This window comes from Papilio xuthus, unplaced genomic scaffold (genome assembly GCF_000836235.2).
Source record: "Papilio xuthus unplaced genomic scaffold, Pxut_1.1 DF826115.1, whole genome shotgun sequence".
Lineage (NCBI taxonomy): Eukaryota > Metazoa > Arthropoda > Insecta > Lepidoptera > Papilionidae > Papilio > Papilio xuthus.
In genome coordinates this window covers 331,065-619,422 of record NW_013532534.1, presented here as the reverse complement: position 1 = coordinate 619,422, position 288,358 = coordinate 331,065, and the positions used below count along the sequence as shown (strand labels likewise).

General features: G+C 34.0%; 23 protein-coding genes across 37 annotated transcripts in view; 16 read left to right on the top strand and 7 right to left on the bottom strand.

The window, feature by feature from the left end:
• The window catches only part of RpS10b (Ribosomal protein S10b), a 1,448-nt gene extending 91 nt beyond the window's left edge, over window positions 1-1,357 (top strand). The window contains exons 2-4 of the mRNA NM_001312539.1: window positions 78-290; window positions 806-1,049; window positions 1,293-1,357. Of these exons, the coding sequence (NP_001299468.1) occupies window positions 91-290; window positions 806-1,049; window positions 1,293-1,328 (480 nt within the window). The 5' untranslated portion in view covers window positions 78-90 and the 3' untranslated portion in view covers window positions 1,329-1,357. The remainder of the gene's footprint in view (window positions 1-77; window positions 291-805; window positions 1,050-1,292) is intronic.
• A 481-nt stretch (window positions 1,358-1,838) lies between these two features.
• ND-39 (NADH:ubiquinone oxidoreductase subunit 39) lies at window positions 1,839-4,370 on the bottom strand. Its single transcript, NM_001312535.1, is given in 7 exon segments — window positions 1,839-2,061; window positions 2,238-2,424; window positions 2,672-2,833; window positions 2,937-3,140; window positions 3,448-3,671; window positions 3,934-4,127; window positions 4,256-4,370. Coding segments are annotated over 7 exon segments (1,191 nt in total). The 5' UTR covers window positions 4,302-4,370; the 3' UTR covers window positions 1,839-1,887.
• A 487-nt stretch (window positions 4,371-4,857) lies between these two features.
• ric8a (ric8 guanine nucleotide exchange factor A) lies at window positions 4,858-9,865 on the top strand. Its single transcript, XM_013319785.1, has 8 exons — window positions 4,858-5,152; window positions 5,226-5,365; window positions 5,523-5,994; window positions 6,354-6,559; window positions 7,184-7,322; window positions 7,656-7,899; window positions 8,291-8,508; window positions 9,505-9,865. The coding sequence occupies exons 1-8, from the start codon at window positions 5,072-5,074 to the stop codon at window positions 9,658-9,660; spliced, it is 1,656 nt and encodes a 551-aa protein (XP_013175239.1). The 5' UTR covers window positions 4,858-5,071; the 3' UTR covers window positions 9,661-9,865.
• A 2,035-nt stretch (window positions 9,866-11,900) lies between these two features.
• Window positions 11,901-17,261, top strand: LOC106123215 (spondin-1). Its single transcript, XM_013319446.1, has 16 exons — window positions 11,901-11,934; window positions 12,321-12,492; window positions 12,740-12,975; window positions 13,050-13,259; window positions 13,339-13,545; window positions 13,630-13,896; window positions 13,978-14,143; window positions 14,209-14,416; window positions 14,488-14,700; window positions 14,812-14,860; window positions 14,945-15,130; window positions 15,435-15,582; window positions 15,692-15,871; window positions 16,195-16,299; window positions 16,625-16,719; window positions 17,079-17,261. The coding sequence occupies exons 2-16, from the start codon at window positions 12,327-12,329 to the stop codon at window positions 17,190-17,192; spliced, it is 2,550 nt and encodes an 849-aa protein (XP_013174900.1). The 5' UTR covers window positions 11,901-11,934; window positions 12,321-12,326; the 3' UTR covers window positions 17,193-17,261.
• A 1,643-nt stretch (window positions 17,262-18,904) lies between these two features.
• ZnT77C (Zinc transporter 77C) lies at window positions 18,905-33,470 on the bottom strand. Its single transcript, XM_013319936.1, has 8 exons — window positions 33,300-33,470; window positions 27,523-27,713; window positions 26,561-26,813; window positions 25,520-25,630; window positions 23,906-24,028; window positions 20,789-20,964; window positions 20,024-20,123; window positions 18,905-19,532 (listed from the first exon to the last, which is right to left on the bottom strand). The coding sequence occupies exons 2-8, from the start codon at window positions 27,709-27,711 to the stop codon at window positions 19,405-19,407; spliced, it is 1,080 nt and encodes a 359-aa protein (XP_013175390.1). The 5' UTR covers window positions 27,712-27,713; window positions 33,300-33,470; the 3' UTR covers window positions 18,905-19,404.
• A 5,051-nt stretch (window positions 33,471-38,521) lies between these two features.
• On the top strand, window positions 38,522-45,679 carry LOC106123330 (cingulin). The gene is made up of 18 exons (XM_013319582.1): window positions 38,522-38,639; window positions 38,897-38,988; window positions 40,515-40,577; window positions 40,949-41,042; window positions 41,344-41,450; window positions 41,592-41,772; window positions 42,085-42,233; window positions 42,475-42,596; window positions 42,670-42,820; window positions 42,959-43,141; window positions 43,369-43,484; window positions 43,694-43,802; window positions 43,900-44,050; window positions 44,225-44,364; window positions 44,579-44,691; window positions 44,766-44,883; window positions 45,030-45,227; window positions 45,315-45,679. Exons 1-18 carry the CDS (start codon window positions 38,606-38,608, stop codon window positions 45,552-45,554), a joined length of 2,361 nt encoding a protein of 786 aa, XP_013175036.1. The 5' UTR covers window positions 38,522-38,605; the 3' UTR covers window positions 45,555-45,679.
• A 427-nt stretch (window positions 45,680-46,106) lies between these two features.
• LOC106123610 (uncharacterized protein MAL8P1.12) lies at window positions 46,107-53,414 on the bottom strand. The gene is made up of 19 exons (XM_013320026.1): window positions 53,268-53,414; window positions 52,447-52,562; window positions 52,169-52,273; window positions 51,745-51,831; window positions 51,511-51,564; window positions 51,358-51,442; window positions 51,118-51,221; window positions 50,506-50,686; window positions 50,043-50,182; window positions 49,438-49,565; window positions 49,219-49,366; window positions 48,964-49,137; window positions 48,680-48,795; window positions 48,253-48,491; window positions 47,949-48,073; window positions 47,751-47,872; window positions 47,509-47,620; window positions 47,023-47,262; window positions 46,107-46,839 (listed from the first exon to the last, which is right to left on the bottom strand). Exons 1-19 carry the CDS (start codon window positions 53,302-53,304, stop codon window positions 46,141-46,143), a joined length of 3,012 nt encoding a protein of 1,003 aa, XP_013175480.1. The 5' UTR covers window positions 53,305-53,414; the 3' UTR covers window positions 46,107-46,140.
• Window positions 53,415-54,222: 808 nt separating this feature from the next.
• On the top strand, window positions 54,223-61,145 carry LOC106123609 (Golgi microtubule-associated protein). Of its 2 annotated transcripts, none has more exons than XM_013320025.1 (21): window positions 54,223-54,368; window positions 54,753-54,847; window positions 55,161-55,217; window positions 55,287-55,355; window positions 55,571-55,709; window positions 56,011-56,070; window positions 56,143-56,495; window positions 56,620-56,833; window positions 57,155-57,282; window positions 57,424-57,557; window positions 57,760-57,916; window positions 58,240-58,422; window positions 58,569-58,684; window positions 58,877-59,112; window positions 59,229-59,365; window positions 59,558-59,676; window positions 59,766-59,883; window positions 59,979-60,095; window positions 60,362-60,469; window positions 60,654-60,862; window positions 61,009-61,145. In XM_013320025.1, exons 1-21 carry the CDS (start codon window positions 54,332-54,334, stop codon window positions 61,025-61,027), a joined length of 2,805 nt encoding a protein of 934 aa, XP_013175479.1. In that variant the 5' UTR covers window positions 54,223-54,331; the 3' UTR covers window positions 61,028-61,145. The 2 variants fall into 2 exon arrangements, with proteins under 2 accessions (XP_013175479.1, XP_013175478.1); XM_013320024.1 differs by having other exon boundaries at window positions 59,979-60,110.
• A 410-nt stretch (window positions 61,146-61,555) lies between these two features.
• On the top strand, window positions 61,556-95,825 carry LOC106123435 (coiled-coil domain-containing protein 94). 2 transcript variants are annotated; one of them, XM_013319755.1, is made up of 7 exons: window positions 61,556-61,677; window positions 61,896-62,108; window positions 62,614-62,788; window positions 63,105-63,282; window positions 63,585-63,946; window positions 65,084-65,156; window positions 95,627-95,825. In XM_013319755.1, coding segments are annotated over exons 1-6 (954 nt in total). In that variant the 5' UTR covers window positions 61,556-61,653; the 3' UTR covers window positions 65,086-65,156; window positions 95,627-95,825. The 2 variants fall into 2 exon arrangements, with proteins under 2 accessions (XP_013175209.1, XP_013175210.1); XM_013319756.1 differs by lacking the exon at window positions 65,084-65,156 and having other exon boundaries at window positions 95,627-95,645.
• Window positions 95,826-104,437: 8,612 nt separating this feature from the next.
• Window positions 104,438-122,813, top strand: LOC106123434 (G1/S-specific cyclin-D3). Its single transcript, XM_013319754.1, has 5 exons — window positions 104,438-104,851; window positions 107,233-107,454; window positions 114,934-115,096; window positions 120,029-120,150; window positions 120,239-122,813. Exons 1-5 carry the CDS (start codon window positions 104,453-104,455, stop codon window positions 120,422-120,424), a joined length of 1,092 nt encoding a protein of 363 aa, XP_013175208.1. The 5' UTR covers window positions 104,438-104,452; the 3' UTR covers window positions 120,425-122,813.
• Window positions 122,814-123,219: 406 nt separating this feature from the next.
• Window positions 123,220-135,504, bottom strand: LOC106123377 (protein lava lamp). The gene is made up of 10 exons (XM_013319637.1): window positions 135,191-135,504; window positions 134,837-134,966; window positions 134,559-134,672; window positions 134,190-134,350; window positions 133,345-133,543; window positions 132,068-133,252; window positions 131,828-131,935; window positions 125,305-131,737; window positions 124,915-125,069; window positions 123,220-124,833 (listed from the first exon to the last, which is right to left on the bottom strand). Exons 1-10 carry the CDS (start codon window positions 135,308-135,310, stop codon window positions 124,754-124,756), a joined length of 8,685 nt encoding a protein of 2,894 aa, XP_013175091.1. The 5' UTR covers window positions 135,311-135,504; the 3' UTR covers window positions 123,220-124,753.
• A 240-nt stretch (window positions 135,505-135,744) lies between these two features.
• On the top strand, window positions 135,745-138,176 carry mRpL28 (mitochondrial ribosomal protein L28). Of its 2 annotated transcripts, none has more exons than XM_013319512.1 (5): window positions 135,745-135,873; window positions 135,971-136,238; window positions 136,539-136,858; window positions 136,997-137,115; window positions 137,233-137,334. In XM_013319512.1, the coding sequence occupies exons 1-5, from the start codon at window positions 135,853-135,855 to the stop codon at window positions 137,261-137,263; spliced, it is 759 nt and encodes a 252-aa protein (XP_013174966.1). In that variant the 5' UTR covers window positions 135,745-135,852; the 3' UTR covers window positions 137,264-137,334.
• Window positions 138,177-138,493: 317 nt separating this feature from the next.
• Window positions 138,494-149,864, bottom strand: LOC106123465 (probable phosphorylase b kinase regulatory subunit alpha). Of its 7 annotated transcripts, none has more exons than XM_013319807.1 (19): window positions 149,459-149,864; window positions 148,372-149,357; window positions 147,938-148,151; window positions 147,690-147,799; window positions 147,314-147,461; window positions 146,136-146,300; window positions 145,519-145,686; window positions 144,699-144,828; window positions 144,170-144,255; window positions 143,748-143,933; window positions 143,148-143,404; window positions 142,732-142,770; window positions 142,302-142,430; window positions 141,621-141,759; window positions 141,221-141,265; window positions 140,505-140,606; window positions 140,042-140,157; window positions 139,674-139,931; window positions 138,494-139,327 (listed from the first exon to the last, which is right to left on the bottom strand). In XM_013319807.1, the coding sequence occupies exons 1-19, from the start codon at window positions 149,715-149,717 to the stop codon at window positions 139,103-139,105; spliced, it is 3,762 nt and encodes a 1,253-aa protein (XP_013175261.1). In that variant the 5' UTR covers window positions 149,718-149,864; the 3' UTR covers window positions 138,494-139,102. The 7 variants fall into 7 exon arrangements, with proteins under 7 accessions (XP_013175261.1, XP_013175262.1, XP_013175264.1 ...); XM_013319808.1 differs by lacking the exon at window positions 147,314-147,461 and adding an exon at window positions 146,848-146,995; XM_013319810.1 differs by lacking the exon at window positions 141,221-141,265 and having other exon boundaries at window positions 140,505-140,609.
• A 295-nt stretch (window positions 149,865-150,159) lies between these two features.
• Window positions 150,160-151,551, top strand: LOC106123303 (uncharacterized). Its single transcript, XM_013319551.1, has one exon. It carries the CDS (start codon window positions 150,249-150,251, stop codon window positions 151,014-151,016), a length of 768 nt encoding a protein of 255 aa, XP_013175005.1. The 5' UTR covers window positions 150,160-150,248; the 3' UTR covers window positions 151,017-151,551.
• An 803-nt stretch (window positions 151,552-152,354) lies between these two features.
• Window positions 152,355-163,720, top strand: Ac13E (Adenylyl cyclase 13E). 2 transcript variants are annotated; one of them, XM_013319783.1, is made up of 8 exons: window positions 152,355-152,542; window positions 153,027-153,373; window positions 153,481-154,487; window positions 154,566-154,820; window positions 155,003-155,260; window positions 156,744-157,123; window positions 159,463-159,663; window positions 160,486-163,720. In XM_013319783.1, the coding sequence occupies exons 2-8, from the start codon at window positions 153,087-153,089 to the stop codon at window positions 162,307-162,309; spliced, it is 4,212 nt and encodes a 1,403-aa protein (XP_013175237.1). In that variant the 5' UTR covers window positions 152,355-152,542; window positions 153,027-153,086; the 3' UTR covers window positions 162,310-163,720. The 2 variants fall into 2 exon arrangements, with proteins under 2 accessions (XP_013175237.1, XP_013175236.1); XM_013319782.1 differs by having other exon boundaries at window positions 154,892-155,260.
• Window positions 163,721-166,027: 2,307 nt separating this feature from the next.
• Window positions 166,028-184,568, bottom strand: LOC106123214 (gamma-aminobutyric acid receptor alpha-like). Its single transcript, XM_013319445.1, has 11 exons — window positions 184,522-184,568; window positions 172,557-172,894; window positions 171,465-171,532; window positions 170,583-170,803; window positions 169,640-169,722; window positions 169,275-169,409; window positions 167,471-167,598; window positions 167,104-167,289; window positions 166,832-166,963; window positions 166,482-166,671; window positions 166,028-166,191 (listed from the first exon to the last, which is right to left on the bottom strand). The coding sequence occupies exons 1-11, from the start codon at window positions 184,566-184,568 to the stop codon at window positions 166,028-166,030; spliced, it is 1,692 nt and encodes a 563-aa protein (XP_013174899.1).
• Window positions 184,569-191,099: 6,531 nt separating this feature from the next.
• On the top strand, window positions 191,100-197,075 carry Lcch3 (Ligand-gated chloride channel homolog 3). The gene is made up of 10 exons (XM_013319444.1): window positions 191,100-191,110; window positions 191,932-192,032; window positions 192,416-192,483; window positions 194,148-194,293; window positions 194,647-194,804; window positions 195,187-195,302; window positions 195,633-195,801; window positions 195,993-196,244; window positions 196,443-196,628; window positions 196,897-197,075. Exons 1-10 carry the CDS (start codon window positions 191,100-191,102, stop codon window positions 197,073-197,075), a joined length of 1,386 nt encoding a protein of 461 aa, XP_013174898.1.
• Window positions 197,076-199,277: 2,202 nt separating this feature from the next.
• Window positions 199,278-219,696, top strand: LOC106123563 (LDL receptor related protein 4). Of its 3 annotated transcripts, none has more exons than XM_013319965.1 (35): window positions 199,278-199,429; window positions 202,470-202,639; window positions 202,960-203,166; window positions 203,292-203,398; window positions 203,574-203,778; window positions 204,053-204,182; window positions 208,169-208,275; window positions 208,598-208,757; window positions 209,009-209,159; window positions 209,252-209,562; window positions 209,838-210,024; window positions 210,122-210,275; window positions 210,497-210,706; window positions 211,027-211,208; window positions 211,290-211,453; window positions 211,574-211,711; window positions 211,787-211,892; window positions 211,974-212,124; window positions 212,525-212,686; window positions 212,830-213,045; window positions 213,264-213,453; window positions 213,528-213,618; window positions 213,693-213,855; window positions 213,940-214,073; window positions 214,221-214,308; window positions 214,382-214,487; window positions 214,573-214,876; window positions 215,034-215,362; window positions 215,452-215,575; window positions 215,655-215,749; window positions 215,885-216,128; window positions 216,458-216,716; window positions 217,070-217,261; window positions 217,341-217,513; window positions 217,733-219,696. In XM_013319965.1, exons 2-35 carry the CDS (start codon window positions 202,588-202,590, stop codon window positions 217,853-217,855), a joined length of 5,715 nt encoding a protein of 1,904 aa, XP_013175419.1. In that variant the 5' UTR covers window positions 199,278-199,429; window positions 202,470-202,587; the 3' UTR covers window positions 217,856-219,696. The 3 variants fall into 3 exon arrangements, with proteins under 3 accessions (XP_013175419.1, XP_013175417.1, XP_013175418.1); XM_013319963.1 differs by having other exon boundaries at window positions 208,169-208,281; XM_013319964.1 differs by lacking the exon at window positions 199,278-199,429 and adding an exon at window positions 201,247-201,315 and having other exon boundaries at window positions 208,169-208,281.
• Window positions 219,697-223,890: 4,194 nt separating this feature from the next.
• On the bottom strand, window positions 223,891-236,334 carry snz (sorting nexin snazarus). 2 transcript variants are annotated; one of them, XM_013319897.1, is made up of 17 exons: window positions 235,891-236,334; window positions 235,514-235,821; window positions 235,140-235,312; window positions 234,749-234,935; window positions 234,212-234,458; window positions 233,737-233,946; window positions 232,371-232,545; window positions 231,887-232,047; window positions 231,269-231,442; window positions 230,716-230,850; window positions 230,414-230,554; window positions 230,207-230,337; window positions 229,956-230,113; window positions 228,608-228,758; window positions 228,027-228,160; window positions 227,468-227,616; window positions 223,891-224,307 (listed from the first exon to the last, which is right to left on the bottom strand). In XM_013319897.1, the coding sequence occupies exons 1-17, from the start codon at window positions 236,119-236,121 to the stop codon at window positions 224,251-224,253; spliced, it is 2,922 nt and encodes a 973-aa protein (XP_013175351.1). In that variant the 5' UTR covers window positions 236,122-236,334; the 3' UTR covers window positions 223,891-224,250. The 2 variants fall into 2 exon arrangements, with proteins under 2 accessions (XP_013175351.1, XP_013175352.1); XM_013319898.1 differs by lacking the exons at window positions 223,891-224,307; window positions 227,468-227,616; window positions 229,956-230,113 and having other exon boundaries at window positions 228,075-228,160.
• Window positions 224,607-226,845, top strand: LOC106123516 (vesicle-associated membrane protein 7). The gene is made up of 4 exons (XM_013319899.1): window positions 224,607-225,214; window positions 225,732-225,918; window positions 226,505-226,563; window positions 226,634-226,845. Exons 1-4 carry the CDS (start codon window positions 225,011-225,013, stop codon window positions 226,811-226,813), a joined length of 630 nt encoding a protein of 209 aa, XP_013175353.1. The 5' UTR covers window positions 224,607-225,010; the 3' UTR covers window positions 226,814-226,845.
• Window positions 236,335-236,652: 318 nt separating the features above from the next.
• Pyroxd1 (pyridine nucleotide-disulfide oxidoreductase domain 1) lies at window positions 236,653-238,387 on the top strand. The gene has a single exon (XM_013319519.1). It carries the CDS (start codon window positions 236,840-236,842, stop codon window positions 238,259-238,261), a length of 1,422 nt encoding a protein of 473 aa, XP_013174973.1. The 5' UTR covers window positions 236,653-236,839; the 3' UTR covers window positions 238,262-238,387.
• A 387-nt stretch (window positions 238,388-238,774) lies between these two features.
• Vamp7 (Vesicle-associated membrane protein 7) lies at window positions 238,775-245,549 on the top strand. Its single transcript, XM_013319950.1, has 4 exons — window positions 238,775-239,272; window positions 239,345-239,573; window positions 241,935-242,002; window positions 243,463-245,549. Exons 1-4 carry the CDS (start codon window positions 239,069-239,071, stop codon window positions 243,619-243,621), a joined length of 660 nt encoding a protein of 219 aa, XP_013175404.1. The 5' UTR covers window positions 238,775-239,068; the 3' UTR covers window positions 243,622-245,549.
• Window positions 245,550-247,099: 1,550 nt separating this feature from the next.
• Window positions 247,100-283,628, top strand: LOC106123306 (otopetrin-2). 2 transcript variants are annotated; one of them, XM_013319555.1, is made up of 9 exons: window positions 247,100-247,448; window positions 268,357-268,611; window positions 270,305-270,454; window positions 275,318-275,435; window positions 275,628-275,736; window positions 277,377-277,550; window positions 279,114-279,274; window positions 279,571-279,733; window positions 282,315-283,628. In XM_013319555.1, exons 1-9 carry the CDS (start codon window positions 247,231-247,233, stop codon window positions 283,319-283,321), a joined length of 2,355 nt encoding a protein of 784 aa, XP_013175009.1. In that variant the 5' UTR covers window positions 247,100-247,230; the 3' UTR covers window positions 283,322-283,628. The 2 variants fall into 2 exon arrangements, with proteins under 2 accessions (XP_013175009.1, XP_013175010.1); XM_013319556.1 differs by lacking the exon at window positions 247,100-247,448 and adding an exon at window positions 262,262-262,568.
• The last annotated feature ends 4,730 nt before the right edge of the window (window positions 283,629-288,358 follow it).

The window sequence follows — 288,358 nt, the reverse complement described above, 5'->3', positions numbered from 1 at the left end:
TATATTGATGTCTTTATGTCGTGCGTTTAATTTATTTCTCGAAGATTTGAATTTATGTGTTGAAAATATTGTTTTAGGTAGGCGATCAAGATGTTGATGCCTAAACAAAACCGTGTTTCTATCTATGAATACTTATTCAAGGAAGGAGTCATGGTAGCCAAAAAGGACTACCATGCTCCTAAGCATCCAGATCTAGAAAAGATTCCCAACCTGCAAGTGATAAAGGCTATGCAGTCCCTCAAATCTAGAGGTTATGTCAAGGAACAATTTGCGTGGAGGCATTTCTACTGGTAAGTTTAATGTATAATAATCTTAATCTTATTCTAATAATCTTATTATGCTTTTAGTTGTATAAAACTCTTAAGATAGATGTTTCCCATAAGTTATTTATACTTTTGGAAACTATCATAAAGCAATTTGATATTGGTAAACAAGTTTTCATAACTGATATTATTTAGTAAATTACAGAAAATTGTTTGACGACTTAAAAAAGTTTGTTTTCATAGTTTTATGTTGACTTCATAACAATGTTCAACATTTTTACAAATCTCTTCAGGTACCTACCATGTAACAAAAAAGTGAATGAGTTGCATAATATAATGTAGTTCAGTTTATATTAACCATTTGGTTTCCATAGTTATGGTATATCTGAATAGATGCTGACTTTAAATTGTTTGTTTAAATGTTGGATGCCTGTAAGGGTGGATAAGATCATAAAATTTTAGTATTATTTTTAAGATAGCAGAATTCTCAAATTCAAGATTATCCTTCCCAAATGAGCCGATTTAATATTTAATTTTCACAGGTACCTAACCAATGAGGGTATTGAGTACCTAAGAATATTCCTCCACCTGCCACCCGAAATTGTACCAGCAACACTTAAGCGGTCAGTGCGAACAGAGACAGTGCGCCGTGGTGCAGTGGGCAGGACAGATGCACCAACACGCACCACAGAAGACCGGTCAGCATACCGTCGCGCCCCCACCACACCTGGTGCTCCACATGATAAGAAGGCTGATGTTGGCCCTGGCTCTGCTGATTTGGAATTCGTGAGTATTTTAAGTGCCTAGAAATTGATCTATGAACTAGGAATAATTCATATCTTACTATTACTATTATAAATGTGAAAGACTAGATGGAAGTTTTTTTTTAATTACATATGGATGAAGTCATGGGAAAAATCTAGTTAAAGTAAATGTGATTGAATTCTATTATTTTAAAAGTTTAGTATCCATATAGATAAAATAAGCAATAATTTAATATGCAATTTAAATAATGTTCTATTGTTACAGAGAGGAGGCTATGGACGTGGCAGGCCAGCTCCTTGAATAAGATAATAAACAATATTATTCCAAAATATGCTTTTTATTAGTTTCTGGATGAGGGGAATATAGCCAGACAAAAACCAAAGAAATAAAAAAAATAATAAGTTTCTTACATTAAGTAATCAGTAACTAAACTTGTTTATCTTTTCTGCTGATTACCGCAGAGAATTTATCTTTGTGGCAAAGCTTTGTGTTTATAATTAGTAGCAGGCTATTATTGACGAAAAAGAACCTTGTCAAACAGTACTACCATAGTTAAGTTGAATAAGGTATGTCACAATTGTATCTAAATTAGTAAGAGCCATTTCTATCACATTAAGTCAAAAAAGAAGAATAATATGACAAGACAGCTACAGGACAGGAAGGATCTTGACACTTTTGACATTGTCAGAGGGCACTACTGAGGTGTCGTAATTTAGTTTCACACATGACCAGGTCATAAGTTTGTTCTGGTAGTTCAATAAAAACAAAACACATTACTAATAAGACCATAATTTATTGGATGTATCTACAAACAGATAATAAAATTAGGACAGCCATTGGCAATTGATTTTGACTGCATTTACAGGGCATTTGGTGGTGGTGGTTGAGGGAATTCCCCAAGTTTGTCCAAGTAATATTGGTAAGCACGGAACGGCTTCAGTTCCCATGGCACCTGATCTTCCATTGGTGTCAATGTTACACCCAAGTCTTCCAAAGTAGGCACACCTTTTTCAGGTCGGTCAGTAGTTGATTCCTGTAATAATTACATCAAGAGACTGAAATAGTACATTATATAACATAGAACTAATAGGAAAAACTTAAACTATTCAGTGCCACTGGCTCATCTTACCAGATTCACTGCAATACGTAAAAATCGTCGGGGTACTGAGCATATTAAACACATTAAAAGTTAGTGGTGTAAAAATTTACCTTTTCCAAACCTTCCCAGTGCAATCCACCGAATGGGTAAGCTGGAGACAGCATGTTTGCGGCGGCAACACGCAGGGAGAAGAATATCGGATCGTACTTCATGTCATAGCGTCTGTAGCCAGCCCTGTCCTTACGCATTAACTTGTAGAACCAGTCAATGAGGTCAGCCAGAAGATATCTTTTAGGCCTAAAAAAATGTATTTTATAATTAATCCACAAGCAAAAGGCTTAAACAATGATAAAGAATCAGATAAGAAGCACAGGACCATTGCAGGATTGAAAAAAAAGTAAATGGGAACACAATAGGTCTATTTGGTAAAAAGTTGTAATGGGCATAAGAGAATACCACACATATATAAAACCATTATGCATGATAATAACAAAAGCATTGCTAGCCTGTTATCTAATAAGATACTAGTTGAGAATTTGCTTACCCAATAGCTTGGTAGACTTGGCATCGGGTATCAGGATCACGAGCAGCGTTCACAATGCCCTGAGCCACATCAGAAACATAAACAGGCTGCTTTATAGTCTCCATGCCATTCTTATACACAGGCACAAGGTTACCGTGAGACCTCCAGCCTGTTGCTAAAGATCTGCAAATATTTTTTTAAAGAATTTACATCTTAAGAAAATACTACATCATGTATTCTTCATTGAACATTTCATTATGCTTGGACCATTAAGTACAAACTTTACCTAATGAATCTATCTTCAGAACCATAAATATCGGAAGCACGAAATATTGTTGCTGTTGGAAATTCTTCCCTGACTGCACATTCACCTAGATACTTGCTGATTTTATACATTGATGGTTTCCTCAATACCAATGGCTGCGGATGTCTCTCAGCATTCAGGTAAGAGAGATGGATGAATCTCTCCACACCCATTTCACGGCATATTCTGAAAAAAGTAGGTATTCGTTTAGTAACAATATGCAAGGACATACAGATAAATATATACATTTACCAGCTTCGAGATCAATTTATTATTTATGACACAGTAACACACAAATTAATTGTCAAAGACATAGAGTTAAAATATGGAAAATAAAAAAAAATCAACTCATTTAACACTTTTCCAATAATCTCTAATTGTTATCAACAGTATACACACATTCCTGAATTTATTATAACAATCATTTTTATTCACATAAACCTAATACTATATCTTATGTTAACAATCTATAATAAACAATAGATAAAACTACCTTGCAATGCGCCTGGGCCCGTCAACGTGCACATCCGTGTAAGAGAAGTTTTTTGTTTCATAATCACGTCCCACCAGGTTGATGACAACATTTGAGTACTTAACAGCTTTTGCAATCGATTCCTCATCACGAATGTCAAAGGGTGTAAAGAGGACTTGACCAAGGTCTCCAGCTACTTTGAGTCGGTTGGCATCGTAGAAGTCACTCCTGTATGGTAAAATCATCTGTAATGCAATAAGGAATAATTAGTAATAACTTTATAAAATTAAATAATATCATATTAAAACTGTACTAATTAAAAAATGTTTATTAGTTTGATGTGTGTTGGAAATAAAGTAAAACTAATGAAGAATTATGCCGACTATAAAAAATGAAAAAACAGAAACTATATTATTATAAGCAGTAGGAACTAATCGAAATAAATTTTTGCAAATCATATATCACGAAATAAAAGTATAGTGTACTGTTAGAAAAATGATGACTTACTTGAGTACCTATCTTGCCAAGTTTGTTGCATACGTATCTCCCTACGAACCCAGTGCAACCGAAGACAGTGGCCACGATTCCATTGAAACTACTGCGGCCACCGGTTCCTCGCTTGTATGCAGCAATATTAGGTTTACCATCGGTACTGTACGATGCCGACTTTATGTAAATAATACTTAAAGCACCATGTTTTGCTAGAAAACAACTCTGCCCGCTTATAATACTCGTTAAGGTCATTTAAATAGTTCAAAATACATTTTGTTACCAATTATGTAAGACTTATTTTACGATTTATAGCAACAAATAAAGAAGATATACTTACGTATTATTTTATTGGCTAAATTCCCGGATAAAGCTACAGCAGCCATTTTCAGGCTGTATTTCGTTTATTTATATGAAATACAATACAATATCCTGTAATTTTTGGTGCAAATCCAGCACGGAGATATTGTATTATTTGACATATGAAAACAGATGTTAAACTTAAAATAGTGATGGGATATCAACTATACCAAACATTTTTTGAATAAAATAACTAGTCGACTATAAGACCTTAGATTATTATTTCCCTTATTCTATTTGAACTTAATTAAATTTCCATGTTTTTAGAATGTATGAGCCTAAGAGAAAAAATGTTATGTTTAAATATGTTTTCCGGCGACTTTTATTTCTAGTTCCTAGCTGTGTATTATGCAGAATGATGGTTGATATCGTTGACTTTAATAAAGTTACTTTTGATAGATTATTTCCGAGCTACAATTACATTGCATGTAGAAAATCTGTACAAGAATCCTTCAATAAAATTGTTACAAAAAGCGTCACTAATAGCTGTTAAACTATTTTATGCTTATAAGATATCAAGAACTGTTATTTTGTACTGACTTATCGCATATCACTGTCACTTGTCGTTGTGACTTTGACATTAGTATTTCTTCTATTTTGTGTATTAGTATAGTTTTTTGGTGTCCTCCCAAAATTAAAATTCGGTTTGACTCAAGAAATGCTACTACTTTAATTTGTAATTTCACCTTTGAAAACTTAAAGCATATGGTTTTGAGTGCCAAGTAATTACATTTTAGCAATCTGATAAATATAGATTGTATCAAGGAAGAAGTTTATTAGGGTGATTGTAATCAAAATGAACGAAGAAGAAATCAAAGTTTTATCTAGTGGTGATAAATCTGGTGTACTTCAAATATTAGAGAAATTCTTGAAAGATGTAAGTTGAAGTCAAAAAATTTGTTCGTGTTGCAATTTTGGAACAATAAGTATACAATTCTTTTTTTTTTCAGAATGAAAATGTTTTTACATTTCCAAATTTATCAATGAACAATAACAGAGTATCCTTATGGGCTGCTTTATTTCAACTTATTCAGGAACCTTCTTTGGAATCTGTGCATGCAATGTGTTTGTCTGCTCTCAGGATATTAAGGTGCACAAAATTATATTTAAGATTTTATATATATTCAGACTGCCAAAATTGTACTGTACAAGAACTATCTAAAGTAGATACTTTCATTATTATTTATATAAGGTTATAAATGTAAAAAAAAATTAACTTTGTACATATTTTCTGATTCTCTTTTCAGCCGAGATAAACTTGAAGTAGATGCAATAGTATGTGAAAAGTGGATAATAATATTAATTGATAAAGCCGGCTTGTTTAATTTTCTGAACATTGATGATGAGACAAGGCCAGTGGAGATAATACCACAAAAGGAAGAGGCTATTGAGGCTTTAAAATGCTTGTGTAATTTAGCATTGAACAGTGAGGTATCAAGAGCACTTTGTGCCCATACTGCTATTGCACAAGGCCTGGTTGCTAGATTGAGGTCTTATAAAGACATACCTTATAAAGATGACATTATGCTATTTGATATGAAACTGCTCTTCATTTTAACAGCTCTTAGGCAAGACATATCTGCAAAGATTAAAAGTGAATTGCATGGAATGGACTATCTTATAAGTTGTTTAAATGAAATAATAACTGAAGCATCTGTTGATCCAGATGTTGCAGGTGCATGTGGTGGTGTAACTGGAGACAGTCATTGTTTCTTACAAGTATGTTATGATTATATAAATACTAGCTGTCAAACTCGACTCTGTCTGTGCCCAATTAGAAATTTTATTAGTAGCAATGTTCTTTTAGATTATATTCTACTTCTGTCTTAAATTTCAGCTCCATGAATCCATTCTGAAGATAATGCCTTAAGATATCCAAATTCGCATTTATAATATTATTAAGAAGTGAAACAAAAACTTTGTAACACTTTTTAAGGAAATTGCACAAACAGATGAAAGTGAAAGAAGTGGAAAAAGCAATTTTCAATAGAAAAAAAGTGTCTTTATAATTATGCTTAAATTTAAAAAATAGACAACCACTAGTATTCTTTAAAATTTAATTATATTTTTTATTTTAGGATAATCAAGAAGCTATAATATGTGAAATATTAAAAATACAGTTCAATCTAACATTACAAAACAGCTTAGATGACCAGGTAGATGAAGAGGAGGAGGCTATTTATTTAAGATTAATGCCTGTGCTCACAACACTGCTCAGTGCACATGTGTCATCTGAACAAAAGTTACATGAGTTACGAAATAATATTGTTAATGTACTAGTGAGGTAATTATAACAAAGTATTTATGACCTTCTAGCTGTCTGACTCCGTTCACATGAAATAAAAAAAAAATAGTAGCCTTTTTTTATAACAGAAGGGGGCAAATGAGCAGCCTTTGTGTTCTTCCTGGCTATGTTCTACAACAATGTCAAATTTCAGCAAGATCAATGCAGCCATTCTGGAGATATCTTCCAATAAACATCCATCCATCTATCCATCTAAACCATTAGTTCCCAAACTTATTTTGTCTACTGCCCATTTTGAGAATAAATATTTTTTTAGCGCCCCCATATTTTCACATATTTAAAAACCACTATAACTTCAAATTAAATTAATTAATTATTGTGACCTATGTATGTATATTAATGGAGAATTCTAAACGAAACTTTTACTATAACCCGCCACTTGAGACCTGCAGCGCCCACAAGGGGGTGTTATCGCCCACTTTGGGAAAGACCGATCTAAACAATAGCATTTATAATATTAGTAAGATTATGTTACATTAACAATGTACATATTTTCAACATAAATATGGAAAAAATAATCAACCATTTAGATATTCATCTATAGATTAGATTATTTGATATATATTTTTCATATCTTTGCATAAATATTTACTTTTATTTTAGTGTGCCATCAAAGTTTTATCCATACCTAACTCCTGATTTCAATGAGGGGGAAAAGCCTCAATATGTGTATGACACTAAGAATATGGAATCCATACAGTCACTTATACAGTTCCTATTACATCGCCTAACAATAACCACAGTAAGTACTAAACCTTTTTTTAGTTCTGGCCATTACCAAGGACCTCTAAACCTTGACTTGACCAAAGCTTGACAGATTTTTATGAAATTTTATAGGCATATACAATAGATCTGAGAATCGACTAGCTGCCCCCCCCACGAGAAATTAAAAAAAAAACTTAATAAGTAGCCTATGTGTTTTTCCAGTCTGTTCTACATGTGTGCCAAATTTCATCAAAATTTGTTAAGCCGTTCCAGAGATAACTTCAAACAAACATCCATCGATTCATCCAAACTTTCGCATTTATAATATTAAGTAAGATTTGCAATCGTTAAAGGTTATTATTTCTTTCAGAACACAAGTAATCAGAATGAATATTTGTGCCCGATTTTAACTGTATTGAACAAAAGTGCACGTAGCTGCCGGGCACATCGTAAATATCTCAGACAAGAAGTCCTGCCTCCATTACGCGATGTATCACGTCCTCCAGAGAAGGGATCCACACTACGCAACCAATTGTGTAGACTGCTAACAACACCAATCACTGCTATCAGAGATCTAGTTGCTGAGTTCCTATTCATTTTGTGCAAGGAGAAAGGTGAGATATCCTAATTACAGTCGAACCAGGATAAGTGAGAGTCCAAGTGACATAGGATAGTTTTCTAGTTTTAAGAGGTGTTTTACAAGTGGAGGTCCTTCGTCGGAATTGGATAATGACTCTCGCTTATACAGTTCTCATTTATCCAGGTTTAACTATAAAATGTTTTTTTTTTTTATTAAATACAAAATTCAGATCTTTCAAAAGATTACTTGGACATTTTTAATTTAAGAAATAATGGCTTGACTATGAACACTTTAGTTGTTATGTAGTTAATATTATATGCAAGTTTAGTATTTTTTTTTAAATATATTATTTTTGAATCCGTTCGGAATGGATTTCCTTCTCCATTCTCTTGTTATTTTAATAAATTGGATATTATACTTTGTAGTCGGACGTATGGTGAAGTACACTGGTTTTGGGAACGCTGCGGGTCATTTGGCGCAGAAAGGGCTGTTATCTGGTGGTCGCGGTCCCGTGGTGTACTCCTCCAGCAGCGAGGATTCAGATACTGAGGAGTATTTGGAAGCGCAGCCCCACATCGACCCAGTGGTGGGCTGCACGCGTCCTCCACGCGTCAATCCATTCGAAGGCATGACGGAAGAACAGGTATGAAGATTTTTTTACATTATCACTGAATTGGTCAATAAGTTCATTCTCATACAAAAAAAAACGTAGTGGTCTGTGTCTGTTGTATTGTTTCTTTTGTTATGTTTATAGGTTTTTTATTCCTTTTTACTTTAACCATAATAAGGTATCGTTTTCGCCCCCTCGTCCATTTGTTTGTTCCCCTTCAAAATTTCGTGCGTAATTGAAACCTAATATCTACAGGACACAAAGTAAGAGTCAAAAATAGACATATATTTACATTTTATAACTTTAATTTAGTATATTATATGATATACTGACATAAGACTCAAAATTTATAAACACAACTAGCTGTTACCCGTGGTTCCCACCGCGCGGAGATAAAAAACTTAATAAGTAGCACGTCTTCTTCTAAACTATGTTCTACATCAATGCCAAATTTCATCAAGTTTCGGTAAGCCGTTCTGGAGATACCTACTAACAAACATACATCCATCCATCTAAACTTTCGCACTTATAATATTAGCAAGATAAAATATTTGAATTCTGGTTCGATACATTGTGTTAGCCATTAATACGTTAAAGCCTAAGTTGGAACAGTACTGATGTGGTTTTGATATTTAATACGATAATGTGGTTTGTAGACAGATATAAGTGACCGCAAAAGCTAATAGGATTTACGATGTGCATGGCCATATGTTAAATCAGTACTCAGTTGACTAATTAAACTAATTTATAAAAAAAAATTGTTAATGTATCGATATAAATAATTAAAAAATAAAATTATTTCATACTAGCTTATGCCCCCGACTTCGTCCCCTAGGAATGAAAATAAAAACATATTAACTAGCCTATACGTCTTTTCAGATTATGTTCTACATCTGTGCCAAATTTTATCAACATTCGTTGAGCTGTTCCGGTGACAACATCCATTTATCCATCTAAACTTTTGCATTTATAATATTAGTAAGATTGATATTTTATTATGTGGAATAAACAGGTCATGTTTTTTTATAGAAAGAGTACGAGGCCATGAAGTTAGTGAATTTATTCGACAAGATGGTGTCAACGGGCGTGGTGAAGCCGGCGCGGGTCGGCCCTGACGGTCGTCCTCAACCCCTCGACCACGTGCTAGAGATGAGGGAACACCCGCCTAACAGACCACAATCCTAAATATTTATACTCTATGTTACTCTTTATCACAGATTAAATATGTAGCATAGACAACATAAAATACTTATAATCTGTGTCATTCTTAAACACAAAATATAGATTAAATATTAAATGGAATTTTAATTCGATTAAATTAAGGCACGTCTTATCTATGTAGTTTTTATTAATTTAAGAATGTATACTTTTAAGGATTAATATTGTTAATATTGCGACTATATTTGTATAATTTTAATTAATTCGATCAATAGATAAATGTTTTAAATGATCGCTCAATTGTATGAAATAAATGACGCATAAAAATCCAATTCTTAAATTTATCTTTTATTTCTTAGCTCAGCTATTAAATTTTTTAATGATCGAGTTTAATTGCCATATAGAATTGCCGTTAATTGAGTGCTAAAGGCATCATTTAGTGTAGATTTCTATATAAAATATGGGACTTTCCAATATTAATAATAAAATATGTATAACTATACCTTTGAAATAGAATTATTCAATATTCTGTTACTATATTTAGTAAATGTTTTTAATTCTGCGTCGTTGTCTGTATTATTTTTAAAATATATCTTTATATTTATCGATACTTTATACCAAAGATATTTTTTTGCATTATAACCTCAATTTGATCTTTTCTAAAATGTATTGGCCATTTTAATAATCTAGGTAAAAAAAGCACACAGCTTTGAAATTTGTGTATTATGATAAATAAATATTTTGTTTTAGTTGTATGCAATTAATAATTTAATAATATATATGAAAATTATGAACAACAATTTTTTTGTTCATAATTAAATCATAGAAAGTTTGTTAGTTTTTCTTATTATCGCACTAAATTTATCTCTTGTAGTTTACTAAAAATTTTAACTTATAAAGCCTAATAGATAGTTGTGTGTTATTTATAATTAAATCAAATATTTGTAGTTATATTTCTAAATTAATGAAATTTCAAACTATTAATGTATTTCATAGTACGTAATGTATACGTATCTGTTATCTTAGTCCACCCCACTGGGTTACAAGCGTGAGTAATGCGATTACGCGCTCCTGACTTAATGTGTACTGTTAATTGTAATATTTATTATGGAATTTATATTCCTTTACATAATATCACTTTTTAAGTAAAACATTTTAAACTTTTGAAGTTTGTTTTAATTCCACATAACCTTAACAACGGTCATGTTTATGCAATTAATAGTTGTCGCCTTAATACTACGACTTAAAATTTAATAAGTAGCCTATGTGTTCTTCCCGACAATGTTCTACATCTATGTTAAATTTTACCGAGATCCAAGCAGCTTTCCCGGAGATACAATCCATCCATACAATCAAACATTCGCATTTATAATATTAGTAGGAAGTAAGTCAAAACGACGTTTATACATAGAATTCCAAGAATGTGACATCGTTGTCGTTGGTAAGGTACGGTTATGGTAAGGTTTACTAAATGCAAGTGGGACCAGCAACGGTCTTAGTTCTACTAACGGCCTAAGTTTTATTTCTACTGCGTCCACTTTTTTTACCATACGTTTAGGGAGCCTTAACAGGGTTAAATGAAACTGTGTAATTCGCAGACCTATGAAAACCCTTTATCCAGCGTCCTGGGCAGTCCCCCAACCGCGCCCCACACTAACGAGGGTATCGAGTCTGGTCAGTCGTAATGTCAGCCCGGTTTCTTGTTTATTAAAAGAAAAATAATGGATACAGTAAGTGGTCAGAGTCGACTTTCACAACTATCTCTTGACTTCGGTGATACTAATTTTGGAGCGTTTATCAAAATAAAATAAATATTTCTTTGAACTTTGTCTTTTAGTTTATTATTCTATTCATATACTTTAGAGTTTTTTGAAGTATTTGAACAGTCATAAGCCTTTATTTATTTTCACTGGTTCTTAAAAAGTATGTATTCAGTTCGAAGTTAAAGAGTAGGTACTGACTACTGACTTACTTTTGTTTCTTGACCGACTTTTATTGTATGCGGCATTTGAGTAGCTTCTATAAGGCTTTTGAAGTTTTAATTGCGGCAGAGCTAATGAAGCAATTGAAAATGGCTCGGTTACAAGCATTCCGGTACAAAATGCCCTATGTATCGCTCGCCTGACACAGTTGGAAACGCGAGGGCGGCTAAGGCGGGCGGAATTTATGTTTTCCCTCCGATTTTAAGCAGTACTATCGTAATATTATTAATTACATTTTAAGTAATATTGAACTAAATGTTATTTTGATTTTAATTTTAGTAAAACAGTTAATATAAAAATGTTGTTTCTAGTGAAATAGGTGAGTGACCTTTCTTTGTTTGCCGTGTACAGCCAAGTCGATGTAATTCGCGGATCCTTTGTTTGTTAAATGTAAAGAGGATTTAATTAGATATAAAACAATGTATTAAACATGATTATTTTGTTTAAAATTGTCATGTTTTTTTAAGTTAAAAAAATTGCTAAGTAATCTTATAGGTTTAAGTACATTAATTGAATATTATTTAATAAATTAAATCTGTACTTTACATCCAAGAGTTATCGAACCCTTCGTCTTTCCCAGACGTAGTTCATTCTATGTTCTAAATATAATTTTAAGTATAAATAAAATAAAGATTTATTTGAGATATTATTTCTGTTTAATTTTGTAAAATTTAAACATCATTAATACTTTTCTACGCCTATCAGAGGACGATGTTGCTGGTAGTTGTGGGTTTGTTGGCGAGCGCCCACAGCACCCCAGCGCCCTCAGTCGCGACGTGTGAGCGCGCTCCGCCGCACGCCCAGCCCGCTGACAGGCATTACAAGCTGAGTATTGCTGGTGATCCCGATTTATATCTACCTGGAGAACTGTACACTGGTAATACGTTATACTTACGTACATCTTTTACGTCTTTATGTAAACTGGTAGTAACCCATTGTTCGAAATTCGACCGCAATTCATAGTAAAAGATTTTTATTTTTGATTTAACACTGTTTTATGCCCTTCTCCACATTATATATGTGTCAAATTTCTTGTTCATCTGTTCCAGCAATTTCTTTAATATACCTTACCTTTTAGTTTAAAAATTGTTTAACGAGCGATACTTAATATCCACAATTTTCAGTATCTTTACATGGAGTAGATAGCGGCGAAGGCCCGACACCATTTACAGCTTTTACTATCTGGGCCGAAATTTACAAACAACACAACGAAAATGATAGTAAAGCCATCAATGATACAGTTAACACCACAAATCAATCGTTAGGCGTTTTTCAAGCTTATGATGCCCAAACTAAGCTATATGAGGACTGCAAACCAGCTATAGGCAATGCTACTGCTCACCCTAAAACTGAAATACAGGTTTGTTAACAGCATAATAGTTAGTTTTCCGTTTTATAAGATAAAAATAACATGAATAGAAATGTATTTTTTAGGTTATTTGGACAGCCCCAAAAACGACCTTAGACGGTTGCATTAGGTTATGTGCGCGAGCGTTTCTCGCGAAGCCAAAAAATGGTCTGGAAGAGCGATCATGGTCTGTGTTGGCGCGAAAGCTGTGTCCCGCGCCTGCCGCAACAGTCACCGGGAACCGACAGACTCCTATCGTGGAGCCGTGTTGTGCTTGTGATGAGGCTAAATACGAGGTAATTTTAAACAAAATGCTGTCTAGTTTATATCTTCCCTTATTGTGTCTACCTTCTTTCTATCTTCATTTTTGTCTAGGTGACATTTGAGGGATTGTGGTCTCGGAACACTCATCCCCGAGACTTCCCCCCGGAGGCGGCGCGTGCGCACTTCGGAGACGTGATCGGCGCGTCACACACAGCGCAGTACCGCGTGTGGCAGGAGGGTCGCTCCGCCAGCACGGGGCTACGGCGACTCGCTGATGATGGAGCCACTACTGCTCTGGAAAAAGAGCTTAAAGAAGAAGTAATAGTTAATTCTTAAGTCCTATCTCTTTTAAGAGTTTTATTTTTATTTCCTGTATATAGCTATACGCATTATTGTTAACAGAGCGATCACATAAGGACAATAATCAAGGCACGTGGGATATCTTGGCAACAAGTATCTAGCGGCGGTATACCGAGCACCTTCGCGGTGTTCCGAGTTGACGCAAAGCACCACCTAATGTCCCTCGCCGCGAAGCTGGCGCCCTCGCCCGACTGGATCGTTGGCGTCTCCGCGCTGGAACTCTGCAACGCCAACTGTACGTGGACCAGGTCTGCCACACTGCCTCTGTATCCCTACGACGCAGGGACTGATAGCGGCTTGAGTTACACGGTAAATGTTTCAATATGTATATTTTACGCCCACGACTATTATTTTAATTGTATACTCTAAATATCCCATGGTTTCAATCAGGCACGCCGTCAGCCAACTTCACCTCCGGCGCCGGTGCGCGCCCTGCGTCCGGACTGGCCGCGCGACCCGCGCTCCCCTTTCTACAACCAGGCCGGCGAGATGCGGCCTTTTGCACGCCTCAGGCTCTCACGACTGCGGCTCTACGAGAAGAGCTGCGAACCTACAGGTAATAATTTAAAAGCTATGTGCCAAAGCTAAAATGTTTCTTATTACTTAATGCCTCGCCGCCAGAGCCGATCGGGGAGCCAATACCCGAGGCCGGCGGGGGTTCGTGCGCGACGCAGGCGTGGGGCCAGTGGGGTCCATGCAGTACGACATGCGGCCCGGGTCGCGCCGCGCGCCAACGACACTATATATGGCCCGCGCGCGCGCTCACTGATGGATGCCGCGCCACACTCACCGAGTACCGCCACTGTAACGGCCCGAGAGCTCACTGCAGGTCTCTATCCGATTTAGTAACCATGGTATAAGGATAACGATATCACACTGTTATGGTATTTGTATTGTTAGGTTGATATCGGAGTACGAGGCGGAGCCTGCGGAAAGTCACGGGCCGTGTGCGGTGTCGTCATGGAGCGAGTGGTCGCCGTGCGAGGGTTGCGGCGTGCGCGCCCGCACCAGGCACTACGTGGTGCCGCGCGCCCGTAAGCGCTGCCACGTAGGCTACCGCGCCCGTACCGTGCTTAGCCAGGCTATACCCTGCGCCGCTGGACCTTGTAACAAGTAAGACTTCTTTATATCCTTTGTTGGATAACATATGAACATTGGGAGATGATAAATGTATATCATATAAGGTGCAGTTTATACAGCTATAACCTTTTGGTATTTTTCCAGACCTACCGGAAAATTTGTAAATGCAACCAACTTTGACTGGTTCTTCGTGGTAAGTTATTTTAAATAACTTAAGCTTGGGGATTTAGCTTAGAATCTCACGATTTTAAAGCTTAGGATATAACCATTTATTTAGGATGATCCCAGTTGCGAGTGTGAGGTGAGCGGGTGGGGAGAGTGGTCTCCGTGCTCTGCGCGGTGCGGGCGCGGGCGGCGTGTGCGCAGCCGACTGTATGTGGCGCAGGACTCGCGCGTGCAGCGACACCTAACACGTCGCCTGCTGCACGAGTGGAACCAGCGCTTTGCTCACATACAGGATCTGGTGAGCCGGTTGATAAGATGATTATATTCATTTTTATAGGAGAAGCGGATTCGAGCAGCGGATTGTCTACTGTTAACTGATATGACTTTCTTTTACATGCTACACACCAAGGGTACTGTAGACGTTGTTGTTCGTTAGAAAACATTTTTTATTGTTTTCTAGAATGGAGCTGTTATTATATTTGTTATGTCGTTGGTGTTTATTAGTTTTTATTTTAACTATTATACATACATATTGCTTGTTTTATGTTAGATAACTATAACTTGCACAGCAATAAGTAAAGTATGTATTATTTTACTTGTAGGAATCTGCTACGTTGAACATGACGGCCGAGGACCCCGAGGTGGAGCGGCTGGTGCAAGAGCGGCTGGAGCAATGTCAGCTCACGCTGACGCAGCAGGAGGCTCTCTGCGACGGCGACGGCGACTGCCAACAAGTTGGAAAACCACAAGGTATATAGAATCTAAGATACCTTAGTTCATGTAGACTAGAAAGTTTGGCTAAGTTTGTTCGTGATAAGTGATAACTAACTAACTTTGACAAAAAATCGGTGATACGCAGACATCTGTTCGCTACCGGCGGCGGTTGGTCCGTGCCGTGGGTACGAGGAGCGCTGGTTCTATGACAAGGCGCGCGGCTCCTGCGAGCCCTTCGGCTTCACCGGTTGCGGCGGCAACACTAACAATTTCCGTACCAGAGACATGTGCCAGCGGCACTGCCAGCGTCCTCGCAATGCCACTGGTACGGAAACATATATAGTTAATTAAACGTATTCTTATTTTCAATTTGTGTGTGTTCTATCAATTGTGTGTCAAGTTTATGTCAGATTCACACGTATCCAAATCCAGAAATTAATCCGTTTTATGGAAACATAATCGCTTTTCCGCGAAGCACATGTCCTCTATATTATAGCTAATAGCGACAGATCTTGGAGAAAGTGGTATGACAACACTTTCTTTACCATTCATTTTCTATGTTTTTTAATCCCATTTTAATTTTTTTGAGAACTTCGGACTTGTGGAATTTAAACGGTTTAAAATAATATGTATTTGGTCTGCTTCTAGTTAAAGCTCAACCTGTTAACGTCGAAACGATACTATCTAAAAAATTGAAGCCAACTCCATCCCGTGAGGACAATGAAGTAATGGTGAATGACAGACCAGCACTTGGTAAGTAAAGTTTTCTAATACTTGTCAAGGTCACTGCCAATTTATTCCTCTAGTAAAAGGCGACAAACGAGCAAGCAGCCTCCTGAATTCACCAAAGTAGTGTGCGTGCTTTACGTCCGTTTAATGGACAGAGTAGGGGACGAACAGAAAGGGAATATGACTGTATTTGCTTAATTAATAACGTAATCATTTTGTCCGACATGGATAAAATTATTTCTATTAAAAGTACTAAGATATAAACACCTCAATCTATGTGGAATATGGACGAGCGAATAGCTTTAACTAAATTTATGAAGGAAAAATATATGTATATTTTTTGTTGTAGTTAATGTGGACTGTGAGACTGGTCCTTGGCTGGGCTGGAGCGACTGCGTTGGCGACTGTGACTACGCTATTAAACTTAACTATCGTGTAATTGTGGTAGGTTTATTTATATTTACAACATTCATGAACATAATATTTCTTATATAACTGATTCCGTATTCAGTTTTATTTACACATAATGATTATTAGTGTGATTGGATCAGTTCGTCGTAAATAGATGTATGTATCTCACAGCTTTCTAATTCTTACAATCTTAATAATATTATACATGAATGTTACAATAGACCGATGGATGTTTGATAGAAGGTGTCTCTAGAATGACTCCACGCATCGCGAAATTTTACACATAGGCTTTTTATTAAGTCGTTTTTTCTTAATCCCGCGCGAACAGAGTTACGGGCGACAGCAACTCTTTAATTTATCATTAATATACTTTATGGGTACTATTGATGCAGCAGACTGGTTCGGGAATGGGAAGACCGTGTCAGAAGTTGATAAAAAGCCGGACCTGCAGACCTGGACATTGTCGAAGACTTTTTGCTTTTACTAATAAAACTTCTTTAGAATGATATCGTAATAGATGATACTAAAATTATAATTGATAGATTTTATTGTTAAAAAGTAGTGTGACCTGTGTCCCTAATTATAAATAGATGTTTTAAAATATACTTAATAATATCCTAAGAGAAGTTTACATATTATATTTTTCTTCTTCTTCTGCTAGCTCTACAGCCCTTTGTGGGCCTTGGCTTGGTCCAGCAACTACATACTACATATAATATTGGTAATAACTAAATGATTATTCTTGTGGAATTAGTGCATTTGTAAAATAGTAAGATTAATTGTTAAATACTGTTCTTCTCTTACTAAAAGTTGTAGAAAATCTGTTCAATTCAAACCATAATCAAGGAAATTGAGTATAAATAAAAAACAAATATTGTTAAAATATTTTTAATATCTAAATCGAAAACAAACTTCAACAAAGCTTTGTACATAGTTTATAATTAATAATTCGTCAACATCATGTTATTAAGACGATTATAAAATATTTGAACACGTTATCAAGTTTTTAACAAGCAATTTTATTTAATACTGCCTGCTAGGAACATCACAGTCTTATTTATATTTAAAATAAATTTACATTTAATTACAAACGTTAAGAAGAAACGTTTAAAAGTTAAGGCGCATTTGTCCACTCCTTGGCGTCTTCGCCTGAGAGTGGAGAGTGGGCCTAGCATGAATATTTGTGACAATCTGTATTAAAATTTGTGCCCCTACCGGTCGTAAAGTACACCAACTAATCACATGCAAATGACATATTTTCTCGATGATGTTACTCGTACCTAGGCGGGTGTCGCAATTCGTGCTAGGCCCTCATATGATTACTTATATAGACATATACTGTTATCCTTTACATTTTCTTTGAATAAACTGAGACAACAATATGTATATATACAAGTTTTATCCCTGTTGAAAACCAAAGTTAAATGTTTTATTAAGCAGTTCGCTTAAGTTTCAAGTTATTGAACACAAAGAAAAGTTTTTCAATTCTTGTATTACAATGATTCCTAAATTACCATAAGTAAATAAAGAAAAATAATAATTCTTTTTTGAAATTTTGTAGGGTCTTATTATTTTTAAATAAATTTATTACGACATATTTAAAAAAATGTTTCTGAAAGTAGTTTTCAAGAAATTTTTTAAAGTCAATTTGTACTTTCTTGTGTATTAAACATTTTTTTAGTAAAATTCGTCGCTAACGAACTGTTACTGTAAATTTTCACTATCGAAGCACTCGTAGAAATGAAATAGTGTTATTTCTGTTTTCACAAAGAGAATAATAAGGAGAAAAAATGTATTCTGGCAATGAAAACTAAGTATTACTATTATTGATTGATGCCCGATTTACATTATTCCGGTCCAGCGGTGTTAGATTACAATTGAAGAAATATTGGTGTAATAAGTTAAAAGCTTGTGATTTTACATTTTTTCTATTGTATTACGTGTTATATAAATACTAGTTTAATGGAGCCAGATAATTGGCACTCAAATGAAGCTATAACTGTGATTGATAAATATTTAGCTCTTGAATTAGGAACAAATAGAGTAGACCAGTTTAATCTCATGTAGTGTTTATTCATTCTTTGAAGCACTAATTTTATGTATGTAAATAAAATTGATTTCTCTACATTTCTCTCATTTTGCAATACCTAGTTTTAAACTGTTGTCAAGAAGACGAAGTGTTCGGCCATTTTCTATTTATATGTATATTTAAAAAAAAATATATATATTTAAATCTCTGAGTCTTAATACTATTACCTGACTGATTTTACACTGACCCACTCAAGTTCAAAGTTGCTAATCACAACAACTGGTCTCACACCAGTAATACATATCCTCACATTTCTAAATAGATATATTGACCATTTGTCACATCATTTATCACATCTAGAAAATGGTTGCTAACTCGAGAAAGGTTGCCGACCCCTGTCTAAGACTATAATCTTGTTGACGTATAGTGACAGCGCGGCAATGCCACGGTACTCTTGATTTTTTATTCACTTTCACTGACTCGTAGAGCGTGGGTATAATATTAGCTCGTAAATAGAATACACTCGTACTGTGTAAAAGTTCTTTGGTTGGACTAAAACTAACCTAAAATTATTTTAATCTTAACATTAGTTTAGAAAATGCAGTATTTTAGTACCCATTGAGCTTGGCGCTTTTTACACTCAACACTTTCGTGTCTTAAATGTAAACGAATCACTTTGTTTTGTGCCATTAAATGCGCGTAATGACAGGCTTGATAGGTGATGCGCAACATCGTGGTGCGATGCACTCTTTTGCGCAAGGACAGGAGCAAGCAGTGTTTGCAAAGTCCACTAACGCCTTTCTCTCTTCTTCAGTACCTGTGAAAATTGATATTTAATTAGTTGTCTACATTAATCAAGTCAAGTCAGCAACAATTTACTTCAATCTTACTTATATCTTATTAATATTATAAATGTGAATGTTTGTTATGTATCTCCAGAACGATTCCAGATTTTCATGAAATTAGGTATAGATGTAGAATACAGTCTAGAAGAACTCATAGGCTAATAACTAAGTTTTTTATTCCTCCTGAACGGAGTCGTGGGCGACAGCTTGTGGTGACATGTCTTAAAAGAGCCAGTTGTTTTGTTTTGTATTTGTAGATCACATGATTCTTCGACGTATTGTAATTATACGTCTATCTATTCTCTGAATTGTTATCGCGTGAACTACTTTTTTCTTGTATCGGGCCTTTAAAAACCTAACTTTTCTCCTTATTTGCAATTCACGTTTAGTCGTTTTATTGTTTTACTAATATTATTTATAATTTAAAATTAAATATTGCTGACTATTTTAAATATTTACTTACCACTAATTGACGTCAGAGTAAATTCTGGCTGCAGAGTTACTAGACCGATTCCATGACGTTTAAACACGTCGCAGACTAATTCAGAATTTCGCAGGTAGTCCTGAAAACAGTTAAAATTATTTGCTAGAAAAAAAAATACTGAATTATTTTATAAATAAAAAAGAGTCACCTATGTATATCGGTAAAAAAAACTTACGCCGAACTCTACGAAATAATCAGTATGATTTTTTGAGCACTTCCTTCGTTTTTTTATTTGGTTAAGGAGTGTCTCATTGTGATAACATGACAAGGTTAAGTTAGTTAGTTTTGATATAAATGCCGTATTTTACCAATAGGTATCTAATGTTTTGATACGAAAATTTTCGATATTTTTAACCGTTTCGGTCTTATAACAGTTTTTTAATATTTTTATGAATTTGAAGCATCATGGAATTTTTTCAAGAAGTCATCGTGTCGAAGTCAAATTTTTAATGAAATTTATGTAATTTTAGACAAACGACTAGTCTTCACTTATATCGCCTAATCACCATTAATATATGATGCATTACATACAGAAATAGTGTAAGCACATAAAAACAAAGTTTAGCATGGTATGGGCATACATTAAATCTGAAGTGTTACCATGCAAGGAGTAAACAAATAGTAAGAGCATGAAAATATAGATGCATGAAACATGACATGATTAAGTGAGTGACAACGGAATCAATCTGGAATAAAAAAACCTATTAAACTGAACCCATATAGATTAATATAAGGGTTACATACTTCATGTGAGCTGTAGGAGATGTGTGCGGTGGCAACGATCTTGTCGCGATGCAGCTGCCACACATGCAGCTCGTGTATGGCCAGCACGCCGGGCACGCGTAACGCCGCTGCGCGCAACTCACACGCGCCCACACCCTCAGGCACTGTCTGCAGCAGCACCAGACCCGCGGAACGCACTGTAAGTACAACAGATACCTATTACTGCGATACCCGCGGGTAATGTAGATATGTGGGCATCACGAAGAAATCATAAAATACAAGAGCTATTGCATGATTGAGCTACGGATATTGCAAAATTCTTGCATGACGTTAATAAACTAGAATAAAGTAGATGGTGGTACAGTTACCGGTTTTTTTATGTTTTAGTTTATCTACCACCTATTATTTCATGTTAAAGGAGTTGTTGAGTGCTGAATTAACATTCTGCCAAAGACGTGGCAGACTGGCTAGAACCTTTGCCTTTTTAGTTTAAAAAAAGTAGAGCAAAAAGAATCGCGCGGGAAGTGTGAACAACAGGATGTAGTCCCTAATAGTGCCGTTAAAGAAAGTTTTTAAATAGTCCTTAATAAAGGTTTTTAAATTTCTCAGGCTAACTGAATCAAGTAATGTATTATCAGGTAGTAAAGTATAAAATGCATAATTACAATGTAACACGCAATGTTATGTAACGCTGTTATGCTTTCTCGTCATAAATCGTTGTATCGTTTTCTAACGGGGTCCAGCATTGTTCTAAACGCCATAGCGCCCTTGTAGCGTTACCATTTTATAAATAATAATTGTTGTATAATTAAGTAGTTTACCAAGTTCATTCATAATTGTTATATAACTGTGCATAGTTTTTATCGTTCAAACTTATACGGCAACTGCAGCATTTCGATAATCCCATTTTATCGTATGTAAATAGTTTTAGTATAAATACAAATTTAATAAAAACATTGTAGGCTATTGGTACATTCAAGAGCCAGACCCAAAACGAGATGGAAAGATATAGTGGTAAAAGACATGAGTTAGTGCCAAATCTCAGACGTAGATGAAGAGACAGAGCGAAGTGGAAGAGACTGGGAAAGCTGATCCCAACTCCTTGTACGACGCAAGCTAGGCAGAGAGACAGAGATTGTAGGCTATTTATTGCTCCATCTATTTACCGTCTGTTTTTTAGACAAAAATCTCTGTATAAAACATATCGTCAACCCTGTCAATCTTTGATGAAATTGTTGTTAATTTGATAACAATATTTTTTACAGATACTTTGGTCTCAGAAACCCACGGTTAGTAGGCAACTATAACTTCAGTGGCCAATTGAGGAACTCAGTTGGTTTCATGTATCGCTAAATACATATATATAAATTTGTTCTTGATGTAAGGTTTTTTTTCAATGAAAAGCACACTGATCTGTTATTGTGCAGTAAAGCGGAAATTCAATTCTTACATTTTTATAACCTTGGAAATCTATAGAAATATTTTAATAAATCGATATCATTCTCGATTGAAATTGTATCAATCTGTATCTGTATAAAACAATATTATGGTCAAACAAAACTGACGGAATGTATGAATACGTGAGAAATACGAAAGTCGTATTAAAACTTTGATTTGTTCTTATTCGTATTCACAAGAATTTCTAACATTTATTTATATCTGTGAAGAATACTTGAAGTAAGTAAATCAAATCCAAAGTATAACAAAAGAGGTTTCGTAGAAATACTTAACTATATTGAAGATTTTATTGGTAGAAGTTAATAATAAAAGCAATTTTAGCGTCCCAATGAACCGGACGCGGCCTGTTACAATCCTAGCATTATAATCGTGAGAGTTGTGAGTTGTCTGATGTTTGAATGAATGTTTATTATGTCAAAGCCACGAAACTGAATTCGATTATGCATGAAATAATGAATTAAATACGTAAAATATTCATTGGCTTAATTACATTAATTAGATATGGTGCTTAATAAACAAAAAAAAATGTTACTTGGATTCTTATCAAAAGAAATACTTATTATATCTGTTACTAGCTGTTGCCCGCGACTCCGTCCGCTTGGATATATAAAAATAATTAGTGTACCCCACCCATCCATCCATCCACATCACATCCGTCTAAACATTCGCATTTATAATATTAGTAAGTTAGATAAAAAGCAGCTCTTCAAAGCATAAATACGAATAAAAATAATTAAAAAAAATTGAATAAATAGTATCCTATGTCCGTCTCCTGGCTCTAAGATACCTCCTCACCAATTTTCAACCATATCGGTAAAGTTCTTGAGTTATAAATAGTGTAACTAACACGACTTTCTTTTATATATATTGGATTTAAAGCAAGAATTTGTCTTATGTACAAAGTAAATAAAGAAATTTTTTAACTGTTAATTTAGCATTACTTAAGAAGAATGGCAGTTGAAAAAAAATATGTATACGATAAACATACGGTTTTTGAATCTCATCCAAACGAAGCCGTGGGCATTTGCTTGTTTATATAATAAAAAAAAACAGTGTGAGGCAGTAGAAACTAATTTTGTTTTCAAAACATTCGTATGTTAGTGACTTCATATTTATGTAATTTGCGTACGAAACACACGCAAAGCGCTGTCTCCATGTTCATTTTTTTAATAATCATAAATCACGCGAAGATAAATGAGTTGCAGTCATTTCCTCGTACTGTCCGAAACGTATTGCAGACGAAAACTAAAAAACAAGGCTTCACAAAATCGCTACACGTAAAATGATTTAACCACATTTAAATGCATTGGCTACATCTTGTATTATGAGAAGGGTTAACAACCCTGGATTTATTTTGACACACAATTTGTAAAAATCAACGTAAGATTGAGTTGGGTAGAAAAACGTTTACTCTCCTTTTGACGTTTCTCTCGTCTCTTATCGCTTTAATTACATGAAATCCTTCATGTGATTTGGTTGGACAAATTTAATTTAAATGTTGACTTCGAACTGAAAGAGACGGTTCGTGGGATGAGGATGTAACCGTCAGTTTCCACTGTCGCAAGACATATAGAAAGTCATATTATTATGTCCGTTTTTCACAGATAGGATTATGATTTGTGCTGGTGTTTCAACAGTGTCTATTCATGATAATAATCTCTAATAAAATGGTATACTTACTGAATGGGTAGTTGCATATGACAAGAACTATAGCGGCGCACGCCGACAGCGCGGGGTCTGCAATGCTGGCCATCTGGGGCTCCCATTCAGTGGTTAGACCAGCGCCGATTGCAAACAGGCTACCTAGGTAAAGAACATTCATTTATTTATATTTTATCGCACAGAAAACAATCCAACACAATAAATATAAGCAAGAGAACGATGGAAAGAAACATACAAAATAAAAAAAATGTCCATCTTATTGCCAAAAGCAACTTCGGTTTCTACAATGTAAAAATGTTCATATTCTTAGTTTGCGGTTGTATATTTCTTAAATACTTATCTTACTTGAATTTATCTTAAGATAACTAAAGTATTATGAAAATCCAACATTATAAAAATATATAAACTAAAGTACGTTTTAACGCAATCATGTTTTGTACAATGGAATTGCTTCCGGTGATTTGTTTTTATAACTTTCTCCCTGTTTGTACGCGGCTCAGATAAGATTTTATATGTACGTCTCGACTAGTTTTCATTACCAATAAACCGTTCTACTGTTTACATTGTAAATAACAAGATTAAATAGATAGAAAAAGAGGTTCCTACGCATATGGTACAGCATACGGTATGTAAATATATAAAAACGTTAACTTTTTAATTATATAAATAGAGACAAGTCATTCATGAGACTGTCAATCAGCCATTATAATTAGTAAAGATCTAAAAAGAGAGGTATATGTTTGTATATAGAAACTTTTTCAGAGCTTAGACACAAGGCCTATTGATTTGAAATTTCCAATAGAGGTCTTAGTCTGTCACCTTGTAAGTGAGCCAAAAGCCTTTGTCGAAATTCATTCCTTAAATGTCTGTTAGATATAAAAGTTTGTATAGAGTGACTTTAAACTTGACACAACATTTTCCCGGACAATAAAATTACTATGTGCTTTATGCTTTGTTGTTCATACTTGCCATTTCAATGTTAAAAATAGGGTTAAAAGTTACCACACGCCAGGTCGAGGGAAAAAGGTAATTATAAAAGACGACGTATCTGCGATTCCAATTAATTTTTGCTTAATATTCTCCGATAACCGTTTTACATCAACTCGTTTGTCACATTCTCTTATTAAAATATAATATTATTATCATTATTGTAAACAATATTTCATAACATCGACGTATCGCAATGTATTTATAAATAGACATAATGCTTGTTTAATCTTTATATTATACTTTCGCTTTTGTTGGGTTCTGTTATTGTTTAACGTATTTTCACTATTTTTTATAAGGCATATCACGCTCACTTCTCGGCATAGGCCTCCCCCTATTTTCTTATGATATGATATAAATATATATTATATTATAATGTTATATTTTCTGTATGATAAAAAGCAATAACAATATAAAATAATAATATAAACTAGCTGGGAATTGAATACTGACCATTTTTTTTTAAATTGGGTACAACAGAAATATATTTTACATTAATAAAGTTTTCCTTTGCTGAATAACTTTCTTGAAACATAATTTTAGTACGTAATTTACATTTCATCTTTAAATAAATAAATTTTTTTACTAAATCACATACATTCATTTATAATTAATTATTAGGTAAATATTGTGTAAAAGACCTACTGACGATGTCGATAGGTGCGTGCGCCAACACTGGCTCTGCGGACCCCGTCTTGAGCACCACACCGCCGCCCTCCGTCATGCTCAGCCGGCGACTGTAGCTCAGCTCTCGTCCTATTAAACAACATCTTTAAATTCAACATTAATATAAAACTTCATTTGTTTTTTTTTAATAATTAACTTTTTGATTGTTGTATATTTATTATTACTTGAAATAATTAAATGACGATGAATTGAGCAAATGAAAATCGATAAAACTTTAAAACTGACTTCATAATTACTAGATAAGTTCAATGTTTTCTTCAACGGTATGTTTTATTTGTAATACTGGTAGCTTGTCAATGTTAAAATACAATCATTTATTTCCTGACACATCGTTTGCAAAATAGTCATTGTTTTCTAATTAACTCATAAATTAGTTATTTAGATTTTTGCGTTTTTGGCTTATTTTAAATGCCGTGTTGTATCGACGTTGCGTACCACGCACTAGGCGAGCTGGCCGCACGTGTAAACACGGGTTTATTTTTATAACACAGCTTGGCGCCGACAATGTGAGCACTACAGATATGTATTTTTATCATGAAATAATATCACGCCCGAAAATATCGCTAGTGTAGATACGCCTTTATCATTCCTCATATATTCTCACACATTTTTTTCATACTGAACATATACTAAATAATTATACATTAATGATTATAAGTACGTGCACTATTATTATGTGCACATTAGAGGTAGTGAGATCTAGAGATCTCTTTAGTGTGAACTAAAATTAACTAGTTATAAATAGCAATGACATCCATGTGCTTATTACTTTGAATAAAATGTGATTAGCCTATTGCTAGTTTCACACAAGGGTAGAGCAGCGAAGCTGAGCGGAGACACTGCAGTACTCCTATTCTTTGTACACACACTTACTATTAAACTACTATTGCTCTACATCATTATGTGTACTCAGACAATAGCTGTACTTCACTGTCTACTGCTCTGCCCCGTTGTTCTACTTTCGTTCGTAATGGTACTGAAAAATATAGCTATTATTACCAGCCAGCAACATGTAGTTAATAGTGTACAGCAAAAGCCCAAGAACAGCAGTGCCGATGATGACTTTAGGATATCTTGGTGGTTGTACATGGGACGAATGTACGCCGAGCTGCAGCGCGTTCACCACCAGAGAGAACGCGAAAGACGCAAACAGTACGTGTACAGATAGCCGGCCGACCACCTCAATACGCGCCCATCCAAATGTATTCCGTAGCCGACCTTCGCGACCCGCGCCTTCATCAGCTCGCTCGTACTGGGAAATAAAGCAATTATTGTTGGCATCAATTGCCGATACTGATATTTAAAGTACATAACAACATTTAAAGACATCAATGGCTTAAGATAATGCCGTTGCGGATGGAAATCTAACACTAGTAACAAAACAACAATCAACCATTAGTTTCTAGAGTATGTCGAATTAGGAAAGAATTAGTGATTTTATAGTTTTGGTAACATTATTTACTGTTGATCATATTTTATCAATTAAAAAAAAACAATCGTTTAATGTAATTACTTTGAATTGCTTCATAAACCGGATTAGACATTTTTGAAATACAACAAAAGAAACCGTAACATGAATTCTTGTAGATAGGATTTAAATTAACCAATGTTACATTCAAATTCCATGCATGGAAATAATACTAAAATTGTATAAGGTTAAGTCAACATATATTTTGGACATATTACCTAATTATTTGCCTATACTGGAGACACTTTCTATTTACTGTTAAGAAATTGAGGTCACATATAATTTGGATTAAAAACCATATTTAAAAATAAATTTATTGCTATTTCGTGGGCGTTATGTGACTTTCTTAACTAGTCTCTGGTCTTGTTTCCTACACAAAACATGTATAACGAGCAACAAAATTATCGAGAGGAGGTAACACAAAGCTATTTTGATTCGTATTGCTACCCGGAGAATCGTTTTAAAGGTAGATTAAATTATATCAGCATAGTACCTTGTATGCGAGCAGTGTAGTGATGAGCCCAAAGAGCCTACAGAGCGAATGGCAGGTATCAACGAGCAGGGTGGGCGAGTGTGTGACATAGGAGGCGAACAGCCTACCGCTGAAGCCGGTCACCGCCAGCAGCAACGCCAGCAAGGACCGCGGCGGCGGTAGCCACTGCAGCCACTCTTTCATCGCCATCTCTGTAAAACAATTATTTTAGTGTTGTGCCACAAGATCTGCAATGACGCAAAGCATCGCAATTGTTTAGGCAATTTTTGGAATACAACAACCTATCTTCTTTTTAAAGCACCATATTGGTTTGTTTATACGAAACTATGACTCTTGTTTACCTTACAAACTTGTTTAGGTCTAAATTCTTTCTTCGGGACCTTGCCTAAAGGGACTCCTTTTATTAATATATTTTAGTTAATTATTCGTTTTTTTTTTTATTTTTATTTTATATCATAGATTTAAGAATTTATGTAATTCTTTATAATTTCAATATCTTAATATCTTTTCCGTTTGAACTGTCCGATAACTTCATATTTTCATGTGACGATTCTAGTTCAATTGAAATTAAGTTACATCCGTTGATAAACATATCGAAAGTTGTTCAGCCACAAACACTAATCGAACACATAGTGGGTAGCTGAGAATGGTGCGTGCGGTGTTCCCAACTGGTTTGTTAATACCGCACCTTCCTTTACTTTGGATTACTGTACTTGGCTCTATATACCTTGAATATGTTACAAATGGAACATGGTTAGACCATGTCAGTTTCTTTTAATTTAATGTCATTATAATTAAAATGTTAACTGTTGCTGATATTTTTTGTGATAATTATCTTAATTTATAATGATACCTGATAAAAGAAAGGCATAGAAATATACTGGTCCGTAACTTCTTTTTTCATCAACAATTTATCATCAACTTTCGAGTATCACTTTAGTAAGATTTTGCACAACACCTTTAAATATTAAGAGAATTTAAATACCAGACATCCAAAAATACTCCATACTTATATCTTGAAAAGCAATAATTTTGAACCATAAAATTTGCATTGTTAATTATTTTAAATGCATTTATGCGTGTGGCATTCAAGCTTGGTTTATTTAGATTTTATCTCATTTAGATATCCATCGCTAAAGTATAATAAGTTTTTGCTATACTTTGCCTATCAAACATGTTAATAATTTAACAAAGCTAGCGATATTATAGTAGCAAGTTATGGTAAATATAAAATTGTTAGTAACATAGAAAACTTTATTGTTAGACATTAAACGTGATAGAAACAATCTAGGAAGTTTATCTTGGTTAGCATAATATTATTGTTATAGTTAGCAACTAGAGCTCGCATTGCCATGCCACGATGACACCGATATTCTGCTTATAAATATTTCTACAGTCAGGGACGTTTATTTACTTAGCATCCTTTCCTGATAAGCAAAGAAGGGGAAGAAAAGGGACTAAAATTGGGTTTCAGGCACGCATACTTATTAGACGAAATGCGAAATTGCTTCCACTTTATGCCTGTCTTTTTGTGGTCGTAGTATTTCACCGAGTAAGCCGACCAATTCATGTAACAAATGTTGTTTGCTGGCGCGAGGTTCAGTTAGTCAATTTTACGAAACGCAACTGCCAAATAAAAATATCACAACGATAAGGGCGTTATAGTTTTCATCGCGCGAACGAGTATTGCGCACAATATCGGATCGTATTTGGGTGATACGCAGTATTTGATAATTGTTACTATGGCTACAAATATCTACGTATGTAATTAAGTAGCACGTAAGTAGAAAACAATCCTTTATAAATGATAAATATATTTATAACATGCTTCTTTATTTAAAAGTAGTTGTCGCCCATGACTTTGTTCTTGTTGAGTGCAAAAAAAAATTAGTGGCCTACGTGTGCTTCTAGACTATGGTCTACATCTGTGCCAAATTACTTCGAGATCCGTTAAGCTATTTGTAAGATAAGTAGTAACAAACATCCGCCCATCTATCCATCCAAAGATTCGTATTTAATGTTTGTGATGATATATTTTTAAAACTAGAATGATAGAATTCGAACCCAAATATGTTTGATAATGTTGTCCTCCTACTAGTTGATAAAACTGCCGGCGAGTATCGCTCACGATACGCGTAGAGATAAAACATATCGAGGTAATGTTCACAATGTAACGACGACCAATCAATTTGTCAATAAAATATACAAACACTTTTACTATCATATTATTTATTTAACACTGTACACTTTCCAACTATCATTTTAGAATTAAGTAAATTTTACTGACCTCATATCAAGCCATACATTATAAACCTAATTAAATTGTTTGGTCGCCACGGTTGACTATGATCTCTAACTTAGGGTAGGTTCCGAGCCCCTTAGAGGGGACTTAGTTCGCTCCTGATGATGATGATGTTTTTATTTAGGTAGGTCTATTTAATGAAATTTCAAATCAAAAATAATTCTTTAAAAAAACATTTTGTTGAACAGAAAAATTACTAAATATTGCCAAAAGAAATGGTTATGGTAGCTTGATAAAACATTTATAAAAGAAGTACATTATTTGTTAACAGAAAAAAAATCACAAATTGACGAAACATAAATGGAATCGTATGCCGTAAGGGGTTAAAAGCCAACACTTTCCTATTTCAAATTAATAGAATTGAATACTAATATTATATGGGCTTATACATAAAAGGAGACTATTGCAAACGGTAGGCAGTAATACGTTATACGACATAATTGAGCAGGCAGTTTAAGGAAGACCGCATTCAACAGTAACAGCCAATCTCCGGCAATTGTGTGCATTGAATAAGTCTCACGATGCTCTATGGATCCATTCATTTCGCACAATCCTTATGACTTATCATTGTTTATTTTACTTAACAATTAATAGGCTTTAACGATTCACAATAGCTTAGTAATTTTTTATTACGTAATCCGATATATAGCAAAAATGAATTTAATCGGAATTACGATTTAAATAGCTAAACTTAGTTTAAAGAACTAAACGCTACTGCTACGTTTATAAATTTTTAATCGTCTCACATTTTTATGGCTTTCCTGAATTTGTAACCAATAATTTTAATTTCTCTTTATGATTATCTAGTTATGGTTAATTGAATCCGGAATTCAATCAAGTAACTATCCGATTTACAAGTTGAAGGAATGTTTAATTAAATACCGTTGCGGCAATGAATTTTTGTTATCATGATTTGCAAATAAAAATATTTCTAAATCACTAGTTAAAAAAAATTGTTCGATTTTGACTATCGAAAATCCCATAGGTTAAAAAAGTGTATAAGGTATATATTAATATAGTATAGGTAATCTATATATATATAAAAATCAATTGCTGTTCGTCGGTCTTGCTAGAACTCGAGAACGGCTGAACGGATTTGTCTTATTATATCTTGATCTTGAAATGTTCCTGGAGGTCTAGGGAAGGTTTAAAAGGTGAGAAAATTTGAGTAATTGCTGGGAAAATCCTAAGTACAGCCCTTTTCTTTTTCACATTTAAACATTTTCTAAATAAAATGTAGAGTCAATTTGAACTTTATTGACTATTTATGTTTTTTTAATTACATGCGGACGGAGTCGCTGGCGATAGCTAGTAAATACCAATAATCTTTCGTTGTATTTATTGATTTCAATAGAATGGGTCGTAACTAGAGCAAGCGACTATTTCCGAATGCTTGTTGTTGTAGAGTGAGAAAAAGCGTGTTCGGTTATTAGCCTATTTCTTTTTTGCGCCGATGAACTTTCAAAAACATTCCAATAATGTAGGTAACCAAACAGCGCAACTACATGCAAACTAGGACGCTTGTAATATGGTACACATATGATTTTGATTGTCATTGTTATGGTGAGTTTACATTTTTTGTATAATTAAAGATAAATAATTAAAATATTATATTGCTCTTTTCTACTCTTCAATAACTCAATCTTTAGGACAACTTTAATGAAATACAAAATCAGTAAATCTAATTTAGTGTTACCCTAAGAAAAAAATTGAGATTCTTCTGTAAACTGTATTTTTTTAAGAAGTAATTTATAAATGGGATTACATGATTTATAAATATCAGGTGATTTAATGATGTTTGTGAGAAAAAAAAGAGAAAAACTAGTGAGGAAATCCAGAGTAGGTGTTTTAAACTCTACGTTCGGATATCTAAATAGATATATGACGAGGCAGGTCAGTGAACTTAGGTCTTATCGAGTAACAAGAGTCTTAATGCTCAAGGTGTCGATACTCGTATATTTTATTTTTGAACAATCTAGCAGTTGTCGACCGCGTGCAAATGTTTGTATAATTTGATTCTGTCTTAAATAATTTCAGTGTTAAACGCCAAAATGGTAAACAAATACATGTATAAAGTTTTTCTGGATAAAAAATAGAGAAGACCAAGGAAATGAAAAAAAAGCCATACTAAAAACGATTTTGCGTCAATCAGCCATAGTTTCGTACATATTCATACTTTTCATGTGATTGACCACAATATACCATTTTCGTTTTAATTTTGCCGGTTTTCCGTTAAAGAATATACAATTGATCTTAATTTTAGTAAATGCGAGATTTCGTTTCGATTCAATGCACACGAATCTCAGATTTACTTTATTATTTCGAAAAGGTTGTCGCAAATGTTTACGGAATAAAAGAGCAACACAGATTGAGAAACACTGGCCTCTCTTAATCGTAATCTTGTTTACTTCTTTGCAATAAAATTTCGATCAAATTCTATAAACAAAGTTTGGTAGGAGTCTGGCTCGTCTGGCTCGTCTGGCTAGCAAAAACAGGAAAGTTTGACGAAAAAACAAGGGGAAGTATTAATATTCTTACTAGTGTTAATTTTTTAAGGATATTCATCAGTATCCTGCTATTTTCCTTACGGACTGCCTGCCTATTGTAACTCTTCAAGTTCAAGGCGATAATACAATTTACAATACACCATTTATTTTTTGTATAAAGGAGTGAACATTTGATTATGTATTGGTCAATTTTGAATTAAACTTATCAGCAACTAATATATTGTATTTAAGCTTATTTTAGACGCTTATCAGTCTGGCTGGGCGAGATATTTCCTAATCTCTATTATCAAAATAATTACAATATAATTAAAGCAATAAAAAGACAAATCAGCATTACGTTAGCATAAAATTTATCATTTGTTTCTTACTGCAAAAGTGATGTGTTTATTTATAACCAAAGCAGATGAGTGAAAACGAAAATGTCTAGGATGTGAATAAACGTAATTTGTTATTTTATATTTTGCTAATAACAAAGTTAAATGTAAATAAAAGTTTATTTTAAAAAAGATATTAAAGTTCTTTGTAAGCGATTTCGTGTTGTTATTGGTGTTTGAACTATCGGTGCCTTATCGCGCCTATTTCTGATGAAGTCAAATATTTTGTATCCGTGTTGGTATACTTATCGCTTTACTTATTGAACAGAAGTTAGTAACGACCAAATATTTTTTATCTTTATACAACTTATAAACATACTCCAATTCGCAAACCATTGTATGATATATTATCGGTGAATAAAAATTTTAAACTAAAATATTTTGGTTTCCCTTTTATTTGTAATTTACGAAATAATATCATCTCATACAACATGTCATAATATACTTCAATTTTTTAAAAAATATTCATGATTCGTAATTGATAACGGGATAGTTGTTAATATCTATTTCCTGTGTCCACAGAATAAAAAAAGTCTTTGAAATAAAAAGATTTAAAAGGTTGTCAGAAAAAAAAAATTAATAATATCTACTCACCGAATTAATTAGCTAACTTTTCACGGGTTAAAATAAAAGCAATCCTTGTCACAACACTGTTTAGTAAACACCAGGCACATAGCAGTTGTATAATATTGTTTATATTTTTGTTAACGTGCGGTACAGAAGAGCTGCGCCCGCGCCGCAAGCCACAAGCCGCACCGATTGTCGACTGACGCTTGCGTGAGCGCGCGCGTTCTTATCGACCAAGTTTTCCCGCCCGATAACAATGTATTAACTCGAGACCCGCCAATAAAAGCTTACCTTTTGACAGATATTTTTTCTTACGCTGCAACAACGCATTAGATTAAAAGCCACTTCTCAAGGCGACTACTCTATCTATATCTCACTCTGGAACTAAAATAAAAGAAAACTTGGCTCACACATTACAAGCAACTTTGTAAGAAATGGGAGACTATCAAACTTACGTTTGTGCATTATCGGAATTTGTTACCTTAAGTTTAGCTTAAAAAATATAACTTTCAACTTCTTAATCGTTATTAGTAGTTTGGATTGAGTGATTGATATTTAGAGGTTAAATACAATTTATTTAAAAAGTATATAACTTACAAACGAAACAAAATTTTAAGGTCGCGCAAACCTTCGCAGAAGTTTAGAAAAAATATTTTCATAAACTTTTTACTAACTTATCATAGAGTAAGCGGAAAAATAGATTAGATTGAGTTAGTCATTTATATTTAATTCATCATATATATTAATGAAAAAGTAAGGAATTAATAAAATATTTCAAATGTAAAAAGACAATGCAAAACATTTACTATAACTAATTTGTTTACAGTGATATTAAAAGATATCAGGTCACGGACGTTGTAGCAGCGATATTTCCGTAACAGTCATGTCTCAAAATATCATCTCGCTCAATTAATTTTACGCCTTGAACTGAATTCTATACGATCAAATTATACTTTTACAAAATTAAATTTTCATAAAATTGAACTCTTCAATATACAAACAGATCTGTATAAATATAAGTATTTATAATATTCAACTACGCTTAACAATATCATATTAACATTTTAAATGCTAATGTTTATCCAAACTTTAGATGGAAGCATGGATGTTTCGTTAGAAGATATCTCAAGAACGGCCGCAAAGATCTAGCTGAAATATAGTATGGATATAAAACACAGTCTGGAAGAACACACACGGTTCATGTTTGATTCTTTATATATTTACTCAATAACTCCGCAACGGTTTAACACATTTTATTGAAATTTGGTGTAACATAGTCTCGATAACAAATGGGATATATTTCACCTTTTTTTTAATTCTGTGCAGACGAAGTGGGATGCAAAAGCTAGTTGTCAATAAGATAATGAACAAACAAAAGAATGGTAACTGTTATTTGATGTACAAAGGGCCATTTTCTAGATAAATAATAAGATGTCAATAAGCAGTCATTATGCGCTTGGAGATAATGGTATGATATCATTTTCATTTGAATGAATGAAAAGATATCGTAATTATACTAATTTAATGGATACAAAAAATGATGGAAGTCCAAACCAACAAAACTTAGAATGTTTAATGGTAGGTTATTAGGGTGTTTAATTTATTGGCTGTTTCTCTAACACTGTTTTTAAAGGTCTCTAAATGTACGGCAATAATATTTAACATATCTACGATATTGTTAACTTTAGGGTTTCGTACCTCGAAAGGAGAAACGAAACCCTTATAGGATTATGGTTGTCCGTCCTCCTGTCTATCAAGCACGTGTGGAGGTATTAAGCTGGAATTTATATCTTCTTCAATTTCTTTTTTTTTTAGGGTTCTGTACCTCATAGGAAAAAAACGGAACCCTTTGAGGATCACTTTGTTGTCCGTCCGTCAGTCTGTCAAACACTTTTTTTAACTTGGACTTTGTTGTAACAATTGCCGCGACAGCGAAGGTCTACCACAGTCAAGTAAAACAGTATAGTTATTCTTGGATATAGTAGTGTTTAGTAATTCAAGATATCAAAATAAGTTCACATCATTTTCATGTTTATTTTATGCTCACGGCCATGAGTAATTGCAAGTCCTTAGGTATTTTACCACGAGTCGATACCCGTGAAGCATGTGGCCGGAGAACAATAAGGATTCTTTAAACGCTTGTATGCATTTCGCATGCGACCAATGGCCGCCATTGCCATGACTTATTGGCGTTTTGAATTATACCTTGCAACTGTAAACTGTACACATTCACACATCATATTATATTGAATATTGTTGTACATAAATAATTAAAAAAAAAGAAGTTTATAAGTTATTTATTAATGTAAGATGAAGATACAAATGTATTTGCAATAAATAGTTCATTCTAAGCTATCGTAATATGTGTAATGATGATTGGTGTACTGTGTAATTAACTTTGGGGTTTGAATTAAAACAAAAGATCTAACTTTAAATCGTTTCTAATCGTATTTATATGTCGATTTGATAAACATTTTTTCGATATGTTTTTATAATCATTAATCTATATTTAAACTACTACATATTGATAAAAATGAAGTGTCTGTATGTAATATCGAAAAAAATATTTCGTACATATAATGTATTTGCGTAGCTGATAACGAAAAGTCAATTTTTAAAATTTTTATCTGTCACAAGGCTGCGTTTGTTCCGGTTAATCTCCGGAACTGTTGGACTGATTTTGACAGAATTTGGACGGGATGGTGGCTGATGCACGAGGGCATACTCTAGGTAACTACTTTTTTATTTCTGTGCCGATAAAGTCGCGGGTAATCGCTAGATAGTTATAATATAAACAGGCGTATGATCATCGATTATATGAAGGGACAAACATAAATATGATGGAAGATAAGAAATGTTATCCTAATGTTGGTAATGGGTGTAGCCTTGAAGGATCAGATAAATTTATTGGTTTTGTGCAATTCACACAACTCCTAATCGCTGTTTTCGGGCAAACATGTTTGATAGCCGATATTTGATAGATAAATGATATCATGGTGTGGAATAATTTCGATTAACCTTGGTTGTGCTGAAACTTTATTCATAGCAACATAATAAAACCTAAGCATAAATTATTTGAGCGTCTGTGGCTCAGGGGTCAAGCACTCGACTTGCAATCTGCAGGTCCTGGGTTCGAATCCCGCCATGTACCAATGTGTTTTTCGATTTCCGATTTACATATGTACATTTATCCGATGTTTTTACGGTGAAGGAAAACATCGTGATGAAACCTGCACATATCTGAGAAGAAATTCAAAGATGTGTTTGAAGTCAACCAACACGCACTTGGCCAGCGTAGTTGACTATGGCCTAATCACCCTTAACTTAGAGTAGGCTCCGAGCCCCTCGGTGGGGACGTATAGTGAGCTGATGATGATGATGATGATAAATTAATTCATTTGTTTTGTAGTGAGAATTAAAATGTATCTTCCATTAAGAACACTTATTTTACATTTTCATTTATAATTATAAATTACATATTAAAATACATAACTCATTGTGGCCAGATTTCTTTTTTGAAGAAAAGCAAAAAAACAAAGTTAAAAGAAACTAAGTTAAAAATTAATTTATAGTGATCGTATATTTTTATAAAGTTGTATGTATGGTATACTATCCAAAATGAACATAAGGTTTAAAATACCTAAGCTCTTATTTAAATATAAGTTATTTCTTTCTTTCTACGCTTCTGAAATCACGTGAATACATTATGCACAATTAATTGGTTTGGGAATGAAAATAGGGACATTAGAAATGTTTTTAGGGGAAAGGGTACATTTATATTTATCATTAGAGTAACATTTTAAGATGTTATAAGATAAAGAAAGTGAATAAAACCTTCAGTATAATATCAAGAAACACATATACTTAAGTGTGTAGAGTATAATATTGAGTAGCCCCATCTGTCTCAAGTCATGTCAGTCACCAAGTCTGCCATTTTCTTACCTTATCATAAATATGTTGCAATTAATTGAATAAATAAAATGTCCTAGATAATTAATATGTTTCATTGTACACGTGTAAAAGCCTAATCTTGTATGTACATTATTTCTTGCTACTTGACTATTGTTTATTTGAGCGATAAGAATCTAAATAAGGTCTTTTGTAACGTGAATTGTGATAAATTGATAAGGATACGAATTAATATTTCAAAATCTATTTTATATTAAATATAGAAGATCATTCGATGATGAACAAAACATTTCAACAGCTTGATTTTGTTCTTTGTTACATCGACTGAATAAGTGATATAGTTTTCAGATGCCTTTTCAGCACTAACAGAAAAATGTCCTGTCCTAAAGAATTCGCCGACTGAGCCGTAACTGATATTTTGTGAAACTTTTTGCTGTTAACAGGATGATGTTTGAAATATAATTTATTGTGACTAGAATTGGGAATAAATGAAATTATCAGATTGCTGGTATAAAAAGTTAAAATAAATCTTCATAGTGGAAACTTGATCTTTTAATTTTTGTGTAGTATTCATGGATACCTAGATTAACACGACAGTGATTGTCGCTCCTACAGTCTGAAAATAATCGACACAGATTACATGAATTATATTTTTGAGAAAACATGTTTACGAATGTTTTGCATGGCTATCTGTTGTACTTGGCCCATTTAAGTTAATTAAGCTGGATTTACATTAATTATCAAAAATATGTTTAAACATCTAAGATTTATCGATTTAAAAATAAGATAAAATAGTGGTAGTCTCTAGGTACTATAGCATTTGTTGCAAGAACAGGCTGGCTCGTCCGGTGAAATACCACGACCACACAGAAGACTTGCGCCAAGTGGATGCAATTCCGCATTTCGTCTGTTATGACTGTGTTTACCCATTGTTTATTTTATTCTCCCTTTCCCTACCCAGCCGTTTCTTATAAGGAAAGGAGAAGGGGAAGTGGATTTGACGAGGAGGTATAGAAAAGGTAAGTCCTTTCCAAGTAAAGTCCTTTTTCTGTGCATCCCTTTCTCCTTCTATTAAAGATAGGCAACGCAGTTCCAATGCGTATGTGTATGCGGTCACTTCGCTATTTCTGCGTATTTAGGTGACCACTTGCCATAATATAAAAAAATGAAGGAAAAACGGATTATATTCAGTACAAAAGATGGACTAGTTTTTTTTTGTTTTTGTCATAAAAAGAAGTTTATGAGTGCTAACTCAAGGTATGGAAAACCTTCTTTTTCATCGCGACAGCAAACACTTTTGGAATTTTTCTTTGACAATTTCATATAATCTATCAAAACGCTGTCACTTTCTTTGCAATAACATTTTACAAATTTTACTTACTATAAAACTTGATATAATTCAACAAAATTTTCGTAATTTTAACATGTTAGACTCTGGTGGAACCTCTTTAAGATCCGGTAAGGGAGTAACATAAGAAAATGTTGAATAGATTTTATTACAACTTTACTGCTGTTGACCGCGACTCCGTCTGCGTGGAATTTAAAAATACCTTTATGAGTAGCCTACGTGTCGATACTATGTTCTACATCTATACCAAATTTCAGCAAGATCTATGCAGACATTCTGGAGATACCTTCAAAAAAACATCCATCCATCCATCTAAACATTCGCATTTATAATATTAGTAAGATTAAGTAGTAAGATATTTGTGCAGATATAAATACAACTGTCGCTAGAAGATGGGAACAAGCGTCGCGCCCGGTCAAACGCTCGCAATCTGCCAGTCCTAACAATTTAAATGCACGGGTAAAATGATTACTTACCTAATTTATTGTTACGGTAATTATAAGAACAAACTATCCTGTTCCAGTTTTTATATGCGTTTAAAACTAATAAGGAAATATAATTCTACTGCCAGAAGTCTAAGATAATCTATTGTCTTCTATATCTGGTTAACTTAGCCTTATTGAATTTTGAAGACATTATTTAAGAGTTCTTAAAAAACTACACAATCTTAAGATAGTATATAATACTAGCGGACCCGACAGACGTTGTCCTGTCTACACGTCTTTAATTTGAATAAATTAATATGAAGTTAATATTTGATGAAAATTGTGAATCTAAACCATTCCCAGATCCCCTTGAACACACACAAAAAATTTCATCATAATCGGTCCAGTCGTTTGAGAGAAGTTCAGTGACATACACACTCACAGAAGAATTATATATATAAAGATATAAGTATATTTTGTATTCATGTTAATATAGGTATGAATAGACATCATTGTGCACTTTATAAGCACTTATTCGTGTCACGGCGGGCTTGTATTTTGAATGTATATGCATATAACCATACTAAACCTATTTAATAAATTATTCGCATAATTATATTCTTATTAATTCAAACATTTTATATGCAATCGCTTCGTATAATTTAAATACTTTTACTATAACTTTAGAACTATTTATTTATACATAATTAACATATAAGATTACTTATATGGCTACGTTTACATTAAAAGGTAAATAAATATGTCTTTAATACAAATTGTAAATGTAATTCAACTGTCCACTTTGTGTTAAACGAAACAGTTAATAATTAACAATCAACAGTTTTGTTTGTACAGCCGGGGGACAAGTCAAACTTCAATGCCGACGTACAAATAAACTGACTGAAGGAATTGTATACAATAACATCATTTATTCCGTTATCTTTTATGAAATAAACATAAAGGCAACAAAGCAATATATATAAGTAGCTGTCGCCCGCGACTCCGTCCGCGTGGAATTAAAAAAAACTATTTGTCGCAGCGTAACCTTATATAGCATAAAGCCTTCCTCTATAGGTGGACTATACAACAAAAGAAATGATTTTTCAAATCGGACCAGTAGTTCCTAAGATTAGCGCGTTTAAACAAACAAACTCTTCCGCTTTATAATACTAGTATAGATAATGATGCAACATATTCATTATTATATTTAACTCGGACCTTTTGTAAAATTTCCAATATATCACTTTAACGACAACTTAAGTTTTCTTTTTACATTTCATATTTTAATATCTTGTTAAGTTTGACAAGCTAAAGGTACCAAGGTCCCTGTTATAATTATAAAGGCAAATATTTTAATCCATCAATTATACAAGATATTCGTCAGGTTATTTAAGAATAATTATTTTTCTGAGAATCTTCACATCGTGCACCTAAATCAAAAGTCTTCCTGTGTTTTATTTTTGAATCTGCGGTATGCCGTATGCGAGATACGTGTTTCATTCTCGATACAAGTTATTGAAAAACGAATAGAACTAATTTAACTGTTGTTTTCTTTTACAGAGACAAAATGTACAGAAGAAACTTATTGCTGGCAAAAGGCATCGTAGTATGTCCCCTACAAATGTAAGTGATTTACAGTAGGCTTCTTAGAACAAAAGTCACGTTTAAAACTTATTGTTATCTGTAATGTCAATGACAGCGATGACGATATGTTTTACGCAGAGTTTTTAGTCTCAGAAACCAAAGGTCAATATTATTTCGTAGAACTTCAAAACTGTTTGCAAATAAACAAGCAGGAATATTTACGTTCATTGTTATCAATCTCCCCATTTATGTAACGCCCTTTTAATTTTTCAACATTCTTTACATGTCCAGTGCCAACGATTCGCTCTGCGAGATCATGTAAATTGTAGTCATTCATTCCGTCTCCTCGACTTGTAACAGTCGTGCTATGTAAAAAAACTGAATTAATTTTTTTTTATGAATTTCTAAAGGTGGCTAAGAAGGCAGAGGATAAGTTGCGCCCGGCATCACCAGTACATTTACACACTGAAGATGATTATGCTAACATAACGTTGACTGAGACAGGTACACACTTCTACACTTTGATAATGTAAATAAATGCGTTGCAAGATGATTAAAAAAAACCTTCACGAGTTCCTTAGAAATAGAGTCTTGACAGACGGGCAACAAAGTGATCCTATAAGAGTTCTTTTTTATCGAGATACGGAACCCTAAATATATGAAGTTCTCATATCATAACGCTTTTACATTCAGACTCATATAGTTAGAAAGTTATTAAGTAATGTTAGTAGTGGATTACCACCGCCAACGTCTAGAAGCTATTAAAAATGTAAGATTTACTCTAAAAGCTCTAGTTAATTTTCAGAAAAAGACGTACTCTTGCCGCCGACGGTTATATCAAAAACTATGCGTTCGTACGCCGGCAAGAGAAGGGAGTTCATTAAGCTGCGTAAGAATGTTATAAGTCAACAGGTAAGAAGTTTAATATAGACTGAGATTAATTATATTGTGTGCTGCCAGATTTATTTTTGTCGGGACGAAGAAGAAAGTTAATGATATTTGCAAGATAGTGGCCCAACTTATTTTATTTTTAAAACATCTTTTCTGGTTTAGAATATGCTGATAGAAACGTATGCATCATTGAAAGAGATAGAGGCAAGGTGTGGAATAAACGACAATAACCTCGGGGACCTTAGACTGCTCTCGATATCTGGTTGGCAGGCGAACGATCTGCTTGTACTTTTAAGAAATGACATAGCGTCTTTACAGAGTATGGAAATTAATGAAGGATTCGGTATGTATATCTACCGCATATAAAAATATTCATCAATAGATAAACGTATCCAAAACAGTCACTTTTAAATTTCCTTGTACTTCCATAGGCTATAGAAATATCGATCGTGTTAAAACAACTGTGATTATGTAGCTAAATTTCTTCAACATGAAGAGTTTGTTGTACGGACTACTAAATTAGATAGATAGATAAACACTTCATGCTCCCATTACAACAAATAATTGACTAAAGATAAAATATATAAATGTGGACGTAAGGTTAGGACCAGAGGCGTTAGTAAGTGAAACTTTTCACATAGTCGTTTGTTTCCAGGGCCACAAATGTTGCGACGGCTGCATTCCCTGCTCAGTGTTATCCCAGACGAGGTGCGTGCGGTGAACTCGGAGATCATGATACGTCGCAACGAGATCTTACAGCTGTGGCGCTCCAAGTCCCGGCCTGAACGACTTAGCATGCATGCTGTCAGTATTCCCCCAATTATTCATAAATTAAGGTTGGGTTTCTGACACCAAAATCCCTGTATAAAATATATCGTCATCCCTGTAATTATCTTTGATGTTATATGTTTTAAACGGAGATTTTGGACTGAGAAACCTAAGGTTCGTTAATAGTTAAAAATGTGGATAAGTAAGATACATATGCAAGGATTTGGTTAAGTAATCATTTAACGGCGAGTGAGATTGATCAAATGCTATATTACAGAACACCGAATGGAAGAACAAAAACGCTGAATTTGAATCACAAACAGAGAATATAAAGAAACTGGTAGTGTCATTGACAGATAATATTAAGACAAAAATAAAGCAGTCCTTTGATGTGGCTAAGTAATTATTTTTTGTTTATGTAATAAAAGTTAATAGGGAGTTATTTACTACATACGTTGCGACTTTATTTCAGAATGCCTTGGATTGACCGGGAAAATTTAATAAAGAAAGTGGAACGTTTACAAAATGAAAATTTAATTTTGCAAGATAAACTTGAAGAAAAATCTAAAAAAGATGGCGAAGGACAAGAAGTTGGAAAGGCGGAAGACCTATCTAAATATGAGGTTATGTTAAATTTTCTTAGTAAAAATTTTATCGGTCACTTTGTACTCATAAATCCATACTTATCAACTGGAAAGTAAAACCTACGAGCTTACGATATAAATAAGCTTTATATGATTAAACTAAATTTTATAAAACAGGCATTACAAGAACAGTTAAACAAAGAAAAATCAGCAAAAGAAAGTTTAAGAGAAATAGTATCAACTGCGGAAAGCATGCTGCGCGTCGCACGAAGTCGGATCGTGAATTTGGAAAAGCAGGTCAAGGAAGGGAAGACGGAACTGGACGCAGCGAAACGCAAGCAGAAGGAATTGGAACAACTAGTAAACAACATAATTTTAATAGTATTATTTAAAAATTGGAATGCATTATCGAAAAAAATGTTTTGTGAACTTATGTCTGTCTATCCACAAATCCGCTTTTGTTCTGGCTAATCACCAAAACGGTTGGATCGATTTTGGTGGAACTTTCATTGGAATTCAACTGATGTGTGCCGAACTTTGGCTATATTTTTAAATCAGAAAAATACAGTGGATTTTTCTGTTATTAGTATCGTCATCGTGAACTGAGCTACGATACGCGGTCGAAGAAATTGATAGAGCTCTCCAAAACTGGGGAAATGACCATCGAGGCCTTATCACAGCAGAGGGATGCCCTTGAACTACGGTTGTTTTTATATGTTAATTTATATTAATTTTTTAACATCCTTATTTGTTATCTTCAGGATTAAATCAAAACATAAATCTTCATTAGTAAAAGCCCATTTGATGGTATGTACAATTTTGGAGAATATTGAGCTTAGAATGTTAGGAGGTAAATTTTATTAAAGTTACTACGTCATGTTTTATAAATTTTAACGAGAAAACTTGATATAGTGTGAAGGAGCTACGTGAGCAACTAGAGATCACTGAAAACGCTGTTTCCGAGAGGGAAGCCAAGCAAAGGAACCGCGCTGACACGCTTCAAGCCAAGTTAACAGAAAAGGTTTCGAAAGATTTGTTTTAATCTTATCCCAGTCAATATTATTACGAATGTTATTACGATGTGAAACCTAAATAATTGGAACTGTTATTTTTTTTAGGAGAAAGCACAAGCAGAAGCTGAAATGCGTGCAACCGCACTTCAAGATCGAGTCAAAGATTTGGAGAAACAGTTGTCTGTTATTCAAGAACGATGTACAAAGCTTCTAAACATAGAAAAAGAACACTGTCTCGACTACTTACCTTCTAAAGGTATGCGCAATTTTTTTTCTCTTATTATGTAAACAGTCGCTGGTTGATTACTATTAAGGATGACAAGAGCCACTGTGTCCATGTTTAGCACAAATATTTACAAACAGACAATTTTATACTTTGTCTAGAAGTGACTTTTAAAGATTTTGAACTGGTTTCTTGTTAAATGTTTAGAAGGCGAGCCTTCTGACGGGGAGACTGAAATATGGAAAGAACTGCAGGACACGCGCGCCGCACTTGTCAGGGTGGAGGAGGAATTGCGACAGACTCGCACTGATAAAGATAACTTTTTAAATTCATTATCAAGAATTGCAGTAAGTTTCACCTTACTGTAGCTTAGCTTAAGTATTTATATAGGTGATAAAAATAAAGAAAAACTTTAAAACCTACTTTAATTAAATACAGCGTTGAAACATAAATATTTAAGTTTACCTATTAAGTTTCAAAGTATAGAGATGAAGACGAGCGAGTAGTTTATTAAACGATCTTCATTATTTAAAAAGACCGATGATGATTCCAACTTTGCAGCAAATAGAAGGTGATAACGATAACAAAATGGCTACTGAGTTATTGGACAGGGAACAGAGAATAGCAAAACTACAATCCATTATCGACGAACAGCGAGCGAATGAGAAGATAATGTAAGCGAAACCACAACTTCTTACAATATACTGAGTGCTACGTAAGGACTTGAATGTTCTAATATGGTTTACAGGGAGCAAAGTATGTCAGAGTATGAGACTCAATTAGCGGCTTTGCGTCTTGAAGTCAAGCGCTTAAGGAATTACGACTGTTACTCTAGGGATACTCCCTACCAGGATCTTAGAACTGAGGTTTGGTTAATATAATAATAATATAACTTTGAATACACTATTCTTTGATGTAAAGTCTAGATAAGGCCTTTACGGACCTTCTAAAGAACTCAACCTTCCTTTCGTCTTTGGTACTCATTTTGTTTTCGTTTGAATCTCTGTGTTAGTTGTTAGAGATGCAAATGCAAGTGGCGACTCTTAGCCGCGAGCGGTCTGCACTAGTAACGGCGGCGGCGTCACGCGCCCTCATGCTGGAGCGGTACGAACGCGCGGCGGACATGTTTGCCAAGGTTACGCGTGCGCGTCGGGACCTCGCGGCACAACTCGAGGGACAGCAAGAGCCTAAAGAGTTTGACGGAGCTACGGTCTGTTATTACGGCCAATTTATTGTTATGCGTTTGTAGTAAGAAATTTAAAATGTTTAATTTATATAATGGACACTTTTTAAACAGACGTCGCAAGTTGTGTCATCTCTATGCCAAGACGCAAACGACACGTGGTCGGCATTGCAAACGGAGCGGGCTAGGGTGCTCCAGCTGGAAAGCGCCATCTTGATGCAGAGCCTGCAGTTGGAGAGGGAGGGCAAGGTACGGACCCAATTGGAGAGACGAAAGGCTATGCTGGAAAGACAAATTCTTCGTCTTGTGGGCCCCGGATCCCAAAACACCCTTTTGTCTGATCAGTCATTATAAATTTATATCAAAATTAAAAAAAAAAGTCGTATTTCCAGGTTTCTCTTTCCTTACTTTTGCTTTAAAAATTCATTACCATTTAATCTTATCCTACTAAAATTTATTGTAATAAAGTCAATTACGGTAACTTATCCTTTCGTTTTATTTTTAAGCAAGTTTTGTCAGAACTTAGGAATTAAATTTTTTTATGATTAATAGTTAACATTTAAAACAGATCATTGCTAACTGATATACATCTTGGTAATACAAATGCAATGGAGTGTTTATAATATCAAAGAATAAAATTCACATTTTATAAATTATGTATTTGCTTTACTTTTAACGCAAATCCAATTTTTTTCTAATTGTCCGTCCACAAGACCACCTTTGTTACGGGTAATCTCCGAAAAGACTGGGCTGTTTTTGTTAGGACTGCCGGTAAGGTGGCTGATGTATGCGGAAATATTATAAGTTGTTTTTAATTCCGCGCTGACGAACTTGCGGGCCGATCGTTATTTATAAAATAAAAAGGAAATATACCTTTAAATTTTTTATATCAAAATGTTACACGGAAATATAAACAATATAATACAAATAATAAATTATTTTATAGTCTATGACCAGCCAATACAAACATTTTGTCCTTTTTATCGTTCAGATGCTTTCCATACAATAGTGCTTGTAAATTTCTTGATAATATTTTATCGTGTAAATGATTACCAATAACCTTTCGTTTTGGTTCTTCATTCGTGTCTAAATCCAAGTCGCATGTTTTTGCTTTTTGGCTATTATCACTTTTAGTATTAACTTCTTTACGATCTAAATGGTCACCATTAAACAAATCACATTTCTGGGTAACGGTGGCTTTTTTTACTACATTATCAGACAAGGCATATTTTTTTAGCAAAATTTTTTGCTCAAGAATGTTCGGTGTTCGTCGTTCGTGGTGCCTATCTTTATCTGAATTAATACTGTTTTTATTACCTTCTGAATTGTGTTCGTTGTGTATCTCTTGGACATCTATCGGAGTTTCCATTTCTTCTTCAAGTAGTTTTAAAAACTTATTTAGATTCTTCGAATTTGCCACAACTCCTTCCTTATATTGATGTGATTCATAAATTCCAATTTTAGTTTCTAACAAATTAATTTTGTCTTCGCATTTTTTTCTTATCGAGTTTGATTTGCGAACTTTCTCTTCTAAGGTTAAAACAATCTTCTCTAACTGTAATATTTGTTGTTTTCTAGTCTCTAAATTATTAGCAAGATTATTTATTTCTAATTTCTTTATTTCGAGCTCCTTCACAACCTGGAATATTCAATTTTACACATAAATCTTTTTATAATATATTAAAAAATGCTTACAAGACCAGTATCCAGAATAATTATCCCTTGCAACCCCTGCAACTCTTGCTCTGCAACTCCTGCAACTCTTGCTTTCCCTCAATTTTACCAGTAATTTATTTTTTATCTATCAGTTAAAAGAACGAACCTCCGAGTCTTCATTGCTCCGGACGTCTAAATTGTTTCTTAGTTGCTTAATAATATTACATTGTTCTTCTTCGGATTTTATTAAGGTTTTTATAAGATCCTCCTTTTCTTGTAACTTTTGTTTTTGTATTTTATTGGTTTCTAATGCTTCATTTAATTCCACCAAATTTTTTTGAAGTGTTTCAGAAATTTCGTTGTTTTCGTTAGTGACTTTAAGTAGCTCATCTTTTTGTTTCTTCAACTAAAATATTAAACATACTATTACAAAATACATATCGAGGAGTGTTTATATTAATTAAACGAAAAATTCCTTTACATAGGCTGATGAATACATATAAAAGCGACTTAAATATGTTTTATCAGTTTTCTTTAAATTTCACAAAATTACTTGACTGATGGACGGATGGGTAAAGTTTGCCCTTTCTTTATGTTCTTGTTTAGTGATTTTACTCATTGTACTTAATAGCAATTATTTAAAAGAATGTACCGTGTCGTATAGTTCATTAATATCTTTTAATCCACCAAACTGTTCTTGCAATTGCACAATGTGATCTTTTAATTGAATCAACTCTTTCTCATAGTATTCCATTTTAGATTCACTGTAAAATTAGAGCAAACTGTTTTGTAACAAACATCCTTATACATCATCGTAGCATAGTGGAGTTTACATATTTTATATTTTTGATGTTTAAATTAAAACGCAATAATTATAATTTATTACATACGTACCTATCTTGCAGTTGCGCTTTTAACATTTCTTCCCGATTTTTAAGTTCCTTTATATATTCTTCTTGGTCTAATATATTTCGATTCATTATTTCGTTCTCTTCTTGGGACAATTTGAGGTTAAACTAAAAATAAATTAAAAAACAAAATTAAGCAGTTACCCATATCTATGATGTTTCTTTAATTTATTTATAACGTTACCTCCATTTCACGAAGTGATTCAGTCTGTTGTAACAGTATGTTTTTATAGTTTTTAGTTTCTGAGCGTTCTTTCTCAAGGTCATTCTTTATATTATTAATTTCAATGTTCACATTATTTGTGCTAGCTGTAAAATACAAGTGAACATTTGGTATTATTTTCGTTATAAAGAATAAAAAAATCTTTTGCAACAAGCTATTCGTGCAGCGCCTGATGCTAGGGACTCTACCACTTAAAAATGATGTAGCTCACTGTTTAAACAGCGACAGATACTCTCTTTAAATGTAAACTAACCGTAGCGCTTACCTGATTTGAATTCCAACTCTTCTATTTTTTGTAAAAGCAATTTATTTTGTAACTCAACTTCCAACACTTGGTTACGATACTCCGATGCTAGTTTTATTTGTTCTTCAATTTCATTATTATACTTGGTTTCAGCTTCACTGAGCTTCATCATGTTCGCTTTAAGCTCTAACTTTGTATTGTTAAGTGATTCATTATAGTACATAGTAAGCTGTGCTAATTTGCTTTCAAGGTCGTTTTTCCTGTTTTAATGACAATTTTTATTATGAAACTGTTAGTGCGCAGACTGTTTTTAAAAATAGATAGTCCTTATTCTCATAATTTGGAAAAAAATATAGCAATTGAATACTATGCGTTTAGAAGTTTTTATTACAGTAAGTAGACTAAATAGTTTTAATTACAGTTCTGATGTATTTATTAATATACTCACTCGAATTGTATTTTTTCCCGATCTTGTGCTATCTGTTCTAAATTCATTGTATTTTCTATGACTGCTTCGTTCAACTTCTTTAATTCTTCATCATAGTTTCTTTTAAGTCTTTCGTTCTACAAAAAAACATATTTGTGGTTATGAACGAAAACATGATAACATGAGAACAAACACAAAGTACCAATCATGAAGTGTAATTTTAAGTCATTTCCTACGCTTTGTAAACATTGTTTGCTTAATTTATTTTATTCAACTTTTAACTTGTAAAATATTTGCATACACACTTGCTCTTGTAATTGCTTTATTAACGCCATCTTAGATTCTAATTCTGTGTTAACTTTATTCAAAGCGGCTTCTAATTGACTCGCGTGTTCAGCCTCTATCTTCATTTGGCCTTCAGCTTTCGATAGGCGATCTTTCATAGTCTTTTGTTTTTCTTTTAACTCCTTTTCAACTTCCTAAGTTATGATTTAGTAAAATAAATGATTAAATTAAATGACTAGACTATATTATTTATTAAATTAAAATTAGTGTCTTACCGCTTTATTTTTATTCGTATATGATTTTAAATGTTCTGCATTATTCAATTGCTTCTGAAGATCAGCATTGTGTGAATTTAGTTCTGATAATTTATATGTCAAGTTTTCGGTTTGCAAATGTAGAGCCATTGTATCGTTCACTCTTTCTCTGACGATAAAATAATTATTACTTTTCATTAGCAATACAGAGTGTTATTATAATATATTTTTTATATTTACCTTATGTAATATTCAATTTCTTGGACTTGCGTCATACATTCATTTCTAATCTTTTTCAAAGTGCCGGCCAACATGTCATTTTTCATATTGTATTCTTGTATTTTCTGCTTCAGACTCTGTACACTAATCTACGAATTAATAAAAAAAGTAAGACATGTTGAACCAAATGATATTTTGAGATACACACATCATCACGTAGCAAGTGGCCACAGAAGTTTGCGGAAACAGCGAAGCAACTGCTGTCCATAGACATTCGCAATTGCAGATGCGTCGCCAACTTTTAATCGACAGTGGGGAAAAGGCTTAGAAAGATAATAGTTTTCCTTTCTATGCGTCTTCCGCAAAATCAATTTTCTATTAAAAGATGGGAAATCTTCTCCATATAAGAGGACTAGACTTAGGCGTCAGGCTCGCACACGTATCAGACGAAATTTGGAATTACTTCCACTTCACGCTTATCTTCTGTGGGATCGTGGTATTTCTCCGGCAGAGCCGGCCCTTTCGTATAACAGATGTTGGCATTTACCAGTATTAAGAAGATTATATTGACTTAGACTTGGTTATGTTATTTTTTGATAAAACTAAATGAGTAACGATGCAGGTACCTGCGATTTCAATGAATCAAGCCACTCTATTATTGTTTTCTTATTATCTAAAGCTTGTTCACATGTTGCAAATAATTTTTCTGGTATTTTGTATAATTTATCCAAAACCATTCTATTATCCAAAGGTAATTCGTCTAGAACTAAAATAATAACATAATTATCATTTTATTTAATTACTATGTTATTTTAAAACAGGAAGTTGTTGTTTATATTTTCAATAATTATTGTATAGTGGCACGTTTTCATTGAAGATGTTTTTATAAAATATCGCGAGCGATTTGTTCATATTTAACACGAAAGAGAATGAAAATACAATTTTCACCTCTAGTAGCTTCTAACACGGTAGCTAAGTGATAATTAGAACGTTTAAAATATTAATTTGTTTCCCTTGAAGCATATTAGGAATAAATTCGCTAACCTCATAATCTTCATAATAAAGTACAAGAACGAGAAAAAAAATTACCATTAATATTGTTTTTTATCTTAGAACTTTCTGCGCACAGTTTGAGCAGCTGTTCCGGTGTCATTTTGGCAACGTTCATGATATGAAGGTCCTCAACGAGCGGCACATCCGCGCTGTGCCCTGCCGCTACCATTTTCTTGTGTATTATATTTAGCGATGCATAAAGATCTAATATTGACCTCTGTAAAATAAAAAATGTTATTTAAACGATAAAAATCGTTTTATGGTTACATTAGTGTTCCTTTGGTGTGATTTTGTAATGCTAAAGTTTCTCATTTATTTACCTAGGTCATCCGCGACTCCCTCCGCACAGAAATAAAATAAAACTCAATACGTAGCCTATATGTTCTTCCAGACTATGCTCTACGGCTGTGCCCAATTTCGCCAAGAACTATTAAGCTGTACCAGAGATACCTTCTAACAAACATCCATCTATCCATCCATGTAATCATTCACAATTTTAGTAAGAAATATGTCTAATGAGACCGGATCATTACATGTTGCATTGAATTAAAAAAATACAGACAAATGGATAACCTCCTTCTTTTTGAAGTCGGCTAAAAATGATATAATTGTATTTTTTTTTTGTGTTAACGGCATTGAGATTTTTACCTGTTTCTGATTCAATTCGCTTTTCATTTTCTGAAAGTCGTCGTTTCTTTTCACCCATTCGGATACAATGTCTTGGTTTGAATCACTCTCCGTCTTTCTTGCATCTAAAAAAATGTTTAACTATTAGTTTCATGTGTCCTCCTCCACTCTCCCATAATATTTTCCTTTTCTTTTGTTTTCCAGTACATATGCATAGTTGTAGATATTTTTATTTTCTTTTTAATACAGCAAGTTATTTACCACAGGCAGACAAGTCCCCGTTGCCAAGTACATCATTAGATTCACTCTGCTGAAGTTCCATCTCTTCATATTGGTTTATTGTCTCCTGTTATATAATACTAATATGAGTAAAAGACGTCGAGCAAATAAATTAAAAATTGAATTATTCTTTACCTGATCTGGTAAGCGGCCGTTTTTGTTCGAGTACAACATTCTTACCGATTTAGGCTTAAAAAAACAATGTTCATTTAATATTTAATTTCTTCTACTAAGTATTTGATCCTATCATTGTTATTAGAAAAATTGGTTAACTACACTGTAATATTATATCGTTTGTACATAGATTATATATTCTAACGTTTTATAGATTCTAAATGATTGATGAAAGTTTATTAAAAATTAGTAGACCTGTTGCACGGGCACCATTATCACTGGCGATGCATTTTTATTCTTTAGATTGTCGCTAATACGTCTTGATATCATTGGCTGTTGTCTCTGAAAATAAATTAATCTTATTTTAATTTTAGAAGTCCCTTGCGACTCCGTCCGTGCAGAATTTAAAAAAAAAACTTAATAGGTAGCCTATGTTCTTCCAGACTATTTTTTACATATAATATATGCCAAATTTCAGTGAGATCCATGCAGCCGATCTGCAGATACCTTCATTTGTTATATTAGTAAGATGATACTCCTAGTTTTATGCATTTGAACAACGTAGTTACAATATTTTGTAACTGTGAACTACAATTACTTGCCTAAGCACTTGAAGGTTTGCTAACTCTGTATTTTCCAAAGAGAATGTGAGAGATGACGATATGTATGGTAATCTTACTTTCAAAGCCGAAGACACCCTGTCCCGTTCCTGGCGAGCAGATCGTGTCATATCATTGACTTGAGACTTGTCCGTCCTACCACGACTTATAGATCTCTGTTTCACCTTAAAACAATTAGGGAAGAATAATCTTTAGTTATAAAATAAAATCTTAAAGTGGATTTACATTACCGTAACCCCAAGAAAATCATATTGTAATTTCTTAAAAAATTATGAGACAGATGAAATTTTATTTTAATATAGTTATAAGGCGAATTAACACAAAATAATGTTATTACATCTGCATTGTTGACTTTGGTTCTGTTAAGCGAAAATGGAACTATCACTCTCTTGTCATTGCGAACGCTGCGCGGGATGCGACATTTTAATGGCATTCTCGCTGCTTCTATTATATCTGAAAACAGAGAGATACATTTATCAATACTATGAGGTTATAGAAGTAACCAGTTTAAATTAATATATGACTTGCTTTACTAACACATAGAGCTCGACTATCTACATACTGATATTGATTTATTTTATTGCTAAGAATTAGTGTTCCCGTTTTTTGCCCAAATATTAAGTTAACCGTTCCCCCCTGAAAATCCCCGCTTAAAACATATTGTTGTCTCTGATTTGTCAAAGATAATATATAAAAGAAATTCGTTTTAGTTACACGATTTATAACTCAAGAACGGCTTCACCGATATGGCTGAAAATTGGTGAGGAGCTTGGAGCCAGGAGACGGACATAGGATACTATTAATTAATTTTTTTCGAATTTATGCCTTGAAGTGCTGCTATTTATTTAACTTATCTATATATTCAGTTTTTTTATATATCCACGCGGACGGAGTCTCAGGACAGATAGTGATTTATACAAATATTTAAGAAACCGATAGTAAATATTTTACATCAGTTAATATGACTCGATATCTTTCAAGTACGTATCCTTTATCCCTTAAGGCACACAATTGGCGTCGCAGAAATTTTACATAATCATTCAAATATGTATACATATATTTAGAGAGAAGTTAAAGAAATATGTGAGTTATAAGGCATAGAATATACATGGTACGTTGCCTTCTACGTCACTCATGTGCTAGGAACGTTACCCTTACCTTGTATTCTTGGCTTATCTGATAAATCGTTAGACATGATTATTCACATTATAATTACACGAAGATTTTTAAAATAAATAGAAATAATTTACTGAAATTTATAAAGCACCAATCCTAAAACGATGCCAATGTCATTTCAATACAGATAAAAAATAAATAATTATGGCCAGTCTTGGTTTTTGGTATTTGACGTTAACACCAAAGAGCTTAAATATTCTAGCTTGCGTTGTTCAATATTTATTACTACAACATATCGGTGTATAGGATAGCTAATTTTTCTAGAGACTTTCTACAGATAAAATCATTTGATATTTATCTACTATAATATACAACACATAACAACCATGACGACAAGTTTAAAAAAAAATTGAAGTGAAATTTCTTAAACGACGATTTGAAGAAGGGACGACGAGCAAGAACTTTAGGTATTTAATTTACATTTATTGTAAGTCTTACTTAAGTTTTTTTTATATCATAAGTTAATTAGCGAGCGGTCACCTGAAATCGCTGAAATAGCGAAGTGACCGATGGTTATAGACATACGCTATAGCATATGCGTTGCCTGCCTTAAACGACGGAGGAGAGTATGCACAGAAAGAAAATATCTTCCCTTTCCATTCATCCTCTCACCTTCCTTTCCTTATAAGAAAAAAGGTAGGAAGGAAAAGAGGACTAAATTAGGCTTACGGGACGCACACTTATCAGACAAAACGCGAAATTGCTTCCACTTCACGCCTGTCTTCTATGTGGTGATATTTCACCGGGCGAGCCGGACAATTCGAGCAATGATATTAAAACGACCTCTGTTAAAACTGTGTGTCTCGTTTTCTTTATATCATAGTACTTTCGGATAGATTTCCGCTCACCTTGAAAAGGTTCAAACCGCAGACTGCTCTTCATAGTCATGACAAAGTAAAGTAAACGAAAGTTTTTTCAAAAATAGAACTACGTCAGACATTTAACAAATAGTTTTCAATATGTCATAACATCAAAATTGAGTTGTTTTTTAGATTATCTAAAATTGATATCGGGCATCCTTCCTAAATTAAATTTTGATTTCAAACATGGCTAGTACCGCTAAACAGCAAAAGGATAAGTTACGTAAGTATTAATATTATTACTTGAATCTGCAGATAAAAAAGTGTGAGTGCGCAAAAATATTTAGAATACTCTCTAAGGTGTTTAGGGTGATATTTTGAATCTGAGCGGTTTATAATAAAATTTGGCTAAATACAATTCATCGGAACATATTATCTAAATCTAGGTAAAAGGTTTAAAGTGCCTACTGAATTGTCAGTTGTCTTGATTTTTCCTCTTTATGGCCATCAGAAAATTTAGTTTAATACATCATACACTCAACCATATTGAGTATGCCTAAAACAACCACAAACTTTTCCTGTTAATACTAAGGTAATACACTGGCACATACCATTTCTATATAAAACACTATTAGAAAAAATAAAATATTTAACTATTGATGTAAAGATGGACCTCCACGTTCGGCGCCCCGCACAGCGGCCGCGTCTTCAGCGCGCGCCGCACGCAGCGCTACCACCCGCGCGCCCGTCTCACCACTAAAGGTGAGGGAACATCGAACTTTGAATTAGTAGTATTTAAAGGTAATATTTGATTTTAATTTATTTTTAACTTATGTAAGATAGAAAATAAACATTAGCATTAGTGAAGGTACTTATAAAATACCTAATAGCTTAGTATTAATAAGTAGTAGGCATTCAGCCGCACTGAGAAATTGTAAAGATCTAGGAACGAATAAAAAACTAAATTTACATATATTCTTTAGTTTGAAACCGAATCTTCAATTTATAGATATTGTTTTACTAAATTGTACAGTTAATGGTCGGCAATGATAAGCATTTTATTCTTATTTTACAGCACAAAGCTGCAACTCTCCGCAGTCAACCTCATTTAGAATCTACAACTGATGATAAGGTATTTATGTTCTTCTAGTAAGTACTTAAGTGATTCTTTTGAAGTTACTTTAATTTATATTTTTTTAAGGTTAATAAAATCTCTACCAATGTAATTGATGTCCCAAATTCAGTCACAGAAGCTAATGTCAATGAAGAGGTAAGCAAATGTAATATTAAAGCTGGTTGCTTAAAAAAAACGAAAGTGTTTTGACAGATAGACGAACGGACAACAAAGTGATCCTATAAGAGTTCCGTTTCTTTCCTTTCGAGGTACGGAACCCTAATTAGAATACAAATGAAAACGAAAGTATAGCAACGATAGATTATACTTTTTAAGCTTTTTATATTTAATTTTATACGCGTTTAAACCAGCACCACATCCTTCGTGAAATTAATCACACTAGTGAAGAATTTCTAAGTGAATCTACCAAAGAAGTAAAAGAAGAACCAAATGAAATTGAAGGGAATTCATCGGAAACGTCTGCGATAAACGAACTGCACGATTCGATCAGTAACTATTGCTTTTAATTTAGTTTTTAGTATTAGATACTTTAGTTTAGTTTTTGTTTATACATTAGCTATTTAACAGATTAACTTCCCTAGCTATTGATTTTGCAAACTTACTCTAACCGTGGGTTTCTAAGTCTAAAATCTCTGTATAAAACAAACCGCCATCCCTGTCTTTAATCTTTGACAAAATAAAGATATGTTTTAAACGACGATTTTGGTCTCAGGAACCCACAGTAAGTAACCTACAATAAAATATTTAACTAAATAAATTTTAAAATAAAAGTGTGCGTTTTTACCCACAGAAACTACAGCGGTTGACGAGTATAAGACAGCAAATGAAAGTGAAATGAACCTAACTTCTGGTGAGATTCATGTCTAACAGTAATTTTAAAGTGCTGAATTATATAAACCAAACTGATTTTTACACGTTTTAGAAAATGAAAAAGGTGAAACTGAACCCTCGTCTAAAGTTAGTAGTCGACCTCAAACACCAAAAAGCGTGCATTCGAATGCTTCTCGAAATCCAAAAGTGCTAAGTCGGCCCATGACGCCATCAAAACCGGCGCCAGCGGCGAAGCCTACACCTAGTCGTCCGCACACCCCTCGCCAATCCGCTCTGCCGCGCCCCAAAAATACTACAGCATTGAAATCCCCCGTACGGCCAAAGCCGACACAGCCAAAGAAACCGGTGGCTAACGAGAACCTGGATCCTAATGACATTTCTACAGTGTTCGTTTCTAAACAAGAGGAATTTCATAGATTAAAGAAGGAGTTGGATTTAAAACAGGTAAAGATATAATAGCTTTAATTAGACTTATTAAACAGTTACGTATTATTTTTCTAGTATACATAGAAGTAATAGCAATAATGTATGCGTAATTGTATGTGATAAACATATTTTACGTCTGCAGCAAGCAATATTGGAAATATTCAACAACCTGCAAAATTTACGGGATCGTATGATAAAGGAAGGTAAATCTGGTGAAGGCGAGGGTTTGAACCAACACGAGCTAATGATCTTCAATGTAGCGGACTGGGCAGCTACGGAAGTCGCACAATTGGTGCGCAACTGCAACCCCGCTGCGGAGGGCGCGGGCGAAATTATCAAAGCAATTGCGCCTATTGGTATGTACCCTTAATTGTAGATTTACATAAACAAATAGTTGAAATAAACTAACTCTAGAATGTGCGTTGAAATGTATTTTAACCAAAGTATGCTTAAATTAAACTTATCTTTTTATATTTTGATGCTTGCTTTGTAAGTATGGATGGTTTGTGTTAAAGAGCACATGCGTAAAGAGGGAGTGAATTCAGATATAATGGCTAATTAGAAAGGCATGAAATAGTAGTACATAAGTATGACCGACCCTCCGTAGAAACAAGGGATGATGACAATATTTTGATGCATATTATTCTTATAATTTATTCATTTTGGTTTGCTTTTAGACGATGATATTTTAACCGAGTGGGATAAAAGGGTGTTGAATTTACCCGGAAACTTTGCCGACTTATGTTTACAAGCATTCACCGCACGCCAAGAGGTTATAGATTGGGTCAAAGAAATAATAGCAAACGTAAGTGTTTTAAACATTTTGATTACTTTCAAGACAAGATGAGACGTTATTGATTGAATAATTAGAGCATATTTTAAACACAATCTCGATTAAATATATTTTAGTGACATTACTTATATTTTGGTAATATAAATTCAACAGCAAGAGACAATAAACGAAGAGGACTTGAGCCGCATAACTATCTACAACAAGCAGGGGCTTGATCTGTGCGAACAACTTGGCGACCTTAAGACCCAAGCTGATGCTTCCTTGCAGGGGATTACGCAACTATTAAAGTAATCTATTATTTTTATTTAACTTATTCTACTGAACGTAAGCCATTCTGTTATTTTTCTTAGACTTTTGTCAAAAATATTTCAACGCTTTTACGTGATCAATTTATCAACATCCACAATTTTTTATTACAGTTTTGATATAAGAATGACAATTTTTAAGATGAAAATATGTAGTCATTTAAGAAAAGTGGTATTTTTATAGACGTGCATGCCAAGAACGTGGACTATTGATAACTGTAGGAGAATCACTGGTGAAGCAAATTGCCCGTCTACGGCAAGACATCACAGTTAACGCCGCCATAGCCATGGAGATCAATACTGCTAATTCTACTGGAACAGAATTAGCTAAAGCGCTAGAGGTATATCAATCATTTAAAGTACCCTTAATTCTCAAAATATCTTTAAAAGAAATGGGTCCCAAAGTGTACGAAAATATTTAATTTCATGGATGGCAAACGAGCAAGCGGCCACCTGAAATCGCTGAAATAGCGAAGTGACCGTTGCCCATAGACATACGCAATTGCATATGCGTTGCCTACCTTTAAACCTATAGATTTACCTTTTGTTGCCTAAAAGGTAGATTTTTTAGACTGAGGTGTGATTCGACTTGATATTCCCCGAAGTCTTATATAAGTAATTAGTCTTTTTAAGTACTGGTTATTGACTGTAACCTTTGTATCAGGATACTCGTTTCGAGCTAGAAGAGGAACGTGCTTCTAAAACGATTCTTAAAGACAAGCTAGCGACCGCGGAGTCGCAGCTGCGCCAGACGCGTTTAAGAGTTAACAAAATGGACCGGCAGCTACGGGAAGCAGAAGCTAGTATAGCTAGTCTTACAATGACAGTAAAGTCACTGGAAGACCAGGTACGATTTATTTAACTACCCATGCCCGGAGCCCAATACAGGCAGAAATTACTAATTCCTTCAGTCCATAGAGGCCATGACTTTTTCATTTCATTTCCTTGCAAACTTTGATTTCTTATTTCTGTTTTTTTTTGTGAAAATGCTAGAGTCGCCAAAAAGAAGTACAGCTAGAGGCACGTGCAAGAAAGTTAAAGGAATCTCTGAAGACCGGGGAGATGACAAACAATCACGTAGTACAACAGCGTGACGCCCTGCAGACAGAGTAAGGACTTTTAAATTTGTTTTACTTATCATAGCTGTTTTAACGTTTATATATTATAAAAATACTTTTAAATTTTTTAAAGAATCGTATCTTACACACAGCTTATTAAATTAGTTGTGACTTGAAAATGTGTGAGACAATATAATAGGTATCTATTATAGTAAATTACATAACACTGCAATTGGTTTTTAGGTTAAATGAAATGAAAGAACAATTGCAAAGAAATGTCTCGGATAGCCAAAATACGGTACAGGAATTGAATAATAAAATCAAAGAACTTAAATCTACTCTCGAAGAAGAGAGAAGGAGGAAGCAAGAAGAAGCGGAAATGAAGATAATGTTCGAAGATTCTTATAGAGAAAGCTTGAATACTATTGAAGAATTAAAAATGCAAATAGCTGAACTTGAAAGTAACAAACCAAACCCAGGTAAAAATCTTATATAACCAATAAACTTGTAAATTATCTGTCACTTTACAATCACGTATTTTTAATTCTCAGGGTATCTATTATTCCAAAAGTGATTATTCTGTATTTCTTTGTAGATCTTCCAACTGAAAGGGAAATGGAATTAAGAGCAGATCTTATCGCAACGAAGGACACATTACGTGCGACAGAAGAAGAAATTATTGCGTGCAAACGTGAAAAAGTCCGCTTTTTGGAAACTCTCACAAAAATCACTGTGATTATATACTTTGACTATTTAAAAAAATATGCTTAAACTGTCGTAGGAGTAAAGTAAACATTGAAATCCATAACATAGAAACTTTTTCTTTTCAGTCCTATATACCAGACTCGTTCTTTGATCAATCTCGTGAAGGTGAAAATTGTTTATACATTTTGCAATTTGATATACGTTCATATATTTTTATAGGAATCTGATAACAAAATGGGAATGCAACAGAAACTGGCGGGCGAGCTACTAAGCAAGGAAGAACTTATTAGCAAGATGCAATCACAAATTAGAGAATTGACGAAAAATATAAAATTAAAGTAGGTGTCATTTAAAGTAGTTTTCATTGGATAAATTATATGCTCAATATTGTTTACATTAGCATTTTATGCATTATTATTATTTTCAGTGAACAAAAAGTTTTACAATATGAGCAATATGTACGAGATATGCAAACATGCGTCCCAGTTTCATCAAATGGACAAGATCCATCTAGTAGTGCTGCATATCAAGAATTACAGCAAGAGGTAATTTTCATCAAAATAAAACCCGCGTCTTATGTTAATACAATTAGATCATAATTTAGGATTCAGAAAATCATTACTCTACTTTGATATTTCAGATAATGAATCTTAGGATGGGACTCCTAGAAGCAGTTCACAGAAACGAGGAGTTAACGGAAATGTTGATGCAAAAAGAACAACAGTTGGAACAGCAGGATAAGACATCACGTGCCCAGGCAAGGGTCATCAAGGTCCATCATAATATTTGATTTTCTTTTAATTATAAAAAATGCTATATGTATTAACTAGGAGTTATATGCTAAGTTCAGGGTGTGTACGTACGTATTTTGTTCTTTTTTGTTATAATATGTTAATATTTTTCACTTCTATCCGTCCTTTTTGTTCACGGTTTTATCATCATTCATTACACTTCTAATGAAATGAAATTTTATAATGCATCACAGTACGATTTTAATTAAATATTATATGCATATGTATACAGGTCCGGGAAGAATTGATCAACATGCTTCAGAATAAAGAGACGGAACAGAGTCGTGAACTGTCCATTCTACAGCAAGATTTAGAACATCGAATGAAAATTGTAGACGAGGTTAGAAGAGCGCATTATTGTTTTTTTGGTTCCGTTTTGTTAGCTTTTGCCGAATTATTTCTGGTATGTCTACAACAGCTATTGTTTATCATTATTTAAAATATATAGTTAAACTAAAGATGTCGAATAATTATTTTGGTTAATCAAAAGTTTGTGGTAAATAAAATGCTTGTGGTATTTCCAGGTAAACAAACAAATAGCTGCAAAGGCGGAAGAAATTCAGGAGTTATTTTCGACGTTAGAGAGCAAACAGCAACAGATACATAGATTGGAGAAAATAGTTTTGGCGCTAGAAGAGCAGCAGCGACGAGCGCAAGCGCAACGTACTCGACACGAAGAGAAAATCGCAGCTCTAGAACATGAGATAGCAGCTGGTGGCATTCGGAGGGAACGGTAACTTTATTTCAAAACATTCATTAAGAAATCAAAAGGAATTTTTCCTCTTGCTCTTGACTGCTAAAATATTTTTTTCTTGATTATTGTCGTTAATGGTCACAATTTATCTTTGTAATAATCCTTTTTATTTTCCTTTTTTCCAGAAAATTTTTGTTCTTTTAAGAATCTTCAAAATTGCGTCATTGTCCAAATTGTCCTCGTGCGTGTGAATCTTGACAAAGTAAAATGTTTTTTGAAATCGTTTTCGTTGTTGGATGTATAAAATAAAAAGTACACTTTACTTCTGTTTTTTAATGGCTTTGGTAGTAGAGCATTACTAAAAAACGAGAAAGAAACTCTAGTCAGTGGAAGAACGATTATTAGGAGAAAGCAAAAAAAAAAAAATTTTGACCTTGCAGATAAAAAAGAGTTTTGAAATTTCACTATTTGACGGTCATTTGACTTTAAAAAAGCATCACAAAATTAAAAGCAATTACTGGTCAACTGGCCGTAAGTATTTATCGTGTCGCTGCTTTTGGCATACTCTGTATCAGTGTCAATGGAGTTTTAAAGCAATCCAAAGTAATGAACATTTTCCAAATAAGATATGACCTAAAGGTCTATGTTACCAGGTCATAAAATTTATAAAAAAAAGTTTTAAAGCTTTGACATAACTGTCAATGTCATTGTCAATTTGGTAACTGTCAACAAGCTTGTAGCAATTTACATAGCCAACAATTTACCAATTTGGTTTATTTGCAAAAAGTGTACTATTTATTAATATTTAAAATAATAAAGTAACTTTAAAGATGTCGGAAAGAAAAGTTTTGAATGTAAGTAAATATATATATCTGGTTACTATTTAAGAGAACAACTGATTTGGACAAACCTTTATAAAGATATAAGTACACAAGATGGTCAGGATCGTCACAAAATCTGTTGATAAATGGATTAATTTGTGAAAAAATCCTTCAAACGATTATGCCATATCATTTTAACATTTTAATGTTATATGTGATTCTTCTGATGGAATGTTTTGGAATGATTTCAGAAATACTATCCCCCGGACTTCGATCCGTCAAAAATTCCTCGCATGAAATTGGCGAAAAATCGTCAGTACACCGTTCGTTTGATGGCACCTTTCAATATGCGCTGTGTCACATGTGGTGAATACATCTATAAAGGAAAGAAGTTCAATGCTCGTAAAGAAGATGTGGAAAATGAAGATTATTTAGGCATTAGGATTTATAGATTTTATATTAAAGTAAGTATTCATGACCAACACGCAACTGCAGTTATGAAACAGTTAAAATAATTAAACTTAAAATTAAACTTGATAAAATGGAGTACAATCACAATTGATTTTTCGAAACTAAAACTTATTACCACCAATTAGAGCATCGGTGACTCAGGGGTTTTAACACTTGACTTGTAATCTTTAGGTCCAATCCCAACAATGTACCAATGTGTTTTTCGATTTCCGATTTACATATGTACATTTATCCGACATTCTAAGGTGAAGGAAAATATTGTGATGCAACCTGCACATATCTGAGAAGAAATTCAAAGATATCTGTGAAGTCAACCAAGGCGCAGCACTGGGCCAGCGTGGTTGACTATGGCCTAATCATCCTTAAATTAGGGTAGGCTCCGAGCCCCTCGGTGGGGACATATAGTGAGCTGATGATGATGAATTAAAGCTTTATGTTCCATACTATTATAATACTGAAATACATATTTTAATTAATAAATATTTCTTATAATTCCAGTGCACTAGATGTCTACAAGAAATATCATTTAAAACAGATCCTAAGAACACAGATTATGAAATAGAGGCAGGTGCAACAAGAAACTTCATGGCGTTGAAACTGGCTGAGGAGCAAGCCAAACGGGAAGAGGAGGAACAGAAAGAAGAAGAGGCAAATAACCCGATGAAACTATTAGGCAAGTTATTATAATGTTAACTTATTAATAAAATACATAACCAGGTTTCAAAATATTTATAAGCTATTTGTTAATAACACAAATAGATGTGTAGGCACAGGATGGCTTTCTAAGTAAGGAATTAGAAAAAGCCTTTTCAAACAATGGACTGACGCAAGTTAATGTAGATCATTGGAACAAACCTCAATTTATCAGATTGACCGTCTTCTCATTGTAATTTATATGAATTGTGTGTCTATATTCTTATCTTAATCTAAACTAGAATGAATTTTGACTAGAATAACAATGTTACCAACATACAAATTACATTTTTCAGAATACAGAACGGAGCAGTCAAGACAAGAGATAGAACTTTTGGAGAGTCTGGAAGATCTAAAAGAATTGAACAGAAGACAACAGTCAGTTGACTATGAGAGTATGTTGAAACAATATAAATCGGAAAGTGTAGAAGAAAGGAAAGCAAGGGAGGAGAGAGAAGATAATGAATTCATTAAGTAAGAACACTTATTTTCTTTTATAAGGATAGATGTATTAATGTTGAAGAAGTAAGAGAGCCATGTTAAGACAGCACCTTTGTGTTACAGGATTGAGTTATGTAGCTGTTGCACTTTTTCCTTTTAAAATTATAATCTTATTTCTTTTATACACTTCATCATTTTACTGTCAGATTTAATTTTTTGACAGCCATTTAATTTATGAAAAAAAATCAAAACTGTGGGACAAATGCTTAATAATGTTTTCTTTAAGTATATTGTTACATTTATAAAGACTCCAATGTATAATTTGATAATTACAGATCTGTAAAATTCAACAATCCAAGTAAACACAAAGTAGTTGCTGAAGAAATCATAGAGGAAGTCCTAGATGATGGTGAACCAGCAACAAAGAATATAAAAAAAGATATACCGCCTACAAAATCAAATGATACAAAAAAGAATGAATCGTGGAACAGAAGTATAGGTGTAACAGCAAGGAAGCCACTGGTTAACCTAGTTAAAAAGAAATCGAGTGAACCAATCCCCAAAAACATAGACAAGGAAAAAGATATCACAGATAAAAAAATACCAGAGACTAAGTCGAGTGTTGTGCCCAGTGTTGCCAGTGGCAGTGGCGGACTTACCCTATTGGCTGGCTATTCAGGCAGTGACAGTGACTCCTGTGAGTGATTTTATGTATATTTTTATATAAAGATTACAATAAATCGTGTTATAATGTTATTCATCTTTGGTAAAGTTTATTTCCTCCATTTAATTATTTTTACCCTGATATTAACATTTTTAAGCAATGAATGATTTTCACATTTGATAACAATTAGAAGAATAGCGCCATCTATTTGAATAAAAGATAATCAATAAGTTTTAACAAATAAATTTTCTACTACTGATTTTTAAACAATGTTTGTCCCTATTTAGTTTACGCCATTTAAAAAAAGCTATTATTATTACTATAAAACACATCCAATTTGTTACTATGTGAGGTTGCAGTATTCAAACTCAAAAGTTATGTTTTCTTGCTAAAATTTATTATGATATTCCTTTACATCATTCCAGGATACAAAAATATACATATAATATAAACATTCTTATTTTATTTCCTTTTGTAATACATCGTGCAATTCTTTACAAACTTATATCCTAATCGACAAAAGGCACTCTTAGTTGTCCATTTTGGATAAAGTATTAACCATTTTTGTGATTGTAAAGCTTGTATTAGGGACTGTCATAGTTAATAGAAAAATATATACAAAAATAAACCAAAGGGCACAGATACCAATTTACGTGATTTAGTTACGTCGGGCGCGTAAAAAAACCGATTATAAGTGACGTCATTGATGTAGCGACAATCGGCTTAGGACGCATTGGCCGCGCCCTTTGTTGTCAGCCCTTCCATTTGTTATGGTGTCAAGTGTATTCACGCAACAAGATTATTGGCACATTCTTTTTTATATAATACTAATTTATTTCTTATTACTGTCAATCATAAAATAGTAGTCTTCTAAGTTCTAATTATTTTATCAATGCCGATTTGAGTTGAATAATAAAATTCTCAGGTTATTTTTGAGAACGTCTAAATTATTTCATTTGTCTATTCGAAAATAGCGCCACATCTAGTTATGAAGATTAGTTTTTGGCGATATTTTTCTGTAAAAATACACAAATTGTGTTTTGTTTTTAACTATCTTTGTCTTATAACAATAAAGTGAATCGTTCTTAATTCTGTGGCCAGATATGAGAGGAAACTTTTATGTCATATGTATTATCTGTATAGTAGAGATAAAGAAACTTGTTGTTACAGAATTGAATAACAATAACAAGCGGCTTAGCCCTAAACATGAACCAGATCAAAATGTACTAACCAGCGAATACACGTGAGTGATATTTATTTTACACTAACTATTTCACTTCGAAAACATATTCTGTAGTGTATAATTCCGGTTTGTTGTTTCAACTTGATAAATGATTTTATCTAAACTTTAATCATAGGCATCACTTTGCTAAGCATCTACCTTAATTAGTTTCGTCAAGTGGTCTATTTAGTAAGCGGTTCGTTTTTCTCGTACGTTTGTAAACGTGTGTGCGGCCACGCCCAGCGACCGTCAAATTACATAACAAATTAATATTTTCCCCCGGAGATGGTACCTGCGGATTCCTGCAAATCGGGATCCAAACAAAAAGCTCCATAACACCGCTTTCGAGATAAATAACCGAGTCGTATCCCGGGATTTTTTCGTCGACATAAATATAATTTTTTTGGGGACGATGTAACGGCTCTGAGCCGACACGTCTGCGCTCGGTTCTGGGAAGCGGTGTCCGCGGCGCCGCCGCCCGGCCGGGGCTGCCGCGCTCTGCCGATAAATAAAAGGCTGCTTGGGAAATATTATGTTACATTGAGGGTGTTTTTTGATCGAGTGCGTGCGGCGGGCGGCGGGCGGTGGCGGCGCGGTGGTCGCAGGCTTTGGCCACTCGAGCCTCGCTAATGAACCAGATAGGCCGCCATATGTACTTTCAGTTTTTCGCAATAATGTAAATATTTTTTCTATGTAATGTAAACAGCGGCCTTATAGCCTTTAACAGTTCTTAGTAATCCGCCCTTAACTCGATTCCTTGCTGTGAAAATATTTATTGATTGTTTTATGATAACAAACTTTTCATCCCGATTGCCTAATACCACTCTCACATTAAAACCTAATATACAGGGTAGTAAATAAAGAAATCCTCTTTGCAAAGCTTTCTTTTTAATCTGTGGTAACACGCTTTGATCAGTGGGGTTTTGGGTTGTTATGTTTTCATGTCGTGCCTCCGCCTTTGTCTCTATCTTTACGAATCTTATGTTGAGACAATAAAAGATATCGGTCTCCCGTGGCCTTTCCTCGTGTCTTGGTTAAGGTGATATTTTCGCATCATTTGTTACTTGCGGTATAAGTGTAACAAAAGATAAAAGATGAGTAAGAATCTTTATCTCTTGTAAAAATAATGGATACACTCAAAGACTTGTAAAAGTATCGGATTCCTGCGGAGCGAGCGCCATGCTTTTACTTGTTTATCTTTACAGGTATTTAGAGAATTTGCTGCATTGAAAAATTACTCAGCTCGTGTAACATGTAACTTTATATTATTAATATACTTGATTATTATTTGAATTTTTATTCGTCATATCTTTATATATATAATTCTTCTGTGAGTGTGTATGTCACTGAACTTCTCTCAAACGACTGGACCGATTTTGATGATTTTTTTTGTGTGTGTTCAAGGGGATCTGGGAATGGTTTAGATTCACAATTTTCATCAAATATTAACTTCATATTAATTTATTCAAATTAAAGACGTGTAGACAGGACAACGTCTGTCGGGTCAGCTAGTAAAGTATAAAATATCTTCTCGTTTCTACGGCTCAAGGTCCATCTCGGGATATGTATAGTCCATGATTAAGTTAACGTGAACAATTTTCTTTTTCGTTCTAACATAAAAGATAAAAGATAAAGATATTTACACGTACCCTTATTAATAACATTTAAGTATATATCCGTGGCAATTTAAGGAAAAATTAAAACAGAAAAAAAAGTGAAATTGTTAGTAGAGTTAGAAATTCTTACTGTTTCATTCAACTTTTTTTTTCGTTTAGACATATTTTTTTAAATTATATTTTGGTTGTTTGCTTATTTATCCTAGATTTAAATATTGGTTATTATAAAATGTTCTGTTAAAAAAGTTAGTGACATTTTGAGCCCTTTGACCATTACCCCAAATAACTCTGCCTTATTTCGACATTCCCAAGTTGTTGAGTTTTTTCCATTTACTAGCTTCGGAAATATACACGTCTAATGAGCTGACCTTACAAAGTAATAAGTTCCCGTGTTTAATTATTTGTCTTCCCAAAATTCTTTTATTCACGCGTAGAAATATTTCTTAATAATCTTTATTGTGATACTTACAGCCTATATTTAACTTTAGCTACTCTAAGAAACCTACAATGTTGCCAGATAATTAATGTGTTGTGGGAAGAGTAGAAAAATAATTTCACGCGTTCTACTTCAATTGATGTGACATTTATAGTAGTTGTTCGCGCATTACTCTTGCCGTTCCAAGTTAAATATGGTTTTATGTTAATACGTGACATACGACTACATTACAAGTTCCAATTGACTCTGAGATCGGAGATCTGGTCTAATTGACACGATCGCAATGTCTTGATGTCATGTCGTAAATATAAATGGTACTATTTATCGATACAAATTAGTTAAATTGCAGTGTTTGTATATAATGTAATGTAATGTCGAGAAAGAAATCTTATTTGCGTTGCTGTTAACGAAAACATTTTTTTTAAATTTTTATCTGTATGTCTCCAAGGCCGCCTTTTTTCCAGGTTATCTCTGGAACAGCTGGACCCATTTTTGTCGGGAAGGTAGCTGATGCAGGCTGGCATATTTTAGGCTACTTTTTTAAATTTTGCCCTGACAAAGTCGCGAGCGACTGCTTGTCTTTTACATATTCTAAATATGAGTACAATTAAATCATTACTCAGACTCTAAAACAGACATAACAGTTGTGATTTTTATATATTTAATGATTTTCTTTCTTACAAAGTGTGTTAAAATAAAGTATATTGAACAATAAATCTATCTGAAGCTATCAGTTTGCAATAAGAGCACGTAATGGTTTTGTAGCGCCTTAAATTTTTCTGTCGTACGCAGAACATTTATTGGACAATTGTGTCTACCGGATGCCGCACTGTAGCCCACATGATTGATTAAAAAGCCGCAAGTTATTCATCCCACAATAAATAAAGTTGTTAATGGAAGGCGGCTCGCTAGTAATTGGACCTTAAAATTCCTCCTTATACACCCACACTACTACACCCCAGTAAGGGTGACCAGGAGTTGAAAGCGTTATTTAGGATATTAAATAGGGTTATATAGACAAATAAGTCCAAAGCAAGTTAGATGGTGTGTAGTGTCTTTATATTCAATGAACTGCTTTTTATAGCAATACGTGACAAACGAGCAAGTGATAATTTGAATGCCCCAAAATAGCGATGTGGCTATATCATAGTTTTAGATGTTATTAATCAGAATCCTTTGGCGCGTAAGGCACGCTTTCATTACAAAGTCAAGTGTCAGAATGATTAGTGAGGGGGCATTAACGTAGACATTTTAGCAAGGCTAGTGTTGCCATTACACTACCACAGTGTGAGATTTTCTTCTTAACAATAGACATTTACAATAAGTTAAAATTGATTCCGGGAAAAACATAAATCGTGGTGTCCCTAATCCCGGAGAACAGCTCTCTCAATCCTTTAGATAGCAAGGAATCTTTGTATGAGGGTAGACCGGTATCTTTCACACAATACATACCGATCCCTCTCTTAATGATTTTTTTATTTATACTCGTTTTACTCTGTACCATTAGGCAATTTACCACGGAGATTACCTAATGACATTGTATAAAATTTAATTACACGGAATTATTTAGGATATACCAAATAATTTATAGCTTGTTAGCATTGTTACAGTTTTTTTGGTACATAGTTGACATTAAGTGGAAGTTCGCAGGTTATAAACCAAAATATAAATGTGAACTCTAATTTTGTCTAGATACTAGATAATAGATCATGGCCGTGTAGCCTTGGTCATGAGTTTTATCAATAAAGTCCTTCGATACTGTCAAAGTTCAAGGCCAAGGAATTTGAGTCGTCAAAATACTTCAAGTTTCAACTTAGTATTTAACTTTACAGTACTCACAGTCGTTAAATGATTACCTAAGCGGTCCCATAGTTAGATTTTCTCACACTAAATGTATACTTATTGGTTGCTGAAGCAATGAACGTGGTAGTAAATATATTAATTACAATTTAGTAAACTTTCTTCGTCTACAAGTAACAATTACCATATATAAAACTCAACCCAATATACGCTGAAACTTCACAGGAATGCGCTCACACATTAAACGCGATGTATGAATAGCGCCGTTCTATGTGTGCGTGTGTTAGGTGCGTGTGCGCAGGAGGGTCACGCACACACACACACAGAAGACGCTCCATTCATAATTTTAACAACCACTCATTACTCGGCCTGTGAAAGGAACGGGAAACACTCTTGAGCTTGGAATTTATTAAATTTTTCGATATAAAAATTCTAGTGAATAGCATTTTTGTTTGTTTCGAGACGCGACTATTTTATATGTTACGTACATTGAATTGTATATTCACATTCATATTGATAAAGATACCTTATATTTACTATAATTTTAGTAAGAAGTCTTAAAGTGAACAAAGTATCCAATTATAACTTTAAAGATGGCAGTTAAGTTAAATTTATTTCAAATATCTTCAAAATTTGTATGTAAATTAATTATAAAACGTTTTTAGAAACAATAACGCAATGCTTTATAGTTCAAGTAATACATTTTTATTTCTTTTTGTTGTAGTATAATAATAATGCTAAAATTCTCAAGTTGCATATCTGAAGAGATGCCACACAACGCGTAGGTCTTAAGGTGTGTGGCATTCATCATTGTTTTGAAGGTAAGAATGCAATGATTAAGCTTAAAATCTTACGTTCAATGGACCCCTATCATAGCTATAAGTAATTCTAGCGGCGTTTCTGTAGGGAATAGGAACAAATGAATTTTGTCCACGTATTATTGTCGTAATTACAGTGTGGTATGAATGAAAATCATGGCATTAAATGAGAAATTATAAAAGAATGTTTAATAAAATTTGTTACAAAAGATTTTTATGATATCGATGCTTAAGTTTGTCTTTACTTTTATGTTTTTTCTTACGTACGGCCTTTAATATTGTCACGAAAGACCAATGAAGAACTTTCTTGTATGTAAAACGAGGAACGCCTTGATGGTCGGAATGAAAAAATTATTGATTATTCGCAAACTCTCCATTTCATACCACTCAAGTGGTAAAAGATTAACAAACTCTCAACTAGTGATTGCCAATGGTAGCTAGTAAAATTATGAATCTGAACAATATTTTATTTTTTAAGAAAAAATAAGTTTGTATTATAGACTAAATGTGACGACCTTCAAAGTTTCGTTAACATGTTCGGGAATTTAAAAAAAACATTACTAATATTAATACAATAAAGATTCGAGCAACCGTTTCTGATAACCCTGCACTGTGAAATGTCGCAAACTTCAAAGAGAACTATTACGATTATTATTATGTATTCCATTTCTAGCGAGCATACCAAAGATCCTCGACGAGGTCTTCGGTCAAACTCGGCATCCAATGAATATTCAGAACATGTATCAGTGTATCATTTTCATAGAATGACTGAGAAACTGCCCATTAAAATTATGACGAGCTATCTACATTCCTGTGCAACAAAGGCCGACTTACGATCGAAATAACACCTCAGTAGAACGTATGTATACGTAAGTTTCACTTCTCGAGGGTCCGTAACATTTCCGTCGGGGCTCGATACCTTTTTTCCGAGACCGTTGAAAAAAAGATGGCGTCCCATTAACAATAAGATCAAAACTAGCCGCGCGCCACAATGGGCGGCGAGCGCCAGCCTCCGACCGCTCCGAGATACTTCCACGAATTTCGCCCTTTAAAAAAAGATTCAACTCATCCTGGGCGCGTGAGAGATGGCGAACTAGCATTCCTGGTGCGCGACCCTGCCGCCGCGCCCTCGCCCTCGCCGCGCCCTCGCACGGGCGCCACCAACGACTTTACCATAACATCTACCCTCTCCCTCTCATAACATTTACCACAATCCGGTTTATTACTCTTTTAGTGCCTTACTTATCTTACTCCTTTTCTTTGCTTACTTTGGAAAAGGGGATCAAGAATGAATCAGTATCCTTTCTGTTCAAAAATCAAAATGTCCAAAACGTATTAAATGAGTATTAAAGAACGTAACATTTCAAAACTATGACCTCTGATACATACTGTTAACCAATAACCTCACATCGCCTAATTAAAAATAACATAAATGTTTTGTTTTGTCGGTTATTCCAGTTCTAGATAAAGTTGTTTTCGCTAACACGACAAATATTGCTTGCTTAGCGAAAACAAAATCAATAAAATATTGAACGGAACAGAAAAACTAACTGGAATGCGACGTAGTAATGTGATATACTTTTTACTAGCGATTTATAACGTCAATTGTTGCAAAAAATGTGCCAATAACAGATATTACGATGGTACCATGCGCCATTGTGCAATATATATGGTTACATTGTTGTGGATGAACAAAAACTGGGGACAATAATACAAAAGTAATAAGTCGATTCGGGACAACCATTAGTGTGCACCCCGCCTTGCTCCCACGCTCGATTGTCCTTCAGGGTGGTTTACGAAGCCTCAAAGAAGCCCGTCGTCACATGTGCTTCAACGCAAACTCAACCTATAATGGAATCCAAATTTTTTTTCACCACGAAAACTGTCGAGTTTCGTATTATTTTACACAAGAATATTCTTTGATACACATTTATTGATCTTTAAATACTTATATAGATTATCAATAAAACGACTAAATTAAAAAAAAATACATTGAACCGTACAATAGTCGACATCGCCAGACCCCCCGGAGTGTAGACGCGTATATTTATATTACAAATCCTTGCGTCTAATGTTTTCAATGACTTAGATAAACTAAACAACTTGAATTAATGACACTCCTACCCAACCATCAGTAATCACTTGCCGATATTTAAGTTCTTGATAAATTAGTTGCGATACAAAAGGATATGAGACAACTTCGTGCTCAAACTCTTCATTATTCCAAACATAATGGTTTGTAGAATTATGTAAAGAGTTTTTAAGATACATTTAAAACGTCTCCTTTGTCTGAAAGAGATTTTGAATTCGATGTTATAGAGACAAAGAGTTGTACGCTAATAATATCATATGAGAACATTATTGTGTTTTCATTTCTCGCAAGTCCCATCAAGTACCACGAGATTGATGAAAATACAATAGTAATTGCTATCACTGACTGATTAAGTTAATACATAAAACACCCTTAAAATCACATTTAAAACTTTCAAACAAGCATTTAAACTATTATTTAAAAAAAACATACATATCCTATAAAGTATAGGTTATGTTATTAATAACACTGTCTGTCGATCTGATAACGATCCCAGTGTATAAGGACCTTTGATAAATATAATATGATAACATTAAAATATTTCTGACCGCCATGTTAAGTAAAACATTCGAAACATTAATTACATTAGTGATATATTAAGATGCATACACACTATCCGTCCTAAGTTACTAATGCCACGAATTCCAACCGACTAGACAAACACTTGTCGCAGCCAGTAAAATTTATAACACAAATATACCTATAATAATACGTCGACACCCGTCGGGAATGTTGTCTTTAACGTTTTATACCATAGTGTGCGTGTATCCTTGTGTGCACACATGTAACCCGCAGGAGCATTCTTCTCCGTTATAGATTTACTGTAGATCATAATTATTTTTAAACGGCTTGTAATATAATTAACTTTACAAAACATGTGTCGTCATTAAATTGTTCTCAATTTAGAAGGTTTTTATTTTATAATTCTAATTAAATGTCTATAAATAAATAAGATTCAGTGTTGGCATGCGCGAAATATTTAATTTATTCTACAACTTTGTATGACCACATCGACAAGAATGTTATATAAATTTTAGGTAAGGACGATACTAAATATAAGTATTCGGATTTTGTTATAACTAACTCGCAAAAAATTATTAAATTTTTTTAGATTATTCGCGGCAATCTATGCGGACAACGTTCGTTTTTCCTAAACATTAAGCACCTATTTTCCGTTCCTTCGTGTAAATAAAATCTAAATTAGACTTAAAATATGGTGAAAAAATTACTAATTAATTAGTTTAGATCATTTTAAATGGTAATATGGGGTAAGTTATTTTATATGCATGCATTTAATAAGTTAAATAAATAATAATAAAAATTCTATCATGCTATTCTCATATATTGAGGATGTTGCGCATTCTAGAACAATAATTACCGTTCTATTTAATCCCTAGATTATTATAATCAGTGTTTTAGTCGCGCATCTTTGATTTCATCACACTTTCACAGGTTGGAGAAAACAAAGAGACTGGGGCACATTATTATAAAGGAATCCATCACAAGATCTGGTTTACATCTGTTGAATAAAACAGTTTCTGCATCTTCTATGATTCCATTAAGTACCGTATCCAGTAAACCGTCTGATTTATTATTTTGTAATAAACTAGCGCTTGACCGCGATGATCTATGTGGTGATGTGGTTGACATCTGGTATAACTGCATACTACAATCTCACTAATATTATAAATGCGGGTTTGGATATCTGGATGGATGTAAAAGCGTCGGTGGCTCAGGTGTCAAGCAATTGACTTGCAATCTGCAGGTCCTGGGTTCGAATCCCGCCATGTACCAATGTGTTTTTCTATTTCTGATTTACATATGTACATTTATCCGACGTTCTTACTGAGAAGGAAAACATCGTGATGCAACCTGCACATATCTGTGAAGAATTTCGAGCCCCTCGGTGGGGACGTATAGTGAGCTAATGTTTATATCTGGATGGATGGATGTTGGGTAGGTATCTACTAAAGGGCTGCATGGATATCATGGTTGGTGTAGAACATAGCTTGACAAAATACCTTGGCTACTATTTTTTTTTTATTTCGCGCTGACGGAATCGCAGGTGACGGCTAATATTCATATACAGTCACAGCTAAATTGCACTTATGATAAGGCATTTACAATTAGAGATTGATAGGTTAGTCTAATAAGAGTACAAGTTTAGATTGGTGTACTGATATCGTCCTTGAAATAACTTAAAAAAGCCTACAAAAAGAAAACTAGCAGCAGATTTGAAGCTATAACAACAGCTCCGGTTTCAGACATGTGAATACAGTGGTAACATATCCAGCTTAGTTGCAGTATTACTGTTATGATGGCATTCACAATAAAACTGATTGCTTATCGAAAATCACTGACCTTAGGACAAACTGACAAGTGATAACTATGGGAATGCATGCTTATGGGAACTGGCCGATTATTCATATCTTTGACATACGTGGGTGTCAGTTCACTTTCGATTAATGTTTATTTTTAATTTATATTTTGATACAAAATGTTTATCGCGTATTTATTCTTATTAATTTTGCTATCGAACTGATTGAGAGAAAGTGATAGAGTTGTTTTGTAGATAAAAACGACAACGATGCGAATGCGATAGCTCAGAGTTTATAAATTTATTGAAGCCGACATTGTATTCCTAAGTAATAATATTTAGTAATCAACTCTAGTATTATAATATTATACCTTAAATGTTTGTCATTTAAAAAAAATATTTGATTTCTTACTTGGCAATTAATACGAAGGTTTTCCTTTGACTTTTTATTTACTCTACCTCTCTTGTTTTTATATTTTAAAGCGTGTGATCATGCAATTTATCGAAATCATAATAACAATACAACAAAAACCAGTCTATAGAGTAAAATTGCGTGTGAAACATTATAATAAGTACGATTCCACTAACACAAGTTAATTAAAGCTACGTAAGTAAGCGACAGTCACGCACTCTATACGGGTGGGGTGAAACATAATAGGGATAACCTTATCTCTTTCCGTTTTAAAGATTAAACGTAACATAATAATCACATCATATAATACCCCATTCGGCTCAATCCTGCCCCTCTAATATTCCTTGACGAACCAATTGTGCCAAAATTATGCCACGTGACCTTTATTTGCTATAAATACTTCGCCGTCATTATAACATTGGTCTTATTTATGACTTCAATTAAGTCATTTCATACGGCTGATGCGGGTTGCTTGATGAACACACGCTATTTACAATGATTGCAAAATTGCATGTAATTTTACTAGTTAAAAACTTATTAAGGGGCATTTTATGATAGTCTATTGCTATTGAATAAAGCCGATAGATGGCAGGAAGGCTTGCGGTTACAGTATCCGTCCAATGTTTTGATAAGCGTTGTAATTATAATTATAAAAGAGCTGAAATAATTAAAACACTGTTGTAGTTACATAATACATTATAGTTGTAACCGAGTCATTTAGTTTACATATTGTGTAGTCGTCGTTTATGGAATTTTAGAAAACTATGTAATGTTACAGTTTCTTTTGAAATGTTTACAAAAAAAGAGTTAATTTACAAAGCGAATAAAGAGAGCAGCGAAGTCATCTGATGGACAATGGGAGAGCGCCACCGCGTCGAAATACGAGCCAAAGCAATTCATTGACAAAGCATTATAAGATAATAGAGAACACAATAGAGCAAGATATCCGGCGCCATCGCGTCGCAGCAAGTGCATAGCGGTGGCATTAACCTGACCGACGAATTGTTGCGCCTCGTACCTGTCTATTGTGGCCCAGGTACTTCACGCCCGCTCCTCATGGACGTGAGCAAACGGGAAGAACGCCACAGGAAGCGAAAAATATCACTTTAAAGCCAACAATGATCCGAGAACAACGCTCCGTTTCACGTCCGTACTTCATTGTACTAATTTTTAAACCAGTTCTATTATAATACATATTCTAGGAAATGTAAAATCATTTAGACATCTTTTTTCGAGTGTTGGGAAGTACCCGAGGAATTCTGGTATTTATTTACGCTTCGGATGATTTTATCGGATAGTAACAACTTGTGGAATGTTTACAAAGAAATGAGGTTCGGATCTGCCTTTCTATTGGTATTTTTTGGTGTTAATTGTGTAGAAAGTTATTCTCAATCAGGATCGTTTGCTGCGCGATTGTATACTTAATACATTTAAAGAAATGTCTTCAATTATTTAGATAAGTTCAATTTGAAGACTAGCAAACATTATTGGAAAATACTTGAAGTAATAAATTATTAACTTAGTTTGTTAAGTTTCGCAAAAGATTATTGTTTCACGTTAAGTTACCTATTTGTGACTCGTCTTTGTAAAGACTTCATGTTGATGATTCATATTCGTCATTTTCAGATCATTCAAAGAAACTAACTCTTTCAGTGTTACATAAACATCTGTAATATACTTTATATACCTCCAAATAAATACCGGAAACTACTGCCCCCAAACACATACCCTGTAAACAATTAATGACGTGCAATTAGAAAGAAATGTTAAAACAATACCCAAAAGTATAAGTAGGAGAATTTCGTTAAAATTGAATTGACGTCTTTTGTTTTTAAAACAACAACCACTAGGAATTCTTCGAAATCGTTGACGGTACAATAAAATAGAATCGCCCTTTTGCGTAATACAATGTATGCGCCATGTGGTTCTGTCTGTGGGGTAGCGGGTTCGAGGCCCGCACATGTGTTTTTACGCACTCATTCACTTGTGCTATTAATGGGTCCATTCAGCGATATTGTCTTGCACATGCTCCGGAAACTGCATGCCCTCTCCCCGTCTCCCCTCCCCTTCCCAACGCGACAAATTAGCAGAAACGATTATAATAAACTCCGCTTCGCCTTGTTTATTTTATCCCCTAGTCTTTCCTTTTTTCTTATGCAGCCGTTTGATACAAATGTAACGGTTGTCTCAATGGACGCCCGGACTGGTTCATTTGAAATTCATAGTGTTCCTTTGTTACCTAATGTATATTTAAACAAAACGAAAAAGGTCCTTTCAAACGTGTTTCTGATATTAAAATCACATTGTTACTGCGGGATATTCAAAATCAAATGAAAACTTTTTGTGTCGATTGTATGCAACATAGCATTACTTTCATAATGACGTCATAGTTTCGTATAAACATTCTTACACTTGTTACCTAAATGTAATAGTTGGAGTTTCTTTACAATTTTAGCATTGTAATGTTCTTCCCTCATTGATTATACTTTTTTTTAACATTTTTTTTAAGTACTTTTGTAGAAATCTTTTTCGTGTAAATCTTGTAGTTTTTCCTTGTACAACGTACTTTTTTCCTTTTCTTTTTCCTTTAATTCAGATTACAAAAGTAGAGACAATATGCAATACAATAAATTAATTACTACTACATTCTTTAGGTGTACATATTTATAACTTTATGCAAGTTAGGACATCGCTACGAAACTCGTAGCAAATTCGGCGTAGCACTTGCTACGAATTAAAAGATGCGTTCAGTCATCTCCACAAAAAAAAAGGATTTGTTATTTCTCGAATTTCTGAGCCTTGTTATTATTATATTATTTTTAAGTATTGTATTATTTGTTAATGAAATGTATATTAAAATTTAAAAAGAGGCCTAAAACAAATATTCATCAAAAAATATTGTTGTCAAAAATAATGTTATAAACCTTAGGAGGCACACACACTTAGTTACAGATTACATAAATGGAAAAATCAAATCGTGTGAAATTCCTCTCCGGTATCATTTCTATCTCGGTCCCATAAATTCCTGCTTAGGATCGTCTGGGTCGGGATAACCACCCATTGCGCGTCTTTCAGGCGGCCAACGCCGCGACGAGTTACTGATAATTGACTCGTCCGACGACTCCGCGTCCGGCCACCCCCTTCCATAAATATTTCCCGATCAAATTATTATGCGTTCGAAAAAAATGCCACAGGTTCGATTCTTGGAATCATCGCGCCGGGGCGGTTACATTCAAAGTTTTAGATAGAGACGGCGCTAGGTTAACACACCGCGTGCGAGAGAGACGCCCGCTCAATGGAATCACGTCCAGTACGGCCGCGGGCAGGACTGTGAGAATTACATGGAATGGATTTATTTATTGAACCTTGTTCCGTTATTGTGAGCCATTGGACAAGTAAAGATAAATATTGACTGCCGTAAGAACAAAAGTATGCTTACTCATAACATATATGTAAGTATCTTTTTATAGCCTTAAAACAATAATAGTCTACATCAAAACATTGGTGGACATAGTTTTCGTGTGTTCAAACATCCCTTTTATAAGACCAGTATCGTAATACCTATGTCATTTATCTTGGAGCCTCTAAATTACCCACACTTATAACTTAATATGCTTTTATCAAAGATAATCATTAATTCATACTATAATTTTGTTCAACTGAAAAAATCTTACATTAGCTTTTCTTTCTACATAGTCTAGTATATTTTGTCCGCGTTACACTTTATTTTTAACTCCCACTTTACTACGTTAATATGCTAACAACTTAGAGTAAATATGAACAATGAAATTTAAAAATGATCCCTTCTGCTGATAAATAACATTTCTACAATGTAATTCTGAAAACAAAAAATAATACAAAATAAAAAAAAATGTTAAAGTTTTCAGGACATGTCCATATAAAATCAATGTAGGTGAGATGATTGTGAAGAGTTAGAAATTCCAAACTGTATTATAGTTTATCTCATTAAATTAATCAGTATAAATATTGTCGGCATGTGTTGGAGCAATCGTTACTGACGTCAATATATTGATAGGACGATGTGACGTCCAGACTAATTGCGATGGCCCTGAATACGTTGCGCCTTTCAATTATGCTATTTAAACTTTCATTCACGATCTATTCTTCGTAATTTATTAAATCAGTATTACAGAAATCAATAAACATTTTCTGGATTAGAATATTTTTTAAGAACTTACGATGGCATATTTGTTTTTTTTCTTTTTTTTGTCTTAATCTGTAAAATTGTCACACTGAAGATAATAATAACTAAATAGGAATTTCCCACGATATTAGACGTAATTAGTAAGTTAGTTACGTAACAATTTAGTAACAAAGGCCGTTAAAAGACCGTAGACCAAAAGTAGGAACAATCAATTTTCAGAGAAGGCGTAAAGTGCAGCCACATCGACGTATATGCATTCCTATATGCTCCTTTAAGATGGAGTATGCTTCTTTTAATTAATATAAATTCTAGAATATAAATGTCACCATATTTTATATATACATTTTTAAATATGAGGATATATTTTTGCCTAAACGTAAAGAGAAATTAAATATATCTTTAGATATCTTTAACAAAATAAAATAGTAAGATGAACTTAAAGCTTACTATAAATTATTAAAAAATGGTATTTTTTTACAAAAAAAAGTTGTCTTGTGTTATTTTATATTAATATACCATAATAAGTAATTTTTTAACGGATAAGTTATTTTTATTATATTTACGTACTATCTTAAAGGAATTTAGGAGTCAAATTTATAAAAAGTCCATTTCCATACTATCTAATCCTGTTTTTTCCATGAATTTTAACCGATGTTTATGTAGAGACAAAGCGCCTATTGCGTTAAAAATTTTGTGGATTTCTTTTTTTTTTTTCACCATTTCGGGCCGTGAGAATACGTCGCGTGCAGTCGTCGCGTCTCATTTGTCTAACGGTATTTGTTTGGGCATAGAACGATATAAATCGAATACTGGATGAAACAACAGACAGAAGACCATTACGTAATACAATAGCTTGTAAACATGACATTACTGCAAAGCGTTCAATTTATTCTATTATTTCTTAGATCACCAAAACTTACCATTAAATTTATATGAACATGTAAAATTGACACAGTTCTAATTGACCAAAGTTCCGATTAAAAATGATTAATCCTGTAAGCAGGTAAGTTGGTATGGTAGACATACGAAGGAATGTAGACAAGAGAAAAATGCAGCCAGCTATTTAGTTTTGTTGTCAGTTCCCAGGGGAGATATCTAATCAGAGATTTACACGTCATTACGATTCGTCTGGATGTCCTGGGCCGCGCTCGTCCCGCGGGCGCCTCTCACGCGCTTTACCGACTAAATTAAATATTTATTAAAATAGAGGAACGGCTTCCTTCAGATAAGAAACTTCTCACGAGCGTGGGTGTCTGTCTAGCTTCGGGACAACGCAATATATTTATTTTAATAACATACAATCTAATAACAACTTTAATAATCGATCTTATTCCTCAGATCGGCTCTTAAGTATTTCATTTCTTTATTTACGTCCCGTCTCTGTTCGGTTTTCCATTATAATTTGTGGTGAATACAATAAAAAAGTCAAAACATATCAAAGGGCGCCGCGCCAGAAACGAGCCCCTATGGATGCCTATGGTTTACTTTAAAAAAACGACACTCGGCCCACTGCATAGTCTAAAACCAAACATATTAGGTGATTATTTTACGGCACATGTTTCACTTAATCCGTCTTACTTAATTTATTTGTAGTGTAAATGCTAGATGGTGGTTATATTTAATGTTGTTTAAATGGCGGCGCTCGGGACACCCCGGAGGGTGGTCGTCTGCGGCGACGGCGAGCTATGCCCACTGTCAACACGCGGCGGTACGCGGTACACAGTTTTTTGTGCAGCACATGTGCACTCCCGCCCCCGCCCGGTACACCGCACCGCACAGGCCACAGCTCCCAACAAATATTTATCTTCTATTCTAAAACGCTTAGAATCACCAGCATTTCGAATAATATTACTTCTAAACTTCTTCCCGTAATCGAAATGTAAATTTCTGTGTTATATTTATATGGTGCTTCAAAGCTGTTTGTCAAAATATCTGCTAACTCAATTGTGATGATTTATTTCTTCTACTCGACTCTTCATCTTCCTGAAGTTTATAATGAGACAGGATAAGTAAAACAGAGTCCTAATGGCCCTTATTACATTGAATTTTATTCACAATATTAATATTCTCTCCTTTGTATGTTTCAATGCCTACTCTGATATATTATAATTTACGAGCATTTTATCTGTCGTTTGTGTAGAGGTATGTTATCATAATATTATGCCTGTCAAACCCTTCTAAATAAATTAGTATCGCCTGATGGCTGTACTAAGCAGCGCTGGACAGTAAAAATAAACCAAATAACGGCGCAATCCATTAATTGACTGGACTTGCTGCTGTACGAAAAAAATCTATCAGATAAAGTGGGTAAGTGTTTACGGTTTCTCACGAGCCTCGCCCAACCCTCAATGGCGCCTCGCTGATTGATAGTAGCTAAGCCGACCTTCGCACCTTTAACGCTATAACTTAAAATCATCTTTATTTCTTTCATCTTAAGGTTCCTTCTTAAAGCATCATTTTAATGTTATTACATTCAAATACAATTCATGGTTTGATAGAGAAAATTCAACTTAATGCAGTCGTAATAAAGTCTGTTGTCTAGTGATAATATAAGTATTGAAATCTCATTCAAAGAATTCTGCACCCTCATAGCTTGTACCTGTCCGCGGCCACCTCTAAAGGAATCAACAAAAAATGTTATGTTAATGTCTTATATCAGAATGTTATTGTTGCTATAATAGCGTTGTTATCAATTGGTTAACATTCTCTTGTTCAGTCGGCATCGACTTCATAATACGTTATTCAAAATGTTAATTGGTGTTTGTGAAAAAAACATTTTCATGCTTATCACTTCGACCCCAAAATGCGGCGAACGAACTGTGAAATCAACAAAATGTAGTTCAAGTTCACGCTCAGTTATTGACTACTTTAAACTGTTAAGTTACTGGGAAGAGGAATTCATACCGATGTCTAAAATAAAACCACACAACACTGGTCTGCATACCGGGGTCAGTATAGTTTTTTTTACCAAGTTACCTTCTAGTTACCACAAAAATGTTGGTAATTTGATCTGCATTTTTTTTGCAGACTTCATTGTTTAACTCAAAATTAAAAAAAAATAAACATTTTATTTCCATTGTAGTAAGACGTTCAACAACTATCTATAAGGTAGGTCTAATAAACATTTTTTAATAACCCAAAAATATTTTATTGTTACCGAAATTCTTGTATTTTTATTGTCCTGGTATTCCATATAGAGTTGGCAACCCAAACCGGGCGAGCGCGGTCGGCGCGGGCCTCCGCTCTGTAATCCCATCGCCGGTGTCGATTTACGGCGCCTCCCGCAATTATCATATTCCACCTAAACACATAATATTGTGCACGCAATTTTAAAAATAACTTGCGTCCGGCCGACCTCAATCGAGCCTGATTTATGGCCGTGGCTATGCCGAGCTCGGTACATATGCACCAGCATTGTATTTGTATTCCCTTTAACGTTATAACCGGGTCTCCAAAATGCCAGAATAAAACTATAAAATAATGTATTTTATAATACTTTCTAAGGATACCCTAGTAAAATCTTTGTTAGAAAAGTTATAAAACTATTACTTAAGTCTTCTCTAAATTTTAGAAAAAAATATAAATTAACAGGAGCCGTAACAAATTGCCATAAATGGGTCGCAAGCTGATGCCCATAACTTACCAGTAAGTGGAATAAAGACATGACGATCAATTTCCGTATCTAATGCATTGAGGCAAAATACTGACAACAAACATATAATTGTATGTTTCAATTGAAATATAGCACGCATAGCTATAAGCAACGATATAGTCATAGTTTAATTTTGCTAGCATGACTAGCATTGAATAGATATCGTATGATGTGCGATAACGGATATAATTCATCTCAATAGCGGAGCAGTGCGTTTGCGATTGTGTTAATTCGCAGTAACAGTAATATATACGTACATATGTCACTGCTATTGTGTCGCCCGCGGCCACATCAACAATGTATATGCACTAAGACCTCTAAGTTCGCTGTTAGTGTTACCATGTGCTATTTTGTTTCGAGGATATATTAGTATATTCAAACTGTCTGACACATTCGGCCTTTTATGTATATACTTTTTTCTTATAATTAATATTTAAATTTGGAATTAAGTTTGAATTTGCGTCCGTTTTTTTAGAGAAAATATATTGTCAGCTTTACGTTTGCTAGATTGTTCGTCTTTTTAACTACTAACTTTTACTCGCGACCCGCGATAACATACATGTCATACAAAAAGTCACGATCATCACCTAATGAAGATTATAACATTGTATTCTATCATAAATTGACATAATACAATACAAAAATGATTTCTCATGTAAACAAGATAAGTGTTAATTCAACAATTCGTAAAAATTACGATGTTTTTATTTAAAAAAATTAGATTAGTACGATCATTCGTAACTTTAACAAAGTTTTATTCTATACAATTTTAAGTTAAGAAAATTATTATTCTGATTCTATTTGATACTATCCAATAGTAATAAGTGTTTGTGGTGAGCGTAGTCATGAATCAAATGCATGAATGAGCTCCGAATGGCCACGTGGCGCAGTTCTCACGCCGTCGCCGCCGGCTTTTTATCGCGCCTTCATTTTTTCGAGGCGGTGTCGCGTGGGTTACATCTGCGCGTCCACGCAACACCCCCACGACGCAGCACATGGCGCTTGCTTCGCTAATTGCCTTGTCATGGAATACTTCTTGATACTCTCACTCCAAATCCTAGACATAACAAAGTCGACAACCCTAACAGAAGTACACGATATGTTTGAAATGTTCGAAATTACATTGAATTTTAAATTCAAAATTTCTTTCCCCTTGTCTTTACTGCTATTAAAGAGTTCACGGCCGAGCAAGTTAACAGCATGTAAATTTTAATTATATTATAATTAAAATTTGATTAATAAATATTACTAAATGAAACATATCACTAAAAACTCGACAAGTATCTCTACTATATTTTACTTATTTTCAAAAAACCTTTCTAATTTTCCCAAATCAGGTCATGGTTTCATTCACACAAAACTGTAAATCAGTGGCAAATTTCGAATCAATCGAAGTTTGGAAAGTTAACGAGACGTTTTTGACCTTTTACAAATATAAATAAAAATTGATTAAGGTTTGATTTATTTAGCAAAATAGAAGAAAGTTTTTATCCATTAATACAAAAGAAACAAGCCATTTAAATAGAATACAAAACAAAAAGGCAGTCTGTCTTTTGTCAAATAAAACGTGTCAATGTCCTTAACTTTTTTTAAGTGATTCGAAGGCGGAAATAAAACAGTCAGTACTGACAAGAATTGTCAGACCGTAAGACAAATTCTGGCAAGTCGTGCAAATTGTTCAAGTCAATAGTGAATAGACAAAGGTAATGGCTATGTTCTTTCTGCCTTGTATTAGTTTAACAAACGGTTGTCACGACTCGGGTCAGTCGTCCGGGGCCAGTGGACCCTTCATGTGTCAACAGATGTAATGAGAATGTTTTCTGCCTGCGACGGACTTCTAAACGTTGCTTTTCACCTACAAAAATATTATTATCTTTGTTTTGTCAAAGAGAAAGAGAGGGATAGCCAGAGGATTGATGTTTGACTGCGCATAAAAAGCATAAAGCGAATGTAATAAAACGATTCTTTATATGTAAAATGTGAATTCTTTAAGTGTAAAATTGGTTGGAAGCAAATGACTTAAAAGGAGCTTCTTAAACTTAACGCCGTACATAATCCGAATATGAATTAAGTACGGTTGCAGATACACTCTCGGGTCAAATTTCATTCTCATTAAAACATTTTGTCCTCAAATTTTGAGGGAAAAACGGTGGCCGAAGTGTGTAATAATTGAATACCATTCATTATAAAAAAACAAGAACTAACTTTAAAAAATGTTGCTGTTTTTGATACCAGGAAAATGTCAAATCAATATAAAATATGTCAACAGCCTGTATAGTCAATTGCCAGAAAAAAGAGAAATATTGAATCGATATTTTGAATTTATAAAATTTCACATTAAATATTCTTGTTATCTTTTCAAAATAAAAGACAACGTAAGTATTTTTTTTATTTAAAACAAACCGGTGTTAAAACACGAATTAGGACGGTCCACCAAAATTAGGAGCAAAATGAGGCCATCAACGTTCTAAATGTTTAGTGATGGGCATTGAGCGCTCCAGGCGCAATCGTGTCTCGAATTAGTGGCGAGTGGCGACGATACATGGCCGCGACCTTCGAAACATTCATACCTATAGATACCGACAAGAAGTCCTTGCCTTATTTATTCATTTAACGAAAAGTTATGAAAAGTCAATTAATAAAATTATAATAATAAACGAAGAACTATCTAAAATATAAATAATACCAAACAATGTAAATTTGCTAGAATCAACATGAAAGCAAGGGATACGTCTGTCATTTCAAATACCAAGGCTGTGACTGCAGCAGTATTCTCTCATTCAGTATCGAGTAGACGGTGTCAGCAGATGCTAAGCTCAGAGCGAACTTTTCAATGAGAGGCAATAAACAAAGTAATTTGTACGAAGTTGTCATACGCAACTCGCCAGCCGTCACTTACTCGCTGATTTAGTGTTACCATGCGTCCCGTTGTTCTAGGAAAGTTAGTACGAATTCAAAAAGCAAACATATACGTAAAAAAAAATTATTGAAAATTTTAAATGCAGCTTTTGGATTAAAGACGGTAATAAGAGTCACGGGCGTCAATGCCGAATTTAAGAATTGTATGTAGCGAGTAAAAACTTTTTCATCTTTATTACCTCAATGCTTAGTGATTTTCGATAAAAAAAATGAATATTCAAATTTGGAACATACGATAGTACTATCGTATCAAGCAGTCGACGGCCGCTCGCCTAACGACAACGCGCCAACAGTTATGTTCATTTCTTGTTCCGCGGAGATTGGTTTTTTGTACGTCTACAGATTTGTGTAATTCCGAAACACTGTTTTTTGGCGATTCCACCGAAAATTGGAACCTGTAGGTACATAAAGCTGTTGTTAACGAAAACGTGTTTTGTATTTTATGTACACTTATTTATTTAGTGCCAATTTCAGTGTTAGCATCCGGGAATAACGGTAATAGTCATGAGACATGCATAAATTACTCAATAGAATCTACTTTTGAATAATGCATATATGATTGGTATTATATTAAACTGGAAAATATCAGTGAAATTAGGTGTTCGTAACTCTAGATTAAAATATAGAATAATTAAAAAGAATTGGTTGTTAGTTGGTCTTTATTAATCGCTTGATAGATTCGTATTTTTTACCAGACCTATTTTGGACCACGTTCTTTATAACAAATTCTTGGTATAAGTTAACGGTTGTGAACCTCAATACTTTTAATAATATTCTATTCAAAATTTGCACGTCCGTGCTCACCTTGTCTATTTTATTTCTACATTGTTTACCTTTGCGTATGAATATCAATGAGTGTTGAGCCAATCCGTCTATTGAATTGCAAGGTAGCATGATTTAAATATAAATACATACAGGAAATACTCACAAACACAATATTGAAATACCTTTGTATGTGTCGTAGAGTAAATAATAAGAACACATTGGTAATACACACATAGACGTTACCAGTGGTAATAAATGGTATGCTTATTAGATCTCAAACGTAATTCGTTTAAGATCTAATAACCATACCATTACTATTCCACTTGAAAACAACAATAACGATAATAATTTGTTACTTATATATTATTCTTAATAAATCATTAACTTATTGTCAATACGTTATTATATAAAAAGGAACAGTGTTTTACATTTCGTCCTTTCTTAGAGTTCTGTAAATGAAGGTCACCCTACACAGCGACCGTGGCCGAAGCTTCCTGCGGTCGGACTCAATTAAAACTCATTGCAGGAGCGTGCGAACTGACCGCCGGCACCCGCCGTCCACCGCCCCCCGGCGCCCACCGCATGCCGCGGCCGCTCCCCTAACCCCACAGGAAATAGTGCTTGTCTAACTTGACTTCGAGTTTTCGGTCAATAAACTCTCTATTGATACATTACGATCCGCGAATCACTCCTTTCCTTTATTGATTCATGTTTAAACAGTCTAAAAAATCTAAAATGAATCATTATTTAATGTCGTTCAAGACTTCCAAAATATAAACAAACACTTAAGCTACATTTTATCTAATTAAAAAAAAACCTTCCAATGTAAATGCCTTATACTACATTTTAAAATGAAACATTACAATTAGATATTGCAAATTGTAGGTAACCACGTGACCAAAATGTTATCACAAAGAAATGTGTTGCCGTCTTCCTTTACTATTGTTACTATACGTCACAAAGTAATAAAGGGTCCTCGCTGATTCACGTAATGTTGATAAACTCGACTACCTTAATGACTCATCTTGGCACTTGAAGCGTTGTATACAACGTGCGTGGCTTACGTTTTGAATTTTTATCCTTTTTGGCATTCTGACAAAATAGTGACAACACAATGACCTTTTAAAAGAATGTATCAAGTAACAATTGAACGATTATTTTTTTAGCGCAATATACAGTTGTTTGATGACCATCGAAAAAACGCTATACGCTAATCATGTTGATGAAGCAAGGCAGGACCAAGTTGCAAGGAAGAAAGTCCGCATTATTAAATTAAACTATATTTAGATCCTATTATAATTATGTAAGTACTACATCGAAGCTGTTAACTGGATATTTTAGCATGAATTTAGATTGATATCAGTAATATAGAACATGGCGTGGCTTATGGAATGTGTTAGGCAGAGAGATAACGCCCCCATTTCAATCGCCTATTTGACCGACATCGTCAGTGATAAGCTTGCAAATATTTTACACATATAGCTAAATGTTAACATCGGTTCCACAGCTGAAATGACAACAAGTTTTCAAGAAGTTATGGACAGTGGAAACACAATTGTAATTATAATATAATGCACAATTATTACTTTACAAAACGTCTATTAAAACACAATATGGTTGCCACTAAAGATAATTAGAGTAGCTAAAAATAAACGGCTGCAAGACACACTGTGATCTATTTTCCATTTTTTCTATATTTAAACTTCAAGATAAAAAGACAAACAATATGTAAGCTATTTATGAAAAATTAACAGTAGAGCGCACTGGCGTAGACATATACCTACTAAATTAAATAATGTTACACAATGCTACACTATGTGCTAAGGTTACACAATACGTTATTATAGATAAATTATAAAAGTTAATTTGAAATTAAATTTCGAGTCCAAAGGTAAGCGATTTATGATCAAAATACTAATTAAAAAAAAATAGACGTTAGAAAATTACGTTTAATTGTATGTACAATTACCATAAATTAGCATAAAATTCTCTTTTACAGATTATAAATGAAAAATTACTGCAAATGTTATGTCGTAAAAAAGTTACATGGCGTCTACGGCGAGGCGATGGCGTATTAAAAATAGAGTATAGGTAAAGAGTAGAGGCGAGTGAGGCGGCGAGACTGTGAGGCCCGCATTTTGTGCGGCCTGGCACTCAAGGCCCGCGAGTCATTGCTCGCCCGCGCCTCAAGGCGAATCCGCAACCGCCCATAAACCGCCGAATGTAGGTACCATCGACTATTCTTTATATAAATATAATTAAAAAACACACTTGATAGTTTTGTGTAATCGGTTTATAACAATTTTTCTGATTATATTATCTTTCAAGTTAAAATGTAATGTTAGAAAAAAGTTTTCGCTAGCTATTCGAATGGTATTTTTTTTAAAACAAACACAAGAAGAAAAGCTTGTAAAATTGTATGTAGTCTACGTTTATTGGGGTACCCATAGGGTAGAGGGCGCAAGGCTTCGCAGTGTAAGTCATTGCGACGGAGGCGACCCGATAAGAACTCGGCGGGTGTTCTCAAAATAGAGGCCATTCGACGAACCGATTCGAACTGGTTTTATTAGTATTTGGGCGGTACAGCTAGGGCTGCCAACATTCCGTGTAATTCGAAAAATTGCAGCAAAAAAGAAAACCCGTGATATGTCAACCCTTGACACCTTGGCGTAAGGTGAAAAACAAAAAACGTTCAATGATGATTCTTAAGAGATGATGAAAAAAGTTATATTTAGTGATGTTTTTCATATCATCCACTCAGATCCGAAGACATCGAGTTCAAATAGCCTGATGTGTATTATGCAAACCAGAGAGGGTTGACGGGTCAAGACCGGAAAAATGGCAGCCCTAGGTGCAGGGCGCCTGCGCAGGCGCGAGCCGATAACGTCTATTTGGGATTACATTTAAATGCTTTCACGGTGAATCTTCCCACCGTTCTGGTACGAATATATGAGATGTTATATATAAAAGTAAAAAAAAAAGATTTGAAATAATGTAACCTAATAATCCTTATTGAATAGAAGACAACATGTCAATTGGATTCCTTTACTTAGCTTTTTAGGTTTAAAATACGTAGAGAAACTTCTTTCTTGGCTTACTTTTTCCTATTATATGTTAAAGATATTCTGATTTTAATATACATATTACTTAGGCATTTGAGAGTGTAGTACTGGAAGACACAACAGATACATACTCCGTGTAATATCATCTAAATGCTTATTGCGTCAATACTCAATTCATTGAAATACGATGCCTTCTAAAACAACTGACCCATTCGATGTATTAAAGTGAACGTTGCCCTATTTATTAATCAAGAATTTATGTCTTGGAAAGGTTCTCCATCCCTAATACATAAGACAAAACAATGACATCATACATTTGGACTCTATTCAGGCAACAATAACATAAGGTTTAATAAATAAGATGGCAAACGACCAAGCTGTTACTTGAATTCGCTAAAATAGCGAATAACCGTTGCCATTTGCAAATGCGTTGCCCGCCTATAGTCGAGAGAAGAGAAAACGAATAGAAAAAGGATATCCTCCTTATACCCTCCGTACGAGTCGCTTCCTCTGCCAAATTCACCTTCCATCCATTTCCTTCCTTATAAGAAAAGGTAGAAAGAAGCCTTTAGGCCTCTGGCACAAACACTCAAGAGACGAAACGGAGAATTGCTTCCACTGTCCGTCTTCTATGTGGTCTTATTACACCGATCGAGCCGACTTACGTAAAAATCTTATTGTGGCTCTACCACTGAATGTTTTAAATCTAACCATAAGTTGCAAAGATTATAATTTGCTTAATTAAATATTTGGAATGTAAATATGGTAAACTTTACTGTACATTTGAAATACGAAATTAAAGCTCATAGTACATACACGCACGACATTCCAGTGAGTTATTTTTTACTATCGCGGTTATCGGTGACCGTTTTAGCAACCATCTGCCGAAATAGTGGGCCCCGATGCCCGCCAGATAAACACAATCCACCGGGTTCAGGGTCAACCGCTGGGGGCAAGTTGGCAGTAAAGCTATCAACTGTACAATAACATCTTGTTAGCAGCATATGACTTAAGTTTAAGAACGTGTATTTGTGTTAGACTTCACGTGACGTACATACAAAACATATGGTAAGCAATATATAAGTCATTGACAGTTGGACCATAGTCATTTTTAATAGCTAATTAACATTACATAAGATACTTAATATACATTTTTAAATTATTTAGAGAACAGGCATTTTGTAGTCTGAAATTAAGTTATTACTTAGTTAAAAACCTTTTTTTATAGTCCTGGGAATTAAATTTTACCTGTCGATATTAGTCTATTCTTTTAAAATATAAAAACTATTAAAAGAGACGTTATGGTAGTATACTAGTTTACTTGAGCATATTTTGGTTTAATCTGTACTAAAAGTAAATCAATACAACTCAGGCGATAATTAAATATCATACACTAAGCAACCGTTTACGTACTTATATCGGAATTGTACAGTTCCTCTGACGTCAAAATTTACTGTGTATGTGGTAATTATTATCAAGGTAAAGCGAGTGATAACAATCACACAAAAATTACACACCAATTTGTCATGTTACGACACCGCGTCACCTAATTTTATGTCTTCAATTTTTATAATTAATTTGCGGTAATTTTTTAGTTCCTTCTTTAGCAGGTGAAGAAATGTAATTTAAAATGATGTACTAAATACACCTGCTAATTTAATAGGCTATTTTAAACATAAACATAAAAGAGACACAATTATTTTGATAATACAATTCACTTAAACACATAAATGACAATTAGACAATGTACAGTCGCCTCCATAGGCGGTATTCCACTTACACAAAAATTGCCTCGTACCCTGCAGATACATAAACTTCGTCTCTTTTTTACAAAAAAGCTATTGACCTACCCCCGACTATTTTGTATTTTAGGATTTAATATTGTTACAACATTTAAAGTTCCAAGACGTATAAGACGTTGAATCGGTTTTCGTTAGTTGGTATATCGCCAACAAACCCAACTGTACATTTATATAAATTTCCTTAAGGTGTTAGCTCAATATTTATATATTGCATTCAAACTGGCTAAGTGTTGACTGACAGGTAATATTATGTATGCAGTAATTCATACTCGATACTTCTTAGCGGACTGCACAAAAAACTAACTAAGTCCGTTGAGCAATGCCCGCTTTTACTACTTTTTATAACTAACCAGTGAATGCTTGGAACTTCCAACGCGTTAGTTTCATTGATCAATAACCAGGCAATCGTGAGCCCCGCTTAATATAGAAAGCCTAGCTTTTTATCTATTACCCGATTGAAATGAAACTTGATTGTGTTCAGATGAGATTACTAAATGTAGCTTAAGACTTTGATGTTTGCCTTTGACCATCGAAGGGACGAGAGTAGAAACACACCTACACTGTAAACTCTCTCAGATATAAAGAGTATAATCGTAACAAGAAATAAAATAGGATAACAAAATATAATATAATTATAATAACACAAAAATTTCAAACACATATTGTCATCCTACACATTTTTTTAATGTTCTGTTGTGTCGCAGTGGAAACCAGCGTTAAAATTTAAAACTACGCTTTGGAATGTTTACTTGTAAATACGCATATATGTATGTTTATCTTTTGCAGGTTTAACATATTTACAGCTTGTTAAGAATGCTACAAATGGTATAAAATATATTTTAATATATGACGGCCTCGTGGCCTAGTTGAAATAGTACCTGTCTGCGTTTTCTATTTTATACTTTCAATTAATACGCACGTTTTAAAGGTTTTTGATCTATATAACTCAATCTTCTTTAGAAATATATAAGTTCAAACTTTCGTGGTTTTTTACTATTATACTGGGAAATATCGAGAGCCCACATAGCTTAATTATGGTAAGAATTTCTTACGAACAGCATAAAGACTTTGATGTCAAAATTAAAAGCAAATTACAAAATATTGTATGGAACAAAATCAATGTGGGGCTACAATTATATAGAAAAAATTAATAGTATTCTATGACGTAATGTGCACCATCATCGACCTGCCCTTATCCCTACGGAGGGTCGGCACGGTATGTGATGCTTCTCCGTACATCTCTATCGGCCGTCATATCTGAATCTAACGTACGTATTTGACGTAACGTCCACGTGATTGTGTACTACCCATAGACTACAACGGATATTGTGAACTTATGTTTAAAACATTGCATCTCATTTATTTTTACCGCAGGCACATGTATTTATAATATTGATTGTCGCTTCTTATATGTCCGTGTTATTAATAAACAACAAAAGTTTCCTTATGATATAAAACAGTCGTATTTTCGCGATAAAAATCATTACTAGAATTCAATTACTTTAAGGCAAGTAACGTTAAGTAACGTAACATTTGTATACAAGGAATTTATAACTACCCTGCCATGCATTCAAAGTAAGTAAATATATTTATGGATAAAAAATACGTCATTAGGCAAACCGCATACAGGATATTTTTTTATTTTTGTATTTTTATTCTGAGAAATTTACCGTTACTTATCCTTTACGGAAACTAAGTTTAAATTAAGTAAAATATGTAATTAGAATTAAAATTACTTTGTTTAATTTTTAATTAAACTGTGTCTGTGACTAACACCGTAAAATGTTTTCTTGCTTATGTTATTTTTATCCCCTTTAAATTCAGAATACTTGAAGGTCCACTTCCAGCATTGAAATACATATGTATGTTTTAGAATGTCCTAATGGAAAATTGTGTATTACTTTTTAGGAACTATCGTATAATGTTTCAAGGTATACTAACTTATAATACGTTGCCGTCATGATTTTAATACTTTGAAACGTTTTATGAATAACTTATGCGAAATATCTATGATTTAATCAACTTAACATCTAGTCAAGGTCAAGTCTATGGAATGAAGGTTTTATGTGATGAATACATGATCGCTCTTCCGGTCCACAAATATGATGGCCAATAAAATATGATGCCATCGTTTGACTAAAAATGAATTTAGAACATTCGAGATTATATTTTATTATATAAGAGTAGGATAGAGATTCAATTTTATTTTTTGGAAGAGGTCAGAATACAGTCTTATACCCAAAGATTTGGTGACGTCATAGCTTCTCAAAGAACTATTCTGGAATGGGTGTGAAACTACTTACTACTAAACCATTTCATGCCCCTTCAGCTGTTGTCTATCGTATTACGAAGTATTAGGTAACAACTATAAGGTATATGATTTATTACAGCTGATACTTTTTAAAGTAAACGAAATAAAATTTTGTACATATATGTCAGTAGACAGTTCGCTCGGAACCATCAGTACGCCACGAGTTCGCGAAGGAGACAATAAACTGAGACAAATGAGTCGTCGTTTCCCACGGGGCCGCCGGCTATCATTCCGGTTTTCGCCAACTTAAGTGTTTGTTGTCAAATTAATCGGAAGGCGCGTCAGTGTGCGATGTGCGCGACCAGTTGAGCGACTATTCATTCATAGAGACTGGTATGCCGTGCCAGCTAGACCGAGCGCTGCTCGCCTCGACCGACCTTCGCCGCCGCAAAAACTCTGTGAGACAACGCCGATCGCAACTATGTAGAAGTACCAGCCGAGTCCAGTACCACTCCCACGTCCCACACGACTCTCACAGGACGCACCCGTGTGCTAATTCACCTCGCGTCCCAACCGCAGCGACAAACACTTTTTCCCGATGTCCACTAGAACAGATATAGAAAGACCTGTTATAATGTACTTTATCAACGTACTTTTCATTTACAACGCACAATGGACAACGTTAACGTGAATCGCAAACGACGTTCGTGTCTAAGAAATATTCCAAAACGAAGAAGTAGCGATGCGATAAAAAACAGCAACGAAGTAAGAACATAAAAAGTGTCATTTTTGAAATAGTATCACAATGACATCATGCCACTGTCGAGCAGAGATTTCGTACAAATTTTATGATTAAAATACAATATTGGATAAGACAATTTGGTTTATTTTTGATGCTACGACAGATTTTTGTTTTTAAAGTTTAATTTGTTGGAACTTAAATTTCACAATATTTTGGAGACAAGCAGGCTTAAAATGTGATCTCGCACCAATAATATTTGATATCAGATTGTTCTATTACTAGGCAATCATGACTTGTCTTCAAATAAATTACACTGTACTTGCACGAAAAGTAAGATCATTCGTGCCTCGTTTCATCAAGACGGAGATACAATTCTATTTAACAATATTTGGCACGCCTATTATTAAATCACGATAGTAAATTTATTAGCGATCATTTGAACAAAATCGAATTACTGTATATATATCCTAAAAGATGTTTAATTTTTTTTTATTATTCTATAAACCAATCTGTGTAAAACATAAAATATATTGTATTTTTAAAATTAATAATAATTGTAATAGGTACCGTTAAAGATTCAGTGAAAGAGATTTCAATCCCCTAAAACTTGTATTAATAAAACACACGTCTGAAAGTCCATTTTTTTAAGAACATTCTCTAGTTGATATCGATTAGTTACTAGGTGGTAACATAGTGAAAAGCAGACATCGAAATCTATCTCTGTCTTATAAGTATAAGTTAAAAGAGACAATAGAACTTAGAATTAGCAACATTATTTTGTTTGCACACGTTATAGAGAACTATGTTGCTAACTAAACATTTTACTTAAAGAATAAATTCTAAGTATTTTTATATATTGCAGACTCGACGTTCATCAACGTTTATAAGCGTGTGAGACGTTTTGCTCCATCTTTCGGCGACTGTACATTACGTCATATGATCGTATTTGCTTAAATTCTTGCGTTCTCATTGAGCGCCGGATGGTCAGGAGTCAACGAACTCATTATTGTGCGCGGTGTCACAGAATTTTAATTATTTTTGTATCTGTCTTTATCTATAACTAAATTCTATGAAACCTAATGTTATCGCACGAGACACAGAATATAATATTGAATAAAATATTATCTGATGTGTTTATTTGTAATGTGTTAGTCGGGCATTTATTTTATTTTAAAAAATATTTGACTTTACTATCAATATAGCGACTAGTAAAGGGTGTACCTTAGTAAATCTGATTTTCGATTTTAACTCACAATCTCTGATTCTTTATGACGATGGTTGAGTTTAGATTGCATAAGTTTTCTAAGTCTTTGAATTCGCCATATTTTGTAACGCGACGGTTTCGTCTCTACTTTGTCCAAATTAAGGACATCCTTCTTACAAACCACATAGCTCAGCTTATCTAGTTTAATAATCTCATTGTAAAAGTAAGATAGTATAGGTAAATGAATTCTTAGTAGGATTACTATTACTATTGTAGCTTCTAGAAGTAAGGTTAATTAAGTAAGTTAGAAGAGGTCGAGCTATATATTTAATGTATATAAATAATAATACACAACATAATTTAACATTAAAAAACTATAATCCAAATAATACAGAGTATAATTATTGACGTTTAAAAGCGTCTATTATCATGGAACAGGAATCGGGAGTTGGCGTAGCGGCGCGGCGAGTGCTGAAACCCATCGGTACCTCAGCGGTGACGTCACCGGGCGCAGGCTGCCGAGCGCCGGCCGCCGAGCGCCTGCCGAGCGCCCACCAAGGACAGTAAACATTCAACAGGTCAACGCTCGCCGCCGTCTCTAGCCAGCTTTTTTCATTTCGGCCCTGAGTGTCCTACGATCTCTTCATGACTAAAGAGGCCCGATAAATGATTAATAAACCTGATTTTCGTGTATCGATAATATTTCTTGAATGAAACTATAAAAAGATCTTAATTTTATTATTTTGCTGTTCGAAGTTAGGATCTCATAAATAAGAGAATTTCATTGACCCTGGTAAATTACAATGTCGAATTTAAAAACAAAAAACACCAACGACTATCGTCAAGAGGTATAGGCAGAGATTAAGTTGTCATTTCATACGACATTGATGCAGCTATCGCGTTTTATCGGTTCATCCATTAATACACAAGGTTACTCAACGATTGAAGAAATAAGCTTTTACTATACTCTTGTCGCGGCTTTGGATTAGTACCTGAGGTTGGACTAAGTACAAATTTGCAGAAATATTGTAAGTCATAGCCCAAAAGTCATCGATACATGTACGCAAATGGTACACAAATGTGAATAATTTTCTAGTAAATGTAACACTAGCAACGCATTATTTTAAATATGAAAATATATAGGGAACCTAATCCTTGTCATCACCTGATATATTTCATGATAGTATTTCACAGTGGCATGGTAAAATAAAATGCTACAAAGTTTATAGTTGTAATCGACTCGCCACCCACTTCGCAAACTGTCAAGCACTCTCGTAGCTCGTAGATCTATATCTACTAGGTGATCATAAAACGTGTCAGCACGCGAGCCTAGTACAAAGGGATTGAATACTAAATTATATACATTTCATAAACAAGGTAATAAAAAAAATATCAAAAAAGGAATCTTAGATCCAGCGTCGACGATATGTGACATGTCCAACTGAAGGTCAACATTTTTGTCCGAAATAAAGACAGACTATGTGATATATTTAGGCATAACTTAATTTTTATCATACATTAGCTTTGTTAGCATTGCTTAGTGATAGGCTACAAAATTATTTGTTTGTTATTTTTTTTTCAGTTACTTAAATTTAAGTTTAATAATACTTTACCCTACTATGATATTTTTGCCATTTATACAGTCTACTCCATCCTACGCTTTGTACGTCCGTTGAACGGAACTAGTTTTAAATTCGGAATTCCGGTACACTTGAACTCTTATCTGTATTGTCACAAATCCGGTTCGTTTGAATGACGAATAAAAATGGCGGAGCCGATCGCGATATTATACGAGTAATATTCGCAATCTTTATATCTTCTTTTTTACAAGTATATAAGAAATATTTGAACTTATATGTTGATACTAGCTATCGCCAACAACTCCGTCCGCGCATATAAAAAAAACATAATGAGTAGTCTATATGTTCTTCCGGAATATGTTCGACGTTCATACCAAATTTCATCGAGATTCGTTCAGCCGTTCTGGAGATACCTTCAAACATCCATCCACTTAAACATTTGCATTTATAATATTAGTAAGATAAATAGTAAGATAGAATAATCAACTGCCGGTATGTAGAAAGTCATAGTTCTTTAAGACTGACTGATTTGATTGTATTGAGGCTTAAATGAGTATAACACTTAAAATTTACGGTTACTTCAAAACCAAATGCACAAATATTTGCAATAGAAATAACAATAAAAACGGAAACAGTTTAGTTGAAATCGCGACAAATTCCAAAGATGTATGCGTTTTTTTACATATTTAGGTCTAGTTCACATTTTATTATATTACATACATTGTTTCATTTCAAACAAATCGGGCATTTAACTGGCATCTTTTATTATAAATATATTTCGTTTCTGTGCTTATTTAATTGTAAGATTATTGTACTTAAACTCATCTCTAAAACAGGGAAACTTAACCGTGCAATATTAATTTAGGAGCGATTTTTTATCTGTCGCCGTTTTGGTTCGCTAATCTTACAATACGACTGCGAAAAACCCCTCTGGCACTTATCGCTTACAGTTTAATGGATTTTTTGGTACATAAAAATATACTTTGTCTTCTCAAAGAGCTTCAATGTTTTATACGTATTGCTCATTTGTTTCAGTTAAATAAATAAAACTTGTAACCTACAAATTTCTATCGTCGATCCTACTAGTTTATCATTACCACTAATTTAATGTGTGTATAGGCTCTTTGTGGGCGGTACAGGACCGGGCATTGTGGCAATCGTTGGGGGAGGCCTTCATCCAGCAGTGGATAAATTAAGGCTGATTATGATGATGATGATAGGCTCTTTTGGAGTGCATGATCCAGAACAACGAGGGACAGAAAAATGTGGTTCAAAATGGAGAAGGCCTTTGTCAAATTTGCACACGGACAAAAATTATATAGTAATAATAATTAATAGAAATAAAACTTATGTTTGTATATTACAGTTTGAACAATGCATATTTTACCAAACAAAAGTTCACAGTTCATCTTATTCTATAGCCTGAACAGTTTTAGACAATGACGACGTAAAAATGAAGGTTCATAATGAAGACAGCAGTAACCAAGCTGGCGCAACTATTACCTAACGGTTGCATCTTCCCAGTAGACCGTTATCCACTAACTTTGTATTATACGAAGACCTTAACGTCAATGCAAACTGTCCGGGCAATGGAATTCAAAATAAAACATCGTATTACGAGTACTAGCTATCATTACAACTACTCTCCGAAGTGCTCAGGTTATTACAAGATTCATTTTGTAAATTACTAAGCTTCTTAAATGTTAAAGACAAATATTTATAGCATATTACAACTATTTTATGTTCTTGTAAAGGTATGTACGATGATGGATCAACAATATCTTCTTACATATTCATTTATACTTGACTCTGGACTGAATTTGTGGTTATAGATAGATAGATAGATAGAATTTGTGGTTATACTTCGGGATAAATGATCGAAGACTAAAAGTAAAGTTTTTATTTTTTACGATCTTAAAATAGTAGTGTAACTAAAGTTAAATAAAAAAAACATCACATTACAGTAAAGGAAATCATGAAAATGTTCTGGCATTCACTGCTTTTAATCTTTAATGCCTATTTTGTAAAGATGTGAAATAATATTATAATAGGCGTAAATTAATTAATAGACGATGGAGTTTTTATTAGATCGTCATTTATTTCACGGCTAGTCATATCCTGTAGAAAGGTATACATTGCGGCCAGTTGTAGACAAGAGAAAAGTTAAACAAATTTTACGCCTGTAGTTATTTTAAACCACAATAGCAAGGTGACTGGGTGGTCGGAATCAAAACCTTTGATCGAATATCCCAATTTCTCTAGTTCTTTATTTAATAACACGAGTTAATTAAAATATTATAATCTAAAAAGAAGTACGACCAATTAGCATACATCCTTATATGTCTAGACACTATATGTATATGCCAGAGAGGTGTAATGTTATCCCTGTCTACCCCTTTGGATTATGAGCATGAAAATTATAAAGTTGCACATAGTACAATTTACAATATAATTTTTTAATCTGTTTAGGATTGTCTAAATATAAAAGTTTTGAACATTAAGTGGGTATAGGTGTATTTTTAGTCGAGATAGGCGATTGTTCGTGGGGCAAACGGTGCCGGCTCGGCGTGGCGATGCCGGTTGCATTCCACTTTGCCGCGTTCCATTACGCAGCCCGGCCTGTTCGCCGTTCGCTGCGGCCGCTCGCCCTTCCGAGAAAACACCGATGTCCCTCTCGCACTAAGCATTCAACTTTATTGCCTATGTTTTGGAATTCTGTTCATTGTTTGTACTTAGCCCGCTTCAATGCGAGTACCTAATGAGGCAACATTTAAATTGACAAACATCCGGTCAAAGGTCGAACACATTTTTCTAAACCTACCGTCAAACTCAATTTTCAAACTATGTAAATCTTTTGTACACTGTCATAATTTTAATCGCGTATGCCTTTTAATATTCGAGCCCAAATAAACAGATAAATTAGAGCATAAAAACAGACACCTAACAGTATATACTACAAATATTTGTCTTGGTAATCGAACTCAGTGCCACCCCAACACTTTGGTACTTTAACCGCTGAGTTGAAGGATCGTTTGCTACTTATTATTCGCAAATTCAGAATGACGTCACACAGCGTACGCCTACGAAATAAGATTAAGAGAGAAACAATAAAATTGTCGCCCTCATGGTTTGGTTTGGTGAAGGAAATTAGCCAGTCGGTGATTAATGGAGGCCAGTTATAGCGAACTTCCTGCGCTGGGTGCCGAGCTTGCTGGGGCCGAGGCGGTACGGTTCGCAAAAAAAGAAAGCAAGTCGATCAACACGCGAATCATATTGTCGCCGGCGGCGGCTTTGCTTGGTCATTGCCATTGCCAATTACAACAAAAGTATAACCGATGAACTGGAATCGTCTATCGTATCAGTTCACGCTGTGATTGTTACACATTTTTTTGTTTACTCGTTTATCGAATTACATTTAATGATCATATTCCTATGATCATATTTGGCCAAACACCTAACATAATAATTATTTAATTTGTACTCTTTAAATTTAACTTATTTTCTAATGAATTATATATAATTATGGATAATAATCTCATACCTATATTTATGTGTTCGCTCTATGGGCCACCAATTAAATTCACTGCATTCCATTTAGGCATATTCATATAGTAAACTAGCAGTCGCCCGCGAGTCCTTACGCGCGGAATTACAAAAAACTTAATATAGCCTATGTGTCCTTCCATTCATCCATCTAAACATTCTTATTTTTAATATTAGTAAAATTGTGTAGGCATATATAATAAAATCACCTAAATATAATTAATCGTAACAAAAATAAAAGTAATGATTACTATTTGCGGAAACCATGAAATTCACGATCACTGGCGTGCGTATATTTTAATTATAATGCTAAAATATTAACATTTATATTTTTTAGATTGTAATGATGAAATGACAATGTTTTTTTTACAGCCGAATGAATGAATAGAAATCTAATAATACTCATTTATAATATTATTAGCTGTCATCCGTGACTCCGTCAGCGCGAAATTAAAAAAATTAATAAGTAGCCTGTGTGTTCTTCCTGACTATGTTTCACATCCATGAAACATTTCATCAAGATCCGTTGAACCATTACGGAGATACCTTCTAACAAACATCCATGCAACTTTGGTATTTATATTATTATTAAAAATTAAGATTAAATATTTAATTTAAAATGCTTAATCAAACTTAACTTTTTTCGCATATAAAATTTGAACACTTGATTTTACACATTTCGTTATTACATTATAAAATTATATAGTTAAGTTTATGCGTTAATATGACGAATAAAAACGATTTCTAAAAATAAGGATAAAGTGTGTATGAATAGAATTATGAATTATCTTCTGGCGTTTTGCCGGTCATAAAATATGTATTACTCGAGTTACTTACTATTATTTTTTTAAAAATTAGAATTCTCTTTTTAGAATGTCTTTGTATTTTTACACGGGATTTGAGTAAGCCATACTATTTATAGATGATTTGTTTGTAGTATCTCAAATAGCAACAGAAAGTTCTTAGAAGTTTTGAAAGGCAACACAAAAAGTAACTTGAATAGCTTATGGAATGTTTATTATTTTATTACTAAGCACGTGAAGTTAAAGTAACTAAGAGATAACTGTTTGTCAGAATTCTAACTTACTGTTAGTGTAATAGTCTGAAAGTTAAATTGTATTGTCGAATTTCAAGCAAACACAAATGTTTAGCCTAACAGGGAATCATTATTTAATGACAAATATTCACTTACTTAAAGCTTATGAAACTATTTAATGATTAGTTAAGCATTTTATTAATTTATGGCATTATTCTTCTTAAATAATAAATTAACAGTAACTTACCTAAAGTTAATCCTTAAACCTTAAATTAGAAAATAATAAATAAATAAAAGGAAATTAATTTTTTTACAGACCGTTTAAAAACCTAACTATACTAATATATAATAGAAGAAATCTTTTCGCTGAGATGTTGTACTCGTTGTTCTTGTGAAATTAAAAAATAAACCTATATACTCCTATCTAGAAAATTTTACCTTCTAAATATCTGTCTTCCACCATTGTTCACTACATGACTCCCTGTCAACCGCGCGCTTGACGATAAAAGAACGTTGGGGCACTGGTTAGAGTTCGTAGTTCACAAAAACTAATTATAATGAAAAATACTCTCAAATGTATCCACAAACTGAGATAAATAGCTGGAATGTTGTTAATAAAAACAATTGGATCACAATTTTAATACAAACTTAACGGCTTGCATGCGATGCATTCATGTGGCCTTCATCAAAGTGACTCAGTTTACCTCACAATGAGGAAAACATCTTATATAGCTTACTAACTAAATAGATATGAGGTCATTATTACCACGATTCGAACTTTATTTATTTAAATAGACAACAAACAATAATTAAGTAAAGCTGTACAGAGATATTCATATTGTTTTAGTCAGTGTAACTTTATGTTCCTATTATTCCAGTCCAGCGATCGAACCTCCGCACATACACATTCCAGTGTGAGTTTATATTAATCATTTTAAAACAGAAGAATTAAATCTAACCAGCAAAAGATAAATGCATAATAATTCGGATTTTTTTATGTGCGAAGATAATTTATAAGGCAAAAATAATATGTATCAAATAGAAGAGCAATGGCTTAAAATTTTCGAGGAGGAGGAGGAGTTTCGATATATGATAAATTTTTCGCCAAGTAAATACTTATAAAGACTTATAAACAGTATTTTATGGTTTTATTACCTATGTTTTAACCCCGGACCTATGGTTGAGCTACTAGCTAGACAACAAGGTCAGGTCGATATGCAAGAATATTCATAAGTATTTATATAGACTTAGCATTAATATTCATATTGTCACTGATAGTTATAACAACATTTACTGTTAGGTGATTGACGTATGCCATTCGGGGTTGTTAACCCCGAAAGCTCATCCACGTTTCGTACGTTTTTACCTATCTATACAATTAATAAAATAGGAATGTATGTACGAATAAAAAATATTCCGTGCATATATCATAACGTATTTGCTTTACTTATAACAAAAAAGTCAATTTTAATATTTCTATCTGTATGTTTATCTAGTTTATTTAGTTAACCGTGATAATAATATCATATTATAAGTTTAAAAATAAAACATATAGCAATCGAATTATAAATAGATCGTATTAGTACTAATAACCATAGATTCAATGAACTTTATAAAAACGTCATTGAATTATGAGTGTGCATCTTTAAATTTAACAAAAAAATTGTCATCGTAATTTCAAGTTGCTCACGTAATGATCGATGCAAGATTGTACGCGTGGCCACCTCGCCGACACTGCGATAAACAGCTGACGAAGATTACTGATCGCCTAGATAATTGATTCCGAATGTCGACACTAAGCCTGTAACCGATACACGTTTTAGATAGTCGGTAACCTTACCGTACGATATTTTTATGAACTATGCGATATATCTTGCCATAAACAACATTTTTTATAGGCGAAAGGGACAAATGAACAGCGGCCCGTCTAATGTTATCCAACATGCATAGAAATCTTCCAGATGCGTTCCTCGCCTTCTAGAAAGAAGTTCGCTCTTTAAAGCATTCTTTAATTCGTTTAACATTGTTCTATTAGGATTCATTTAAATATTATATATACAGAAGTAAATAATTTTAGTTCTTAAGGTATCACCAACTGCAATAAACATTGGAGGCCATACTCTCGAAGAATTGACGAGTCCTAGCCTGCCTAGTCCTAGCCTGAGACTACCTGGTCCATTTATTTATGTTCTACTCTACTCTAAGAAGAAAGTCAATCATCGAATCCGATTCGGCATTCAGGAAGCTACGGAGAATCCTCTCATTCCAAGACTAACCGCAGTATCTCAAGACGAACGAACGGGAGTATCCTGGATACGGGCGCCACAGAATCAATCATCGCAGCGACCTTTGGAGTCCTATGCCTAGTAGTGGGCGGTATATTCCATCGGCATAAAACACACATAGTAAACAAGAAAGATGAAATTGTAAAAAAAACTAAAAAGGGTTAAGGTATAGTTAGATTTTTTATGAATCTAAAATAAAGTGTTACCTAGATGCCTACCTATTTGAAGGGATCGAGAAATTAAGATGTGATTGTAATGGTAGCATTGACGTTTTCATGTCAATTTCCATTTCATTATGATAATAAAATGTTTTTAACACTACTGTACCTACTGGTAGGTAGGACCTATAAGCTAAAGTTAGACATAGCTAGATCATTTTTTATACCCTAGTTACATATTTCTATTAGCTTGGTCGGGCGGCGCGTTTTAAACAAGTTATTGTGCGGCAGGCGACGGGCATAGATATCCCAGTTTTTTAAGTAATTAACGACGCGCCTTTCCATGTCGGTAAAATTTCACACACTCAGCACTCAGTGGGAAAATCGAGATGTTCGTAATTAACCGCTGTCGTCTCGCCACTCCGGGTATACAGGATCGGATGAGTACTGTGGTGTGGTCACTTTTATAAAAATCAATCCTCGGAATTCATCTCATTTTGTAAATACTAGAAGAAGAAGCGAGACTCCAGCCGGCAATGGCGTGCGAGTGAGCGAGAGAACGCGTTATGTATTATTATTCGAGCGTCGAATCGGGAGAAACCTGCGTGCGGGCCTCACGGGCGGCACCGCTCCCCGCGCCGCCCCGCTCCCCCGCCGATCATATGTTCGTGAGCGAGGCGCGCGCCGGCGCTCAGCCGCTCACTGCGAGTCGCGCACTCGTCGCTGCCGCAACACCGCCAGTGGCGCTCGATCAGCTGTCCGCGCGGAGCAGCGCTAGCGAGTCCCGCTCCCGTGTCCGGCCGGCCGCAGTGCGGTGCGCGATGGACCTGCTGTGCGAGGAACGCGTCAGCCCGAGCAGCGCCGGCAGCGCGGGTGAACCGGCCGCGGCTGCGCCGGGCCCGCGAGCCGCCGGCTGCGACCCGGTACTGCTGCGCCGCCGCGTGCTCGACAACCTGCTGCGCGCCGAGGAGCGGTACGCCGTCACCGCGAACTACTTCGCTACCCTACAAACGGAGATCACACCGCACATGCGCCGCCTCGTCGCCGAGTGGATGCTAGAGGTGAGCGCACCCGCGAGGCGCAAGCGCACGCCGCACCCACACCGGCCGTTCGCCATCTTGTCGGCGGCCACGTGTAGCCCTGCTGCTCCTCCCGGCTGCGCCCTGCGCACACGGAGTCCCCATGTGCCCCCGCCGCTCACTCCTGGCCGAATCGTTCGCAGGATGCCCACTTTGGAGTCCGATTGTCGCGGCCGGCGTTCATGGTCCACACCTTAGTGTCTTGTATGAAGGTGTCCGCAGTATCCGTATGATTTATGCTCTATTCGGTAGGTAATAAAGTCCTCGTTTGAATGCAGTATTGATGTTTACACGATCAGCTGATTGTGTTTTGTATCTTCGTATTAGAATCATATTAGAATATGACAAAACTACTAATTATTTTGAGACATAGTCCTCAATATTTTAAAAGTAATTTTATAGTCTCGGATTCTCGGATATTACTATCATCGTTAGGGGCCATTTCCGGGAAACGAGACAGGTTGGCCCGTAAAACACCTGATTGGATTTTATCGTACCTGCATGCGATATTTCGAGTGACAAATCCATCGACAGTGTATCGATATAATTGTAAAAGGTGCAGGTTTTGGGCTGTGGTCGGCACACAGCGCGACAGTTTGTAGGTAGTATAATGGTGGGTCGCAGTCAGAATGTACCGGCGGGTGGCGGGCGGCGGCGCGGCGAGGCGCGCGCGAGGGGCCCCGGCCGGAACGCGGCGCGGCGGTCGCCGACCGATGCGACTCGCTCGTTCTATTTGAATAATCAGCTGATTTTGACACGCACACAGCTGACGCCGCGCCGGACGCGCACTTATCGTCGCCGGCTATACAAGCGATTGTCGGCTCCTCGCATAACATTGCGATTTGAATAATTTGCATTATACACTTATCGATTCTTATAATTTATATGACTTAACTTGCAGTCATACAAAATATCTCGCAATAAATAAAAGAACTAAAACGTTTTATCGTATGTTGGATTTGGCTTCACTAAATGTTAATGGTATTATTTAGTAGTAGAAGCTCTAAGCAATAGTGCAGTGGGTAGAGTAGAACACTCGGCATCGGCACTGCGAGCAGTCAGCTGTGAAGTGCGGCCACGTGGGGCGAGCGAGCGCGGCGCGGTGACGTCACGCGCGCGATGGCGGCGCTGTCTCGGGCCGGGACCACAGCGGCATCCATCGCCGTCGTCGCCTCGTGGCCACGTATCGTCTAAACCAGTCGCATACCGATTTTCAGCACAAGAATACCGAAACCGCGGCTGTAAGGTCACTGACATGTCTATATATACTTACATGTTTTATATCAAATTAACTCGTACTTACGAAGTACCGGCCGCATCGTCACGCGCCGACCTACGCAGACGTGTGACCTCATCGCCTTACGTTTTGTTTAAACGAAATGTTATGAAACTGATCTCCGCAACTAATCTTTTTTTTAACTATTAATTTACAAAAAACTGTTCACAGAAAAATGTTAATTGTATTAGTTTTCAATAACATCCGCCAAAGATGTTACTTTAACTAGATCTACAATGAAAATATAGTATTTCCTTGACATGCACCGTTGACTACGATGGGAACGAAATAACAACTCAGTCGTAAATCTGTACTAGGTGATTAATTTTCTCAGTACGCGGTGTATGATAGAAGTTCTGATTCCGAGAACAATAGGTGCGTCAAGGCGAGACTGGAGCAAGTCAGCTGACGAGCGACACGAGCGTGAGATGAACAGCTGACCGGCTGCCGCTGCCGGCTAATGCACTATAAACATTTCTCCGGCGATACAATAGGTTCTGCATCCGCGCCGCCTCGGGTTACCGTGCGAAACTATGCGGCGAATGCGCCCTCTCCCCACTTGCCTCCCGCCTCCCGACTCGCTCTCGGCTTACCGTCACACCGGTGTCGTCTGTTTATGCTTTCCCTACTTTCCTGAAACACACAGCGCAACTAAGTTTGATGAAGTCGACGTCTCGCGGTGCGACACGAAGTAAATCGAATATCCCCGGGCCGCCCGACGTCGTGGAAATTGATAAAAGTTCCGTTACATTCCGTGCCGCCGACTCGCTCGCTCGCGAAAGGTGAACCCATTTCGAATTCTAACCGCCGCTAAACTTCGTTAATTTTGAAACCATAGCCCGATGGGTGGATACGTCAGCGGCGCGCCTGCAAATAAACTCGATTCACCACTCGAAACGTATAACGTTCAACAACCATCTTTGCTGATAAGAATTTCGAATGCAGGGAAGCGATGCGTTTATCGCGACGAACATACTTTACAAACCTTACAAATTATATAGGTTATCAGAAATTTTGCTTGATAATTTGCCGATCCGGGTGCGGCGGTATATATGAATCGATTTTAATTGAAGATATTATTGTGCAGGTGTGCGAGGACCAGAGTTGCCAGGAGGAGGTATTCCCGCTGGCCATGTCATACCTGGACCGGTTCCTGAGCACGTGCGCGGTAGGCAAGAGCCAGCTGCAACTTCTTGGCACGGCCTGCTTGCTGCTCGCCTCCAAGCTGCGGGAGCCAGGCTCACGCGGCCTACCCGCCGACCTACTCGTGTTCTACACCGCCAACAGCATTACTCTCTCCGACCTCTGTGTAAGTCTCCATTACATTACTGTATACACGTTATATAATTAATATTTGATCAAGATTTAATTAGCTTTCCTCGTCTGAGGAAACGGCTGATCTCATTAATCTTAAAGTATTATGTAGTTTTTGCAACGGCGCGCACCGCTGCCGCCCGCCGCTCGTCGCTAGCGCTAGGCGCTTTCGTGTCGTTCACTCCGCTGATTTCTAACTACACCGACCGCCGGCGAAGCATCCGTGAGAGATTGGAATTTCAGATTTGTGACGGTACATTAATTAATCGAACGAAATGACGACATACAACACCTCGGTTGAACGCGCGCAGAGATCGTACACGTTGGCTGGCGCTGTCGAGTCGTCCGAAGTTAAATTGATGATTTCACGCCGTCTTTGATTTTTAGGTAATAATACAAAACAGTCAATGTATTTCTACATAACAACAGTGATGCTGAGCGAAGCTATCTAGTCGTCTATAAAAGCAATTTATACGCTAAATTCACGGTCACTAAAAATACTTGTGTGTCATACGTGGATCCTAAGAGGTGACATAAAAATAAATGTGATGTTTGGAACGTTTTTTATTGTGAGTGCTTTGGAAAGTCACTGTGATTGCGTTAACGTTTTTTAACTACAGCTACTGTTGTGATATATTGATATCGTAAATGAAGTCAACGCATTTCAGCTAAAGTTAGATTAATATTTCACACTTTTGAAATGGTCATCGTTTGTAAGAAAGAAATTAGTTGACTTTAATTTAAATACGTTCGAAACCTGCATATGTACATTCTGTGTATGTACATTCGTATATTCGTTTCACTTTAGTTTCAAGGAAAGCTAAAAAAAAAATAGGTCACATTCCCACGGAGCACATTGTCTAAGCCTAATAAAGGGCGTTGGCACCTAGCTTTTCGTAACGCCACGTGTCCGCGGATAAATTATACATGAGCTTCTAGAGTGAGCACTTTAAAAGCGTATTAGCCTTTCGCTCTAGCTGCTAGCTATACGTGATCGCGAGTGATTTCGAGCGTTTCGTTATAAAACGTAGCGCGCGGTGCATTTCGGTCGCGCGCCGGGCGCCGCCACCCGATGGGGCCCCGCCGCGTCGCTGCGGCGGCCGTAGATAATAAGTGCACGACGGATCTCAATACGTCACGTCATACTTCGGTGTGCGTTTCTTTCGAGGAGTGCACGCGCAATGCACTCGCTACGAAAGCGCTCGATAAGTCCCGATGCGAGTCGCGCCAATTACGCCGTCACCGGGCACAAAAAGCCGCGGGTATCTATACGAAATCGGCGTTGTCGTCGCGGAATGCGGCAGGGCGCGGCGGCGGGGTTGTGCGGTGTCCCCTAACGAGCCGACAGCCTTCTCGGAACAGTCGAACGAGAGCCGCGTTTCAATCGGGCCGATTACAGATGAAGCGCGCCGTATATTTTTTCTCACGCCGCCGTCGCTGTCGGCGCGACCGCGGCTAACCTTGCCCGCTTGCCCGCGCTCAACTCATCCACGACTTGCTCCACACCGAATAAGTTCGCACTTCAAATGTCACTATTTATAATTCATTTCGCAATTTTCTATCCAAAGACGCAAGCGGGGCTGGGCCGTCTGAGCGCGCGCAGCCCGCCAGCTCGTTGCTTCCCTCTGCCTACCGGCTCGCTTGCGCGATCTTCTTTACAATCGGCCACAGTTGTGTCTTTACAGAAAGTATATCATTATTAAAAATAAGGATTCCCTACTTACTATATTTTACTTTATTTATCATTAATAATGGAAAATTATTGCCCTAAAAATTGGAATAATATAACTAATCCAAGTATAATTGTAAGTTAAACCTAAGTTTCCTGAGATACATTATATTTCCAGATAAGTGGCATTACTCCTTGTTAAGCAATCAAAGAGAAAATTAGCGATAAACACTATGATACTTTATATACGACGTGTTATTTACGTTCACGCAATATCGTAGCACTTCCGTAGCACGTCTACGGATTATTGTAGATGTCTTCATTATGCACTTAGGGGGCTTAGAAGTACAAAAATATATACATCTATAGTTAAAACATATTTTATGGTTATGCATGTTACCTAACCGCAGTGTTCTAACGGTGCCGTCACACTTGTTGCATACTAAAATTATTCCTTTCTCATAATGGATCGTCCATGTGTGACGAATGCCGGAGACCGCACTCGCCGCGCCGCCGACAATATCAATTAATATTTCATGCAAACGCATCTCATTATAGTTTTGTTTTACAATGACTTTCTTGCCTATTCTCAATCTCTATGTCGTAATCAACGTAACTGGCAAAGGACTCTGCGAGCGGGTTGCTTTAAACTTCATCGCTCATCAGCTAGCTTCGCTGCAGACTCGATGTTTTGAACAAAAAGAGCGCGCTTTGGCATCCGAGACGGCTATAATGCGGAGTTCCTACGGTTGAACCCGCCCCTCCCCCGCTCGCCTTCCCTACCTCCGCCCCGGTCATAAAACCTGCGCGTTCTCACATCTACACTAGCACACAAACGTAAACGTTTATTATAATTGAAGCATAAGTTTATGACTCGCGGTACCAGCTTTAGTAAAGAGAAAATTCAATATTGTATCTACCGTACGACGCCACAGGTTTAACGAGGGAACGTTTAATTTTACGTAAATCGCTTTACATCTTTAGATTATATGCCGCGACCTTTGCAACAATGTACGTATGAGTTAAGTACAAATGAGGACAATGTAATAAACATAATTCTATATTGTTCAACAATAGAGTCCGCAGCGCGGCGCTAGTGTGTCGCCAGTGTGCGAGGGTACGTGGAGAGCGATGGTGTTAGTTCTTTATCTTTGTCGGTCAATAGCGATAATAAAAAGAGGTTATAAGACCCCGTGGCTCCGTCGAGTTACGTTTTGATTATTGATTGAGTGGATTGGTTCCGGTCTCACGACTTCAATTGAAACACACTCGCATGACTTTAACGTATTTACAATCTATTGAATCCTTTGATTATAAATCATGAAGATTTATGGACTTGAAAAAAAAACATGATCGTTGACCTCTTAATTACGTGCTATGTTTTTTTTGCTTATTCTATGAGACACGTCTTCAATATATGTATAACGCTTACTCGTGCCTTTGCAAGTACAGTATCTATTACATAATTACTTTATTGTAATCTATTTTACTTATAACACTTCGAATTTTTCGAAGAATTGCATGTACATAGTTAGGTAATCAATTCCTAAAACTTCTAGCGTCGAGTAGGAATTTTCCTCCAATTAAATTTGTACTTTAATTTATTTTATAGCAATCGACATCAATTATGTTTAGCCAGCTCTTAATATCTCTATTGTTATTAGAAACGAATATCACTACGGAAAATGTACCCAATCACATCTGTGGGCAATCGGGCCACTCAATTAACAAATACTGAAGCTGCCAAAGGGAAAAGTTACATATGTATTTGTTTTCTCATCATGCCTCTACGGAAAAGATAGGAACATTTTGCCGAGAGAAGCGAATACGAGCCGGGGAGACTAAGAATTTCTAGACGTGTTAGAAGACTCGGCAAATAGTCGGTGCGCCGAGAGTTAACAATACCAGGAATGAGCGAAATTACGAGACCGTCTTGTTTGCCAATCTCACGGTGCAACTCCGCCTGTTTCCGGTGTAATGAAGCTTCCCTCCTCAGACGCAAAACGCACGACGCGTCGAGGGGTTAAGGAGTGAGCTGCAGAGATTTTCGTTAACGATTCGTGCTTTCTTCGCATTGTTCTCACGGCGGGCGAGCGCGAGGCGCAGGGTGCGGGGCGGGACGGGGAACCAGTCACATTCCGCAGCCGGCCTCTTGCTGTCTGCCGGCCCCCGCCCGGACCCGCTCATACCAAATCTCATACCCTTATTTTCTTCCATTACTATCATCAATGTTTATAATAGCAATATGTTCTTACGATAGAATATTCCAGAAAAAGAAATGAGATAAATAAAATATGGTCATATTTAATTAAATTGAAGCAATAGTTCAAAACATAGGACAATTTTTAAATTAAAGGCCATTAAAAGAAATCATAAACATTTTAATACGACCAATTTATATATTTTAATGTAGATATGCTGCAGGCCGATATTGCCATGTTAATCAAACAACAAAAACGTGTCTCTTATCCTTGGACGGTTCTTGTTTTATTTTCTCATGGTAAAATAATTGATGGAATCGCAACTAAAAGACTTGCAGCGGTAATAAAATTATAAACTGGTAAGAGTCAAATAAAATTCATTCTATGCGGGCGTCGGCTGTGAGGAAAAAAAATATATTTTTTGTGGTTAACGAAGCCACCGAAGGCATGATAACAGCGGTAGCGAGTTCACATCGTAATGCAAACGTTTTCAGCTATAACACTTAACGACCCTAAGCTGACATCAAAGTGCACATAATTTAGAATAGCTTGCTTAATATCCACGTTGTTTCGACTCAAACGTAAATGCCCAAGTATGGACTTTGACAGTTTATTCGTCGAACGTTTGGCGAAACGTTGTCAGCGTTTTATAGGAATTTGCTTATGATAACGCAGCGCAACCGACGTTCTGTATGTCCATCACGTTCCAAATGGCTGAGTGGGATTTAATATTCAGGCTTTACTCGTTAGGCTTCTGATCGATTATTACCGCTTAACGCATCTAGACTTAAATCTTTAGATAGTGTCAACTGTACATATCAAATCATTAATAAAACTATAAAATAACGGTCCCATTTATATAATTGTGGGGTAACACTACAATGTGATGTGTTTGGATTTGGAATATTAGCAATAAGTATGGTACGGCCGGTGTGCGCCTCGACGTTGCGTATTGTTCGCTCGCAGCGATGCAGTGCTGTTACAGTGTGCGATGAAATTGGATAGAGGCTGGGAACTGTGCAGCCAGCGGCGGTGCGTGTGGTACGCGAGGGCTGCTCGCATTGCTCACTTTATTGACTGTAACGTGGACGATAACTGTTTGCCAGCGCCCTCACCCGCGCCCGCGTCTCGCTTCTCTAATGACCACTACATTGGATATTTACGAGCCGCATTCCGCACACCCAGTTTTTCCTCGAACCGTGCTTGAGTCCTTTTTAATGTAAGAAAACTTTTAAGTTTTAACATAGTTTTCAAACCAATTAATTCACGTTGTTCCAATAATCGCGTATCATTAATGTATGAATGTGAAACGTCTTCATTGTTGCGGGCGTACTAGAGCGTACAAAAAGTACAAGCATGTATTATGTAGTATTATAACCCCCCTTAGCGTCGTAGATAAGCGTAAATATAATCCTAAGGCGTGTGCATATCCGGCGGCGTCGCGTGCAGCGGTATCTGCGGTGAATGCTTTATGCGTACATTGTTTTTAAACAGCTTTCGTCGCGATAGGAGCGTCGGAGAAAAAAGCTTTTCAGTCCGCGGTCGACCCGCATACCGCATCGTCGTTAACCGTCCTCGCTTAAACTTTTTTCCCTTGAACTTTATTTTTCACGTCTATATCATATACGCCTTCGAAAACGTCAACCGCGACGTTATCGCTATATATCGACGCCCCCTCTATCGAGTGCTATGTCGAGTACTGGCGCACGATCCGTGCGACTTCCAGCGATGAGACTTCATTCATTCACAAGCGCGGCTTATCACGAAGCGATAGGGCCTAAGCACTAAACCGCGTCGGACAATTTTAAACTCTATCGGTATGAAAAACGAAATGGAACGGTATCGCGTTCGAGGAGCGGCGCGAGGCGCGACCCCGCCGCCTGAGTTAAGTAAACATCGAATATTATCTGTCAACGGCCATGCATCACTCGTGTGCGTGTGTGCCTGTGTGCGTGTGTATATGGACACGAGATAATCGACTTATTCATAAAATCAACCATTCATACAGCGAGCTTTGTGTGGAAGTTGACATTAGCGGTTTAATTAATATAATCTAGGTCAGCTGTACCTAGAGAGATAACAAAAAATACTATCAAAGCATTTTAAAAGTATTATTTAAAGATAAGAAGCAAAAATTGCAAGTTTTTATGCCATATGTATAAATATAAATATAAATTACGTACACATTAAGATAATATTTACTTATTTAAATAGTTTTTACGATAGAAATATAAATAAAAAGTAATGTAAATATAGGTACATATATCACATCATTTTATGGTTATAACCAAGCTGTTAAAAAGGACGCATCTTACTAATTTTCCCTTACTTAACTTAATTGGATAGAATTGCATTTTTAGTGATAAATGAGTTCAACCTACAGAATAGAATGATGTAACACCGACCTAACTGCTTCCTACAACTTACGTAACAATATGAATCAACCTTATATTCATTGTTGCCCTTTTGTACTTCGATTTATTTATGATACAAATATTGTAAACTAGCTGTCGCCCGCGACTCCGTCCGCGCGTAATTGGGAGAAAAACATCAGTAGTTCTCGTCAATGATTCCAATTTTTCTCACCTTTTAACCTTACCTAGTCCTTCAGGAACATTTCAAGACCAAGATAAGATAAATCTGTTCAGCCATTCCCCAGTTTTAACGAGACTAACGAACATAAATTGATTTTTATACATATAGATTATGTTTTGTATTAAAAAATAGCAAGTTTTATAACAGGATGTCGGCTGTTCTATGTATGATGTTTTGACTGCTTGAGCTCTTTAAACAATCGGCCAATGTTAGAATATAAAAACAATATGTTGGTTTGTTTGCTGTGTAACAATGTGCGAGAGACACCGTTCCGGGAAGTCGGGTGGAACTCGGCTTGTTTATGATTATACGACGGATGTAGATTGTAGACGCAGGAATGTCATTTTGTCCTACCGATTAGACGATTTCTTTTGTAAACCGACCACTGCTTGTGATACGGGACACGAGTTTATACAACTAGAACTTATATCTTTGATATTATTCTATATCTAACGATGTTGTTTAACTATTACTTAATCAGTCATAGTATTAACACCCCGAGATGACGATTGAATATGTTTGTTTTATAAATAAACCTTATGATAATTTATTTTAATCCAGGTTACAAAGATTCACATTATGAGAATAGTCTATTTAAGAACAATGTTAGTGGCCAAATTAATGTATACCAATAGATGTGAGTATATAGCTATGTTGGCAATAGTATATATTACTAAAAATAACTGAAAAACTACATATATAGATTTTATTTTAAAACGGTAATTAAAAATGCCAATAAAAGCTTAAACCCCAGGATGGAATGCGGTCACTATAAAAGTAAACGGACACACAGAGGGTTATATTACGAACTTATTTTATAGATGTTTAAAAGATTTTGATGTGGCTTATGTATGTTATTTGTTTGCCCATACACCCGTTTTTATGAAAGCTTTGTACTTTCCGAGATTTGTGACTTCACTTAACATATATTGTAACGACATATCACACAGTTTTCACCAGATTTAGTGCTACGTCAACATCGTTACTGAGTTATTATCATTTTGTACAGAGCTGGGAACTGCTGGTGTTGTCAAAACTGAAGTGGGACGTGGCGGGTGTAACGGCGCACGACTTTCTGCCGCTGCTGTTAGCGCGCCTGCCCTTGCCCGCCCTCGTCAACACAGACATGGTGCAGCGCCACGCACAGACCTTTATTGCGTTAGCTGCTAGAGGTAAGTCACCAGATACACATATTACAAGAAGAAAAGGAACGAACGCAAACGCGACAGCTAAAACTATTGAACAAACATTTGTGCAAATTGTCGCCTTTGCAGATTCACTAATTAGTTTTGGTGATCAAGACGAAATAGGGGAATAGACAAGTTTTACTCCATACTAATGTAAAACGACGATTAAATTGCTTGTGTTCCATGTATACTTAAAAACTGTGGAACCGATTTTAAATGTTATAAATAAATTCTCTAAAGCTCTACTACTGACTCGAAGCTAAGTTGACACGGGTAAATATAACTTAGAATAAAAATAAAAGGATTGTTAATTGTGACTAAGTTCTATTAACAGTCAGATGGTTTATTTATTAATTATTACAAAACAATTGAAAACAACCAGTTAATAGCCAATCAATGTAATATATAATCTATTTCCTTATTCATTTGCATGTTTAAAATGTTATATTAAAAATGATCCGTATGCTAGTAAAATAGGTTACGTAAATAGGGATAAAACTTGCAGTCATGTTGCACCATTTTGTACTTTTGTTTGAAATGGATATAACCAATTTACGGTCTTCATTATTCGCAAATAAACTTGCAAATGTTATTTATTTGTTCTTTACGTGTCCGGATGTTGACTTTCTCGGGCGTTCATCGCTTCGTGATGGTACATAAGCATACCAACAGGGATCCATGTTAGTTTTAACATTGCGGTGTGGGGCAGTAATTAGCGCGGGATAGCAGGTCACGACGGTGTCAGACCCCCCCCCCCTGTCACGTGCGTGTCATGTGTCAGTAACCTCGCGTATCCCACGAGCCCTCGCTATGGGAACGCTCTAGTTATCGCCTGATTCATGCCGTCGATGTTTCGATGATGTCACTTTCTGCCTTTTAAGTTTCACGCCCACGCTTCTGGGGAAACTTGGCTTGGTTTTATACATCTCTATATGCAGTTTCGATTATACATACAAAAGTGAAGCATTTCGTACGATGAACGAATCGATGTTTTTTTAACCAAAATAAATCGTTTGTCAACAGTCTTTTACTTACTACTTAGCTCACCTTAGAAACATGAGTCTTGGGGTGGTGATTAGAGCGTCTGGTACTTTCAAGTTTTGTAAATTGGCACATATTCATATTGTACCTCGATAATTATTCAATTATTTATTGAATACAAGTTCTAGACAACTTTGAGTATACTGCGGCGTTCCAACTTATGTCCGTACAAAGGCGTCGCGTTGTGAGTTCGGTTGACATTCGGCACTGGAACACACGTGGAATTGTTTATATTAGGTTTGGAAAGTCGAGGTATTGAATAGGTTTGTTTACAAGGGTAGAGAATGGCCGAGTAAAAGGCGGCGTGTGTGTCCCGGCGGCGCCTCCCACGCCGCTCGCTCGCTCGCATTCCAGCACGCCTCGGGACTCCCTCCCGCGCCCTTTATCCCGCTCCGTCCCTCCCCCTGGCCCAGCCAGCATCCGCACTCCCCGCAAGCTCTTGGGATCATATGTTTTTGTGCAACGGTTTTTGTTGTTCGCCGCCTCTCAAGTTGTTTTTTTTTTAACTTATAATTCACGCTTCAGCTCTTTCATCTCACTACCTACTCAGATATCAAGTACTATTAGCCTAAAGGGGTTAACATGAGTCGCTGCTCACAACTAGACGATTCTAGTTATCCTGAGTAATGCGTTTGAGTTTGTGTTCCGAGTCCTGAGAACACCGCAACCGCAACAATGTGTGACTGACAGCAGATTTAATATTTTACAAGTTTTTTTTTATTGAGTTTGCATTTGCAAAGTGCACGCGTAAGTTATCTCATATTTTCTCAGAGATATCACATGAAGTAACGCATATAAAAAGAACACGAGTTCTATATTTGTAGGTCATTGATTTATCATTTTAAGTAACGATAAGCGATAACATGAGGATAATAATATAAGCAGGGAATGTATAAGCTCGTAATGTTACTGTGAACTATGATTATTCTTATTCAGATTTATGATGTGCCGCGGTAATAGTCGTCGATTATGTTGGCAACATAACAGGGCGGCGCGTTACGACCGGCCTCTGCCCGCCGCACTCCGCCGCCCGCCGCCCGCTGCCGCATCGACCGGACCCGCATTATATATCATTACTCGAATGCCACAATTCGCTCTGTGGATTCATAATTCGCCGGGATATTAAATTTGTAATGGGTTATTTGAAAACTGACAAGTCGAGCCGGAGCGGATCGAGATAAATTATTAGATTTACCTAACAAAAGAACTGCATGTTAACCGGCGAGGACTTCATCGCGAACGAGGGGAACTAGGTTCCTGAGAAGCTTATCGCGCGGCGGTGTCGCGACGTCGATGATTATGTTGGGGTTTATCTTATCGCAGTTCTTCCATGTGCGGACGCATCGGTAGCGGACTTCTCGGTACCGGCTAGTTCCGGTCGGCGCTTTGAAACGCGGCCCCAGTGGCGTAACTATCGGCGCGGCCTCGCGGGAGCGTTCACCTCGCGCGCCGTCGTCGCCGCGCGTAGCCCGTAGCTCATACCTACTCCTGCTCCACGTTCAAGGATAATAATACGAATATTGTGTCACCCACGCGCTCGCCCTGCACTAATTACCCAAAAGACGCGACAACCATGTAACTTGTCATTCGAATTGAGACGTGATATCCATCAATTACTGTCCTATAGCCGGTTGCTCAATCGTCACTTCGTCAAGAGCTTTGTAAGTTCCGACGTTAGAGTTCTACAAGTATGGCAGTGAACGAGCACATCCGCCGCGCATATGTCCTGCGCGCCTTAGCCCTCCCTCCAGTGCATCGCGAGCAAGTGGAGCTCGCAGTGAATTGATGTGGACCCAAGCTGGACTCAAAACGCGGCGTACGACCGCGTTTGATTAACATCAGATTATGCAAATGCTTCGAGTGAGCCGCTCTCTTCGTTTCATCTCTGTTTTTTTTATACGTTCCCTCCGCCCGGCCCTTTATCTCGGGAATGCCGACATGCAAATCGAACAAAAAACATGGAAAGGAACCCTTTAAATGAACCTGAAAGAGTGTTCGATATTCATGCGCCGGCCGGCACAATACGCCTACTTCATGATGAATGAAGAGGACTCTTGGAAAGCTTCGTTTGTTTTGTCAGTGCTCTCATTTTTTCGGTAGGTATCTTGAATAGATGATTATAACCGCGTGAGAATATAGTTATTTAAGTTTATGATATAATTATTTGTATTATAAGTATGGTTATGGGGATATTAGGTATGTCCGATTCACAAGGTCAAACAGCTGATTTTCCTGCTGCTTTATCGTTTGGGAACACGTACGTACACGCTGCCGCCGAACCGCCGAGTCGCCGATAACTGCGTGTCGGAATACAGGCTCCTTAATTACCACAAGTAAATACATGCGATTTTTATGTTACATTTAATTAAACATTGTTTTTATATGTATTCATTTTAAACGAGTAATCCATAAGCGGAGTTCGCGTTTTGAATACCTTCGTATGCGGTGATAGCGACTTTGTATGTTTTTTGTCATTTTAATTTTTCGTAACTGTAAAGATAAATCGTACTAATGAAATATATTAATTATTTAACACAACAATGGTAGTTTCAAACATATTTTTAAGAGAATAAATTTATCGAGTCTATTACGCCGGCAAAAGATTACCAAAACAAAATGTGAGTTTGTGATTTTCATTTAAGAGGTCCAGAGAGTTTATATTCCCGAAGATATGTCAATAAGCAATTTGCCTTTTTAGGTACTGCGCGTTTATTGATGCGATTATTATCTTCGGTATGTACCTCGATTTATTTTAAAGACATTTTTATCGAATTCCATTACCAAAGTTTCGTTAGAAGGTGACACGAGACCGAATCGAATCGATTATAGGTGTTACAATGTTATTCTCGTTTCGTTTTATTTCGCTGCCAATTATCTTAACGTGCAACTTGAGACGTCCAGCCCCAAATTGGTTGACGTCGGGGCCGTTTTTATGAGTATGTGCGTAGGTATAATGGTTTTGGCGAAGCGAGCCCGTGAGAAATGTACCGGGTGAGTGGCGGCGGGGCCCGGAGGGGCCCGGGCGGATGCCGGTTCCTTTGAGGCGCGCTCTCCAGACGATCGACAACCTCTGCCGAGGAGAAAGGACTTCAGAGCTTGAAACTTGCCGGATATTGCGTTGGACAACGCGTACTGCGCTCTGCCCTCGTGTGCACCGCGTCTCACATTTAACTGTCTGCCTCTATAACGGAATTTCCTTACGCCAAATATGGTGATGCTCATTAATTAGAATAAAAACGTCTTATTTACTTGTTACATATTTATTTATAATGTAGTATTAGTTAGATTGTTAATAATTTTACATTAACATGATAAACCCACAATTCTTTGTGAGCTAGAAAACTTAGTTGAAAAGTTAATTTGTTGATTCGTATACATACTCGTATATAGTGGTAAGCGTAAGCTGTAATATAACTTAACAATGGAACATTTTAATGCAATAATGTGATAAGTACACATCAATTTTACGGCCGCAGCTACAAAACTAGCTAACCTATGTACACAAGCATGACCCGGTTTCGAACTGATATCGCTCGGCAAAACGCTCGTTTGTTATTTAAATCGTAGCGCACGTTGGTGCCTCGCCTCGGTACATTGCATTGCTTGCGTTCGTTGTAACCACAACATTATTGTGCAATTATAGCTTTGACACACATCATTAGCTCTTACGAGTACATTGCTGCCATATACGATGTATTATAAAATAAAACTTAGGTATAGGGGACAATAGATATACTTCTGATTGTACAAATCATTTCCACAATCTTAAATAATCAGTACAAGTTGTGGAATAAAGTCTACCAAAGCTTGATCAATGCTACCACTTTTGAATTTGATTTGAAGCATATTGGTAACATATACCTTTGTTTGTTGCAGATTACGAGTTCACGCTGTACTCGGCGAGCACGCTGGCGTGCTGTAGCATAGCAGCGGCTCTCCGCGGCCTCTGCATGGACGGCCACCTGCCGCGACTGCGCGACCTCACCGGCATCGACTTGGTGAGTACAAGTGTACCTTAATATGCTTTTCTAAAATACTTTTGCATATTAGCAAGCATTGTATCATTAATAAAGTTTAATTCCACAGGACTGCCTTCAGACATGCCTAGAGCAGATAGAGGAGATGGTACAGGTGATGATAGAGGAGCGCGTCGCGACGGCCCCAAACGGGCAGACGCGCGCGGCGGCGGGGGGCTGGACGCCGCCGCCCGCGCAACCCAAGACGCACAACAGCGCAGCCACACCCACTGACGTGCGCGACGTGCACTTCTAGCGCCCTAGTCGCGCACGCGCATGCGCACGCCCGGCCGCACAAAGCGCCACAATACCGAATGTCGTGTGCCACGTGCACTTGAACATCTCCACCATTGCCGCCCGCAGCCGGCGCATGGAACTATCGCTTTAATTACCATGTGTATAAGTACGAGAATACTTTAAACTACAACGTTTAGTTGCAACGGTGAATCCGTGATCGAGGACTGATATAAAGACTGACGATTACATGTGTCTAACATAAGTACCTTTTGAGTGTTAAATGTAAGTCCTATTCGGTTAATAGGTTAAGCCCCGCGTGCTACTTTAGTTAACTTTCCGCGCGGAGTTGCGTCGCCGCAGCACCGGAGGTGACAGGCGTCGAGCTCTGATCAGGTCTAACTCTAGATGTGGTACCGCTTGCGCATACACTTTCCATTTCTAGGTAACATGCTTTTGAAATTACAATCTACCTCTTAATGTTTAAGATGATCATCAATTTTGTTCGATGAAAGCATATTCAGTAAAAGAAATAGATTTAGATTTAGGAGTAAGGCAGATGTTATATGGGACCAAAGGGAAAATTGATCGAGTTGAACAAAGAAGGAAGCAATCAAATTCCAGAAGATAATTGTTACAAAATTAATGGGCAATTTCAATTTGATTGAACAAGCATTTATGTGACAAATCATGTTGAATATTAAATATAGTTGCAGTTTATTTAGTTGATTTCTTTGACTATAAGTAGAAATATCTATTTTGTTGCTTATAACAAAGGAAATAAGTAAATTATCTATAAAAATATATTAAAATATAAATTTAATTTCATCTGACTTCATATATTACGTCGATCGACTTCTAACATCGGGGGAAGGCAATAAAATACGCTTTTATTTTGTAAAAATAAAACTTATGTTCATCTTTTACATATAGTTAATATGTATAGTATTTCTTCTACTTATTCCATTTACATAAATAAAGCAACATGGTTTGCGTATTGCACATACATAAAAATAATTATCGAGTTAGATGAAAGGCTGTATATTTTGTATGGTTTGTGGGCACCGGCACTGCCATTGTTCCTTTGCACGTTACGTACAGTGAAACTATTTAATTATAAGTTTATTATTATTGTGATAGATATAAAGTTGTTTTAATTTCGAATCGTAGTCACTTCAAGTCATAATATGTAACTTAGGGGTCCTATTGCGGTTGAATTTATTGTTAGAAAGGACAAGATGATATTGCGATTTACGCATCGTGTTTAAGATTAGTAGTAAGTTGTAAACAGTTTTTGTTCCTATGCTTACAACCGCTGGAAATACAATAGCCCAATTTTTATGTTGACCAGCAAATAACTTGTTGACAAATAACGATGATATTAAAATAACTGACTGATTTAACGGGGTATTCCTTGTTGTCTACCTACATTTGACTGTTCTCCAAGATATTTGCCGGAGTTAAACTGTGTTGTACTTAAGAATTCTACAAAATCAATACTGTTTCATATGCTATGTGATATCTCTTGGTTTATATTAAACATATATCGCTGATTTACTTTAGATATAAAATAGTTATAATAAATTTATTATTAGTAAGATCTTTATATCCGTTTGTAATAAATTGTGGTATTGTTAATTAAGAATTATGTCAAATGTCTTCCATTGAGATATAAATTGGGAAGTCGACACGATATAAGATTGTCGAACTTTATTCCAAATGCATAAAATGGTTTATGTAAATATATAAATAGAATAAATGTAAATATAAAGATGTATGCTCTAAGCATTCGGTGCCATAAGTTATTATATAATAAAAGTATTCTGTAAACTTTTAAAGAGATGATATAGAAAATATGTTAAACGAACCATATCTCAAGTACCTACATACAGCAAATGTTAGATCGTTTGATCTAAATATATAATTTATAAGAAATTCGGTTGTGGTTGTACCTATTGTTAGGAAATTCAAAATTGTCATAATTAATAAATAGACACTAAATAAATATTTCTTTTAATAAAAACTATGTGGGAAAATATACGCATTACGAAATAATAGTTACTATGTTATTGCTTATTAGGCTTTTGGACTGGCTTTTTGATATAGTATAGGATATAAGATATTATTGTTATGGTATAGATTAAAAGTTTAACGTATGAGACAGAAAGAAATCTTGATTTTGTTTCAATGTATATATAAATAGTTGGCGGAGTTTTCTGCAAAGAAGTGATCTTTTTCTTTTGGGACGCGGACGCCCTCTGTTATGTAAGAAGCTAAATTCTAAAGAAACAAAGCGCGGAATTGCGTTACTTTGATTTTATATGTGATTATTACGTTTAAGTTGCTCTTTGTATTGTATTATCGTTACGAGATGTAGATATTTAAAAAAATAATAAAAATCTCAAAAATTATTATTTGTTTTTAACTTATATATCCAAACCTCGATATCAGAACACAAAATCAAATCAATCACGTATAGACAATTTAAAAGATTTGAATCGAATCTAATGCTAACTATAAGTTTCTTCTACTTGTGGACAGTGGAAATCAACGGGAACCTAAGAATTTTCCTTTGAAAAGAACCTTTCCAGTTCTAGGGATAAATCACAAAGGCCCTTAGCATGATTGATTGTCGTCGTCGAGTTTTCTGTAATCGCCAAACTCTTAACATTTTTGTCAAGAAGTCTGCGATTTTGAAGAAGAAGACAGAGCAAATCTATGCAGTTGCCTTACCTCTGTAGGATAAACTTAGTAATAAATATCAAAACATCTAATTGATTAACGTTTATTGGGAAAAAAACAAAATTTACAATTTTGGAACATCCGACCCACATTTGTGTGTCAATTTTATATACATTTATTACATTGCATTTATTACAAAAATTAATATACATTAAACAGCAAAAAGGCACAATTTAAAATCATTTTAATTTTAACATATATACTTATAATTATATGCTTTGGAATAATATGGATTATTTAGTATTTCTCATATCAAATGGAAGCCATTTTTGTTTATAAGAAGCGGCTTAATCTGGTTATTGTAGTGACCTTGTTGTGCGTCAAAATTATTTGCAGAACAAAGTTACTCTGATAAATACATGTTATTTAACAACACATATATGATTGAGGAAGTTCATAACAAGTGTATGGAAATTCATTATGAATACGACTATAAAATTAAAAAAAAAAAGTATAGAAGATATTGAAATATAACGAGAACTAGAGAACTCAGTATGTGAGATGTGTGGAAAAAGTAATACTGAATAATGGTATTGTTATTTTGGGTTTTCTTTGTAATAAAAGTGTATCGAAATTTGTATTTCTCGGTTGCACATAAATATATTTTTAGTTCTTTAACCGTTCTTCTGAGACCATCGTCACCGTATCTTTGAAAAAAATAGAGATAATTTTTTTGAATCGAGGATTGGTATCAGAAACTCACAATAAGTCTTGTTACAGTATTATTCAAATATCTTGTTTGCTCTGAACATCATACAATTCGCTGTGCAGAACATAATGTTAGATATAGCGGGGAGTAAAAGGATGGGGAAGGGAACTGTAAAACTCAAGATCAGCCAAGTTATTTGGAAATATCATCAGAATATAATTTGTTGTTTACGTTACCGAGTTTCCACTGCAGAAACACATAAAAGTATACAGTCATCCCTGATAGAGATAATGTAATCTACTTACCGTGGGTTCCTGAGACTAAAATCTGAGTTTAAAACCTTATCAGTTTGTCAAAAATAATGACAAGGATGATATGTTTCATGCAGATATTTTTGTCTCAGAAACCAACCGCTAGTGCATTATTTGAATTTTATCGGTTCAACTATTGTTTTAGGCACGTTTTAATAAAGGAATTTTAAATTTTTTGAAAACATAGGAATGATATCGTATTTATCGTTCGTTCGTGTGCACCGAATTAATAAAAAAATGGCAAACACGAATTCTAAAAGATAGCTAAACCTATTGCTAACTTTTAACATTATTGGCACTAAAATGAATATTTTTAAAGGAATTGTAAAAACAATTAAATGCAACAAAACTCATCCTAAATATGGTTCTTGATTGACTTCCTTTTGAAAATTATCGACAATTTAAAAACATTATTTTATCTTCGTAATAAGTGCACAATAATGAAATAAATAAAAACATGAATAAATAATAAATACAATAAAAAATATAGTAAAATAAATTCGTTTTCGGTGCACTATGAATGGCAAGTGAAGTGCGATTGGTGACAAATGTTTGCCAAACATTAGTCCAACCGTAAAGTGATGTGGTGATAAAATATGTTTAACAAATATACACAATCTACATATTGTAAGACGGGGGGTTGAGTGGCTCACATATGCACTACTTTGGGCGTGCTCTTCCCTCGTAACCAATTCAAAAGCACCGTCGATGTGCTCTGAGAGTCCCGAGCTGGAAACAAAACAAATATTATTAAAATTCTAGTAGTAAATTAAGTAAATTTGTCTGACATAAGGTAAGTAAGTAGTTTACATAGAGTGTGATGCGCCTGTGTTAGCTCTTCGAGTGCTTCAGGCGGCAGGTTGGCGACGTCACGGCGCAGCAGCCGCATCCCGAGCTGTCGTTGCTCGCTGTCCTGTCGCAGCGTCACGTCACGGCTGTGCTTCACGCTGCGCAGCTCCGACAACCTGAAGACAAACATCACTCTTTGAATACACCATTCACTAGCTATTCATCGCGACTTTATCAATGGAATAAAAAATAGCCAAGTCGGTCTAGACCGAAAAAAAAACGAACTTGCGAAGAGTCAAACATATTTTTTTTGTTTTATGGCACTCTACTTCATCATGGGTACGAAATATTTTTATATTACATGGACATATTGCATGAATTGTATAATTTGATTAGACATAATTAACTCACTTCGCTTGCAGTTTTGGTTTCTCTCCATCGTAGTCACTTATGCTACTACTTCGCGAAGTATGGGCTCGATGTGTTTCAACGATCCGTTGCTCCTTCTCAATAGTTAAAGTAGGTAACTCTGTAATGGAGTCTTGGCCGGGGCTCAGAGATACGCCTTCCGTCGCCTTAGACTTTGACTTCAAGTCCTCCAATGCTCGCAAGCTATCGGACAATCGCAACTGTAGCGTATCTCTCTCCTCCAGCAATTGAGTCAGCTCCATTGTCAATTCCTCGCAACGGACGTCTCTTTGATGCAACATATACAATGCTATATCCAATTCTGCTCTGGGAACGGCGTCCAATAAATCTTTGTTATACGGTCTAGCTATTTTATCACTCTCTTCGGTTTGTTTTGTGTCAGAAGCGAATGATACGTGTTTTTCAATTTTGCTACTCGACGATCGCATTATATCCTGCATGTTAGATATTTCATCTTTCAGTGATACTATTTCTAGCTCCTGATTTTCCAACGCCTCTTGCATCTCTGCGGATTTCGTCGCATGTTCTTGTAAAAGTAGATTCAAATCATGTACCTGTTTATTTAAGTTAGTACATTCTATTATCTTTGTATTTAAAGCTTCTGACAGACTATTTTTCTCGTCCTCTAACTGCTTTTGAATATCTTCATGTTGTTCTTTATTTTCGTGCATTTTTAATCTTATAACGGCCAATTCTGCTTCTTTTTCGTAAGACAAATCTTCTATTTTCTTTTCATATTCAATCAGATGCTTTCTAACATTCTCAAACTCTTCGTTGCGCTGTGATAGCGCAATAGTATAGTCGTGGGATTTTTGATGAATTTCAGTTTCTTTAATTTGTAATTGTCTTCCCAACTCTTGGATTTTTAATTCATATGTCGATCGTAGCTCAAGTAATTGTTGATTTAAATTATCATTAGTACTTTTCATGGCAGATATTTCTGCCTCTAGATTTTTGATTGCACTTTCAAATTCTATCGATTTGGCGTCGTTAACTTGCGTTAGTTCTTTGATAGTTTTTTCATATTCCTCTTGTTGAAGGAGCATCTTGTTTTCGAGAATCAATTTTTCGTCTTCGGTTTCTGACCGCAGCATATCCAATTGATGAATTACGTCTGCGTATTTATTTTGTAAACTAGTCAAGTGTTCACTTTTCTCTTGTAGCTTGCTTTGTAACGAGTTGAGTTGTTCCATGGCAATAAGATTATTAGTTTCATCTTGAGTAGACGATTGGACGTTATCGAGTAATTGCTCATATTTTGTTTCGGCTGCACTAAGTTCACTTCGAAGCTCGTGTTCGATTCTTTGGAATTCGTTTTCTCTTTGTGCCAGGTGTTGCTTCCATAACTCTGCTATTTCGTATCCACGTTGATCAACGGCACTGGATACAGATGACCGTAGCTCAGCAACCGTCGATAGCAATTGATCATTTTCGGTATTAAGATGTTTTATTTTTGAATTTAACTCCTCAATTTGTTTTTCATAATCTTGTATGCTTTGCTTTAATTCCAAATTTTCATTTTCTAGATGTGCTAATTTTTCTTTGGCGTGTTCTAAATTATTGCTCATTTCATTACATTTTACTTCCATAAAACTCATTTTTTCAGACATTGCAAAAGCTTCTGATGCATTTTTAATGTTCGATGTTTCTTCTGTTTTTAACAACAACTCATATTTTAAACTTTCAATTTCAGATTTCAAGGAATTTATTGTTTCGTCAGCTTCTGTCTTTAATTTAGTGATTGCAGAAAGTTCTTCATCCAAAGTAGATATTTTAGTAATAAATTCATGCGTTTTTATTTCGTACTGATTTTGATTTTCTTCATTTAGTTTAGATAATTCTTCATATTTAGTTAAGATGCTGTTGTAAGATTCTTCATATTCTTTTACTTTGCTATCAAGATTAGTGATATCACTTCTTAGAGCCGTGATGCAATCATCGTCGCTTAATATTTGTCTTTGAAGACTATCACAATTTTCACATACACTGTGTGCTTGGATTTTCTCTTGTAATCGTTTTAATTCATTCGAAAATTCATCACGTTGATCTGTTAACTTCTTATTAACATCATTAAGTTCGTCAATAAGTGATTGCAGTTCCTCATTTTCTTGTTCAAGTTTCATTATTTCTTCGCTAATAGGTTTACTTTTCCGCGAAGTAGGAATTTCTGGTGCAGGTGATTCCTGTGACTCTGTAGTCCATTGCAGTGACGATATTTTATCATTTGCTTGATTGCATTTGAATTTCCACAGTTCAATTTCTGTATCTAATTTTTCTTTCATTTCCGTCAAACGATCATTAGCATCTTTGAATATCTCATTTTGCTTCCTCAACGCTTCTTTTTCGCGTTTTTCTCTTTCCAATTCCGTATTCAGATCTTGTAACTGTTTTTCCAAAACTTCTATGTTACTCGACAGTTCACTTTCGATTGCAGTATCAAGAATAGATTTATCTGACAGCTGTTTCGATATTTTAAGTTCGTTTGACAATAATTCACTTTTAGCTTTTAGTTCTTTTGAGATTTTAAGAACTTTTGATAACTTAACATTAGTGTTATCTAATTCACCTTTCAATCTTTCATTTTCTTTTCTGAGTTTCTCGATTTGTTCATTTAAGTAAGTGTACCCTGCTGAAACATCTTCTGTCTCATCACCTTCAAATCCCCAACCTTCTTGAGAACAGAACGGATCTTCCGAAATCATATCAGAATCTTTTTTATAACAATCATAAGATTTTTTAGCTACTATAACTGGCTCTTCCACCTCTTTATGAGACCCTGCGCCACCTGAATGTGAAGATTGCACCAAAGTACTTTCAGTTACTTTTTTGGGCGGCCCTACTTCAGCAACAAAGGACTCAGGTACAATTTGCGACTCGAGTGCTGTTAAATCAACACCACGTTGATCATTTAACTGTTCAAATGTCGAGGAGATAGTCATGCCTTCTGTTTTTGGTATAGTCATTTCAAAAACGACTTTACTTTTGTCCGTTAATTGTTTTATTTGATCATCTTTTTGTAGCAACAACATTTGCAATTGTTCATTATTTTCTTTAATCGACTTAAGCTCTGTAGACATTAATTCTATTTCCTTTTCTGATCTGGCTAAATTTGATGATAATTCTGCTATTCTACCTTCTAATTCATTATCTTTTGCCACCTTGTTTGCTTGCAATGTCTTAATATTATTTTCGAGATCTACAATTTGTTGGTTTTTATTATTAACAACAGCATTTAATTTATTTATTTCGCTAATGTACTGCTCTGTATAGTCAACTGCAGAGGATTTCTTTTCGTTGCTTTTTTCTAGCAAGTTTTGATTTACGGCCGAAATTTCTTGTAAATTAAGGTTCAGATTAACATTAGTGTCTTTGTATTCTTGTAATTTTCTTTCTAATTGAGTAACATGCTCACTAAGCCTTTCATGATTTTCACTCAATACTTTCTTTTCTTTAATAGCGTTTTCGATTTGTGTATTGAACTCTGATTCTAATTCTTCAATATCCACTTTCTTTTGCGCTAATATTGTTTGGTATTCATTTGTTATATGTTTAAGATTAGCTTCAAGTTCGTAAACTTTACTTTGATAAACCACAAGTTCAGACTCTGCTGCTTCCGCATTTGCGGCTTTAGTTTGCATTAATGTATAGTTATTTTGCAAATCTAAATAGGCATTCTTGAGACGCAACACTTCTTCATTTAGATGTTGTACTTTATGCTGCAATTCTCTGTTTTCATTTTCTATCACATGAAGCTGCTTTTCAACGACTCTATCATGGTCGATGAGAACCGCCAATCGGTTAACTAATTCGTCCTCCTGGTGTGTATAATCGGTATAAGCCTTTTGTTTTTCTTGTAATTGGTTATCCAATTGGTCGGCTTTCCGTTCTAAAGAATGTCTTCTGCTTTCCATAGTAGATATGCTTTCTTCTAAGCGGTAAATACGATTTTTATATTTCTCAATTTCTGTTTGCAAACTTTCTATGTACAAATTGCACTCTTGAACTTTAGCATCATGACCAAATTGAATTTGGGTAATGTGTTCTTTTTGTGATTCTACTTGGATAGATAGTTCGTTTATAAGAGTCTGTTTCTGGATTAGATCTGTTTCTAGAGATGTTATTTTTGTACTAAGATTACTGCTATTTTTCAGTTCAATTTCATATTCAACTAATTTATTATTTAAAGCTGAAATTTGACTTTTTAGGTTGTCGTTGTCATCTCGTGCACACATCAATTCTTTATTTAATGCGTCTAATGATGTATGTAATTTTGATATTTCTTCAATTGCATTTACATGATTTTTATGTAATGTTTCATTTTCTATTTGTATTTGGTCAACATTCCTGGATTTTTGTTCAAGCAATAATTTTTCATTTTGTAGATTATCGTACTCTTTTTCCATGTCCCTTATTTTATCTTGTAACTGTCGTATAATTTCAACTTTTGAAAGCAATTCTTGTACTTGTAAATTTTTATCTTCCAGTTGTTTTCGCTTATCGTTGTAATCGAGTTCTAAGTCATTATACGACGATGTTTTTCTTTTTAGAGTAATAGCTAATTTCTTAAGTTTATCCAACAATTCTTTGTTCTTGTTTTCTAAAATTGTCTGGCGCTCATTGTAATTTTCTTTGTCATGGGAAACCACGTTTATTTTTTGCTTTAATTCATTGCATTGTTTTTTCAATTCTTCAGTTTCATTGACTTTTTGAGACACTTCATTTCTTAGTTTTTCATTTTCTATAGATTCTTTCCTAAGTTGCAGTTTTATTTCATGTATTTCCTCGTCGCGTTCCTTTGCTTGCAACATAATAGACGATAGCTCTCCATCGTGTTTCTGTTGTTGCGTTTGCAAATCTTTAATAGCTGCTTGTTTTTCCGTTAAAGCCTCTTGCAGATTCTTTAATTCTAACTCCAAATCGTTAGCCTTCACCTCTAGTCCACTTTTAACAGACAACAACTGCACTTTTTCGTCTTCTAAAACTCTCAGTTTTTCTTCACATTCTGCGAGTTTCTTCTGATAAATCATTATATCTTTGTTCAGCGATTTAACTAATTCTGCGTTTTGATCTTTAGCCTTCTCCTCTTCGAGTAAATCAACAGTAGATTTCAATTTTTGTGATACATCATTTAATTTTGTAATTTGGTTAATATATTCTGCAATTTCTTTATCCTTTTGCTGTAAAGAGTTTCCATAATTAAACATTTGCTTCTCATATTCCACTAACAGATTCTCCAATTCATTTATTCTGGTGTCACGTGCATTGATGGCCATAGAATATTCTTGGTGGATCTTCTGTATTTCTTGCTGTAATACATCATGCGCTTGCTTATATTGTTGCTCAGATTCGACATCCTTCTGTGCCGTTTCTATTTCTCGTTTCAACTGAGAATTCTCCTCTGTCAAATGTTTTACTTTGCTGTCGAGTGCTGTAATATTTTGCATTAGTTCTTTTTGTTTATCTTGTTGTTCTTCTAGTGATAATATTTTCATTTGACAATCAGCAATTTCAGCTTCCCGCTCTTTGATAGTTCCCTTCAGTTTAAGAATATCTTTTGTTAACTGCTTAACAGATTTTGATCTATTATTACTTTTGTCACCGACCGATTTGTCATCATGTGATGCTTCCGCGCTTACTCCTTCTGTTGATTCTTCCATGATTGCTGGTTTTACAATTTCTACGCTCTCCTTCATAATTTCAATTCTTTCGCGTTTAAGCACTTCGATTTGATTATTTAATTCTTCATTTAAAAGTTGAAGAGTATTTTTTTCTTCACTTAAAACATCAATATTCTGAGTCAAATTTTCACTCTGTGTTTTTAGTTCTTTAATTCTTTCTTGCAAGTCTTCGTTTTCAGTATACACTTTGTTCATTTTCTCCATCACTTCGTGTTTTTCCTGAGTAAATAATTCAACTTTATCTCTTAATTCTGCACTTTGTTTTATTAGCTCCGTAATATTTTCATCGCCTTCTCCTGGCTCATTCATTTTAAATTCTGAGTTAGTATCGTCTTGTTTAGCTGCCATTGTTCTGTTATATTCCTCAAGTTCTAATTTCTCTTGCGTCGTTAATGATTCTACCATTTCAATGGACTCCGCAGAACTAACTTTTTCAGCGCTCAATTTTTCAAATTTATCCGTTAATTCCATATTTTCTTGCATATAGGTTTCTAATTTTTGAATTAAATTTTCCTTTTCTTCTTCTAACGCTTTGATTGTTTTTGTTGATTGTTCTTTATCTAATTTTAGATTTTCTATTACCAGGTCTAATTCCTTTTTAGATGCTATCAATTCATCAATTTGTTCTTCCATTTGTACTGACTTTATTTCGGAACAAACATGATCATTTTGCAGTTGAGCCATATCTGCTACTTTATCTTCCATTTCATCGTTCTTTTGTTGCAATACATGTAGTTCTGAAACACATCAAAGTTATTTGATAAATTAGCAAATTTTAAGAAGGACCGAATTACTTAAAAACTATAAATTCATAGTAGCAACTGTACCTTGAACTAGTTCGAATTTTTGTGTTTCCAATAAAGTAATGGATTTAAGCCTTGATTCCGCCAAAGTTTCCATTTCTACCAATTTCTTGTAAATGTCTGAATCAGTCACTGAAATATAAGATTGATATTAAAAAGACCATCTCAATGTTCTTAAGAAAATTCTTAAATAAAAACAGTTTTTGTACAGTAAAAGATGTAAATGATTACATTATAAAGTAAATTGGCTGAAAGAGTACTTACATCTACCACTATCATAGTCAACGAGATGAAGCTGCAGATTTCCTTTTTCTTCTTCCAACTCTGCTACCTTTTGTGATAATTGATGCAATTCTTCATTGAGTTTTACAATTTCAGCATTCGCATCTGACACTTTACTAAAGCTATCAATAGTTTTTTGTAATTGTTTCAACTTTATTTTATAGCTTGATTTGACTTTTATCATATTTTTATTTGCCACATCTATCTCTTCATTGAGTTGATCAATTTGATGCTGTGCTGTTTCCAACTTTTCGTTTAAAGATTGTATATCTTCAGGTATATTTTCAATAACTTCTGCTTGTTGCGTTTCTTGGGTTTGAGAAGTAACTATGGATTCTATTGGATCGGTACAAACAGCAATGTCAACTTTATTAGTATCACATTTAGATATTTCAATTTGTGTCTGTAAGTTGTTGATAATATTTTCTTTTTCACTATTTTCCAACTTTAACTTAGATATGATATCATCTTTTTGTGTCAATAAATATTCTTTTTCCAAAATATCTTTATTCAGAGATTGCACTATGTCTTGTTTAGCTATATCACTTTTGGTTTTTGATTTTTCTGTCTCTTGTGAACGGTCAGTTGATAAACCTCGCCAGGGAGATTTACTTTTGGAAGCAGCACTTCTTCCTTTTCTGCTAGGATGAGGACTAGTGGGAGTTCTTTTTCCCTGAGCAGTTGACGTTGCTTTTTGATCTACATTCAAAGACGTAAGTTGATTTTCTAAATCTTTATTGGTCTGCCTCATTTGGCAATTTATCTGTTCTAATAATTCAAGTTTTTTCGTCAACTCTTCCATATTAGATATTTCCAGAGTACCTTTTTCTTCAGTAAACTCTTTGTCTTCACTCTGCAATGCCCCAGAAGATGATTCAACACTTTTTTGAGTAATAGTTTCAATTTGCTCTTGTAATTTAAGTATTTCTTGTTTCTTTAATTCTAATTCTTCAGCTAATTTTGAATGAGCAATACTGATCTCAAACCGTGAATTTTCTAATATTGAGTTGGCCTCCTCTAGACTTTTTATCTTTTCTTCTTTTTCACCAATTTGGTCAAGTAATCTTTGCTTTTCGTCTTTCCATTCAGTTTCCATTGCTATGAAATTTGATTGCATTTTTGTCATCTGTTGCCGAGTATCTTCTAGTAAATCTAGAGTATCTTTTTCTAAAATAATAAAGAAAAAAATTTATAAAAGATAACATAGATAAGTAATAAAATTGTTAATAAGAAACAAAAGAAAATATACGACACCTTACCTTTTTTACTTAAACTGTCAGATATCAAAGTGGTTGCTTTATTTTTAGCTTCAATTATTTGGTCCTTTTCATTTATTTTTTCTTGTAAATCTAAAATTGTAGTCTCAAGGGCTTTAATTTTGACTTGCATAACACTTAAAGCATTTTCTTTTTCTTTAATAGTGTTCATTAATTTTGAAACATCAGAGTTATCAGCACTCTGAAATTTAAGATATATTTATTGAACATTATTATTATTTATAGTTCTATATATTATTAATTATAGTCCGATCACACAAGCATATAGAATTAAATTTAAATATAAAAGCATCATATTTTTTTAACATAGCATAATAAACCATCTCACATTAAAACCTTAAAATAAATTAACATGTTGACGGACAATTGCGGCTATAGCCATCAAAGCGAAATTCACAATGTGGCATGACTGCTATAGCCGTCCAAAACGAAACGGTCGTTTTTAGACACTACGGCTATAGCAGCACAAATGTGCACTTACTGGCGTATACGTAGAAGCATAGTGTCGTGTTTTGAAAACATCTTTTTAGGTTGAAGTTCAAATTTCACCTGTTATATATTGTCCTATCACTTAGTGTATAGAGTCCGCTGGCGCCATGACGGTTATAGCCGCAACCTAATTAAAGGTACTAAATTAATCAAAATTAAGTTTATTTAAGCAGAAAGAGTAAAACTATACTTCTAACATTCTAAAAATCACAAAAACATATAGTGTCAATTTTCGAACTTCGCTTGTTCCTACTGTCCGTCAATGTGTTAACATTGTACAATGTATTTCTATAATAAAAAAAAATTAAACTAATACCATGGTGGTATCAAACATTTACCTTCTTCACTTCTTGCACAACTGTAGTATCTGATGAATCTCTTTTCACTGACATAGATTTCCTCATAGGTCTTTTACTAATTTCTTTATATTGCTTTATCCTTTCCATTAATAGCTCCTTTTGCTTCAAAGTGTTTGCTAAACTTTCACTTATACCAGGAACTGCAACATTGTCATTGTGCTAAAGGTAAAATCTTTCTTACTACTGAGCCCTCCAACAAAGAGTTACATCTTTTATCTCAAATAAGATGTAACTCTTTTAATTGGAAAGGTTCACGGCATTTCAAATAAAGTAACTTATTGCATCAATAATAAATGTAAGAACATATATATATATATATATATATATATATTTTTTAAATCAACTCACTATTCAAGGCATCCTGTACAGATAAAGTAGTTGAAGTATCTGTAGCAACAGAATAACCAGTCCTTTCACTCATGGTGGATGCCATTTCTGACGCAGTGTCTGTAACATCATCCTCTGGAAATAAACAATAATCAGTGATCTGCTCTTGGACAAAAAGTAAGATGAATTGATATTAAGCCCAGGAGTTTATATAAAATCGGTAATCCTTTTTTGAAATTATTCTTATTTTAGTTGGCATAGAATAAGCACATTATAGTTTAAAAAAAAATAGAAATTACCAAATGGCCTTCCTAATAGTTCTGCTGTGGCTTTTCTCTGTTCTTTAATGCGCTTGGATACAAGTGCGGCATTCTCTAAACACTTCTGTGCTCTCTCCACTTTATTCTGTCGTTCAGATGATGTTGAATGCTACAAGGAAAAAATATTATTATACATATTGCCTGGTATAAATTATACCAGTACAGTAAGACGGTGGTCTGACATGGATTATCATGGCACACTGGCACCAATTAATGTTAACAATATGCGTTTACATAGTCATCATTACTAACGTGACGAAATGCTTAAGACGTTTGTCAAGCGTCTTTTATCCAGCAAATATAATGTTAAAGTATACAAAAGCCCTTATTTACCTTAACATTTCTAACGCTGCTCACAACACTGGACACATCACTTGTTACTGCTAAATTGGTATCAAAGGATTCCACTTGATCCTTTTCAGGACGATTATCGACGTTTTTATTATCAGACATGTTTTTTGATTGGTTGCGCACATTAAAACGTTGCTTATTTTATTCACTGATTATTATAATTTATAGGAATTCGAATACACAATACACTAAGTTAAAAAATCAAGAGGTCTTAAATCGTAAACAAAATATTTTGCCACCACGGGATTCACTTTTTACTTGCCATTGCCATTTTTTTTATCCACGTCAACGTCATCACAGATTAATAACATGTAACACAGAATAAATCAATTTGGTGACTTTCCAAAAAAAAAAATAAAAAAAATGTAATAATGTAGAATAGATTTTTTATAATAATGTTTGATTAATTGTAACAATCACTAGAAATTTACACAAAAAATACGGTTTTTGTACGTTTTGAACAATAATGAAATATTCTTAACATTGAAATACAGATAAACTATAACTTTAAAAAATTAAGTATGCGTTGACAGATTTTGAGTTTTGACAGACAGAATTGGCATGAACTGCAATCAGATTTATTTAGATTTATTCCACAAATCGTAAAATTTGGAATTCTATGTTGTTTACTATTAAATAGTTAAATGGCATCATCTCGTATCCAGGTAAAAGTCATATAGGAATAACCGTATGAAGAAAAATTACATCATCATAATGTTGATTCTTGTTGTTACGACCTTATCTTGTTGATTTATTTTTAAGGCAACTGTGCGTCAGCTATCCAATACATTTAAGAAGAAAAGTAGATTTGACATTGGCATAGCATCGGAATTACCACCAGCATATAAAAAGTTTTGGCGTGAATGGAAAGTTCTAAAGCCTGCAGCAGTGCACTTCATCCCTCAAGAGAGTAAATGGAAACGTGATGAATTGACTGGTGAAACTCTGCCTGTGCAAAATGTGCCTATACCCCTGAAACATCCCGCTGAGATTCACGAGGGCATTTGGGGAGGAGAAGCTGTCATTAAAGGCTAGTGATTGTTTCAGATTTAAGGTTATGTTAGCTACTGTTAAGAGAGACAAAATAATAGCTTAGCAACCAATTCTGATTTTTGATATGTACTGTTCACATAAATAATTTTACATGTAGTATTTTTCTTGTATGTATTATTTTTACTGTTAACAAATTTTGAAACTTAACCAATAACAATTTGATTTTGATGGATATAGTATAGACACATATAGGAAATCTTTAGATTAACATATGTTATTCATATCCTAAAGTTTTGATGTTTTCGGAGATATTAAATACCATTTTAAATACTTTTAGGTTTTCAAAAGCGCAGTGATCAAAGACGTAGAGTGCCCCACTATTGGGTGCCAGTGCTGAAGAGAACTGTAGTCCGCTCTGAAGTATTGAACACTCATCTTTCTGTTACTGTAACTGACAGAACTATTAATTTAATTAATGACCATTATGGATTTGATCATTATTTGCTCAAGACTCCAGCCTGCGATCTTGTGTCAATGCTTGCATTGAAACTTAAGAAGCAAATTCTAATAGAGTTAATGAATGGATGCCCAAGATATGCCAATAACCCACAGAAACAAAAGGAAATATATAATGAATATAAGACCTACTTGTCTTCGGTAAGAAATATTATATATTGACATCCAGCATTTAAATTTGTTTGTGATTTTTACTAAATAAATTCAAAGAATCAATAAATTGAACTTGATCATTAATAATTTTGTATTTACATAGCATATTTTACTTTATATTTGCAGTATACACCTGAAGAGATAGAGTGGTATGGATTGACCTGGTATGAGGCACTATCTAAAGTAGCAAAGCAAAAAGAAGCCCAAAACAAACCTGTTCCTTTAAAAAATATATATCGAAAGAAGTTAGTTGAGAAATTAAAAGAGGCAGAAAGTGAAGATAAAAATGATGCCACTGAAGAAATTTCGTAAGTTATATTGATCTTAAATATTATATACCATTTTAATTTGTTTTATTCTAGGTATGCCAGCAAAGAGGTTTCCATGATATGAAGTTTTTGGGTGGTAAAACCATGCAAAATCTAAATGTTGGGTCTAAAACATGTATGTCTGATAAAATTGTTTATTATAGTGTTTTTGTTACATTTCAACTCTTGCACCTCCATGTGGCAGGTTTTACCATCGCAATTAGATCATTTACTTTGAAAGGATAAGGGTTCGTCCATTAATCACATAGGCCCGAAAGTAAGGAGGACTTCCAAAATAAAGAAGAGAAAGACTAAAATAATGCATCATATGTTTTTGAATTCTAACTTATGCCATAAGTTTAATAAGCAAATTAGTAATATTGTCAAAAATTTTAATACTATTTTGCATAAAAAAATTATAAGTGTTTTTAAGTTTGATCAGTCATAGTCTTAAACCTCACTCCATATCACCAGAGGGGAAGTGGCGTCTGTAGTGTATGCATAAACATAGTGTTGTTTGTCTCGAGCGTACACGCCATAAGTACATGCCGGAGAGAGGGGACGTCAGTCGATGTCAGATCTTTGAGCCGGCAAGACCTGTCGGTACGCGAACGAGCCAATGCTACAGTGTCAAAAAGTTGAAAGTAATCACATGAATAATGGACATCCCTTAACACATTTATATTTGTCTAGAATGTACAAATTACTATTAAATGAATCATGTAGTAATTCATCACCATTTTCTAATCATTAGTAATTTAATATTTAAATGAGATGCATTCTCTACAATACTTAAATCAAATATTTTTTTTATTTTCAGGACAACTACATCATGGCTGTCAAAAATGAATCCATTTGGTAAAAAAGATGAAGCTTAGAATTATTCGTAGCTATTTGTGTTGTTAGATGTTTCAAATAATATTGTGTTATAGAAAAATGTAATAAAAATCTAGATAGCCGAGTTCAATGGTGTATTTATTTTTATTGACATTTAGTGATTCTGTCAATAAAGGCAAATAGAAAGACCAGATGTATTTTATTTTTATTTTTTTAGCGTAACCACCAGAATAAAAGTGTAAGGATGTAATTTGTTTTGCTAATAAGGAATTTAGTAATATTAAAAAATACTTATTTTAAAAATACATTTTTTACTTTAGAAAAAAAAACTTAGCTTGAAATAAAACAAACAGACCATTTAATAAAAATATATTGCATAATAGAAAAAAATATAATGATTGGAAACATTTCAAATAAACTTGTCTTAAATACACAATCTTTTTATACTATTGCTAGGAAATAATAGTTTTAAAATATACAGTTACATTTTTTTTTCAGAAAAAACAACCAAAGGTGTTAAATAAATATGCATAATCATAATACTTGATATTTTGGCATAAAACTGGTCTTATCTTTCCGAAGAAAAAGGTTAACATGACCTAGCTCATACAAGTAATATGACAATTTTAGAAATAATACTCAAGCGTTTAATACTTTTGTTGGCTTCCCACCTTTTTCGTATTTATCAAAAAAAAAATATATATAGCTCAAGTGTTTAATAATTTTCTTTATTATTATAGAAAATAACTGTTTTTACTATATTACTTAATTAAGTTCAACATTAGTATAATAATAAACATATCATGTTAGTTCAAATGTCATTTTCTACTTATTAAAAACCCTAAATTGTTAATAAAATATTCTGCATGAGAGTGAGATATATGAGCTCCACATGAGGTGATGCATCCGAGATAGCTATCGATCTTTATCTTTTGTCAGAAACCAACCAAACTACAGGATTGTCGGCCGCCATCTTGTTTTAAGAATAAGGCAAAGGTACTTTACCTGTTCAGCCACCGTGAACAATTTTTTTTAATTTTTTTAAGTCATGTTTTTTTTGGTATTGAATCGGTGTAATTGTCAGTGTTCATGTGATGGTGCACTCTATGGGTGAGTCGTGCGGCATGGTGTCTGCGAGCAGGGCGGCGACTGCGCGCGCGAGGTAGGTCATGGTGCCGTAGCTGCCGCTGGGCGCGCTGTCGTACAGGTGCTGGCAGACACCCGCCGCGCCGCCGCACACCACCGCACCCCCCGCACCTCCCACACCTCCCGCCTTCGCGCAACACAGAGTCGCGTCTCCGTTGCATCGCATCTGTTCACACACAACTCTAGCTGTGCTTCATTACTATAAACCACCCCGACTGATACATTCTCGGTCGGTTATTACTAATACTAAATCTATACTAAGGAGGACCATTAAATGAGTCCGAGTTGTTAATGATATACTTGATATAGTAGAACAGTAATTGTGAGATAAGGTAAACAATTTACTAGTCTTAAATTTTGTCACATTTCGAGTAGTAAGAAAAAATGCAAAATTTGATTTTTAACCGACTTCAAAAAGGAGGAGGTTCTCAATTCGTCTGTATATTTTTTTAATTGGTATTTTTTTAATCTGATTTTCATAATTATTTTTTTGACTTCACTAGTCAATATACCTGATCCTCCAAGAATATCTGATTGGCCTTGTGCACCAAATGTTCGACAGTGATCATCCCACCCAAGTGGCTGACTGCTTTGTACTCGACCACCAATGTCAACACCATCAGAGCCTCCACCACCAGCTGCCGATACTCCGGCTGTGGGATAGAGTTCAGGACGGTTTCCACAGCGAGAGCGAATTTCAACTCTCCTGACGTCATCTCTTGTGTCAAATTGGGTTGCAGCACTCTACCCTGGATGACCAGCCCTTGGCACTGCAATGAAAAGAATTTCGATATTTATAGAGTTAGATATAATTACGCTCACTTTTATTATAAAGTTTAAGAATTAGTCAGTGTTATTAAAAAAAAAGCTCTTGGTTTACCCTTTCTAAAACCCCCCAAACGCGGGGGTAGAAGTTCCTAGGCACGCGGTTCAGTGCACCGTCGAGACGTCGTCGACGCAACCACTGACCTTGACGATCCTGCTCCACCATGGGCGCTACAGAAATAAATACTATTGGCACACCATTCATTGCAGCAAACAAACTGACTCAACAATGATTCAGATATATCTTACTAATATTATAAATACTAATGTTTAGATGGATGGATGGAGAATAGTCTGGAAGAACACATAGACTATTAACTTTTTTTCAATTCCGAGCGGACGGAGTCGCGGGCGACAGCAATTCAATTATAAAAGGGAAAATTGAAATTTTTCTTAATTTGAATCGTGAATTGTAAGAAATTCCAACGTCATATGCAAAACCTGTTCCTAGAAGAGATACCTAGTGGCATCTATCAAATATATTTTGATGTAAACAAAGATATTGTTTTAAAACTTACCGTCATCAATTCCGCCTTGTAAGGACTGTCCTTCCAATACTATTTGTGACTTCTTTCCGTATCGATTCGATTTGTTACTTACAATAGAGAAGTTTCCGCGTCCTACTGAAATAAATATATTATTAGCAGTTTTATCTCGTTGAAAAGCTACAGGGATGTCATTCAAGTGTATTGTAAATTAGTAGGAGACATGATTTGGACTTAAATATACGCATTACACATATGAAATATTTACTTATATAGTATATATAGTTATACATTATGTTATTTACAATCTGTCTTATGATTTATATTATAATATACATCTTACTAATATTATAAATGCGAATGATTAGATGAATGGATATCTCTAGAACGGCTCAACGAATCATGACGAAATTTGGTATGCATATAGAAAATAGTCTGGAAAAATCCATAGGCTACTTATTAAGTTTCTTTTTAATTCCGCGCGGAAGGAGTCGCGGGCGACAGCTAGTATTATATAGTGTAGTTCTTAATGAATCTTTTACTTTACAATATTTTTTTATAATATGTGAATATGTTTAAAAACTACATGGGAAAGAAATATGCGATCTCAATTCGCATGCTTAGAGGAAGAAATGCTGCAAATAAAAAGGGACATGCGAAGGGATGATGAATTGTAAATCAACTTCTATCGACAAATGGCGCTTGACACAAACATAAGCGAAAGACAAACACGTGGGATTGTAACTCGCCTTTATCCTTATTGATTTTCTCTTTTATAACAAAGAGGGAGTTTGCTGCAAATAAAATATCACTTCTTAGCATGAAGAACCAATCAACATAATATTCCTATAAGATTTTTACATAATATCTGACATAATCCGACAGTTTTTTCAAGTATCAATGGAGTTCGTATAACTTGTAACAATAAACATTTTATATAAAAAATTCTCGTGTCACAATTTTCGTTCCCATACTCCTGTGAAACGGCTTGACCGATTCTCATGAAATTTTGTGAGCATATTGAGTAGGTCTGAGAATCGGCCGACATCTATTTGTAATCCCGCGCGGACGGAGTCGCGGGCGACAGCTAGTAGTTATATAAACTTATGCATATTTTTTGAAATGGAAACTTTCTCGATAACTACTTACCACTGTTAATAGCAAACTCCTTTCCACTGAGGATGTGGTACAATAGATTCTTCATTTCGAAAGGAGATAAGTTGAGCAAATGCTCGGAAGCTTCCTCGCCGTCACACGACAACGTTCGCGACAACTCCGTCGCCATTACCTACAAAATAACTAACCTCGTAACATGATCTACGACTCGTCTACGTCAGACTTAGGTTAGGTTAGGTTTACTGTTTATTTTATTTCCCTACCATAGTCTTAGGATCTGTTTTTATTCTAACATTACGTGGGATTTTGTCCGAAATGATAAATGAAAAATATTTTTAGGTTTATGGAATTTATTTAATTTCTGTTGTAAGAAAAAAATTAAATTACCGAGATTATGTGACATCTTATGTGATTGTGTGTTACCTTTTTTCTGAATAACAAAATAATGTACAAAAGTAGATAAACCACTTCACGTTTTTACTATTATATATGCGAGCTGGATGGCTGGATGTTTAATAGAAGGCATCTCCAGAACGGCTGCATGAATCTCGTTGAAATTTGGCCTAGACATATAACATACTTTGAAGGAATACATGGCCTACTAATTATGTTTGCACGGACGGAGTAGTCAGCGATAACTAGTTCTCTATAAAAAAAGAGATGTTATATTTTTTGTTGTTGTTTAGTCAGTGGAAACTCTAGATGAGACATTACCTGTATGATAAGTCCGACACGCAGTCGCAGCATCTCGAGGAAGAGTTGTGGTTCTGTACGTATGAACATCGCGAGGTACACCAACAACTCCTGAGTCAACATGGCCGTGCTCTCGTCGTCTCCGTACGCCTATATTACGTTTATATTTTATAACTAAAAATAAGCCCTATCACAACCACATAAGGTCGATTATCAAATGAATATAAATATGATTGTGAAGTTAACCTTTGCTAATAAAAGTTGATTTCAAATAAATTAACTTATATTAGACAAAGTAAAGGTTTGAAAATATTATATTTAGTTATAGTGATGTGGTTTACGTACCAAGGAATATGTCATAGAAAATACCTAAAGGATTGAATTTTAGTGCAATAATGTAATAATATTTTGAATTATAATTTATAAATTGAAAAACTACATATAATATTACCTTTTTATTTTCACTGTCATGTTTTTCTCTTCGAAATGACTGCATGAAACAAATATAATGATGAATGAAGTGAACTCATATGTATAGTGAAATTGATTGTGTAAATGTAATACGCCGACAGCGCCATCTATTTGTGATTAGTAAAAAATAGTGCCATCTGTTGTTACGAAAATGAAACTTACAGTTTTTGTTTGCATTTTTAATTATTTCTTCGATTCCACTCTGACTGGGTACTTATCTTACTAATACTAGAAATATAAATATTAAAAATGCGCACATTTGGATGTATGAATGGATGGATGTTTGTTAAAAAGGTATCTTCGGAACGTCTGCATGGATGTCGCTGAAATTTGGCATAGATGTACAACACGGTCTGGAAGAAGACATGGAACGACAGCTAGTATAAAATTTCTTACCAAATGTATAAGCTGACGTAATTCATTCTCCGGCAAGGGCGCGGTGATGGTATGCTCGTTGTTGGGCGGCATGCCGACAGTGATCTGCTTCTGTCGCACCAGCAGGTCTGTGACGGCCTTGGCGAGGTCCTCGACGCGCTTGCCGAGCATTCCCGCGGTGTGCCGCACCAGCCCCCACAGCTTCTGCGTGCACGCCTTCTCGTACAGAGCCTTCAGAAGTTCCTTCACTGTTACAGGCTTACCGTTTTCTAGCATACCTGGAAAGGGATTTTTTTTTTTCACCTATTTGCGTATTAATACATTTTGACTAACTCTATGTAAATTTCTGTCTGTCTGTCCGCAAGGCGGTCTTTGTTCCGGACAATCTTCGAAATGTTTGGGCCGATTTTGACGGTCTGATAGAGAGCAGGAAGATAGCCTGTACACAGGAAACATTAAAGGCTACATTTTTAATTCTGCGTCGAAGAAGTTGTAGGCTGCCGCTTATACAGTAAATATAAATGCACTAGCGACTCGACCCAAAAGTAGACATTTGTTTTAAAAAAATTAAACTTGAAATTAGCCTATTTTACGAATTTTTTGTTAGAATTTTTTGATTACCTGTGTTAAAGTCGAGGCCCTGTGAATCAACGAGATACTGCAGGATATCTCCTTGTTCATCCAAGCTCTCAGTCTCCCTCAGCATGGCGATCAACTCGTCAGTCTCCTGCTCCGCGTACACAACGTTTTGAGACTCAGATATTGTTCTGTTACGAACTACTGAACATATATTTTTATTTAATGCACCTGAAAAACAATGGTTTTTATTTTTTTATAATCAAAACTAGGTTTAGCCCGCGACTCCGTCCGCGTGGAATAAAATAAAAACATAATTAATTGCTTATGTGTTCTTCCAGAATATGTTCTATATGTATGCCAAATTTCATCGACATCCGTTCACCCGTTCTGGAGATACCTTTAAACATCCATCCATCAAAACATCGCATTTATAATATTAGTAAAAAATAAAATATTAAATTTACCTTCATCCTTGGGTGGCGAAGGAGTTTGTTCTTTGGTCACTTCGATAGTTGGAGGCACTACACCCAAACTAGTAGTCGATGTTCCTCTGAAAGATTTTAGTCAAGATTATATGAAATAGCAGTTGAATTTTTCAAATCGGTTAAATAGTTTCCCAGGCTATTCAATCCAAACATACACACAAATCTTTCATCTTTATAGTAGTGTCAGGAAAAAAATCCGACACTGTGCCGGTGTACTGGCGCAACATAGCCTTACTAAACTATCAACGTTTATATCCCCTCACTAATCAATCTGACAGTTGACTTGGTAACGAATGCGCGCCATTCGCGCCAAAAGATTCTAATTAATAATGTCTAAAATTAGCATGTTGTTAACATTATAACATGTTTTTTTACACGTGTACCTGTAGAAAAGAGGAATATGTGATCATTTCTAAAGGTAAAAATTATGTTTTCGTTATATACTTATGATGACTATATACCAATTTTTGGATACTGCATCTAGAAGATTATGTATAATAGAACTTACTTAGTAATAGCTCGCCTTTTAGCGTCCTCGGGCGAAGGACTGCGGCCCAATATCGGGTCGACTTCCAGCCAAGACGGTTTCCTTTCCAGGTGAGGGCCCACATATTCCCCTTCCATGCCTAAGGTTTCCGCTGAAAAAATAAAAGATAAGTATGAAAAAGTAACTGTCAAAAAAAATATGTGGCTTTAGATTGAAACTTTTAAGCAGCCGTAGTCACTTCACGTTTTTTTTTGTTTCTTGGTGGATACTTACTATCCACCTTCTTTCTTTCCTCTGACTCTGGGTCAGAGACCTTTTTTGCTTTGTAAACTTTATTTACATACATTTATAATTTTTGCTGCTTACAATCTGCAGTCACTTCACATTAGCTCTAATCGTTTAGTATCTTTATATATATAATACGCACAGTGTTGAAATATTACGTATCTATACTAATATTATAAAGAGGAAAGATTTATATGTTTACTAGCTGTCGCCCGCGACTCCGTCCGCTAGTTTGTATAAAAAATAAAATTTTTGGGGTGGACTACCCTTAACATTTAGGGGGATGAAAAATAGATGTTGGCCGATTCTCATACCTACTCAATATGCTTACAAAATTTCATGAGAATCGGTCAAGCCGTTTCCGAGGAGTATGAGAACGAAAATTGTGACACGAGAATTTTATAAAGATGTGTAACAAGTAAACTAAAAAACTACTTAACTAATTACAAAAAATCTATTGCTATCACAGAGTGAGGTAAGCATCATTTTTGTTTTTTTTTTTTTATTATTATTAGTTAACCTATATATTTAAATGCATAGTTCAGTTAGTACTTACAGTCGACATTAATAGAGCGTGTCTTCTTGATCGCGCCCCTGACGGACATGCGCCGGCGCAGGGCCTTCGTGTTGCGCGCGCCGACAGGACGCGACAGGAAGCTGATCTTGTTACTGAACGACTTCAGCAAGTGTTCCTCTAGGTAACTTTGCACTTGAGGATTTAGTTCTGAAAAATTATTACATTGTCTACCTACTTTTGTATACGATACAACTTAGTTTCCTATAATTTATTGTAAATTTAGGGTGCTAGAATACCAGCCCCCCTTTTTTTGCTATCGGGAAAGGGGGGGGGGGGATTTTCGTAAGATACTTAGCCTTCTAGGTGGATGACAGGGCTATGTGGGGTTTGACGCACTAAAAACTGTGGTGAACCTCGTGTGCAATATAAGATAAATTTGGGATCTCCAAAGATCGCAACGTAACCCTCAGCAGAATACCAGCCCCTGCTTATTTTTTAGAAAGTCAAATATGTATGGAATTGACTGTAACTTTCGGTATTTTATATGTTTATTATTTTGATAACATTTGAACATTTAAATAAAGATTTTGACTTTGTCTATAGGTTTAAAATTGTAATATATTTATACATAGTACATATGAATGTTTAAAACTTACTATCAGGATATCCATCCTCTTGACTGCCCAAGAAGCTCAGATTAGTTATAGCCGATGTGCTCAAGAATTCACCAAGATTACCCAATGTTACTCTAGTGCCATTAATGTAGCCTGATTTCAATTTTTTCATAGTTGTGATCATTGCCATCGGTATTTTGCCTTGATCTGAAAATTTTTTGACTGTTTTAATCTGCTTTTTTTTAAAATAATAATTTAAAAGCATTAAAAGCAGGAAACTAATGGTTAGTACAAAATTCTATTTTGTGTTAAAAGTTATTGACTTAACAAAAAATTAAAAATTATAATTATTATGTATCCTAGTTTTATAAATTGCAAAGCATAAGGGGTTTTTTTTATTTATTATTTATTTACACTATTTTTCATACAATATTTATGTTTGACAATCTAAAATACGTAATGAATAGCATTTCAATCTAAATAATGCGCATCTACAATTTTTAGTAACATAAGTTTAGTAGATTATTTTTTTAATAATTTTTAATTAAAAAAAAAAGATATTTATATTTTATTTGGCACGTTTTCCGGAATATTTAAAGGCCAAAAATTATAGAATAAAATATTTTAAAAGCAACTAATTAGAAATTAATGTTATAAGTAATTGCATTTGACCACCGTTTGAAGAGATGTTATTAGTATAGCAAAGTATAGATAATAATAGTTGATGGTTATTTTTTTTTGTCTACACATTTACCTAACAAATACTGTGTGGCCAGCAAGGTGATGGTCGGCCGGCCGAGCATTTGCTTCCAGCTCATGCCGAGAAAGGCGACGTTGGCTGTGAACGTGCTGGCGAGTAGCGCCGGGTCGCGCGACATGTAGTACTCCTCGTAGTCGAAGTTCTACACATGCGACATCCCGCCATTTTATGACGTAACACAACACACAAAACATAGACAGTAATATTTTTTATCTGTAGCCCTTCTGACAGATTAGTTCGCAACTGAATAACAAACTGGGTTATTTACTATATACGTTACAATTTACGATACATACATTACTACGACTACTATTAATATTGTTTATTTTCCAGGCTTTTAGTACTGCTTATACATTCCAAAAAAACATGCTATGTATTATTTTTATATCTACACATTAAATTGGATGGGATAAAACAGCAAGCTATTAAAATATGCCATATATACATAATAAAATAGTACCTAAGTGCATTTGATTCAAAGTCAAGACAACAAGCGGTCGCCCGAGAAGGTTTTGCCAAGAAGACTTCAAGAAATTAATTTCCGCTTTGAGAGTATCGACCATCAGCTCATAGTCAGAAGCAATGTAGAAACGCTTCATATCAGAATACTAGCAAATAAAATAAAATAATTAAGTGCTTACAAGATACGAGCTATTTCATAGCAAAATACATGCACAAAAACATTTCAAAAGTATAAATAGTGCTAGAATAAATATTCATTTAAGAAAAAAAAAAACTTTAATAATATAAACTTTAATAATAATAGTTAGGCGAATTAGATATCTTTCGTCTCAATACAATTTTAGTTCGTATTTTAAATGAAAAAACTAACATACCTGAGGAGTAAATGCAAAGATACGATCATTCAAAGAGTACAACTTGCTAGTACTGAGTATGCCAACATCACGTGACTTTCGTCCCGACAAGCCCAACTTTTTGTTACGCCCTGAAATTTATGATAATGACTATAAACTTATAAAGCTAGATTCAGTTTTGTTTTGCTTTAAACAAGAAAAAAATGTTTTTTTTTTTAGTTTAATATTGCGATTTAAAGTTGTGCAAATATTTCAAAGTGCATACAAACCCAAGTATGTGTACAGGTGACTCAAAACTCTAGCGGGTTGAACTTCAATTGGTGCCACTTCATTTATAGTCTGAACATGTAAGTCATATTCTAACAATTTGTCTCTAATCTCATTGTCTTCTGCTAAAATAACAATTTGAACAACCACATCTGGCTTCTTTTCTGAACATAATCTTCTGTTCAATGGATCCAGTTCACCAACAGCTAGAAAACCCTAAAAAACATATAATACATAACAATATTTTATGGCTTACCATTTAGCATCTATGTTTTAGCTACAATTTATAATTATGTCAACATTTCCTTAATCATTTTGTTTTAATTATGGTAAAGGACATAACATTTAATTGGAAAATCTTCATTGTTATTGAGTTGACTCAATTGTGTTAAAGAAAACTAACAACTCATTTTCACAGAGTATTTAACATACTCACCTCTTGCAATAATTTTCCGAGAATATACAGTGACTGTGCCCATATAAATGGACATCTACCAAGAGGTATTCTTTCCTGACTTCCAGGATCACACTGCTCAGCATCTGCCTTGTCTACGGGCACAGAATAAAGTTCCGGAACAAGTTTCATTCCATCGTCTTTCCTTATCATTATCTTTTCCAACTTTTGCATATATTCTACAACATTATTTTTATCTCCTTGAAAACAGTAATCAAGTATAAGGTAACAAAAGAATAGCGGCCATTCGCATTCTATGTTCTCAAACATTCTTAACTCCCATGGCTCATAGTAAAGCCTATTTGGATCTTCTCTTGGTGTTTTGTGACCATCTCTTAAAAATCTTTTACATCCATATTTCCCTTGGAGTTTTGTTACAATAGTATCTCTTGTTTTAGCTATTAGTTGGGGATCATCTACTGCAAATGCTGGATAGCTTATAATGGACAGAAGCCCTGAATCTAATTCTTTACTATTTGACTCTCTCGGCAGCATAGATTGTAATACAGCTTGACATTTCTGTGCTTCATCAGCCAGAACATGTATAACACTTGAGGGACCACCCCGGGCACCAAACAGATCAAGTTCATTCATAGCTTCGAGAGCTGCTTTTGCCATACCAATAGAACTGGCATTCAATTCAGGTAAGCCATGATTAGTTTTATCACCTCGCTCCCAAATACCATAATCTGGTGTACAGTATGCTGACTCAATGTAAAAAACTAAATTTTGAATAAAGGCAACTTCATCAAGAGAGAAAACAATCTGTAACCCAGATGCAGTCATCTGAGCCAGAATGAGAAGGTATAATGAAATTGCATCAATTTGCAAGTGTCCCCACTCATTGTCTTTGACCACTATACGGCCAGTTATTGATGAATACTTGGCATGCAGTGAATCCATTGGATGTTGAGTACTTTTAAATTTTTCAACTTTATCTTTTTGTTGCATCATTGCCATCAGCAGACCTAATGACATGAATACATAAAATAAGAAGTTATAAAAAGAATGCTTGGATGAAAGAATGGAATTTATTCATAAAGTTAATAACAAATCTTGTTTATCTTACCTCTCATTAGTTTTACACAACTTTGTTCCAATTCATATGTTTTTGCACGATCTTCATCTTGATCGGCAATTTTCTTGAAGGCCATCGATAACCCCCAAACCGCTAATATACAATAAAGGTTGTCCCTAATCCACGCATGATCATTGTGAGGACTTGCAGGAAATAATCCTGTTACTGGCTGCTGATGATCTAAAATTAACTTGTGCACAAGTCTTTGATAGTAATCCAAACGGACACCTGAATTGCTGCGGGTTCTCATCGTTTTTTATTTATATGCGCAGTTCTTCAATAGCTATTGAACTATTTAAACAGCAAACACATTTTTGCAAAACAGTGAATTCTGGCCAAACAAATCTATTTTATAGAATATGTCATTTGAAAGTCGTAGAAAGTCGAGATTGTCATTTTTTGTCATTGTCAATGTCAATCAACTGTCACTTGTCAATAGTCGTTACAGAGAAAAAAGATTTTAATTTTTAAGCCTTCTTTCAGAAAATGAGCCCCTTTTGTTAAGAATAAGTGCTGAAGGGTTAAAGGGGTATTAAATCACTACAGCAATTGACACATCAAGTTAAACTAAATAGAAATGGGAATAGTTAAAAGATATTTACATTTTTCGAGACGAAATTCAGTGAACGGCCAACGTCAATTTGATTGACAAATGACATGATGTTTATATGTCATTTACAAATGTCAATGAACAAAATCATAAAAGTTCGATGTTTTGTTATTATTTCTTTTTTATAATTTCATTTTTATTTTAGAATATATTTTACATTTCTTTTACAATATGTTAATATCGTTTCTTTTGTGTAATATTTTGTGGATTCCGTATATATTCGGAAATAGCATAACTTCGGAGACCCCTAGAGACAAATCAAGTAAAAGTGTCTTGCAAGAATCTCATTACGAAGATTACAACAAAACAAATTTAAATTTAGTAAGTGAAGGTGGATCTTTATTACCTAATGCAGTTGTTGATATTATACATTTGCCGAAAGATAAGCACAACATTCTTTTGAGTTTAGATAATGAAATAGGTAAAAATAAAGAAAAATCTGTAGTAGCACGAAAGGGAGTAGTTTACAGTTCTATAGAAGATACTCAAGTTCCTGCAAATCATACGAAAATAGAAAAAAATAATGCCACGGGTCATAAAGAGCTGGATATTTCAAAAGATATTATTAAACCTAATAAAATCAATGCACCACCAGTGACGAGTCAAAAAACTATAAACAACATTGTTCCCAAAGATGACTCTAATGATAAAAATAAGACTGAAACTCCTAAAAAACCACTGGTATTATCTAATGAAGCATTGGATCAAATAACTTTAACAGATTTTGAAACATCTTATCCTAAAGATGGCCATAAAGTTAAAGTCCCAAGGAATCCTAACAGCCATCCCGGCATGATCATGCCAATTGTTATTACAATATTAGTAGTACCAATGTTTGCTGTTGTTGGGTATCTTGCAATAAAGAGAGGTCAGGAAGCTTGGAAGAACAGACATTACAAGAGAATGGATTTCCTACTTGATGGAATGTATAATGACTAGTTTTCTTTCTATAATGAATTGAAATCCTACATTATATGATTTCAATGTAAATTTTTCCGTTTTCAAATATTGTGTGCAAATTGAGTACCAATATTTCCATTTTAAAAAACCAAATAATTTAAATGGGTAGGTAATGAAATTTATAATATACAGTAATTTCTTCAATTTATAGTCTCTAGTTTGGCATGTTAAATTCAAATTTCAGGAAATAGTTCAGTATTAATTGTGATTTAATGTTATATATTAAGGGATAAATTTATAAAGTATGAATTAATTGTATGTATATGGAGCAATAATTATTGACAAGGGTGGCTAATCATTGTGATGACATAAGTTTTTGCTAATCATAGGACATACAGATGTAACATGCATAGGAGCCAATAAGGTGCCTTATTTTGAAATGATATGATATATTTTTGATAAACATTATTACTTAAAATGTCTTCCTGTAAACTAAGATATATAATGATGTTGTGATATACTCAGATTTTAATATGTTACTAATTATTATAATTATATACAATATTATTTGATAGTGTTTCATTTTAATTTATGCTAATATTATTATTTAATAGTGGTAGAGTCCACAAGAACATCGATGCATTTGGTGAAATGCCAAAACGCCACAGAAGACAGGTGTGAAGACATTCCATGTTTCTTCTGATTTGAGTTGAAGGCCTAATTTTAGTGCTCTTCTTCTTTCCACCCATTTCTTAAAAGATAATTATGAAAAGAGGATGACAATTCGTCGGAGAATGGGATGCATAGGCAGCGACAACATCCTTTCAGTGCATCCCCTTCTTTGTCTATTAAAGAGAGAAATGCAATTACAAATGCAAATGTCTATGGACTGCGGGCGCTTCGCTGTTCTGGCAAATCAAGCTGGCGGTTTGTTTGTTTATTACCCTATAGTATAAAAAATTACATATCAACTTGTGTAAAAGTTTTTCTTCCAATTTTACACCATTATCATAAGGTTTTTAAGTTAAATCCTCTATAATTTAAAACCACGTAATCACCCCCCCCCCATCTTCGACTAACGTTAATTAAGAAATTAAGATTCTGTTGGACATGATAACCGTGAATTCCCATCACTGTAACAGATAATTAGGGAATGGAAATTCACCGTAAAGCAGAACAAAAGTACTCACCTTTTGAGGAAGGCAGTAACTTTCATACGCTCTAAAAAACATGTTTTTGTGACAATGAGATTGGTACTTAAAGCTTTTTAACTATTTTTCTGAAAAACATAAAAAAAGTAGTGTAAACTTTAGTAGAATTTATACGAGTACGCATTTCGTAGTAACTTTAATTTAAATCTGGTCACACTAAAGCAATTGTCAAAAATAGTGAACAGAGTTTTGTGTGCTGGTGGATGTTGCTAAATATTTTTCATTTCAAGGAAATGCCAAAGAAAAACTGTTTCATTTATTTGTGACAAAAGTAAACGATTTATGTGAACTAAAATTAAAGATTAGCTTGGATACAGTTGTGACTTATGAACTTGTGTAACCTTGGGACGAAAAGTAAGAGAGAATATGATCTATTATATATTTAACTGTGTTATCAGGCGTCAATAATTAATTAAATGTTTTGAAATAATAGTTATGTCGAATCTTACTCAAATTCTTTTTAAATTAAAAACGACTTTAAATTCGGTTATGCCGTATATTTATTTCCATATCGCATTTTAGTATCAGCTGTTCAGTCAATTGAAGAAATATTTTTAAGTAATGTTATTTATTGCTTTTAATAAAAATTTCATTTTAATAATTTTGTGCTGTTTGTTATCTAACTAGTGGTAATTACTTTAAAGTGTCACCTTTATGTCCAGTCGATATCAGTTTTAATTAAAAGGCTACAGTTAAATTTACAATACATAATTGATCGTGAGGAAGTATCAAGGGCAATATAAATTTTACAGTAAAGTTAAATTATAAGTAGTTTCTTAATTATGAGAACCATAAGAAAATATAAGTATAAGTGAAATTTTTTATATTTTGTGAACAGATTGAAAGGAAACATCTAAAATTAAATACAGTAAAATGGAATTAACATAGCAAGGAAACAATGAGTGCTCAAAGTGGGTGTGTCAGTTGCAATGGAGGTTCAGAGTTGTATGACAATAAGCATGAAGCGGACTGCTCTGAGGGTGAGGATGCCCAGATCAGGCTAGCTCCGCATGTCCAGGCATATCTGGCACACAACAACTCCACCACCAACTGCTGTGGCTTTGCTATACCCATTGCATTTGAAAGAGCAGCTCCAGGAACCTGGTGGAACCCTAGATTTGACTCAGAAATACTTGAAGGCCAATACAGAAGTAGTTCCTTTAGGCAAATTAGGTTAAGATTCAGGTATGTTAACTATTTTATTTAATTTTTATTTAACTTATGTGTTGTAGATTGTTGAATTTTTTAATCTTTTTATTATGTTAAAGTTATGTAATTTTTTTCTCTTTCAGATTTGCACTTTTATACATTTTAATATTTTCTATATCATGGTTTGTCTACTTTGTAGTTCTTGGCCTACATGGCATAACAGTCAAGTGGCCATTTCTGTGTTCAATATTTGCTGCAGTTGTCTTGATAACCTGTGTTATGCTATTTATCACATTTACTGATATTTATAAGATTTTTACATTTCGAATCTCCCTGATAATGGCATTGGCTCTTTGCGTCCTCAGTTTGTCTCTTGTAACTTTGACAACACAATTGGAAACATCATTTCCTCAAGTGGCAGATATAAGCCAATCTGGTCATTTTACTATTTGTATTGAAATATTATTAATTATATACACATTGACACCTCTGCCATTGTTTGTGTGTGTTATTATAGGGATATTATACTCCGTTGTTTTCGAAATCCTTAATATTCTCCTGCATTTATCTGAACAAGAATGGCAATATCCCGGAATGTTTGTGAGAGTTTTGCTCCAACTTTGTGTGCACATAATTGGGGTTCATATTTATTTGATGACTTTTGTAAGAATGCGCGGCACATTTATGAAAGTAGGGCAAAGTTTATTAGTAAGACGACAGTTGGAGATGGAAAAACAATTAAAGGAAAAAATGATTCATTCAGTTATGCCACCGAAGCTGGCCAGTTGGTTAATGGAAGAGCAAGTTTTAGAAGGTGAAACTAACTTTAAAGCTCAACATCCACTTAATCAAAGAACATCAAATCCTGGAGCTGGTGATATCAAGTCATTATTCAGACCATTCAACATGAGCTGCATGGATAATGTTAGCATATTGTTTGCTGATATTGTGGGCTTTACAAGGATGTCCAGTAATAAAGGTGCTGAAGAATTAGTGAACATATTGAATGATTTATTTGAGAAATTTGATGAGCTCTGTCATATACATGGATGTGAGAAGATTTCCACTTTGGGAGATTGTTACTACTGTGTCTCTGGATGTCCTGAGCCCAGGCTGGATCATGCAACATGTTGTGTTGAAATGGGCCTTGGTAGGTATATAAAAAATGAAGGTTTCTCGGATTTATTCATTTAGAACAGTGTGGACAATAAAGTTACCGATATTTTAGGCATGATAGAAGCAATTCAAGAGTTTGACAGAGAGCGCGGCGAGGGTATCAATATGAGGGTAGGAGTTCATACTGGAACGGTTTTATGTGGAATTGTTGGCACACGAAGGTTTAAATTCGATGTATGGAGCAATGATGTGTCTTTTGCAAATAAAATGGAATCAACTGGTAAACCGGGCCGCGTCCATATATCAGAAGAAACAAGCAAATTTTTGGGAGGTTCCTACGTTTTAGAAGAAGGCGAAGAGGTATTTGGTAAGTAGATTTTTAGTGATAAAAGCATGGGACCCTTAGTTGTGTGTTTTAAATGAATTAAATGTGTCCAGGTCATAAAACCTACTTCATTGAGGGACGTCAGCTTAATTCTCCTTACGACCACGATCAGTGTATCACACCTTCGAATCCTATTAATCCTCGCCTCATCATATCTCCCGCAGTTTCCCCGCAGTCCAATTTCAATTTAAACCATTCGCCTCTCCCGATCACCGCCAAAACGCACGCATTAGACGACAAGAAGGGTTCCTGTAATACTGATACCGATAACTCCAATTTCCTGTCCCCCAATCCATTCAACTTTCGCACGAAGGCCAGTTCGCTGCCGAGTATACTTGACTCTGATGCTGAGTTGGACGAGAAGAGGGAGAAGGACTTCGTCGAAAGTAACGATACTTCATCCAAAAGTCCGACGTCTGTTGGTAAGTCGTTTAAAACTGTATCCTTTAGCTTAAACGTCTTTCTATTTGTGTTAGCAATTCAAATAATATGTTAGTAATTTTGAATGATTAAATCGCGTTATGTTAGTGCTACTCTTTAGTCTAAAAAACCAAGCAAAGTTAATAAGATATCGTCTCTAATAAATTATTACATCGTTAAATATTTTTGTTTTAATTACTTTTTATATTATGTTTGTGTTTCGTATATTTTAATGTTCACGCTCTAATTGTGTACATAGCGTGATGAGAAGCAGTGGTGTTATTTATTAAAAGTCTTAGTTATCAATGGCATGAGGCACAAGTCACAGATAACAGCGTGACACTTAATTACTCGAAGGTGACGACGCCTCTCATTGTAATCAGCTATGCTACAACGATATCTTGCTCATCCATTCTATAATTGTCTTGTTAATTTTTTTTGCAATCATTCACGCATTTTTGCTATTTTGTAAAAGCATTAGGTATAATTTTACATATAATAAATATACAGTTTGTATAATGGTTCTGTATTAAATCAAATGATTCTTATTAAAAATATTTCAAAAACTCGATAGTCCAAGAGAAAATAATCCCTCGTATGAGATATTATTTATTTCATCGTCGCACGTAAAAGTTATTAATCTTTCATGTTCGACGTATATTTTTTCCAATTTCTACGTGACTTGATTGTAACGTTGTTTACTATGTCCATCGATCGAGCGATGTTCCTCATGGAGCACTATCTTTTATAACTTACGGAAATTTTATATAATGTGCGTGGAATGCGTATTTTTATTACTTGTGTTAATTTTAAATATCAAACAGAATAATGTAAACATTTCGCACTTTGATATATTTTTCCCATCACTTTTCCCTAAGCAAAATATAAATAAATTCTTCAAAGAATTCTTTAAAATAGTTTAGAATTATCTTTAATCATTAATATCATGATTTTTTTGGTACGTAAATTATGTAGCAAAATTATGTAAGACAATATCTTTCTAACTTGATTTGAAATCCAACACCTTTATTACTTAACACTGCAATTTATATAGACAAACATAACATCTTTTAAAAATCATTGCCACCCTTTACCTAGACAATCCCAGAGATCCAACGATATATATTTTTTTATTTTAGTGGTGTAATTCCATTAAAAAAAATGTTATATTATAATTTTCTTTTTTTTTTTAATATTTCACCGAAAAAATTTCATACGTATATAGATAACGTCGATCGAATAGTTAGCGCCGACACCGACGTGCTAAACGACAACTGAATACACATTATGTGCTCTCGTTACGTGTCTTATTTACTTTCGTGATGATTCGCAAAACAAATAATCACACAACGCTCGCTAGTTTGTTATTCTTGGCCATATAACATTTATAAGAATTTACAAGCATCGGCCTTTGATAATTCCGGATGCTCCGATATTATTAGCCATAAACGAAATCACGTTAGCGTTTTACGCGTTTTATTTCAGGCAGTTACGGCAAGTATACGAATAAACTGAAAAATTGGAAGGTGCCCAGGTTTCTAAGGAAACATTCGGACACACCACTCCATGAGATAAAGAAGCAAAACTTTAGCGACAAAACGATACATTACCTGGAAAGGGGAGATGAGAATATCCAATCGAACAATGGTTACCACCAAGTCCCTATAGTAATAGAATCTCAGGACAGTAAACAGAGGCCTGCGCAAAGCAGCAGCAAGATTCACGTGCCGCAGGGACAAGACATAGCCTCCTTTGAGAGAGAGATTATCGACATACGATCATATTTGAGTCAATCGAGAAGCAATATGTCGCCATTTGCTAGAAGTAGTAGCTACAGATCGCACTATGGGAGGCCGAATTTAGAGGTAAATATTATTATTTACAAAATTTTTGCTAGTAAAACAAAAAGTGTGCAGTTCGTTTCATATATTAATTACACGTGCGAAGAATTCCGCAAATTTACTTTGTATGAAGTAAATCTAGACTTTCTCGCACAGTAAGGCTCATGTTTATTAACCATAAAATGATGAGATTATTATCTCTATCTGCATTGAATATACAACAAAATTGCAATGCTATAAATAAATCAATATTTACATAAATCCATTTAGTCTTGGCACGAGCATAATTCGAGGATCAATATGTGTACCAAATGCGTTCAGTCAGCGATTAAAAGATTAATTACTATACAGGTTGCTTAAAATTCCTCTATATTATGAACTAGCTGCCGCTCGCGTCTCCGTCCGCGCCGTAATATTTGTAGCCTATGTGTTCTTCCAGACTGTGTTCTATATGAACATAAATTTCATCGAGATTTGTTCAGCCGTTCTGGAGATACATTCGAACAAAGATAGTATTAGTATGATAATAAAATGCTGTAATAAAGTGCACAATTTTATTTAATTCTGCGCTGACAATGTTGCGGGCAATCGCTTGTGTTACGGCTGTCGAATCCACTGTAAAAGCTAGTAAAAACAATAGTATCTTGATTAAGGTATATTAATATTGAAAATAGCATTGTATAAAGGAATATAGGTTGTATTAAATTACGAACTGCTGGCATCGTGGCCTAGTTCATTAGGGTGGCCTAGTGCACCCGGCAGAATGGCGTGGCATTACTACGTATGTGGGTTACACACATAGCCCCTGTACGGGAAATATCAATAGAATACGTCTAAAAATACGTTATTGTGAACGTAGAGTTGGTAAACGAGTACATATGAATAGAAAATGTTTTATATTTTTTTTTTGTTCAAATAGAACTTGGAAATAGATTTGATTGGTGCATAAAATTTTTATACCTATTTTCATGGTTATGTACTTTTACACACTATATACAAACTCGATTATCTACTTTAATACACTAAATATAATAAATTTGCTTCCTCGATATGTTTCCATTAGAATTATGACATGATGAGAAACAGTCCACCAAAGTTCATACATCGGCGTATAATTGATGTGTCACTTTAATGTGTTTTGTTAATTCATCATATTTTGAAGTGTTCGTAGTTGAGATGCGGTGCACTTAGCTGCCAACATACACTGTCTTGATTTGTTTTATTTCGGAAGTATAGTGGAAGACATATTCCTTAACAAGTTAGCTGCCATGTCGGACTATATGTCCGACAAGCCATACTTCCATTCATATGTAAATAATAATTATATGAGCAATGTAAATAAGGTATTACTATTTTTCGTTTTTCGAAAAATCATTCTGGCAGCTAACATTTTAAATAATCTTACTATCTCACTTGTTACTAATTGTACTATTATTAAAAATGTGGAAAAATATTTGGATGCATGGATGGATGAGTGACGGATGGATAGGTGTTTTTCAGTCGGTATCTCTAACGGCTCAATGGATCTCGAGGAAATTTGGCATAGATGTAGAACATAATTTGGAAGAATACGTAGGCTATGGACGGAGCTGCACGTGACTACTAGTATTAATATGACATTACTTTGGGTTTTAATTTTGTGTCAGTGCGATGGAGTTCTTAAGTTATATAACTATATTATTAAAAGCTTACGTCTGTGACCCAGTTTTAAAGGATTACGTATTTTGAACGACCCTTTCAGTATTTCCCGTTCAATCTATGCGCATTTGCAAAGTGACGAAAGTTTGCAAAATACGTAAAATAGAATTGACGAAATTCGAGCTGAGTAAGAAGTTTCCAAATTTGTTCCGTTAAATAAAATTTTGGGAGTTTCCTTAAGATTGATTTGCTCTGAATTTTGTTGGAAATTTTAACGAATCGTTATAAGATAACATATGCGTAAGTTTTTATTCAGTTGGTAATTATTTTAATTCTTAATCTGTTCAATGCAATATTTATAAATAAAGCTTGGTATAGATAAAATATATTTAGTAGTGTATGTATTTTATATATTATATATTTGATATATAACTTTATTGAACTTGATAGTTCGTTGTGTAAGCGAGCCAGTGTTCTCGTGATGTGCAAGCTTGTGCATTTTGCAATACGATTACGTCACAACGATATGTGACCTATGAACTGACTGACGGACTTATTTACTGCCTTTAATTGCAATTACTGGAAACTTTTCCATTGAAATTAAATTATATATCGATTTTATAACGAGGGTTTTAGTAAATTTAGTCAAAAGAAGATGTCATCTACTACTGTAAAGTGACTAACATTTGATACGACTTTTAATGTTACAAAAAATAATCTTCTAGACGCCAGTAAGTCGTGCACGGAGCTCTACCCTGGCGACTCAGGGTGAGTTGATACGGCCTAAGGACCGCCGATTGAACCTGCCCTTGCCGTCCCAATCGCCCAGGGTACAAGATGACTCGGTCAGCCTGTGCCCCTCTGTCAATAGCCGCAAAGACTCTGGTATAAGGAGTACCAGCCGGAGGTCCAGTATACAACACCAGGTATGGTCAATATATGTTCAATGATCATATTATCAGGTTTAAAGGAAATTAAGTACTTAAACTCACGTGTTTATGCTTTTGCTTGTTCATTATGTCATCCATTGAATAAGTATTTAAGATTTTGGAAAAAATATTCTAGAATAGCTATTAAAAACTTGTACTTATTATCGTTTTTGCAACTCAAAGCAGTTGCGAATGGACGGTAAAATGTCGGTATAATTGTTACTTTGAATACTAGGTAATGATTTACTTTGAGTTACGACACTGGTTTACGATCTATAAAATTGAATATTTCAATCTTTTTATAGCGTGTCAACAGAACATTGATTGTACGGTATAGTCGCTCAGTCATTTATTTTCCAGCAAATCATAGTAAAAACGTTCACATTTTTTTTGTCCCTCAGCAGATCATTAATCCGGCGCGCTTTATCAAAAATATGTGTTTTTTATTCATAAAAATGAATCATCCTTTATTTCGAAAACATGTACAGGATGTTGTTTTATTAAAATAATTTATGAACATCGTCGTAAAATGTATTAAGGTTGTAAATTGTAATTATGTTTGACATAAATGGATCCCATAATAATTTATTTATTCTTCTCACGTATTTTAATTTTATCGCGTTAGAGATAACAATAGATAAAGTTATTGTGTAATAATTCATTAGAGGTCTGTATTTGGATTTAATCACTCGTAGAAATTGCGATTTGTTTGTCGCAATGCATTCATAATATGTTTTAATACATCGTTAATACTGCGGAAGAATTAACTGATTTTACATGAAGTATATTTTACATTACACTTATTGCATTATTTTCCAGATATTCGCACTGAATCAGACAGCATTAGCGACATCGCAGAATGATATAATGCAGCACAGAGTGTCCGGTTACTACACATCGAGTCAGTCTTCGTTGAATGATGTGCCGTCCCGAACTCGCTTACCGCCTCCTCTCAACGAACAACAAGTGCAATCCCTCCAGAAGTTACGCAAGCAATCTGATCTGCAACTAATACGATGTGTCCAAGACAACGCCAGATCAGGTATCAGCTACTTCGTTCAACCACCTCTAAACACGTTCACGTTGTTCTTCAAGTCACCAGAAATGGAGAGACATTATCGTGATAAAGCCCACAGAAGCGACGACAGTGAAGATTTCCCTCCTACTTTAACTACGTCTAGGTTCAATACGGCGTTAGATATACTAGTATCGGCGATCATTTTTGTCGTAGTTACTATATCAATATTCGTATTATACTCAGAATGGCGTCATTCTTACGGATGGGTGATATTTTTCTTTGTCATAGAAGCTTTGGCGATATCACTCTGCGTGTACCGACATTACTTGAAGTGGAAAACTAAAAATGAACCTCTAGTCACAAACACGATTAGACGATCTGTTAAGATATTCAGAAAGCTCTCGGATTGGTTCCCTTGGCATCTGTCCGGTAGTCTACTTATCAGTTTACCCGTGTTGGCCGTTCTAATTAACTTTTCGTGCATCAACACAACGATGACTATACTGAAAGGCGAGCAATCGTTTTACGTTTATCTGTTATGCATCGGAATAGTCGAGTTTTGTAACTTTACTCAAATGAATTGGCTCGTTAAGAACACTTTGGTCACATTATACGCAGGCCTGTTTCTGTTCTTCGCAGTGCTGGGTTGTCGCGAAGTTAATACTCAGTTGATAGATGGCGATTTTCAGTTCGGCTCAAATCCACAAGCTGTGGCGCGTAACTTAACTTTTATGAGTATGATGAATGGAAGCTACGACGATTGGTTGGAGAGAAATGGTACTGAATTATTTGAAGGAGTGCGACATAAAATGCATTTGACAGAACTTTATCTGGATGTCGCTCTACTGTTGATGCTCGTTTGGTTCCTTAATAGAGAATTTGAAATCAGTTACCGATTGAGTTTTTATAGTAATGTCGTGGCAAATCTTGATAAACAGAAAGTACAGAACATGAGAAACCAAGCGGATTGGCTCCTCCATAATATCATACCGCGCCACGTGGCCGATCAATTAAAGAACACCGCGAAGTATTCGGAAAATCATAAAGACGTCGGCATTATATTCGCGAGCATAGTCAACTTTAACGAAATGTACGACGAATCTTATTTGAAGGGAAAAGAATATTTGAGAGTTCTAAACGAGCTGATAGCTGATTTTGATGAACTGTTAGAGAGGCCGCAGTTCCAACATGTTGAGAAGATAAAGACCATAGGTAGCACTTTCATGGCCGCGAGTGGACTCAATCCCGACTTGAGACACGCGTCTCGGGGAACTTACGATCATTTGTACCAATTAATGGACTTTGCTCTTGAAATGCAGAAAGTTGTCGATAACTTTAATCAGGATTTACTCGAGTTTGACTTCATTTTACGCATCGGGTACAACTTTGGTGATGTCACCGCGGGTGTCATAGGGACCACTAAACTCTACTACGACATTTGGGGCGATGCAGTTAACATAGCGTCGAGAATGGACTCCACCGGGGTCGTCAAACGTATTCAGGTCGGCGAAGCTTGTATCCCAGTTCTCTCTGCCAAGTACGACTTCGAACCTCGTGGCCGAGTCTACGTTAAAGGTAAAGACGACATGAATGTATATCTTGTTGCAGGTAAAAAGGACACTTAGATTAAAAAATTATATTTAAAAAAAAAACGTAGAATCTGTGATTTAATTATTTATATTTTTTACATTTGACATTATGGAACGGAATACTATATTTATGGTAAGAATAATCTACTTGTCTATCTTGTTTTTGAAGTGTAACATTGAAGTGATAGATTTGTCGAAAAATACTCGTAGGTAAAATCCTATTTACATATATCATTGTAATAAAATTAAGCGTCTAAAATTAGACTACGATGTTGCCATGAATTAAGTATTTTGATATTTTATCTGTGGTTGAATTAGAAAAACGTTGAAAAGGACGGCTCTATATTTGTAGCACAATAACTATTCTATTTAAAAAAAAATAGTTAATGTAATATCGTGGTAAAACTTCCTCTGTGATTTCTTCTTTAGTAGAAAAAAGTGCTTAGTAATCCTTGCCTGTATATGCTATCAGTAATCTAGTCTGATATCCATTTTATGGATATTCTGATATCCATTGTACGGTGGTAAATAATATATTCTTACCACGATATCTCTGTTGGATTGTCGACAGTAGGAATTAAAAATTTGCACAGGGCAATATTGATAAATGGATGCCATAATCCAATTAGGGTTGCCATACGCAGAGATAGCGTGAATCGAATAAATGTTTTTTATATTTCTATCGACAGATAAATCTTACGATTACTTAAGTATATTTATTGTCAAATGAACTAATCGTATTTAGTGAGATTTGTATAGAAAACGAATAATTTTTATTTATATGGAATTAGAGAATATTTTGTATATAAAAGAAACTAACTGCTACGTAATTCGAATTTTTGTTATATGTTTATGTGGTAGCTAATTATCATTAACTTATTAATAATTATCTCAAGGTACTAATTATTTACACACGAGATCATAGAATTGTGAAAATGTAGCTAAAAAAAATTTCTCATTTATAATTTAGTGTTGTGTATTTCTGGCAGCTTTTTTTTATCTGTAGTGAAAGAAATGTAGATTTATTTGTTATTTTATTTATACGTAATCGTATTTCTTATGAACTTGATTAAGTGTTAATATTAGACGAAGACTTAATCTTTTACTATTGCATTGTATAAACAAGACTTTCTAACAAATATTTATAAAGAAATGCAAAATTCTCAGGGAAATCTAATCTACAAGAAACTATTAAAATATTTGTTTTTCAAACGACCTTTACAGGGGTACACAATAATCTTTAATAAAGTATATAATTTTTTTTGTACATTTTGCTATGTAATACATGATTTTATATTTAATAAGACTGTTACTACTAAATTATTTTCTAACCTAAAAATTATGAATTTACAACTTCTGTGACTTATCAACTTAAAATAGATTAGATGTAGTTATTTATGTACGATACAATAAAGTGGGCTTAATACGTCGATACATTTCTTAGTGGCAAAATAGTTTTTTTTATTTATTTGTCATGCCATTGATATAGATAGGCTTTTGAGCCTATATTGACATCTAGATCAAATTTTTTTTGCCTTCACTTCATCCAAGAATTTTAATTTTCGCGCCAATTTAGTGTTCTGTGACAAATTAAATTACAGAAATGTACTTTAATCAAAGTTTAAAAGTAATTCGCAAATCAAATATCAAAATGAAAAATAATGAAAAAATAGTGTATGTCATTTATGGCTTAGTAATTATTAATTTATTAGTAAAATTGTGTAAAAATGTTCTAGAATGATCTTCGATCGTAGAGAATGTATTTTGTTTACATCTTTGTAGTTCGTCTGACTTATGAAGAGGAAGCCTTACTATACATTCCACTTGTATTTAAACAAAAATTTGCCTTGAAATTATCTATTTTCTACTTAAAACTATGTCAACGGCTTTGATAATATGCTATTAAATCTGTATTTATAAACAATATTGGACCAAATCTGAAATACGTTTAAGTATATTTATTATGGATGCGTGCTCTCTACAGATAATATAACTTAAATGTGTCAACTAAATGATTGTAAAAATGCGTGAATAAGATTTATACATTGATCTGTATAAATAGCTATGTCTTTGATTGGATATGACAGCTTTTACTTTGTTTCAACCTTTGGTAGATTGATAGACCACCTATGTTGTTATTTCGAATATACACCACCGCAACCAACCAAGACCTTCATCGCCAAGAAGACCAAAATCATAATGGCACAAAAAACCATGTTTATACCCTGTCCATTTATAGAGGTCAGTGTGTTTATACTTTTGAGGTTATGTTTTCCTAGGGTTGTCTATGGATGGATGGATCAAAAATTGTGGATAGATTTCCACTGCTGCAGACCTAAAGGATGACAAAACTTGTTGTACTAATGATTCGCCAGTGAAAACCTACGGAATTTTTGTATATAGGACAATATCAGGAATCACGTGAGATATGTAACCTCAAAAAGTATTAGAAAAAAGGGATATCCTAGATTTTTCTTTACATTTTAGCCCAATCTCTACAAAATACTAGAGTTGTCGTAGTTGCGTATTTAAAAACTACGTTCATTTGTTTCTTGAATTTGACGATATCAATTTATTATTTTGATACATCGCGATGAATATAAATTGCATTCATATCGTTATTTGCGTCTATTTGTAATTCTGACATATTGATGTTTTACTTTGATGAACGTTGTAGATATTTCACTGTAAGATATTATTTTCGACTCTTCAATGTATTGCTGGTGTATTGTAAATATTTTTATTGTTGTATAGCTTTATGTTTAAAAAGGTTTTATATATAATTTTACATATCGACTCGAATAAAACAATTACGATGAGAATATTACAAACTAGGTATCGATTAAATAGAAAAACAATGAAAATTCAAGCTTTATTAAAGTGCTGGTACTAAATAGTGCTCAAAATCAGTTGCTAATTTATACGCGTGCCAATGTTTGCCACTTTTGATATGCTATTATGATATATAAGACTATGTAACTTAAGACATATTTCTGTTTAGCACAAATGTAGACTGAGTCGCTAATTATGTAGTCGCTTTGTTATATCTATCTTACGTTGACTACAAGACTACAATGTCTTTATTTCGCACAAAACATTCACTCAAAACATGTTGTGATACAGTTGAAAAAACATGTTTTATTTGTATGTTTTGGTTTTGCGAAGGTTTATCATATTTATGGCTATGATATTTTGAAGTCAACGTAGAATTTTTAAGTTGAAAGAACAGTTATTTTAATGTTACATTGTATTGTATATTTAGAGAGCATACTCCAAACCGTTTGTTTTATCCCGTAATGAAAACCTAATATATTGTATGATGATCTGAATCGAGTTTTATTGAATAACAATTTCAAAGCAATAATTTATCATATCACTTAATATTTTGGCAATCTTCTTGTATATTAAATTCTTATGTTACAATGTTTGTTGTCAAACTCCTTTGAAACGGCTTGACCAATTTTTATATTTTGTATGTATATTCAGTAGCTAGAATTACCTCCTATTTATTTCAAATTTGGCACATAGTCTAGAACATATAGGCTACAAATTAAATTTTTCCATCCCGCGCGGACAGAATCGCGGGCGATAGCTAGTATGAAGTATATTATAATCAGGTTTTAAGCAATTTCATTTTTTATGCATTTGAATATATTCACATACTTCTAATATGTATTATATTTGATTACTACATTTAAAAACTACTTTAGTGGCTTAATCTTATTTCTCGGCTGTTCAAACTATCGAAGTTTATTTAATGGGACAGAGTGTTGATAGGGTTGTCGCTCCACGCGAAGTCGTCACTGGATAACGCGTATATCATCCAATAGAAGAAGTTGAGTAGTGCAAATGAAGCAGGAAACAGCACACGCGCCGCCTTGTCGATGTGCGACACGCTGTTGATGTGACCGCGCTTGCCTACACAAACATACAGATAGAAAAAAATAAAAGAAATTGTTAAGAAAGCTCCAATAAAAATTCTTTCAAGAAGATTCAAGCATATTGGGATTATTTCGTTGTTATGGTAGGGTAGGTTGTTAGTAATTGATGTGGTTCCACCACTTTAACTACGGCACATAAATTAGTGACAGTTAAAGAATTGAAATTGAACTTATGTACTCCAATCCATAGAGATATAGTGGATAATTTATCTGTATTTAATTTGTGAAATACATTGTCATGTTAGTAGTTCAGTGGAGATAACTTACCGGCCTCAATCTGCCTCTGCCTCCGGTAGCGGTCGTCCCCCGCGAGGCAGTAGAGAAGCTGCCTCCAGCGCGGCACTCTCCTTTCGGTCTGCGTAGTTCGCTCCATAGTCAGACGCACCGATGTCTGCTCCGGTGCGGGTAGGTCCTCGCCTTCACTAGCGCACGCGCCTTGTGACGGTAAGGAGAAATTCTGTAAAGAATAATCTGTTTTTTAGAGAGTCACTTAACATGACTTCAGTACTCCCCTTTTTTTTACTTCGTATTAGTTTCCTTAGATGTATGGAAGAGTAATACATTCTGGTCGAAGTTCCGAAAGGATAAGAGCAGGAAGATGTTGATAATTTGCTTACACAATTAGTAGCAGATCGTGAGGAGCTTCGACGCCGCGCGGCTAGCTGCCTTGCCGCGAACGCATCACCTCCCACTTCCTCTATTAACTCCTCCCACTCGGAATCATCAATTACTATTTCACCAGAGCCAACCTGAAGGAAATTAAAACTTTGTACTGTAAAAATTATACAAATAATATTTTTGTAGACATCTGGCACTTTAGATGGTAGAAGAGAATTCTTAATGTCTAAGTCAAAGCTAAAGGTGGATACTTGATACATTTATTCTTTACCTTGGTGAAGTAATGCACACCAGCAAATTCCAACAAAGTGGCGATGCAATAGAAGAAACTCATTAGCAGAAACCAATCAAGAGCAGTCGCGTAACGAACTTTGGGTAGATCAGTTCGGGAATCCAAGCTGATTGTTGATAGAGTCAAAACTGTTGTTATTCCCAAACCAACGCGATCTGATGTTGCCTGGAGAGTTAGACAAATATATGTTAAAGAATAGTATTATATATATTATATAATACGTTTTTTTCTATCTATGAAGTATCAATTAGAAAGGAATATTTGTTTATTTAATTGAAATTATATAAAGATGTAATAAAACACAAGGAAATTTATCTTAAAATGCTAAAACTGTTTATATACATACCTCCCTATGAATCCAAAATGACACCCAAGACAACACAACAATGAGGATACAAGGCACGTAGACCTGAATGAGGAAATAGCCCGTGTGACGTTGCAAATTGAACGACACTTGCAGCACGGAGAAATCTCCTGTGGGAGGAAGTTGAATACATCTACATAGTAATAAAAGTTTTATTTTCAATATAAAATATAATTGCATTCCGTGCGTTCATACTAAGGGTTTAAGCTATTGCTTCTGATTGACATTTATTAGTTAAGTTAGTTTTTTTGTAGTAACAGATGGCAAAAAAGCAAACGGCTATGATTTCGCTTAAAATAAGGAAGTGGCCGCTGTCACTTAGCCCATAGACGTCAGAAAAAACTTAAAGGTTAACTAGGTGGCATTCCTATTCGCGTTGTCACTATTAAATACTACCTAAGACAACATTTCGTACATAAAATCAGTAACAGTTTTCGCCGCAAGTCTTTTCAAGTTACATAAAATGTATGTCCGTAAAGCGTAAAAGCCGATTCGTGTCGATGCAGTAAGTCCTGTCGTTCGCTATACATTAGCTCTTGGGGGAGAAAAATCAGATAATATTTTATATTGGAAATCAAAAAACGTGTAAACGCTTTGTAAGGTTAGAAGGCTCATTTAAAAGCTTTTAGGGATATTACGTCAACAAGGATTTCGATAAAATTTTCGTGTAAATGCGTAAAAGGCAAGATAGATAAATCTATCGTTAATACTTTAACCATTCAATATCTTGGTTAATTTTGCTAAATAGTCAACGTAAAAAAAGAAAAGTCGCCAATAGAAGTCGTCAAAGTACAAATTATCAGACCGTATAAAGTTTCTGCGGCTTTCAGAAATAGTTATGGCCTTGTAGGCTTACTAAGTGCCTTGGAGATTAAGTTTGTCGACTTAAGGTTAAGATAATGTACATTAAGATTATTGTTTAAGATATACCAAAACATCTTTTTTACCTTTTGTGATATTTTAATATTGACTTTCGAGATAACTGCTTCTTTAGTAGAATAACTTTCAATAAAGTAAGAATACATTTGATTATTTGGTCTGAGTACAAAAACTTATAATAATAAGTTACTAAAGGCGATTGATTGAAGTATCCGTCGCTAACAAATCGCTCCACTATTTCGCAATCAATAATCTTTTGTACGGACAAAAACATCTATAGTAACGTTAATAAGAAAATTATGTTACCCCAAAGTATTTTCTATTTGTATAGGCGACGTAATAAACAAGTTCGTCGCCCTTGTCTATGTAAATACATAAGTATAGGGCAGAACCAATTATATCAATAGAAACATATTGGAATAGGTTATTAAGAAGTACATTTATGATTTAAATTGAATAGATTAAGGATAAATATTACCAGAAACGTATTATGGAAATGGTTTATAATAGCTATTAAACTTCTATAACTTCTTACTAATGTTATAAATGTTCAAATTTAGATGGATGGACGTATGTTATTAGGAATCTTCCGTACACTTTAATGGAACTAGCTGAAATTGACCATAGATCTAGAACATAATCTGAAGGATACATAGACTATTTACTAAGTTTTTTTTAATTCCGCGCAAACGAAGTGGCAGACAGAAGCAAGTACTATATAATACAGTGAAAAAAGAGATAATGATTTAAAGATAGAAAATATATAACAAACATTTGATCTTCTGTTCAAAGTTCTATTATAATTCAAACGCTAGTATTTTATGAAGAAATGTTCCAATAATGTAACAAGATGAAAGCTTATCATAATATTATGAATATGTGTTGGTAGTTAACACTGTTTACTTACCTTCTCTTCTTGTAAAGGTGAAGTTTCGATAAGGATAACTAATGAGGTCGAACTGAGAGAGCGTCATGCCCGGCACGAAGTTAACACTTTCTGAGTTCTGCCACTGATACACTAGTTGCTGGTTCGAATACGCGTCTAGAAAAAATATTATGAAAAATATTTTCAACTCTATAGTAAATAACAGGTAATAAAAATATATCATGAAACTTGATTTATATTTGATAATAATTATTTAGAATTCTAAATAATCTTTCGAACTAAATTCTTCAATTCAAACTTCAACATTCGGTGGTAATACTTTTAATGGCAGCTTTTAAATTGAATGTTCTTTGCTTATATTGTTAAAAATAAAATACAATACTTACAACTTCCGAGGATAAGGGGACAAGACTGCCTGTCCATTGGAAAATTACGCAACTCCATCGGGCATTTCGCTTTGATCGTCAATCTGTAAATTACGACTGTGTTAGACGGAACTGCCTCATTTAGTGATGTTGAAATGAGTTTTGTGAAAGGATTACGATCAAATCCTTCGTAAGCTCTATTGTGTGCTACAGTGAAACTGGCATATCAAATCAATTCCTTTTAAAGCGATTACACGTTCGTTGAGTTTAAATTTAGAATGTCCATTAAACGATATTGTTGCAGATCAATTCAGTGCTATTTAAAATAGAATTAAAGATTTTTTTAATTGCAATCTTGTGCAAAAGTGTATACCGTTTTTAGTCCCTTAATCCCTAAAATTATGTAAGATTATTAAAATTTATGATTTTTTTATCAAAGCTTAATTACTTTTAAAATTACGAATGATAAAAATTAATAAAAGCCTAAAATTACGCATTCATATTAAAGTAATTTTAATACTAATTAATTTGTAAATGAGATTCATAGCAATTTGTGACCAAATGAACAAGTGCCTCTTGTAATAAGAGCTGAGAATTTTTCATTTTGCATACAGCCAATTAAAAATAGGACGCCATCTTGATTAACAACTCTATAAAATTAATTATAACCCATCTATAAGATCTTGATTAGATTTTTCTTTTAATAACTCCTTATTAGCATGGGCGAACAAGGGTAGACTTTAATTTTTATTTATTTTTTGTTGCTTATCACTCACTACAACTTATAATTTCTTCGGACGTTACATTAGATTTCTTTCATTTATTATTAAAATTAATTCACTGTTTCATTTTTTTGAATGCATTTAAAAATTTCATTGAACATTCGAAGAATGATGTATTTACTATTTTCTATAGGATTATGATTTGTCTTTGAAAATACATAATACGGTTAACAAAAATTAACCTCATAGAATATAATATATCTCCATGTTGACTGATACGTAATAATTTATTGGGAACAGTAATAGTGTGGACGTAGGAGTGCTTTCCGTTGTAGAAGTACGTGTCGGGCCGCCATATTCTCTCCAGCATTTTGATGGACAGGGACAAGGAACGAATTGGCCCGAGGAACGAGAGGCGCGTGTCACGCCAGTACTGCCTGAAGTAACAATCCATTGAGTAATCCTGTTGGAATAGAAAATTTGTTACAAAGATAAAGAATGGCAGCGTAACGTACTTAAAAATGAAAAAAAAAACAAATGTTTATATGGTACATAGAAGTATACGTGGCTAATAACATTAACGCGTAGTCGGAAAATTTCGGTTTATTTAGGGTGAGTTGAAATTGTGACAGTTGACATACACACTTCGCTACTGACACAAACTAACCTTAACGCTAGCCGTAACCATCCAAAATTGAGTGGTTATAGTTAGCGTTAAATATGACGTCAATTTGACGATCGTTAAAATGGTGCAACGAATTTTTGCGCAACCAAAGATTTAACCAATGTCAAGGTTATGGTTATAGTTAGTTGATGCTACTCACCCTTAGACTATGTACTAAATAATATATCCCTTTCGTTATTTTTTTCTGTTCTTATAAATATCAACAGCGTTTAAATAAATATGTAGCTATACTTTAGTAAAGTCATTACGTGAATAAAAAGGTTCGAATGTATTGAAGAGTAAACGAAGAGTATTGGAGAGAAAAACTTATTCCTTTTGAAAGTATTTAGTGGACCGTTACTAAATACAGGACGATGCGATTTGTGAGCCGATTTCAAGGGAAAATCCTTACAAAGTAATAGGATTTGATTATGTCTACATAAATATTTATCTCACTGACCATATCAAGTTCGGAAACTGGTCCCATACTTCGGATTAAAATATTTGTTTGAACGACAGTTGGGTAACCTGCGAAAAAAAATATTGTTAGTACAAGTTCTTGCCAATTACAAAATCCTTAATTCAATTAATTGAAGATGGCGAAAAATTATACTATTCTTTTTCTTTCTTAGTGTAACAGATTTTCAGGGACTTAAAGAGATACTAGGGATGTAAAATAATGGTCTCTTATCATAATTAAAGACCAAAAGATACAAAATAATAGAATAAAATTTATCGGTAACGTTTACAATACAAGTTATGAGAGCGATTTACAAATAAAAAATCATTTTTTTTTTCAAAAATTCTTAATATGAATACAGAGCTTTCTGGACAAGCAATGATTTTAGTCTCTCTTTGAATGATGCGAGGCTACTAGTCACTAGTATCATCAGCTACTACACGTCCCCACCGAGGGGTTCGGAGCTTACCCTAACTTAAGGGCGACTAGGCCATAGTTAACCACGCTGGCCCAGTTGGTTGACTTCACACATATCTTTGAATTTCTTCTCAGATATGCACAGGTTACATCACGATGTTTTCGTTCACCGTAAGAACGTCGGATAAATGTACATAAGGAAATCGGAAATCGAAAAACACATTGGTACATGGCGGGATTCGAATCCAGGACCTGCAGATCGCAAGTCAAGTGCTTCACCCCTGAGCCACCGACGCTCAGTCACTAGTATACTTCAATAAGATTATGTATGCGCGCTTCGAGCATGCAAATTTTTGCACGATCTAGGTGTGATTTAATTTGAATAGAACGCTTTTAAACAAATATCGAGAACAATACGATGTCGTGTTTGATTTTATTTTAATATTTATGAAACAAACAAAGCATTGACATCGATAGCGCTTCTGGTCAAGGTAACGACTTTTGTTATATTTGAATAGGAGAAATTTTATTGGATTTCTAAAATTTTATTTAAAAATATAAAACACATTTAACTCTTTGAAAATAAATGTTTTTCTTTCTATTATTTTGCGATTGTAAAACAAAAGCTTACATTTTACGATAAAATCCTAGAACTACAAACTACATGGATGTTACCTTTTCCATGTGTGGGTAGTTGAGAATTTTCATAGTTTTTCAGCAAGTTCTCTAAAACCAACGTTATGTTTCTCGATACCGCGTCATTGATGCTTCTTTTCTGATTATTTTTCCAAACGTTGTCATAATCTTGTGTTTCGTTTGAATTCGTGAACAATAGATCATCGGAGATGTCATCCCACTGGAGACTTGTGACATTTTTAGTGGTTGCCGAGAAAATCCTTGCAGCGTCTTGCGTCGGCGCGTCATCTTGGGAATTCAGAGATGTGAGTGATATGGGAAATGTTCCGTTTTTAGTTGTCAAATAAATTGCTCCTTTTGCGTCAGCTTTCAAGCATCTGTTGACAGAAATATTACATCGAAATACGTTGCATCAAAACGTCTCCGATTTTTTAATATCTTGCCTTTTTTTTGATACTGTAAGTTAAAAGTAATAAAGATCGTCATAGGAGTATACAAAAAACAAATTCATCAAAACTCAATTTCACAAACAATAAGCATCAATACGTATTTTTTTTAAAAGAAATTGTTATATATTGAAAATAAAAGGAAAAGACTTAAATATATCAATATTCCAAGAAACAATGAGGTCCGTTATTATTGAAACTGAATCAGCATTTTGTATAATCGTTGTAGTTGAATATGCATTTAATATAATTGCATGTATATTAAATATTTCATATTGCAACGTTAACGGTTTTGATTTTACAAGACGGTACACTAAAACTTTGGCATCGAGCCCAGTATTTTACTATGGTATTTGAGTTATGTTAAACAGCGGACTTCTGTGTGTATTTTTTTATAATTATTTTCTTTTAAAAGCTTTAGAAATATAACTTAACATTTAAAATGTTGCACACTATCTTGGGTAACGGTAGGAGTATATCTTTCAAGGTATATTTATAAATAGGTTTTCTTAACGATTTACGATACAGAGAGGGTAAAGACAAACAGGAAAAAATCTTTTTTCTCTAAACTGTAACTATGAGGTAACCAAACATGACAAAAGGCATAGTTATCTTGGAACGAATGAGAACTAATTTTAAAAGAATCCTATTCCAGTCGGATTTAAACGTCGATGTCATGTCTCCATTATTATACTGTATATTTGTAGTAAGAGCAAATTGCTAAAAGCGTCTTCACAAATTTAACCAGATATCCAAAAGTTACTTATGTATCCAATAAATATATGTAAACTTTAATATCCATATTGGTATCCATAGTTTGAATCGTTTCGTCGCACACCTCACACTAATCGGACTTAATCTGTGCGAGGTCACTGCGAAATAGAGGAAATGAAACGTATTTCCAATGCCCTTTCAAATCCTGGCATAAGGTAAAATTGATTTATGTTATCTACAAGAATTATAGTAGACAATAATAGTTCAAATTAATCTTCTGTTAGATATACATACATGATAATTATCTTGCTAATTTCGTGGCCATATTTAAGACATATAAAATATAAGTTAATTTTGAAATTAATTTGTAGTACTAACTTGAACACATAATACAACAGATAAATTTGAGGTATCAAAAACTTCATAAAATATTATGAAATATAACAAAGAATACGGAGAAAATAACAACAGGAAAGAAATAAACACATCTAACACTTTTAAATTATGTGTGAAGATTTTTTTATAGTTTCAATACAGTGTAACTGGGTGCAGCGGCCCATGTATCTAGGTTGTAGCTATAGGCTTGATAAGCCGTGATTGGCGTCTTCTTTGAATGATTCTTGATTGCACGTTCTCCGGGGTCGATGAGTTTCGTTACAGTTAGTTGAGCATTTTGAAATTTGAACTACATTTACTTATTTTGTTAAATTAAACTAGATAGATAGATTTTTTTTTAGGAAGGGCGGTGGCTCAGTGGTCAAGCACTTAACTTGCAATCAGCAGGTCCTGGGTTCGAATCCCGCCATGTACCAATGTGTTTTTCGATTTACATATGTACATTTATCCGACGTTCTTACGGCGAAGGAAAACATCGTGATGCAACCTGCACATATCTGAGAAATAATTCAAAGATATGTGTGAAGTCAAACCAACCCGCACTTGGCCAGCGTGGTTGACTGTGGCCTAATCACCCTTAACTTAGGCTAGACTCCGAGCCCCTCGGTGGGGACGAATAGTGAGCTGATGATGATGAGATAGACTTTATACGAGATGGCAAACAAGCAAACGATTACTTAGTATTCCCTAAAGCGAAGTGGACGCTGATCAAAATAGTTGTAGAAATGTAATTTGATAGACAGAATACTTTTTCATGACTTTTTGGTGTCATTGTATTCCACGAGTCGGCTCATTCGGTAACAGATGTTTGTTTTGTAGACTCTAACACTGTTAAGTCACCACAACTAAGTGAATAAATTTATGTGTTTAACAGTTATAAATAAGTGCTATCCTAATAATTAGATTAGCAAGAGGTAGGCGTATGCTACTTCTATCAAGTTATTGAATTTTCATCTTCGTATTTCAGTTGGCTCAACAGATTTAAACGCAGATTTAGGGCAATTTCGTCTAAAGCACTTACAAAATTAATTAAATTAAAACTGCTTGAGAATACTGTATAAAGTGGTTTAGTATAATTATTATATTTATGAATAAAATAAGTTAAGTTATTTAGAAAAGATTAAATTAATTTTATAACAAAAGATTTACCATCGTTTGGTCAATTTGCAATCTTATTGCAACCGAAAAATGCACTGAAATTCAAAACGTATCTCCTAATTTTCGTATGCCATTAAATGTTCATTTGTTTTTTAGTTGTGACCAAACCTTCACGTGTTTAAAATTCTCTAATGAATTAAACGAAACGGATCGAAATCGTCCCTAGTCAGTCTTAAATCTAATGTAGGACAACCGGACAAGCGTACCTAGTAACTAATTACGTTTAATTTTATGCAAAAGTCAAAAATTAAATAAGTTTAATGAACCAGAATTAGCATAAGTAGCTAAAAGTCTATTTAAGTTACGTATATTCTTGTGAATCTAGATAATACAAGCTAGCTAAAATTACAAGTTACCACTTTGGTAGCGAATAATTTTTAGTCGACTTCATAATTATATCCATCAATGGGTTTGAGTGAAAAAGATTATTGGCAAATTGTTAACATGATTTAAACGTAATTTTTTTTAATGTAAAAGGCTCTACAAATGTTTTTTCCAACCCATGTGGGGTAAATTGTAATACTTTTATTTCTATTTTATTTATTTAATTGAAGTGAAAGTTTCCTCAACGTTATTTACTGCTTAGTAATTCTCCCTCGCTCTCAGCGTCCAGTAATCGGAAGTTAAGATGACAGTGAGTGCGTCTTTGTTTAGATGCCTTTAAGAAACTTTACTTAACATTGCACGATACGGCTTTTTTGTAATTTGCAACAAATTATAAGTTACAATGTGGTTGGTAACAGAATAAATTAAATATACACTAATCTCTTTATATCTCAATTGTATCTACAACATAGACGCTACCGATTTTTGAATGGGCAATGAATTTGATTTACGATTTATTTGTAATCAAGCGTTGTTTTACATAATTTTAGTTACTTGAACGTGTCTTATATTTTATAATAACATGGCGATGGATTGGAACTCATGGAAATTTAAGTTGAATAATCTTTCAAAAATCGGTCGAGCTGCCTGATTTTATATCAATAAAATTGAATACAACAATGTTTTTTTAAGAAATGCGTCGACTTTCATGCGATTTGACATTAATGGTAAGGACAAAACGAAAGTGTCCGATGTGGTGGAGCACTGAGCACCCTCACCTCGACCGAGCACCCTTCGCGACATGAAAGTGTCGCACATTTTGAACCTCCATCGATCCTACTTCTGATATTGCTGTGTTCGCTTTTATATCCTTAATAATCTAATTTTATAACTTCAAAAGTAAGAAAATAATATATGTTAAAAAAATTAGAAAAAATCAATGAAATATAATGTGTCGGGCGTACGTAAGTTTCGTAGATTTGTTAAAAATTTTCATTAAGGTACTGCCTAAGTAACCATTCGATAACTCTGAGTTAAGTTATGACTTAAAAATGTCGCACCCAATTTCTTTTCAACAGAAACCCTAAGTGGGTGTAAAAGAGATTTATTTTAATATTCTCACGTCAACATGACTTAACCATGCAAACAATTCAAATTTATCTCTCAAATAAAATGTGTTTTTCAAATTACAATTATATCACAAGTCAGTTTCATTCTATAAACTTTAAAATAATTAAAATGATTTGACTTTTTTTAACCAATAATTTTACATTTTACACACTAAAGAATTGTTTGGTTTGAATATTTTCTTCTCATAATATAGTAAAACAAATTATAATTTTATTTTTCATTTTTTTATTAATTAAAATAATCTATTAACTAAATTTTATTTTATAATTGCTACTGATGTTTGACAAACATTATTTTAAAACTTCTATGTAACTAAATACGTGTAAATTATTCGTAACTTCTCATACTATTACTTGATGTAGTAACGTTGTTTCTATTTCTTTATATTCGCCAATTATTGAAAATATATTTGCGATAACGAAGAACATATGCGACGCGCAGTCATCAGATTCATTTGTATTTATTAAATTGCTATAAACAGACCACGAATCGGATGCTATTGCTAAAACATGTCCCAATATAACCATAAATCCAGTCATCAAAGGATAATCACTTGAGAATATATTAGCCAACGTATATGCTAGTATTATTAACAGATTCTTCGCCAAAGATAAATTAATATTCTTGACCGGCATATGAAATTGTATCCTTTTCGATGTTTGACTCTTTTGTGGTTTTTTGCTACATTTTAAATACGGTATCTTCATTTTAATTTAACATTGCATTGCAATCTAAACTTTGTACGGAATAAACATGTTTTTACACTTTCTGATGATGAATGATTGAATTTATTTATATATTTTAAAACATTTCTATTTATTGAAGTTTAGAGTTATTTGTCAGTGATGACAATCAAAGACAGATTTTCATTTTACTCTTTTACAATGTCTATGAAATGACATATTAAAAAAACAAAACCTTAAGATATGCGTCTTAACTTTTTGAAAAAACTCTGAAAAGAAACAAAGCTATACACGAACATTAAAATTAAAAATCAGCTTTATATGTCCTTTTAGACTAACGTACTTATAATCCTTTTATGTATTACATAATATTATTATGGTCACTTCAAATCTTTAAAAATGTCACTCAAAGACCCTTGAATCGTAATTCAGCGTAAGAGGGCGCTAATGTTTTGACAAATAAAACTGTTATATTTTTTTCGTTTAATGTACTGTTAACAATTTCATATAGTTTTGAAGTATAGACGATATTAATTGAAACATGGAAAAGTAGTAACTACATCGTAGACGAACGAAAAAATATTACCGAATAAAAATATGATATTTATAACTCGTACTTTAGGCTTGTCTATAGATAGTGCGCTTGGATCTGATAATACAAAAAGGTGACCGACTAATATAAACGCACTCGGTAGCGGTGGTTCATAACATCCGAAATGATCTAGTACATAGCCAATAGCCATTAGACCTTGACCAAATTGTGGCAAGTATTTGACAACAGCATTCTTTGGTTCTTCCATTATTCTTCTTTTAACTTTTTAATATCTATATATTATTTAATAAATTTTATCATAGTGTACTTTATGACAATTTTAAGTTATAACTTCTGCTTCAGTTTTAGTGTATTCGATGTGGTTACCACTAAGGATACAAATCGATTTTTTCCATTTAAAGTTGATGTAGTGTTGTGGGCATTAGTATCATTCAACTGTTGACTGACTTATTCTCAATATGATTAATAAAACATTATAATCGTTTGTAGTATTTCTGTTATTTGATTAGTGTTTTCACCATTCATTTAAATATGTTCCACAGACTGATATTCCCATCTTAACTTGGATACCTTTGCATGTTGTTTTAATGAAGTAACTTAATTTCTTTAATTTTTTTTGTATAAACTTCCACATTATGTTATAAATCCATCTGTTGTAATTTGATATATTAAATTCCTTATAATTTTATATGATTGTAGTTTTTTTTGTTAAATTATTTGTATTGCAATTTTAATTTCAAATTGGTAATGTTTTGTCAATTATGACAATACGGACAGACGTCATAAACAATATTTTCTTTTTTTTTCTATTGCATAACCTTTAAATTGACTGACCTCTTTTATAAAAAAAATCAGTGTTTAAGTTCTTTTTTTTTCTCGACAACAAGAATACATTTTTGAAGACAAAGTACTACATTTCGCTTGGGACTTAGTCCGCGCGAAATAAAAAAAACTTAGTAGCCTATGTCTTCTTCCAGATTATGTTTTACAGCTATAACAAATATCAGCAAGATCCATGCAATCGTTCTATAGTATACTTACTCTTTGGTTCTATAGATACCTTCTAACAAATATCCATCCATACATCCAAATATTCACATTTATAATAGTAAGATTTGTTTCGGTTATGTTTCAATGTCGGTACAGCTGGTAGTGACGAAACAAGTAATTTATTTTTAGTGAGACGTAGGGTTTTCCCTTTGTGTAAGCGACACGATGCGGTCCGGTAACAGGGCGCAGATGTACGACACAAAAATGAAATATAATTTACTTATTACGACTAAGGTACGAAATAAATATATAAATATATAATAGTCATGTACATAGACTTGGGTTTCATCTTAAACCGTATTTTTTAAAAATATGTTGAATTGACCATAAAGATTTGACTACATAATATTTATATTATACTGTAATTTTCATTTAGCTTCTTATTTACTTTTTTAAACATATATCCCTGTTCCATTTAGATTATAATCTTTCATATAATAAACCTCTTTTGCTTGCTTACATATTTATTCGAAGGTTCTGATGGATTTTCTCAAAAACAATTTAGAGCCCCTTTAGGAGCCGTCTTGCGTTTTATTTTGATGACCTGTTTATTGAAGCCTGTTCCATCGCATTTCAATTTAATACGGATAAAAAATAGCTGCAGATTAAAAATAAGAATAATACTAACTTGTACTGAAGAGATCGCTAAAGAGCGACTTTATGATGTAATAAATGGTTGAAAAATAAGATTATTGTTAATCTTTGATAGTCAGGATTTATAAGGACAACAATCAATTAAGTTATACCACTGTATGTGTTTTAGAAATATCTAAAAAGCACGAAAATTTCAAACAAGCAATCTTACTTCTTACTAATATTACAAATGCGAATGTTTAGATGGATGGACGTATGTATGTTTGTTTGAAACTATCTCCAGAACGGCGAACAGATCTCGGTGAAATTTTGCATAGGTCCAGAACATAGTCTAGAAGAACACATAAGCTACTTATTAAGTTTTTTTTTATTTCCGCGCGAACACAGTCGTGCGACAGTTTGTATAGCTATAAATTAAATAAAAATGTTAATTCAGTTTGAGGGCATCCATTAACAATGTTGACATGTTTTCAAACATATTATAAAATTCGTTATAATATTTCATGCAACATCAGTGTCATCGTGTCTTGGTGATCGATATGGCAATGGCAAGTGGCAGCGAGTGATGGTTGACATTGAACAGCGACATCTATCGCTCACAATTGGCAGTCTGTCAAGTCTGCAGCCTGCCCTTGCAAGGAACACTTACACGGTCGTGATCATTAAATACGATTTCAGAAGACTTTATTAAGAAAACAACACTCGATTCATTGAGAAAACTTCTTGGCAAGTAAACAAAGACTTCGTCGGAAAGTTTCTTCTTAATATATCAAGCAGAGACACAGCGAACTACATATATACAACCGTGAGTTTCTGACGCCAATATGGATATATTTAAATCAAATTTGTTGTCTCTGTTGTGCCACAGATAATGTTTTTAACGGAGATTTTGGTCTCAGAAACTCACGAATATTATTTTAAACGTTGTCCGTGTTTGTATTTTATTAAATAAGTAATTAAATTAATAAAATTGATTCCATAGTTTACTCAAACAAGCAATCGTTTCTTGTTTATCATTTTAAATTGTAAAATTTCTCCCCTCTGGCCATGCCATTAAAGTTCAGTCTAGTGTGGTTAATTTAAATATGCACACATAAATGTGCAAATGACAAGCACAAATAATTAAAGTACAGTCATAATTCATTTAATATTGATTGATAAGTAAATAAATGTAAACGTAACAGACAAATAAATCCCACTGATATTATTAAATGCGAATGTTTGGATAGATGGATGTTAGTTAGAAGGTGTCTTAGGATGCCATCGTAGGATGTAAAACATAGTCGGGAAGAACACATAGGTTACTTTTTATTTTTTTTTAAATTCCGTGAGGACGGAGTCGCTGCAGACAGCTAGTATTGTTATAAGCGTTCAGACCAAGATAATAAAAACCATGAAGCATTATTTTTTTGTGAGTGCTATCATTGATAATTATCTTTCAAAGAAGAAATTACTCGACCTTTAATCAGCAAACGTTTAACGGAATGTCTCTAATCAAGAATGTTTGCTTGTGGCTTTACATTTACTTTTTACTTTAGTACTTTACATTTTTTTATATCACAAGGTGGCAAACGAGCGAGCCGCTACCTGAAATCGCTGAAGTGCGAAGTGACCGTTGCCCATAGACATACGCAATTGCATATGCATTGCATACCTTTAATCGACGGAGGAGAGGATGCGCAGAAAGAAAATATTTTCCCTTTCCATGCATCCACTCATCCGGAAAGTCCACTTCCACTACCCATCCTTTCCTTATAAGAAAAGGGTGGGAAGGGAAAGAGGACTAAATTAGGCCTCCGGGACGGGATTTTATTTGTATATCTTAAAAAAAATATAGTTAATCGTTCACGTTGCTTTGAAGGACTATTCTCTCTACTCCCCTATCTTTAAATGGTATGCTTATTATTGACCAATAAAAGTCCAGGTTTCTTACGTTGCATACGAATTTAAAAATGTATTATAAGTCTCAATTCGTATCTACTACGTGCTTATCTTTCCAACGATGTCTATACCTCTCCGAAGTGTCGACCCTTTTCACGGCGGAGGTATTTACAAGAAGGCCTTCCCAGACTTCGCTACATTTGCTCTTCAAAATTTACAAGTTAACAGTAAATCGTTGGGTTGGATTATGTTACTATAGACATTTATTATAATTTTTTGTTCATATTAAAAGTTATTTTGTAATTTTTTTTTCACATTAAAATATTTTTTGTTCTGTTCTGTTCTGTTTCTTGTTTATGGCTCTCCCTCATCGGATTGGGCCAATGTCAAGTGTTTATGGTAATATTTTTTCTACAATTTAACAAATGTAACTCCTCAGTTAAAGTAGAGATATCCACAGAGTAACAGATATATTTGTGAACGTTCTCGAAATTCAATCGGGAACCTTACTAGTAAAGTCAACATTGGACAGTTTCCAGTCAAAGTGTCTTTGATCACAGCGCGATAATATTAAAAAAGCAATTGAAAGCTGATATTTTTTTTAACCAATTATCAAGATAAAAAAAGTGATACAAATGTCTTAAAAAGTTTTTATACTATTGAATTAACTCCCGCCGTCTGACCATTTTTCCATAAAACGGTTCTAGAAATGTCAATATTAATTTCGTTTTTATTTTATAATTCGACCATTTGTTGCTTATCCAAAACACTTTAATCTCTACCATTTTTTAATCAAACGGAAACGTATATGTTAATGACCGCACTAGTATTAAAACTACTACTACTATTTAAACATTTGAATGTTAAAATGCAATACAATAAACAAATGTTTCCTTATAATTCTACTATCTCACATTAAAATGTAAAAGGATAAATTGTCACTATAATTAAAGAAACAAAATGGTACGCAAATATACGTAGTAGCTAATAGTCATTTGAAAAAGCAAACTTTTTCGCGTAATCAGTCACCCGTGTAGGATAACTCAAATAGAAAAATCATTTCCTATTCGAGCAAATTCTCTCAAAGTGAACTTTACTCAGTGATTTCATAAGTTTATATATATTTATTTGCTTTAACCCTTTTTTGCTTTAGAAAAATGATACAATTATACTTTTCGGAAATAGCAACTAAACGAGGAAATATTGATGTTCAACGACATCCAAGATAGATATTTTCTTTTCTTTATGTTAGGAAAATAATATTTATGAATGTGAACGTAATTAGTGCATTTTCACGGAACAAAAGAGTCTAATTAGTTTATAAAAAAATAATTAATAAAGACTAAGGACAGGAGGTCTAAAATTTTCAATACCTAGATTTGTTATTGCAAATAAAAACTTTATTTAACGTGCAGTTTGTTCCCAATTTTACTAGTTGTATATAAAGGAGTAACATTAATATAATATACTAGCTGTAGCCCGCGACTCTGTCCGCGTGGTATTAAAAAATAGATAGTAGCCGATTCTCAGACCTACTCAATATGCTCACAAAATTTCATGAGAATCGGTCAAGCCGTTTCGGAGGAGTATGGAAATGAAAATTGTGACACGAGAATTTTATATATAAGAAGATTATACTAATATAATTTAAAGTTTATTTAATTCCAAATGAATCTGAGTAAGCTATGACACTGAGTTTCGTATTACAATAATGTACCGAACGTAATCTATCACGTGTATTGTGGCCGCCGGAGGAGGCAGGAAGCCATGCGACGGGTACGGAGCGATGTAAACACAAATGTATATCAACCTTTCAATATTGACATAAACAAATCACTACATTTACTTGTGAAAGGGTAAACATTTTATAGCGATCGATTATGTACAGTCAGCTACATAAATATCTATACATTTACAAAGCTTTAGAAAGTTATACACGCCTTGGGTTTAGAAAAGTGTACCCGTCTATATACTTCAGGCCACGGATATATGTTAATGAAAAATACATGCTTACGTATTTTTAAAATCGAAGGAATATACAAGTTTTTAAAGTTTTTTTAATGTAATTTTAAATATATATTTTTGCAGCTGACTGTACATATAATCGAACCGTTAGTATGTTCAATCAAGTATTCGGAACAAATTAAAGTCATCAATATTTATTAAAGAAAAAAAACAGTAAGTTTAATAGATAAACTTCTAAGATGTAGACCAGAAGCACTCTTTAGTTACAAATATTGGGATTCTAATAAATCGAAATGTAAAAGAGTAAAACCGCATCCGAGTACGTTTTTCAATCTTTAAAAAAGATCTTTGAGGTTGATCAGATACAGAAAAAATGTTTGGGAATATGACTTGAACTTTTGAGGCGTAATATAGCATACATATGGAAAAGTACATATGTATATATTTTTACACCAAAAATAGCTCTTTAAAAAGAGTTCAATAGACATACATATATGCGTGGATTATAACCAAACTTCGTACCAGATTATAATCTTATCAATGGATATTCCGTCAGGGTTATGTAATTACACCATTTCAAAATCCTAAAAAAAACTACTTGTACATACTCGTCAAAGTTCAACACAATGCATATACATATGTACAATAATGGAAAAATTAAATGTGATGTAAAAGTCTCTATAAAGTAAGAAACTATAACTTATATTTTGTTTGGAAAAATGTATTAACTTAAAAACTGTTCTATAAATAGATTTTCAACAATCTAGTTTCAAGGGCGTCATAAATATTAAATACCAATCGGGTCTGTTTTAAAATTACAATACCGACAATAACGAATTGAAACTTGTTAAAGAATCCTGCATTATTTATTAGGTTAGAGAAAACTCGAGAAGATAAAAGGAACATGATATTGTTTAATCTTTTTTGCAGCTCTACGATGAAAGCTCTATTAAAATGACAAATTGAATTTTACTTCTTTTTTGTCTTAAAAACGGACCTCAATATTTTTGTTTCAATATCTATTTTAGATTCTAACAATACTTTTAAATTGTGGTAGCCAATAAAAACAAGTAAACAATACAAAAGTTATTAAAAATTATACAACTTACCCCAATAAAACTCCTAAAGTTGCAGTGATGAATTTTAAATCGGTCATTGTTAAAATGTTTGCTAAGGGATGTCCGACTTATAAGTTTATTAGCCGCGTGTGTGGTAGCACTGTAGGCGGTTCGTCCGCTCCGGCCCGCGCGACAAGCCAACAGCTACGAAGACAGTGCGCCTCTACGCATGCGTAGCTCGTAGCACACTCCACGATGATTACACGTAGATAACAAAATACCGCGAAACATCTCTGAAGTTTATCATAAAGACGCATTTCTTATTCTTTTTTACATAAGTAACATTAATATAACCTCCGTGGTATTTATTGTATTGATTAAAAAATGTATTGTTTTATGAAATTATATTAATTGGATTAAGAGATTATTTGTACTATATGTTGGAGTCAATTTTATTTTATTGGTCTCGTGGAAAATGCAGCATGCAAAAATTTTTAGCTGAAAATTGGTTAGGATATTTACTACAGAAAATGATAAGCTCTAATCAGTTAGTACTACTAATAAGCAACGGGGGAAATAATCCTCTCCCCACGGCAATAGGTTTGCTTGTTGAATCGCTTGCTTCTCACAACGTAATGGAAATTCTCAATCCGTTGAGTGATATTTGCGATTTGGACGAATCTTATTAACCGCTGATGTATAATATGTAAACGCGTTGAATTGGTAGTTTCATTGTTTTAACGGTTTGATTCGAGAGATGAGTATACACATTTAAAAGTATGTTATAAAGTACAAAGTTTATTTTTTTTATTCTGTCTTGATTCCTTTCTTTTTGTCGAAGATTACAAGATCTCTGAATTCTATTTTAAAAGTGGTAACAATTGATGATATTTCAAGGCAAAGGCAATTGAGACGAAGCTTTTCGAACAAGGAAAAGATTAAAAAGTTTTGTTTAAATGAAAATTCATGAGATGATTGATTGAAAGGGTAATCTTATCGTATCTTCCATATTTTATTTCTAGTTATCACAGAACTTGAAACTTTATTTTAATTTTTATTAAAAACTGGCTATCGCCCGCGACTCCGTCCGCGTGGATATATAAAAAAAAATTAATTAGTGTAGACTATGTGTTCTTTCAGACTATGTTCTATACCTATGCCCAATTTAATCAAGATCCGTTCGGCCGTTCTAGAGATATCTTCAAACACCCATGTATCCATCCACTTCAGATCCATCTAAACATTCGCATTTATAATATTAGTAAATTAAATAAAAAGGCATAAATTCGAAAAAAAGAATAAATAGCATTCTATGTCCGTCTCCTGGCTCTAAGCTACCTCCTCACCAATTTTCAGCCATATCGGTAAAGGCATTCTTGTTTATAACAAATAGTGTAACTATCACGACTTTCTTTTATAAATATAGATGATCGTAAAAAATTGTAGTGAAACTTGTGATTGTGATAATATTATCTACATACTTTAGTAAAGTAAAATGCGTTCTTCTATATTAATAAACTAGATATAAGTACCTATTATTCAGGTAAAGATAATTATGTTACAAGAAACAGGTATGCTCCTTGCAAAACAAGGCCAGCAATGTCACTCGCGTTACTCGCATAGTTAACATTGAATACATTTTGAAAGGACCCTGGTAACTTTGTGAGCGCATAAACAAACGCTTTCCAAATGACCACATTTTCTCAAGTAGGTATTTTATTCCTCAATGGTATGTGCGAATGGACCCTAATATTGTTATTATTCCAAAAGCCTAGCTATTTTCCTATTTAGGTCTATCTCATAAATATTAATGAAAACCCACCCACATATGTTATTACCCTGTCATACATATATTTTATGCGCAGATGAAATAAATGAAATGTCATTATTATGTTTCAATGTAAAGCATAAAAGCTCGTAAAATCTTTTTTTAATTTGTTACAATTTTTTGGATGTACCGTTAAAGTTTTTTTTTTTTAATTTGAATATCTAAACATGATAAATTACATAAAATGCAAAACATTTAGAAGTTAAACTTAATTCAAAAAGGAAGGTCCCTTCGTTATTTCGCGTCGCTGCTATAAAGTAACGAGGACTTTAATTATATAAATGCTATTAAACATTTTAGTTACCTATTAAAAACTATATACTCGCAAGTGTTTATTCTTTTTTAAATATTGTTCAAATCCCTCGTATTTTTAAAAACTTAAATTTTTGTTGTCTGAAATGAGATGAAAAAAGCGGACAAAGGTAACTAAATATTTGCAACAATATCGTATGAACTGTTTTTGCCCAACACAACATTATTTGCAACTAAATGACACCATACATAAACTAACTCTAAATACCGTTGAACATAAGATGCTACAAAGTGCTACGAATTGTGCTACGGCGTGTAACAGTGTGCGCATACAAATTGCTTTTGCAAACTTAGTAACCGCTTCGATGTGCTATTAAGAAGGTGTTAGATGTTGTTGATTACTTATCGATTGTCAATGAAACTTTGAAGGTATATCTTAAGAGCCGGATACCGGAAATTGAAATAAGATTTTTAAATAATGAGTAAAACTCTGAAACATTAACAATGTATCGACCGATGTGACGTTACTATAGGTTAATAAAGGTTGTAGAAAAGGTATATGTATTATAACCAAACTAATTAAAAAAAAATCAAGAATCACAAACCTACAGAACTAAAGATGTTATTGAGTTTCTTAAAAAAATTGTAAAAGAGAACCTCATTTCAAAATAACATTTATACAATCAAAATTTACCACAAATATAGGCCTATCTATTATCACCTTAGAATCAGTGATGCTTCAAATCGTCTGGCGCCCTCACCCGCCGTTTACTTTAAATTACCGTCATTACGGCGCCTTACGTGCCTACGCGCCTACGGGAACTTACGATTTCATTCGCTTGTTAAATGGCCTTGTAAAGTTATACATTACTTTGTTGTGGTACTTATCAGTAAATTTATTCTTCGATACGTAATTCAAATTCAAAGAATTATGTCGATTTATTTAATATTTTACTTATTTTGTTAGTGTTTAGAAACTTGCCTTTTTTAAGTTACGATTATCTAGCGAATTTTAATCGATGTAGTAAAGTAATAATTATAAGGATAAATAAGTTTGTAGGATTATTTCTTTGAATTACTTTAACAATTTTATATTTATTCCATTGGAAGTAATTTAAAAGTAAAGCCACACAGAAATCATTGTCAATCACTAGTTCTTTTCTTAAAAAAAGTCAAATTAATTTTGTGTCAATCAAAACTTTAATTTATCATTTCTAACCATGAACAGAAATTACATTATTTGTCACGTCGTTTCGCAAAAAATTCTTACTAACAATGATATTGTTTTGTACTCGTTAACCTACGCGTCGGAATATAATATGACGGAGTCACAGAATCGAAATGAAATTCGATGTCCTTATAACATGTGCGACTACTGATGTGGAAGGGATGGAATCAAACAGACCGGAGTTAGAAACATATCTGACATATAATAAAAATAATCTTTAATATTAATACAATGTTTAGTGGAAAAAGGGTTTAAAACTATTCGTTTGTATAATTTATATAACGATTTTGTACGAAAACCTTTCCTGAAATATCCTTCGTTAATGACTGATTTATAAATTTTTGTATCTTGAAACACTTGGTTAATTTCATAATTACTAAAAATAGAAACCATTAATTGTTGAAACATCAAACCATAATCTCTTTAGTAAGTAAAATAATAAAAAGAATGCTAATATATTTTTGAAACGAAATATACATTTCTATAGCATGGATGATTTGAAGTATACATATGACCAGAGGTATATGAGAATGTATGTATAGTTGTAGATGGGTATGCGTTTTGGCTAATCTGAAGGCGGACGCTCTCGACGCCGACAAATAACATCCGTAGGTGAGCACGTTGCCGTCTCCCGCCGCACCCGGCATTGCCACTTCCACTCAAATCATGCGATATATCGAACTATCTTTAAAATCTTTTTGTAAATAAGCCCAAGATTTATTGAATCTTATAGAATCGTAAGCAGCAAAGGGTTTTTAAGTGATTCGAAAGAAATCATAAAAATATTAGATTAATATTAAGTTGTTTTTTACTTAATGTTAACGTGAGAAATTACATTCATTTCTTTGAGTAGATTTGAAAATAAGTTAAGTAGATTTTACTACTTACGATAATATGTTACAATTCATAAACCAAAAGTTAAACGAAGCCTTATCGGGATTCGAATTCCCTTAATATTATCAAAAGCTAACCACTGCACCATTAGTGCATAAATCTAAATTAAGCGCTGATGTTTACTTTTAAAATTAAAGTTGCATAAACTTCTATCGTGTATAAAATAATTTCGAAAACAAAAGGCCAAAATTCACAATTAATTTTTCATGAACCATTTACATTGAATCGATTAATGAAACTAAAGTTATATTAACGCAACAATGTTTGCATAGTTCCGTAATGAGGAAAACGTAATCCCAGCTTAATAAGTTATTGCGGCTCAGGTTTGCGAATAACTTATTTTCATATAAAATTAATAATGAAGCAAAAATTTGATATCTATCAAACACTTACAATATTGCCCGCAGTTATTTTTATAACAGTTTTAAAATTAATTTACGTATTTACGTTAGCTTTAAATATTCTGTTGAAAAATTACTTCGTTTAAAGGGTTCTAGTCTAGATATTGAAATTGGAGAAATTTTGTTTTGGGATCAAAGACAAGACTACTTCTATCGCTCGGGAATTTTCGTTTATTGGACTTTGAGTTTTTGCGTTTTGTATTACGATGCCTGCTTTTAAAATTGAATAAGTTAGATAAAAAGAAGAAGCTATGTCTGACTAGAATAAATTGAAAAAAGAGAAGCGACTTTTGAAAAGAAAATGCAGAAAAATGTAGTTGAGATAGTTTTATCCGTAAGTATTTTACTGTAGAATTTAAGCAAATATTCAATATGAATTTAGGATTTGAATATAACATAGTTGAAGTAAAACTTCTTTGAATACACTTTTCAATATTTTCCTAAGCATCTTGAATATGTTAAGTAGCTTATAGTATTTGTAGAGTTGGGATTTGGGCGGGACGTAACTTGGTACAACTTAAAAATTGTGTAGTGTAAGCTTTGTGTGAATGGCGCACGCGCGACATCACTCGAGGCTTCGCGGTCGACGGGACCGCTCACGCCGAGGCAAGCGAACCGCGTTTTACAAACTTCGTTAAAGTTTTACGTGAAGTATGCTAGTAGCAGTACTGGTTCATTGTAGAGTAGAAAAGTTTCATGTTAAGTTATGCTAGTGGTACTGTGTGATGTTCGGTGGTGGGCATGTGGTCAGGAGCAAAGGTTTTCGTAGAGCAATGACCGCGCATTGCACGAATCGCGCGCGTTTCCATCATCTTATAAAGAATTTGTTCGCGAGAGTTATGATTCCCCTTGTGTTGACATTAACACAAGCGCAGTAAGTTGTAAAATTTTCTTTTATTCATTTTTTTATTCCATTTATTTTACGACTCAATAATTATAAAACAAATCAATATTGGTAACTTTAATAAAAGTTTAAAAAGTGTTTTAAAGCTTGAAGTTTATTAGTTCTTTTTAAGTTAAGAAAATATAATATATTTATTTTTATTTTATATAAGTGTATTAAATAAATTAAGTAAATAAATAAATAGAGTTATGAGTAAAGCTTTTGTAAGCTTTCACAGAAATAAATATACAATTTTCTATAAGTTTGGTACACCTGGAAAATGGTCTTTGAAAATCGTCCAAAATACCCAATCAAAAAATGAAAAAAAAAATTTGAATCATATTTTTTGATCATGTAAAAAAAAATTATTAATATTATTGAAAAATTAACCATAATTAATTTAGTTCATTTTTGATATCAGATGCGCACAACTTTCCGACGGCCGACGGCAAGCGGCAAAAAATCTTGAACTTAAAGCATGTAAAAGAGAAATTCTTTTATTACGAAAACAGTCGTAATAAAATAAGCCAAGTATTTATTACTTACTAATTGTTATATTTTGCATTTGTGTTATGTAAAATTTACTTACATAAGTGTTAGTAAATCTAAGAAATAATAAAATCAAACATACTAAATAATATGTTACTGAAATATTTTGTGAGTACATTATGAGTTATATACTATTAAATAAAATTAAAAGTCTTATTCGACCGATAAATAACAAAAAGGTGGTTGTATTTACTTTCTGTTTTCATTACAAATTGTGGAAGTATATAAACCATATTTAAAAGTAAACTTGAAGAAGATTGTATGCATAAATATTATATACCTTTTTTATTTTATATTTAAAATTCTCGTGCCACAATTTTCGTTCCCATACTCCTCCGAAACGGCTTGACCGATTCTCATGAAATTTTGTGAGCATATTGAGTAGGTCTGAGAATCGGCCAACATCTATTTTTAATCCCACGCGGACGAAGTCGCGGGCGACAGCTAATACTTTATAAAAAATATCATTGCGGCATGATAGTGGGTCTTTCAATAGCAATTTTCTCTGAGAGAGGAAAACGAAACAAAAAAATACCTTAGGGAATGCAAGATTGCATCCTCAAAGTGACTGATTGTACGGGCTAATAACTACTAATGGTCACAAGGTACGAGATAAATATGAATTGGAGCACATTATTCTGAACGACTTCGTAATTACAATTATATACTTCGCATTAAAATGCAATATAAATACGGTTAGAGTTATTTCTGTGGGTAACCTTACTTCTTACTAATATTATAAATGCGAATGTTTAGATGGATAGTTGTTTGTCTGAAGGTATCTCCAAAACGGCAGTATGGATCAACCTGAAATTTGGCATAGAAATAGAACATAATCTGGAAAAACACAAAGGCTAAGAGTCGCGGGCGAAAGCTACCGATGTATATATGTAGGAGTATCTTTATGATATGGGACAGGATGTGACGCATACGGTTGTGCGGAATCTATTGAATTGAAATTTGGAACAGATGTTTTCATTTGGGCTTTGGCATGTTAGCATTTTTTACGTAAATTATATGAGGGAACATTTCACAACATCTGTATGAAACTTACTAAACACATTTCAACAAATAAATAAAACTAGCTGTAGTCCGCGACTCCGTCCGCAGCCAATTAAAAAAAACTTTATGAGTAGCATATGTGTTCTTTCAAAATATGATCTTTACCTATAACATATTTCAGCAAGATCCATGCATACATTTTTCATGGAATTACAAGAAAACATCCTTCCATTCCTACATGCTCATTTATAATATTAGTAAAATTTTACTACACAATATTTTTTTACTAAACAGTTTGATTTTGTAGAGTGATGTGGTTTAAAATTTCTAGTGCGTTTTTCGCAATTTAACTTATTGATTTTAAATGAATTAAGTATTCAATTATTAATTAGATTGTTATTGAAGGTATCTGCTGTTTTGTCAGGTTGGAGCGTGCGGTGACTGTGGACAGGTTGGAGAACGTAACGCACACCGTGTCCCGCATCCTGGACGGCTACGACATACGCCTGCGACCGAACTTCGGAGGTAAGAATTAGTAACAAAAAAGAGTCACATTACCGTTAGTTTACACTGCCGAAACAACCACGCAAATTTACAGTTTTATCACAGTTTTTTTCGAGGGAAATGATTGACAACATGTTATTGTACAAGTGTTTCCATAGTGTAAACTTGCAGTTACACGCATCTTCCATTATCAATATAAGATCATCATTTATGTATGTTTCTTTCAATGATTCTTCCACTGCAACATCTGAGTTGCGCTTCGATATTTTGGGCTATGGGAGCTCAAACATTAGATATTGAATTTGTTTCGTAAATATTTTGTAAATCCTCAGTTTAGTTGGTCTTACGTACATCTAGCATGTGGCGGTCTCAGTTTGAGTTGCATAAAATGTTATTGGTTTTAGGCGATCCGCTCTACGTCGGCATGGACCTAACGATCGCCAGTTTCGACGCTATTTCCGAGGTCAATATGGTGAGTGAATGTTATCTAGTTTCTATTATTTTACTTTTTGCTTTTAGTAAATTTTTACACACGATATTAAAAAAAAAAAACTAAATAAGTAGCCTATGTGTTCTTCCAGACTATGTTCTACGTCTATGCCAAATATCAGCGTAATCCATGAAGCTATACTGGAGATATCTTCAAACAAACAACCACCCATTTATCCATGCAATCATTCGCGTTTATTATATTAGTAAGAAGTAAGACTGAGGGAAGTATTTAAAAGAACGACCCGTCTTTTTTATTTCAGTACACTATTTATAAATTTGCTAAAAGCAAACATCATATAGTTACACAATGTTATAATTGACATATGCCCGGTATGGAATTTAATTTATAATATTACTGAGATACGTGGGAGATAGATCTGAGACGGTGTACGATATAACTGCAGCACTAAGTAAGACATAAGCTAAACTAAATTGCTTCGGCATTAGGGAGCTTTTATTTACTAAGTCAGGTATTGCAGTGCGGGATATACTACAAGTTCATCGGCGTGGTAAGCTTAAGGTAGAGAAACTTGAACAACCTATTTCAAATCATACACTCACTGTCGCAAGCAGATACGAAATTATCTATCACAAGAGGCATCCAAGAAATGCATTTCATAACTTATCTTTAGTTCAGAGAGTTTCTGTTTCGCTGAATCATCAATTCTGTTGACATTGAGCGTGTCTGCGGCCTTTTTCCGAGCTCCAGACACGTTTGAAACAATTTCGACCATATGTAAATCTCCATGTAAGATTTTTGAGGTCGTGTGAAAAAATTCCGCATTGTCGAGTCGATCGCTGTAATTCATTATGCTTTTAATAGCTTCAAAAAGAGAGCAAGGCCGGCCACTTGACATGGTTGCCGGTGACCGCCGCGTCAGCCAATCGAACGTCTTTACTTTGACGCTACCACCGAGAGGTCGACATCCACTCGCTCCCTTGTCAACGAAAATTAATTCATTAACCTATCTAGAGCTTCTTCAGTTTAAAGGATGCTAGATCCTTCGGAATATGTTCAAAGTTTTCTTGAAGAACATAAGTACATATTTCATAGATTACTAAAGTATCTGAGTACCGTTTGACATGTCCCTATATAACGAAGGATATGTCTACTAAATATCAGTAATTTTGACTAGCTCCTGTGCAATAAACATGGTAGCAAATTACTACTCTGTAACCAAAAAGAATGGGATGACAGAGATACAAAAATGATAAGGTATAAAGTAAAAATAAATGTTGAAGATTCCATTTATCTGCTATAAATCTTAAAACATAGCAACGTGAGATATGAACTTGAAGTTTCTAGAGGTGTCTATCTAATCTAATCTTTTGTTTAGTCAGGTTTTAATAATTAGCTAACATAACAGAATTCGCTTAATTAATAAAGTCAGCTATTTTAAATGCGATAGTTGGAGAAAGCAAATAATGTATAGGTACCTTAAAATATGTATAAACATAAGGCGTAAGGTTGGTTTTATCTTAGCATAATTATGACTCTGAGGGCTTATTAATGAGTGCCGCAAAATAAAAACCGATCGTTAGTAATTCCAAACTTCATTACTATATTTCTTAACATTAATTATTTTAATATGTATATTAAATGCTATGGTATTTAGGAATGAACATTACTTATTAATTTTGCAGGATTACACAATAACACTCTATTTGAACCAATACTGGAAGGACGAACGTCTCGCGTTCGGCTTGTCGGACGAGGTTCTGACCTTGTCAGGAGACTTCGCTGATAAGATCTGGGTGCCCGACACTTTCTTTGCTAACGACAAAAATAGGCAAGTAAAATACATGGCGTACTTTTACGATTATATTATTTTCAATCCTGTTTCATATTGATAATATTCTAATGGCAATTTGATAGTTCGGGTAGATTAACTTGATAAACTTTTTAGTTGTGGAGTACAATTAACAAGAGTTACAAACATTTTTAAATGTTATCAACTGACAAAGGTAAGATTACTGTTTATTTGAAAATAATATCACCAAAATACCTTTATTTCTAAATTTCGTTTTTACGTTGATTCGTTGTGTTATCAGTATTGAACCGAATTGATTAAAGATGATAAAAATTACAAATATTGGTTATAAACAAAGATGTTTCGCTCAGATTTGTGTGCATTGTTTTCAGTTTCCTGCACGACGTGACGGAGCGCAACAAGCTGGTGCGTTTGTGCGGCGAGGGCGGGATCACGTACGGCATGCGCTTCACCGCAACACTGGCCTGCATGATGGACCTTCACTACTACCCCCTCGACAGCCAGAACTGCACCGTCGAGATTGAAAGCTGTGTGACTCCATACATCTTCATACATTACTCTCATACCTTAGCTAAACTTAGCTTATTGTATAGTACTTGGGAAACTGAAAAGATTTTGGATTCGATATAAAAGTTCTTTTTTATCAATATAGTAAAATATTAATACAGTATTAAATGCCTTCCATCTCAAGTCACACCAGCGGGGAAATCTTGAAGATAGAGGGTAAAGAAAGAAATATGTCTCTAATTAAAATAAAGGTAAAATAATTAGTAGACATTTGGTAGTAAACAGTGTAAATGCTCACGGCACATCCGCGCTCATTGTAAACCGCACCAGTGTAGACATGAAATTAGAATCTATGTTCTCTGTGGTCTTTGTTATGTAATGCTAACGAAGCAATTCGGATGCAGATGGGTACACGGTGTCAGACGTGGTGATGTACTGGAAGGAGACACCAGTGCGCGGTGTGGAGGACGCGGAACTGCCGCAGTTTTCTATACTCGGATATGAGACTAATGATAGAAAGGTAAGCTCATAATACCCAATTGATAACGATCGAAATTTAAGTACTTTTATGGCTAGGCAGCCTAGCTAAGGGTGCGGTGCTCTGAATCCACAGACTAACGTGGCATAAGGATATACATATATATACATACGTTTACAAGGTTTTACTCGTATATGCCACGAAAAAGAATTTTTATTTTGTTTGTCATAAACATATTTTTTTCACGATTTTCATAGTATTCTTTAAAGAAGTATTTTTGACTACATACGAGTCGGTTCTATTAGTTTCAACAGCTAATTCCTCAAAATTGTTTTCATAGTACGCCTGCCCATTAAATTCTATACATTCCAGGAAAAGTTAGCAACTGGCGTGTACCAACGCTTGTCGCTAAGTTTCAAGCTCCGCAGAAACATAGGCTACTTCGTGTTCCAAACTTACCTACCAAGCATTCTCATAGTGATGCTGTCATGGGTCTCTTTCTGGATCAATCACGAGGCTACGTCTGCGCGAGTTGCGTTAGGTTAGTAATATAAAATGTCTAGTTATTTTAAGATTAAACAAACATTATTAAGATATGTGGTTACTTGAAAAAATACCTTTTCAAGGGAGGAATTGAGTTTCACCTTTTTGACCATGCACCGAAAAATTCCAAATAAGCGAACTCATTTTTATTTGCAATGTTGACATAAAAATCCATATTAAACTTCTCAGGTATAACGACGGTACTAACAATGACTACAATAAGCACGGGCGTGCGCAGTAGCCTTCCGCGCATTTCGTATGTGAAGGCCATCGACATCTATTTGGTGATGTGCTTCGTGTTTGTCTTCGCCGCACTGCTCGAGTACGCCGCCGTCAATTATACGTACTGGGGCGCGCGCGCAAGAAAACGCGCCAAGTTAAAGAACCGCGAACAAATGTCCAGCAGCACCAGCATGGAGAAAGATATTAAATGCTCCAGTGGTAAGTTCCAGAGTCAATAAAAAGTCTTCACACACTAACGCCATCTAGCTGTACGACAGCTCTCTAAAAACATGATTACGAATATCATTCACAATGAATTAACAAAGAACGGAAATAGTTAATTTTAAATTAATACTTAAAACTATTCATAGCAAAGAAACTGTTCTTTATATTGAATTGAACTATCTGATATCTTAGGGTCTCATAGCCATGAGGAAATCATAGCGCTGCGCGAATGCTCGAGCGCGGGGCGGGTGTCGCCACTGCTGGGGCTGCGCACGCGCCCGCTGCCGCCGGTTGCAGGCGCTCCGCCTTCACTGCGCCTGCAGCGTGACCACACACACCTGCGCTACCGCACAAGGCCTCATTCCAGAAACTCCAGGAGTAAGTTTCCAGGAATTCATTTTTCATTCTGACTATATCTGAAACTGTCCTTATTGTTCTCATTAATTTTGAAATGGTAATGAATTATCATGGCCGTACAGAATTAAGGTGTGACGATTTATATGCCAATGCCCTCAATTAATCCTCGCTTTCAAAAAACCTTCTATACTTTCTACTCCAGTTTTTTCTTGTCTTCTTAATCGATTTATAATTCGTCTTTTCAGTCATCAATCACTTCTTAATTTTTGATATGTTGTAACATATTCAGACGGAGCAACTGGCAAGCCGAAGGTGATCCACGCGCTTCGCCGCGGAGCGACCGTCATCAAAGCCTCCATGCCGAAGATCCGAGACGTCAACGTCATCGACACTTATTCTAGAGTCATCTTTCCCATCTGCTTCCTTATATTTAATACTGTTTATTGGGTATTTTATATTTTTGATTGAGAAAGAAATCGAGAAATCAATTTCCGATATTAAATTTATTATAATTTATTAAAATAAGTAATAAAGGTTCATTGAGATGACAAGATATAATTGTAAGTAGTTAAATATTATTTGCAATTAATAAACAAATCTTTTATCTTTTTTAACAATAGTTAAAACTACAGCCCCAATTAACTAGACGGGAACTGAAATCGTTTATTCTCGGATATTCTAATATACAAATTATGTATAATATGACAATATAAAGAAAATGACCGTTGGAATACCAAAAAATACGATAGTATGAATAGATATGTGTATATATCTTTATTTAAAGTGCCAAATAACAGTAATATATGGTAGCATATTAATGTATTTAGTAAGTATAAATCATTATAAAATATATGTAACATATAATTCTATGTAGCTCTGTCCTGAGTAGTTTTGTGCCAAAGTTTTTATTTCGACAAATAAAATGTTCGTTATTTTATCGTAGTCTGTATGTAATTTAAACTTTTCTGATACTGCCAAAGAATTAAATCGCTTTACTGTTGTTAATAATAATTAAAAGATTAGAGTTAGATTTTATTTAGTATATTATATGTTTTTAGAGTAGATATATAATATAGATATACAAAGTAATAATCATTATTGTACCAGCATAGATAAAAGGAAATGCAATATTTCAGAGTAGGTCAGTTCAATAGGTATTTAGATATTTATGTTAGATACAAAGAATTGTTCGCTGTAAAATTAAGTATATCTATTTACATATGGGATCAAAAACTTATAATTTGTCAATATTTTTTCCTTCTAAGCTTATCCATATAATTCGCAATCTACCTAAATTAGTGAGATTGTAAATGAGAGAACCTATTAGGCAAAGCTATATCGTAGGTACACGTGTTACTTATCGTAGAAAATAAAATATTTTAACTTCATGTACAAGTAAAAAAAAAACAAAGTATGTTGAAGTTTTAAAATGTAAAATGATTCATTGTATATAATCATGTCCTGTATTTAAGTTGAAATTGAAGTATTATCAATTCATGGGAGCCAAAGTTACTATAAATTTAAGTGTAAAAATAAATATGATTGTAAAAGACTTTTTCTTTGTTTTTAAATATAAATTTTGTTCTGTTCTGTTTCTTGTTTATGGCTCACCCTCATCGGATTGGTCCAATGTCAAGTGTTTATGGTTCTGTTTAAACTTGTTAGAGACTGGCAACAATACTCTGTTTGTAGAAAAGTCTTGCGAATAAACAAGTGAACCAAAGAATAAAACTTTTGAGTTACTTGAAACTGTTGAATAATTATTGTTAAATATTAACTTGCCTAACATGAAATATTTTTATCTGACACTTTGTTATCTCGTTAGCGTACTGTAGTATAAAGTAGCTTTTAAAAATATGTATAAAATCTTCAACCTTTTAAAAAATCAGCAGGGGTATGAGAGTATATTAATAGCGACATCTATGTGAGAATTTAAAAACAATCTCGAAAACAGCGTAGCCTTATTCGTAGAGCTCCGGCCTGTTTCATTATATTACAAATGCTTCACGTTTTTGATAATAATACGGGATGTCGTTGATCTCGACTGTTCTATTTTTATGGTCTTAAATGGTACCTTCACAATAAATTTTCTTTTTGAATGTTTTTACGTTTTTGTGAATAATTTTATTTGATGTAAATTGGGTAATTTATCACCTATTTTTTAATCTCTTAATTTGTTCATTATTAGTAAATTATAACTATAAAGTAGATAAAGTAAAATAAATTTTACATCAATTTTTATCACACTAAATGGATGACAATTGATGTTAATACAGTTTTTATCACAAAAACTACTTAAGTAACTATAATATTTTTTGTCCAGATCAAATTATTGGAATCGACTTAATAAAATTAAAATAAAACTAAACAAAGTGTCTATGTGACCTTTATATGTCGGGAATGAAAAGTGAATAACAGTTAGTCGTGGGTAGGTTTAAGATGTAAAATTTATACCACTATATTTATAAGCAATTCGTCTATTTCCATCGAGTGTTATTCTGAGTAGCTGATACAAATGTAGGCGAGTTAAGGGAGTTATATAGGTATGGAGGGGTGGGAGTTCTCCATTCATCGCCGACAGACTGCGCGGGGCTCGCGTGAGACGGGGGGAAGGGAAAGGACGGGGCGCCTTCCAGATAACCTAGTACCCAGCCGAGCGGGCGACGAGAACACATCTCGTGAGCTCTCGCCAATAAAAAAAATATAGTTTTTCAATGTAAAGTATTTACATGATACATCTTATGTGACTGTTTAACGTGTTTAGACACATTTGATTACATTGTGATTTACCGTGTTAGTGAAAATGAAATTGAAAAATTAAGGTAATTTTTTTTACATTTTTTATTAATATATATGACTTATTTCATTTCATTCTTTTTCAATACTAAGTACTGAGATAACTAAATAGAATCATCATCTATTTAACATTTTAACATTGAATAGTTTTCTATAAAAATGCTAAAATGGAAACATTCAAAATCTACGTATTATCTTAATGGGTAAGTTACGACACAAGTAGTGATTTCTTTCAATATTTTCCTGTTGACGTCGTAGATAATATAGTTGGCTAAGACGTGGGCGGCAGCGGTGTTAGGTTTCGGTGTTTCATGAGCTGAGGGAGCAAGGGCGGGCGGGGTTGGAAGACGCGCGGGGGCGGGCGTAGGCGATCGCGCACGTCTCCCCCTCCCGTATTGATCGTTGAATTTTCATAGGTACTCTGCAAATATTGTCGTGCTGTGATTTTTATAATTCTCAATAAATACACAGTGTTTATTTTAAACTTATTTTATCGATGCTTAGTTTGACTCAAACGTGATAGAAAAAGTCATAGTAAAAGATGAAGTAAGGTAGGATTAAATTAAAAATACGAACATTTTTGTACATGAAAGTGTTTTGTTCAATGTTTTATTTATTATTTTAAAATAGTTAAGAGTGCTTATTTTTTATTAGTTGTAATTTGATGTATTTTATCATATTTTTATATATCAAACCATAGAATATAAGCACATAGCGACTACGACTTTATAATCTTAATAAGGTACCTATCCCTGTGGAGGCGGGTGCGGTCTAAAAATAAACTGAGCCTGACACGAATCAATTTATGCCAGTTACTTTAATACATACTTGTTATTGATAAGTTTTCATAAGTATTCGTTACTTAAAGAACATAAATTCTATTAAATAATAATATGAGCGTCTTTCATCTTGTGAGAGTAAAATAAAAAAAGAATATAAAATAAATTTGTATAAATTCAAAATCCCAGTGTTTCATATACGCTAGCTTAATCTTCAGAATGTCTTCATTACCTAATAGCGATTTATGAACATAAATAGCTATATATTATAATGAACTTCGTATTTGAAATTCAACTTATCTTGCAATTGGCAGAAGAGGAAACACATAGGTAGGGGAAATGTCCGCTTTCTATGTGTTTTTTCCTCTGCACAAAACATCTGCAAATGCGGATGGATATGGACAGCGGTCGCTTCGCCATTTTGGCGAAATTAGGTGGTCGCTAAGCTAAGTCGCTAAGTCGTGGTGGTAAGCGACTACCTAATTTGTATAACAAATTTTGTTATTTATAACAAATGTTAACCTATAAGTAGTTTAGTCTAATATTGAAGTGTTATAAAGTTTAATAGAAGATAGAAAACAGTAACAATGTAATAGAATATTGCAAGTTAATCTCATTAACTAGCATTGTTAGTAAGTGCTTTTAAATTTTTATATATCTTTTGTACGTAAGAATTTTCATAGTAATTATTTTTTATTAAAAGTTCAATAATTATTGTTAATTTTACGTATAATTGTCTGACTGAAAGATATTAAAAGATATCACAAGAGGCTCTTTTCGTTGAATGGGTCGTAGTGTTTGTAGAGATGACTCTTTACATCGGGTGGTTCGTCCTGTTTGTGATATATTTAAGGTTGTGTGATAAAAGACCTAGATATTTCTTCTAGGGATAACTGCGTAGAATGCGCGGGATGGTGCGTAGTGAATGAAAAGCGAATCAACAAGTCGCTCGTAAAGTTGGCAGTGCGCGGCGCATGCGTTTTGAGAGTTTGAATGTTTTTTTTTTCAATATGGCGTCTATAAGGACTTTCTTGTAGCTGACCAGTGTTATATATATCAGTTGAGAAACGTTGCAGTCTACGCTTTGGTATCGTTTGACATTCATAGAAGTGGGGATCATTTTCTTATCTTTGGTGCGTACAGTATATATTTGTTATCTTAATTTTGTATTGTATTAAAGTTTATCTGCAATTCATTATTTAATGTCTTTAATAAATATTATTTGTTAAACACATAATATATAATGACACATATAACTTTTTGTAGCAATTTAATATGGAAATAAGTCGATAGGCATTATTGTTTACTGTTGGTTTTTTTTAATAAGGTAGAACATAATCGACCAATTAATTTTAGTCGTATTTCATGTCAGTCATTTAGCAAGTTAGTTTAGTTTTGTTGATTACAATATAAATAAATAGAGTATTATTCTACACCTTAACTATTCGCTTGATTAATACAGCATGTGTGAACAATTTATATCATTGGGTGTTGTGTGGAGATTTTTTAAAAAATGCGATTGAGATCGGTCCAATGGCAAAAGAATCCCATAGGGTCGATCGGGCCAATGGTAAATACCGTATAATTGTTCTAAAATTTTTTTGGCATAATTACCTAAGTCTCTTTTAATTCTACAATACCCATTAATTGTAATTTAATTTTATTGTAATAGTCCATTAAGTTTATACGGATATTCATTTTTGTCAGTTAGCTAGTTACTAAAGAGCTTATTTTTAATGGCACATAAGATAATTGGGCTCCCGATACGTCGGAACATACTTTGTCATGATTTTGCCGTGTCAGTAAACACCCCGTCATCCTTGCATTGAACTAATTGACTGCACTGCTTGAAAGCCTTTGTTTTGGTCCCCTTTTTGATAGGATGCAAGAGAGCTTTCAACTTCACGTGTTCATGTGCTTTGTTAGCAATGTTTAAAAGGTTTTGGATGTCAAAGGAAATACTTTGCTTGATTAGTATCCGTGTTGTAAAAATTGCGCGTCAGTTTTCACTCGACCTTAAATTTTCATAACTCATTAAAATTATTTTCATGATATTTCGTAGTTATATGTATTTTTATTAAAAAATAACCATAGAATATTTCGATAATTGACATACATTTTGTATTTTTAAAATTTATAAATAAATAGGTGTATTGTCTTTATGTATACTATATATACCTAGCTGTTTTAGGAACACAATTTAAAGTTGATTATTATATTGCTATTTTAAGTAGTTATAAAGAATTTTTGTTTTAATTGTCTTAATTTAAATTCGATTTTGTTACAGGTGAAGTAACTTGTCGTCATGCAGCTCCGTGGGTCTGTGTCGCGCAGCACCGCGCAGGTCACCTAGACCGCCTACACGCCTCGCCTCTTACCAGATATAACGATACCTCACAGCAACAATGTCGCTCAAGATACTCTACGTTACCTATTCCGCCCTTATATTCATATACGGTACGTTGTTCTATTGTTGCCAGTTCAATTAAAAATGAAAAAAAAAACCCATATAAATTGTCAAGTAACTAATTTGTTCGCATGCTAGACGCTTGGCTTTAATGTACACGTGACAGGACAGTAACAGATATAATCTGTATAACTTATTTATATAGAGCACTGAACTAGGATTAATTTGCTTCCTTTTAAAATACAACGACTCGAACGGCTGCTATTTTCATCATTACGATGTTTATACGATTAATCGGTAACGACAGTAATTTCTTTGTTTAGTCTTTTAATTTCCTATAATAAGTTACCTAATGATTTGTGTGTATTAGCATGCGGTGAAGAAGCTGCACCGCTGGCTCAACCACGGCCGGCAAACGCGACAGCTGATCCGGCGGACACACGCTCCGTGGGCCGCGTACCGCCTTACGTGCCGCCCTACCAGGCACCTTACCAGCCCGCAGTCGGCATAGCGCCGGGTCTGCAGCCGCCCGGTTTCCGACCTCACAGCCCTTACACGCGAGTTGACTCCTGGCATCGTGAGTACAAACAGCTCACGTAAAGTATAATTAATTTACAATTCGGAAAAGAAATGGCAATATATCTCCAAATTCTAATACGATTAGACTTGATCGCAGGCAGTAATAATTATTTATTTGTTTAGATCGTCACGTGGCCATCGATTCTGACGTTATCGCGGAAGACTTCGATGACGACGCTGATGACGGCGACTGCAACCATCCCTGTCCTGCAGATCATTTCTCTTGTCAGGTAATATTTGGTAACATCCGATACTGATACAAAGACTCGTCATATTCAATATGATGATTCTACAATGAATTTGAACATCAGTTCAGCTTTCCCCATTTCACCTTTACCTTATTGAAATGGGGAAAAGTAGTATTTTCTTTTTCTTTTACCATAAATATAGTTATTTATGGTACAGGTATCATGCACCTGCATCCCAATGGAGAAACGTTGCGACGGCATCGCCGAGTGTGCTGAGGCAGAAGACGAGCAGGGCTGCGCACGCGCGTGCGACGAAAGCGACAACCGCACCCTGTGCCACGCTACCGGCGTCTGCATCGCGCTGACATGGCTCTGCGACGGCGACAACGACTGCGGAGACTTCTCTGATGAAACACACTGCGGTACATTTTTTAAAGATTCAATGGAAGTAAAGAAAGAAATAGTCTGCTTTATATTAAGTGACCTCTTTGTTATTTAAAACACTAAGTAACCATCAATGTGCATGCAATTTGGCCTATTTAATGGAAACAAGACACTATTAAATAATAAATAGTTAATCTTTGAATATTAAATGATTTGTACAACAAGGTAATTTAAAACGATGAAAGCACATTGCACATTTATCCAGTACGGACGATAAATAATTAACATAAATTTCTACCTGTTCGTCAACAGATGGCACTCTTAACTGTACCGTGGACAAGTTCACCTGCACGAATGGCCTCTGTATCCACAAGGATTGGGCGTGCGATGGCGACAACGACTGTCGCGACAACTCTGACGAAATGAACTGTCCTAAGGGCAAGTGAGTACCAACTTTTCCTTTTTCAAAGTACATTTCCATTTAGAACATTTTTTCTCATAACTGGCATGTCTTTTACAGGATATCAGAAATTTCATGTTAGGCATTTATTACAATTAATAAAGGAGACACAGCTAAAAACAAAAACGACTGTGTTGTTAAAATTTCAGTCATTTTCATCGATATGTTCTATGCAGTAATTTCTTTTAGGAATACTTTAATGAGGGTCTGCAGGGGAGACGAATGATCTTGTTCACACTTTAGAGTACTTGGAATTGCATTTAATGGGCTCTGCTCTCCCCTAGTTGTCGACGCTCCGCTGGCGCTGATGAGGTCACGATGGCGCGTGTAAATCATCATATGCACTGATGAGTCACATACAACCTACTTCGTTTCACAACCTACTATTTTTTTGGAACTTTTACTTCGTTTTTCATAGTTACATTGGAATATCTGTGTGTAATATCGAAAAAATCTTAGTTTACGGACGTGGTATATTTGCGTTACTTTTAACTAAAATCCAATTTTTTACATTTTTGTTTGTCTGTCTGTCTTCCTGCAAGTCCGAGTTTGTTCGGAGTTATCTCCGAAACAGCTGGACCGATTTTGATGGGACTTAACTGGAAGTAATGTGTGGAGAAGTATTGTAAAAATAAGCCTTTTTTAATTACGCGGGAGTAACTTTTTAGAGTAGGTTATTTCTTTCCTTTTATGTCCGCGCAGACGAATTCGGAGGCAGTCGCTAGTAGTTCTAGGAAGTCAACTAAGGATAAGTACAGTACACTTGAAATGAATTGCACTGAGGGTCCCCCAGCTGTCGCACGGATCCCCACGTGTTAGAGACACGTGTCACTTCACGCACTAATAAATTAACATCGCAAATGATAAGTGTTCGAGTTGCAGAGGTTACGCTTTGAAAGTGACTGCGTTTGACGCATTTCAATATTTATTAAATTAGTGCATATTTACTTATTTATTTCAAGGCGAAAAACTTATAAATATCTGATGTTTACGTGTCGATTGTAAAGAACGTAGATTTTAGAATGTTAGAACAACAAAATTAAAAATTATAGAAATGGGTGTAAGTTAAATTGGTCAGGTAGAAATTAATGATCCACAACTCTACAACACGCTATAATGCTGTTACAAAAGCCCCGAAGCACAACAAAGGTATCCAACGCTATTGATGTTGTAGGGATAAAAGAAGGAAGAAGCTTAATTCTGGGAAGACACGTATTATAATGTCAATAATGTCTGTTTATTTCATCAATGGCAGTATAAATGAGTACAATAATTGAGTATCAACTAGAGTATGTTCGTGTCAAAAAGATTAGTGTCAAGTATGGAGAGAGTGAGTGCTCACCGCGTCTTAAGTTGCTCCATCTGATTTAATGAGGTATAGATGGATATAAATACAGTCTACGCTATTTTTAGTCTCGTTAGAATTTCACGTTATCCATGAGGGTTACTTACTTCTTACCAATATTATAAATGCGAATGTTTAGATGGACGGATGAATGTTTGAAGGTATCTCCAGAACGGGTGAACGGATCTCGATAAAATTTGGCATAGATATAGAACATAGTCTGGAAGAAAACATGGGCTACTAATTATGTTATTTTTTAATTCATCGCGGACGGAGTCGCGGGCGTCAGCTAGTTTTGGACATAATTATCTTTCACTTTTTAGGCGAGCATTACGACAGTTTTTGGAAATTCATTCCCAAACGGATGAAACATGTTTATACAAAAATCGAAAATTTTCACTCGATACAGTCTATGATATAATAGTAGTTATAAATTTTACATAGTTTTAAAACGTTGTTAATTAAAATAATCTTTTAGAGTAATAGCAAATTCTGTAAGCAAAACTGAAATTGCATACAGCGGATCTCGGCTGGCTTTTTTCGCTCGTTGAGTTTGTGCGGGGGCTTGCGAACTAGGGGATCAATACTGGCGAAGTGGGAGGCGCGCAGGCGGTCGCGGGGCTGCGGAGGAGGGGTGAGCCAGGGTATTCGGGGTGAGCGGGCGCCATAGGAACGCGCCCACGCGCCCGCTCGGCCCGCGCACTGCCCTGATATAGCCGACTTCCGTAGGCGACTCGTTCATACAGCCGAGCATATTAGCAATTGTAGCGGTATCGTATTTATTATGTAACTAATTGCTATTGATATATTTAGATATATATAAAAATTATTCCTTAGTCCAAAGTAGGTCACTATTGATTATGTCGTATAAAGGACAATTAAGACAGTACAGTGATAAAGAATTTAATTGATTCTAAAGAAATGACAATTCGTTTTTAATGTTGCTAGTAAGATCATAGGATTTATAATTCAATACTTACTACTAAATATCTACAATCTTTAGGTCTAGAATTGTGGCTATTTTGTGTCATAAATTATGTATACAGAGAAAAATATTAAGTACAAAATGTATCTGGGATAACTTTGTAATAACATATATACATTTCGATGTTATTTTAATATTAACATGAAATTGTTTCATGTTTCTAAAATACTGGAGTCAGGATTCAACGCATTAAATATGCTACCGATAATAATAATGTATTGTAATTTTATTCTCAGAGTTTTACTTATGAAAGGAGTTATTTTTAGATATTTTATATTTTTACTTGCTTCATATTGAGCTCTGAGATCAATTTCTTTATGATAATAAGCTTTTATATTATTATTAATGGAGCGTCGGTGGCTCAGTGGTCAAGCACTTGACTTGCAATCTGCAGATCCTTGGTTCGAATGCCGCCATGTACCAATGTGTTTTTCGATTTACGATTTACATATGTACATTTATCCGACTTTCTTACGGTGAAGGAAAACATCGTGATGCAACCTGCATATATCTGAGAAGAAATTCAAAAAAAAAAAGGGGGGTCAACCAAGTCAACCAACCCGCACTTGGCCAGCGTGGTTCACTATGGCCTAATCACCCTTAACTTAGGGCCCCGAGCCCCTCGGTGGGGACGTATAGTGAGCTGATGATAATGATGATTATAACTAACGGTTGCCTGCGACTTTGTCAGCGCTGACTTAAAAAACATAGTTACTCCTGCATGAATCATCGAGTAAAAGATATATCAAAAGTCTAGAGTTTTAGAGATTAACCTGAAGAAACGTGGCCTTGCGGATGGACAGAATTAAAAAAATGGATTTTTACCAAAATATTTAATATTTTTCGACGATCTTTACATAGAAACATATTTTAATAAAGAGTTTAAACATAAATAGGTAGTTATTTTAAAGAACTTCGTGATTTTATATATCGCGGTACTGTTTCTATGTTGCCTATTTACTACTGTTGTTTTCTTACTTGTCGTTTTCTAAATTTAAATTACAATTAAATAATAAAAACAATTCATTGAATTGTATGCACAACTAATACACCAATTGATAACATCAGACTTCCTGTACTTACACTTTGTCTATTCTAATGGTAATGCGACAACTCTTGATCTGACAGGATGTGCCAACTCAAACCCGACAACCGTGACCTTTGACTAATATGTAACACGAACTGATTGATGAGTAATGTTCTTAGTGACTATGTATTCATATACTAGCTGTGCCCGCGACTTCATTCGCGTGGTTGTCGGAAACACTATCGCGATTATCTTAATTTTCTCCGTTTTTGCAATATTTCTCACTGACGCTTCGCTCCTATTGGTTGCAGCGTAATGTTATATAGCTTAAAGCCTTCCTCTATAAATGGACTATCCAACAAAAAAAGAATTTTTGAAATCTGACCAGTAGTTCCTTACATTAGCGCGTTTAAACAAACAAACTCTTCCCCTTTATATAATAATATTAGTATAGGTGCTAGTACATATATGCTATTGGCAACTCCTGTAATTTAAAAATATTGACCGATTTTTAAGACTGAAGTGTCTTGTAATTTGTACTTCCCCCGAAGCGATATATTCAGTCATCGTGGTTTATAAGTTATTCGGTTGACAATGTAAATGTTGTACAGATGCAGTGAGAAACAATTCAGATGCGGCACTGGGGAGTGCCTCGCCAAACACTGGCGCTGCGACAGGGAACCCGATTGCCCTGACAACTCCGATGAAGCTGAATGCCGTAATGGTCTTTTATCATTTTTTTGTGCCCTCGGAACCTTTAATTTAAATATTACCAAATGAAAAAAATCTTGATAGATTCTGTTTTATTCTTCACAAATGAGGATGATAACTTAGTTAAATGTTTCATAAAAACTTAGCGATTTCATAAAATATAGTCAAGTCAATACGGCTTGTAAATGGTTAAGAATTGCAACTGTGAAACATGAGGTCATGCATTTAAATATATCAAGCGACTATTGTCCATCGAAAGCTTTCATGTAAATTTCTTTGATAATTAATTTAAAATTTAAGCAAACGCTAACTAATATAAATTATCACAGACCTAGAATTTCTTCAATGCGGGGAAAACGAGTTCCAGTGCAACAACAACAATTGTGTTAGAAAAGAATTCCAATGTGATGGCGACAACGACTGCGGCGACTGGACTGATGAAGACGCTTGTCCCACACTACCCGGCACTTGTAATACTGGAGAGTTCAAGTAAGATTATACGAACTTATCTACGTCACGGAAATCTCACTGCCTCTCATATATTCCATGTATTCTTGCTAATAATTACAACACAATAATTTCCTTCTGATGTTTTATACAATATAAAAAGTATGCAAGTCATCTGGTGTGACTTTATCCTTAGTATGATGTACCCAACAATTACCGCAACAAAAATGCAGATAACCGCTTGTGTCTCCTGCGTTCTGACTTATTTTTTAATTTTACCGTTGTATTTGAAGATGCACAGACGGAAAGTGCATCCCTGACCGGTGGCGGTGCGACGGGCAACGTGACTGTGCAGACGGCGACGACGAGGCAGCCTGCGAACCATACGGCCGTAAGAACTGCACAGTTGACGAATATACGTGTGCTGATCGCAGGTGTATTCTGGTCAGTGAAAGATTGTTCTACATATGCAATTTCATAGAACATAGAGCATTTAGTTTTTGGTTAATAAGTGATGAAATTATTTCACAAAACAGAAAACATGGCTATGCGACGGCGTCAGCGACTGCACTAACGGCGAAGACGAGACCAATTGCGAAGTGTCTTGCGAACAAGATCAGTACATGTGTAAGTCGATGTACAGTTCCGTATTCAGGAATTGTGTGAACAAGAAGCACGTGTGTGACGGCATGAGAGACTGCCCTAAAGGAGACGATGAGGAGAACTGTCCAACCAAGCGCACCTGCACACCTAATGATCATTGCGAAAAGCTATGCATCACCACACACGATGGACAACCTGCCTGCACTTGTCCGTTGGGATACTTATTAGCTGAGGATGGTTACAGGTAAAATAAAAAGAATTCGACTATACCAAATAATCTAGTCAAGACTATTGGACTATTTTTTATTCTTCCTTTTGTATGTATGGTGTATTAAAAAGACTTGATGACGTTAAAGATTAAATTAACGAACAATAGATACTATAGATAACTCAATGTGCTTTGCCTGCGACGGTTTAAGTTCGAAATTTCCTTAAATTGGTTTATCATCCCTTATTGCAAGCCCTAATAAGTTAATAGATTGATGAGCAAAGATTTAAACAAGTTCATAATATTAACAGTTGCCACGACATCGACGAGTGCATGTTCGAGCAGGACCCAGTGTGCTCACAGACGTGCTCCAACACTCCGGGCAGTTTCACATGCGGCTGCATGACGGGCTATGTTCTGCGCCCTGACGCCCGCTCCTGCAAACCTATTGGCGAGTCACCCACACTGCTGTTCACCAATAGAATTGGCATACGAAAGGTAATATTTAAACCTTGCATTTTTGACGTGTCTATTTTTTACTGTATAACATTTTGTGAAGTAATATCCATTAATATCTATGCAATTATTTGCCCAGGTTTGGTTAACTGGTGAAAATTACGAGCCAGTGATAAAAGGACTCCATAACGCAGTCTGTCTGGATTATCATTACGAAAAGCAACTCATTTTCTGGTCAGAGAACAACATGAAAGTAATAAGAGTTGTTGAATTGATTAACAATACAATGTCAGGTAAAAGAACTATAATTTTACGATTCTAGTGTATTATTAGTTTTTCTTGTGATAAAATTTGTAGAGTAAGTAGTAAATAATAATCTTGTAGTCGGTACTTTATATAATATTTTATCTTTTGTTGCACATTCCCGAAACTCAATATTTCCCAGTGTATTTGAGTTTGAATCAGATCACATAATTAAGAATAAAGTTTTAAATACATGCTCCTATATTTTTAGATGTAATAAAATGGGGATTAGAAACGCCAGGTGGCCTGGCCTTGGATTGGATACACAATTTGCTGTTTTGGACTGATTCGGGCAACAGAAGGGTCGAGGTTGCGACGTTAGATGGTATGAAGCGAGCGGTGTTAACTGCTACTGACTTGGACAAACCTCGAGCTATTGCTGTGCATCCCGGAGACGCTTTGGTTTTTTGGACTGACTGGGGTAAGATAATGCTTCAAATACCATAAAATCGAATTTACGATTTAGGCTAACTTAAGTTACTCATTTTATTTAAGAAATTTTAAAATGTAAATAGTAATATTAAATTTTAAGTATTTTTTTTAACTGTATAGTATTAAGTTTTAAATTAGCAGTAAGTAAAAATGTATTAATTTATAAGCAACTAGTGTAAGAATTTTGTGAATAATTTAAAAAAGTAACCAAAGTCTCTGGCCACAACATGCCAGGGGGAACGAGAGGGCGGCATAGCGCCGCCCAAAAAAAAAACTTAAGTTACTCACTACCCCTTTCAATACTTACAGGTCCAAACCCAAAAATAGAAAGGACTGACATGGATGGTAAAAGAAGACGGAGTATAATCTTTGACAACATATTTTGGCCTAATGGACTTACGATAGATTACGTAGAATCTAAAATATACTGGGCAGATGCGAGACACCACGTCATAGAGAAAGCGTCTTTCGATGGAAAGGATAGGAAAAGGGTAAGGGTGACTTTGATATTTACAAAAACAATTAGTTGGTAGTAAAATACTTAGAATGAAATCCATTTATGTATCATACAGGTAACTAACAAAGGTCTACCACATCCATTTGCTTTGACGGTATTTGAGGACGCAGTTTATTGGACAGACTGGCACACAAAGAGCATATCAACGGTTAATAAATATACTGGAAAGGGAATACAAACTGTACATGCCAGTCCTACTGCTCCTATGGATATCCACAGGTAGGACTGAATGCATGTAACTAAAATTATAACTTACTACTGATTTTAGATTAGAATTAAAATATCAATAAAAATTACTTTTTGTGTAAGGTTGTTCTATATTTATTTTTCTCTTTATAGCTACCATCCAATGCGGCAAATTCGTACGTACAGAAATCGTTGTGGTAATGACAACGGAGGTTGTTCCCACCTCTGTCTCCCCAACAGCATCGATTACTCATGTCGGTGTCCCGCCGGATTCAATTTAAAATCTGATGGGTAATATTTATTTTATTCTGCCTTTCGCAATAATACTCTTTCTATATTAAATTATTTTATTTTTAATTTATCCAGCCGCACCTGTGAAGACACCCCGGAGAAACTCCTGTTATATGTTAGTAAGAAAAATATAAGACTTAAACTATTGAATCCTCGCAAGCAAATAGATTCATTGGATGCCGTAAGTTGTATTTAATTTAATAATTTAATTAGTCAACTCTTGTTATTTGTGTATGAAAACTTATATGTTTATATTGTACAGGTTATTCCATTAGAAAATGTAAAATATGGCGTAGCTATGGATTGGGATCACAATACGAATACAATATTTTGGACTGACGTTGATAAAGATACAATTAATCGCGCATATCTTAACGGATCTAATCAAACAGTTATAGTTTCTTCTAACCTTAGTAAGTCTTTAATAATGTCCCTAATACTTCATAACATCATCAACTCACTATACGTCCAAACCGAGGGGCTCGAAGCCTGCTAAGTCAGGGGTGACTAGGCCATAGTCAACCACGCTGGCCCTGTGCGGTTTGTTGACTTCACACACATCTTTGAATTTCTTTTCAGATATGTGCAGGTTGCATCACGATGTTTTCCTTCACCGTGAGAACGTCGGATAAATGTACATATGTAAAATCGATAACACATTGGTACATGGCGGTATTCAAACCCAAGACCTGCAGAATACAAGTCAAGTGCTTAAACCCATGAGCTACCGACGCTTTTCTACTATTACTTTATAATTCATTATTAATTTGTAACGTTTTGTAAGTCACTGTTTTATACTTTTTATTTCTACAGTATCACCGGCGGGCTTAGCTTATGACTGGTTGACTGATAAGTTATATTGGACCGATTCTGGAAGTAACAGAATTGAAGTAGCAAATTCTGATGGTACTATGAGAGGACTTTTAGCTTGGAAAGACATTGACAAGCCAAGAGATATAGTTTTAAATCCGAAAGGTATTTTTTTAATTTATCATTAAAATTATTAATTAAGAAAGGTCTTGTAAGGACACAACTTTACTTAATTGTAAATTGCCAACTTTACTACTTTTTTTTTTAATTTACTGCTAACTTCGTTATAAAATCTTTAACATTTCTAGGCGGGGTTATGTATTGGTCTGATTGGGGTGCGACTCCTTGTATAGAGCGTGCTGATATGGACGGTAGCAATCGAAAGAGGATTCTCTTCGGAGACATGACCTGGCCGAATGGACTGGCGGTGGATTATGATAATAATCGACTCTATTGGAGCGATGGCGGAAACCGAACAATAGAATACGCTAATCTTGACGGGACTGGTCGAACTGTTTTAATTGGTAAGAAAACTATTTAGTTTTTACAGATGATTTCATAAGATATGTGTGGTTAAGTAACGTTTAATTTTTATGCCATACTTATTTTTTATGTTTGTTTGCGGGTATTTGGGGTCAAATATCAATAATTTGCTCGCTGGACCCCATTTTTTCATAAATTAATACATAATCTAATATCCACTTCTTAAAATTATCTTTATTTTCTGTTTTTGTATCTCAAGCTCAAAATATTCCACATCCCTTTGGATTGGATTTATTCGGCGATGAAGTTCTTTGGACGGATTGGGAAGCGAAATCTATACAAGCAGCAAACAAATATACTGGTAAAAATCGTCGCACCCTGGGCGCTGGGATCGATGGTCTTATGGATGTCAGAGTATTTCATACTGAAAGGAAATTTGTAGCCAATCGGTAAGTTACAGAGAATCAGCATTCAATAAATAAAGCTTAAAGAAACTATACTGAACATGATTTTATTGTTTCAGTTGTGCGAAAAATAATGGTGGTTGTTCTCATCTTTGCCTATTAAAACCAAATGGTCGATCTTGTGCTTGTCCGACGGGTATAAAAATAAATGTATGTATTCTGTTAATTATAATAGCGAAGAATTTGAAAATAGTAGTGTAATGGTAACGTTATTAATTTCGCAGGACGATAAAAAAACATGTCCCGAAGGTCCGTTGAATTATTTGATTTTTGCACATCGTATTGACATACGCGTTATGTCCTTGGATGTGCCTTACCTCGTAGATGTTGTCATGCCGCTGCCTCCCCTCAAGAATACATTAGGTGTTGATGTCGATCAAAGAACAGGTAAATTTAATAAAACTCGGCTTCCTTTTTTCGTCATCAGGCTGTCTATTTTTTATAATTCTCTTAACCGGTACTATTTCGTAGGTATGGTCTACTGGAGTGATACGGCCGAAAGAATTATTCAGCGATCGAATAGACACGGACAAAATGTTGAGACGATTTTCTCGCACGGCATCCGTACGTGCGACGGCATGGCTATTGACTCCGCTGGACGAAAGGTATGGTATTAGCTTACTAACTAGCTAACTTAAAAAACGTTTAAACCTGTTAATTTAATTAGATAGTAGAATAAATAATAATAAATATATAATAATAATAAATATCTATGAATAGAACGTGTTTACTTAAAAAGTGTTTTCATTTAGATTTATTGGACGGACGGAGGACGTAATAGCATTGAAGTTGCAGAATTAGATGGAAGCAATAGGAAACTACTTATTTGGACTGGATTGGGTATGTGTGATTTTTTGCATGAATAATAGTATAGTTAGGTTTCATTTTAATTATTGTAATATGTTTTATTCAGATTCTCCTCGAGCCATCGCATTGTATTACGAACAGGGGTATATGTTCTGGTCAGACTGGGGAACAACGGCTAAAATTGAGCGGGCGGACATGGACGGTAAAAACAGGTAAAATGGAAAATTTATTTTACAGTATCTCTTCTTATGAAATCCAGCTTGCTTTGCATTTATACATAAAACTTTTATTTCACAGGCACGTCATTATAGATAACAATATCAAATGGCCCAACGGTTTAGCGATAGATAGAATCGAAGGCCGCTTATACTGGAATGATGCTAAAATGCTTACAATAGAGAGTTCCAATTTCAATGGTAAAGAACGACGTATCCTTCTGAACAAAGTCCCTTATCCCTACGGCATAGTGATAGTAGGCCAACACATCTATTGGACGGACTGGAAGACCAAGGCTCTTCATAGAGCCGATAAGACTACTGGCGAAAACCAATTGAAGATCAGAGAGAATTTGGAAGGTTTGATGAATCTACGCGCTGTTCAAGTTAGTATTTAACTATTTTATAAAATAAAAATTAGAGTGAATTTGTTAGTATATCTCTGTGATATTAGATGAAGCAAAAATGACCAATTAAATCTCAGAACCAATATATTCTTTTCCACGGACGATTTACAAATGGTGCAATTTGAAACTATTTCAGGGCGACCAAGTTTTTACTAACGCTTGTGGTGAGAATAACGGAGGCTGTTCACATCTCTGCCTACGTGCTCCTCAAGGTTATTCGTGTGCTTGTCCGACGGGAATACTTTTCGAAAACGACACTGAATCAAATCCGAAAATCTGCAAACCTCATCCTGACAATTTCCTGGTGTTTGCTACTAAAAAGACTTTGACTATGATGTCTTTGGACACACCGGAGCAATGGGATATCACTCTACCCGTAAAGAACATCTCAAATACGGTAGCAGTTGATTATCATTGGGAAGCAAAAATGATATACTTTACTGATGTTGGTTATAGTGTGATCAGGTTTGTTCAATATTGACAATTGTTTAAATTAATACAAGCCAAAAAATTTGTATCTTTAAGTTTGTTAAATTATTTAATTATGTCTTTAGATCTGTAAATATGACAAACATGAGAGATACCAATGTTATAATCAAAGAAAACTTGACTGCTCCGAACGGTTTGGGTATTGACTGGATAGCCAACAATATGTATTGGACCGATAATGAATACAAGGTAACTTCGTACCATTATCCTGTTCATGTAAATGATAACAAATCGCAAACATTTTTGCTAATTAAATATTCAATTTTAGGTGGTGGAGGTATCACGGTTAGATGGCAGTTGCAGGAAGACATTGGTCAGAAATTTGACAGAACCTCGTTCCCTTACGTTATTCCCAGCAAAAGGGTAATGTTACAATTATTCATAAGTTACGACATTACATCTGATCAATATCATACAGTTTGCATTAGAAATGACAATCAAGAACAATTAACAAGGTGAATCAACAAATTTTCTTAAGCTTTAAAATATTATTTGTAGATTTCTTTATTGGAGCGATTGGGGCGAGATGCCATTGATCGAGCGAGCTTTGCTAGACGGTAGTCAGAGAAAAGCCATCGTTACACACGACCTCGGATTCCCGAATGGTCTGACAATTGACTTCAAAGACCGCAGACTCTATTGGACCGATGCTTTGAAACAGAGAATCGATACATCTGATCTGAATGGACAACATAGAGTGCAATTAGTACCTCATGCTAAAAATCCTTTCGGAATGACACAGGTGGGTAAATAACTAAGTAACGTAGAAACGCTAGGTAAATGAAAACACCTTTTAGTCTAAATTAGCTTGTCCAAATCAGGTAATTATAACATGTATTAATAAATAGAATAATTAGTTTTTTATAAGCCATTTACCAAATACATCTGTTCCTGCTAAAGCCTAAATTACGATGAAAAAGGATTTAGCGGTAAAACCTAAAATTTACCAATTACTTCTGGTAAAAATCCGAAAAGTTACGCGATTTTGTGAGAGTGTAAAATGTATATGTTTTAAAGTAACACATCGTTTCTGTAATTGGCACACATTGAAAAGAATAAATCTTTCTACAGTTCAACGATTACATCTACTGGACGGACTGGTTCAAGAAGTCGGTAATGAGGGTCGACAAGAAAACTGGTAAGAACGTAACCGCGGTTAGCGCAGAACTGGACACATTGATGGAGATCAAAGCGGTGTCGGCGGAAAAGCAACGCGGCTGGAACCCATGCCGAGATGACAACGGTGGCTGCAGCCACCTCTGTCTCTTTAGAGGACCAGATTATGTATGCGACTGCCCGAATGTACCAGATGAACGGCCTTGCACTGCAGGTAATACTTTTTATCGATTCATATTAAAGTTTTAGTTTTATTCCCTAGCGGCCTACCGATCTATCAGTCGCTAATATTTAAAAACAAAAAAGTTGCTCCACTTATGCTTCTAAAACAACATTGTTGGTCAGGCTTTAAAAATAGTAAGTCCCACAAAAGCAATAACAAGGTAAGGATGTTACTACAGCTTTGGAACTTAGCATCAAAGTTATAAACACTTAAAATAGTTCCAAGAAAATATAATTCGGGATACTAATATTCATTCTTCTAGTTTATTGGTAAAACAACTTTAAGTAATTTTATAGAATTTAGCAAGTAATATTTACAACTGAACTGAGAATTTACTTTTGCAGAAATAAAATTACGAGTCGATACAAGAATGCCATCTCATTATCCATCCTACTACGACTACATGGACACCGAGGTATCGACTAAGCAGCCGTTGCCCACGCCCCAGCCGGAGAAGAGCGTCGGTGTCATCATAATTGGCGCGGTACTTGGATGCTGCGTCGTACTCGGCGCCCTTACTATTATTGTCATTTGTGGTAAGTAACGATTTGTCTTGCTAAGACAAGATTCTAAGATTTCTATTTCTCATTCCTTAATAAATTCTGTTAATTCCAGTGAAATTGCACCCGGGGCGCGGCGGCGACCTGAAGGAGAACTACCGTGAGTCCGGCGGCCACATCTCCTTCCACAATCCCAACTATAGCTGCGCGGCTGGCACCAGCGCGCCAAGCGACGTCGACCGCCGCGGTAACAGGTTCCAAGGGATATTCAAGTACGACAAAAGCCAGGTTTGTGAGCAACATTATTGTAACTGTTGTTGATAAAGTACCATAGTAGCGCAGACTTTGAAAATTTTCATCTAAAATTCGTTTCGAATAAACATAACATTGTTATATGCCAGATTTAAAAACACCAGTGTCAGTATTTATATATGAGTTCCTCAATGTGTGCTGTATTTTAGGAAACAAATTATCAATTAAATAGATCATTGTATTTTTTTTCATTAGGAACGTGTGACCAACGTCTATATCCCGGAGGGCACCAGCCTGTTACCGCCACCGCCGCCGCCGCCGCACCGCCGACCCTCGCACGATGACTTTGAACCTGTCACCTTACACCCCTTCGCCTGAACTCGGACCTGTAAGGTGCAAGGTGCCAGGTGCCAGGTGCCATCACATTGACGATGTGAATCGAATTAATTAATTAAAATTACAATTGCAATAAATCTATTAAGTAACAAAGATTTCGATTTCAACGTGAGTGTAATGGCATCTTAACGAAAAAACGATCTCAATTACCAGGAATAGACAGTTGTAGAAATGACACATAGTTTTTAGAGCAGGCGGTGTATCAATTACAATCAATGTTAGAGCTCCTAGAAACGCTATACAGGCTGATGACAAAGAAAAACACGCGCCTCTAAAGTCACAGAGTATACAACAAAACTTAATGGAAACTAATTTGAAATACGAGATGCGGCGCCTATTCCACCACCTAATTTCGTCAATTCCAAATATCAATAAAATGGACATATACGTAGATATATACAGTAAGATTATTGTTAATTGTAAACTGATTGGAAAAATTAATGTAGGCTAAATTTGTAGGAACGTATCTGTCCTAGCCTACTTTATATATCGATTCAACCTTGTTGTCAGTATTGAAACTCCGTCATATAACTATATATGTATGAAAGTGTTTGTGATTTTAGAACATTCCTCGGGAATATGAATCTTAAACATTGTTATTGTTTATAGAAAATGGATATCGTGTAGAATTTAGGTAAGTCTAGAAGACTAAAATGATATTTTATTAATGTGTAAATAGATTAATTAAAAAAAAACTGAGTAACGCATTCCTGTAGTTATTTACGTTAAAATTTGAACGAAATGTAAATCGAAATCATGTCATCTTGCGGCGTTGTTAGATTTTCTTAATTTTTATATTTTTTATACTTCTACGATACTAGAATGGGTGAATTCTTTAGATTATTTTGCTTCAATTGTTCGCATTCGCCCTACGTAGTATCGTAGTTACAGAAATATGATTTTTTATAGAATAAGTGTAACACATAGAATTAAATGAAATATATAAAATTTGTATTATTTTCGTACAAGTCCGTGTTTCATTTCTCGTAGGCTCACGAGAACACGATACATGGAGAAATTAAAACTTATAAAAAACATAGATTATAATATGTATTGAGGTCTGGGATTATTTTTTTTATGTTCATTTCTTTAGTGACGGGCTATGAATGGAATCCCGGCCTCGCATCACTGTAATTGTATGTTTGCTGAATGTACGTACATATATTTATATAAATGTATTGGTAAATATAGTTAACATATATGGTATTGATTTAATCATGGATCTCATCGATAATCGTCACTAGATAATGGTCTTATTTTCTGATCGGTTTCCTCTAATGCTTCTAGTATTTACTTCACCACAATTAATATGGTGACAATAAGATATCAATGTAAATAATTAGTTTTAATTACGAAGATTTTTTGTCAGACATATTGAATTGTAAATAATAATTTATTTATAACATGCGATGAAACACAACTCGTTTATATTTGATTGAACAGATGCGTTGGAATATTGCACGTCTCATATCAGAGTACATTCCTTTAGTAATTAATTAGAATTATGTCTTTAAAAATATGCTTTGGAGTTTCCTACTAAATATAGATTGCCTCATTACTTCAGTTATGGGATATCATATTATTTTCTTTGTGTTTTATCGAGGGTTCTAATGACGCCCGCAAAGGGCGGGTAAAGTTTCACAGGGTGATATAATCTAAGGTAGACTTAGGACTGGTAACGGTTACAGATTCAAAATGTATTTGCGCAGAGAAATTATTTTTATCCGCTTCAATTCAACCAGACTGTTGTTATCGCCGTCAAATATTTTTCAAAATTATTACTGCAAAATTATTTATTACTATTTCATAGATAAAATCTTTTATTTAAATACACCGATGAAAGATTGGTATATTTTGAAATGAAAAAAATGTGTAAATTAGTGGTTATTTTTGTGTCCTGATGTTTATTTTGAATAAACACACGTGTATATATAACAACTAACAAATAACTATAGTATAGACTGACAAACTTATCTGACCCGGTAGGCACAATTACAATGGCTAATTATATCAATTCATCAATGCTAAAAAAGTGTCACAAGATCCTTGTCGTACTGCGGTAGTTTTGTCATGTCTTGTGTGTCATTCTCTATGCCTATAAGTTTAACATACAACGACAGAACTAATCGCTATAATAACGCCTCTCACCGGGCCAGATAACTTTGTCGGTGTGTACTTCAATATTGTTTAATTTAATAAGAGTTTGTTGCGCCATTCAAAGTTTATTCCTCGTATTTTACTAAATTACATTTGCTGTGTATAAAATACACTGTTTTAACGCTTCAATAATCAATCCATTCCATCGATACAGAATTAATTTACGAGCGTTGCATAATATCAATATTCTTCTTTGGTTTTTTCATTGTGACGATTCAATTTTTATATTAAAAATTGTTTTCAAACTTTATGTAAACTTCAAAATCGAATTGGACTGGCCACAACTCGAATGTTTTATAATGTTTCGAGTTAGTTTTAAGATAAACTATTTCTTTGAATGCATAGCTTTTAAGAGAAGGGAATATGAGTGCTGTGATACCAAATACTTTGGGTTTGAGTACGAGGATGGAAGTTGGCAATCATTTCGAATAATTCGATTTGTATGTGGGGAGTTTCATTTTGTCGTTTGTAATATTTGTAAAAATGACATTCGTCATTTTATGCACAAAATAATCATGCGCACAAAGCGTTTCCAAAACTTTCGAAATCTCTTTATTTATAATATAATAATAAATTGAAATTCATTAAATCATCGTGCGATTTGTGCCAAATTTGTAATTTTTCAGTAATATTTTTTATTAGCGTGTAATATTATTTAATTTTTAATCAATCATTAGTATTAAAAAGATAATTATATAAACAGTTTTTACACCTTCATTACCTCCTTAAGTAAGGTGTCAAAACTGTTGTGTGATTTATTATTGTATTAAAATTTTAAGTATAGAAATTATTCAAATATTTATGCGTTACTTATTTACCACCCTGGCTTTATTTCTAATTACTACAGCTCGCTTCCTATAATTTCCTGCATAATTAAAACCGCATATCATCGAAGTTTATAAAGGATCCGGCTCGAAGGACCAATGTATGGCGTAATCCGTGCATATAAATTGATACGTCGAGTTTAAACAGAGATATATGAATTATTCGTCAAACTACGGCTATGGTTTTTAATAGTCCGGTAAGCACATACGGCGATTGATGTTCGAACTTAAGCTAATTTGCGTGCATCGTGTCGCGTATGGTAATCTGCTCATGGTGGGAAAACATGTGTTTAAACGGTACATATGTCACTTTAATTATATTCCAAATCACTATTTTATTATTACAGTAAAACAACATGTTTAAAATATACATATTATTTATTTCATTCAGCATTCAATGTAGACACGTACATATTTTAAATGATTACACCTAGTCAACATACGTATATAACACTTAGAAGATAGGATCGCAGACAACATACAGAACAGCTAATGCATACGTAGACAATAATACTTGAAGAGTGTCAAACAGACCGAGGCTCCTGCGTATATAGTTATAACTCCAAAAATGCGATTTTCAGAAAACACATTTTAGTTTTAATTAACGATGTAAAAGTGTATTCAAATTTTGATTTCAGGAATCAATAATGTTTTTAAGTATATAAAAAACAGAAAATATTACCAAAAAACGAGTTACAACCTTATACATAGGATCCTTGTTGGAAATTATAATTATAAGGAATGAAATTGTAGTCTTTACAATAAAAGCATATTCAAATATAGATACGGAATGATATAATTAAATCTATACATTTAAATTACTACAAACATCCAACGTATCGAATCATTAATTTTAAATTTTTGATGAAATTATTTTTTTTAGTCGATTTTTTAGTTCACTGAGTTGACGGCCAACCTCCATTAAATGGAAAGGCACCTTGAGAGAGAGAGAGAGTCGATAGAAGTATTTATTGAGAAAAAGGGCAAAAGTTTGTTAGTTAATTAAATATACACAGTCAAGTCTTCTTTTCTTTACAAAATAACAATTGAATTTTTATTCCTTCAAATATTTAAAAAAGATAAATAACAGATAAAAAATAATTTCATCAACATTTTTTTTACCGATATTCGACATTACTAACATTAAATATAATTTGTAAATGTAAAAATATAGGCCTGACAAAATATAAAAGTCAACAAAAGGTTAAGTTTGTCTTATAAGACAGTAATCAAGTTGTCCCATTTTAGACAACAAGATTTGTAGTTTTTTAATTTTGAGAAATATGTTTATTGTCTAAATTTCCTTGCCTCATTAATAAAACTAAGGAGGTGCTATAACAACGACAATGTAATGAATAAAAAGTAAAACAAAATGTTTGATGCTGGCTGTTTGGGATGATGACAATTAAAATTTAAATAAAAAAATTGTAAGTTCAATGAACTTAGCGAAATATTTTTCTATACGTTGCCACCAAAATTCATACGACTATTCTTTTTATTTTAACGAAAATACAACTAAATACCAATAAACTCTAGTAGCCTCAAATATTTTAAATTTTGGAAACGACACAAACATTTTGTAATTCTGATATACGTCAAATAACTATTTACTTATAATCTCAAGTAATTTATAATATTATTGTTATAACAGATTCAACAAGACTAGCATTTAAAACCTTTCAAAAGAACTTAAAAAAATAAATAAAAACAAGAGTTTTTAATTCAGGTACTGTAAAATGCCAACATCTACAATGGCTTACCTTCAATTCGAATTTACCGACTCTGAAAAGTTTACTTTTGGAGCCCAGCCCGCTCTGAAGTAAACTGTATTTTCGATATTCGTGAAATTCTTTACCTAACTTTTGATTCGTATCTATAAACATTATAGTGATCGTCAACCTGTTTGTCCACTGCTGGACATAGGCCTTTCCCAATGCCACCATAGTATACGGTCCACCGCTTTCCACATCCTATCCACAACTAAGATATACTACCAAAATCTCAAACAGAGCACAAACTGTGCTTACACGTAAGTAAACGAGGCATCAAGCCGCGCGGAACAAAAGCATCTTGCATAATACTACATACACGCTACTCGACCACAATAACATGAGACTTCAGTTGGATGACGTCACACCTTGACATAGATATGGATATATTTACATTATGGAATAATCAATGAAAGTTTGGAATGTAATACATTTTCTTCATTAGTTGTGAACAAAGGGTTGTCTATGACAAGATGTGAAAATAATAAAACATAGATAAATTGAGTCGAAATTTATAATATCGTGTGCTACAAAGTAGGGAGTTCAGTTATTTACAAAAATTAGTCTCATGTTATTGTGGGTGTGCTGTAACTTATTTAAATTGGCACAATCAAAGCTAAGTGGTTTAATAAAATAAATTCATTTAATTATCATTTAAATATAAATTGAGATCAAAATATACATTATTCCATTTCTAATTACGATTCGCGCTATGTTATAAGGATGCGCATCAAAATTAGCAATTATACAACTAACATTAAATTCATAAATAAGATATATTAAATTGTTCTGAATACCAAAATAACATATTGTTGATATGCTGGAATTTGTAAATACATTGGTTAGTGTAACCTTGAATTTCTGAGAACAAAATCTACGTTTAAAACATATTGTTATCCCTGTTTTTTCAAAGATAATGACATGGACGACGATATATCTGGAACTAAGACTTTGGTCTCAGAAACCCACGGTAAGAGACGCCCGAAAAATAAATAATATTAAACATTAAATTATTCAAAATTTCGTAAGACATTATAAACTTATATAAAAACGGCTAAACACTCGCGTATATTCGTCCTTCGGGCAGGGTCCGCGAAATAATACCGGTCCCACTCACCCTGATGAAGGGCCCCCAATGGGCTCGAAACTAGTCTATACGTACTAAAATGTAAGTGAGTTTTAAACTGTTTTTATATAAGTTTAATATTAAACATAATACCACATAGTATAATCTATATATAATAGACATGCGCAAAACTTTAATTATTTAGTTTTGTTAAAAAATAAACATATAAACTACTTATTTAGAATATATTCAAATGTAAAAAATTTTATCTTTGGAATAAGTCCCTGTAAATGTCAGAATACAAGGGTTCACGAATTGTCATAGTCATAATAATATAATTCAAACAAACACTACGTCAATAGTGTATTAGTTAAAGCCAAATAATATAAAGTCAGATCTTTAGTCTTTGAAAACATTATTTACTAATATTTAGAAAGTTACGTTTTGGTCATTTATTTAGCAAGAAGCAAAAAATTACCATACAATCGAATCGAAATACATCTTAGCTCTATTAGCACAAGATAACGTAACATATATTTTTGTAACATAATTGTGCTATATTTATTGATATCTTTTGAGCTCTGGAAACACTTCGAGAAGGACCACTTCAAATAATTCCTGAAAGTAAAATTAAATATTTATATTGCCGTACAAATCGATTGTTGTGGTTATTTTATTAATGCATATTGTTGTCTCGCTTTTGTCAAGCAGAATGAAAGGAATGAATATATAGTGCTGTAGTGTTTCGACAGAAACTGATCTTAATGAGCATATTGATAAGAAAAAAACCCATCAATCGATGTCGTCTTATTTACATAAAACAAAATACGATATGTTTTCCAATTAAAGAAAATAATTCCTTATTAAAAGAACTTTATTCTAAGATAACACAAATGGAAAATCCCCTAATACACTTTTATATTAAAACAAACTAGCTGCCGCCCGGAACTCCGTCTGCGCGAGATTGAATAATAGTAGCAGATTCTCAGACTTATTGAATATGCATAATAAATTTCATAAAAATCGGTCAGGTCCTTTCGGAGGAGTATAGTAACATTGTGACACGACAATTTTATATATAAGACTATATTTCACCTGTCAGTTTGATCCATTACCGTTGCGAGAGTTTTCATACCGTGGAAACGATTTCAGCAAAGCGTCAACAACTTACAGCCAATTTTAGATCAGAGATCGCGTGCGCGTGATATTTATATGATACAAACGACTAAAGCTTGCGGAAGAATGTCTCCGTCTGTACGTTACTACACACGAAATTATATTTTAATATAAAAAAAATCAATGTGTTTTTGTAATTAAAAAAATGTCTATTTTATTCAGTGTAATAGCAAATAATAAAAACATAATCAGTGCGTACGCTTCATGTGATGGTAATTTCGTGGATATTGTGAGTGAGATGTTACTAAAACGACCAAACATACCTGATAAAATGACTTATTTACATGGAAAGTATTTGATAAATTATGTCGTTGAAAATGGTTATGTTTATTTGTGTGTTACTGATAAAGTAAGTACATAGTTTTATATTTTTTAGGGTTCCGTACCTCATAGGAAAAAAACGGAATCTCATAGGATCACTTTGTTTTCCGTCCGTCCGTCTGTAAAGACCCTTTTTTTAATTCATTTTTAAATCATAGAAATAAAAAAAATAGTACGAAATTAAATTAATTGTAGCTATTTAGAAAATTTATATTCGTTTAACAATTTTATCAATATTTATAACAAAAGCCTATCACCACTGTATAGGTCTTGGTGGAAATAAAAAAATTGGATCAAAATCCCGCTTAACTACACATTAGTTATTATTACGATGAATTGATTTTAATAGGAGATTTATTATCCATTGGTTTCGAGATCAAAATCTCTGTATAAAACATATCGTCATCCCTGTCATTATCGTTGACAAAACAGAGATAACAATATGTTTTAAACGGAGATTTTGATGTAAGAAATCCAGTGTCAATCAGTCTAGTATTTCATTGAATAAGATTCAAGATTTAAATTCAAAGCATTGTAATTTTAAGGCATGTCAGCGTTCAAGAGCATTCCTATTCCTAAATGAGATTAAAAGAGGATTTAAAATGAAGAACAAAGATGATTACTCGAATGTATTAGCAGCAGAGATGTTCAGATACAGTCAGGATTATAACAATATCATAATACAAGACGGAGCTTTAGACGAAATAAATAAGATTGAAGTCGAATGTAGCGGTGAGTGAAAACTATTATTTCTTTTGAGGTTTTCATTGATTTTTCCAATAAAGAAATGACAAGATGTTTTTGTACAGAATTTTTACTAGAAAGTGTCCAATTAAATGTAACTTAAAAAAACATAATCATCATCATCAACCTACCCTTATCCCTATCGATGGTCGGCACAGTATGTACTACATACGCCTCCATACATCTCTATCAGCCGTCATATCCGAGTCTACCCCCTTCTTACGCATATCCTCTTTCACACAGTCATTCCATACTTTTCTTGGTCTTCCTCTAACTTAAAAAAACATAAAGATTGAAAGACAAGAGGAGCCTAATAGGGATAACATTGCCGATTTATGACCATTTAAAGCATATTTTGTTATACGAATATTAAAAATGCTAATGTTTAGATGGATGGATGTTTGTTAGAAGGTACCTCCAAAACGGCTGCAAAGACCTCGCTGAAATTTAGGCATAGATGTAGCTCATAGTCTGAAAGAACACATATTCTACTAATTTTTTTTTAAATTCGACGGAGTCGCATAGTGAAACCTAATCAAAAATAAAGTATAAAAAATAACTTTTTTTATTTTAGAAAGTATACTGGGCGAAAAAATATTAATGGTTAAAAACGAAGACAATTTGGAGTACAGTGTAAGTTGACTTTATTAAGTTTATTAATCGTTGAATGTTGCAAGTTGTGACGTCATTATCTTTATTTCAGACAATCTCGTACGTGGGTAGGACGCCGGAGAAAATTATAGTGTCAGTGGAGAGAACAAATTCGCATATAATTTTAGGCATGGCCTTAATCCTGACCGTGGTCATAATGTATATTTTTGGACCTGCGACATTCGTTGCTATTATTGGTATATTTTTCTATTTAGCGAGACGAAAAACGTAAAATAAACTGTATAAATGATAAGGTCAAATAAATATTTTTCCTACAAATATTTTATTTTACACTCACTTAATATATTATTGCAAATAAGTTGTAATATCTTGACGGCAAGTACTAACCGCGTCGCCTGAAATGAAGTTGAAAGTACACAAGTCCATAGAGGACATCTTTCTGAGAACAGGTTTTTCCTAGTTCTGGTAATAACCGGATCAAAGCAGTAAAAGCCAAATCCAAAGTGTTCAATTCTATCCAATGACTTGATTAAGGAAAGAGGAAGGCAAATTTTATGGTAGTCACTTATTTCGTGACAATCTTACTAATATTATAAATTTGAATGTTTGAAGGGATGAATACATGCTGAAATTTGGCATTGGATGTAGAACATAATCTGGAAGATGTAGACCATTCATTAAGTTTTTTTCAATTCCGCGCGGGCGGAGTCTCGGGCGACAACTAGAGCTAAAGTGAATTGACATTGTGAAATAATAACACCAACCAGTTTGTTGACGTGAGAAGTGAGAAGTGTTTTACTGTAAATACCAAGTTTGCTAAAGCAACAAAGTTCATATGTGTATAAAGTATTTCGTTTTGGCGAAAGAAGTACACGAAGTTGTATAAAAGTTTGTTTAAAAATAATTGAGGTGTCGGTATACTTACATAGAAGAGTTGTTTGTTGTGCGTAGTATTCTGCAATGTATGGAAGAGTTTGTGAGCGCCGCGCGCCGCTGTGTGCGCGCCCAGCAGAGAGCCCAGCGCACCAGCCACGCTCTCCGAGAGCTGCTGCAGCGCCAGAGTACGCGTGTGTTCTGACCATATACACAACATGCTATCTTTATAAATGGATAGGCAATTGCCTGGAAATTAGCTTTTACTTCGTTCCGATTTAAGCGCGCCTCTTGACGTTACGTGACATTTCATTCTATCTATACTATTCCGAATCCACGCCACACCTACTATCATTAGCGTTAAAATGGCGAAATAGGCACAAAATACTATGTCTATAGCCAGTCCATTTATAAAGGTCAATTTAACACATTCCTGATTCATAATCATACAAAAATAACGTACAAAAGAAAGAACATCCTATAACCTACATTTCTTTCCTGTAATTCTTTCAAATTTGACATCTAGAAAGAGAGCGGAGAGAGGGATAGAGAGAGATGGAAGGAAAAAAGGTGAAAAAGGGATAGAGAGTAAAAAAGAAATGAATAATCACCCTTATCCCTGAGATTCCTGTTGTTGGTAGTCTCGCTAAGTACGCCGCCCGGCCACCACGACTTGAGCACAACGCCCGTGTAATAATGCAGCATATGTTCACAGAACAGCCAAGATATCGTCTCCTTTATTTGCCTATGAAAATCATACAAGTATTCAAACATTTTGTTAATAATAAGCCTTAGCTGCCTCTTTTTAACGTTACATAACTCACACCCGTAACCCAGATAGGTAGGTAGAGATCCACAGACCATTTGAGTCCTGAGACACCTCCTCTAGTTCTCTTCTACAATCATACATTTAGCCATACACGTTATGTTTTTAGAGTTCCGTATCTCGAAAGAAAAAAAGGGAACCCTTATAGGATCACTTTGTTGTCCGTCCGTCTATCTGTCAAGACCCTTTTTTTAGGTTATAATTTTTGTTAAAAAGTATCTTTGGTGTAACATGTTACAAAATACGTTTAATTCTATGTCACTTTTAAAGCCTAAAAAACTTTGAAGTGGTAAATGAATAATTAAATTCTTACGCTAGTATATTAAAAGAGACATTTTTTTATATCTATGGCCTGTAACATATTACCTATTAATGGTTCTTCCGTATGTGATCTGCACAAAGGTGACCAATGTCTTGCGCAGCCAGCGGAACACGCCGCGCATATCGAACACCTCGCTCAGCAACGCGTACAACGGCTCCGCTATACTGTCCCGCTCCTCCGCCATACCAACTGCACCTGATTAATGTTATTAAAAAGGTCATCGCTCATATACGCCGCACATACTTGATGCAGCGCACGATACGCTCAGTTTTTGACAACGCGTTATCTGTGTGTAATGAGTGACGAACTTTAATTTGTTTTGTCAAAAATGTTTTGATGACATGATACAGAATCGTGGAATATTCAGTGGAAACGGGTAATAATAAATGCGAATATATGGATGTATAGATGGATGTTTGTAAGAAGGTATCTCCATGCAGCTGCATGAATATCACTGAAATTTAGTATAGATGTAAAACACAGTCTGGAAGAACACATAGACTAATAAATAGGTTTTTTTTAACTTCAACGAAGTCGCTGGCGACAGCTATTAAGAACGTATGTCTGACAATTTCATATATTGTCTATTTAATTAGACTGTCCTATTTTCGATCTCTAATTTGTGGACATAATTGTGTTAATTGTCAATTTGTGGAAGCTGATTTATTTATGCGGTGAGATCAGTTAAAATCGAGAGAACTTACGTATAAATTGTTAACTATAATTTATGTGCAACAGGCGTTACAAATTAAAATTAAATTTAGAACAACAGTTTTTTTAATTAGTAACGCCAATCTTGTTAAAATGTTCTTATTACGCGGTTAGTCGCAATTCCGCTATAAATATTACCAGTGCCAAAATATATTTACTTGATCCATCGTTGATTTCGTGGGTGTTTATGACGCGTTTAGACATATTAATGTCATCTCGTGTTAAAATAAAAAATGAATTTTATATCACGTTCCTATCATTACGGCGATAAGTCCAGTGACATAAATTTTATTAAATGATGCTGTCTCTGTTCTTTTCAAAGAGACTGAGAGTGATAGCAATATGGTATGATAACAAGTTTCGACAATGAAAACCAAAACACTTAAGCTTTTACACTACATTCGTTTAATGGTCACTAACAATTTAATGGGTATTTTAATGCATATTTAATAAGAGAAATCGACACTAAGGGTCAGTCCTGAAGAACACATAGGTTGCCTATGATCTCGGAAATGTGTACTCCATAACTCCGCAACGGTTTTCAACCCATCATATTGTAATTTCGATATAGAAAACATAGTCTCGAGAAACATATGAGATTATTTTCAATGTTTTTTTTTTTAATTTTGCGCAGCTACTATGAGAAATATACACTAAGTCATGGTTTACGACATAAGTAACCTCTGATAGAGTTGTTGAGATGCCTGGGGGTGTCGGAGCCGTTGCCATCCAGGTAGAGGGACATCTCCTCATCGTCCGCCGCCAGCCCGCACCCCTCCCCGCCCCGCTCACCCGACCACCGCGCCGCGCCCCCCACACCGCCCGCCTCGCTGCTTGTGCTAACATATCACCATCATCATCATCATCATCATCATCGTCATCATTAACATCGCCATCGTCACCGTCAAAACAGATAACTTTATTGGACTCACCTTTTAAAAAATGTAGAAAATGAAAACTTATTCTTCTTTGGTAGATCTCCCTGTTTTAAATATTCTGAACTAGGATTAAGAAATGTGTATAAAGCCTCGCTTTGGTTTAACCGGTCGTCTTCTAATACAAACTGAAACAAGGGTTTTGATGAAATCTTCGAAACGAAGATTTTTTTAGGAAAATTGAAAAAATAAGAAAACACTTACTTCTAGATATTTCTGTATCAATGTTTTCGCTTTTTCTAAAGATTGTCTGTCATTCTTTCCAAATAGAAACTTGAACGAATTTGACGGTAGTTCTAAATTTTTAAGCTCCGAACACATGGGCCTTAATTTTCTATGCAATTCCTAAAAAAAAACAACACAAATTTAAAATAGCTCAACACAAATTCTCCTTGTTCCTTTCTAGTCACTAATGTGTCTAGATTCTGTGCGAGAAGAAAATTCAAACACACGTATCATTCATTCAACTGAAGTGCTTCTACAAAATCATTCGTGAACCAACTTACTTGAAATTCATTAAGTGTCCGCAGTAGTACCCAGCCTGTGGATATCTGCTCCGGGCGCTCGTCATCCGCAGTGGGCTCCTGCTCCGCCATGTGCACCACTATCACAAACTGAGGTGGCTTTGACTCGTCTATTACCTGCGTACAAACATATACACTAACCTTGGGTTTCCGAGATCAAAATCCCCCTTTAAAACATAAGGTAGCTCTGTTTCGTCAAAGATGACAGGGATGACGATATGTTTTATAGAGATTTTCGTCTCATAAACCAACGCTAAGTATCCCATTAGCAGAAAAATTACGAATTTTCTCTTACTCTATACTATGTTAGCGAGTCTACTTTGAAGTAATAAAATTGTTAAAATCTCTGTATATTGTACAATGATTGTATTATTTTAACCAGAGCATAAACAACTAGCTCTCGCTCGCAACTTCGTCTGCCCAAAATTTTAAGAAGTATGAAAATCTTACATGTTACTCGAGACTATGTTCTATATCGGAGCCAAATTTGAATAAGATATGTTAAGGCATACACATGCAATCAAACATAGTTTACCTCAGCACTGTGTACCGATGCTCGCCACCTGCCGAGGTGCTCCGCCCACGTGTCCGTCCTCGCGAGGTGCGCCTCCAGCCGCATCTGTTCTCCCGCCAGCCTCTCCACCTCGTTGGCCAACATCGCTAGTGCTGGCGACTCAGGTTTCAATGACGCTCGTAATGCTGCTAAAGCCTGGTATAAACATAGGTCACTGATATAACTGTTACTTTTTGAAACCAAAACCTTTGTATAAAACATATCGTCTAAGCCAAAACAGATATAACAATATATTTAAAACGAGGATTTCAGTCTCAGAAACCCACAGTAATACATACATTTGTCGGTATGCCTGTGAGTAAATGTTACGGAACGCCAAAACCGATTTAATTGCGTTTTTCGGTAATACATTTTGGTAAGTTTCATTTGACATTTGGTGCTGTTCGGCTTTATCAAAGCATAATTTTTTTTTTTACCGAAATTAACAATTTGTCTGATCAATTATCTAAAACATTAGAGTGATTGCTTTCAATAGGTGCCGATACTTGACTGACTTGACATATCATCGAAATAGCGAAGCAACGTGGACTAAAATTAAGCCACCGTTGTTATACAAGTGTTACGACAATAGAAACTCACCTGCGTTTTATTATTGTGCCTCTCCTGCAGCTGGTCGAGCTTGCGGCGCGCGTACGTGGAGTGCTCCGCGAGATGCACGGTGCCGCCCGCACTCTCCGCTGAGGAGGCAGACTCCGCGGACATCTGCCGGTCCTCCACTGGCGATCTATCTGAACTTAAATCTGGAAATTTGTATTGAAATAATTTATCAATGTATGGATGGATGTTTGTTTCTTAGAAGGTATCTTCAGAACCGCTGAAAGGATCTACCTGAAATTCGATATAGTTATAGAACATAGTCTGGAAGAACAAAAAGACTAATATGTTTTTAAATCCCGCGTGAACAGAATCGCGTGTGGCAGCTATAGTAGTAAATCTCTGTCTTGTTTCCGACGGGCGTACCAACTAAAAATATGACATGCTGTTAATTCTTCGGAGCAATACTGAAATTTCATTGAGACATAACAAAACCTATTCTGTTATTTTATATGCCCTTACTTCTTACCTTTATTAGCTTCTTCTTTGGCAAGTTCAACAACTAAAGCTTTGTACTGGTCACTTAGTAGGAATGAAGAATAATACTTTTCTTGAATCGTATCTACTACAGTTTCCTGCACCTCGTAAAATACTTCTGGGCCCTTATCACCTAATAGGAAAGCCTCCATTCTTTTTCTTGTCTCCTATAAACAACAATTTCATGTTTTGTATGAAAAAAAAATAGATATAATAATGCTGTATTAAATAAAATATCATCTTACATATATTATAAATGCGAATGTTTAGATGGATGGATGTTTGTTTGAAGGTATAATCAGAACGGCTGCATAGATCTCGGTGAAATTTGGCATAGATATAGAACATAGTTTGAAAGAACACATAGGCTACTACAATTTGTTTTGTTTTTTTTTTAATTTCGCGCGGAAAACTGCTATTTACCTATAAAAGGTCATGTTACACTATTTACAATTTAAGAAGGGCTGAACCAATTTGTCTGAAAATTGGTTGGGAGATAGCTTAGAACTAGGAGACGGACATAGTATACTTTTGTTTATCCCATTTCCAATTAATAAATAAAAATCCACGCGAACAGAATTGGGGGCGAAAGTTAATTTCGTATAAAGTATTAGTCATATTAATAAAATATTGAATGTAACATATTTAAATTATTATTTTTTAATCTGTTGCTAAAACTTTTTAAGTAAAGACAAGTTTTTTGTAATAGGAATGTGATGCAAATACTTGCTATATTTACATTAATATGCAATTTACGAAATCTTATCAGTTGATATCATGATATGGAAATATTACGAAGATAATTTAATAAAAACTTATTCAGAAAGTTTTATAGCTGCGAAATTATATTTGTTGCTAACTATGTAAAAATGAACCTTGTAAATATAATAAAATAATATTATTTGTATAGGAATGAATATCAAGATACTTCAAAGTACAGTCAGCAGCATAAATATGTCTACTTAATAAAACTGTTACTTGAATAGGCCTTCAAAAATACTTATACAGATATTCGTCTATAATACTTAGTCATATTTGAGAGTAGATGGATGGATACGAAGTAATAATTGTTGAAAGTGAAGAAATATACAAGTTCATGAATGAAGTATTGTAAAATTATACATATTTAATGCAGCTGACTGTACAGTGGTGTTCGCAGGCAATATTATACTAGCAGAAAAAATGCATCATTCTTAAAAACGATAGCAAAACTTGACTAATACAAATATACTACAGTGCTTATATTTTGACAAAATAAAAAACCTTTCGAGAAGAAAAAAATGTTCAAACGATTATTGCTTCATAGATGGCATACCAGTAGCAAAGACTACTTCACCAAGTAGACATAAAATTCTTACCTTATCAACTTTAATTTCCGCACTAGGTGACCTAATATAGGTGTAAAATATCTCAGCTCCCAACTGATGCCAGCTGCTTCTCGGACTGTGACGTAACTCCTCAACCGCAGTCCAGAATCCAACCAGGCCTTGCGAACACATCGTCTCTAAGAACATGGAGAGATATCTACGGCCTGTCACACTCTCCATGACCTTGTGTAATGGAAGGGTCTGTAAAGTGCAAATAAATTATAAATATTAATCTTTAAATATATATTTAATCACATGACTACATCGGAATTTATTATGCAGTTTTTCCTTTATTGCTAGGTAAGTATGTTTAGTCATTTAAAATATAATGTAATAATACAAAACATGTGATAAGATTTTTTATTTTAAACAATAAATCCCATAAGTGTAGGCAAATTACAGACTTCAATGTGGCAAGAATCTGGTTTACCTCAATCGACTTATTAATTATGTTATTTTCACATACCTTACTATCTGATTCCACAGCAGGAAATGCCCCATCCCAGCCAAGTTTCTTCAAGGCCTTTTCACATTCAACCTTAGCTATAGTAAGTTGGTTGATGTATCTCTTGAGTTTCTTAGCATCGGCCAGTTGTTGACGGCTTATATTATGCTGTGCGCTGCTTTTCTCAATTATATCCACATCTATCCCTTTAGCTCTTTTCATGTTTTGTAATGTAGTTGCTTGCATTATTTGTGTTACAATATCATAACTGTAATAAAAATAAACTATATGGATTTAATTTAATGATTAAATGATGATAATCTTACTAATATTATAAATGTGAATGTTTGTTAGAAGGTATATAAATATAAATTTAGCATAGATGTAGGACATAGTCTGTAAGGACTGTATGTCTGTATTTTAAACATAATAATATTGCCTTGCCTTGTTTCTTATATTTTTTGCTATTCTTATGTTTTGTAGCAAAGAGGTACCTTGCTTAAATTACATAGCAATCACACATGCAATAAATAGTGAAAGTACATAATGCTTACATACCGTAACCGTTTCAGTGTGTCAACATTATTGCAGCTGTTTATAAGTCTTATATAATCTTCAAATGTTTTTGCATACTCATGCGTCCTCACATGCATTGCATCTACTTCTTTTTGCGCCTCTAAATATTGAATTATCTTCTGATTTATATAATCTGGTTCCGTTACTAGATTAATGGCTGGTTGTAAAACTAAAATAAGAATAATATAATTTGATACTATTTTAAATAACTATTTGCAATCTTCACCGAAAACATAACATTGAAGTCATTGAGGAAGACCTATGTAAACATACAAAGGCTATTTTTGAGGAAAATATTTTCCTCATAGCACTGCAATTTTTTTAAATGAATGTGTTTACTAACTCATCATTAAATATAAAAGAATATACATACTCTTGCAAGCCAATATTTCTCTCAGAAGGTGGGATACTGGTGTTAAGGAGTAGCATCGAGGCATTAGGAACATTATAAGCAATTCGCTAATCTGACGCAGGTAATGCAGTTCTGTCTCACAGGACGTCAAGTGCGGTGCCAGGGCAAATACAGGAGGTTGGTTCAGTTCTAAACTGTAAGTAACAAATATATAAATTAACTTTAGAATCAAATTGGTACAAATCTCTATATTCAATTTTGTTTACTAATTTTTACTACAAAAGCTATTTTTAATCTAGTGTTATAGGGTTTTAGTTCTGAAGATTTTACAGATAAAATAAAATTAAATCAATTAATAAAATTATTTGTAGTATCAAAATTAATACAATACTCACGCACAACTTCTAGCAATCCTTATTCTTTCAAAGTGCTGTGTTATTTTGGTCACCATGTCATTGGCTAATAACTTCTCAGCATCTATTCTTAATAATCTTTCATACAGTGTCTGCACGGCGCCCCACATATGCTCCTTGAATTTATCAATAACCGGCTCAGGCTTGTGTGATAACTCCTTAAGCCAGCGAGCAACGAAGTCTCTTATCAAATAGTCTATCAAAAGTTGCAGTTGACTATCTACAGTGCGTCCGAAAATAACAGCCAAGTGAGACTTTCTTCTTACATACACCCAGGAGTTTTGATCTTCCTGTATAAAATTAATAAATAAAGAACAGAAACAAATATATTTAACAGAAAGTAAGTATCCAGTACAAACCCTGATTGTCTCTTCCAAAAACCTTGATTCTTTTTCTGCTTTATCCAATAAAAACAGGGAAGCCTGATGAGGTGATGATAACGCAATATGGCCCCAAAATGTTAACATAAAAATACCAATTCCAATAAATGCACTAAGTAACATCAAATACGTGATACTCCATAAAAGAGGAAAATACCAAAATATTGAAATAGAAATAGGTACGGTAGAAAATAAAATCCATTTCAACATTGTTAAAAATTTGAAATAGAATGTATATTTTCGATAGCTATGTACTTATTTTGACGATTAACAGGTAGGTAAAATGTTATCGTCCATTTTTTTTTTTACTTAAGATATTTTTATGTCTTCGAAACACTAAGTTACATTGTTATTATATTTTAACTAAATTTTGTTATTTTATTTGGGCTGTAGTACATTTAAATCACTTGAGTAGTATTGATGTTTCGTTTTACTATGACTGACTATCTGTCACTATGTCACATTGACAGATGTTTCCAGTTTCATTTCATCGTGGATAAAGGAATTTAGAAATGATCCAAAGAGTGTTGTTTTTGGCTACAAAGCGCATACGCATTTTACTGTTGTTCAAATAAAACCTTTGAAATAAGTTAATACAATATTTATACACATAGAATAATTTTATATACTCTTTGTATAATAGGTGTACAAAAACACGGTCACTTTATACCGGAAATTCAAACCAAGTTCTTACGCACTTCCCACCTCCCACAGTTCCCATGTACCTATTTAACGTTGCTATTTGTTAATTTTATGTTGTCAGATGTCACCTGTCACGTCAAGTGTCAATAAGTAAAGTATACAACTGCAAACAGCAACTTACTTTCCTCTGTAAAACTTGCAACAAATTTACTAACTAATAACTACATGCTGTTGCTAATGGTGAATCTACACTACAACTCAGTAGGTGTTTAAAGTGTTCTCGAATATGGCTAATTTAAAAGTTTCGTATTTAGTTGTTGGAGGCGGAATAGCCGGAGTGACATGCGTGGAAACTTTAGCTATCTTGCATCCCGAAGAGAGTCTTGCAATGATTACTGCCTCCTCGTTAGTTAAAAATGTAAGCAATGTTAGTTTCTATGCTAAAACTATTGTAAAATTTGATGTTTCTGAAACAGAAGCTAGTTCATTATTAAGAATACATCCTAATCTTAATATTATTTATGACTCCTTAAAAACTTTGAACACAAAAGATAAAATAGCAACTACAGATAGTGGTGTCACCATTGAATACAAAGTAGTCTGTATTTGTACTGGAGGTATACCTCGGTTAATATCAGACTCTAATAAATGTGATAGAATCATAGGAATAAGAGACACAGATTCTGTAAATGACTTTAAAGAAAAGCTTAAAAATGGTCAAAGAATGGTAATAGTTGGAAATGGAGGTATCGCCTCAGAAATAGTTCATGCTACAAAAGGAATAAAAAAAGTATGGGTGATTAGAGATGATTATATTTCAAAAACCTTTATTGACCCAGGGGCAGCAGAATTTTTTCAAAACACTATGAAGACTAAATCATCTGAAGTCCCACTGGCTCCTTCAATACTAAGGAGACACATATTTACAGAGGATGATAAATTGATATCCATTAATAAGAATTTGAAATCAGCTGCTTTAGGACCTGATTGGTACCATAAACTTGAAACCCTTACTGGTGATTGTACAGAACAAGAACTAGAAATAATTTACAATGTTGAAGTTGATTCTTTTCAGGAAGTAAACAATAAAGAATTTCCATTAGAAGTAAAACTTACTAATGGAAAGCTAGTTCAATGTGATTTTGTTGTATCTGCTACTGGTGTTGAACCAGCTGTAAATTTTTCTTGGGACCAAGAACCAAAAAGGGGACAAGATGGTGGATTAGTAGTAAATGAATATCAGGAGACTTCTATTGAAGATGTGTTTGCTGCTGGTGATGTTGCTACAGCTACTTGGAAATATGCTCCACATTGGTTTCAGTTAAGGCTTTGGACTCAGGCCAGACAGATGGCCGGTATGGCTGCTAAGGCTATGCATGGAAAGATTACTAATGAAAGTGTTCTACAAGATTTTTGTTTTGAACTTTTCACTCATTGCACAACACTTTTTGGGTACAGAGTAATATTGTTAGGAAAATACAACGGTCAAGGTTTGGGAAATGATTATGAAATATTGCTTCGCACAACTCCTAAACTTGAGTATATAAAATTTGTCCTCAAAAATGGGAGGTTACAAGGTGCTATATTAATTGGAGAGACTGATTTAGAAGAAATGGTAGAAAATCTTATATTAGATCAAATAGACTTAACACCATTTGGTGATGATATCCTGAATCCTGATATTGACATAGATGACTATTTTGATTAAATAATTTGTTAGGAATGTTACTTTATTCTAACTTTCTGCAGTTAGCAAATGATTGTGATATTGCCAAAGATTATAGACCTACAGAAAAACATGTTTTTCTGAAAATTATGATGTATTTTAACTAGTAGTAAGCATTTAAAATACTAAATTATTTTGTAACTAATATTTATTTTATTTTGATCTTTTTAACTAGTTGTATTAAATATACTTAAAAAAAAAGTATTTATTTGTATTCCTTTCTTCCTTTTCCTCTAGGTTTAAACTTAACCAGTGTTAAAACAATCGTTAAGTACACTCTCTTTTTTTTCTTTGTTAAATGTGCAAAATAATGAAAATTGGTCTTTATTTTTTTGTATGACAAAAAAGCTGTGCATAACTTTATACTTTGTATTATTTAAGAATTGTGAAAAAGCTAAGGTTACTAAAACTTTGATTTTGATAACTACCAAAAGACTTTAACGATATCTTACTAGCAACATTGACAAGTGTCTTTCGTCTTTTTCTACTTTCATGTTTTTCGATGTCATGTCATGAATGTTAATTTTGTGCTTCAGCAATTCGCAAGTGTTGAAATAATCAGCTTTTGTGTATGTAAATAACGATTTCCAGTTTTATTTATTGTGATCGTGACCGTGACCAGAAAAGTTATACTTCATACATAAGTTCTTGTGATTTTAAAGCAAAATAAATACACAAAAAGTTTAAATTGTTTGCGATAATACGTTACATAGTGACTAATAAATTGTTTTGTTTGTCTTTATAATCTCAATACTGTAGAATCGAAATTATTTGAAGTATATAAACAAAATGCCGATTCTATTTAGCGTAGTTGCCCGGGGCACAGTTGTCTTGGCTAAGTATGCAACTTGCGCTGGAAATTTTACAGAAGTCACTGAACAAATACTAACAAAGATTCCACCCCGCGATGACAAACTCACTTACTCTCATGGAAATTACCTTTTTCACTATATTGCGGAAAACAAACTGGTATACTTCTGCATTACTGACGATGTAAGTACTTGTTGCCCTTGTTACTTAATTAAATCACTGAACAAAACTTAAATATTGTTGTTAAACTTCTAGAAATTTCAACGATCGAGAGCATTCCTCTTTCTTAATGAAATCAAAAGAAGATTTACTTCAGCATTTGGGGATACTGCACAGACAGCTATCCCCTATGCTATGAATGGAGAGTTTTCAAGAGTCTTGGCCACTGAGATGACACATTATAGTGAATCAAAAGACTTGGACACTATATCCCGAGTGCATGGTGAACTTGACGAACTGAAAAATATCATGGTAAAAAATATTGGTAAGTATTTTTATATTTGTAGCATATTTAAGTTCACATTAAGATTCACATCAATATAACATATGATGCATGTCATCATACTAAAAGACCATTAAAAAAATCCTGATTTGGTCTTTACAGAAAATAGAAAGAACAACGTTTTTATTTATTTTTAGGTCAATGTTACCTACAAAAAATCACTGATAAGTTTTGTGCTCAGAAAAAGTGTAAATAAAATGAACATCTTTTTTATACAACCATCTTATCTTAAGGATTACTTGATAGTGTAGTTAATGTTAACTAATTTTAAGTACCTTGTATAGTATCAGTTAGTCACTAACATAGCAAATTGTTTTGAAATACAGTCGAACCTGGATAAGCAAGAGTTCATAGGATCACAATATTTTCCTTGCGTTTAGAGGTTTCTCTATTATCCAGTTGTTGTCTATCCAGGTTACACTGTATTTCAATAATCTTGAAGAATAAGTTGCCTCATTGAAATGTTCTTTTTGTAGAATAAAGTGAGAAGCCAAATATGTGTTTCTTAATAAAAATACAAATATTTTCATGATTTACCACCACAACTGTTGAAAGCAACGTTTAAACATTGAATTCACTTAAATATAAGTGCCTTTAGGCAGAGTAGACAAAAGTGCTTAATATTATAAATAATTTAAATATATTCATTTGCCTTTGTTCTGGTTGTAATATTTTTATTTACATGTGTTTGTTATCAGACTCTTATCATTAAATTGTTTAGGTCATGTTGTAAGTAAACACTGCATTTGTATGTCAATAACCAATATGATTAATGATTCATAGATTATGGCCAGCCTAGTTGTTCTTGTTTCCTTGGTTTTTGCTGTATTAATATGTAATGAATTGAAACTAAATTTAATGTATGATCACTTTGCGGTCGCTATTTTAGATTGCAAATGATAATCTGTCTTATTAATATTATAAATGTAAATGTATGGATGGATGGACGTTTGTTAAAAGGTTTCTTGAGAATGGTTCTAAGGATCCTGCTGAAATTTGACTTATGTAGAATATAGTCTGGAAGAACACATAGGCTAATCATTTTTTTTAATACCGCGCTAGGAGTCACGGGTGAAAGCTACTTTCTCATAAATCATTAATTATCCCTTGTTATGTGTGAAATATCCTTTTTGCTCTAATTGGTTGAGTCTGCAACACAATTTAATATGTTTACATATATTATTATAATGTTTCTACAAAATTTTAGATACTAAACCTGTTTTTAATTTAGAATCTTATCTCATACATTTATTAGATGTAAGAGTGGCCTATTTTGCGATAATGTATCAAAAATGTAAATACATTTTTTTTAAATCATTAAAATTTTGCATAGGAAAGATTATTTTACATAATAGTCTGTGAAGAGAAACTATGATTATAAGACCTTGAAGAAACATCCTCAGTTATACCTAATTATGATACATTCTCACGGCCGTTTAATCAATATGTATTATGTTAATGTGGTATTAAGTAAATAAATGTCTATAAACTTAATCGGAGTAAATAAAAAAGAAGTTCATATTTAAATAAATGTAAAATGTTTTGAGCGATAATTTGCTTATTTTCACATGAATTCACATAAATGTTCTGAATTTAAAAAAATTGGGAATTCCACTCATATTCATTTTAGATTTTAGCACTTTTTTCGTGTTGTTTTCAATATATTTTTCTCAAATATTCATTCTTTATCGTCATTTCGAAAAAACTTTTATTCTGCATCATGTCAAATATAATAATTAAATTGCAAGATGTATGTTTTTTAAATGTAGAGAACTTGGTTAAATAACATGTATATTAAATTTAGATTTGTTGTCTAATTCTTATCAAAATTCTAATACAAAAAAATACATTTACTGAAACAGCATGTTTTTTTTTATTTAAGTAGGATTTCTTTGATCATAATTTATGCATGATAAGAAGTTCCATACTTCTCAGGTTATTGACCTACAAAGAAAAAATATTTAATTAATGTTGTATACAATTTTTTATGTTATTAAATTCAGGACAAGTATTTCTGTCTGTTTGCTATGATATTATTAATTCAATTTTAGTGGTATAAAAGTATGGTAAAATTTTGGTAAATCGTAAAGTGCTGGGACACGCCTTAATTATAAAAATTTAACTACATACATACTGTATATTATGTTTATGTGTAAAAAGACATACTTCTAGATATTGCGAAAAGTTAGTTTGTTTTTTTATTCTATTTCTAATTATCTATGTTTTTTTTATCTTTTTAAATTATTTATATTTATAATGGAATTTACTTATAACAAAACGTTTCGGATTTAAAATATAAATAAATATGTATATTAGTTTACATAAATGCCTTTTATGTTACAGACAACATGGCGATGCGTGGTGAAAAACTAGAATTACTGGTCAATAAAGCTGATAATTTGGCGACACACGTAAGTGATACATTAGTGATATAATGTATTTCTCCAGACGAATAAAATTAAATAATATAGATAAGTTTTTATATGAAATAAAATAAAATTTAACAAAAGAAACTGGCAACACTGGATAGCACATGCCGTCGAAAGCAATATTTAATCATGCATATTTAAAAAGAAAAGAGAATAAGTAATTATTTTTCGGTATATTTACATAAATAAATATATTCTATTTAATGTTTTTAGTTTAAAGTTTATTTATTGTGACGATATTTTGTCAGCATATAAGTTTAATTCAGGGTACAGAAAACTAAAAATTTTAATTCTATCCACATTTTCGATTGTAAGCTGTTACCAGAGAAAGTGCATGCAATAAATACATAAATTCAAACACCACTATATATAAAAGAAAGTCGTGTTAGTTACACTATTTATAACTCAAGAACGGCTTTACCGATATGGCTGAAAATTGGTGAGGAGGTTGCTTAGAGCCAGGAGACAGACATAGGATACAATTTTTTATATTTTTCGAATTTATGCCTTGAAGAGCTGCTTTTAATTTAACTTTCTAATATTATAAATGCGAATGTTTAGATGGATGTGATGTGGATGGATGAATGGGTGTTTGAATATATCTCTAGAACGGCCGAACGGATCTCGATTAAATTTGGCATACGTATAGAACATGGTCTGAAAGAACACATAGGCTACACTAAGTTTTTTTATAACCACGAGGACAAAGTCGCGGTCGACAGCTAGTAACATATAAAATCCATGCCGTAAATTTTACAAATAATTCTAATATATGTAGTTTTAAAAGTATATATTTATCAATAATATAGTCTAGATAAAGATATTACTTATGCTACTTGTTTTGTAATGGATTCCCTCATATAGATTTTATATGACTTCCATGATCTTGTACAATGGCATTGAATAACATAACTTACCTATCTTAACATAGAGTAAGGACAAATAAATATAGAGGCATATGTATTGAATAGAGTTTACATATTTCCATCTCTAAATAGATGCTTTTTATGTCAACATTCTTTAGTTGGGTTTTGAAACATTTTAATCTTATCTTATATCTTTAAATGAGCAATTCTTGTATATATATATATATAATTGGAATCTCGGAATCGGTTCCAACGATTTTCATAAAATTTAGTATATAGGGGGTTCCGGGGGCGATAAATCGATCTAGCTAGGAATCATTTTTAGAAAATGTCATTCGTGTTTTATCGATAATCAACTTAAACATAAACTTAACTTTTTCTACCGGTAAGATCGAAAAATATTATTCATATTTCATCATTTTATTATTAATTCGTACTTAAATATAATTTCCAAAAAACACAATTAAAAAAAATACCGAGCAAACCTCGGTCAGCCAGATTTTACAATTTAAACTTTAATAAATTACAGTTGTTATGTTGATATGCGTAAGTAATTCTTAATGTTCTACCTTTCAGTCGGTCTCGTATCGTGCGTCAGCTAGGACCCTCCAGCGTTCCTTGTTCTGGAAGAATATCAAGATGTACGTGATATTGATTCTTATCGTTGCTTTAGCGATATATCTGATAGGTGCAATGGCTTGCGGTGGACTTGCTTGGAGATCTTGTGTTGGTTAAATACATTCAATAATCATCATGTTATCATAATCGATAATTGTATAATTAAAGATGTGTACCACGAAATATTGTGTTAACGAATTCCTAATTTAGGTGTAACGGCCGTACTCAGTCTCTAATTGGTCATTAAGGAAGTGCTTTAGTGTAGTTTCAGCATGAAATCTTATACTACACTAAGGCATTGTTTAAGTGTCTATTGGACTCTGCGTGCGGCTGTGAGTTTATATTATTGAAACCATTTAAAAATGCTTTTTAAAAGTTATAATGAATTTTATTCACCAATTGATAAAGCACTTTGAGTTGTAGTTTACTTGATGCAATCTAGTTAGATAGAAAGTTACAGAATATAAAAAAAGTATTTGATAAAATTATTACAAGTTTTAATTTTTGTTATGAATTTTTCCAGTCTTCGTAATATAATTTTGTCACATGCAAAAGATTCTGGTTTTAAAAAGTATGAAATGCATTAAGACCAGTGAAAGTGTCCTAAAAGTGAGTATTGAAATGCAACTTCTTGTGTTCACACAGATATGGACTTATGTTGAAGAAATAAGGGCAATTTCGGACTGTTATTTAAAGACAGATCGCTGGTTTTTCAATTTATTTCATATATTTCATTGAAGTGCTTTAGTTTTAAAAAAATTGATCATTGCCAGTGATGAGAAGTTTATATCAATTATGAGAGCATATTTTGCGTATTTTGTGGCGTTTCATAATTATAGGTATCCCCTCCATAACTTCATATACATATTTTTATCAGTATTTATCCTATAACCTAAAAAGTGTGTGTGATGTCAAGCAATTGGAAGAAAATTTGCATTTTGCTCACTTTAATTGTCATAGGTCCATAAAAATATCAACCATGATGTTATATGTTGGTAAATTTGCTTACGCTTTGCTGTGAGAACTCGGGTCATCGTCCTCGTTATCATCAGCTATATGTTCCTACTGAGGGGCTCGGAGCCTACCAAAAGTTAGAGGTGATTAGGTCATAGTCAACTACGCTGGCCCAGTACGGGTTGACTTCATACATATCTTTGAATTACTTCGCAAATATGTAGTTTGCATTATGACGTTTTCCTTCGAAGTACATATGTAAATCGAAAATCGAACCCTGAACCACTGATACTCTCTAATTGCTTGGCGTTTCAACATGGACTTTGGTAAGAAATTAGGATTTTTTCTAACTGGTAACCCTTAAAACTTGTCAAAGTCGATTTGTGACATCTAGAGTGATTAAAGGGTAGTATTGTTCCCTATATCAATTTTTTTTAAACTTTGATTCCATAGAAATGTTTTTAATGACAATGTTTGATTTTTTTACATTATATTTGTATGTATGATTTAACTTTGACTGCAGTGCACTTGTATTGGTACATATTATTCGTTTTTTTTTAAATAGAAAATGAAGGAATACGATATGCTTCAATACAAAGGTCTTTTGTGTGGTAAAATTGTATGTCCTAAATATTAAACAAAAAAATAAAAAAACAAGTGACACGAATCTTAGTATTTCAAAACTCTTTAAATGCCAAATATGTATTCCTTAATATACACTTAAAATATATTATTTTGTATAGATGTAGTTTTGTCATATAATGTAATTTTTTAAGCATTTTTTTTTCACTTTTCCAATTTGTAATATGACAACATTGTTAAGCAAAATGTTTAATTTTTAATTAAATTTTCTTGAATATGTCTGTAATATGACTTCAATGTCTTAATAATAACGAGGAAGTGAGATTGTTGGCAATATAATAATTTTTAATACGTTGACGAGAGCACTTTATTTTTTTCATGATAATAAATATATTTTTGATTGATTACTTTCTATATTCTTTAAAATTCAATTATAATTAAGACTTTTAAAAGTATTGTGATATCATTATATATTATAAGTATAATAATAGTTTGTTTACTATTTGAAAACTATGTTATTATAATGTGTAAGATTACAGGTTGTTTTATTTCTTAATCCTTTTACCTAAAACCTCTTTAAGAATTATTTGTGAAGACCCAAATAAATTTTTGACACAAGAAAGGATAACGCGCATACAAAGAAAAATGAAAAATATGTTACTTGCTAATAAATTAGCTTTAAATTATATAAACTGGTTTAATATAAGAAATTTATCTTTTGTATATTACATTGTGGATTAGAAAGACTCTGAATATGGTTTCGAATTGATAAAGTTCATTGGCATAATAAATGTAGGTATTTAAATTATACTTTGTGCATAGTAATTAAAAATTTCCTAATGGTATTCGGAAAAAACATCTATCGGCATGAATAGCACTATGCAAAAACGAAACAATCGTAAAAAGTCACAGAAAAAACTTATAAATATATATGTCGCATTCAACCTTCAACATACGGTTAATGAGGTTAGGAGGATGAGGATACGATTAGCCAGAACTCTAATAGTAACAAATTCAATGTTCTTTTAGGGGTCTAAAACAAAGTTATTATTAAAGAGAAGGTAACTTTGTTATTGCTGATTTAAAAAAGTCTTAGAGAACTATGGTTATGAGAATTAAAAGCATCACTCGAACTAGGAAGTGAATTTGTAGAGTAAAACCTTACAATGTCAATGCCACCCTATTCAAATATCGGTGGTCCAATACGGGGTATGCGAGTGATTGATCCCGGGCCGGGAGGGTTGTTCCCCTCCCCCCGGTCTCCTGGCCTCCCGGAATACGGACTGCCGGCACTCGCGCGCCAACTACCGCCGCGAGAGGGCGCTGCGCCGCGCTCGCGTCCCTCCGAACACGTGCTCTACGGTGTATACGTCGTTGTGTGAGTGACTCGCTCGTGTCTATAGTACTACGAAGCGGTACGCGTGTAGCATAGGAATCGCTCCGGATCTCCTAGTGCGTATTATTATGTTTGTTGCGGTACACTGCTGTTGTTCCCTTGGGATCGCAGGCGATTGATATCATGTTTGCGGATGTGGTTTACGCTAATCCAACGGCTAACCCTATTTAAATATAAAGCATTAAAAAATTATAGAAAGTAAGCCGTAATTCATCTTCAGTTCTAACATTATTTGGAAATGTTTTTATAAAAGCTAATCGTAAATCTACTATATATAAAACACGTTGTGACTATAGTAAGTCCGACCTCGAAGGACCAAAATAGTTGTCGGACTACTTTGAATTTTGTTGCCAAGATATTTTACAATTAATTCATGCCTTTCAGAGTAGTATTAACTTTGACTGATGGACTTGACCGTAACAGATATACGAGCATCGTTTAACAAATTGATTCCTTTTATTGTGTACATTTGTCTTTGTATTCGTGAGCTCGATCCGTGGCTTAATGTAACAGGAAACGGTGTTGCTTTAGGAAACGTTACGAATCGTTTTCGGGGGTCATTGTTCTTTTTACGTAGTTATGTTTTTTGCTTTTTAGGTAAACGATTTCTTTAATTATAATATTCATTTAAATTTATGTCCATTTTTATGTTTTTAGATTAAATATTTCTTAGTCGTTTTGTGTTTAACTCAAAATGGGTTAGCATTAAAAATAATGATGAAATAATCAATATAAATATAAAAGTGAGATGCAGTAGCATTTTCTTCTGTGGGTACGTGTAAGTGTCAGAAAAAATGGATGACAGTTCTCCTGACCTGTCGCTGAAGTTGCGACGGGGCTCGAGCGATTCGAGGGAGTCCTTTTACATGGACTTCGCGCAAGGAATCGACTCGGACATTGAAGAGGTGACAACAATCGAGCGGATAATTCCTGAGCATCCTGCCGGGCGGGACGGCGACGCGGACACCCTCGCGACACCTTCCGGACTTGATGACAAAGATCTCGCGCAATAGTAAGTACTGTTCTACCTAATAGAGTACTTGTATTATTTTCACGTAGATTATTATTGTAATTAGCACATAATTCTTTATACTGTTGTACTGGACCCGAAGTATCATATCTAAGGTACATTCCTACACATTGTAAACGTACGACCGCTTTAAAATTTCGGCGGAAGAGCACCGCTAGTACAACATAAACATGACCTCACGTTATTTCCATGACGTCATCCGAGGTAACCTCAAATAGATTTGTGTACGTTGCTATTCCCACCAAACAATATATAACTAAGACTGTCTAAATGCATCCAGAGTGGCACCAGTGTCTGTGTTTACAAATAAGACTAGCATTGTGGATGCAGCTTTGTACTAAACCATACTCTGCTTGCCCTCCCCTTGTAAATTGTTCCTTACATTGGTACGATTCGTTGAATTTCCAATTGTAACCATCATTTTTTTTCCTTTTACAGCACAAGATAGGAAAGAAAGTTTCATATTTAAAACTTTCATATTTTTTAAATCCTAATATGAACTTGAAATAGATATCAGTAATAATAGTTATCACGATTAAATTATTAATAACTTTATAATCTGTATTTAAACGAGGGCTAGGTCGGTGTTCATATACCAATATAATATTTCTTGTGGTTGTAACAATACGAATATTACAATATTTCCGTATAGTTTACATCAATATTATGTCAATTACAGATCATTTGCTTATTAGTTAAACTTAGAAAACAACACATCTTACGCTGCTGTATATGGCAACTAAACTAATTTGGTCCTGTAGGCCTATAAATATATAAAAGAAAGTCGTGTTAGTTACACTATTTATGGCTGAAAATTGGTGAGGACGTAGCTTTGAGCCAGAAGACGGAAATAGGATACTATTTATTCATTTTTTTTCGAATTTGAAGAAGAGCCTCGAAGAGCTGCTTTTTATTTAACTTATCTATATATTAAGTTTTTTTATATATCCACGCGGACGGAGTCGCGGGCGACAGCTAGTGTGTAATAAATGCGAAAATTTAGAAGGATGGAAAGGTGTTTGTCAGACGGTATCTCCAGAAGGATTGCATAGATCTCGCTAACTTGAACACATAGGCTACTAATTAAGACGGACGGTATCGCAGGCCACAGCGAGTTTCTTTCATATTTCTATAAAGCATCTGTTGGCAATTTTATATTCAATTACCGCTATCGGTGCAAATTAAATTTTCCTCCCTAATTATTACATTGGCAGCGAAATTCATTTATTGGTCTAAAATTAAAACTCAGCAGCACGATCGAATACAACGGGAAAATAATTGGCGCTCAGTTAAAATAAGCAATAACCAATAAAATTTCGAAATTGGCGTTTATATTTCTAACAGGGTTTGTATTAATTATTTATAGTATTGACATGTTTTCAGGTAATTTAATCCGACAAAAGTTACATCTTTTGGCTAGTATACTATCTCCTAGGTTGAAGATGTTTTTTTAGACTGGTATTAATTATGTTCTGGAGATACCTTCAAACAAACATCCATTCATCCATCTAAATATTCGCATTTATAATATTATTTTATATATATATATATATATATATACATATATATAGTTACTTTATCCGTAGTAGTGTATTTTTTATGTTTATTAAAGCCTAAACTGTTGACATTACCTAAAAATCTTCAAAATATATGATCATAATTACAAATGGTAATTTACATTATAATAGCTGTCATTTGTTACGTTTTTATTTAAATTATCTTATAAAACATCGTTGAAACGGGTTTATCTGACCGCTTGACATATGGTCTCAGTTATCTGACCCTAGGGTCTGTAGAGAAAGCCCTCTAGATCGGATACGACCTGTCTGACTGGTATCAATGGCACACATTCAAGCACTAACGTTGATCTCATTGTGTTCTATAGTTATATAGGGCGAGATAATTGCACCGGATTTGTTACCGTTTAAAATATTCTAATGCAAAATAAATTTTACTAATATTATAAATGTGAATGTTTAGATGGATGTATGTTTGTTTGAAGGTATCACCAGAACCGCTGCTCGGATCCTGATAAAATTTGGCACGTATATAGAACATAGTCTGGAAAACACTTAGGCTACTAATTATGTTTTTTTTAATCCCGCGCGGACGGAGTCGCGGGCGACAGCTAGTGTAAAATTAAATTGTATATAGCTTTTATATTACAAAATAAAATTCGAATTTTACAGTTATTTACTGAAACTGATTGGTAAACTTTATTATTTGGCGATGACATTTGTAACCTATTTCTTTTTACACAATTCTTATTTATGCTGTGAAGTGTTGACGGAACGTAATTCGATTCCTAAAAATAAATGTTTATTTTACGACACCTTTTATTGATTTTCTTAACGCCAAATTTTTTTTTATTATTATTTCATATATGATTTATGTTCTATGTATCTTTATGGCTGTATTATATACTATCTTTTATATCTAGTGTGTTCCTATTTAGCGCACTTCATTGTTCAGGTGCGGTTTTTAGGATTAGAAAAAGGAAAATTCTCATTCTCATGACCTGGTTTTGTTCCTGCGAAATGCTGCAGATTCTAGGCATCGTATAACAAAAGCGTTTCTTCCCGTCTAATATCAAAAAGCGTTACATCCCAATCTATTATATATATGTATTTTTTAAAACAATTGATAAAATGAGGCTAGATCTTATTTCTTACTAATATTATAAATTCGAATGTTTGCATGGATGAACGGATGTATGTTTATTAGAAGGTACCAAAACGGCTGAATTGATCTCAAAGAAATTTTGACATAGATGTAGAACTTAAGTGTAACATTTTTTTATTCGGCGCAGGCGGAGTCGCGTGTGACAGTTACTAATAAGTTTATCAAATGATGTTTTATTATATTGTGTATTAGAAAAAATGCAGGATCCTTTACGTGTCTTTTATAATTTAAGATATTTAAGACAACTTCAAAAGAATCGGACTGTTTTTAACTTAACTGATTGTTAACCACTAGAAAAAAAATCTCAAAGTGCATTTTGCTAAGTTAGAATTAAGTGATAAAGTATCCAACCTTTTAATAGTCAAACATTTTGTTGCGAACTTTCAAAAACTCTTCACTGTAGCAGCAATACATTTTAAAACCCTAGACAAGAATTATACTTCAAAGCAGAATTCTATATTCTATAAATTGTATATTACATTTGAGCTTCATAATTTCTTGAATGTTATATTTTGTCTTTATCTATCCACATAAATAAAAGTAAGATGCATCTATTAAATTGATGTGAAGCCAAAATGTTAATTTATTTTTTTGAAAAGACCACCATTGAAGGCGTTAGCACTCGGCGTGAATAAGATTTACGATTTTCTTTTATTGATTCTTTTAACGACCCTTCAATTCCAAAGAATGATTTCATCGTTCATCTTCAATATTGCAAGGGTTTTATTACAGTTAGTTATTATTTGTTTTAACTTCAATAGCTTCAGCTGGCTTTATTTTGGTCATTCAAATTAACCCTATTTACCTTTACGTCAGAAAAAGGCAAAGTAATCTTACAAATATTATGAATGCGAATGTTTGGATGGATGGTTGTTAGAAGGTATCTTCAGAACGGCCGCATGGATCTAGCTAAAATTTGGCATAGATTTAGAACATATTCTGGCATAGGCTATTAATTGAGCTTTAGTAATGTCACGGACGGAGTCGTAGGCAACAGCTAGTAATCAATAAAGTTACGAATAGACTATGGCAGAAATTGCAACATTAATGTCTGTGCTATTTAAAATTGTACGGATAATTTTTTGTTCAATATCGACGTCGGTGGCGTTGCCAAATCGGACCGACTTAGGATGCTTCAAGTAAAAAGAGTACTCCTTCCTTAAAAGCCTGCTGCTAAAGTGTCCAGCTTTCCTGGCGTATTCTTTTGGAAAAACAATGGATGGTTTTGTAAGAAAAAACTATGAATATACTAGTAAAAAGTTAATCTTGCAATTAATTGTATGCTATAATTAGTTTATTTCATATTACCTAAATATAATTATATCTTATAACTTATGTAAATCTTCATAAGCTTGTTGGTTTGATCATCTTTAATTTGTCGGTACATACATGCATATATACGAACATATATTAATATTAGGGTGTACGATCCTTTCCAACCTTTACGACCTCCATAAATTACCACACGATGAAATGCAAAAAGAAAATTGTTTCACCATTTTGTGGTAATTTTAATTTTCAACGTAAATTTTCTATTAAACGCCGAGATCACCGCTTGGTTAGATTAATATAAGCCGTGGTGAAAATTATGTTTACGAACTTTTGTTTACCTCTTATGATTGGACTCAGACTTTGAGATTAGTCGGGTTTTTATTTTACTAGAAAACTTTTTACGTTTTTTTTTCAAAACGTCTTTTTATTTTTTTAAGATTAACTGTTTACTTCCTTACAATTATTTGTGTTATAATATAATTGTGGTAAAACTATATTAAGGAAAAATTACGAAGCCAAATATTTTTCAAATTCGTATAACCTTTGGCTTCCACTGAGTAATTATTTAAACGACTCACAATTCTCATTCTATCAGTTTTTCAGAGGTTATTAAAGTAATATGTTTTAATATTTCTATAGTGAAAATCTGCGATTATACTTGGAAATACTTCCTGTTCTGTTTTCTGTTCCTCTGTCGTTTTGTTAATCTAGAATTAGATTTGCACGAACAAGCATTAGTGACGGCAAGTTAACTTGTTGCGGATACCGTCGCAAACTATTTGCGTCTCGTTCGCCTCCATTACCTGACTTACCTGACGACTAATCATTTACTTTCATCATAAATCATAGATGATGAATCGTTTATTACTATTTAAGGTTATAAATACTTGAGTCGGCTGGTAGAAATATCTTAAATTATTCAAACTTTCGTGAGACATTTTACTAAATTGATATAAAAACGGCTAAACACTCACGTATATTCGTCCGGTGGTGGCACCGGACAATTATACATGAGTGTTTAGCAGTTTATCAGAAATATCTTGTACGACTTAAGTTGAATTAAGACTTAGTATACCATGGCAACAATGCGGATTCCCTTTAAATTCTGAAAGGATGCGAAGTATTATCGTTTGTCTTCTCTAAATCAAGGGAATAATATCAATAATCCCTAAACAGTTAAGTTACGTAATAGATAGTAAAAAGCTTTTGATTATTTCTTTTTGGAATTAAAAGATGACTATGATTTAGTTAAGAAGTTCTAGAGAAAAATATATTACCAAGAACTATTTTTACTACTTCAATAACGGTAAAATTAGTGACAGCATAGAACGTGTAATTTTATGTTCCTGTTGCGCGACCTAACGAGTCAACACTCGTATTACAAGCTCCGAGGAAGCTGATCAATCGGTTTATTATTGACTCACCTCTCTAAGCTACTTTCGCATACATTGTTAGTAAAATAAATAAATACAATAAATACTTTTTGCACTGTGACTACTAACGTACTTATACACCCTAAAACTTATGTATTAAGCGACAACTTTTGCAAAAAGTCCCTTAACATGAATGTTTACGACATTCCAATTGAATACGCGCTCTGCTTTCGGATATTACGAAGCGAGTTACGTGATCCCAATATCATGTACGTGTTTGATTTTGCACAATAGAACCGTAATTTTTAGAAATGTGCTCCAAATATAAGTAAACATTTGTTGTATTTGGTGTAAACATCATGTGTATTACAGTAGTGTTATAATATATTTGATGTTGGTAACAGCGTGGTCAGGAGTGGGCGTACAAGCCAACACTTGACGCGACACGCCGCGCTAATTTCACGCCGGTCTGCGTCGACGAGTAGATGAGACCGACCTCTAAATTACAGCGCAAGGAACGGACTAGTGCGTTTGACGAACGGCGAGCACATTGCTTAATTAAAGGGAAAATAAGTCTCGCGGTGGAAAATTTTATACGTTTTAATGTATCAAGTGATCCTGGTTAGTCCGGCTCGAAGGACCACCATATATTTGATTAAATATACGCAGTAAAAGTAGGTTTAAATATTTTTTTTTCTATAGGGTCAGACAAGTTACGGGTATCATTCGTTTTATAGGATGCCGAACAAATTCCCCCGCTGTTTGTCGTTAGTATGTGTAATGTTCAAGAAGTCTTTGTAGCATCTTAAAACTGATCATAAGACAAAAGAAGGCATGTTCGTTTCACAGAGTCGTAATATAGAAAGCTTTATTTAGGTTGGTTTGGTTTCTAATAATGAAGTAGGTTTCGGAAGACATTATAGAAATAAGATTTCGGAAAAAATTGGTAATATTAGTTGCAATTCACCAACAAACACACTTATAAAATTAGCTATGTATACGGCTCACACGTTCTATTGAACATATTTATCATTTTCTGCTCCTATTTCAGAAAATTCATAGTAAAGTGGAGTTAATTTATTACTGCACTTATTCATTGTATTGCTAATATTAGTCATTGTACTAAACCAGAGTCAACTTACTAGAAAATATATTTTATTTCCTAAATTAAATAAAAAACATCATTTATAGATTAAATTACATATAAAGAAAGAAAATATAGATACATTGACCGCATCAAAGATAACCTCAAATGTATTTGTAATAAAAGGAAGTTATTTTACTCACAAGAAATTTTATTATTACAAGTTGTGTCAGTAACAGATGTACGTATGTTGGAAAGGGTAATAGTGATATATCGCATCACATCTGAACCTTCGGGAGGGAGGGATGTTCTTCCTGTTTCGGCGTTTTATTTTACGGCAGCGGCTTGTGAATTTACGAACAAGGTTTTATTGACGGGGATGTAGAACTGAATGCCGTTTTGCTATACTGATCTCTAACTGTACGTGTACTTTTACGCCGTATATATTATTTTTTAAACTAATGCATGGATGATGTTTAATTTTGGTCTGATTCTTAAGGTACGCGTCCATTGGCCGGCGCTGGACACACCGCACGCGCGTCCTGCAACGGATTTTAGTTTGCTTTTTACGATAGACCGCGTCGATAGATGTCATTTATCAACAAGGAATCCCTTGTGGGCCATATGCAATGCGTACGTGGGCTAATGAACGCTTACCTTTATTCGTCATAGGAAGCGTCATAGGATTACACTTATGAATACAATTTTGTTTACACGATATCAAAACAAAGGATATATTTAAATATCAAGTCTTGGAGACTTCCGCTAGTTTTAAAATAATTCAATACAAGTATATAGATAGTAATAAAATATTTAAAAGCTTATAGATTTTGAATAATAAATGTAAGGTAACTCAAACAATGGAACACTTTATAGATTAGTGATTCCTGATGAACTGACATTCAAAAGAATTCATAAAGAGCTCTGTAATGATGGAACATATGACAATTCAATAAAACAAATGTGTACATTATCGGCTGTTATAAAAAACTTTCTTTGTCATTAACACTTCGTTACTCTCATAAGTTAAAACAGTATCAGACGCGGCCGAACATCTTCCCCTAACCCTTGTCTGCTTCGTCCGCTAAGCAATATATTACTTAACGGTCTATCACGCCTCATAAATCAAATATTACAGTGTCAGGTTCCGTAAAGTGGGGAAGTCGTCTATTTATAGCGCATGATTCGGCAGAACAGCGATAAGATCCTTTGTTGCCGACATGCTTTAAGATATTCCGATGATTTGGTGGGTTGGCTGTATTTTTCTATGCCTGTCGCGTGTTACTGGTTGGATTATAAAAAATATAAACTATATTTTGTTTTTATGGCCAAAATAAGTTAGCAAACTTTATGGACTTCCAATCTCTTCGTGGCGTTTAGTTAGGATTCTTTGTTCTTAAGGTGCGCAGTCTTTATTGGTCTTAGTATTTTGCTCGTACTAAATTTCAAGCTTTATAGAATAATAGACATGCAATATAACGACATTGTTAAAATATTTATGGCCTTAATATGGATCTGTATGAATAGCTTTAGTTTTGGTGCTTACCAAATCAGTTCTATAATCTGCATAGAGGCGGTAAATTTGCAAGACGCGTATATAATACTAATGTTTGGATTTTAAAATTCTAAACAGGCGTTTGAATCCATTTGGCGGCTTAGGATAAGGTAGGACGGCACAAAGCCGCGCCTCTCACTCAGTTTTGCTTATTAATATTTACGAGGACTGTCGCCGGGAAGACAGGCAAAGTTTGTTTTATGCTAATACCCGATTCTAGTTCTCGCTTCTAAGGCTAGCTTCACACAAGGGCATAATAGTGAAGCAGAGCAGTAAACTATACATTACTTTCTCTGGCATGTGATATCAAACTATTGCAGTACTATCTTGTTCTACTATTCTGCATCATAGCTCTCGTGGGAAACTAGCATAAGTCTGAGCGCTTGGACTGCGCCGCGTTGCCTTTGTTCACGGAGCTTTATAGCCTAAACTGCACGGAAGTGGTACACTTGAATGTATTAGTGTTGTTTGGAAATTTGTGATGTCATTGTTCAGATTATTTGTGGTTTTATCGAGCAATAGATTTATGTTGTCTTGTCGAGTATTCTTATTGCTGTCATCAATAATGTAATGGCCTCCTTCTATATCTTGGATTTTGATAGCAGTATGAATTCTATCGTGTACTATTACGGTAGGTTAACACTGCTGAAACAATCGAGAAAAATATGTAGTAACCTCTCTCAACCTTTTTCAAAAAAAAGGAAGAACTCGATAATGTATTTGATTATAAAAGTGAGGTTAGATTATAGACAACTAAAAATCGATATGAATGTGATAAATAACTGAACTGATTTGTTTCTATAAAGGTTAGACTATTGTAATCGTAGTGACACTTTGAGAAATAAAGAATTGCTTTAAATGATAAAAAAAAACTGAGTGGGTTTCTTTTTAGTTTATGTGGGACTTACTTGCAGTTATTTGAGTTTTATGTGAGTTTGGGTAGTTTCGTATAAAGCTCCCGAGTAACAGTGAATTCCCGCGTCCTACCGGAAACGTTTGCCTCAAGCCCACCGCCATTGTTTTGATACAAAAATACTTTCACGACTTTCTATTTTCGGGTCACCATAACGGAGACATTTACTGTTTAAAAATAATCAATACTTTATGTATTAAGAAGAATATGAATTAATTTAGATAGTGGATTTACCAATTTGTTAAGAAGCAGATAAATATAATGCAGATCTAATTTTAAAATTATTACGATAAAAGTTTATTAGTAATATGTAAATTACTGGTCATCAAATTAAAGCTACACAGTCGATCTTATGATAATAAAATGTGTATATACAACGAAAGTAATTGTATAATGTTATTATTTTGATTAAAGAAAATATATGAAAATCAACGTAATTCTTTTAGTCAAAAAATCCTCAAAGCTATATAGAGCTTAATATGTGTAAGATGATTAATTTCTTAGAAGTAGTAAATATCAGACCGAAAACCGTGTGTGTTCCATTTCATCGAATCCTATATGCGGGGTTACACCAGTTCTATTTGTAAACAATTCATCTGAAGAAGGAACGGTCTTGAGAAATTAGAGTACTTTGTTCCCTGTATTTTTATCCTTATACGAAAATAATATTTTCTTGACCACCTGTACATAAAAACATAACTTTATATACCGATTTGTTGCCAGTGGAGACGATCGCTTCGACTACTTAAGTTGCGTTACAAATTCATCAGTTCAAATAACTACGTTAAATTATAAAAAGAATAAGGCAATATATACAATAAAATAAAATATAATATACAAGTATAATTGCTATTCCCAACTTTTCAAATCTTCTCCTTTTATGAAGAATTCCAACATTTACATTGCTAAAAGATAGCGCTTAAGAAATTTTCGGAATTAAAAAAATCAAATGTGAACATCCTGTAGCTATGTAAATATTGTCTTCATACCTTATCCTAGTTTTCCACATGGAATTAATCAATTTAGCCTGTTCTTTTATTCGTGAGCTTCCCGTTTATTGTTTCGCGTCACTCGTCTCGGTCAAATAAAGCTTTTTTGTACTCTGAAAGATATATTAGTCTCGAAACGTCTGCCTTTGTTGAATCGTTATGATGTATCATCAAAGGTTCCTCTCAATTATTTAATGTTGACGTGAAGAATTGCTTGACTGTATCGTTATGATTTATTTGAGTTTGAATAGAAATATTGTCTCGTGTGTTTTTTAATGGCAAGTATGAAAACTCAAACTTGCTTTACTTTATTTAGGCCCGCGATTCCGTCTGTGCGGACTTAAAAAAATAATAATTTGTAGTTTATGTGTTCTTCCAAACTATGTTCTACATCTATGCCAAATTCCATCGAGATCCTTTAAGACGGCATACAGACACCTTCGAACAAAAACCCTCCATCTATCCATGCATCTGAGCATTAAAATTTATAATATTAGTAAGATTTTACTCTAATTTAACGAATTAATTAGGCTTTTCACTTTACAGTTTAATCTCATAAATTCACAATGGTTTATATTTCAGGGTTACGTTTACTTAACCCTAAGGTTAAGTACGGTCCTACGAATATTAATTCATACATAATTCCTACGTATCATGTCGAAATAAATTCTTATGATGAATTAAATATTATGGCTTTACCAAAAGATTAAAAAAAAAACTTTAATACGAGTTATCAAAAAATTATATAATATTAAGAAAAAATTGTTTCATATCTTATCCAATGAAAGGAAAAGGCGTGAGAAATAATTATTTAATTAGTCGATATCAAAGTTCTTTTAATTTTACTATCATATAAATTAGTACGCTACATTGTTTTTCTAATTGAATATTTTAATTAGATTGAATTTCAAACGCGGCGCTTTGACTTGTCGCTTTTCGGTCATACGGGCTGTTTGATAAAATCTCACAACGCCAATTGCCTTTCGTGTTTGATTAATTAACCACAGATGTTCAACTAACGCTGATCACGTGAGAAAATAGGGTAGAGAGCTTTGCGCGAGGGAGATAAAGATATATTGGGTGACTATTTTCGGATGTTTCCTTAAGCGTTAAAAATAACACATTATAAACTTCCTCGGCCCTTGAGGTATATTTATTATTCGTCGTGTTCATAACTTTAAACAATCAGTAAGTTTTTTGGTTACGCTCTTAGTTTAAGCAACTTGACTGGAACACTTATGTAGTGTAAACTTTGCTATCCCATTTGGTTTTCGTAAACATTCTTTTGAAACACTAGCTGTCGCCCGCGACTCCGTCCGCGCGGAGTTAAAAATACACTTCATTAGTAGCCTATGTGTTCTTCCAGAGTACATACGTTCTACATCTATGTCAAATTTCAGCAAAATCCATTAAGCCATTTTGGAATTACTTTATACTAACATCCATCCATCCATCTAACATTCGCATTTATAACATTAGTAGGATTAGTAGGATGAAAAAGTTGGTTCACTTTGCTTTGCCTTTTCTTCTAAGTATAATAGTTAAGCTGTAGCTTTGACATTTAAAAGATACTCATAGTCCTTTTTTGGATATTTAAGCTTACACTAAGGGTCTCCTTTATCGACAAAACACGACTCTACTACGTATAACAATGTAAGATGGAACGATCTATTATAACAAAACAAACTACTTATATTATTCATGCAAATGGGAGACGGAAACAAAACAGACAACCATAAAGTTATACATTTTTATATTTCGTAGAAAGAGCATGAAAATATTTTTCATTTAGAATTCGCATTTTCACGACTAATAAAATAACTTGGCGATATCCGCCGGAGACTAATTGAATTTTGTGTCGGCGTTTTATCGACGTTAATACGTTATTGCTTTTCGATTCTTATGAAGTTAGGAATTCGTTTAAGTAAAAATGGTCCTTCACATTATTTCTAATGAACTTTGTTTTTAATTAAGCGACATTCTTTTGTTACGACACGACGTTATTCATGCTTATCCGGGAATCAGTTATTAGGTAAAATATTTTATGTACATTCAGCTAAATTTATTCCATAAAACAACGGAAAAAATTACCACGGCTTTAAAGATCATTTATCCTTTGGGTGCCAGCTTCTTAATACACTTTCCTTGTCTTCTCAGGACCAAATTGTACTCTAGTATCGTAGAAACCTAAATCTTCCTAAATTGCAGTGATATTTTAATTTACTAGTATATCAACTTTTTAAAATCGATTAGGGAACAGACCTACATTTATAATTAAACTTTACATCAAGATTTGGCAAGAGTTGTACTCTTTAATAAATTTCTAACATCTTTTATGAATTTCTTTTAATATAATTAGCCGTTGCTTGTAACGGATAGCTTAGTGAAGGGCGCTCGTAAGTACGCAGACCTTCGCTGTAGTGCTATTGTGTGAGATCTGGAGATGTCTCTGCTCTCCGTCGCCTCTCCAGCGTCACGTGTCGTTAGCGCCCGGCCGCCGAGTGCTTTACATGTCACAAGGAAAGGCCTCGTTATCTGCGTATTCAATGTTATTCTTTTCAAATTCTGTTTAACATATACAACTATAAACCTTGCCAGTGGTGGTAGTCTTTTCCACGTGGAAGTAAGTCTTTTTGGATAAGTGGATGAATTGGAGTAATCTATTCTCATTTTCACAATTACGTGGAATGAAGCCGAAGGTGCGGAGTTCATATAGAAGACAGGCCAATAATTTTAGTCCCCTTTCTCTTTCCATTCTTTTATTATGAGGAAAAGATGGGATTGGAATGAATATTTAAAGGAGGAGGTGGCCTATAGGAAGGGGAAATATTCTGTGTCTGTGCGTCTCGTCTCCATCGATTAAAGTTAGGCAACGCATCTGCAATTGCAATTGTCTTCAGATGCCGTTTACTCGTTTGACATTAGATATAGGCAAGGCATTCATCTTTATGCTTTTTCAATCTTTTTACAAAAGCTTTATAAAACATAACTCAGAAAAATATCAAATATCTCCTTAAACAAATAATATTACAACGTTTTCACATCAACACAATTTGGATTGATTCGAAGAAAGGAACTGTAACACAACAGACAAACTTGGTAATCGTCGAATATTAGTCAAATAGCTTTAACTCCATAATGTATCCGTTTATTACTGCCGTGGTTAAATGATACGTTTGCTATGAAACTAACTTGCTATATGAAATTAACCTTTATGCTTTTGAATATTTGGTTTATTTTAGCTTATTTCTGTTGTGTTTATTGTGAGACTGTTCGACTCGGACCTCGGGTCGTTTGGTCAGCAACTTTTAGTGATAAATAGATGTTAAATATTGTTATTGCTTGTGGGTAAATGTATAATAATAATCGGTTATGAGTTGTGTACTTATTCAATAAACTAAAAGCTCGATATTTTTACGTAAAACGACTTCTTAAGTCGTAATATTTCTCAGTTTGTACAATTGATTCATTGCAAATCAGGGCTGCCATACACGGAGAACATCAAGCAGTCACCAGCGGCAACTTAGAATCAGTCCGTGTATGTCGACACTTAGAAGAAATTTAGAAGGATATTGTGCATTGTTTAGTTTAACGATGTCTTGATACAATGATTGTCGTAGACCCCGGTGCAAATCAGTACGGCCACGTGACCGTACTGCCCCCGCTTAGCTCTGCCTCCTGCCCCGGGTCCGGTCATAAATTTAAATTGACATTAATGGCCCCCTGCATAGGTGCGCGCATTTACCGGCACTAGGGAGACGAACAAACATATCTATATGTATGATGTACATAATGGTAATATAAATAGAGGCAATCATGAATATGTTTGTAACTAATCATTGTAAAACAACCATGTATTGTAGCGGTTAGAATGTCGGTAGGGTTGGGTATTAGGTTCAAGAATATATAGAGATTAATAAAGTGATGTTTCAAATTTGATGTATATATTTTATAGTGGAAAATAGTTTCTTAATTAGCCTGTCTCTTACTTTGTTACATTCTTTGATTTAATATTTATGATATGCAAGTTTAGTAAAAATATTATAGATCAGCCAACTTACTATGTGACTGTTTTTAATGAAATGATATAATGAATACACTCCTTTAAGTTTATGAAATATCTTGGCAATTTATTTTTCTGCATGTGTATAGTCCACTTTACTCTCTCGTATCTGTGCAGCTGAGATTACAGCGCAGAAAAGCTACGTAGATGGATTAACTTACACGCTACAGCGCGGACTAGAAAATGTTAATTAAAACAGTTGCAAGCTTTTATATGACTTCAACTCCAGAGTAATTATTGCTTAGCTTTATTTCTATGTAGACTGGATATAATTTGTATTACATACTAAAAACTGATGTATTTTTTTTATTTCATTGGTGCTAGGAAGAAAACCCGACACTGTGCCGGGTTACCGGCGCACTACTTACCACACTAGACTTATTAAAATATCGACGTTTATGTCCCCTCACTAGTCATTCTTACACTTGATTTGGTAACGAAAGTGCGCTATTCGCGCTACTAAATCTAAAATTAGGTAAAATACTTTGGCCTTAATAGAAAATAATTAATATTAAATGGTCATTATGATCGTATAATTTAATTATTAAATAGGTTGTTATCAAATAATTCGTCAAAATTTTACGATTCAAATTAATATAGTTTTTATTATTGTATACATACTTTAATAGTATGGTAACATTTAGTTTATCTGTGTCTGTGAAATTGACAATTTCCTTCGCTGGCAATTTCCATCTGAGCCCCTCTGCCCGGGCGCAGGACTGTTCTTTTTGCGGATGCGTTTCGAGCGATTATATTTATTGAACGTCCCCCGCATGTATATAAGCTTTGTAGCTGTATTGAAAAGCATATGAATTTTTCCCATGTGATTCGAGCCATACAACTGTTGTATGAAGCTTCTTTCGGTGCTATTATTCTATCAATTTCGCTTCGAGAGGCAACGTCCTGTCCCGCCCCCGTGCTTGCAATAATAGAGTGGTACGAAATTGCAGCAATATATATCATTGAATTAGAGCGAGCAAAGCCGAGCTGGGACTGAAGCTAATTCAGTGTCGTCGGCGCGTTCGCTTCGCTGCCCGTTTTATTTGTCTTTCTAAATAGTTATTATCAAATTATGACTAAATTTTATAATATAAATGAGTGAAATAAATGTTGCAAAAATGAAGATAACCGAGTCTTTTGTGAATGGAAATGAAGCAGCTCCGGAAGAAAGGTAGAAGTAATTTTTAATTATTTGGGTTCGAATGGTAATTTCGTAAACTTTTAATTATAACAAACTTTCTTTTAATGTCTTTTTTCTTGGTAATTTTTTAAATAGAGGTTTTTCCTAAGCCTTTTATTGATGTAGTAGATAAAAACGTTTGACTTTAATTCAAAGACGTGCGTATTTTGCTTGACATTGGACACATGTCGACAATATTTATGTAGAAGTTCGTCAGTAATAATATTAAATGAAAATGTATTTTCTTATTTATGTTTGCGAAAGGGTTATGTTTGATTAGATTAGCGAAGCGTTAATACGTGTTTGTTGACGCGTCTATCAATGTAAATTGACATAAACAATAGGACGAGGTGTAGAATAAGCTGGCTGAGCAGAGACTCGCGTCGGTACCGTGCCCCTCGCCCTACTTCCTGTTGTGTTTGCTCCTTCGGCGTTATAAACATTAGGTCGTCCCAAATACACCATCGGGTCAACGACCGCTCAACGCCCGAGAACGTTGACAGGGGTTGATGGCGATTAATTTTAAAATGCAACAAAATTTTGATGACGCACGCGATATAAGGTTCTTATGAGTTGTCCAAACTTCTGGCGTACAGATGCATTATTAATAAAAATAAAAAATAAAAAACTTAAAGCCAGTATAATGCTATTTACAATTTTGATAGTCATCTGAAACAGGCTGAAACAGTTCCTACATAAAGTGGTCATTATAAAAGTCTTTTTTTTTACTTTTACAAAAAGATCCTACTTCATTGGCTCGCAGAAGAAAATTTTAGAATAATGAAATCGTTTTATTATATGAAATACGCACTGCGTAATTCTACTGTCGGTCGGTAGTAAATGAGTTAAATGCTTCGGTCTCGCGATGAAAGGTTCATCGAATATTCATAAATTCCATCCGAACCAGGAAGTTTGGAGAGGAACGCGATTTGATCGATCCTATTTTAATGAATAACCTATAACAATATTCGCGTATAGGTTTCGGTTTGCGAACTAAAAGTGGCTATAAATATAAAATTTCCTATAGAATACCGCTGTTAAAAATATAGTTTTGAAAAATGATTTCTCATATTAATGTTATTAAAACTCTGTTGCTATTAAATTTCCTTAGTTAGTTTCCTTTTTCTAAAACTCTTATTAGGACGTAAGAGTAAATAATACAATGTTAAAACGTTTATCATTATCGTGTATTTCCTAAGGGAAATCCTAAATCTTTACCAACTCCCTATAGGTTATGGACGTGAGGGTTTAATTACTTTATTTTACAATGTCGTGTTGAAAAAATTACGGTTAAAATTTTCCCCTTTCATTGGCACTCACTTTCACTTTTCAACTGAAATTGCAGAACGTCACATAAAGAAAGGAATCGCACTCGAGGGGTGCGCTTAAAGCTACGTTTTGCTGAAAAATCGTTGAAGTACAAAAACTACGTTCAGCGTAAAAGAAAGTCTGTAGTACAGTCGCCCATTGATCACGGGGCGGCGCGGCGCCAACGAAAGCGAATTCTACGTAACAGCTAAAGCTAAAACGGCGTAAAGACTTCACACAGTTGGGCGAAACTCGTATTGAGTGCACACAAAATTGTGTAGCATTTTATGGTTGAATATTCGGGATTGCTTGTATTTCTTTTATCGTCTGTCCGTGTATGGAATTTAGTTGATATAGCGATGTCTAAAGTTATTTGTTACTACGAATCCTCGGAGACTAAACAGTTTGTAGTATTTTTAATAGCTTTGAGTTTGGCGGAAAGTCAATAATCGATATTAGAGATTTTATTTCGTGTAATAATCCCTCAAAATATTTCTATTCCAAAAGATTAAAAGGCCTTCCCAATTATTGTTTAAAATTTACTTCCCTTAACCGATAAGTATTTATTTTTTTACAAACAAAACGAGTTACTAAATATATTAAATCATAGTCAATATAAAAATATGTGTATTTTGCTTTTCATACATGAATTTACGAATATAAACTTGACGTGTTGAAGGCGATGATAGCATAGCGTAACACAGTATTTTGTATCGTAAAACAAAAGCTCGCAGTTACTCCTTTGCAATTGTTTTTGCTGCCGCGTCTGTGTCGTTCCGTCGACGTTCGTGTTTTAATTGTGAGAGTAACTATTTCTATAGCTTTGTAATATCATTTTTCTTTTATTTATTTTTCATTGTCACGTTTGTATTTTCTTTTCTGACTGTTAATAGTAGTTTTATTGACTACTAATTTGTTTTACGTAAAGTTATATTAAGTATTAACTTTGTTAATAATGTCAGTACAATGTACCTTTATGTTGACAGGGAGAATCTTACTAATATTATAAATGCGAATGTTTGAATGGATGGATGTATGTTTGTTTAAAGGTATCTCCAGAACGGATGTATGGATCTCGCTGATATTTGCCATAGATGTAGAACATAGTGTGGAAAACTCATAAGTTATTAATTATTTTTTTATACCGCGCGGACGAAATCGCGGGCGATAGCTAATTATTTTATAACATTGTGCTTAAAGCTTTATAAGCAATACGGTTTTTGAAATTAACTGATATCATTAAAAATTAATAATTATTATAAATTTTCGATAGCAACATGTTTATTAAAATATTGGAATTGGTGATCTAGATTGGATTACAGGTAATTGCCAGGGTGCAGGTTTCGAGTCCTGGATTGATTAAAATAAACCTTGCATGTAATCCGACGTAAACCGTTTACGCGGGAAACGGGAGCGGAAATCAAACGCCGCCATATTGGATGCGGAAATGGCGCGCTCGGCGACGGCCGTTATTCGATTTCGTCGCTCTTGAAAATAAATTATAGTATACATTTTTCAGGCTCTTGAGGAATTTGCTGTTGGCGACAAACGTTAATTAACGCGTCGCTTATGAAATAATTTAAAATTTCACCTGTGTTGTTGCAGCTGAAATATTTTATGTCAATGGTGTTGCCAGAACAATAATAAAGTAATTTGGAAAAGTTAATACAAAATGGTACAACACCATTGTTTTATAAAAATAATATCTAATATCATAGCGTAAGCAAAAAATGATAATAAACACGATAAACAGTCTTTTGAAGCTTTTACATTTATCAAAGCAAACGTTCTTAGGCGACTTAAAAATGCTCTACCAAAGATTCACCAAAATCTGCCTAGTCTTTTAGAAACTAGACAAATATATAAATTTTGACTTTTTTAGTTAAATCTACGATTAATTTTCATTGCGTATAATTATAGTACTTATGTATAATAAAATATATTGATATTTAATTTGATAATTTAAAAACCTTATGGCGAATTCATGTAGGGTTTTTAATTTTTCACCCACGACCTGGTTTACTGCAATTCTCGGTAGCGCTAATTATAAAATGCTAACGGGTTCAACGGTTCCTAGTTCTTTTAATTACACTTTAATGCTCTTTTTACATTGCTATGCAGTGTTGGTATGGCGGTCAGGTCAAACTTGTACATACAATCTGACTTGGTAACAAATGTACGTTAAAACAGGAGCGAAGTAAATTATGGTTTTTTATTCTAATACTGTTGCTCTGGTCTATTCGGGTTTAGCGATATCCATGCAGCCGCTCTGGAGATACCTTATAACAAATATCCATCTATCCAATCAAACTTTCGCATTTATATTTGTTAGATCATATTTCATTCGATTAATACGTCAAAAGTTAACAGCGCCTCTCCGGATAGCAAAGGTCACGTCAACATAGGATCGTCCTTAACACAAAACAAAAAAGATATTATAATTTAATCTGATTTAACTTAAAATATTTCCAAACCGCTACGAATTAGGGTCTTTCAAGAAGCGAGCGTATCGCCACCTCAAAGGCCGGCAACGCATCTGCGCTTCCTCTGGTTTTGCTGATGTCCATGGGTGTCGTTGAACACCTCGGTGTTCCCGCTGCACGTTTGCCCCCTTCTGTTATAAAAAAAATAACTATTTAGCTCATTTGTCTACGTTGCTTAAATTGCACCTAGTCGGAAATAAAGGTACATTTGAGATTCAACTATACAAAACCTTAACAACTAATTGACATAAACGTATACACAGTCAACACAGGTAACAAGGAAATCAGAAGTACGATCACGTGCGCCTCGGGCTGCGCTTGTTACGTATTCCTGAATCGCTGTCATTATCGTGACGCTTTTTTGAAACAAATTCACCCTCGGTACGATTTGTATAAGTTTGTATGACATTGGAACATGTGTACAATACATATTCTATTCAATACATTGTTATAAATATTCCCCTGGTTTCGATTATTGAAAACTTTTGTAGTTTAGTCTAAATGTGAAATAGTTTTCTTAATATAGTAGTAAAAGAGATGTAGAAGCTTTTACTCATACATGATATAAGTTTCTCACTGTTTTTTATTCAAACTGTAAAGTTATCTATATGTATAAAAGAAAGTCATGTTAGTTATACTATTTTTAACTCATGAACGGCTTTACCGATATGGCTGAAAATTGGTGAGGAGGTAGCTTAGAGCCAGGAGACGGACATAGAATACTATTTATTCATTTTTTTTATTTTTCGAATTTATGTCTTGAAGAGCTGCTTTTTCTTTAACTTACTAATATTATAAATGCGAATGTTTAGATGGAAATTGATACTAGATTTCCCTTAAGTAACGCGGACTTTCAAATAGACAAACAAGCGGATATACAGTTAGAGCAACGGACATAAATTGCTTTTCGTTATATGCAACGTAAATACATCATGTTCGCGATTTATGATTTATATACATATATATATATATCAACTTATTGTTTATTATACTTATATTTCAATTCTAAAAGGTCAATATTCAGAAGTATATTTCCTAGGACTGATTGATGGAGGAGCACAAATATTATAATAGAATTCTTAAGAGGAAGCAATCAATTTCTCTCGAGTTCGCATCAACTTCGTATTAAGGGTTCTGTTGAAATTCTCCGTAGCGTAATGATGTGGATGAGAGATTTGAAAGGCGTATTCGATTTAGCGAACGTCAAAGCTTCGGCAGAAATTTATCTTGCTTGCATACAATTTAATTCTCTGAGATACTTGGAGAATTGATAGCCTTTAAAACTCTGTCTCTTTGCCTAACTACGGGATAGATAGACCGACCATCTCTATATAAAAATAATTGATTTTGTTGACTTTATCTGTTCCTATATGTAATATAGCTCCTCAAAAATTATTTTGTGACTTCACGTAGATATTAAACTTCCTCCTAAAATATTCTGCAACTTCAGGTTTTTTACACAAAATCTTTGCCTTTAGAATTCAAAAATCGAGGCTAAAAGTCGATGACAATTAACAATTTCCAGTGCGATTTACAAAAATCTTTTTATGTTGATCTTTCCCCATTGTAAAATTCGTGCATATTTTATTTTAACCCTTTGTAACAAGATATACCTTTTAATATGATATCAATAGCCGGTTTAGTGTAACATAATGTTGGTAGACGCGGTAATGGCCGCGGTCGTTAAGCCAAATCGCAGGTCTTATTGAACGTTCCCTTCTACTGAAAATTACACGGTGTAAAGTTATTGTATTGTTAACTTTATTTTATTCAGCTTTCATAACAAGGATAAAATAAAACTTAACTTCGTTTTACTATGCTGGAATATGTTAAATTCCAATAGTAAAATGTTATTATCTTTTAAATAAAAAAAATAGGAACTATTCTTCTTAAATGGCTACATTTCTTTAACAAATATTTTCTATTACAGTCAGGACTCTACTTGTTGTTCATTTTATGTCCTTTCTTATTCTATAATTTCTTTCCAGTTGCTATTCCATACCGGCGAACAACATGTCTGGTGGCTCGCATGTTTCAAGAGGGACGTTTGGCGGGGCGGACTCCGAGATATCTGGTGGCAGCGCACCTCCGTTGCCCAGCCCAGCATCGGCGGGTGCTGCGCTGGTGTCTCCGGAGACGCTCAGCCGGCACAGCAGTCCCCCGCCGCTCCCAGCGCACCCCTCACACCAGCAACCAGCGCCATCTTGCTCATCGCATCGAGTTCATTTAGAGTCGCCGTTAAGGTAACATATTATTTATTATATTTTCCTTATTCAATGTTAAAAAAGTTTTATTCAAAAGAGGTACTTGTTACATTTAGAATAAAGGCTATTATTAAATAGCTATAGTACGGTCAGCTTAAAGTTCTTTGTCTTGCAATGGTATAGGCATGGGATTAGTATAAGCTGGTATCCGATTCCTGAACTATCCAGACAGTAATAACTTTAAAATTTAAGTCAGAATTTAAACGGATTCAAAAACAATTACTATTACTTTATCGTTACCGCCATACATGCTGTTAATTTAATAACTAAGTATATTAAATAGTATAATAATTTTACCCTTTAGTACACAAAAAAAAAACAGAATCGTAAACTTGTTTTAAGAAGGATATTCACACGAAAGTCTTTTAAGTAAAAGGAAAATATTCTTAAGTCTTCCTAATAATTTAATTTGCAGAAAGAAACAAATAAGAAAATGAAAATTCGTTCTAATTTTACTTCAACAAAATTAACTTGTAAATAAATGGAAACATCTCTATAAAAACTCGAAATGGAAATGAAGTCAAGTACATCAAAGATGGCCGACGTTCTGGAGCACGATTGCGCTGTTGATTCCTAATTAAAGCCAATCATTGCGTTTGACTGCTTTTTAAAATTGGATATTTACTTTTTATATTTGTAATGAATACAATGTAAAAATGTTGTGGAAATCGGAGGCATTGGGAGTAGTATTTAGGTGTTCCATTTTGTCGCTATTTGTGGGAATGAATTTAGAGTTTTTTCAAAGAAGAATTCTAACCCAGTAGTAACTTTTATAGCACGTAACTCCGAAAGGCTTAAAATCTTGAGAGTTTATTGAACATTTATATTTATCTAGTTGTGTTATATGTTTGTATCAGATAGTATTCAGCATTCATAAATCTTACTGATATAAATGCGATGTTAAGATGGATGGATGTTTGTTAGAAGGTACATATCTCCGGAACGGCAACCGTATTCGTTTATAACGATCAATATATAAGATCATTTGCAACGGTCCACGAGTATTTCTTTATACCATCTTCCGTCTAAGGCTATTGAATTTGTGTGCACGAAGTAAAATAAAAATCGTATTTGGACGCTTTAAATCTCTATTTAGTAAATTGGAAAAACATACCAGGGAAACAGGATGTACTTTCCTTTTCGGTAAGTGCTAACTGAAATGGAACGTTCCGTACGTGAGATTTATGTGTTCCCGTCTTTATCAATGTCGGATTTAAAGTGAAATTCTCGCAGGAATACTAGTCGTCTTTATTTCATGTGAGACAATTTTTCTGTCTAATAAAACATTATTTCTTTTGTTAGCTTACTAGTGGGCGTCCGCGACTACGTCTGCGCGGTATTTAAAAGTACATAATTATTAGCTAATGTGATTTTCCAGACTATGTTCTATATGTGTACCAAATTTCATCGAGATCTGTTCGACTGTTTTGGAGATACCTTCACACATCCATCCATCCATATAAACATTCGCTGTATTAGTAAAATCAAGTTCCTATAGTTACAATAAGGCCCACAACGAGCAAAATATATTTACCTAACCTAAATGCAGACTGCAAACTAAACATTATTTTATTTCGACTGCGATGTGTCTTGATATAATTTATGATACGTAAACAAACACCCAAACACAATATAAATGGTCAGTTACTTCAAGCATGTAACTTGTACCCAGGTTGTCGAGTCCGCCGTCGGTGTCTCTGGGCGGGTCGCTATCGCTCCAGCCGGTGCTGTTCGGGCCGGGCGCGCCACAGCCACCTCTGCCTCCCGCAAGACACCCTTCAAGACCTTCAGCATCCATACAGAATATGCATATTATAAGCGCGTGAGTATTTAGAAGTATAGTTTTGGTTATTAGTTTGCATAAATATATGAAATGGGTAATAATAAAACAAATTTAAATATTTGACGGATGTTTTAAATAGGAATCGTTGAATGTTAATTGTTATTTTCTTTGGTTCTAACAATTTTATGGTACTTTTACTCAAAGATTTAGATAAAAATCGTAACAATTGTGTCAGAATTAATTTTAAATTGAATCTTTGAAAATATTGAACTACGGACGTAAGCTTTCATCTAATTAAACGAATATAAGAAATATGATACTAAAGAAATAGCTGCTACGAGTACATATATATTAAAATTAGGTCTGTAATTGTAAAATCGTAAACAAATTTCGTTGAAGATTACAACTTTGCTTCCAATTAACCATTTATAAGACTAAGGGGATAATATTTTACATAAAACATAATGCAAATGACCCGTGTAGTGGCTCCACTCTCGGATACATTTGGCAGTTTGCCAGCCAAGAAGCAGACATCATAAATACGCGCAACGTTATTCCCTTGGCAATTTTCTTTATATTAACTTTACTACGAAAGAAGTGGAAAGGCGAAACTTATCCGAATGCATGTATATATTTGTATATTACATGTTCTGAAGTGGCTACGGAAACGAATATATTTTTTGATGTAACCAATCAAATATTGCTGAAATAAAATTTTATGAATAATAAAATTTCCATTAACGTATTGCTTCGTATTGGGTTAATCTTAGCAATAATAATTCACATATCTTCATAAGTTATCTCTTATATTTCGGTACCAAATATATGTTTTTAGTACTATAAAATAGGTGCTATAAAATATTTAATGTTTTTTTTTAGTATTTCCGTTATTTAACTAAAATTAAAACAACGGTAATAATTATTTTATACTTTTTTATATTTTAAATATTGAATTTGTCGGAAATAATAACCTTTTTTGAGCCGTGGTGACATCTATGAAAGGTTTTGGTAATTTCATTACACTGCAACTCGTATCAATGGGCTCGGAAATTGGAGTGCTCACGAATATAGCGAACCGTATCATTGGGTGGGTGGATGAAACTGTCAGAGTGAAAAACGCGACAACTCAACGAAAGGACGGAGGCGCGATAAATTACAGAATGTTGAAGCTTAAGTCGCAAAGCGCCCCTCACAAACTTGCGGTAGGGACGCACAGTCGACTTACATGTTTGCTATTGTGATTTCGACCACATTCTACTTTCCCAAGTTAGTCCTACTTTTAAATTGTTTCAGTATTTATTTATTTATATTACAATTTTTAAAGTGACGATGAATACAAAACTAATAATTTTTATTCATTATGCAATGACCTATTATACTGACCGACTTTGTTTTCAAAGAAAACCACGCTGAATCTTACTAAAATTATACATACGAAAGTTTTTATGTATGGATGGATGTTTGTTTTGAAGGTATCTTCACAACGTCTTCGTGGATCTTGATGAATTTTGGCAAAGGTGTAGAACACAGTTTGGAAGAACACTTAGCCTACTAATTAAGTTTTTTTAATTTCGCGCGGACTGAGTCGCGGGCGACTGCTAGTTATAAATACATTAACTGCTATTGTTTCTTGCGGCCAGAGTAATTTGAGATTCAAGTACAAGTGATTATTAGTTACAAGATGTTCACAATTATTTTATTCTATGTTTTTATATTTCATAATATTTTTAACAAAACAAAACCCACTTGACTTTTTCAACGTCTTCTAATCCCTCTAAGCTCAATTGAAGCTTACCGAAGGAATTGTATTTTCCCCGTGAACACGAGCTTTTCTGAAAAGCTCTCGTGGTGACACAATATACACCATATTATGTCAGTACTTAAATTAACAACACACACTCTTGGATGCCTATGTAAGTGGTGAGAACAAAAACATCGCACTGACGTGATTCCTCACAGCCACCCCTGTATATAAAAATACTCTGCATAACAAAGAATTATGTGGATATTCGCAAATTAATTGCAACAGAGCAGGCTAATAGAAAATGCTCCAGTTTTTCAGCTCTTGCATTTTTATAGTCTACCACAATGGAGTTTTTCATTTGTTATTTGGGTTAACTGAAGAGTGGCGGGTTGTGAATTGTTTTGCTCGCTTGCGTTTGCGAGGATTTCTGAAATGGAAGGTCCACAAAGGGTAGGAACATCGCTACGAAGTTTCACAGATTACTGTCGTCTTGGCAGACGTTTCGAGACAAAACCACGGCTCCGAGTACGATGTAGTCTGGAGGGAATTAATTTACGCCGCCCGTGGATGTTCCTTAACTAAAATGTACCGTAATTTAAATGTCTTCATTTAGTATGGAGTTGATTTATTTTTGTGCAATACTTTACGTAGTTTATATTTATATTCCACCTGTTTATATAGACACGTTAACGTCATTGTTTGTGAGGTATTACAGATTTAAATGCTAATATGTACCTATAATAAATGTTCTATGTATATTTAAATTATAATGAAGCAGAAATTAATTATTTTTATTAAATTAAAAAAAACTATTGCATAAACTATGAAGTAATTGCATATAAGTTGCGCTAATGTAAGTAAAATGTGCAATAGTTTTACGTTAAAATAGTTAGAAATGGTATTAGTTTTGTAATATATAAAATTGCCAAATAATAAACGATGATTTCGTTAGTACAAAAGACAGTTCGTTGTTAATCTTGCCCGTGGCAGTGTACAACTGAATGGTGACCGTAAATCCTTGAAATGCGGGTTGGACGGCAAAGTTTAGCAATTATTGTGTCCCTGCTTTAGTTTGTAGTAATTACTTTGTTAAAGTTAAACTTCTAATTTTCGGCTTTGATTGCTTCATTGCGATTTAATTTCTGTGTTATTTATAGGTTAGGATTATCTCGCTGATAATTTTATATATACGTTTGCCCCGCGACATTCGTGCTGAATTAAAATAAATTCTAGTAATTGCTAACGACTCTGTTACTCAGAGATAATATTGCTTTCTAATATGAAAAGATTTTGGAAATCGTATTTTAAATTTTTGAGTTTATTCGTTATATGTAAATACAAACCTTGCCTAATCTAATTAAGTAGTTTTATAAAATAAATGTAGTTATTATTTCTTAAATTAAATAATCAATGTACTCTGTTATCAAAACATGAACAATTTATACTTTTTATTCAGTAAAACACGGTAATCAAACCTAACCCTAACTCGTTATTTAAATTCGTTTTTGTTTCAAGTGACGTCATAACGAACGATGTATAGGACAGTAGCATATTATCATTGTCGAAACCCCGGTCCCAACTTGAGTTGATATATAGAAGTATCCCCACAATAGCTGCAGGGAGCCAATAACACGCCGTTGCTATAGCAACCCAGCGACTACGAGAAGGGGCCGTTTTCCCCAGAGGGAGTGCTAAGAGCTTTTAGAAACCAGCTTATTGTGGAACGCTTTACGTTCAAGATAGCAGAACTGCTTCGTGAAAGTGAAACGAATTTGGCAACGATAAAGGGATCTTTGTTTTTTGGTCGCATTTTATTATTTGTCCTTGACGAAGTCAGCGTTATGATGTTCCGAATGGCTTGAGGTATGTCAGCTATGCACGACACTCTTCTTGATCGATTTTAATGTGTAGAGTTTTTGCATTGATCGGTACGTAAGTGTTAATAATCTGAAATATTTTTTTGTGATTTTTCTTCTTTTTTTAATATTATATATTCTCCTAGTTCTTCGACTATTGATTCTAGACTTAGAAATGAAACATTGCTTTTTAAACACGTAAAAAAGACATTAAAAATACAGACGAATTGTTATCTTTCTTCTTTTTGAAATCGGTTAAAATAACTTAATTTTATTATAGCAATCCACCATTAAATATAATAAATAATAAGATCATAAGTGTTATAATTCTTTAAACAAGGTAAAAGCGATTATTTTTAATGTATTTCGCAGTTAATCAGGGTAGAGGACGCTTGAGCACGTTCCCTCACCTACTTTTAAATAATTTCATGCAAAATGGAGAGACATCTCGGTAAACATCTCGTTTATGAAAGTATCCCACGTAACTCGGTGGAAACCGGGTTTAAATTTAATCTTCACAACGACTTCCATCTCTATGACAATTATAAATAAAAATTAATTAAAATGTCACATTTTAAAACAAAAAAATACCCCCTTTAACTGTTACGTACTTTTCAAATGAATTGCTTTTAAAATAAATTCTAGAAACAAAAATTAATAAAAATAGTAAAACTTTAAAGTCATAGTAAAAATGTCTCTTCTCTGTTTCGTTCATTAAAATGACTGAAAAATCTTTTAAAATGTATACAAAATTTTGTAAAAGAATATTTCGAGAATACAAGAAAAGCGTTTTGTACCCATGCTAGGTCCATAAACAAAGAAAGAATGGAATCGCTCGGTGCATCTTGTCAACCGATGATGAAAAGGGAGCCGGGAAGTAAGGCGTGTAATTTTAACGTGCACTCTCAAGTGCAACAATATGCTTTTATCGTCATTCAAGCTTCTGTAAATAATTTTATACAATGGAAAAATTATTGTGAAGACTTTGAAATTTCTTAATTGAGCGGTTAACTTAAGTCAGTCAAGTTTATACTTTTAAACTAAGCTGTATCGTTCGATTTTTTGATTTTTGACCCGTTTTGTTTGTCTCATCTTTGTATGCCACTTTTCATGCCTTTTCTCCTTTAGTAAAAATTAAGTTCAAACATGTTATTCCATAATTAATCGAAGAATTTGTTTAATTATTAACAACATACATTTTAACACCTTGAACTTCTTATCAGTTCAAATTAATATCATTACATAGTTAAGGACAGCGCCATCTATCCTTTAATTAATGTAACGTAATTAACGTTCAACCAGGGGCGACGCGCTGGCGACGACTCTCTCTGCGCTATACGGCAAGCTGCTGGTGGTGATGGGGGTGGCATTCCCCATGGCTGAAGTCATTTCCACATACATACCACCATCATTCTACGAGGTGAGGTTGATTATTTTTATAGTCACGCTCTTAGACTATGATCCAAATTCAATATTGTCTTCTCCGGATGTCTGCTATTGTATGAAGTAGACTATCACCAAATAACGCTACTGTACCTCAATAATTTAAAACGTGTTGTTCTGAATGACATTTCCATAATCTTGTTGTTATAATCGTCTTTCTGTTTGCTAGGGTTTTTACCTGTACCTGTACATCGGTAGTATGGTGTTCCTTCTCTACATGTACGCGGCGCTCGTACGAGACAGATCGCGATCGGCCGCTGACACCAAAGTTGTGGCCAGTAAGTATTCAACGACGTACCTTTTTTAACAAGGCTAATCATCAAAAGAAATCCTGCATTCTATGGGGAAAACAGAATGTGAATTCGCATTAGAACCCCATAGGTAGTCATACTTAAGTGTGACTGGAAAGATTTTTATGGCTATTCCTAACCTAACATATTTTGTTGTACAGAAGTTAGAAGAATTATATATATGTTGTTGGATATGAAAGCCAATTAAAATGTCTTGGCTGAGTTGAGTGAATTTGTACGTTTGCTCTTTGAAAAAAAAAACACCCTTTACCTTTAAATGTCTTTAGATCTTTTAATGTTGTTCAATTAGGTTCCTCGTAAAGATAGAATATAGAATGATTGATATTTGGTTGAATTATAATAAGTTTTCGACTCCTGATTAATTTAATGATTAATTATTTTATCTGAAGTTTTGTGGTAAAATAATTTATCACTTAATTGACTTTATATCTTAAAAGTATTTATGGAAAGATAAAGTAACAAAGGGTGTGCAAGTTTAATAAAACTAATGCTTTTATTTGAAGTAAAGAAAGTTGCGTAATTGTAACTTACTGTTACTTGATAAGCAAAGAAATCAAATCTTTTACTTAATTAAATAGGGGTCAGGATGACATAATGAGAACTTATCACGAAGGTACAAGGCGTTCTACCAAGATTTGGTAGTTTTCTTTCTACCCTCACTTTATTATTAATAGATTAGAGTAAATGTTTGAAGTTTTTTGTTTTCTTTTTCAACACCTACTTTGAATGTGAATTTTTTTTAGTCCAAGTCTAATTATGTTGTCGTTTGTTTAATTCGTTTGTCAATTTTTACGAAAATCATTTCTCATAATTAAGTTCGCAGCGCTTTAAGCTCGCTGAAAGAACATGCTTTAAGAAATTTGAGAGCTTGTTACGAAAGTCGACGTCAAAGTAATTAAAACAGTCTTTTAACTCCATTAAAATTGGGGAATATAATTGACTTTTGAATTATAGGTGTTTTCTTAATAGAAACAGCCAAAATACAAAAAAAATATTTTGATGCTTTCTTCACCTTCTTATGAATAAAAATAAAATGATACTCTGAGAAACATGTATTTACGTAAAATATCAATATGTATATTTTCACGATTTCAATCGAACCCCTGGAGCCATATATGTAGAAGAGAGTGATTTTTCATATTCAACTCTCACACGCTTTGTTATTCAAATGAGGTGAAAAGCCCGTCGGCCGCAATCTGACTGACAAAGGGCGGGTTGAACTCGTGTTATATCGTAGGGCTTGTCGGGAGATAATTTTAGGTCTAGTGTTTTATAATTAGTTTGATATTTCGTAAACATTGATCCGTGTCCCGTCCCGGTCGCTAGACACGAAGCCCAAATTTCAAATTTGCATACAAATTAATTTTGATAATATTGCACCTCGATATAGTATTTTTTTTTATAAAATGGGTATATGAATAGAAACTAGGCTCACGCTTTTAGAAAATTTTGACTACTATGGTGATAACCGCGTCAAAGGAGTTTTTATTGAAATTGGTCAATATTTTTTTCCATCCTCATTTATTATTGTTCGTCCATTTCATGATAAGCACTTGTCACACTAGCCTGCCTTTAAATAATTACTAAATTATGTATTTCAATGATAGAATCAGATTCAAGTTCATCACAATCGGAGTCCGAGTCTTGTTCGTCGCGCACGGATCGTAGCACAGCGATGGCAGCGCAACCACAGCTGGCCGCCAAGCGACTGTCATTGGGATTCGCACTTGCCGCCCGTACCCACCACTACGGCAGCTTCTACCTGAGGATGGGTGCAGTCGGTAAGTATCATTTTGTTATTATCATCAACATAGTTGGGACGGGTTTTATTTTTAACAAGGTGTCCGCACTGAATTAAAAAAAACTTAATTAGTAGCCAATGTGTTTTTCTAGACTATGTTTTACATCTAAGCCAAATTTCAGCATGATCCGTTCAGCCGTTCCGGAAATACCTTCAAAGAAAGATCCATCCATCCATCTATCTAAACATTCGTATTTATAATATTAGTAAATATGTAGTTTTGTTTTTGGATTTTATAATTAGATTTGTTGACTGGATAAAATGAAGGAGACGGGGAATGAGATATATAATAATACAGGTCAGAATGTGGCTACGACTTCTAAATTGTTGGTTGTATTCGAAATGCTTTATAGATGGAATGCGTACTTTGTATTATACTACCTATCCAGTATTCCAATGACGCCTTGGAAAAGACACGTCTATAGTTATTAAATATTTCACCCCTACATCCCTAAATATTCATATTCGACATAATTTACGATGATAATTTTTCACTCTGAATTGCCTTTTACATTACTTTATCATTGCATTTTCTTTGCGTCGTAAATTTTTCTCTTTGCGAATAGTCGCGGCCCAGAAGCTCCATTGTATCATTTACGCTGCGCCTTACAATGGGAAATGGAAGACATTGTGTTTCTTCCGCTATTTTTCTGTTCTTTCGCTAAAACTCTTTAGGGAGTTTACGTAGAATTTAATAGGAAAAAATGTAACATACGTTCCACGTATAAAGCTCTGATCTCTAGAGGTTTCAATTACATTTTGTTGTATTACAACGATGTTACTCAGAAGGATTACCTTTTCATATCCTCTATTTATTGATCACAGCTTCTCATCCCTAGTTTTTAATTTATTTTTCAGTGTGTATATTCAAAATTACCTATTCTTCTTACTTTACATATATTGCAAAATAAAAGTCAACTTCATTTTATCAACAAAAAAAAGTTAGAATTAATATCATGAGATGGAAATATTAGATGCTTTCAGTCTCAAATTTTTTACAGCTCAGAAAAATAAAAAGCACCATCTGATTTTGTTTACCTGTACAGTTTCAGAGACCGTAATGATTTTCCGGCAAAGTTTAAGGTCCGGAACAGGCGGTCCCGGGTAATTCATTTAGGCAGTAAACTGGGCCTAATAAGATTATCCCTTGGAGTTGTTTCGACTTTTTACCACATTTTTGGTAACGATTATTTGTTAACAAAGTTAGAATACCCTCTTTTGTTTTTTCTTATTCTTTAAAAATTTAAAATGGAAAGGAATTTCCTCCGATGAATACGAGTTCCCTCATAAGGTGATAGTCAGTTGTTTATTTAAGCAGTCCCAGTGTTGATTTTCCTCACTGAATCTTCATTTAGTGGCACCCTCAGTGACCAATCAACAGCTATGAACCCAGTAGTAAGAGTCAAAATAAGCAATAATACGAATATCGTTCTAAAATATTGCTCAATATGATAAGATAAATTAACAATTTTACGTAGCAGTATCAACTGCAGCTTATTATTGCCTTAAAAATGGATTAATAACCACGTATTTTTGTATGTAGCTTTCGGCATAGGGTCTATGATCTACTCGGGTCTGGAATTCGGTCAGTATTGGGAGCTGGAGCGCAACACAAACTGCCACAACGTGCTGTTGGCGCTCACTCCTGCCACCAGGATGGCCTTCATATTCATACAGATGTATTTCATCTTTCTTAATAACGAGGTAAGTGTTCTAGGTTTAAAATCAAACAATCTATCAGACCATATTGTTGTGTTGACTTAACACTTTAAATATGTACATATTGATATTTAAATTTAAAAGATAAGTACCTGTGATCGACATATACGCGTTAGTGTATGGATGCTAGTGTAAGCAGTGAGAGTGTTGAAAGAAAATCTGTAATCTATTCATACACCTTTATGATACGTATATAATGAAAATGTAAAAACTATCTTTTCAGTAAAGATATTCGTTTTGGATACTACGTCTATTTCAAAATAAATTAATTTAATTTCCAGATGAAAGTTTACAAGCACAAGATAGTGGCGCGCTTCGGGTTGATGCATATGGTGGGCACCAACCTTAGCGTGTGGCTTAATGTACTCGTACAGGAGACGAAGCATGAGATCCTAACTTTCTATGACCCTGAGAACAAGACTATAGGACTATCGCATCGACTTGGTGAGTCCATGAATGCAATTGATATACATATAAATACCTATAAAACGAGTTTAGACTGAACAGTACAATATAAACACAAAAAAGGAATTAGGACTTACAAAAGATCTAGAAATCATTGTACACTAGAATACACTGGCTTTCTAGAAAAAAGTTGTTTATTCTTTTTACAGTCGACTCAACAGGTCTTTACGAGTAGGCCACCACAATTTGATTCTCTGCCAAGAATTTAAATGACAACGACGTTGTTAATTTGTTTTAGGGCCGTAGGTCGTGAGGTTACTTAGTAAAGGGGCCGCAGTACATTGTATAAAATGATTAGCCGTCGCCCGCGACTCCGTCCGCGCGGAATAAAAAAACAACCTAATTAGTACCCTATATGTATGCCAAATTTCATCGAGATCCGTTCAACCGTTCTAGAGATATCTTCAAACAAACATCCATATGGATGGCCATCCATCCATCTATCTAAACATTCAGATTTATAATACTAAGTAAGATTAGTATTAGCTATTACTTCAGCGACTCTTAAAGACTTTTAATAAATTAACTTTTAGATGAAAATTTGTAGATAAGTATTGACGTTAAATTATTAAGTTAATTATAGATTTATTACTATTCCCATAAATAAAACAGGGATAAAAACAATCATAATTCATCTTATACAATTTTGTATCGTAATAACCGAGGAGCCTTTAAAATTCTATATTGCGTAAAAGGTTAATGAAAAAGTTAGTAATGGATTTGAGGAAAGTTTTAATTATAGTATCAATGGAGAGGCAGTTAAATAGGCGAGTTACAGAAATAAACTCTGTAAGTAAACGCGGCCATCAGCCAAGTAATCGATAGTAACATGACGTTTCAACTTGTCGCTACTTTGCGCGACAGCTGACGTTTGGTTAATACATCAGTATAAGTTAAAAATTCGTAGATGAAGTTACTTCTAAGTTAAAACTCGTAAACTGAAGCTTCGAGTAATAATAGTAATATTTCACTAAATAGTAGGTCATATTTTGAGAAGCCGGTTTTGTCTATTTTAAAACAAATTTGTTTATCATGAATATAAAACTGTTCTCTAGTCTTTGAATCATCTTTAAAGTTTCATATATCATTTCATGCCACTAGTTTTTCTGATTCAATGGCGTCGGAGTCAGTAGCTCTGAATGTGTTAATTTCAAATCAAGTTATAAATGCTAAATGAAATGAATAGATATTCAGTCACCTACGTTCAGTAAAATAAAAACACAAAAACAGCAAAATAAATGAGCTACATACGCTGCTATAAGCTCCCTGCGTTCCTCTGCGACGTGTCAATGAATGGAATAGTTCCTACTTTCGCTAAGCTAACTATATAATGTTACGTTCGTTGAATTTTCCCGATAATGCCCTTTGTTCGCTTAATTCAATTATTTGTGACTGCGTACCATAAATTGCAGGAACGTCGTAAAGCTTTCGCGGCAAATGAATTTAATTAGAAGTCATTTGTACACTAATGTGTTTATTTGTAGAATGACGTTGGCAATAAAGATAACAAAAATAAGTGGTTTTACTGAAATGGACACATTTTTATTTGCTATCTCTTTCTACAGACATAATAGGCTTTGAAGGATAATAGCTTGGGCTAAGCTTGCTACAACATACTGTAGAATAGACAGAATTAACTTGATATCACCCATTTTATAGTTACTAGCTTTCGCCCGCCACTCCTTCCGCGCGTAATTAAAAAAATAATAATTAGTAGCCTAGGAGTTCTTCCAGACTATGTTCTACATCTAAGCCAAATTTCAACATCCATCCATCCATCAAAAGATTCGCATTTATAATATTAGTAAGATATAATTCTCTTGATTACTAGCGACTTTAAAGTTTATATTAAAACGATGCTCGTAAACAAAGCGCTTACACGTAACTTATACTTGCTTTAAAGATACAAAGCCTTTTTATTCTCTTACACGTGAAAATAAACATTTTTACAGGAAATTAAACGTGATATTGTAAAGCTTAAACAAACAGTACGAAGTGTACTTGCACCGCCTTTCTTTTTTTTTGTATTATTGCGTTAAAGCGGGCTAACCTCATTTTTTATGCAGTGCCCTACAACGTAATTTGTTTCCGTGCGGTTCTTTGTTCCAATTTATTCCCTCTTGACCCTTTTTTTATTTAACTTTGCTACATTTTGCGGTATAATAAATCCATTTTTATTCCTGTGACGAAAGAAAATGAACGTTGTATTGAAATTCCCAATGCGGCGTGAAGGAGTTTCGAAGTTATGTCGATTGCATTCCTATCTGTTGACCCCGGAAGGAATGTTGACCCAAATAGTTGGGAGAATTGTGCAGGATCCGAACCACGATAACCCTTACGTACTGAATAGTACTTGTGTTACGTTCAGTTTTTTGTTTATTATTTATGAGCTTTACGCTGCGACTATGATAGAATGTTCTATAATTTACAACCTTATATTTTTTATAGTGGAAAAAGACTTGTGTAGAATCATCAATGCGTAGGAACTCGTAGTCTTCGTTTTCCTGTCTAATGAAGTTTTAATATATGTAAATTCATGTTGGAACTATTTACGTTTCAGCGTTCCAGAAGGCATTTGCATCGTTGGCGACAGAAGTACCGCCATCACACCCCGCAGCCGCTCATCTCCGCGTGCCACGAGGACTGAAAGGTCCACATCACATCTTTGAATGTCGTCGAACGAACATCATGGGCTCTTTGGTACAAGACGCATCTCCGTTCCTCTTTCCTTGCACCATTGAATACTCTCTTATATGTGCTGCCATTTTGTACGTCATGTGGAAAAACATTTCCAAATACCCTTCCAAAGATGTAGCAGCCGCTATCGCGAAAGCTAGACTACTTGAAGGTCTAGCTTATAAGAAATCTCCACATTTGTACAGCGTAGATTGCGCGAGGGCACACAAAGGATTATTTTTTGGAATTCTCGTCTTGGTTCTAACGATAATTTCTCTTATACTTTTCTTTGTTCTGATATCGAGAAAAGAATATGCTACACTAGCTGTTGTTGAAGTAAATGTTTGTGAATTGGCTCTATATGCAATGACGACATTGGCAAGTTTAGCCGGTATGGTGTGCGTTAGAAATCTGAAATACGACGGAACTCGTAATCTAGAGTTGGATAACATTTTACTGGTCGGTGCACAAACTGGGATGTTTATTTACGGAACATTTACTATAATTGGCGGACATTTTACAATAGAAAAGAATACAATATTGATCTTAATAACAGCTCTATCATCCTTAGTGCAGACAACATGCCAGACGATGTTTATATTAGACGCGAGTCGAAGATCGGCGAAAACACCTGAACAGTTACGAAAGAAACCTGGAAGAGAAATTGTTACGTTCCTTTTAGTAACAAACTTAGCGATGTGGGCTATAAATACTCTAGAAAAATCTAGAGCCGAGTCACATCCAGTTCAGTTACATTTCTATGGCCTTTGGGCTTGGACGATAATAACGCACGTATCTATGCCTTTGGCGATCTTCTATAGGTTCCATTCAACGGTTTGCTTGTGCGAGATCTGGAAACGGGCTTACAAGATGAAGCCAGCTTACATGTAGCGAAAGGTGGTCAGGTTCTGAGTGAAATAAAACTGCAGCAAAGACTATGGTTCTCAGATTCAAATTAAAAAGTAACGTAGCAACGTAGAGAGAAACACTGATAGAAGACATCAGTACATTGATCAGTTTTGAATTTAAGTGCCATATGCCATAGTTTTCATTAACATTATTGAAATTAAAAGTTTGAAACCATCAAGGGGTCTACCTGTAATCTTAAATAACATACTCATAAAACATAAGCATCATCATCAGATCACTATATGTCCCCACCGAGTAGTTCGGAGCCTACCCTAAGTTAAGGGTGACTAGGCCATAGTCAACCAAGCTGGCCAAGTGCGGGTTGGTTGACTTCACACATATCTTTGAATTTCTTGTCAGATATGTGCAGGTTGCATCACGATGTTTTCCTTCACCGTAACAACTTCGGATAAGTGTACATATGTAAATCGGAAATCGAATAAACACTGGTACATGGCGGGATTTGAACCCAGGATCTGCAGATTGCAAGTCAAGTGCTTGACTTCTAAGCCACCGACAACATAAGCATATTTACCTATAATGATTTAGAAAAAGTAATTTATTAAAATATTGAAACAATAATTACTAAAAATGTTCTATCATCACATTCATTCAATGTACATTTAAATTTAAATATATTACAGTATCTTAAGGCTACGTTTACCAATTGATTTGTATTAAAGATTTAAGTACTATAATGTCAACATTTGTAGGAATAAAGCCATTAACACGTTGAGCGCCACGCGTATTCCTAAGACAATCCCGTTCAGGCGACGAGCGCCGCTTATACGCACTGGTATTAAAGGGCCGGTCTTTCCGATCGCAGTACAAAATAGTTTACATTTTTAAAGTTATACCTTTAGGCTTTGTTTCAATACATTACGCGCCAAGTCTGTTTTGTTTACTGATATAACATCAAATCAAGCGACAATAGCCTAATGGTCTAGTAGATAACCATGTCCTAGCACAAGCTTCTAGCTTATTTGGAATGGTAACAACTAATGTGTGAAAATATTTCTGAAATATTTCTGTTTTTCTTACCGCTTAGCTCGCTCAGATAAAATTTCTTCGAAATGGATTCGTGGGCGTTATTCTTTTTGCGACAAATCAGTTCGTTACAGTTCAAATGTCACTGAGCGTCTATCATCCTAAACAGAAAATCTAGTGTCAGCCACCGATGGCTGACGTGGCGCTCAACGTGTTAAACCTTATGACGATTAAATTTTGAACCTTAGACTAATATGAATTGGAATTTTCTAGATGTTATATTGAGTGCACATCTTCCTTGTCCTTAGTGCACATCACCGCCATGTTATTTTAAAGTTGACTGCTGTAATGTTAAGTTATTGTGTTTAGATATTTTAAAGTGTTATTTATTTGTAGCTTTATTGACGCTTTAATCTATTAGCGGAACTCTGTTGATTGTAATGTAACAGTATTTCATAATTAGACGGGTTGGTTTTAATAATTTCTAGCGCTTAGATGTGTTACTTTTTCATTATCTGTAGTCTTTTAAATATTGTTGAGCGAGTAAGAATCTTATTTTAGTAGTCGTAAGGTCCTGTGTTCATTGTCATCTTGCTTAGTATATAAGTCTAGTATGTACGTACGTAGTAAGGTATCCACATTCCATTTAAAGTGTCTAAGCAGCTGTAGAATTAGTTCACGCGTACAGATTCAAAATGAATGTCTTCCAATAGGTTACATTTTATTACTTTTAGTCTCATATTTTGCTATATTTTATTTATTCCTTTTTTATTAATGGTATACACTATTTTATCAACAATTTTAAATTACTCACGATGTAAAAAAATAATCGCCAATTTTCTTAGATGGTTTCGCTTTAATTATACGTCCGCCTGCATATCGTCAACCCTAATTGGGAGGAATAAATTAAAATATAAACATGATATTATAAACCAAATAATTATATATTAAAATCTCAATTCTAATAATACAAATAAATAAATTGGATGAATGAATATAAAAGACATATATCGAGTTAAGATATTTTTTACATCATGAGTAATTTTTAGATTTGACTAAAACAGCGGGAACAATGTAATCGACCTAAACGAAATTTTTTGATATTTTTTTTTATTAAATTGACACGTGAAGAAATTTATTATACGATAATAATATACTTTGTAACATAGTCTGATTCAGATTTTATAAATTTTTGTAGCGATATTTTTGCAAAAAAAATCTAGTGTCAGTATTTTGGATAAATTTTGTAAAATTGTAGCGATTTAGCAGAACCCTTAGCCGTAGTTAGAACACCAAAGTTTTATAAAGTAGGTTTGGGAGCTTATTTAATGGAGTCCAAAAGGAGTTTAATTCGTAACACCAATTTTAATACGAATAAGAATACGTGAGTCGTTTCTTTAGGTGTAGTTGTGACGTCCAAAATTTCTTTTTAAATGCTAAAATCATTTACGTGATAAGACATGGCAAAATATGTTAAATGGCTTAATGCTCACATGATTGTATTAAAAGATATACAGTAACTTCAATGTGTATCAAGAAATATATTCATAAGAAAAAAATGCTAACTTTCAGACTAATACTAGAGGCTTAGATTTATACGGCATTTTAATGGCGAAATAAGAAATACTCCACTGTTTTCGAGACTTTCTACTTTTTTTAACATTTATAAACGTTTTAAAAGTAAATTATTATATTATAAAAATAATAATCTATAGCTTACAGCTTAAATATTTCCGCTGCAAATGATTGTCTCTCGTGTGTGAAAATTTTTAGCAAACTTTTTAATGTATAAAATATTGCTCAAATTTCGACTATTCAGTGATACAAAATATAAAAAATAAATGCTTTTAAAACTGATTTTAACATTTCAAAAATATTTTCCTCAATTTTTGTAAATAAATTTGTTATTTATATAAAAAGATGTAGCTTCCATCAATTTATGGTCATTTTTATTAACAGTATCAGAACAGCCCCGAAAAGGAACTGGAGAGTATTCAATATTAACAGAAACCAACCCAAAATGAACCGAATACAACCAAATACGAACCAGATCCAACAAAACATGAACCAGATCTAACCTAATATGAATCTACTACAGCTAATTTATACCAAAAAACATAACATATCTAGTTCAAAACCTAAGCTGTATTCCAACCACAGACTATTGACAATATTTTTCTTCGTTAATGAAACTGGCCATAAATATTTTGATCTCTTTTGTCCTTCGAATCTGTAATGGACTATATAATACAAAATTATTTGACAATTTATACATATAGCTGTAGTAACATATTTTATTACATACAAGTAAGTCATATTTAATGTTCAATTTTGAATTATTATAAGATAGATTACTTAAATATAATTTTATAACTATTGTACTATTTAAATAATAACGAATGAGACAATTAATATTTTGTTCAATTACAAATCAAGTTTATTTTGTTATTCTACCTATTTGTTGAATTCGTTCTTAACACAATTTTTACGTAATTATTGTGTTTAAAATATTATGAAAATCAAAATGAAGTTGTGAAGTAACACAATAAAGCTTTTGATAATTTTTTATATCATACCTAAACACTTTTGAATGTATTTTATATTATTGACATCCATTATATAATAATTAAGTCAGATTGAGCGCATACCAAATATTTGTTGAAAGCTTCGTATTTTACGTATTAGAAGTAAATTATTGAATATTTTAATTGTACCGGTTTTAAATAAATAGTGATACTAGATTAATGTATTTCGATTTTATACTCGTATACCAACTATTTATTTGTTTAGACGAGATTGTGTATAGTTATAAGATCTTCTTGAATGTTTAAGTTTTCCAAGCATATAAACTTCTTGGAATTGATTTAGTTTTATTTATTTTACCAGCCAGCTAGACCGTGTAACTGCAGTACTAAAAATTCAAATAAGTTCCTATTTTAAAATGTTATAAATAATATTAATTTTTATACTATTTTCAGATTTTTAAAATAATCGAGAATAGTGAGCAATTAATTTAATCGTCTTTTGCGGGTCTTTGTACAGCGACATCTCACGAAATTTGAAAGCACCATGAAGTAATCATCCATAGACTACAATGTTGTAGAGATTACAACTGTCACAAATAGATGTCGCTTCAAAATTAATGTTTTTTTGTGGAAATTCAGAAATTCACATTTTTAAAGAAAATACGTCCTTAGTCATTTCTATATGGAAATCATAAATAAGGTAAGATCAAAAGAAATCAAAATACAATTTGGAATACAGAATTTTTATTGTTTTATAATTTTTATACTACATATTTTTCTGGTCCGAGAAGTTATACAGCATTTTACTAATATTATTAATGCGAAAGTTTAGATGGATGTTTGTTAGAAGGTATCTCCGGAACGACTAAACGGATCTTGATGAAGTTAGCACGTATGTAGAACATAATCTGGAAGAACACATAGACAGCTTATAAAGTTATTTTTTAATTCTTAACAATGAAAAAATAATATAATTGTTGGTATAATATAATATTTTATTTGATTGAATAGAAAATGCGGTGCTCTGAATTCAATATACACGGTCATCTATATTGTGAATGCAGCTCCAGTTTTATTGGCCTTATTTAAGCTGGTATTGAATGTCGAAGATTTAGGGTTGCTCCTTATTTGAAAACTATAATCAAAAAGTATTATTACTTTGACATTAATATAAAAAAAATGGGTAAGTGAAATCATAAATTAGATATCATGATCAGATTTAAGCCTTCATTAACTTCGTTAAAAAAAAATACACAATCCAATGAAGAAAAAAATCTCTTTACTTCATCGTAAAATCAGATCCTCAGAATCGTAAAGAAACGAATATGAAATAAAATTTCAAAAATTTTAGGCTAAATATTTAAAAAAAAAATTATAACGAAGATCTAAAATTTTTGACAACCTTATATAAATATTTGACGGCATATTGATATAAAAGCGGAGCGTGATCTTATGAATACGTCCTACACTATAGTATTCGGTATTTATCTCCAATACTCAATGTGCC

Excerpts from the sequence above, each read along its gene's own strand:
- LOC106123303 (XM_013319551.1), top strand. The coding sequence starts at position 150,249 with ATGTTAATATCGTTTCTTTTGTGTAATATTTTGTGGATTCCGTATATA.
- LOC106123330 (XM_013319582.1), top strand. The coding sequence starts at position 38,606 with ATGTTAGACTCTGGTGGAACCTCTTTAAGATCCG. Across the intron at positions 42,821-42,958 it reads AAGACCTATCTAAATATGAG|GCATTACAAGAACAGTTAAA; the intron begins GTTATGTTAAAT and ends TTTATAAAACAG. Across the intron at positions 43,142-43,368 it reads AGAAGGAATTGGAACAACTA|TATCGTCATCGTGAACTGAG; the intron begins GTAAACAACATA and ends TTCTGTTATTAG.
- LOC106123434 (XM_013319754.1), top strand. The coding sequence starts at position 104,453 with ATGTTCGTGAGCGAGGCGCGCGCCGGCGCTCAGCCGCTCACTGCGAGT. Across the intron at positions 104,852-107,232 it reads TCGCCGAGTGGATGCTAGAG|GTGTGCGAGGACCAGAGTTG; the intron begins GTGAGCGCACCC and ends ATTATTGTGCAG. Across the intron at positions 120,151-120,238 it reads ACCTCACCGGCATCGACTTG|GACTGCCTTCAGACATGCCT; the intron begins GTGAGTACAAGT and ends TTAATTCCACAG.
- Lcch3 (XM_013319444.1), top strand. Across the intron at positions 192,484-194,147 it reads CTATTTCCGAGGTCAATATG|GATTACACAATAACACTCTA; the intron begins GTGAGTGAATGT and ends TTAATTTTGCAG. Across the intron at positions 196,245-196,442 it reads AGATATTAAATGCTCCAGTG|GGTCTCATAGCCATGAGGAA; the intron begins GTAAGTTCCAGA and ends CTGATATCTTAG.
- Ac13E (XM_013319782.1), top strand. The coding sequence starts at position 153,087 with ATGAGTGCTCAAAGTGGGTGTGTCAGTTGCAATGGAGGTTCAGAGTTG. Across the intron at positions 153,374-153,480 it reads CAAATTAGGTTAAGATTCAG|ATTTGCACTTTTATACATTT; the intron begins GTATGTTAACTA and ends TTTCTCTTTCAG. Across the intron at positions 159,664-160,485 it reads GGTCCAGTATACAACACCAG|ATATTCGCACTGAATCAGAC; the intron begins GTATGGTCAATA and ends ATTATTTTCCAG.
- ric8a (XM_013319785.1), top strand. The coding sequence starts at position 5,072 with ATGAACGAAGAAGAAATCAAAGTTTTATCTAGTGGTGATAAATCTGGT. Across the intron at positions 7,323-7,655 it reads ATCGCCTAACAATAACCACA|AACACAAGTAATCAGAATGA; the intron begins GTAAGTACTAAA and ends TATTTCTTTCAG. Across the intron at positions 8,509-9,504 it reads AAGGCATGACGGAAGAACAG|AAAGAGTACGAGGCCATGAA; the intron begins GTATGAAGATTT and ends GTTTTTTTATAG.
- LOC106123435 (XM_013319755.1), top strand. The coding sequence starts at position 61,654 with ATGTCGGAAAGAAAAGTTTTGAAT. Across the intron at positions 61,678-61,895 it reads CGGAAAGAAAAGTTTTGAAT|AAATACTATCCCCCGGACTT; the intron begins GTAAGTAAATAT and ends GAATGATTTCAG. Across the intron at positions 62,109-62,613 it reads TTTATAGATTTTATATTAAA|TGCACTAGATGTCTACAAGA; the intron begins GTAAGTATTCAT and ends TTATAATTCCAG.
- Vamp7 (XM_013319950.1), top strand. The coding sequence starts at position 239,069 with ATGCCGATTCTATTTAGCGTAGTTGCCCGGGGCACAGTTGTCTTGGCT. Across the intron at positions 239,273-239,344 it reads ACTTCTGCATTACTGACGAT|AAATTTCAACGATCGAGAGC; the intron begins GTAAGTACTTGT and ends TTAAACTTCTAG. Across the intron at positions 242,003-243,462 it reads CTGATAATTTGGCGACACAC|TCGGTCTCGTATCGTGCGTC; the intron begins GTAAGTGATACA and ends TCTACCTTTCAG.
- mRpL28 (XM_013319512.1), top strand. The coding sequence starts at position 135,853 with ATGGCATCATCTCGTATCCAG. Across the intron at positions 135,874-135,970 it reads TGGCATCATCTCGTATCCAG|GCAACTGTGCGTCAGCTATC; the intron begins GTAAAAGTCATA and ends TTTATTTTTAAG. Across the intron at positions 136,859-136,996 it reads ATAAGACCTACTTGTCTTCG|TATACACCTGAAGAGATAGA; the intron begins GTAAGAAATATT and ends TTATATTTGCAG.
- Pyroxd1 (XM_013319519.1), top strand. The coding sequence starts at position 236,840 with ATGGCTAATTTAAAAGTTTCGTATTTAGTTGTTGGAGGCGGAATAGCC.
- LOC106123215 (XM_013319446.1), top strand. The coding sequence starts at position 12,327 with ATGTTGCTGGTAGTTGTGGGTTTGTTGGCGAGCGCCCACAGCACCCCA. Across the intron at positions 13,260-13,338 it reads GTGATGAGGCTAAATACGAG|GTGACATTTGAGGGATTGTG; the intron begins GTAATTTTAAAC and ends ATTTTTGTCTAG. Across the intron at positions 16,300-16,624 it reads GAATGACAGACCAGCACTTG|TTAATGTGGACTGTGAGACT; the intron begins GTAAGTAAAGTT and ends TTTTTGTTGTAG.
- LOC106123306 (XM_013319555.1), top strand. The coding sequence starts at position 247,231 with ATGGATGACAGTTCTCCTGACCTGTCGCTGAAGTTGCGACGGGGCTCG. Across the intron at positions 275,737-277,376 it reads TGACACCAAAGTTGTGGCCA|AATCAGATTCAAGTTCATCA; the intron begins GTAAGTATTCAA and ends TTTCAATGATAG. Across the intron at positions 279,275-279,570 it reads TCATCTTTCTTAATAACGAG|ATGAAAGTTTACAAGCACAA; the intron begins GTAAGTGTTCTA and ends TTTAATTTCCAG.
- LOC106123516 (XM_013319899.1), top strand. The coding sequence starts at position 225,011 with ATGTCTATTTTATTCAGTGTAATAGCAAATAATAAAAACATAATCAGT. Across the intron at positions 225,215-225,731 it reads ATTTGTGTGTTACTGATAAA|GCATGTCAGCGTTCAAGAGC; the intron begins GTAAGTACATAG and ends TGTAATTTTAAG. Across the intron at positions 225,919-226,504 it reads GATTGAAGTCGAATGTAGCG|AAAGTATACTGGGCGAAAAA; the intron begins GTGAGTGAAAAC and ends TTTTTATTTTAG.
- LOC106123465 (XM_013319807.1), bottom strand. The coding sequence starts at position 149,717 with ATGAGAACCCGCAGCAATTCAGGTGTCCGTTTGGATTACTATCAAAGA. Across the intron at positions 144,829-145,518 it reads ACGCTCTATTAATGTCGACT|CGGAAACCTTAGGCATGGAA; the intron begins GTAAGTACTAAC and ends TTATTTTTTCAG. Across the intron at positions 142,771-143,147 it reads TACGTCAGCTTATACATTTG|TCATTTCGAAGAGAAAAACA; the intron begins GTAAGAAATTTT and ends TGTTTCATGCAG.
- LOC106123563 (XM_013319963.1), top strand. The coding sequence starts at position 202,588 with ATGTCGCTCAAGATACTCTACGTTACCTATTCCGCCCTTATATTCATA. Across the intron at positions 214,488-214,572 it reads GACATGGACGGTAAAAACAG|GCACGTCATTATAGATAACA; the intron begins GTAAAATGGAAA and ends TTTATTTCACAG. Across the intron at positions 215,750-215,884 it reads ACGTTATTCCCAGCAAAAGG|ATTTCTTTATTGGAGCGATT; the intron begins GTAATGTTACAA and ends TATTATTTGTAG.
- LOC106123610 (XM_013320026.1), bottom strand. The coding sequence starts at position 53,304 with ATGTCTAACGATTTATCAGATAAGCCAAGAATACAAG. Across the intron at positions 48,492-48,679 it reads CGGGAAAAAATACAATTCGA|GAAAAACGACCTTGAAAGCA; the intron begins GTGAGTATATTA and ends TCATTAAAACAG. Across the intron at positions 47,263-47,508 it reads TTAATGAACTATACGACACG|TTGAAGAAACAAAAAGATGA; the intron begins GTACATTCTTTT and ends TTAATATTTTAG.
- snz (XM_013319897.1), bottom strand. The coding sequence starts at position 236,121 with ATGTTGAAATGGATTTTATTTTCTACCGTACCTATTTCTATTTCAATA. Across the intron at positions 235,313-235,513 it reads AGGATTGCTAGAAGTTGTGC|TTTAGAACTGAACCAACCTC; the intron begins GTGAGTATTGTA and ends TGTTACTTACAG. Across the intron at positions 231,443-231,886 it reads GGCACAATAATAAAACGCAG|GCTTTAGCAGCATTACGAGC; the intron begins GTGAGTTTCTAT and ends TGTTTATACCAG.
- LOC106123609 (XM_013320024.1), top strand. The coding sequence starts at position 54,332 with ATGGCTAGTACCGCTAAACAGCAAAAGGATAAGTTAC. Across the intron at positions 57,558-57,759 it reads GGGATTACGCAACTATTAAA|ACGTGCATGCCAAGAACGTG; the intron begins GTAATCTATTAT and ends GTATTTTTATAG. Across the intron at positions 58,685-58,876 it reads CGTGACGCCCTGCAGACAGA|GTTAAATGAAATGAAAGAAC; the intron begins GTAAGGACTTTT and ends ATTGGTTTTTAG.
- LOC106123214 (XM_013319445.1), bottom strand. The coding sequence starts at position 184,568 with ATGACCGATTTAAAATTCATCACTGCAACTTTAGGAGTTTTATTGGG. Across the intron at positions 171,533-172,556 it reads ACTACCCACACATGGAAAAG|GTTACCCAACTGTCGTTCAA; the intron begins GTAACATCCATG and ends TTTTTTTCGCAG. Across the intron at positions 166,672-166,831 it reads CACGATCTGCTACTAATTGT|AATTTCTCCTTACCGTCACA; the intron begins GTAAGCAAATTA and ends TATTCTTTACAG.
- ZnT77C (XM_013319936.1), bottom strand. The coding sequence starts at position 27,711 with ATGGCGATGAAAGAGTGGCTGCAGTGGCTACCGCCGCCGCGGTCCTTG. Across the intron at positions 20,124-20,788 it reads TCTCCTACAGCTCACATGAA|GACTACCTGCGAAATTCTGA; the intron begins GTATGTAACCCT and ends AACTGTTTTCAG. Across the intron at positions 19,533-20,023 it reads TACTCTGACGTCAATTAGTG|GTACTGAAGAAGAGAGAAAG; the intron begins GTAAGTAAATAT and ends CAATTTTCACAG.
- LOC106123377 (XM_013319637.1), bottom strand. The coding sequence starts at position 135,310 with ATGTCTGATAATAAAAACGTCGATAATCGTCCTGAAAAGGATCAAGTG. Across the intron at positions 131,738-131,827 it reads AAAATTCGAACTAGTTCAAG|AACTACATGTATTGCAACAA; the intron begins GTACAGTTGCTA and ends GATGTGTTTCAG. Across the intron at positions 125,070-125,304 it reads AAACCAAAACTGCAAGCGAA|GTTGTCGGAGCTGCGCAGCG; the intron begins GTGAGTTAATTA and ends GTTTGTCTTCAG.